This window comes from Drosophila obscura, unplaced genomic scaffold (assembly GCF_018151105.1).
Source record: "Drosophila obscura isolate BZ-5 IFL unplaced genomic scaffold, ASM1815110v1 contig_150, whole genome shotgun sequence".
Taxonomy (NCBI): Eukaryota; Metazoa; Arthropoda; class Insecta; order Diptera; family Drosophilidae; genus Drosophila; species Drosophila obscura.
This window is the reverse complement of record NW_024542736.1, coordinates 12430580-12680897: the sequence shown is the minus strand read 5'-3', so window position 1 is coordinate 12680897 and position 250318 is coordinate 12430580. Positions and strand designations below refer to the sequence as shown.

General features: G+C 46.1%; 50 protein-coding genes and 1 non-coding gene across 80 annotated transcripts; 26 read left to right on the top strand and 25 right to left on the bottom strand.

Moving 5' to 3' along the window:
• The first annotated feature begins 2449 nt into the window (after positions 1 to 2449).
• Positions 2450 to 3104, top strand: LOC111066608 (male-specific protein scotti). Its single transcript, XM_022355343.2, has one exon. The coding sequence runs from the start codon at positions 2613 to 2615 to the stop codon at positions 2997 to 2999; it is 387 nt and encodes a 128-aa protein (XP_022211035.1). The 5' UTR covers positions 2450 to 2612; the 3' UTR covers positions 3000 to 3104.
• Positions 3105 to 15196: 12092 nt separating this feature from the next.
• On the top strand, positions 15197 to 58882 carry LOC111066583 (homeobox protein abdominal-B). Of its 2 annotated transcripts, XM_041596437.1 has the most exons (5): positions 15197 to 15542; positions 18855 to 19203; positions 41361 to 42337; positions 45913 to 46304; positions 57447 to 58882. In XM_041596437.1, the coding sequence occupies exons 3-5, from the start codon at positions 41377 to 41379 to the stop codon at positions 58398 to 58400; spliced, it is 2307 nt and encodes a 768-aa protein (XP_041452371.1). In that variant the 5' UTR covers positions 15197 to 15542; positions 18855 to 19203; positions 41361 to 41376; the 3' UTR covers positions 58401 to 58882. The 2 variants fall into 2 exon arrangements, with proteins under 2 accessions (XP_041452371.1, XP_022210999.2); XM_022355307.2 differs by lacking the exons at positions 15197 to 15542; positions 18855 to 19203 and adding an exon at positions 36761 to 36976.
• On the top strand, positions 25809 to 29111 carry LOC111066581 (dynein assembly factor 5, axonemal). Of its 2 annotated transcripts, none has more exons than XM_022355304.2 (2): positions 25809 to 25963; positions 26299 to 29111. In XM_022355304.2, the coding sequence occupies exon 2, from the start codon at positions 26378 to 26380 to the stop codon at positions 28931 to 28933; it is 2556 nt and encodes an 851-aa protein (XP_022210996.2). In that variant the 5' UTR covers positions 25809 to 25963; positions 26299 to 26377; the 3' UTR covers positions 28934 to 29111. The 2 variants fall into 2 exon arrangements, with proteins under 2 accessions (XP_022210996.2, XP_022210995.2); XM_022355303.2 differs by having other exon boundaries at positions 25809 to 26174.
• A 106-nt stretch (positions 58883 to 58988) lies between the features above and the next one.
• LOC111066585 (DNA repair protein XRCC3) lies at positions 58989 to 60652 on the bottom strand. Its single transcript, XM_022355310.2, has 4 exons — positions 60365 to 60652; positions 60137 to 60298; positions 59731 to 60074; positions 58989 to 59674 (listed from the first exon to the last, which is right to left on the bottom strand). The coding sequence occupies exons 1-4, from the start codon at positions 60417 to 60419 to the stop codon at positions 59189 to 59191; spliced, it is 1047 nt and encodes a 348-aa protein (XP_022211002.2). The 5' UTR covers positions 60420 to 60652; the 3' UTR covers positions 58989 to 59188.
• An 88-nt stretch (positions 60653 to 60740) lies between these two features.
• Positions 60741 to 61471, bottom strand: LOC111066586 (ATP synthase subunit e, mitochondrial). The gene is made up of 2 exons (XM_022355311.1): positions 61361 to 61471; positions 60741 to 61237 (listed from the first exon to the last, which is right to left on the bottom strand). Exon 2 carries the CDS (start codon positions 61203 to 61205, stop codon positions 60960 to 60962), a length of 246 nt encoding a protein of 81 aa, XP_022211003.1. The 5' UTR covers positions 61206 to 61237; positions 61361 to 61471; the 3' UTR covers positions 60741 to 60959.
• A 104-nt stretch (positions 61472 to 61575) lies between these two features.
• LOC111066580 lies at positions 61576 to 66887 on the top strand. Its single transcript, XM_022355301.2, has 4 exons — positions 61576 to 62227; positions 62299 to 63545; positions 63611 to 63725; positions 64864 to 66887. Exons 1-4 carry the CDS (start codon positions 62047 to 62049, stop codon positions 66528 to 66530), a joined length of 3210 nt encoding a protein of 1069 aa, XP_022210993.2. The 5' UTR covers positions 61576 to 62046; the 3' UTR covers positions 66531 to 66887.
• A 1122-nt stretch (positions 66888 to 68009) lies between these two features.
• LOC111066584 (histone-lysine N-methyltransferase PR-Set7) lies at positions 68010 to 72096 on the bottom strand. The gene is made up of 3 exons (XM_022355308.2): positions 71934 to 72096; positions 71081 to 71594; positions 68010 to 70991 (listed from the first exon to the last, which is right to left on the bottom strand). The coding sequence occupies exons 2-3, from the start codon at positions 71367 to 71369 to the stop codon at positions 69130 to 69132; spliced, it is 2151 nt and encodes a 716-aa protein (XP_022211000.2). The 5' UTR covers positions 71370 to 71594; positions 71934 to 72096; the 3' UTR covers positions 68010 to 69129.
• Positions 72097 to 72427: 331 nt separating this feature from the next.
• On the top strand, positions 72428 to 78528 carry LOC111066596 (bromodomain adjacent to zinc finger domain protein 1A). 2 transcript variants are annotated; one of them, XM_022355327.2, is made up of 5 exons: positions 72428 to 72956; positions 73379 to 77080; positions 77152 to 77333; positions 77422 to 77872; positions 77954 to 78528. In XM_022355327.2, exons 1-5 carry the CDS (start codon positions 72835 to 72837, stop codon positions 78054 to 78056), a joined length of 4560 nt encoding a protein of 1519 aa, XP_022211019.2. In that variant the 5' UTR covers positions 72428 to 72834; the 3' UTR covers positions 78057 to 78528. The 2 variants fall into 2 exon arrangements, with proteins under 2 accessions (XP_022211019.2, XP_022211020.2); XM_022355328.2 differs by having other exon boundaries at positions 72429 to 72956; positions 77155 to 77333; positions 77954 to 78526.
• Positions 78529 to 78881: 353 nt separating this feature from the next.
• LOC111066568 (DDB1- and CUL4-associated factor 5) lies at positions 78882 to 84910 on the bottom strand. 2 transcript variants are annotated; one of them, XM_022355285.2, is made up of 8 exons: positions 84813 to 84910; positions 83734 to 83951; positions 83483 to 83666; positions 83164 to 83430; positions 82832 to 83106; positions 82642 to 82772; positions 81926 to 82583; positions 78882 to 79740 (listed from the first exon to the last, which is right to left on the bottom strand). In XM_022355285.2, the coding sequence occupies exons 1-8, from the start codon at positions 84860 to 84862 to the stop codon at positions 79208 to 79210; spliced, it is 2316 nt and encodes a 771-aa protein (XP_022210977.2). In that variant the 5' UTR covers positions 84863 to 84910; the 3' UTR covers positions 78882 to 79207. The 2 variants fall into 2 exon arrangements, with proteins under 2 accessions (XP_022210977.2, XP_022210978.2); XM_022355286.2 differs by having other exon boundaries at positions 78883 to 79737.
• LOC111066569 lies at positions 80002 to 81908 on the top strand. Its single transcript, XM_022355288.2, has 2 exons — positions 80002 to 80731; positions 80798 to 81908. The coding sequence occupies exons 1-2, from the start codon at positions 80037 to 80039 to the stop codon at positions 81906 to 81908; spliced, it is 1806 nt and encodes a 601-aa protein (XP_022210980.2). The 5' UTR covers positions 80002 to 80036.
• Positions 84911 to 85020: 110 nt separating the features above from the next.
• On the top strand, positions 85021 to 86045 carry LOC111066571. The gene is made up of 2 exons (XM_022355290.2): positions 85021 to 85131; positions 85218 to 86045. Exons 1-2 carry the CDS (start codon positions 85053 to 85055, stop codon positions 85949 to 85951), a joined length of 813 nt encoding a protein of 270 aa, XP_022210982.1. The 5' UTR covers positions 85021 to 85052; the 3' UTR covers positions 85952 to 86045.
• Positions 86046 to 86239: 194 nt separating this feature from the next.
• On the bottom strand, positions 86240 to 89341 carry LOC111066570 (solute carrier family 52, riboflavin transporter, member 3-A). Its single transcript, XM_022355289.2, has 2 exons — positions 88642 to 89341; positions 86240 to 87743 (listed from the first exon to the last, which is right to left on the bottom strand). Exons 1-2 carry the CDS (start codon positions 88752 to 88754, stop codon positions 86390 to 86392), a joined length of 1467 nt encoding a protein of 488 aa, XP_022210981.2. The 5' UTR covers positions 88755 to 89341; the 3' UTR covers positions 86240 to 86389.
• A 456-nt stretch (positions 89342 to 89797) lies between these two features.
• LOC111066695 (ferrochelatase, mitochondrial) lies at positions 89798 to 91453 on the bottom strand. Its single transcript, XM_022355500.2, has 5 exons — positions 91342 to 91453; positions 90902 to 91289; positions 90737 to 90838; positions 90360 to 90681; positions 89798 to 90304 (listed from the first exon to the last, which is right to left on the bottom strand). The coding sequence occupies exons 1-5, from the start codon at positions 91376 to 91378 to the stop codon at positions 89987 to 89989; spliced, it is 1167 nt and encodes a 388-aa protein (XP_022211192.2). The 5' UTR covers positions 91379 to 91453; the 3' UTR covers positions 89798 to 89986.
• Positions 91454 to 91788: 335 nt separating this feature from the next.
• Positions 91789 to 93366, top strand: LOC111066696 (39 kDa FK506-binding nuclear protein). Its single transcript, XM_022355502.2, has 3 exons — positions 91789 to 91903; positions 92082 to 92294; positions 92405 to 93366. The coding sequence occupies exons 1-3, from the start codon at positions 91888 to 91890 to the stop codon at positions 93220 to 93222; spliced, it is 1047 nt and encodes a 348-aa protein (XP_022211194.1). The 5' UTR covers positions 91789 to 91887; the 3' UTR covers positions 93223 to 93366.
• Positions 93282 to 94241, bottom strand: LOC111066699 (39S ribosomal protein L9, mitochondrial). Its single transcript, XM_022355507.2, has 2 exons — positions 94119 to 94241; positions 93282 to 94061 (listed from the first exon to the last, which is right to left on the bottom strand). Exons 1-2 carry the CDS (start codon positions 94188 to 94190, stop codon positions 93387 to 93389), a joined length of 747 nt encoding a protein of 248 aa, XP_022211199.1. The 5' UTR covers positions 94191 to 94241; the 3' UTR covers positions 93282 to 93386.
• Positions 94242 to 94297: 56 nt separating this feature from the next.
• Positions 94298 to 100215, bottom strand: LOC111066693 (transmembrane protease serine 9). The gene is made up of 9 exons (XM_022355498.2): positions 99812 to 100215; positions 98687 to 99454; positions 97140 to 97242; positions 96917 to 97062; positions 96738 to 96845; positions 96218 to 96583; positions 95778 to 95801; positions 95157 to 95546; positions 94298 to 95101 (listed from the first exon to the last, which is right to left on the bottom strand). The coding sequence occupies exons 1-9, from the start codon at positions 99873 to 99875 to the stop codon at positions 94371 to 94373; spliced, it is 2700 nt and encodes an 899-aa protein (XP_022211190.2). The 5' UTR covers positions 99876 to 100215; the 3' UTR covers positions 94298 to 94370.
• LOC111066697 lies at positions 96641 to 98663 on the top strand. Its single transcript, XM_022355503.2, has 2 exons — positions 96641 to 96821; positions 97290 to 98663. The coding sequence occupies exon 2, from the start codon at positions 97360 to 97362 to the stop codon at positions 98437 to 98439; it is 1080 nt and encodes a 359-aa protein (XP_022211195.2). The 5' UTR covers positions 96641 to 96821; positions 97290 to 97359; the 3' UTR covers positions 98440 to 98663.
• A 433-nt stretch (positions 100216 to 100648) lies between the features above and the next one.
• On the bottom strand, positions 100649 to 101862 carry LOC111066698 (SWR1-complex protein 4). Its single transcript, XM_022355506.2, has 2 exons — positions 101385 to 101862; positions 100649 to 101309 (listed from the first exon to the last, which is right to left on the bottom strand). Exons 1-2 carry the CDS (start codon positions 101607 to 101609, stop codon positions 100695 to 100697), a joined length of 840 nt encoding a protein of 279 aa, XP_022211198.2. The 5' UTR covers positions 101610 to 101862; the 3' UTR covers positions 100649 to 100694.
• Positions 101863 to 102234: 372 nt separating this feature from the next.
• On the top strand, positions 102235 to 104599 carry LOC111066578 (serine/threonine-protein phosphatase 5). Its single transcript, XM_022355300.2, has 8 exons — positions 102235 to 102490; positions 102761 to 103002; positions 103056 to 103206; positions 103270 to 103391; positions 103454 to 103724; positions 103788 to 104238; positions 104302 to 104383; positions 104447 to 104599. Exons 1-8 carry the CDS (start codon positions 102301 to 102303, stop codon positions 104504 to 104506), a joined length of 1569 nt encoding a protein of 522 aa, XP_022210992.1. The 5' UTR covers positions 102235 to 102300; the 3' UTR covers positions 104507 to 104599.
• A 686-nt stretch (positions 104600 to 105285) lies between these two features.
• LOC111066577 lies at positions 105286 to 109214 on the bottom strand. The gene is made up of 6 exons (XM_022355299.2): positions 108945 to 109214; positions 108381 to 108879; positions 107213 to 108319; positions 106756 to 107145; positions 106027 to 106700; positions 105286 to 105961 (listed from the first exon to the last, which is right to left on the bottom strand). Exons 1-6 carry the CDS (start codon positions 109127 to 109129, stop codon positions 105586 to 105588), a joined length of 3231 nt encoding a protein of 1076 aa, XP_022210991.2. The 5' UTR covers positions 109130 to 109214; the 3' UTR covers positions 105286 to 105585.
• An 81-nt stretch (positions 109215 to 109295) lies between these two features.
• On the bottom strand, positions 109296 to 111134 carry LOC111066683 (26S proteasome regulatory subunit 6B). The gene is made up of 3 exons (XM_022355486.2): positions 111119 to 111134; positions 110097 to 110858; positions 109296 to 110045 (listed from the first exon to the last, which is right to left on the bottom strand). The coding sequence occupies exons 1-3, from the start codon at positions 111132 to 111134 to the stop codon at positions 109372 to 109374; spliced, it is 1452 nt and encodes a 483-aa protein (XP_022211178.2). The 3' UTR covers positions 109296 to 109371.
• On the top strand, positions 110806 to 113618 carry LOC111066547 (probable Dol-P-Man:Man(7)GlcNAc(2)-PP-Dol alpha-1,6-mannosyltransferase). The gene is given in 7 exon segments (XM_022355258.2): positions 110806 to 111282; positions 111356 to 111488; positions 111546 to 111719; positions 111771 to 111924; positions 111983 to 112354; positions 112417 to 112997; positions 113000 to 113618. Coding segments are annotated over 7 exon segments (2064 nt in total). The 5' UTR covers positions 110806 to 111150; the 3' UTR covers positions 113518 to 113618.
• A 190-nt stretch (positions 113619 to 113808) lies between these two features.
• On the top strand, positions 113809 to 115381 carry LOC111066548 (mannose-6-phosphate isomerase). The gene is made up of 3 exons (XM_022355259.2): positions 113809 to 113920; positions 114025 to 114655; positions 114711 to 115381. Exons 2-3 carry the CDS (start codon positions 114079 to 114081, stop codon positions 115322 to 115324), a joined length of 1191 nt encoding a protein of 396 aa, XP_022210951.1. The 5' UTR covers positions 113809 to 113920; positions 114025 to 114078; the 3' UTR covers positions 115325 to 115381.
• Positions 115382 to 115490: 109 nt separating this feature from the next.
• LOC111066549 (synaptosomal-associated protein 25) lies at positions 115491 to 117444 on the bottom strand. The gene has a single exon (XM_022355260.2). It carries the CDS (start codon positions 117160 to 117162, stop codon positions 116527 to 116529), a length of 636 nt encoding a protein of 211 aa, XP_022210952.1. The 5' UTR covers positions 117163 to 117444; the 3' UTR covers positions 115491 to 116526.
• Positions 117445 to 117950: 506 nt separating this feature from the next.
• LOC111066613 lies at positions 117951 to 120147 on the top strand. Of its 2 annotated transcripts, XM_022355352.2 has the most exons (4): positions 117951 to 118109; positions 118167 to 118811; positions 118866 to 119753; positions 119820 to 120147. In XM_022355352.2, exons 2-4 carry the CDS (start codon positions 118250 to 118252, stop codon positions 120047 to 120049), a joined length of 1680 nt encoding a protein of 559 aa, XP_022211044.2. In that variant the 5' UTR covers positions 117951 to 118109; positions 118167 to 118249; the 3' UTR covers positions 120050 to 120147. The 2 variants fall into 2 exon arrangements, with proteins under 2 accessions (XP_022211044.2, XP_022211043.2); XM_022355351.2 differs by having other exon boundaries at positions 117951 to 118811.
• On the bottom strand, positions 120055 to 121530 carry LOC111066617 (mediator of RNA polymerase II transcription subunit 6). The gene is made up of 4 exons (XM_022355355.2): positions 120885 to 121530; positions 120655 to 120829; positions 120494 to 120599; positions 120055 to 120437 (listed from the first exon to the last, which is right to left on the bottom strand). The coding sequence occupies exons 1-4, from the start codon at positions 121085 to 121087 to the stop codon at positions 120145 to 120147; spliced, it is 777 nt and encodes a 258-aa protein (XP_022211047.1). The 5' UTR covers positions 121088 to 121530; the 3' UTR covers positions 120055 to 120144.
• Positions 121531 to 122003: 473 nt separating this feature from the next.
• Positions 122004 to 123823, top strand: LOC111066620 (N-alpha-acetyltransferase 80). 2 transcript variants are annotated; one of them, XM_022355359.2, is made up of 3 exons: positions 122004 to 122390; positions 123036 to 123141; positions 123234 to 123823. In XM_022355359.2, exons 2-3 carry the CDS (start codon positions 123109 to 123111, stop codon positions 123735 to 123737), a joined length of 537 nt encoding a protein of 178 aa, XP_022211051.1. In that variant the 5' UTR covers positions 122004 to 122390; positions 123036 to 123108; the 3' UTR covers positions 123738 to 123823. The 2 variants fall into 2 exon arrangements, with proteins under 2 accessions (XP_022211051.1, XP_022211052.1); XM_022355360.2 differs by lacking the exon at positions 123036 to 123141 and having other exon boundaries at positions 122007 to 122390.
• A 1135-nt stretch (positions 123824 to 124958) lies between these two features.
• LOC111066619 (flavin reductase (NADPH)) lies at positions 124959 to 125964 on the bottom strand. Its single transcript, XM_022355357.2, has 2 exons — positions 125754 to 125964; positions 124959 to 125700 (listed from the first exon to the last, which is right to left on the bottom strand). The coding sequence occupies exons 1-2, from the start codon at positions 125824 to 125826 to the stop codon at positions 125159 to 125161; spliced, it is 615 nt and encodes a 204-aa protein (XP_022211049.2). The 5' UTR covers positions 125827 to 125964; the 3' UTR covers positions 124959 to 125158.
• Positions 125819 to 128738, bottom strand: LOC111066612 (formin-like protein 14). 3 transcript variants are annotated; one of them, XM_022355348.2, is made up of 6 exons: positions 128607 to 128738; positions 128020 to 128269; positions 127485 to 127925; positions 126507 to 127421; positions 125971 to 126447; positions 125819 to 125911 (listed from the first exon to the last, which is right to left on the bottom strand). In XM_022355348.2, the coding sequence occupies exons 2-5, from the start codon at positions 128254 to 128256 to the stop codon at positions 126283 to 126285; spliced, it is 1758 nt and encodes a 585-aa protein (XP_022211040.2). In that variant the 5' UTR covers positions 128257 to 128269; positions 128607 to 128738; the 3' UTR covers positions 125819 to 125911; positions 125971 to 126282. The 3 variants fall into 3 exon arrangements, with proteins under 3 accessions (XP_022211040.2, XP_022211041.2, XP_022211042.2); XM_022355349.2 differs by lacking the exon at positions 128020 to 128269; XM_022355350.2 differs by lacking the exon at positions 128020 to 128269 and having other exon boundaries at positions 128620 to 128735.
• A 673-nt stretch (positions 128739 to 129411) lies between these two features.
• LOC111066611 (testis-specific zinc finger protein topi) lies at positions 129412 to 132489 on the top strand. Its single transcript, XM_022355347.2, has 4 exons — positions 129412 to 129968; positions 130046 to 131048; positions 131108 to 131379; positions 131439 to 132489. Exons 1-4 carry the CDS (start codon positions 129575 to 129577, stop codon positions 132251 to 132253), a joined length of 2484 nt encoding a protein of 827 aa, XP_022211039.2. The 5' UTR covers positions 129412 to 129574; the 3' UTR covers positions 132254 to 132489.
• Positions 132490 to 132569: 80 nt separating this feature from the next.
• On the top strand, positions 132570 to 133635 carry LOC111066621 (40S ribosomal protein S29). The gene is made up of 3 exons (XM_022355361.1): positions 132570 to 132677; positions 133104 to 133203; positions 133269 to 133635. The coding sequence occupies exons 1-3, from the start codon at positions 132616 to 132618 to the stop codon at positions 133275 to 133277; spliced, it is 171 nt and encodes a 56-aa protein (XP_022211053.1). The 5' UTR covers positions 132570 to 132615; the 3' UTR covers positions 133278 to 133635.
• Positions 133636 to 134096: 461 nt separating this feature from the next.
• Positions 134097 to 137241, top strand: LOC111066615. Its single transcript, XM_022355354.2, has 4 exons — positions 134097 to 134761; positions 135883 to 136392; positions 136452 to 136646; positions 136712 to 137241. Exons 1-4 carry the CDS (start codon positions 134392 to 134394, stop codon positions 136927 to 136929), a joined length of 1293 nt encoding a protein of 430 aa, XP_022211046.2. The 5' UTR covers positions 134097 to 134391; the 3' UTR covers positions 136930 to 137241.
• A 382-nt stretch (positions 137242 to 137623) lies between these two features.
• LOC111066622 (metallothionein-1) lies at positions 137624 to 138121 on the bottom strand. Its single transcript, XM_022355362.2, has 2 exons — positions 137990 to 138121; positions 137624 to 137921 (listed from the first exon to the last, which is right to left on the bottom strand). Exons 1-2 carry the CDS (start codon positions 138111 to 138113, stop codon positions 137818 to 137820), a joined length of 228 nt encoding a protein of 75 aa, XP_022211054.1. The 5' UTR covers positions 138114 to 138121; the 3' UTR covers positions 137624 to 137817.
• Positions 138122 to 138387: 266 nt separating this feature from the next.
• On the top strand, positions 138388 to 143187 carry LOC111066618 (GTP-binding protein Di-Ras2). The gene is made up of 5 exons (XM_022355356.2): positions 138388 to 138645; positions 139386 to 139704; positions 139774 to 139959; positions 140025 to 140096; positions 140155 to 143187. Exons 2-5 carry the CDS (start codon positions 139534 to 139536, stop codon positions 140425 to 140427), a joined length of 702 nt encoding a protein of 233 aa, XP_022211048.1. The 5' UTR covers positions 138388 to 138645; positions 139386 to 139533; the 3' UTR covers positions 140428 to 143187.
• On the bottom strand, positions 141482 to 145078 carry LOC111066614. The gene is made up of 6 exons (XM_022355353.2): positions 144721 to 145078; positions 144401 to 144652; positions 144198 to 144338; positions 144002 to 144141; positions 143815 to 143945; positions 141482 to 143755 (listed from the first exon to the last, which is right to left on the bottom strand). Exons 1-6 carry the CDS (start codon positions 144982 to 144984, stop codon positions 143298 to 143300), a joined length of 1386 nt encoding a protein of 461 aa, XP_022211045.2. The 5' UTR covers positions 144985 to 145078; the 3' UTR covers positions 141482 to 143297.
• Positions 145079 to 145398: 320 nt separating this feature from the next.
• Positions 145399 to 147013, top strand: LOC111066567 (alpha-2-macroglobulin receptor-associated protein). Its single transcript, XM_022355283.2, has 5 exons — positions 145399 to 145711; positions 145767 to 145982; positions 146036 to 146246; positions 146309 to 146673; positions 146735 to 147013. The coding sequence occupies exons 1-5, from the start codon at positions 145490 to 145492 to the stop codon at positions 146861 to 146863; spliced, it is 1143 nt and encodes a 380-aa protein (XP_022210975.1). The 5' UTR covers positions 145399 to 145489; the 3' UTR covers positions 146864 to 147013.
• Positions 147014 to 147786: 773 nt separating this feature from the next.
• On the top strand, positions 147787 to 152364 carry LOC111066669 (serine-rich adhesin for platelets). The gene is given in 9 exon segments (XM_022355429.2): positions 147787 to 148044; positions 148252 to 148392; positions 148449 to 148579; positions 148655 to 149074; positions 149139 to 149279; positions 149343 to 149959; positions 150038 to 150329; positions 150670 to 150863; positions 150865 to 152364. Coding segments are annotated over 9 exon segments (2673 nt in total). The 5' UTR covers positions 147787 to 147901; the 3' UTR covers positions 151459 to 152364.
• A 23-nt stretch (positions 152365 to 152387) lies between these two features.
• LOC111066670 (BTB/POZ domain-containing protein KCTD3) lies at positions 152388 to 155748 on the bottom strand. Its single transcript, XM_022355431.2, has 2 exons — positions 155454 to 155748; positions 152388 to 155358 (listed from the first exon to the last, which is right to left on the bottom strand). The coding sequence occupies exons 1-2, from the start codon at positions 155513 to 155515 to the stop codon at positions 153192 to 153194; spliced, it is 2229 nt and encodes a 742-aa protein (XP_022211123.2). The 5' UTR covers positions 155516 to 155748; the 3' UTR covers positions 152388 to 153191.
• Positions 155749 to 156112: 364 nt separating this feature from the next.
• LOC111066671 (L-asparaginase 1) lies at positions 156113 to 158161 on the top strand. The gene is made up of 3 exons (XM_022355432.2): positions 156113 to 156293; positions 156348 to 156574; positions 156636 to 158161. The coding sequence occupies exons 1-3, from the start codon at positions 156194 to 156196 to the stop codon at positions 158127 to 158129; spliced, it is 1821 nt and encodes a 606-aa protein (XP_022211124.1). The 5' UTR covers positions 156113 to 156193; the 3' UTR covers positions 158130 to 158161.
• A 68-nt stretch (positions 158162 to 158229) lies between these two features.
• Positions 158230 to 164164, bottom strand: LOC111066668 (F-box only protein 11). Its single transcript, XM_022355428.2, has 4 exons — positions 161339 to 164164; positions 161099 to 161279; positions 159957 to 161031; positions 158230 to 159888 (listed from the first exon to the last, which is right to left on the bottom strand). Exons 1-4 carry the CDS (start codon positions 163478 to 163480, stop codon positions 159759 to 159761), a joined length of 3528 nt encoding a protein of 1175 aa, XP_022211120.2. The 5' UTR covers positions 163481 to 164164; the 3' UTR covers positions 158230 to 159758.
• A 5143-nt stretch (positions 164165 to 169307) lies between these two features.
• On the bottom strand, positions 169308 to 170609 carry LOC111066645 (elongation of very long chain fatty acids protein F-like). The gene is made up of 2 exons (XM_022355394.2): positions 170023 to 170609; positions 169308 to 169957 (listed from the first exon to the last, which is right to left on the bottom strand). Exons 1-2 carry the CDS (start codon positions 170236 to 170238, stop codon positions 169385 to 169387), a joined length of 789 nt encoding a protein of 262 aa, XP_022211086.1. The 5' UTR covers positions 170239 to 170609; the 3' UTR covers positions 169308 to 169384.
• A 121-nt stretch (positions 170610 to 170730) lies between these two features.
• Positions 170731 to 171736, bottom strand: LOC111066644 (elongation of very long chain fatty acids protein F-like). The gene is made up of 2 exons (XM_022355392.2): positions 171470 to 171736; positions 170731 to 171413 (listed from the first exon to the last, which is right to left on the bottom strand). Exons 1-2 carry the CDS (start codon positions 171692 to 171694, stop codon positions 170844 to 170846), a joined length of 795 nt encoding a protein of 264 aa, XP_022211084.1. The 5' UTR covers positions 171695 to 171736; the 3' UTR covers positions 170731 to 170843.
• A 1359-nt stretch (positions 171737 to 173095) lies between these two features.
• On the bottom strand, positions 173096 to 174870 carry LOC111066663. Its single transcript, XR_005967470.1, has 3 exons — positions 173789 to 174870; positions 173585 to 173669; positions 173096 to 173526 (listed from the first exon to the last, which is right to left on the bottom strand). It is a non-coding gene; the product is annotated as an uncharacterized LOC111066663 (transcript).
• A 26-nt stretch (positions 174871 to 174896) lies between these two features.
• LOC121403764 lies at positions 174897 to 175831 on the bottom strand. The gene has a single exon (XM_041591606.1). The coding sequence runs from the start codon at positions 175701 to 175703 to the stop codon at positions 175230 to 175232; it is 474 nt and encodes a 157-aa protein (XP_041447540.1). The 5' UTR covers positions 175704 to 175831; the 3' UTR covers positions 174897 to 175229.
• Positions 175832 to 175875: 44 nt separating this feature from the next.
• Positions 175876 to 177665, top strand: LOC111066662 (COP9 signalosome complex subunit 1b-like). The gene is made up of 2 exons (XM_022355423.2): positions 175876 to 176046; positions 176122 to 177665. Exons 1-2 carry the CDS (start codon positions 176014 to 176016, stop codon positions 177571 to 177573), a joined length of 1485 nt encoding a protein of 494 aa, XP_022211115.2. The 5' UTR covers positions 175876 to 176013; the 3' UTR covers positions 177574 to 177665.
• Positions 177666 to 180125: 2460 nt separating this feature from the next.
• On the bottom strand, positions 180126 to 212908 carry LOC111066640 (protein tipE). 2 transcript variants are annotated; one of them, XM_022355386.2, is made up of 3 exons: positions 212550 to 212908; positions 209907 to 211302; positions 180126 to 182521 (listed from the first exon to the last, which is right to left on the bottom strand). In XM_022355386.2, exons 2-3 carry the CDS (start codon positions 210674 to 210676, stop codon positions 182452 to 182454), a joined length of 840 nt encoding a protein of 279 aa, XP_022211078.1. In that variant the 5' UTR covers positions 210677 to 211302; positions 212550 to 212908; the 3' UTR covers positions 180126 to 182451. The 2 variants fall into 2 exon arrangements, with proteins under 2 accessions (XP_022211078.1, XP_022211079.1); XM_022355387.2 differs by having other exon boundaries at positions 212617 to 212908.
• Positions 190465 to 192891, top strand: LOC111066641 (E3 ubiquitin-protein ligase RNF4-like). Of its 4 annotated transcripts, none has more exons than XM_041591605.1 (6): positions 190468 to 190717; positions 190795 to 191041; positions 191104 to 191202; positions 191265 to 192126; positions 192197 to 192367; positions 192426 to 192891. In XM_041591605.1, exons 4-6 carry the CDS (start codon positions 191991 to 191993, stop codon positions 192746 to 192748), a joined length of 630 nt encoding a protein of 209 aa, XP_041447539.1. In that variant the 5' UTR covers positions 190468 to 190717; positions 190795 to 191041; positions 191104 to 191202; positions 191265 to 191990; the 3' UTR covers positions 192749 to 192891. The 4 variants fall into 4 exon arrangements, with proteins under 4 accessions (XP_022211081.2, XP_022211080.2, XP_041447539.1 ...); XM_041591604.1 differs by having other exon boundaries at positions 190476 to 190717; positions 192188 to 192367; positions 192426 to 192888; XM_022355389.2 differs by lacking the exons at positions 192197 to 192367; positions 192426 to 192891 and having other exon boundaries at positions 190465 to 190717; positions 191268 to 191848.
• Positions 212909 to 213066: 158 nt separating the features above from the next.
• On the bottom strand, positions 213067 to 214381 carry LOC111066601 (MAPK regulated corepressor interacting protein 2-like). 2 transcript variants are annotated; one of them, XM_022355333.2, is made up of 2 exons: positions 213834 to 214381; positions 213067 to 213660 (listed from the first exon to the last, which is right to left on the bottom strand). In XM_022355333.2, exon 1 carries the CDS (start codon positions 214285 to 214287, stop codon positions 213850 to 213852), a length of 438 nt encoding a protein of 145 aa, XP_022211025.1. In that variant the 5' UTR covers positions 214288 to 214381; the 3' UTR covers positions 213067 to 213660; positions 213834 to 213849. The 2 variants fall into 2 exon arrangements, with proteins under 2 accessions (XP_022211025.1, XP_022211027.1); XM_022355335.2 differs by having other exon boundaries at positions 213067 to 213655.
• A 2937-nt stretch (positions 214382 to 217318) lies between these two features.
• On the top strand, positions 217319 to 231992 carry LOC111066677 (fasciclin-1). 17 transcript variants are annotated; one of them, XM_041591716.1, is made up of 19 exons: positions 217319 to 217451; positions 218418 to 218737; positions 221316 to 221354; positions 223552 to 223681; positions 223744 to 223913; positions 223987 to 224217; positions 224288 to 224456; positions 224534 to 224694; positions 225424 to 225441; positions 226460 to 226468; positions 227277 to 227285; positions 227820 to 227974; positions 228041 to 228131; positions 228202 to 228422; positions 228494 to 228656; positions 228733 to 228880; positions 229094 to 229129; positions 229320 to 229445; positions 231243 to 231992. In XM_041591716.1, the coding sequence occupies exons 2-19, from the start codon at positions 218618 to 218620 to the stop codon at positions 231245 to 231247; spliced, it is 2001 nt and encodes a 666-aa protein (XP_041447650.1). In that variant the 5' UTR covers positions 217319 to 217451; positions 218418 to 218617; the 3' UTR covers positions 231248 to 231992. The 17 variants fall into 17 exon arrangements, with proteins under 17 accessions (XP_041447650.1, XP_022211133.2, XP_022211132.2 ...); XM_022355441.2 differs by having other exon boundaries at positions 229320 to 231992; XM_022355440.2 differs by having other exon boundaries at positions 217319 to 217470; positions 229320 to 231992.
• An 809-nt stretch (positions 231993 to 232801) lies between these two features.
• LOC111066676 (zinc finger protein 800) lies at positions 232802 to 238135 on the top strand. The gene is made up of 5 exons (XM_022355439.2): positions 232802 to 233285; positions 233420 to 233566; positions 233647 to 234100; positions 234179 to 234326; positions 234446 to 238135. Exons 1-5 carry the CDS (start codon positions 233136 to 233138, stop codon positions 236436 to 236438), a joined length of 2892 nt encoding a protein of 963 aa, XP_022211131.2. The 5' UTR covers positions 232802 to 233135; the 3' UTR covers positions 236439 to 238135.
• A 2758-nt stretch (positions 238136 to 240893) lies between these two features.
• LOC111066627 lies at positions 240894 to 247700 on the top strand. Its single transcript, XM_022355367.2, has 4 exons — positions 240894 to 242080; positions 244264 to 244311; positions 244876 to 245265; positions 245370 to 247700. The coding sequence occupies exons 1-4, from the start codon at positions 241978 to 241980 to the stop codon at positions 245822 to 245824; spliced, it is 996 nt and encodes a 331-aa protein (XP_022211059.1). The 5' UTR covers positions 240894 to 241977; the 3' UTR covers positions 245825 to 247700.
• The last annotated feature ends 2618 nt before the right edge of the window (positions 247701 to 250318 follow it).

Below are 250318 nucleotides of genomic sequence, written 5' to 3'. Positions count from 1 at the left end.
GCGATCCTCTTTGATGGGGACGCCAGTGGCAGCGCCACAGCACCACAGCGATCGCATAGCACTGATAAATAATAAAAATTAAAAATAAATTAACACCTAGTAAAGATGCAACGAGGCTGGGGGACTTGTCTCTGTCCTTAGTTGGGACCTGGTTTCGGTTTCGGATGTTGTCGGCCCCGCAGACAGCTTAAAAATAGCGCAAAAGTAATTAAAAACGAAAATATAAAAGCAAAACACACACACGCACACCACACACACACACACACACACATAATGGGAAGTATACCCCCTTAGTCGTCGCACTTCCCTTGCCATATAACCCATAAAAAAGATATATATGTATATGTATCGAATTTAACAAGCGCAACGTCGAAGTGAGGCACAGATCAAAGGAGCCCTGAGGATGTGTTGCATGCGGCAGCAGCAAACGGAGACCAAAAGTGTTGCCCTGCTGATAATGAGGATGCTAATGCAGTTGACATTTTATGTGGCCATAGACTGCTCTTCTCTGGGCATGGGTCTGGGTCTGAACCGATAATTAAATGCAATTATAATTCCATTTAATTAGCTGGCAGCTGGAAACTGACTGCTCTATTCCCCCGGGCGAGTGCTTAAATATTGATGGATTCATTAGCATAATATTTTGGTTTATTATGGAATATGTTCGGTCGGTTTGGGGAACTTATAGTTTATGGCTGCAGCTAATTGAAACACCTTCAAAGGGCGGGTCATAACTGTCAAATAAAGTACTATTTAGCAGAATCAGTTTTCCACACCCCCGCTGGGCTTCTTTCTATTCCTAAACTACATGTGACATGGCGGGTTATGTTTTGTGGCAACGAACAAATTTACATTCAGCAATTAATCTGCTTACAGAAATAGCAGAAGAAATGTGAAGTAACTGCCATCGATTGGCTGTCACATCATATTTCGTAAGCCTTTAATAAACCAAACGCAGCTGCCGTAACAATGTGATAAAGGATAAGGCAAAGACAGCTCTCTCTCTCTCGCTCTCTCTCGCTCTCTCTCTCTGTACCGAACGCAATGTACAGGCTGAAGATATTTCATTGAATCAATTATCGCTGGACATGGCATAATAATTACTGTCTGCTCTCGGCACACTCCCTCCCTCCCTCCCACACACACAGACAGACAGACAGAGAGACAGACAGAGATGCCCATGGATGCCCATTCCACCCACACAAACAAGGTCGCTCGAAGCGACAGAGCATCAGGGACATGCACGTTCCGTTCCCTTCATTGATAACTAGCTGGAAAGCAAAGCAAAGCAAAGCAAGGCAAGGCAGGGCCCAACCTGGCCTTGTTGCTTAACCAACTGTAACAGCACAAGTGTGGCAGAACAGGGAAGGACATGAAGAAAGAGACACACACATAAAGTGGGGGAAAGACAGAGACACACACAGAGAGAGATAGGCAGAGAGAGAGAGAGAGACAGAGAGAGCTTACGCAAACAGAATCCAAAGGATGCCAGCAATAAAACAAAAATTTGCTCGTATTAAAGCAAAATAATGAAGTGAAAATGGCAACAATGTGATTACACACAGTCACAGACCCCAAAAGCCATCATAAATTGTTACCCAGAGAGTGCTACATAGAGCGAGATGGGGCAACAGATTAAGGGACAGAGACATACAGAGAGAGAGAGAGAGAGAGAGAGAGCATCTGCGTCGGCGCTACATAGAATGTTGCCAGCAACATGCTGCCCGATGCTAACTTGTTGGATGCACACAGCCCACAGACCCCACCAAAAGCAGTTTGTTTTTTTTTGTTTTGTTTTGCCCCAGTCCCAGAACTCTCTCTTCTCAGCATCTTTTGAACAATTTTCCATTGAGCAAACAATTTCCGGCGAGAGTCGATAGAGTCGAAAGTTATTAATTGAGCAGCCTCATAATGAACTCATTTACAGATCGTAATGTGCTCCCATTAGGGGCACACACACCCAAGCCAAACAGCTGCCGCGACGTGCAGCACAGCACGGCACTTGATGGCAGCATTACGTCGAGTTAAATTGCTTGTAATGATGGTGGCAGCAACATCACAAAGAGGCATAGAGAGGCAGGCCACCCATTGGGTAAAACAGGGCTAAATGTGTCCAATCTGTCGAAGGCGGGGTGGGGTGGGGCCAGAACAAATGTCAGACAGCATTTCTCCATTTGTAGCTGGACATTGGGGAACGGAATAGAGAGCCAGACAAGGTTCGATATGGATATGACTACATCAGCCTTAGCCCCAGCCCCAGCCACTGCCACTGCCCCTGCTGGCCTGTATGTGTGCATTCAATGGATACACATGAATCTATCTTATCGCTTTGCCAAGTTTAGACAAAGTTTCTGGCCTGGCCTCACATCATGTTAGTCCTGGAAATGTACTTCAATTATAGACAGAACAAAGCAAGTAGCTGGGAATCCCCAACTTTTTTCAGATTTACTTTGAAACTCGTAGCGACAACATCTCTATACAAACACACACAAAAACATAGCTCTCACATATTATAGCAGAAATTTCCAAAAAATAAAAAAAAAATAAATATAAAACTGCCGTATTTTTTTTTTTAACATTTTTTGGCTTTTGATAGTTTATTGACAAACAAAATGGATCGCATATATCAGCTGATTCGCTTGCCGAGCATTCGCCAAAACATTGACGATCACAATCAGCAGGGAATGGAGCTTCTGAGACGCCGCCATCCACAGCTGGCCATGTTGCTGGATGCCCCCAACGAGCCGCCCCGCCACCTGGAGCCGTTGCCTGCGCCCGCTCCGCCAATGCCACGTAAGAAGCGCAGCTTTCTGACCACCTCCCAGCCGTTCCGCATCCAGACGAATGTCAGCGAGCTGCAGCGCAATGCCTGGCAGGCTCTGCAGGATGTTCCCCCGGAGCAGCGGCGCGATCGCTACGTCAAGTATATGTTGGAGCACATGAACAGTCAGAACTATCCGAATGGCGAGGGCCTGCCCCATCGCTGGGGTCAGTTCTGATTGAGCAGAAGGCCGGCCGAGAACCACAGAAGACGACGACGACAACGACACCCCGAAATGCAATCCAATCCATTCAAATAAAAAACAAAATGTAAAATTATACAACAAAATAAAACCTTTTGAAACGAATTAAACCTTTCTTATGGGCAAATATCTATTGGAATTGAAGCATATTAACTAAGAACTTTACTTACATTTATACGAATATTAATTAAACCATTTACGAAACAAACAGGCGATGATTCTTCCATCACAAATCACAGTCTGACACAACAATCCTTTTGGTCTGAAATGTTGATTGCCCAAGGGGCCTACCTACTACCGAAAAATTCATGAAATTGACAATTAATAAACTTCAAATTGGAAGCCGCACACAAATATCCACTCTGGCTCCTGCTCCTGCCCCTGCCCCTGCCACAGGCAGCGAACACACAAAAGGATTTATGGGGTGCCCAGTGCAATGTAACAGAGAAACAATTGCAACCAGTCGATTTACACACATATGGCATCGCCCTGAACAGAACTGATGACCCCAACCCGAACCGAAACGAACCGAACTGGACATTGACAATGGCCAGGGACCAGGGAACAGGGAGCAGGGCAAGAGACAAAAGACAAAAGACGAACACGGACAATTGGCCAAAAGTGTAGCAAATAAATACAAAATGCAAGAGATAATTGCAATCAGAGCCACAAAATGTAGCCAAAAGGCTTATAAATTGTGGGCGTGTGTACATGCCGCAGGAGCTGGGCAGGAGCTGGGCAGGAGATGGGCAGGGTGGGCAGGTGGAAGGGCATCCGATGCACAGAAGGTAAACGCATTTAATTTCCTAAATGTACTTCATATGCTGCACACGCACACGCATATACAAATATTTAAATGCAAATACATACATGGCAGTCAGTTGCAGTTGCAGTTGGCGTTGCAACAACACACATTGTAGCTGCATCCCCCTCAGCACCTACAGCTTCTGGCTTCTGGCTATGGATCCTTAGATACCCTTTAGATAGCCAAGACTAGTTTTTCAGAAGATAAAAGATACATAAAATAACATTTCAGCTCTGACATTATATTAAATGAGAGGCAAATAAATTGATCCAACGATTTGTAGCAAGAAAATATTTCTTCAAGCTTTCATTTAGAAGTCAAGTAACCTTTCGATGGAAGGGCATAATGAAGAGGCGGCAATTTACGGCTATTATTGCAACAGACAGGCAGCTATATTATGTGGCACGCCCGCCACATGCCCCACACACACCCACACACACACTCTGTGCTTTGTGGTGTCACTGACTGGGAAATGAGAGGGAAGGGATGGAAGGGATGATGAGGTTGGGTTGGCTCGGCCATAACTTTGTGTGGCTGCTTTTGGGCTAAGCTTTTGCATTTGCTTTTTTGTGGGACTGTGATTGCTGTTCTGTTCCGTTGCAAATGGCATTTGCCACATGCAACAATGTTGTGGCCTCTGCGCGCGCCTTCTAATTGAATTGAATTGATTTTCGGTTTGCTTTGTCTGCCCAATTGTTGCGTTTACATGGCTAAACCGAACACCTAAAAGCATTATAAAACAAAAATACACATACAAATATGTATGTACATATGTTTCACTGGAAAGTGGAGAAGTGGAGAAGGCAGAACAGGGGGCATTTAAAACGTAATTATGGCATGTCGCCCTCCAGACATGCCGCCGCCCCCAAGCCAGCTGCCCAGCACCACATCCCACACTGCTACACTGCTACACTGCCACACGCTGCAGCAAGGGTTGATTAATTTACCAAGTGCTGCACATGTCCCCTCGCATCATGCAACAATCTGACAATGGAGTGGAATGAAGTTTTCTGTCCGTTCCGAATGTTTGACAGACGACTTCCCTGCCCCGTGCCAAACATTTTGTCGAGGCAAATGGACTCGGGATTTTTGGGGTTGTTGCTGCCGGGCAATGAATGCACGAAATGTGATTGATGCTCATCCGTTATCGCCGCTCTCCATTGTTGCATGTTGTCTTTGATGTATGTATGCGCCAGACCACCACCCCCCGAAAACACCACAGCCCCATGACACCATCCTTCCCTCCCACCTGTGCTTTGTTGAGTAATTGATTTTACCTCTGCTGACCCCACTGGCACTGGGAGGAAGCGTGGGCGGGGGCAGCAGATTAACAGACATTGCCAGCTCCCAGTTAATGGAAGACCATAGAAGACTCGCGCACACCTGCATTTATTAATTCAATGTCATGGCAATTCTTGTATGTAATTTCCCCTCAATTATGCACCAAGCGCACACACTCTTAAGTTCGCATTAATTATTGTCACTCGATTCACATGAAATCCCTCTCGCAAGAACGGGCCCAACAGTATAACTTCTTGGATTTTGCACACTCAGCACTCAGCAGGCAAGGCACAAACAATTACAGCAAAGCGACAGAGTGGAAAACTGCAACTTCATAGCAACTTGGAATACTCTTTACAGAAGAATAAAAAACTTGAAAGGGCTCGCAGTCTTTGGTAATTGGCTGAGATGGTCAAGAAAAGGATCACTGGCGAAAAACAAAACCCCAAAAATACTTACACTGACATATCAAAATTACACGAAATTCAGAAATATTTACACACAAATTCCTTTTTATAAAATTCAACAAAAAGCAAAAATTTTAACTAAAAAATAAATCTATAAAAAAACTTATACAAAAATTATATTTTTATTGTGGGAAATTAAGTATAAAAAAAAAATATTAGATATATTTTCTTATGTGTAAAATACTCAAGGAATATACATACATACATATGTATGTACATATGTGTAATATCCTGCAAACAGTCTCTAGTGTATATAAGCTCCACTATGGCATTGCATATTTTTTCTTTGTTTCGTTATTTTTCTTTGCATTTTGATTGTATTTATGGGGAAACGTGTGCAGAAAGTTTTCCACTTACAAACAATTCACAAGTAAAATACCTTGACTTTTGCTGCTACTGAGAGAATGGGCGGACGGGAGGGAGGCTACCAAAGTTGATGTCTGTGACTACCATTACCAAGGCTCTTATGACCCTCCCTGCAAGCATATTGAGCACTCACACACACAGAAGCAACCCCACCCAGACCGACCTCATGTAGCAAATTGTTGGAGAATAAAGTAAGTACAGCAGAAAACAGCAACAGCATAAACAGCAGGAACAGCAACAGCAGCAACAGCAACAGCAGCAGTAGAAACAACATCCGCACAAGTACGACAACAGCCATGGGTACGTCTACTCTGGTATACTCGTAGCAAATGGCAAACTAAGCATCAGTAAAAGATACTTTTCGCCGTAAGTAGAAGCGTGGGTGGGCTTGCAGCCACCAGACGGACAAGTCTGCCCGACAATCTCTCTCCCCGCCCTCCCAGAAAACAGGCAGGCCATTCCAGTCCGGGGCCTGTCTAAATACGAGCAAGCGATTTGTACTTCTAGTTGGCAAACTACTCGCGCAGAGCAGAGCAACAGGAGCCATGACAACATCTGGAAAACCCCCAACCCCACCCGACTCTGCCACTGACTCTGACTCTGGCTTTATGTAAAATTATAATACTCACCTGCAGAGTCCTTGTGGCAATAGAATGCAGCAGAAAAAAAAGAAACAACTGAAACAAACGACACAGCGCAGAGTGGAATTCAGCTAATGAAATTACTTGGCTTGGCTTGCTTGCTATTCTTTCAGTGTAATAACCTAATTTCATGGCAGTATATTATTCATTTCAGTGCACATAACCGACAGGAATTTGATGGAATTTCCTGTAAACAGAGAGAATACAGACGAACTTCCCCCTTGCTACACACACACACATAGGGAAGAGGACACCAGACGGACAAACGGACAGATAGAGAGACAGACAAACAGAGAGACACACATAAACAGGCTTATGAACCAGCTTGGTACTAAAGTCTATTGCTGGTCTGTGCTTGTGGCCCTGCTTCTCCTTCTCCTCCTTCTCCTCCTTGGCCCTACCACTCTGCCTCCACTATTGGCCCTCTGTTGTTGCTGCTGCTGCTGCTGCTGCTGCTGGTGGTTAAACAAACAGACCAAGCGCCACCACAGACAATCAGAAAGGCATTCAGCCAAGAGAATGCCGAACACCAGCAGCAGACTAAGGCAAAGCAGAATAAGTCCAGAGCATAACTGTAGGGAGAATTACGACTGTGGGATACCCAATTAAAGTGTTTTATTTCATTAAATTTATAAAATAAAATAAATAATCAAAGCAACATAAATAGAGGTGACAGGTGAACTCTTCTGACTGACATCTCAGCGGTCAGTCGGTCAGAAGTTCAGCTTCCCATTGCCTATTATGCCCCCTGCTCCACACAGCAATGAGTACGAAAGGGGAGCGAGTGTGGCGGAGCATCTATCCATCCATTCTTCTCCAACTACTTAGTGCATATAAATATTTGAGTAAATATTCCAAAATTTAAATGTTCCCAGCCCCAGCGAATGTCGGACATGAGCCAATAACTGCCTTTCAACCGGAGATATAAAATACGTATCATCGCAGACAAAGAAGTGGAAAAGTGTTGCGTGGGCTGGGACTGGGGCCCTCAATGGATTTGCATATGTTGAAAACAAAAGTTGAAATCTCGTAAATGTTTATGTCTCTATAGGAGACTTGAAAGCTGACTGCGAACAGGGGAATTCTCTGAGATATTCGACTGGCATTTGTGATCTTAATTGATGGCAATTTGTGATTCGTACTCTCCTCTCTCTCACTCCCTCCAGAGAGAGAGAGAGAGAAAGAGACAGAGCGAGTGGAGTGGAGTGGAGTGGGTGGGGTTGGGATGGGATGGGCCATTAACACATTTTAATCTGCCGTTGGGCGAATGGCTTTTGTGTGGTCGAAGAGGCAGGCTCCTCCTGCACCTCCGGCTGTGGCTGTGGCTCTGGCACTGGCGCTCTTTCGCTCTTAATCATCAGCATAAGCAATAATGGGAAACAATTGCCATCTGTTGGATGCCTCCCAGGCAGGCTGCCTGCCTGCCTGCCTGCCTGCCTGCCTTTACCCGGAATGTCTGTCGCCTTTTGCTGCCACTGAAATTGCTGAGCTGAGCTGGGGCTGAGGCACACACTTTTATTGCATTGCCATGTCAACAGTCAGAGGCAGCAGCAGCAGCAGTTGCACTTAAAATGCGAATCCGAATGCGAATTGTGACGCAAAATGAAGCTACTTGTGTGCCCAGGCACAGAGATACAGATACAGCTACAGATTCGGAGCGAGATGGCAGCAAAATGCGGCAAGAGGCAGGCTCCACAGACTGTCTGACTGTCTGCCTGTCTGGTGGTGGTGCTGCTGCTGCAGCATGCCACATTCAATTAGTGCAACAACATATCCTGCCATCAGTTGATGTTGCCGTCGCTCGTGTTGCTCTCTAGCACGGCAGCAACACAGGCAAAAGCAACAGCAACAGCAGCAACAGCAGCAGAGGCAACACCAGAGGCGGAGGGAAAAACCAGAGTCAGTGCTACACTTAATTTTATTCATTTGACAGTTGCAGCACAGCTTCTCTGGCTGCCACACTCACACACACACACACACACGTAAAACTCCACAGCAATCCATGTGGCACATTCGAATCGCTGCCACACGTACAGCAGCAATTAAGGTCATTCAGGCAGGCGCAACAGCAGCAGCGGCAGCAGCAGCAACAACAGAGGAAATACTTTTTAATTATGACATTTTATTGAGTGAACATTTATGCACAAATGACAAGACCTTTTATTCGGATCGCCGTGAGAGGAGGGTTCGAGTGAGTTTTAATGAACGGATTAACAGGGTGGAAAACCTTCATTGTCCAAAGCAAAAAAAAGAAAGATGAACATCTACCATAATGGCAGAGTAATTAGTGCCCGGAATAAAACCCTTATTAATCCGAGATATCCTTTAAACAATATCCTTTATCAGCTCTCAAAAGTATCCTTATTCAAATATATGCCAGTTACATAAAATCGTATATAAGCAAAGATGTGTGATCTAGTATATGGTATCCCCTCCAACAGTCCTCTCAAATCTCTTTTGCTTCCCCTAAAGTCTTTATATTTTTCAGAATATTCTCTGCTATATTTTTAGAATTATTCCATTAAATTTTGTTTAATCTCGAAGTGCAGTTTTGCCCCTTAGTGTTTTTTTTTTCTATTTGACTCTATGTAGTACTGCCCTGTCACATCCAATTAACTCTAATTGGAATTCGCATTGTGCCAGGAATCAGCTTTCAATTAAATTTACACGCTGCCACCCCACCCCACTCTGCGGGCGAGGAATTTAATTTGGCAAATACATTTAGCCAGCGCCTGGGCCAGCGTGCATATTTCACACTTTTTAAATGTCGCAAAGCGCATAAAAATTCCATAAATACGCTAATGAAACACATGGCCAGAGCAGGGCAGGACACACACACACCCCACCCCGACATTCAGACATCATCCGCAAAAGAAGGAGCTGCTGGAGTTAAGCTAACTCTTTGAACGAGCAGCAGAGCACGGCACGGCACAGGCCACCCACGAGGCACAGATATGTACATGCATGCAACAAGCGGAGGCAGACATGGGGGATGATGATGGTGAATCGGGATGGGAGTCCCCCACCCACCCTCATTGGCAATTTCATTTTACATATTTTGCCATTTTATTTTGCTGTTTCTTTTTTCTGCCAAATTCAGCAGAAACGAGAATATGAACAAACAGAGAAACGGATACGGATACGTACATATGTATGCGGATATATTTTCTGCTGTGTTCTGGGTGCTGGGCGCCTGTGACTCTGCCATCTACACACTGCCCATACAACTGTATATCTATGTACATTTGTATATCTGAATGTTGTATTTGTGTCTGTGTCTGCCCACTGCAAGTGCATCTCATCTATCTGAGACTGAGACTTTGAGACTGCTGCTATATTTGGTTTTTATGCAATCATTTAACAAACACATCATGAAAATTCAATTCAATTCTGTGTTTACGTCGACTCCAGATGATATTGCTTTTTAATTGCGGACTCGAGCGGAAATTGCTTTCACAAACACTCTGGCAAAACACACACACACACATGTAGAGTAGATACAACGTGCAGGAGGAGTGCCCAATGCCCAATGACATTTTGCTTGGCCCGAATGGTTGGGCAGGAAGGCGACGGCAACGGCAACGGCAACGGCGGCGGCTTCTGAAAACTGGCAGCGGAAGTGCGTTGATTGCATGACTCCTAGAACTGGCAGCTGGAGAAAACTCCTTTGCCATTTGCCTGACCTCAAAAACGTTGACCTTTTTCGCCTGCACTTCCCCAACTGTTTTTCTGCATTTGTATACCTCCTTCAAAGGGGTATTACGATTGTGGCCAAATGTTGGCAATGCTGCGTAGAAATCACATCACACTTTCGACCCTCTAAGGAACACATTATAAGTAGTCTCGTTACCGTATCAGCATAATCATGTCCCTTCGGAATTAAAGCACAGTTCACAATCGTATCCGGATGGTCATTAAAAAGAATACAAAATTTTTTATATCCAAAAAATAAAAAAATAAAAACACAATTTCATATGGTTTTTTTGTACCCAAGGACCATCAGCAAGGGTATATCGAATTTCGGTCCTCCAAGCTGACCTTTCTTGTTTCTTGTTCTCAATGTTTTTTTTTCTGTTTTGCTTTTAATTGCATCACATGCGCCATGCAATTTATAATTGGAATCAACTCCAGCAAGAGCCCAACCACCACCCTCTCACCCATACTGAGGCACACACACACACACACATGCCCGTATGCCATATACACTCGTACACTCGTACACGTTGTTCGCGCTCTCATTTAATATGAAAGTCACAGAATGTGAGCTAATTGAAAACACTTGCAATATTTATGAGCAGCGCAACATGTTGCCAAAGCACTTGACTCCCAATGAAGGATAGAGAGAGAGAGCCAGAGAACAGAGCAACATGCTCTGGCAACATGCTGCCAGGCTAATAAAACAACAAAATGATTTTATTATAATGGATTTATAACGCCAGACAAGAGCAAACACGCTATTAGACAGAGAAGGATAAACAGCCAGAGAGATACATATCTCTCAACATCCCAGAGTGTGTAGACAGAGACAGAGAGAGAGTAGGAGAGCCAGTGCGGAAGCAAGACAGAAAGGGAGAGCAGCATAACAAGTGAGAGAGGGAGAGCTAAATGCACTTTTGAATTGAGACGCAAACGCGGGCAAGAAGTCCATTAAGCGCAATGTTGTTGTCATCATTTAATGCTTTTTGTTGCTTTACTGTCGGGTCGGTATGGGAAGCGGAGTTCGTTCTCCCCCCTCTACACTTTACTCCCCCTGGTTCGTTATGTTCCGCGTGTGTGTGAGTGAATGAGAGCAATTTCAGCGCTGCGTGTGCGCATTTGCAGCTTCGTGCTTCTGCTGCTGCTGCTGCTGTTGCTTCTGCTGCTGCCTTATACCCTTGCTAATAGGGTATTATGATTTCGATCAGTTGTTTGATAAGCAAAGAGGGAAGTGATTGTGGTGGGATTAAATGACTCCATCCCACTGCTGCAATCAATATGAAAGAGTATCTGCCATCTTGTTGTGCCCCTGCAGCGGAGGGTATCCCTGGTCTGGGTTGCTGCTTGCTTTATTGTTGCCTGCAGCATAAGTGGCCCCCACTGCGCCGTGTCGCGGCATTGCTTGCCTTAAGTGGAGATATTTATAATAAGTTTATTTACTTGCTTGCCCCCTTCCTCCATCGCCCAGATGTTGCCTGGCCATCCTGGCCACGCGCAACATGTTGCCGGGGCACTGCTATGTGTTGCGGGGCTTGTTTGGCGCTGTGGGGCACTCACAATCCACAATCACATTCACAGTTGTAAATTTTTGTTTTGCGTTAACGACCGAGCGAACGGCTGCCGCGGCCGGTTTAAATCGTCGTCGTTCATCGTTAGCGCTTGTTCCGCCGCGTGTTTCTGGTAGTGTAGTGGAGCTCGTCAAAGCGATCCACTGAGAGGTTGTCCGTGCATTGATGGAAACCTCTGCACTACTTTACTTGTGTTTGGACGCTTAAAATATCCAATGAGGATGCAAGCCTCAGAGGTAATAAAACTTCGAAAAATAAAAGAACCATTCAAATAGAATCCCTTCAGTAAACTTGAAAGTGAATCTCTGATGTTGTGCCACTAAATCGTATTTAAATCTTACAATTTATCCATTGAAGTTGGCAGCCTCGGACTCCATGAGAAACTCATTCAAGCTGAGAACTCCACTCGCATTTGAACTCCAAAGCAAACCATTGAAGATGAAGTGAAGCAGTAGTTTTTTTGTGTTAGTGGACTGGCTTCATCATAATCAGGGGGCATCATCAGCAGCAGCAGAAGCAGCGGCAACAGCAACAGCATTCATCAGGGGCATCATCACCCCATGCAACGCACAATTTGTTTTGCATGCAGCCTGAACATGAGATTCCCCATCTCATTGCTGTGTTCATTTTGAAGTGGGTCTCTTCTTGGTCGCAGTCCCCTCCCCGCGGTCCGCGGTCCCGTCCCTCTTCGTATTCCTATTCAAGTGTATCTAAATTGCTTCATCTTCAGCATCAGAATCAGCATCAGCATCTTCTTGTTGATGTTATTTCTTGTTTCATATTTTCGTAGCTATTTTTAGTTACCTCTCTCTCTCTCACTCTCCCTCTGGGCACAGCCTTCCTTCCTTCCTGCCTGCCATCCTTTGCATACCACTCGGACTGGGACTGGGACTGGGGGGAGTCCGCGTCGTCCCTCTTGTTGCGAATCTTCAATTCAATTTTGTCTGAAATGAGCAATCAGGCTGCTCAGAAGAGGGTCATTGTTATTGCCCCATTGTTGTGCTGCCACTCTAATGATGCCAGGGGGCTTAAACTGTTGCTCGGCCAATGTGGAAAAACTTTAACGCTTAGGAGTTCATTGCCAGATCATTAGGAAGAAACGATTGGAATTATGCGCGTAGTGCAATGATTGCTGCACAACTGATGGCAATAAAACCACGCATTAATCATGGGCAAATATATACGTGGAAATCAATTGGCGATAGCCTAAAAATAAATCGCAAATCAAACAAACAAACAAACATTCGTGGGCCGGCAGGGAGCATGAGTAATCGGTCTTATCAATAGCATAATATCGCCCATTAATAATCGCCTCCATTACAGCTAATTGAGCTGTCGTTCAGTCCGGTCCGGTCCCTACACACATTACTTATAAATAGCGCAACAACAACAACAACAGCAGCAGAAACACTCTCCACACACACAAATTGTTGGGGCTGACTAATCCCCCCAACAGCAGCAACAACAACAAATTGAATTACGAAATATGGAACCAGAAAAAAAGGCACAGTGAATAGCTTTTGTGTGTGCAGTGACCCAGAGCGGGGTTCTCGGGAAATGAAATTATACACCAATTATTGCCGAAGAAAAGCGCCATGCTCCATGCTCCACGCTCCATGCCTCCACACGAAAAACCTTTGAAAGAAATGTAAAAGAGAACTGGCAAAGTGAAAGAAAAACCGGAGGGGGCAAGGCAACGTTTTTTTGGCCACAAAATCTCAATAATTAATCAAATAATAAATCTCAGTGAACAATTAAGCAGCGAAAGACAAAACCAGCCAGGCCGAAAGGCTGCGGCTCTTCTGGCAATGAAAGCCAGTTGGCTCAGCATTAATTAGCGCTAAACGTTATGGCAACAACAACAACAGCACAGAAAGCACTTCTTAAATAAAAAACAAACAAGCTCAACTAAATGGATACCCTTTAGTGTGGCAGGAAACTGAAGCAGAAATCGGATGTGAATTATTTTAGATGTGCAGAATTTAATGTTAAATTTTGATCGGATTAACTGTTAAATGAAAATGAAGTTTGGCTTAGTTATGGAATATAAAAATATATAACATTGAAATTGGGAATTGGATTTACTCTCACACAAAGCGATATGTGTTTTTTCCAGCTATTGTTCCATGATATGTTCTCTGCCCAGCCTGGTGAAATCAACTATTTTTTCAAGGGTCAATAAAACTTGCAAACTTCTGCGTGGCAAACTTCTGATCCAAATCATAATTCCCTATGCAACAGCATAACAACGGCAAGAGCCACAACCAGCGCGCAATATGAACTGCAATCCACTCCCCAAAGCAGCGCAGAGCAGCATCCGCCGCCAACTTATTAAAGTATATGTACATATAACTCAATTATAGAGAATTAAAAACAAACTCAGAGGCAAAGACAGACACAGACACAGAGCACAGAGCCCAGAGCCAGCGACGTCGGCAATTTGCAATGCAAAAGATACAGAAACAGGCAGAAGGTGGCCAGAGCATACTTGGAGAGGGGAGTGGAGTGGAGTGGAGAGAAGAGAGAGGATAAAGAGCAATACGAGTACGTGTATGTGTATGCGAAGGCATGAAGGCAGGGAACAATCAAAGCAATAAAACACATTCAGCATTTAATAATCATCGCCCAACAAGCGGAGTCAGCCTCAAAAATACAAAAGCTCAAGTCTGCCAGCAACAAGCAACGCCGGCAACATGTTGCCAAGCGATGGAACGAACTGAACCGAATGGCCAGACGAGCGCCAATTTATGAGATTCCCACACATACACACACGCACACACACGAGCAGACAGACACACAGATACGAGCAGACCCCAACGAGATACAATTAAGCCGTAATGCATATGAAAATTTGTGTTTTATTGCCGTGCGTTATGTTCACGTGCGCGCGGCAACTGTTTGTATCTCTATCTTTCACCAGCTATGGCTGCATGTGTATTGTATCTGTGAGTGTGTGTGTGTGTGTGTGTGACTCTCTGGCTGTGAGAGTGCGCACCATAATTGTAATTATAGTAATATGTTTTATGATGGTTCCCCCGTTTAGCAACCCCCACACAAACACAAACACACACAGACTGACAGTCAGACAGACAGACAGCAGTCTGCGTTTGGCCAAAATGTATCTAGATACATAATTGCCACATTCAGTCGTCGTTAAATAGTTGCACGGCGCAGTTCACAGAAGCAGCAACAGCAGCAGCAACAGAGGCAGCAGCAGCGGCAGCACAGTCGTCGTTCTTGTTGTTGGTTCGTCATCATCGTCATCATCATCATCATCATGCCGTTGTCGTTGCCGTTGTCGTTGCCGTTGTCGTTTTTCGTGCTTTATAGCGCTCACACTCAGAAGTCGTTCAGAATCGTTGCCATCGTGGTCGTGGTCGGTTTTGGTATCGGATTGTGTGTGTTCTGGCCTGTTCTGGCCTGGTCTGGTCTGGGGCTCTGCCTTTGCTCTACGTTCCGCTCCATTCCGTTCGGTTTCGCTTCAGATTCGGTTCTGGGCTCTGTTTTGGTTTTAGCTTTCGGATTCGTATTGCCGAGCGAACGAAACGCCTTGCAGGTCGCGTACGCCGGCGGTTTGCCAAAATAAATACCGTTTAGAGAATATCCAAATGCCCAGAGCGAAACACCCGGTAAACCCCGTTGACCGGTGGTCTAAAAGTCAAAAATTCAATTTACGCGCCCGGCTTATTATACACGTAATTATAATTAGGCATGAGGCCATACTACACAAAAGATACGCCAAAAACTAAGTGGGTCTCTCGTCTCGGGAATGGGAATGGGAATGAGACCCCCTCAGAGCCTGCTACGCCTGCTACCCAAAAGTGTACTATTTTAATTAAGTGTGTGCCACAACAACAGCAACAACAGAAATGAGCGGCAGTCACGCATGTGTATCTCTGCAAACGTATCTTGTAGCTGTAGCTGTATCTTGTATCTCTGACTGTGTGTGTGTGTGCCGCTTTTCGTATCCATTAGTCACACATGAAACTAATTAGCATTTCGTCTGTTTGTTATTGTCGCATTTGCTGGTCAAAGGAATTAGCGCGCGGGCAAAAAGCAACGTCAAGCGCCATTAGGCGATATTACACACACAAACATATACACATGTACATACACACATATGTATGTGTATGTATATATTTGTATGTGTATGATATATGTACATATGAGTATTTATATCGAACTGGGCTCATTTCTTTTATGATTTTGCCTGGCATTTCCCATTAAATTGTTTATTTTGTGCGTTGATTTCGCAGCCGATTCCCCACCGTCGGCAATCAGCAATGAAATTTATAATACGACATCAACAGAGAGGCACTCAGCTACTATAGGAATTATCCACCTCTTGAGGCGGGCAGCCTACATACAGCATACAATAAGAGAGGCAAGAGGTGTCACCACCCGTCACCACAGACAACAATTAAGCTGCAAGTGCAGGGACACTTCTGTCGGGAAAAAGTATTTCAAATGTTTCAGCTGTTATTATTGGCTTGGTGGAAAAAATATTTTGCATTGAGGAGGTAGGGACTGAGGAGGGGATGAGGCACTTCTGCCTATTGCCCGCTAATTGCTGCCCTGCCGCGGGGGCCACCTACCTCTTCGACGACTTTTGCTGTTGTTTGCCCACTTTTCGCGCTGTTTTGTTGTGCTACTTTTTGTTGTTGTTGTTGCTTGTGTGGCTTTCATTTTGTTGGCTGGTTCGCACGCTCTTCTCTTGGACAGTCGTCAGTGGCGGGGCAATTTGTCAAAGCGACGCAACACGCTGACAGGCTACGCAGCCGCACTGCCGCCAATTGATTTTCAATTCATTTTATATTTGGCATCTTGCAGATACATACATATACACAGATACTGCATAGCACTCACTGTGTGCGTGTGTGTGTGTGTGTGAGCCCCACTATTATTTCGCATAAATAAATTATGAAGCATGTGCACAAAAAAGGCAATTTTCATTTGCACACAAATATTTCAATTACTCAATTAAATTCAGTTGGCAAAAAGGTGTTATAAATAAAGCATTCGCCTGAAATCTACCTCCATATTCTGTGTGTGTGTGTGTGTGTGTGTGTGTGTGTGTGTGTGTGTGTGATTTGGGATCGTAATTGAAGTCCACTTTATGGTCGGCCGTGTGTTCGTTTCCCATTAATTACGCGCCTGGCCATAAATGCTGTTGCTGTTGCTGTTCCCTCGCTCATATTAATAATAAATAAGAAAAAGCAAATGAATAACTATATAATGGTAATCAAAATACAAAACTGCCATTACTGTGCCCCCAAAGTTCAAGTTTTAATTGTCGCTTCACTGCGGTTCGGTTCAGTTCGGAACACCGCACACCGGGCTGAAAACAAAACGTTCATAAATTCCGCGAAATAAATGAAATAAAACGCTTTTAAAATTCACCGTATTCAATGAAATAAAACGCTTATAAAATTCATCAAATTAAATTAAATAAAAAGCTTATAAAAAGCATCAAGTGAAGCAAAAAAAAAAAAAAAAAACAATTAAACGAAAAACCCAATTAATTTGTAAATGGCAAGCGAAGCAGCCACTAAACTCAAAAAGCGGGCCAACAACTACTACACGTGTACAGTGCACTGCAGTGTGTGAATTTTCGAGACAGTAATGATACAATTACGGAGCTAACAATAATTGCGCAAATAACTCAATAAACAGTTATCAAAAGAACAATTACTGTACTCTCGCATTGAGGAAATTAAAGCAAAGCTAAAGTTCCGCTGCTCATACTAAAATGTGTTTAACCAAAGATTCCATAATGATATTTTGTATTTATGAATCAACCGATTGATCTTTGGACTTGGGACTGAATTAAAGTGGATTCTTAATGATTCAATTTGGAGCTACACTTACAATTAATGCCTTTTAATTGCCGCCTTGAAGGCCTCTTAAACAGAAAAACTACAAAAAGTTTGAATTTATCCGTGCTACTCCTTTTGCCGTCGGTGTTTTAATCTCTGTCCTAAAACCCAAAAAATGTCTCCCATTCTTGCCACTTTCAAATTTGTATACAATTTGCTCACAAATTATTCTTTAAATTTGTTCTGTAACAAAAATTGCAATGCAAATTGTCTTTTGATTTGACATGTCATGTGGAAAGGCAAATTTTATATATTTACCACAAAAATGTATATATGCACAGCTCGTCCCTTGCAACAATTAAAATCTGTTAAGTCTGTATGACAAATTAAATATTTTGCCACATTTTGAGCGAGTCGAGCGGGCGAGGCCGAGAGCCAAATTCAAAATGAGCACAAGACAAATAAAGCCGACTTGGTGGGGTCCCCCATTTCCCCTTCTACATACATTTATAAATAAATATCAATGTATTTAATTAAATCACAAAAACACAGCGAGAAAGGGTAGACAGGGCGGGGGTAAACAATGGGCTGCCAATTATGAAACCAGAACACATTTCAAAATAATTAAAAATTAAATAAATGAACAACGTGCGGGCCATAACAAAATTGTACAGCTAATGCCTGAAACAAAAAAAAAAAACACCACAGAAAAACAAATACATGAAACCAAACTGAAAACTGAAACGAAAATACATTAAAATTAATTCAAAATCGAAAAGGCAAAACAATAATCAATAATTGTCAATGGCCTGGCTAATGAATTAATTACATTTCTCTCCATCTCTGGGAATTCACGCGTTTTTTGCTCCTTCTTTCATTTCGTATACCCTTCCAGAGGGGTGCTCTGATTTTGTCTAGCAGCTTGCAACGCAGAGTAGGAAGCTTTCTCGGGAATCCGCCAGACCCCAAGTGTGGCACTTCCATTAGATCAAACTCCAAAATGTTGCTACTCAGCGAGGGTATCTAAAGCTTCGGCCACGAATTATCTTCCCCTTTTTCCTGTTTTTTTTTGTACTTGGTACTTTTTTCAATAGAATTTTTTTCTGTACTCTGTCGCAGCAGAGGCAATTTAATTAGGGAAAGTGGATTAATTTGCAACTCGTTAGACTAATTAAGGATTATTATCAGCAGCAGAAGCCGAAGAGCCATGCCATGTAAAACGTCAGCGACAAGAAACAGCCATAAAAAAGTGAGCGAAAAATAAAGGATATCAAATAGAGGAAAAAAATGAAAACCAAATGAAAACCACCCAAGGAAAATAAAGCGGAATATAAAAAACAAAACAAAACAAAACAAGGTGACCTTTCGGTAAACCAACAGCCCCACCCCCACAACTATAAATAGCTCAGCTCACCAATAAAGAAACAAAAAACGTTCAAAAAGCAAGTGAAAATCATTTAATTGGATTTCCATTCACCTTGACTCTTTGGATACACTCAACGCCCCCCGTACGGGTACTGCCCGCGTGGCACCCACACAGGTAAGTCCCACTAACGCCCTATACATACATAATCTATAAACGACGTACAATTCCTCCTTGGAATCTCCTCGTCAGCCCAGTGACAGGTCAAAGCCGTAGGGCTCACTCTAGGACGAGATAAGATGGCGGGGACCCATGCTTGTTTTTATACGGTCATACGGTCCAAAAGACACTATCAGTTCCGGGAAAAGCGCCTCCCAATAAACACGTGGCACTTGTTTTTGCGCATAACAATTCGAACCAGATTTATGGGATTCCCAGAAGGCACTGACACTGACAGACACCGACAACGTCGATGACCCCCGGGGGCTAAATGCAACTAAAAATCAATTTCAATTAATCAAAGTACATAATCGTGAATTTTCTAATCGTTCACGTGAAACGACGTCATTTTGTTTAAAGTTTCGTATAAGCTCCCTGAACCCAAATGATTCATATCAATACTATCAATTGATTGGCGGAGAAATCTGACTTTGTGCGCAACAAATTAATAGACCATCGAACTAGATAAATCACTTTGGGTATTATCTTATCAACCCAAACGTATCAAACGTATATTTCCAGCATCAAATTAGTTAAATTTCGCTGTAATCATGCTGTTGACATATAATTAATTTCCATTTCACGATGAGGTTGCAAGTTTCGGTGGCTGCCTGCCTCTGCTGCTGCTGCCTGCCATTTGGTTTTTGGTCGTCGACAGCTATTGATGACTAACTGAAAACTGTATTTACTTGCCCCATGGCAGTTCCCAAGCCCAAAACCCAAACCTAACTGCCACTGCCACTCTCGCAAAACCAACCATGTCCAATCAGTCAGACAGCACTCTGACATTTATTATTGGTTGCAACGTAATCGTAAAAGGCAAAACATTGCACTGCCAATTGATGCAACTATTTGGAATGTAAACAAATGATTACGGGGCGTGCATAAATGTAAAAGAAAACCAAACCACCCCCCCGACATGATTGCGCTTATTGTGGTGCGTAAACAAAAGGACAGTCAATCCACAATACACAGTAGTAGTAGCTATTACTACATAGTAGGTATATATAATGCGGAGCTTGGTAGAATCATGCAATCAAATTGAAGAGCTGATTAGGCTGCACCATTCATATTTTGTAACTGCTGATCAGCGATGAAAGCTTTAACTTCTGCACTGATAACTTCAGCATTTCATAGATTTAATTTAATGTTTATGGGTTCAATTAATTGATGTACCCATTCAAGTACCCCTACATACAAATTAAACTTCAACTTTTGCATGCCCAAAAGTTGCCCAAAAAATGCCCTAAAAAAGGAAATAAAACACCAGACATCAGATAGCTTTCGGCTTGTTTTGGTTGCACTGCCACAAGCAGCAGCAGCAGCAGCGGCAGCGGCAGATACATTCCACAGATACGGAATGCGCGAGATATAGTCTGTCTGTCTGTCTGTCTGTCTATCTGTCGGTGTGTATGTGTGTCTTTGTCTGTGATAATTACCCGAGCAAGATAACAAAAACTAATAAGAGTGCACGAAACACGAGTCCAAATTCTGCATTTAGTGACTGGTATCTGTTTCGTTTAATATTTTGTGGGTAACTTTGTGCCAGTCATCTGGGGCTGTGCTTGTGTCTGGCCATCCGAATATGGCCTTTAATTGAGTCATGTCATGGGCATTATGCATAATTAAGAGGCAATTTCATTCACAGGCAACAGCAGCAATAGCACAGCGATGATATCTAATATCTATGGCTATAGCATAACAGGTTCGCATTACCAACTGAAATTAATTAAATTGTTACTCAAACTGTTTCTCTGATTGACTGACAGACGTCTGACACTCGCTGCGATGAATGAATGGATTGCCAAGCCATGCCAAGCCATGGTATGATATGGGCATGGTATGGCCTGGAACTGGTCAGTCTGGATCCGCCATACGTATGTGTGTATCGCATTGGAAACTATGCGACTGCACAAACATAACGCGGTCTCCATATCGTATCCCTCACCCCCCTGCAGCCATTTGGTATTTGAGAATGGGGGCCTGGGACTGGGACTGGGCCGATTACGCAAATATGTAAATGGTAGAAAATTAAATGCAAAGGCAGCAAAAAGCATTTGCAGCTCTCATTACAATCACAGACACAGGTTGCCTGCATTTTTTCACGCTAATACTCGCATGGAAAATAAACAAATAATCGAAATAATGGGAATAGCTTTCTGAAAACAGATTGCATAAACAAAGTGAGTGGCTGATTAGCCTACGGCACTTTATGCGATCATCTCGAATGCTAATCCGGCTAAATCATATTTTCCATCAGGCTGCAACTGAGCCAAAAATCTGCAAAAGGGAAACTTGGGAGTGGAAAAAAAAACTAAGTGACAATGGATCATAAAAATAAATACCCAACGAAATGAAACGGAACTCTTGTTTAATTTAAATTTCCTGCTGATATTGTGGTAGAGATATTTCTGGGTAAATTATGACAATTAACACAAGCAAATGAATAACTTGAAATGAAGAGATGAAGATAATTGGGTCAGATTATAGAACTTCATGGAATACCCAACAGAAATTAATAATTCAGACAGGGGGGGGGGATAATGATTGTTAAGTAGCCCGTAACCAAAAAGAAAAAGCGAGTCCGAGCCATTCCATTCGAGTAATAAATCGTTGAAATATTAATTTCCTCTGATGAAAATTACTTATCAATCTGATGGCAAAAGAAAAGCTTAATTCGTTCATCAGCTCATTGCCAGCCACATACTTTATTAATTATGAGTTCAACTTTCATCTGTTCTGCCACTCCAACACGGCGTAGAGCCAGCTCAAAGAAGCAAAACCAGACCAAGACCCAAGCCAAGCCTGGCAACGGCAACGGCAACGACGGGCCCCCAACAAGTCGCCGCCGCGGCAGACGGCAAATAAGTAACGAGTTCGCTCCTCTTGAACAGAGAACAGATGATGGCAGACGGCGATTACAGAGCTCCACTGATGATGAGTCACGCAATTAAACGGCGCACATTAATATGAAATGCCAACAAGGGGCAAGGCATGGCATGGCATGGCAAGGCAGGGTCTGTGGTCTGGGGACTGGGTACTGCGAACACGAATACGACTGGGGGCTATTGGGAAGCCACTTACACAGCACTTGCTTGTATGGCAAACTTTTTATAGCTACATATTGGCCTGGAATCGGTTTGAACTGGGACCGGGACCGGCACAGGGACAGCAAAAGGAGCCACCATCCCATACCCGTTTTTCTCTCTCCTTCTCCTTCTCTCTGGCTCTGTTTCTGTTTCTCAAAAGCAAAGTCAAGCCATTAGCAACATTTCTAATCAGTGATTCCGAGAAATCGGAACAGAAATATAACAAAATACAAGAGAGCGGTGGCTCGACAATAAGATACCCGTTTCTAGTTGGGATTATTCAATAATATATAAAATAGCTAGATACATAGATAATCCATAGATAAAGAAGAGTCTCCCCTCGAACATTGAAGTAGTGAATATTAGGGGTTTCCTTTGCATTCCGTCAGTTATAGTTATCTAATTTCAAAAGTGTTTATCATATCTGTAGCACAGCTGATAAGTGTGCTTCCCCATATCTTGAGAATTTTTGAGTGTCACGATTATTTTTGGTGCGGCACATTTTATGGCCTGCCTTAATAGTCGCCAAAATCATGCCGGTTCGGCTAACATTATCTGCTTGAAAACAATATACCCCAAGTACTCGGGGGGGTATGTAGCATTTAATGACGAGTACGAGTATACTCGTAAACACTCGCAAACACACTCACACCACACACTACTCAATCAACTGGGTTTCGAGTGAGTGACGCGGTTCGTCGGCCAGTCCGTCATTCACTTAAGCGGCCAGTTTGAAATATAAAACTAATTAGCGTTTACAGTCCCCCGGCTCCACTCGCAGTCCCAGTTCCAGTTCCAGTCCCGACGGCTCCATTCCGCTAGCCAGCAGTTGGCAATTCAATCAATATCAATTGGTAAATTTGCATTTTGCATGCAGCCGCCGCTCGACTGTGTAACAAGTCCATTTAAGTGCGACTGCCTGCCTGCTGCAAGTCGAGTTTCGTTTTGCCATGCACACACACACAACACACACACACATATGTGTATCTGTGTCTAATTAATAATTATGACTGTTATGAGCCAGTCAGCTTTTTGGCTTTATCTGCAGAGCGAGTCGGAGCCCGACGCGAACCGGGCCAATTCGCATCCCACGAATGCAGTCAGGCGGCTTCCGCACTTTAGCCAGCGGCAAAGCGCCAAAAATGTTATTTTTAATTGAAACGAAACTCTTTTTTCTTTGTTTTGTTTGTTAGCCCCAGCCACAGCCTGAAATGTAGGCATGTGTGTGTGTGTGTGTGCAGTGCAGTGCACAATTGCTTTCAAAAAGTCAATATAACAAAACAGAAATATACATATATATGTATGTATATCGTGCATACTCTTATGGACATACATATAACTGAACTGGCCCCCGACATCGAATCAAAATTGAATGAACGGCCGGGCTGGCGGATCGGTCCATTACTCTGCCAATGCTTTTGCCAAATGACTTCATTTCATATCAATTAAGTATTGTGCCGGTGATACTATCACATATCTCGTACCCCCATAAACAAAACAAAACAACAACAAAAAACCAACACAATAAGTGCAAAAGAAATAACGCACGCCGCACTCCCCACGGATACACAGATACATCCGCCGCTTCTGCCGCTTCTGCCGCTGCGGCCCTGCAATACCGAACGAACCTGATTCATGCGCTTAATTGCTTTGGAGCGTGTGCCGTGTCTGAACCCCAGTCACAGTCACAGTCCCAGTCACAGTCCCTCCCCCCCACACTGCCTGACGGAGCCTCAACAAAAAGGTATGAAATCGAATTGTGCACACAAATGGGAGCAACAATATATACATTCACTCGTATGAGTGCGCTTGTGTATCTGTATCTGTGTATCTGCGACTGTATCTGTGACTGCGACTGCGACGCTGGCCAGCTACAGCGACAGTGCTGGCTTTCAATAAAAATGACAGCAACAATTTTTGACAGTGGGTACAAAAAAAAAACAAAAACAACAACAAGCAAGGGGAAACGGCTCATAAAATATGCCGGGGACCTGGGCACGCCAATCTTGCAACAAACACGGATTGAGGGGCACACAAACACACACACACACAACGCACAGACCAAATGGGGATACCGAAAGGGAAATTGAAAACAACAGAAAAAATTCCGCGCAGGCATTAAATTAAATTCAAACGGAAAGATCAACAGATACTCGTACTCGTACTCGTACCCTGCCCTACCCACTCGAACAATCAAGGGATTATAAAAGCGGCACATTCCCATGCTATGAGTTCGGGGATATCTTCAGATTTCCCTAGATCCAATGGGCATTTTCCCACAAGCTGAGCAGAGATTTTTTTAGTAATCTTTCCAGATTGATTCCCTCAAACATTCCACTTACAATCCGCAAGGAATTCTTCCACAAGTTATGCTAGATTTATAAGATATCAATAACATATGCTATATAATTCTTTCTAAATATTCCACTAAATATCGTGGCATAATAAATAAATTTATCCGCATTCCAGCAAAAAGATTGCTTCCCTAGAAATGTATCTTCTGTCGTCTCTATAAAATAAATATTTATTCTAAATTTCAACGACTCAAAAAAGACTCCTCAAGGTGATTATTGTACATGCGAAGTTCCAAATGCTGGCTGGGATGTTTGAGTAGGATTCACAATGCGATTGTCTTTCAAGCACAGCCATAAAACCAAATCTGTGATCGCTAATAACAGTTAACTTTAACAAAAAGCTCGTCCCACAATTCAACCAAAAGAGAGAAATTTTATCCACCAAACCAAAAATCAAAATCCATTCCATTTATCGGCTAGGCTAGTTATGTTCTGGCTTCTTCATAAGGCACACACCCATCAATTAACTATTAAAACATAATATCAGTGAGATATAGATAATGCCATTGTGACTCCGACCCAGCCCAGAACCCAAAACTCATTTTCTGTGTGTTTATTATAACCCAAATTTTTGTGACCCACAAATGCAATTAAGTTCCGATAAAAATAGACATTTTATGTGATTTCCTTCCATCACAAGCCCCCCGCCAATCGGCCAATCTGTCAGCCAGTCAGTCAGTCAGTCGTTCAGTCAGACAGTTAGTCAGCGAACCCACCCCCAAAGCCGGTGCGCAGCCAATCAATCTTAGATATTGTCGCTCTCTGTTGGGACCCGATGTTGATAAGGAACGACATCGCAATTAGATAGTCGCCGGTTTCAAAGATAAGGAGGGGAGCCGCCGCCGCCGCCAGCGGCCAGAGGCGGGCCTGCACAGCTTTTATGGGTCGCCGCTGAGCGGAGCTCATAAAAGAGACGGCTGCAGCCGCAACAACCTTAAGTTTCTACAGAAATATCATTTATAGTTGACTTAATTAGCTCAACAAACAAATGATCAAAGTAGAACAAATCAAACAACAATTCAGGGCAGCTTTCAAAACTCGCGCCCTGGCGTACACTTTACAGCACTGGCCTGCGAATATGCGAATGTTTTGCAACACCAAGCGACAGCTGTTGCCACGGTCACGACGCGTCCACTTTGTTTAAACAAAATAAACAATATAAAGATGTGATAACTTGGCCAATTAATGTGCCCAAAAGTGTTTTCAAGCTAAAAGATAGTTCAGCTACTTGTGTTCGGATCAGTGTGCACATTTTTGTGCATTCAAAATTGAAAAGTAAAGGAATAAACGCGAAAGAAAATATTTAAACCACAAAGTTCACGCCTCACAGCGAAACAATTTACAATTATTTGTGGGCTAATGTTTATCTGATAGTCAAGTAATTCCGCAGAACAGTACAATGTTTTGGGATCAAATTGATCTGCGGTTCATGGAAGCTTTAAGAATGAATATATACAGACAGAACAGACGAACAAAGGCGGCTTTTGTATGTTTACCTGTTATTTGTAGGAATAGTTCCCATCCAGTAGAGCAGTTCGTAATCATAGCAACCGCTTCGTTTGTTGTTGCTATTGTCGCATACCTAACGCCTCTCCATTCTCATTTTACAGCAGACTTAGCTGGGAATCAGATCAAATCGAGTTTTTTTTCATCAAGAATTCTAAAACGTATCAAATACTAAAAATAAAAATGTCACTTATGAACTGCGATGAAATCGAGCAAAATGCAAAGACAGATTGCGAGGAGCTCGAGTCCACGGACAGAGCCCAAAAGACAAAGGCCCTGAAGCGGATGCTCAGCTGGGTGGAGAACTGCAACGATGACAACAGCACAGAGCTATTGGCCAAGTACTTTGACCGATTGTATCTGCATCTGCTCAAGTGCTACCACGATCGGTTCGAGAGCGTGCGCGATGGTGCTGTGCGCCTGGTGGACGCCTACCTGGAGCGCCTGCCACCAATGGACTTCAACCTGCTCAATGTGCTGTCCACGCTGACCGAGCGCATGGGCCAGTCCGAGACGCTGGAGCCCAGCGAGGAGATACGCTATCTGTACATTGGACAGCTGCACCTGATGGTGCGCAAGTATGCGAAGATGGGCAACGTGGGAGTCTTCCGCGAGTGCTACAATCTGGTTGTCAAAGTGCTGATCAAGGCCATCCGGGATGAGTATCCAGTGGTGCAGCGCGAGGCTTGCACCACGCTGGTGGCCCTGTGCAGTGTGGCCGAGACAGCGGAGCTGCGTCCCTACACAGAACAGCTGGCCGTTGCCCTGTACGGAATGCTCAATCACAAGCACGCTCCGGCCCGCATCTCGGCCGTCGCGGCACTGGGACGGCTCAGCTTGCACATGGATGCCAGCGCAGAGAGCATGCGCCGCCTGTTTGGCGAGGTGTCGCCCCTGCTGATGGATCCCATGCCCCTGGTGCGTCGCGAGGTGGGAACTATGGGTGTCCTAATGCTGATGGACCTGCTCGATCGCTACTCCTTCTTCGAGCGCATCCTGCCGCTGGTGCTGTGTTGCCTGAAGGACGACTCGCCGGAAGTGCGCAGCTACATCGAGCCCCTGTGGGTCAAGTGCGGCAAGCAGTACTACGAGGAGAACGAGGCGGAGCTTTCGCAGCAGGAGATCAGCGACCTGCCCGTGGACAACTACCCAAAGGATGTGAAGCGCCCAACGATCGGCTGCCGCGGCCTGGTGCAGCGCTCCCTGCGTCTGCTCATCCTGATCACTCGGGAGACGACCGACTGGAAGGACAATGTCCGCCTGCACGCGCTGAAGCTGCTGTACCAGTTCGTCGTCCATGCGGAGGCGGCAATGACGGCCAAGTTCTATGAGATATATCCGGATGTGTCGCATGCCTGTTGCGATTCCGTGGCTGAGGTCAGTGCCGAGGCCGCCAAGGTGGCCGATCTGATGGGTCGCCTGCTCTGCTACGAGGCCTGGATCGAGCACGGCTTTGATGGCCTGCAGCGCAACGCGCGCGAATCGTACCTGAGATGCTTCTACTACATGTTCACAGCCTCCAGCAGTGCCTGCTATGAGCATCTCGTCCGCTTGAGCACGCTGCTGCGAGACACCGAGTACTCGCACACCCTGAAGCCGGGCTTCCAGCTGCACATACTCAAGCTGCTGGACACCATTCTGAACAAGTCGCTCGAGGTTACGGCCACACATGAGGAGCTTCAGGAGCTGTACCTGAACGTGTATATCGTTGGCATAAAGGTCATGGCGCTGGGCTACTCCCTGACCAGCGACAATTCCGGCCTTAATGTGGGCCAAATGGTCATCGAGCGTATCGCTCAGTTGCAGAATGTGACGTTGGGCCAGCTGCACGAGCACTTCTTCCCGATGGCACTGGGAGACGTACAGAACCTGGACGCCGCCCTGGAGGATAATGCCGAGCCGGTCCTGCTGCTGGACGGGCTCATCAACATCTGTCACCTTCGGCGCTCCTACCTGCAGAGCCTCATCGAGCGGGTGAAGATCGTCTTCGAGCACTGCTCCGCCAGTGCACAAATTCGCATCTTTAGCAGCCTCTCCATGGCCGCGCTGCACTGGTCGAGTACAGTGATTTCCGCTGACGGTAAGCCGGACATGCCGAGCATGATGAAACCCTTCGTCACGGAGATTGTGGAGCCGTATCTGACCTGGAAGGCGGGCGCTAGTTCGGAGTCCATGCGCTCCCTGGCCATGGCCACGCTGTGCGCCCTCGCCCAGAGTGCCCCCGAGGATGTCCTCCAGGTGTTGCCCTCGCTGGTCAAGCACATGCCCAGCCTCCTCGAAGATCGCAACTCAAACACCCGTAACTATGCCATCAAGACAGTGCCCTACTTCCGCGGCTTGACCGTGGAGGAGCTTAAGCCGCTGGCATATGCCGCCATGCAACGCATGGACGATCCCTCGGCGGGCATACGCTCAATGGCCGCTCTGGCGGTGGGCAAGCTGTCGCCCACTTTCAAGGGAGAATCCGAGGAGGAGATCCAGCACCAGCACGAAGTCTGGGACACATTCATCAAGCGTGCCATGGACCTGATGATACTCTACCACGAGAGCCCCGAAAAGGATATCAAGAAGGCTGTGGAACTGAGCCTTGAGAGCCTGGCCATTAACCACCCCGATGCCTGGACGGAACGGTGCCAGCGTGCCATGGACCTGTCCCAGCAGAAGGATGAGCTGGTCAAACTCTACGAGAAGCTGAGCATCAATAAGGTTGCTCTGCAGCACAAATCCATTCCAGCATAGATTGAATTCCATATTTAATTGGTTTTGTTTCCTTTTTTCGTTGTGTTAATTATTTATTACTTACTTTTGCCATGTAATCATTTTTGCCAATCTGTTCGATTCTCTGAGTACCGGAAAAAGTGTAAACAAAATTCCAAAAAAAAATCCCATAAAGTAAATTTCAGCACAACAACAACAACAACAAAAACACTTGTTTATTTTGGCACGGCACGGCCAGCTAAATTCGTTTGATGATGAATGCACTGGGCCCAATGCAATGGCGGGGATGGGGCCGTACTTCATACAAGAATGAAATTGGGTTAAATTCTTGATAGACTGCAAAGCAGGAAGCTGCATAAAAACTGCATAATTTGATGACCACTACTTTATATGTCTTTATGAACCCAAGGAATTAATGGAACACCACCTTTTATCGTGTGTCCCAGCTACTCGTTTGGGTTCGCCAGAAACCAACAAGCCACAGGCGCTAATTAGCCAACTTGCCCCACAGGATGGGCTTGCCACCATCCCCGCCCCGCCAACGTCAACAGCAGAAACAATTAAGTGTTGGGCAGACACAGCCAGTTGCAGGAGCGGAGGTGGCTGAGAGCTTCATAATAATCCCTGGCATGCATGGATATGGCAGCCGATATGTTGCATAACTTTGTGCGCGGCAGCGGCTCATCAAACTGGCAACTGGAAGCCGCATTTGATTGGTTTTGTTTCTGCTGCAAGTTTCTCCTGCCCAAACTCGACCCAATTTCTGTTTGCCGCCAAAAACTAATTTGTGTCGCAATGTAGCCAAAAAGTTTGCACACTGCATTAAAACAATTTGTCAAATTAGGCAAAATGTACAAGTTTCTAATTAAAATACACACAGACACACACACACACACCCGCAGACAGAGGGATAAGCACACACATACACAGATACTCAGGCTGGCGCCATTTGAAATGAGTATCTCCATCTCTTTCGGCGCACTTAATTGCTGGCAAATAAGCGGCAGAAGCTTTTTTACAGGGTGCCAAAAGAACAGAATGGGTATGCTGCATGGATATTAGATGTATTTAGAGCCAGGGAAAATGTACTCTCTATGTACACCATCTTAATCATATTTCAAATCTGGAAAAACATTTTAGTACCCACAATTGATCCATGATTTACAGCCACAATCTCTGTAAATACACTCTGTCTCCTTTCCTCCTTCTTACCCCTTCCAGAGTTGTAATAAATAATACGATTAGCGGGTATCCTTCAGTCGGTTGACCAAACTTTCAGTAGCAATGGCAGTTCGAGTGTGTGTACGTTTGTGTGCGTGTGTGTTTGTTCGCCCACATAAAATGACTAACTGTAAATAAAATGTAAGATTCTGCCTCTTGACTATCCTTCGCAGATTTTGCTGTTGCTGTGCAGTTAATTAATTTTATTTTATGTACATTTTCGCCTGGGCCAATTATTAATAAATATTTCAGCAATTAAAGGTCTTCTCCTACTGCTGCTGCTGCTGCTGCTGCTGCTACTTCTACTTCTTCTTCTCTCTGCCACGAATTCCAGCAGATATTAAAAAATGTGAAGTCGACTGGCAGTCGAGGACTCTCCTCATTGTTATGGCAGAGCGCATTTAACTAATTATGACGAACTCCGGCTTCAAAGACGGGGTGGAAAATAGGATAGAGAGAATGTAAGAGTACCCTCCTACACCCACACCCCGCCATCCCAGCCACCCACCACCCACAGACGTCAGTTGTCAGTTTAATTAATCCCTTTCAGAGCAGCCAAAGCAGCTGCAGCCAAAGGAGATCCTTGCCCGAGCACACGGCAAATAAACAGTTATAAATACCAAGGCAAGAGGCCAAGGAACAGAACCAAGAACCCAGAACCCGCAGCCGGACGACTGTGGCGTACAAATTAAATGCTACATTCAATGCCATTTTGAAATCATTTCGAGCCGAACCCCATTTCGTTTGGGTACGGTTTCGGGTTCGGGTGCGGGCTGGGTCTGTCTGAAGGACGCACAAAAGTTGCCAGAGACCGAACGTCTCTCTCTCTCTGCCCGACCCGCCTCGACTTTTGCCGCAATTGAATTTCATTGGACTGACCAAGAAGAGCTTGAAAGAAAAACAAGAAAAGTGTGCCAGCTGGTATTCCGAATCCTCAGATACCCATTGCAGATTGTTCCTAGATATGGGACATATTGATTCTATATTTTTTTAAATTTGCGGCTGATAAAGTGTAATTAAAAAAATTTTTTAGAAAAAAAAAATACAAACCATAAATAAAATATATATACTACTACATATATATAATTTTTTGTATGGTCAGATATGCATTTAAAAAAAATAATAATACCCTCTGATGAAATAAGCCGCCTGCTTGCCCTTCCATGGCTTTTATTTTTCTTCTTTTCTCTCATTCCTTTGCTCGGTTCGGTTGCCATTTGAAAATTACTTTCATTACGTTTAAAAGTTCATTAAAATTTCACATCCACGAACTTATTTTCATCGTAGCACTTTCATTAGGCTTCACTTCAGTCCATTTTCCATTTTGCATTTTCCGTTTCACCATTTTACCGTTTTTATTTCTGCCGCGTTGTCAGCTGTCGTACGATACATATTTATCCACTTGGCTGGCCCGAATAAAGTCAGTTCCTAAATAGAAAATAAAACTAAATTAAATCGTTGACCTATTTGGCTGACCCAGGGCTATTATATTTCGGTTCTATCTCGCGCTCTCTGCTTGCCTGTCTTTCAAGGATATGACAGGCTCTCACTAATTGAGATAGTTCTTGCATTTCGATTCCCCTGGGCCAACGCCACGTTATGCAAGTGGAATTTTGGGATGGCTGATGGCGGATGTAAATGAAATGAGTTGACGTAACAATTAATCCACTGGCATGGCAACGGGACTCTTGTCTTGTGTAACAGTATCTCCTGCCAAACGTACCACCAATAAAACATCCCCAGCAATGAACGATAATTAAATACGGGCCGGGCCCTATGCCGTCTCGTGTTCTGGCCCCCTCTCTCTTTTTGGATAGCTCCTGTTTAACCTCCACCTTCACTTCTCTTCATTGCCAAAACTTCGAGCAGAACTCTGCGCAATTAGGATGCTGGCTACCACTAATAAAAAATGGCCTGGGTCGAGCATCCTTGTTGTCCTTGTCGCTGCCTCAAACTCCACTATACACTCTATGCTAGCGAAGTTCGCTTCATTTGCTGCCGCTATGCTTATTTCCACTTAAATGCTTAATTATAATTGAGTTTTATATAGAGGGAAAAGCGGAGAAATTGTGTCTCTGCCCCAGAAGGAGCAGCCAAAGGAAAGGAGCAGTGGCTTCCTGGCAGAAGAGTACTTGAAATTAAATACAAATAATCTTTTGACTCCTTTCTCCCTCCACTTCGCTTCGCTTCTCTTCTTTGCCGGGTGTACGACTCACTCTTAAAAGGGTTTTGGGCCGCGGACTCTGCTCTCATTTGGCGTTGTTTTAATTACGTCTTAATTCCAACGCTTACGCGGCAACGCAGCCGGTTCGCCCCTGTCGCCCTGTCGCCCTGTCGTCCTGTCGCCCAGAACGATGAGCGAAATAAGGTTCAATGCCTTTCATTCCCGAGCGCTGGCTGTGCGTATCAATTCAGCGTTAATTGCTTCTCCCCGCCGCCATCCTCTGTGAATGCGAAACGAGCTGGGGAACCGTGCTGCGAGTGGGGTGCGGGGGGCCAAAGCGGATAAACTGGAATGGTGCGAATGCCATTTTGGCCAGGTTTTTATTGATTTTCGCCCATCTGACAGATGAGTAGCGAGCGAACAATCAAGGACAATGGCAATCGCTCAATTACTTGTAAATTTCTAAACTAAAAATTGTAATTAGATGCAATCAAACTCCTTGTGTATTTATTGATTGAAAGAATATTGTTTGGCAATTCTTTCTGCAATATACAGTATTTTAAGTACAGCATTTTCTGGGGTTTATTCCGAACGCTCCCACTGTCTTTTATTCCGCCTAATTATGAGCATCTTGCCAGACAATGCTGCAGACGACCGACTAGCTCCGCGGGTCTAAGTGGGTCTGAGAGGGCTGCGAAGGGACCAGCGTGGAAATTGCTCATCAAGAAGCAGCCAGACATGGAGTGCCCTGCCACTTACTTGAGACCCAACTTCGACTTTGACTCTGGTCCTGGTCCTGGTCCCGGGCTATGTATCATTATTATGATGCCGATGCCGATGCCTGCAAGTGTTTATTTTTGGCAGTCAGCAGCAGTGGCAGTGGCAGGCAGGCAGCGCCAGCAGTTTTTGTTAATGTTCGCATTAATGTTGTCATACTGTTTGGCTCTCATTACGGTCGGTCGGGCAGCAGCGATGGAGATGGATGGCAATGGAGTTGCAGAGGCTGTGTAGGCTGAGGCTGATGCTGAGGCTGAGGCTGAGCGATGGTAGCGTTTTCTGGCATTAATTAAGCATGTTTGACTGTGAATGTCAACAGCAGAAATTGCCGTTATGTGTGCATGCGTATGGTTATATCTATGTGTGTGTGTGTGTTTGGTTGGGTATCTGTGTGAGTACGTTGACAGGCGGCTGGCTGGCTGAGTGGCAAGGGGCGTGACAACTGCCCCCTGCTTGCTGTATCTTCCATCTCTCCGCTGCCCTATCGGACACGCGCAACGTAATTAAGTGACGCAAGTCAATTTATTTTGCAATTAATCATTAATTTATGCGCACGGGAAGTATAATTGACTCATATTTCAGTCCGCCCTCGACGGACCGAATAAGAGTTATCATATTTCGACTGCGATTGGACTTTGAAGGGCATCCTGGGACAGGATTAAGTAATGCGCATATCCTTATGTGCTTTATGGCACTTATTACGGACTAACACGTCCGATAAAAATAAATTTAGTTGGGGCAAAATTAAACTGCAAAGAACAAAATTAAATAAATAAAATAAAATTAAAAAAAAAATAAATGTATAAAAAAATGTATTTCAAACAAAAATTATATAACAAATGATTTTTTAGTTAATCAAAATAAATGATCGAAAACCCGCCCCCCTGCCGCATCGCTGAAAATGTCGATGGGGCAAGTGCAATGCAGAGTTTTACATTTTCAAATTTTATCAAGCTATTTGTGAAACTTTTTTTCCATATTTTACGAGTGATGGATGGACTGACTGACTGACTGATGGGATAGATGGACATGGACATGGACTGGCAGCTGAGTAACTGCGCTAAATAATCGATGGCATCTGGGCAATAATGCATTAATTTAAAGCATTTCCATTCCATTTGTATTTCCATTCATTTGACAATTAAGAGCCCGACGCCCGTCCGGCGATCCACAAGCCAAGCGAATCCCCAATCTGTGGGGGGATTCATGCTGCTGTTGCTGTTGCTGTTGCTGGTGCGCCGACATGTGGCCCAATTAAACGTCAATTAGTTGGGTGCAACGACCTTTGACCCAGTTTTGCATAAGTTTACAGCAAAGAAACGTTGAAACGCTTACGTACGAGCAGGGGAATCAAAGGAAATTATAATAATGGCTGGAAAATCATTGGGTAGGTAGGGGCCACTGTCGCGCACTCATTTAAAAGATCATCAATCATAGGCAGTTAGTTAATTGCTCGGCCCTGGCTCTCGCTCTCTCTCCTCTCTCTCTCTGTGTGCGGACAAAGGAGCGGCTGGCTAATGGCCCAGGCCAAAAAGAAACGAAAACGTTTAGCGAATGGAATGCCGCGCGTCAAAAGCAAATTAAAAAATAAAAATAAAGCTTAAGCTTAAGCACGCCAACTTTCGGCCAAGTCTAGTGCCCAAGACCCGAAAGTTCAAGTGAAATAAGCCATGACAAGCTGGCAACCCGCCGAATGTCCCTCCCACTCAGAGCTTGAGCACACGGCCTTGGCTCCATCTCCATCTCAGCGCCCCATACCCCCACTCAAGGATCTTGCGGCAATAAAAAAGAAAAAGCTTTAAAAGCAAATTGCCTCAAAGTTTTGACTTATTCCGGAGAGCACTTACAGCCAGAATCGATGTGCGCCCAACCGCCCGACCGCCCGCCTGACATATAAAGGCAAATACGAATGAAGGAAAATTGAAGAAAATTATGACAGGAAACATTTCGAACGGAAATGAGCCTCACGGTATTTCCGGCTCAGGGGCAGCGACAGTGACAGCGGCAGAGAGCTGTAATTGCAAACATAATTAGCTGGCTGACATTTTCACTCATTGCCAAATACATTTGGATGTGCCCCGCCTCTCTCGCCCATTCCTGCTAATGAGATAAGACCTTCAGCTCAACAGTTGTCCAACCTTTGGCTGTCAGTTCATATCAGGACTTGCTTCAGTGCGTGCTAACCTTTCCGCTTTGTGATACTGCGAAAACAAAAACCCCTTCCAATTGGCAAAGGAAGGAATAACGTCAGAACAAGAACCACCCTTCCAGGCACAAACATATCGGGCAAAAATAGCTTGAAAATGGCGCAGCATTTATAATCTGTCTTTGATTTATATAACGATTTCCGCTCAAACTACGAATGGCTCTGGGTGTACGATTATATGGAACCACCCACCCACCCTTCCCCCCTTCCCTTCCCATCCGACGCTGACTGCTTTATACATGCTGACTTGACAATAATGGCACAAACACATCTCACATCGCACAGAACGTGCCACTGGCATTGGCCTGGCTATGGCTTTCGCTTTGGCTTGGGCTCCTTTTCCGCTACACACATACACACAGATATCGACTTGGCCTGGCCATGGCAGCACATTGACATGAATTCAATATAATAAATAAAATATAATGCTGTCAATAAAAATAAATAAATATAACATCAGCAGCAGCAGCAAACAGCAGCAGCAGAAGCAGCAGAAGCAGCAGAAGCAGTGAAAGCAGTGCCAAAGTTTAAGAATTCTCTGGAGGGGCATTGTGTGGATTGAAGAGCTTAAATTTTGCGCTCGAAATAGCTTTGTAATGTTTGTTTGCTCCACAGATTTAGCAGGGAGCTGAAGCTGGGACAGTGCCTTAGGACGAAATGGTCAAATTCAGCTTGAGCTCCATTATGTTTGTTGTTTGAGAAAACATTAGCAGACCTTATCCGGACGCAAACTGAACCACAGGCCAATATTCCACCTGCAATAATCAATAGTCTCGTAAATGGGCCAATCAAGAAGCACTCCCAACAACAATCAACTCAATCGCAACATGTGAACCAAAACATTTGCTAAATTGCAAACTGCCATTTAAATGCCTCAAATGGAATCCAATCCAACCATCCCATCCACAGAAGCGAAGCCTATCCATCTAGCCCTTATATGTTTGTTTGTATGTGGGTCTGTGAAACTATATGGCCATGTCCCAGCTGCGAGACCATCCAAAGGAAGCACTTAAGCCATCAACACAACCCTCACTCGTTTAATAAAACATTGGCCAAATTGCAAGTTTCGTTTCGATTCCTTGAAATCGAATGTTTCCTTCACAATTTCCAATTTTCACACCCAACCACCCACACACCCACACACAGGCACACACACAAACACAATCGACAATCGTTTTCAACAATTTATGATTTATTTATGCAGTTCAGGTTCGCTGCCATTCGACCCAGCCCAACCCAACTCGACCCGACCGACTTTTGTTTACCAGCAGTTGTGGCTAAAAAATAAAGGATATTCCCCAGACCAAGTTGGCAAGGCAGAAAACTCCATGAACGGAATAACAGACGAAAACAATAATAATAATAATCGAGTAGTTACGACATTTAAGGAAACATTTAAAGGAATTCTCTTTCCCATCGTGCTATCCTTGCGTTTTTTTTTCTGGTTGGAGCTGTCAAATGTTTTTCAGCACTCCAATTTTTAAGTAATTCGATTCAATTCAATTCTCAATTGTTTTCTACCTCTCGGTCAGAGCAGTTTGTTTCCAATTTGAACTGGTGAAAAACAAAAACAAACAAAAACGAAAAGTTTTCTTTGATTCTCGTCGCGTTGTGTGTTCAGTAGTAAATAATTCGAGTGCATGTGTTTGGTTTTTTGTGAGAATATTACTATCAATAAAACTAATTAGGAAAAAGTGTAAGTACAAGCACACCGACTAACAAATTAAGACAATTAAAGTTAGCAAGAAGTTTCCGACGAGAAGTCTCTGCGGCTTTGGGTTAATGTAAATTCATTTAAAATTGCTTTACGTACTCCCCCACCTGTTTCGGGGCTGTCGATATTGCCACGTAAAGGCTGCTCCTCGGGGAGTATGTGTTACTCGTGTGTGGGTGGGTGTGTGTGTGTGTGTCACGGCAATTTAATTAGCGAGCACATAACTCTGATGAAATATTCAGCGAGTTTTCCCGGCAAAATATGCGCACAGCTCAGCCACAGCACACAGCTTTGCCCTGGGTTGATTGCCAGCCAGCCAGGGCAGCCAGCAAGCCCCTCCAGCCAGGGAATACCTACTCTATGGTATGGCAATTCATTAGAACACCTCATAAAAATCAATTAGCGGCATATTTCAGTTCCGTCCCATCCCGCAACCCCTCAAACGATCCCCAGGGTCAAAAATTCTTCAAGTGGCTTGCGGCTGTTGCCTGCCTGCTGCTGCTGCCTTCTCTATGGACGATTAGCCGGGAGCTTTGATGTCTCACATCGAAAAAGCTCCACATACACACATACAGCACACCTATACAACACATGCATAAAGCCATACTTTATAAAGTTGACAGGGCTCAAAATGATGACTCACAAATTAGGGCAGGGGGCAAGAAGCAAGGGATACGGGCTCTATGGGAGATGACACACACGAAAATCACAAAAATATTACTGGTGGAAAGTGTTGTATAAGTGATATATTTCCTAGGTACAAACCGCAACAACCCCATCAAACGATAAATCATGGAAATAATTCTTTAAAAAAATAAATCTAAAAAAAAACAATCGATTAATTTTAATTTAAAATCATAGTCGGCCTTGCTTTTCAAAATGTCAAAATAACTTTATAAGCGCAATAAAAGAGAGAGCACACAATTAAGCTGTTTCATAGATAAGTCGCAGCATCCAAAGAAAATCCAAAACAATTTCATTCCCCTGCTGGACATGCTGTACGGTCTCCGAGCGCTGTGCTGGTCCATGTCCTCATTCATTTCCGTCCCCATCTGCAGCTCTAGTGGCAACTCAAACGCAAATATGAATGACGAATTACACACTTTAACTGCCAGGCTGACAGCCACTCACTTGCCCAAACACAGCCCACACCCCGCACCCCACCACACACCACACTCATCCGAGTGCACAGGGAAAATAACAGTAAAATAAGAGAATGCAGACAAGAAGTAAGACGAGGAGGATAGACTACGACGAACGCAGTCTGGGGGCAGGCACATTAAATTATGCTGACAAGGCAGAACGGACAGGACAGGGCAGGGCAGGGCAGAGCACAGCAGAGAGGCTGTCAGGAGGAGGAGCTGCTATGGTTAGGTGTACAAGAGACAAAACTTGGCGGGCAAAATCAGCCACAGTTAACGTCAAAGCTAACACACGAACAAGAGACCAACGAAGAGATGGCAAAAAGCTGAACGCAGCAGCCAAAAGCTGAAAAGCAAAGACGAGGACGAGAACGTGAACATGAACGAGTAGCAGCAGCAGCAGCAGCAGCAGGACGAATTTGATGGAATGGAATGGCAATGGGATGGCTGACTGTATGGTTGGGACCCGGACACACACTGACAAAAGCAGCCGTGGGCCAAATGAAGCAGACCCCGATGATGATGATGATTCTGATGATGATGATTCGGGCGAGTGGCTTGTTAAAATTCCAGCAAAACGTCAGACAAGCAGTCACCCTGCTACGTATCTGCTTCTCCCTGTGGAATGTGTGTGCTGCTGTGTGTGTTGTTGTCAATGCAATAAAATGAAAATGAAATAAAATAGACAAAATGGTGGCAAGCAGACGGACAGACGGCAAAAGCCTTGAGGCCAAATATGGCTGGCTAAAAGTTGCCAAAATGCCCAAAATGTAGACTATCCTGATAAGCGAAATATAAGCTCATGCGAGTTTGTGCCATGGGCTGAAACAGGAGCGGAGTTGCAGCCAAAGGGTTGAATCGAAAAAACATCTAGCTGCAGTTCAATTCGAGTCTAAACAATTGAGTTTCACAAGCTGACAAATTATGGGGATTGCAAGCTTTAGCTTTATCCAGAGCTAACCGCACAAACCATTTCATCTTCTGCTCGTATTCCATCCTATTATCTCTGCTGTGACACATTCCCCACAGCCCGCTCCTGCTGCCAGAGAGTTTGGCGGGGGGGGGGTGTTCGGGTCTGGCTAACAGAACTTAAATGCCATTAGCCCTCGTCCTGGCACTCGACACTTGGGTCCTGCCACACGGACACACGGGGACACAAGTAAAGAGGGCGCTCAAGCGAAGGACGATGCGGGTGGGACGGTGTGGTGGTGGTGGCAAAAGCGTGCCAGGTAACTAATACACACACTTACACAGAACTAAGCTACTGTACGTGCCCCACACACACAGCCCAGCACAGCACAGCACAGCACAGCAGGAGGGCGCACTCTTTTTTTGGACGTCCTTCCGCCCACACACGACTCCCTCTCTCCCACTCTCTCTCTCTTTCTCTGCATAGCACACTACTACATACTCTAGCTCACTCCCCACATGACTCTGTCTCTCTCTGTCTGCTCTGTTCTGTGTTCTGTGTGTGTGTCGGTGCGGGGTGCGGGCTGCTGCCAAGGCAATTGAAATAACTTCTTCCGCTTGCCTGCGCTGCTTCCGCTGCTTGAATTTGTCCCCCAAATCAGCCTTCCTCTCTCCCACCCCACTTCGGTTCACTCCCTCTCAGACCAGACCCCCAAGACCTCATCATCGTTTTGGAAAAGCTCAACAGACTTGAACTGGCATTGCTCTTGCCTTTGCCTTCCTTTTGCCATTTATTTCCTTTTATTTGGCTTTAAGTGATTTGGCATGGCCTTGGCCACATGCTGCCGTTGCCATGTTTCCAGCAACATGCAGCTCTCTCCACAAAAAAATGTTGCGAGAGAAATTTGTCGCTCGGGTGTCCCGTGTGGCACGTCTGTGGGTGTGGGTGTGGGTTGCTTCGTTTCCATGGCCTCTCTGCCTTTGCCGCTGCTTTGCTGGCAATAAAAAACATTTAAGCACGCATTACCGTTATTGAGCGCCCGCTCTGCGCTGCTTCAATCTGACATTTTGGACTGCGGCAACACGGCACTGAGGGCAACGTCGACGTCGACGTCGTTTCTGCTGGCTTCTTGTGTGTGTGGGTGGTTGGGTGTTTTGCTGGGGGTTGGCTTGGCAGTCTGCCGAAAGTTCTGGGAAAGAGCACGAGTGGGGGGAGGTGTATGAGTGTGCACTTTGAATTAATTTAAATTGCTTTTGGGGGTTGTCAGATCTGTATTATGGCGACACATAACGATGCGTTGACAAGTCAGGGGGGCAGACTGTTGCCAACAAATTAACTGCACAGCACAATGTTTGAATAAACGTTAGCATTTAATTGTTGAATTGTGGGTCAGCCTTTGGCTTAGGCAAATAAAATTATGAACTTCTGGGGCTCTTAATATGTATCCTCAAATATACAAATATAATTGCATTTATGCATCATTTTGCCTGGCACATTTTCGCACTTTTATTGCGGACTCAACGAATTAACTGAAATTGTGTCACACTCAAATGTTGTGCCATAAATTTTCAGCTGGCACTCGCAGCAGTTGCAAAAACAAACAAGGACTCAGATACAGACACTCACACAATGACATATGTACAAGGACTGCTGTGCAACAGAGAGCCAGGAACCCCCCACCAAGTCCAACCTCTCTTGCCACTTGCCACTTGAAAACGTATGTGCCTGCCTAGTTGAATCCATCCTCTACTCGCTGACTCTGCCCATCTCCATCTCCTTCTCGTACTCGCTCTTGCTTTTGCTCTCCCTCTCTCTCTCTCTCTCTCTCTCTCCCCCCTCTCTGTCGTTCTTTCGCAATGATTGTGCAACATTTTGTTATGCAAATCACAACGCAGTGCGCCAGGAAATAGGCTACGACTGACCCACCCAACTTTAACCCAGTCCCAGCTACAACCTCCAACCCCAACCCAGAAGCCATTCCATTCCCCCCCTCAAGGCCCAGGGTTGGCTAAGTAAGTTGAACTACATTCCGCACAGGCAGCAAGTGGCAGGCAACGGACTGACGCTGTATTTTATTGCATTACTTTTGGGTCTGGCTCTGGTTCTGGGTCTGGATCTGAGTAGGAAATGTTGGAAAATAAGGAAGCGAAGGCCTCGCTTGGGGGGAGGTGGTAAAGGAGGCGGGCGGACAAATTACATTACCAGCCGTCGGATGGCAGAAAGACCATTAACAACTTGACGACAAATGTGCAGCTGTTGAAGCTAATCCAACATCCCCACTTAAAGCGACTCTCTCTCTGCTCCCTCTTTGCAGGCAACCTTTGGCCTAAATGATGCCCGAAACTGAACGCGACTCGCAGTTGGTGGCAGCTGAAATGGTTAGCGGTGCCCTGGGGCATGGTTATGGCATAGTCAAGGATCAGAAGCAGCATCATCATCAGCATCATCATCAGCAGCAGCAGCAACATCCCAGTCATCCGCATCAGCACCAGCTGCAGCTGCAGCAGCATCAGCAGCAGCACAACTCCACCGCCGATCTCTACAAGATGGCCACCAGCACCTATGTGTACAGCAATCCTTTGACCATACCACCCACATCCGTGTCATCGATGGTCAGTCCGAGCAGCAAGGAAAAGCTGGTCAATCTGCTGCGCGTGCGCGACAACAACAATTGCCACCAGAATATGGGCAGCCCGATCTCCGCCAGCACGCCCAATAGTTGCAGTCCACCAACGACATTTCTGCAGAAGCAACTGGAAGCGACACCCACTAGACCCAGCTCAGTGCATCCACAGCAGCAGCAACAGCAGCAGCAACATCAGCAGCAGCAGCGTCGCTCTGCTGCTAGCACACCCACATTAACACCCACACAAGCCCCAACCAACTGGCATGCCCATGTCTATGCCCGTCCACCCAATCGTCCAACTCCGCACTCTATAGCCGACATCCTGGGCATGGCCGTGGGCGAGAAGTGTGTGCCGGAGAGCGCCTTCGATCCAACAGGTCCGGCCAAATCGCCCAACAGCATTCTGCAACAGTACCAGGATCAGGCACCCATGCGCAGCGCCTCCATCTCGATGAGCGATGCCAGCGAGGAGGATGGCTCTGTCCATGCCAATGCAACTGGAGCTGGAGCTGGAGCTGGTGGAGGGCCAACTGCGCCCATAGCTGCCACCCCGCTCGATCAGCCATTAAATCTGTGTGTGGCCAAAAAGTCACGCGATGCTCACAACAGCTCACCCATGCCCTCAGCCTCCAAGCAGACAACACTCCTCGGCAAGACCAAGAAGGGTAAGTTGATACCCCTTAAAGGAGGGAATCCTTAATGTTTATGAAGCTTTTTGTTAGCCTCCTCTGCCACAAGAATCTGCCCTTTTCAAGGGTATCCAACGCTTCGTTTCCTTCGTTTGCAAGCTCCACATTGCTCTCATTATGCCTTGTGCTGATCTCCTGCCATCATAGCAACATATTGGCGCCGCGGCTGCATATCTGTGGCAACGCTCTACGAGCCTGCCAATTGAGCGGAGCGCAGAGCTCTCAACACGCTTCAGCGAAGCGTGCGGCGGGCAACGCGGCGTATGCCTGTTCTGCCAACTTAAATGATGCCCATCGCAGGCATTCCCGTACGGCGCTCTCCGTCTCCTATTTTCGGCTGTTTGTTTGTTTGTTTTTTTTTTTTTGTTTTTTTGGCATCCAAAATACGGCTAATGGCCTGGCCATTAGGATTTACCACACTCCAGTTAGGATTCGACTCGACTCGGGAAGCCAATCAATTTTCTGCAGAATTTAGCCACCATTAATAGGTAATTACATTCTTTTTGTTCGACATTCGTAAGTGAATGCTCAAAGAGCTCTTGGAAGTTGTGTCCTCATTCACATATATTCTGTTTATAAATTGATGATGCTTAGGTAGAAACAATTCCTTTTAGTTACCTTTCAGCCATTAGCCTACGTGGCATGGTCACCAGGATCTTATGACTGCTTTTGGCCGCGTTTAAATTACAATTTTGTAGCCCAAGCAATGTCAACACATTGTAATATCCACTAAGAACAGCTAATTAAACCCTGGCAATGTTCTTTATTTAATAGGAAATATTTACGTAGCGCATTCGAAAATAGTTTGCAACTTGTCACGGCCATTTGTTCAAATTATATCAAGACGACAGCTTCACGAATTTGATTACTTTGTATTTGCGCTGCGATTTGCTCGGTTCTGATAATTAATTAAGAATTGAAAAGCGCGAAATTTAATTGGCTGCACTCGTTTGGCTCGTTCTATGCATTTTAATTTTGAATTTGCGCCGCATTCAAATGATTTAATTCGAAAGAGGCCAACATGAAATCCTCTACAAAATACAGAGCTCAGAATAGCAACAAAATGCAATTAGCAACAACAATTGTAATAACATTGCGAATGCGAAATGGCAATCGACAACGAAATATACATACAATAACAAATGATGAATAGAGAATTTGAATTTGAATTCGATATTTGTTGCCTCTTTTGTTGCCACTTTTGTTGCAGTTTTCAGTTTTGTTTTTGCGCGTTAATTGCTCAATGCTCAATAATGCTGTGTTCAATTTTTATTGTTATTAAAATCACGTACCAGACTTGGCCAAAACAACATTTACAACAAACAAACTGCCTGCCACTCATTCTGCCCCATTCTGATCGAATGACGAACGAACCTCCAGACAACATTTTCCAGCCACATCCGACTCTGTTTGTTCCAGTCATCGGTGTGGGGTAATTATAATTACCCAGTAAGCGTAGCCACACACAGGGCATATTGTAGTCCGACACAAATAGGTGAAAGTAAACATTTTTAGTTATTTCTGGAGCTGAATTAATATTCTGAATTCTTCGACAATCCTTCGTGTGTTTTTTTTGTCTTTTTTGAGGCTTACGCAGATAAATATTGTTTCAATTTTATTCCACTTATCCATACAACTTTTCATACCAATAAATACGGATATTGTCTGAGTAGATATCTTCATTCTTTTAATATAATATATAGCCCCGAAAATATTTTTTTTTAATTTCCAAAACAACGATTTGTCGATTTGGCGCAGTTTTATAATTTTCACTCGGCGTTGGCAGCGCCGATATCCAAAACAATTAATAGCTTAAAAAATTAATTGTATGACCTTTTATAAGATTTTTCTTTTCGTGTTGATATAATGACTGAAGACTGAAGATATATTGAGCCAAAGCTGAAGTTTTCTACCATTTTTAATGAAATTTTTTAGATTCCTATCTAATTTGAGTCTTAACCGTAATGAAGGTTAATGAGTACCAGATATGCCCTTGTCGAGGCTGCCGGGCAGCAAGTACTACTACCCCAGAATTAAACCATCCATGGCGGATTGTGCGAGTTCTGTTCTCATTTTATTTGCTGTTTACCCAACAACAAAACGACATTTAAATGGCTCTCTGGACTGGGCCTAATCAAATGACATGGCAATTGCCAATTGGCGTTAAGCCGAACAACAACAAGCAACAAAAAACAACAACAAACATTAGTGCAAACTTTTGTATTGTTATTGTTCTAATTGCACAAGCTTTTTGGGGCTCTTTTGTCTTATGTTGGCGTTGTTTTTGTTGTTTTTTGGGGGCTTTTAAGGCTTTTCCCCGCCTGCTCTTGGTTTTTGTTTGTATTTTGCCATTTAGTTTTATTGATTTCGCGCCATTGGGGCGCCCTATGCGCTCGAGTGGACTCGGCTAGACGCGACTGGACCTGGTTGGGCTCTTTGGGGGGTGGTGGTGGGTGGTTCCATAGCAAAAATTGCCAATTACCAGAGGCGACAACGGCACAGCGACACAACGGCACAACGACAATGGCAATGATGTCGCCCTCCCCGGCTAATTAATCACAGTGTCAGGCATATGTATGCGACTATGTGCCATATGAGGCCAGGCCAGCGCAGGCCAGGCCGGAGCGACCCACGCGGCGTATTAGCAGTTCGACAACGACAACGACAGCAGCGCTATATATCGAACGTTTTGCATTTAACTGTCAATTAGATTTCAATTATGCATTGGTAATTGAAGTTGTCCAGGCATCGTTTCGTTTCGATTGGGTTGAGTTTGGTTTTGGTTTCGTTTGGTTTTGGTTTTGGCTCGATTCGATTCGATGCCAGACACGTTTTGGCCCCAGTCAAGACCAAAAGTTGCAGCCGGAGCACACAGAGCACACAGGCATTGTTAACACTTGTTTTCACTCGACTCGACAAGCGGCCGCCAGTCAGCCAGAGGCCGCCAACTAAATAAAGACTAACGAATGCTCTGCAGGCCTATGTCAGAAGTTTCCTATCTGAAATTATACATTTGAAGTTTTTAAGAGAATTAACAGATAAGATAATGGAAGATTCTAGGAAATATATGATTGACATTGATTGAAAAATAATATTGATTATTTTCAGCTATGAAATGCCTTGGAATCTTTCATGCTTTATGGTTATTTAAGAACACATTCAGACCAACAATATCCAACTGTCCAGAGTGTAGAAAACGTAGAAGACAAATGCTAAATAGAAACGTCATAAACTTATGTGGCAAATTGCAAACAAATGCAGCCAACAGTTGCATATTGAACGGAGAAAAAGAGACAGAGAGAGATTGTAAAAGAAAGAAAGAAAGAGAGGCAGCAGCAGCACAACAAAAGGCAGTTGGGGCAAGGCAAGTCAAGTCAATGGCTGTTATATTTGACTGGCTAATTGCAAAAAGCGGTTATGAAATGAATTGACAGGCCAGTCAGGGAACCCCATTGAGGTTAAACAGCTGCGATTCGTTGCAAAAGACAGACAAATACTATGTACAACTATAGCTAATAATATTCGATTTTTATTGTTTTTCTATTTTGCAGAGAACTCGGGCAAGCCGCCGGCCAAAAAGAAGAAAACAGCAACGACCAGCACAACGGCGGCTGCAGCCCCAGTGGCCATGCCACCGGACATAAGCCCCACGGGCAGCAGCGACAGCCTGATGCGGGACAAGCTAATGGCCACCAGCACCAGTTCATCGGCCAGCACCGGCAATGCGCCACAGCAGTTAGCCAGCAATAACAATAGCAATATGGAGACCACCGAAGACGACTCCGATTCGGGCTCGAACGATGCGCGGCGCAAGAAGAAGGCGCGGACCACCTTCACGGGTCGCCAGATCTTCGAGCTGGAGAAGCAGTTCGAGGTCAAGAAGTATCTCAGTTCCAGCGAGCGCACCGAAATGGCCAAGCTGCTGATAGTCACCGAAACACAGGTACTTTATTTATATTTTCAACCTATTAATATTCAACAAAACACACATTATGTGCCACTGGGGGATTATGCCAAACATTTGCTTTATTTATTTCAACAAAAACAACTTCAAAAAGCATATGCACGCAATTTGTGGTCATTTAATTAAATTAAGCTCTCTCCCTGTCTCTCTATCTCTTTGTTAACCTCTCTCTCCCAGCAATCCCAATCTAATGCTCATATTTTTCAATGAATATTCAATTGTCCGAGTGGGTTCGGTCCGTAGAGTGTGCTCGAATATTCAATTTGCCTAATTTGCACAACGTCAGGAAATGCAAAATAAAAATAATAAAAACAAATTAAAACTAAACGGTTGAACAATGGGAGAGAAGAACTCTCTCCGGCTTAAACCCGACTGTTTGAAGTGCGTTTCGCAGGATGGCAGGCAGTTTTTATATAGCTTTTAGGTTTATTAGTTTAAAAAAATATCCCAATCAAACCCTAAGCTGGTTTCAAGATCATGTCAACCTCCATAAAAGCTGCACCTACGTACGTGCAATTTTCCTCTGCCTCGATCTGCATTTAACAAAAACAATTCGCAAATTATATATAATTCAGCGAGCCAACTATTTATTTGGCTCGTTATATCTAGCCCAGAGTTTTCAATGGATAACAAGCTGACCCGAAAACGCACTGTACTTTAAATAACAAGGCCATAATTGGCCATTTTAAATGTTAAATTGGCATTAAGTACATACGAGTGTAGCTGGAAGATATATATGCTCGGAATTTGAATAATTTGGGAACTATTTTATGCAGCTCAATGTTGACCCCGCCATCCATGAAATTTATCGTCATTTAATTGAAGCGCACAACAAAAGGCGGCAAGGTGTGATGCTGGTTAATGCCTCAGTAATTATAATTGTTGTAGTTGGTGCACTGCAGTTGCTGTGCCAGCTGGCAGGACATTTTCGCAGGGGAAGAGTTAATGCAATGTGCATGGCAACATGAAACTGCCTTAAAGCATAAGCAAATACAAACACACACACAGAGAGAGAGAGAGAGTCAAATAAATTGAGATTTATTGACTAATTAGAATAAATTAACTTTGCAACAAGGACATGCCTAGGGCAAACTGCCGTGAGCCAATTAGCAGCCACAACACACAATTTATGTGCATGTCCTCCGGCCCATGTCCTCGCATGACCTTAAAGCGTACCAAAACCTAATCAAAATTGAGTAAATTATTACGAGTTTGGCATTTGGGCTTAAGCAAGCAGCAAATATTCGTTCTCCAAGCTATAAGGACAAGTCCTGACTCAAGTCGGAGTTAACTTTATCTTTCGAACGTATAAACCTTGTGACAATAAAATATAAAACCACAAAAATTATCTTTCTAATCTAATCTAAGGCTCTAAGCGCTAGGCTTGCCAATAGAATTGCTTCCGATTTGGATGAATAATCTCACGTTACGCATACGCCGTGTGTAAGCTCAAATGCCATAAGACTAATTGGCAGCCCCAGCTAAAGACAAAGACAAGGACACTGACAGAGACAGAGACAGAGATAGACAGATACAGTTAGATAGAGACAGACAGACAGACAGAGAGCCAAGAACATGCGACACAGAGGCGCATCGAAGTGCTTGCTTAATTAAATTACATTCTCCATCAAGTCAATTAATTACAATTTCATATGCGTAACTGTACGATATAAACAATATACATATACATATATATATATATATACATGGACAAACACTAAGCACACTCACAACCCCCTTCTCCCTCTATAACTCTCTGTGTGTGTGTGTGTGTGTGTGTTCTTGGGTGAGCCAACATGTTCATGCATGTCGACATGCTCAAGTGTTTTGTCTGTGTTATTAATATTATAAGCCACCACCGACCATTTATCATCCTGGCAGTGTCCAAGCCAAAGGACATGGCAACCGCCTTCGTAGCGCACGTCGCTCCGAAGTGCAGTCAGTGGCCAGATTTCGTCTCGCTCTACCCCCGCCAGCTGTGTTTATATACAAAACAGGGGGTACGTCCTGGGCGCATAAACATGTATGTGTTAATCACAGCAATAATATCAGCAAATTAACTGCAGGACACGGACACACTGGCCGCTCGTGTGCATATCCTGCTGTGGCCAGCATTAAGCCTCTCGGCCATTTGCATTGGCACTTGCCAATTTTCCCATTGACCGCCCACACACACAGCATGTATTGTGCTCGCTCGGATCGGATCGGATTGGATTTACTTTACTTTACACAGTGCCAGTGCCGACCACTAATTGGAATCAAATTACCAGCTTCACTGATAATTACAAGGCAGTTTTGTTTTAACCTGACCAGCAGCTGATAAAAAATTACAAAATAAAAATAAACCAAAATAAATATTCCAAAAAAAATATAATACATTAAAAGCTGCTGGCAGATTATCTGTCTCTTAAATACGGCAAAGTTTCAATATGACTCAAAAGATAATCAGCCTCAAATGCAACTACAACTAGAGCTTCAATTCCCCGTGCTGACTTCCTTAAAAGTTACAAAAAATATGGAACCTAAAACAAAGTGTGGGCCATAAAATGCTCTCTAAATAGACTCTCGACAACGGGGCCAGAATGCCTGTGTGGGGCAAAGTGGGCCCCTGTGCCCATCCTCTATAACGCACTCCATGTCACCCATCCAGGGACTCGCCTGTCTGCGTCGTCTGTCATCAACAAACTGTAAAATAGCCTTAAGCCAGATAAAAATCAATTAATTACGCGTAGATGCGGCTGCGGCTGTCCCTGCCCTGCCCCCATGCGCAGCATGCAACACACACACACACAGGGACACAGCGGCACTCACCCACACTCTGGCACACTGACAACATTGTAATTGTGTTGCGATTACCAAACGAACGTCACGCGCCAAACGCAGCAAATTACATTTGCATATTAGTGCCAGCGGCCAAAGAGGAGAGGAGGCAGGCCGTGCCACATGGCGAGGGGAGTGAAGCGGGAGGCGGCTGCAGAGTGTGGAATAATGCTGCATGCCGTATGCTGCATGCCGCACAGATAGGGGCCTGCTGCACCGACACTGTTTAGCTTGTGGTTCGCCGTGTGCAACTGTCTCGACAATTTGCATTAGGCATTTCATTTTAAATGTTTGCCCACGCAGGGCTCATAAACCCGAATGTAATTGCCACTCAGGTGCGCCCCCAGGGAGTGACCTAAATGCTGATTTACTCAGTGATCCGAACTACTGGTTCCCCATGCAAATAATCCTTTGATTATCCGAGGGAGAGTGGATCTGTGATTAAGCAGCTAAAACTATGATTGAAACTTACTGAAAAGATAGAAACCAAGAACCCTTGTTGAAATATTTGCCTGCTTTGGAACTGTTTCCAGTTTCGGAGACATTCAATTCAAGTGTCACACTCCAAAGGCTGTGAATCAGTTCCCAAGTGAACCACACAACTCATATCCAGATGCCCCACTCTGCAGATTTGACCCGTCTCTCTGTCCCTCTGTCTCTTTGTCTCTCTGTTTCCCTGTCTCCCTGTCACTGTACATGCTCGTATTCTGTGTGTGTCGGTTTGTTGGTTTGGCCCTAGCCCAGGCTTATGCCCGGGCCCAGGCCCAGGCTCTGTCCTGGCTCTCTGGCAGTTGGCCAAATGACAAATGCGATAATTAAATTAAACTGCTGCCACAAGCAGCACAAACAAATCAAATGGCAATTCATCTCTGAGGGCAGCAGCCCAGAATGGTGACCCATCTAGGCCATATTCCATATTGTTGTGGGTTCCACATTGTTTCTGCTGCTGCTGCTGCTGCTCCTGCTGCCGCTGTGCCTGTAGGCCTCCAGGCTTATTTACATTCATGGCCTGTTTGTGTCATTGAAAGGGCAAAAATTATGCTGCGTAAAATGAATTTTTGCATATGCAAATGAACATGCAAATACTCGTACCCAAAATAGCCAACGGCCAACTGCAGACAGTCCTTATATGCAGTTGTATGTATGATTATTATTATTGTTAATATTGCCATCGATATCTATCAGTTGCAGTTTGGGCAAAACGTTTTCGGATTGCATTCCATTCCGCAAATAATTCTGTCATTTACAGACAATCAAACAATTATTTTCCATATTTTATTACTTAATGGTTGGGCAATTAAATCAAATATTGCACAAGTATATATAAAATAATTTTAATTACAAAAGGAAGTGGCCCGAGTTTTATTATTAAATATATATTTTAATTGGGCAATAGAAATTCGAATTTAAATGAAATTATTATTATTGATGCCACTTGGAATGGCTTCTTATGACTTTTAAATGTATCCTAAAACAAAAAAGTGCTTGAATGCTCAATTAATTCCATTTTCCATATCCCTCCTTTTCCCTTGTCTAATTTATTAACTAATTGGGGCTAATTTGCTTTTATTAGTCGGTAATTATTGAATCAATTTCTGCATAACTAAAATACACCCAAAACAAAAACAAATATCGCGCATACGCCGTGTATAACAAAAGCCTTTAACGAAAATTAAATTTGAAGCAAAGCAAACAGCAGGCAGTGTTTTTGCCCATAATTAATAAATAAACATTGCCTAATTGATAATTTATGTTTCGATATTTAATAACATGCTAATATTTGCCGGACCTACATTCACGAATTCCCCGCCCCACCCCTCCAAGCCACAAACGTGGCAGCCGCAAAAGTGTCACTAATTTATTTTCCTCTCCTAAATGTGCATAAACTGAAAACAATAAATGCAATTTGCTATTATTAGGATTATTATTGGGCACCGCAACTTAATTAAATTGCTACGCATACGACCCGCTGCCACCACACAAATGGCTGAATATTATTTAAGCTTTATGTTGGCTTCCATTCAGCTCCATTTACAGCTCTCTCTCTCTCTCTCGGACTCGGCTGTTTTTGCATAAATTATTTAATTTGATGGCGGACCACTTGAAATTATTCATAAATCAGTTTAACACCGCAATGGCAGGCTGTAGCAGCAGCATCATCTGCCTCGATTGGCGACGAGCTGGTCGGTCTGTTTAAAACAAAAAGAGGGGCGGTCCCACGAAAGCACATTGTTCAGATATGTAGCTCTCTGGCTGTCTCTGTCGAGCCCGCACGATCGCTATCGCTTTCGTGTGTGCGTGATCGCCGGAGCGTAGACAACGATCGCTTTCGTTCGCTATTTGTGGGCGTTCACTAAATGTTTATACCCTGTACACATAGAGAAAAAGCGTATATGTTGGAGCTGATAAGAGGCAAAGGCAGACAAGAATTTATTTATGCCTGCCGAATCCTTAGTCCAGATACTTCCATGCCATCTTCTACTCAGTAGCCAACATATTAAGTTCCAGACGTGAGGCAATCAATATTCGTAACATTCCTGGTTTTTTTTTTGCTCGTTTCACTTCCACAATTTCCCTTTTCGCGGCTGCCAAAAACAACTAAATACTTGGCAATTAGCAAATCATCAGCAGTTGACAGCTTTTCTTTTTTGAAAAAATATTAACAATTATGCGTGCCAGGGTGTTTGTTTGTCTGTGTGTGAAACAATTAACTTTGAACGTTCAGAATGTAATTAATAACTAGAATCACCGCAAGACCCAAGCAAAAAAGAAAAACATAAACAATACCAGAAGCAGCAACAAAAACTTGTCAAAAGAACATAATTTGCAAGCTAAATGAGTGGGTGTGGGTGTGGGTGGGTGTGCCATGTCAAAGCTATGTGTATATTCTGACCAGCAGAACCACAAAAACTAGCGGGGGGAATGGGTAGCATTTTCTAGACAACAAAACACAATGAGCCAATTAAAAGTCAAGAGGGCGAATGTCGACCAAAAACTTCTGCCAAAGCGAAAGGCAACGGCGGCAAACCAAACCAAACTAGAACTGAAACCGACATTCCGGTTGGTGTACCACTCCCACTCTCTACTAACTAGAGCTGCCCCACTCCCCCCTGTTGCCAGCTAATAAGCATAATTTATGCTACTTTGGGCAGCCGTTTGAAATGAAATTCATAAAAACCGCACCGCACCGCAAATCAAATAAAAACTAAAAATAAAATGCTAAATTACCAAAACATAAAGCAAATGTTTCAGAAAGAGCGAAAAAGCAACACGATATGCAAATTATCAACTGAAAAGCGTATCAATTTATCTCCAAAGGATGGTATTTCGATGTTAATTCATTATCAGATGTGCAGAAAAGAAAGCAAACAAAATTAGCTATATACCTGATCCAAAGCAGAGTACATAAAAAAATTACCATCTGAAAATCTCAGCTTATTATGTACATATATAGGAATAAAGCTTAGTCAAATTTGATTTACATACCCGCAAGCTTATGTACATTTTTTTCACCCAAAGCTACATTCATACACACATAGAACATATCATTCCGTTTCGTGTTATTCCGTTGCATTCTGTTGATTTATGTTCGTCTTCATTCGACCAATTTTCCCGCTGTCGCTGTTGCCGTTGGTTTTTCTTTTGGCTTTCAATTTGTAAAAGCAGATTTTAATTTTAGTTTTTGTGCACTTCTAAATCAAAAAATGCTACGAAATACTCTTATTTGATCCCTTGATGAGCTGCCAATCTCATTGCAGAATTTTTTTAATTTCACACATCGCATGAAATGAGTCTTCCCCCCTGTGGGATACTCGTACCGTACTGCCCGTGGGTCAGTAAATCCTATGTAAATGAAATTCCTCTATTTCGATGGTGGCCAAGCGCATTATCCTGTGGATGCAATGCAGATTAATTTATGGCATTCCATGTGCAGCACAGCAACAACATCTGAACTAGCATTAACAATGTGCAATTATTGCCACGTAAATGATGTTGCATAAATACCTCTCGCCTGCGCTCTCTCTCGGTCAAGGCTCCCCTTTGGTCCATTAAATGCAGTTGCTGCCAGTCCAGTCCCCACCCTCTTTGGGAAAACCATAGAATAGCAGCCAATCTGCTGCAATCGCATTGCATATCCGGAGATATTTGGCATTGTTTTGCTGGGGCGAACGGTTTGGCTGGAGCGGTTGCCACCACCACAAAGCTTGGCAGCAGTTTGCATTTACGAGCATGAGCATGTTCATTTAATTAATAACACAACAAATTGAAGCCGAGCATATGCCCAAAATCCCCCCCATCAAATGGGCATACTCGAATTGATATTTAATTAAGAACCAAGCATTGTGGGCACACATTAGAGGAGGCTTCAGTTAGATAAAAGATAAGATATATAAGTTGTGTTCTAGTTTGGTTCTAGATTGCGGCATTAAGAAGCTTTCCAGCCTTTGTGCAGATCAAATTATTCACTTTCTGTAGATCATATCTATATATTCTATATGCTTTAATATTCCAATTGACAAGCTCTACATACGTTAGTTGCTGACTCTTAATGGCATCCCGGTGGCAATCAAATAATCCATCTGTGCATTTCACACCGCATTGAGCCGAAGCTTTCACGATATGTTTGCCAAACTGTACGCTCAGCTTCGAGGCGGCCCTTAGGTATATATACACACATGCATACATGTACCTACATATAGATGTCTGTGTATTCGGCGGCGAACATAATCCAGAATGACAGGAGCAATGCAGTGATTATGTTATTAATTACGAATGCGAATGCGAATGCCATTGCCATGCGTATATTTGCCAAGAGCAAAGTGTCTCTTTACACATCAGGAAACGGCAGAGTTAGCCGCAAAATGGATTTTAGGCTCGTGGCAGCTCACTTGCGGGGGGAGTGAGGCGGATAAACATATTTCGAATTGCCAGAATTGCATATTAATGTGTGTATTTGATGAAGGCTTGCACAATGATTACCCAACAAAGAGAGAGAGGTAATCATTAGCCAAGTAGCTCAAGTCGAATAGATAGCTCTTTTATATCCAGTTCAAATGAGTTATAATCATGTCTAATAGGGGTTTCCTGCTATTTCAGCATTCCACATTCCACCAGAACCGATGGACCGCCCCTAAAGCAATTATCATAATTTTTTCAACACCCAAAAACAAACAAACAAACAAACAACAAAAATATGCTAAATTACACATTAAAACATTATTTGTGAAGAGGAAATAAGTGAATGTTGAACTTTTCTTGGCACCCCAGGAGAATTATGTACAGCAGCCGCTGCGGCCGCCGCCATTACAAAGTAGCAGGCAGGGCCTTCCCCCCACCCGCTGCAGAAGTCCTCTATGGATGGATGTAATGTGGCTGCTCATTGTTGGATCCCAGGCCAGAGCATCATTTCATTTTATTTCGTTTTGTTTCGTTTCTTGGCCTGCGTTTTTTTTTAGAAAAGTGCGCGGCAAATGTGAAAATTAATTATACCAAGCGTACACGCAATATACAGAGACAGAAGCAAAGTGGGGAATGGGAATGGGAAGGGAAACGCCTAACAGCATGGGTTATGTGCTAATGAAAATTGCAGACCCCCGACCCGACCCGACAAGACGACCGACTATTTAAGGATCCTCTCACTCTCACTCTCTCTCTCTGATCTGTTGGCGTTGATTGAAATGCGTGTACGGGGGCTAAACAAAGTAGCTGAAACGCTTCTGTCATAAACCTATTTAAGTTGGGCGAATGGCATGGCACGGCATATACTACTAGCTTTTGTTTGCCTTTGGAGCTATTTATGCGCTCTGTTTCTGTCATCTTTTACGTGTACACAGACACACTCTCTCTCTCTCTCCTGTCTGCTCTCTCCTATCTCCCCACACACCCATTTAAATGTCAATAAATCATAAGCGAGCCTCGAGTAGAACTGTGCAAGGAAGGGAACGGGAGCGGGAACACGACACGTTTTCTTTTATTTTTAGACATTTTTTTTAACATTTTGAGCTTAATGAGGTTTAGTGTATGGATCAAAACAGCACAAACAATGAAGTTTATTTATGATAGGAAATCTATCCCATCCCGAACCCAACCCTAGAAGCGGAACAAGTTAAGTGTTCAGCTGGTTGAGGAATTCAACAGACTACGAGTATAGCCAAACAGAATTTATTAATGAAGATTTATGCAATATTTACCTAAGCGAGCGCGATTCGTTAGCATTAATAAGCCGAAATCTACGAATCAATTAGATCATCATGCACAGAATTTTCGGTTCAAATTGGGGCCTAGGGGCTAATTTGGACAGCTATTACGACCCACACAATACCCTACACTCGATGCGCAATTGCACAACAAGTCAGTCCTGAGCAAAGTTCAAGGTCTCGGAAAGGTATCTCCTACCTGTAACATATATCCACACATATAGGATATGTACGATCTGTACATATGCTGCAAGTAATCAGAAATTAAATATGTGTGTGCGATGATGATGATCTGAGGGTGATTTGCGCACCGCAGGCCATACGAAAAGTGCCCGCATCCGAAATGGCCATAAAAACAAACCCATTCAAGTGAAAGGAAGAGGAAGAGGAAAAATGAATCGGAATAAAGGGCAGCATCTACTTTCGATGGGCCATTAAGAGTGTTCATAAGGTAAACATAGGAAATGCTTTATTGTTTATGAACGCACTTAATTGGCACTGGGATAGGGATTGGGGTTGAGGTGGGGGTTTCAGGCCTGCGCTTGTGGACTCGGTATGAGTAATTGCCGCTGGTATAAGGCCAAAAATAATTATGAGGAAACTAGCCAGCCAGTCCGGGCCAGACAGGTAGGGGTAGGGGGCAGAGTGAGTACGTGTACTCTCATAATCCATCTTCATCCATAAAATAAACAAATTGCGTGTATGCATCAATCCCTCGTCGAGTACATAACGTTTTCCATTCTATGCCTGTGTGTGTGTGTGTGAAAATATTTGGCAATCAATTAATTGATTTTCCAATTGAAAATTTACGATTTGAATGTGAGTGCATGTGTGTGCGTGTGTGTGTGTGTACTTGAGCATTTCCTTTTGAAAATTGATTGCTGATTCAGTGTGGTTGGAGGGGTTGGCGAGGATTATTGAGTGCCGTTTTCATGTTAATTTCATAATTTTTACGCTATTCCGGGAAAATGAGCATGCATGTCATATAGCAGCATCTAACTGTGCGTGTGTGTGTGTACAGTGTGTGTGTGTGTGTGTGTGCGGACATGCCGCTGAAATACTAATTATGTGCGCGATTTAAATAGATTTTTCATTTATTTAGCTACGAGCTCGTAGGCCATCAATATACACTTTCAGAGAGCCTATTTATTTTGCCAGAAGGATAAGTTTTACTCATAAATATTATTGTTCAAAATGAACAGCCAACTAATACTTTTGTGAGGGTACTGTGCAAGGGAGGTTAGTTAAGATCGGAGCACTCAATTATGTATCTGAAATAAGGCGATAAATCGTGAAAACAGTCTGTAAGAATATTTTAATTTTTCTAAGCATTAAAAACAATTTATTGTAATTAAATCAGTCGAAAGGTATACAAATCAGAACACCGAAAAAGTATTAAAAAATAACACGTTTCTTGTGTTGAAGACTTTATTACAGAATTTAACACTTAGCAAGCTGCACTATTAAATATTGCTCCTTAACTCAATCAAATCTGTTAAAATTAACTTATTATACACGTATAGGAATAGCTTCTATAGGAATACCTTCTATAGGAATAGCTTCTATAGGCATAGCTTCTATATAGGAATCTCTAAGGGTATCGTAAGCTGCGGCATAATAAAATATTCATTATTTTTTGTGTGTGTGTTTTGGATGAAATGGAAATGAAAACGAAGATGATACGCAAATGTTTTATGTTGCGCCACTGAAGCTGCCTGCTGTTGGTTCAGTGGGTGGAGGGGGTGGCAGTGCACACGGCATGGGCGGCTGTTGGCTGGTGGCTGGCTTTTGACAGGCGCCCATCATTTCATCATTTCTGCTTGTTTTGAGTTTGAGAGACTCACTGACTGAGTGACGGGGGGCGGAAGTGTTGTGCGAGCAGGATACAAAATTTTCTAATTATTTGTTGTAGCGCCCCACTAATAAGGCCAAATGGGGCATAAACATGCATAATTATGGCGGCATAGACCGTTTTGGCGATGGTGGAGAAACGCTATTTCATTGTCTTGCATGCAGGTACCACTCATAGAATTCTCTCACCCTATTTTGGATGATTTTAAATGCCTTTCTAACTAAACATCTGCCCGCTTTGCCCTATTTTCAGGTTAAAATCTGGTTCCAGAACCGTCGCACAAAGTGGAAAAAGCAGGATAATGTCACCAATAATGAGGCAGCCGAGCACAAATCCACAAATGCAAATAAATCGGGCGGAGGCACAGAGCAGACGGCCACGGCCCCAACAACAACAACAACAACAACAACAGCTGGTGGCAATGCTGCTGTGGAGAGTGCTGCTGCTGGCACAGCAGCCACCAAAAAGTCTACAAATGCCCAAGGAGAGAAAACTCGCGGCAACAACAATAACAACAACAACAATTCGGTCTCTTTGGCCAACAACAATAGCGTTAACAATGAGAGCAAATTGGCAAACAAACAGGCAAACTCCAAAGTTAAGAAACAATTGAATGCACTGCTGGAGAAGGCAGCAAAAACATCAAATTCGAATGGCGGCAGTGCCTCAAATCGCAGCGAGAATGGGAAAGTCGTCGAATTGGCTGCTGTCAATGCCGGAAGCGGCATGCACAAATCCACGGAGAAGCGTCACCATCCATCCAACAACAACAACAACAATGTGGGGGAGTCAAAGTTGATGCATCAGCGCCTGCACCAGCATGCCATACCACTGACCGTGGAGCCGGCCGCCCCCTTGGAGCAGACTGAGAAGCTGGACATCAAGCTGGAAGAGTCGCCGCAGCATCGCGAGCTTCAGTTGAGCCTGCAGCGTGCTGCTGCCGCTCAGCAGAACGGCAGCAGTCCGGCGGCGGCGCTCCTGACCGAAATGGATTTCGAGAGCAAGATATCCAAGATATCCATAGCTTTGGCCATGGCCAGCAAGCAGATGAAGCAGGCCGAGGTCGAGGCCGAGGCCGTGACCAAGGAGAAGCTGTTGAAGCAGGAAAGCGAGTCTGAGGACGATGAGGAGACGTCCACCGAGCATGGTGACTCCACAGAGGCACACGACTCCCAGGATCAGGATGTGTCGATGCGCGAGATCTAAGCTGGTGGGAGGGGGATCGGATCACCCACCAGGAAACAGTCAAATTAACCTGTGCCAAAAAGTCGAATATTGCTCACACCACACACCCACACACACACACACACACACACACACAGAAACCCCTCCTACCTACCTACCCACACACACATTTGATATAAATAATTTAAAGATATATAATTCTAATTGTAACTATAAATATAAATATAATTTACTTAACACGTACGATTGTAACTCTGTTCACCCCTAGGCGTGTGTATTTCTATTTGTATTTGTATTTAATTTATTGTATGCTTAAGCGATTTAGCCTAGGCTAGGACTAGGACTAGGCCTTGTAAATGTTGCCATTAGAAACGCATTTATGTAAATGTTTAATGGAGCCACACAGCGCCAGCCACTACGTAAATGTAATTTGAACTTTCGAAAATTTCATGTGATAATGTATACGATGGCGTGGATAGACGACGGAAGATAGCGGCTAGAGGATAGAGAACAAAAGATAGAAGCGAGTATGAGTATGAGGCATAGCAAAAACAATTACAAATTGCAAAATTGATTTTACTACTTGAACTATGAACTATGTATATGTATGTAGGTCTAAGCTATGCTACCCTGTAAATTACAATTGAATGGAACATATTTATTGAGTGTTTGTACAAAAAAACAAAACAAAAAAAAAAGCCCGAAAAAAAAAAACCTAAATATGGCAAAAGAGAACAACAAGTCGCCGCCGTTACACATTTTAAATTCAACAAATTAAAAAGAATATAAAAAATAATAAATTCAATGAATCACAAGCGTCGCATTTTGGCCGGTGGGCGGGCGGATAGTTCGGCTGATGGCACATCTACCACACCCTGGGATGTGATCAGGAACTCGGCAAAGTTATTGGGCGTCTCCGGCGAGTAGACAATCTCCAGCTTTCGTACCGTGAGCAGTTGATCCCTGACCCTGTGCTGCTTGGGCACCCGCGAAATGCGTATGCGAGTGCGTCCCAGATGCGCCCATTGCAGCCCCAGGCAGGGCACTTCATCCTGCAGCGGCCTGGTCTCCGAACTGGCACTGGCCGCCACTTGATTGACGCACACCACGGCGCAGTTGTACTTGTCCGCATAGCTGATGAGGGCATCGGCCAAGCGGCGCATTTGGCGGGCACGATCTAGGTAGTCCGTGTACAGCCGGAAGATGGCAGCCACCGAGTCGATGATGATCAGGCCAATGCTGTGCTGCGCCATCAGTCGCGGCAACCGATTGCTCACACAGTCGAAAAGGGGTTGCTGAAGTGGATTCGAATAGGTCAAAACCAAGTTCTTTAATTGGTTCTCTCACTCACGCTCTCGTACTGATGCTCCACGAATATGTTGCCCAGAAAGTTGAGCTGCTCCTGGGGGTAGCGCGCCTCCAAGGCCTTGCTCATCTCCAGCAGACGGCGCGCCGGAAAGGCATCCTCTGTGCATATATAGGCCACTCCCTTGCCAAGGCCAACCAGCTTGACCGGCAATTGCACACATAGCGCCAGCTGCAGGAGCAGCTGTGTCTTGCCCACACCGGCGGCGCCGCAGATTTCGGTTATACCCCGCGTGACCACACCTCCGCCCGTGCAGCGATCCAGAGCAGTGCAGCCAAAGGACACCCGTGACCATTTGATGTTGGCCAGCGGCTTGAACAGGGAATCGGCTGAGGGGGGGACAAAAACTTTTCAATTGCAAGCGTGCTCCCGAGAATGGATAGGATCTTACCTGACAGCGGAGTCTCCGCCAGCCACTTGGCTGCCGCATCCTTCAGCACGCGCACATCATCCGGCGTGCAGTTACCCACCAGCGTGTTCAGAGATTTGGTGCGGGTGTCCAGGAACTTGACCCTGGGCGTCGTCAGCACGGCCTCTGGTGTGAGAACATTGACTGAGGGGAAGGGAAGTGCATTAGATGACACTTCAACAAAGTTCGGGGCCCATTCCCCATTCTTACCGCTCTCAGCAATTTTTCTAATATGCTCAGGTAATTGATCCAAAAAGTTTGTCATCGCTGCGGAGGCCAGATCGAGTGTGATGGCATGCCTGGGGCTGATTTGCGTGCGGCCCGACACGGAAGGTGTCTCGTCTCAACACCTTGCGGAAGTATCCCCTAGGCAGCGGCTAATTTATTGATCAAGCAAAGCCAAACAATTGCTCAATCCGACGAAGGGCTTCGAATGAAAAAGCAGAAGACAACCGGCATTCAGGGGGCAATCAGCTGTCATTGGATCTAGGCCACAAACAACAGCAAAAGTAAGGCAGAAAACGCTGCATTCTGCTTTAAATTGAAACTTGAGATGACTAAACACTACAAATCACTTGCATAATGCTTTGTTTTCCAATCATTCATTTAATTGCGTACATTTTTTGCACAAACATGAGAGAAAAACACACAAGAACGATCGATAGTTGTAGACGATAGTTGGCCACGATCGTCGCCACTGCTGCTGCTCCTCCTGTCCATGAAATTTAGATGTTCGACTGCAGTTTCTGTTGTTGTTGTTGTTGCGGTTGGAGTGGGGTTGAACTTAACAAACTATATAGGTGCTCTAGTGCTTGGGTGTGGGCTTGGAGAGCTCGGCCAGTGCCCGGGCCTCGGCATCAGCGTTACGCTTCTTCTCCTCGGCCAACTTAGCATCACGGACCACCTTCTGCTGTGCCTCAATCGCGCGGACCTTCTCCTCCTTCTTGGACAGGCGGCTCTGGTGGGCGGCTCCGTAGGCAACGCCCACAAGCAGCAGGGACCATCTGCCGAGCTTGATCAGCGGCGAGACACGGACTGGAGGCTGAGACATGGCTAGTAGTTATGTAATGGTCCGACCGAAAACTGCAAGAAAATGGGACACATTAGTTATGTACACTATTTTAGAGGTATCTCAGACTCGGCAGAGTCCACCGTTTCACTTGCGGCTGTTTTTATATGGCAAATATATTAAATAAGCGCAATTACCACAAATCGATGCAATTGTGATGCAAAATATAACCTTAAAAAACAGCTGTCAGATTGGCCAGTGCGTTATCGATAGTCCTATCGGCAGGTGCGCAGAGTTGCCGCAATTCTTTTGTTTCGCCAAATAAATAGAGAAAATAATATTAATATTACAGATATGTAGTGAAAGTACGACTAGGTTTAATGTACAGTTTGTTTAATCAAAGACTGACAAGTGATATATGTTTCAACGCCTACATATGTTATCATAATTGCAACACTAAACATACCTTGCATCGCAATGCGAATGTCGAAAAGGCAGAACTCAAAACCTGGAAAAAAGTGTTGTTTTGTTGAAAACATGGCAAATTGCAGCTAAAACAGCAGGTGTACACACAAACTATACGATTCTGTAATTAGTTGACTGGCTGCAGTGCATAGAAATTAAGGGCAGTCACAAAATTGACGCGTGTTAAATGCAAACAAGAAAATTCCAACACAGACCTTGAGTGGTAGCACACATACACATCTGGCAAACGCACACGAACACACACACACACATCTTGATAAACGGGGCCCAGTCGAAAACGTCATATATTTCCCCGTCCCGCCCGCACGCTCGCTACTTTAAGCCAAATTAGCTGACTTTCCAAGGCAGGAAGTCCGCTCAGAGGATCCACCACCACCACCACGACGACAGCTGCAAAATGGTAAATGTGCCGCCACTGCTGTGCAGCACGCCGCCACCGATCGATTTTGGCGAGGACGACGACGACTCTGGCCTACAGTCGACGATCAACTTGGACGACGGTGACGAATACCCCGACGACGACTTTGGCTTAGTCACCACCCGCTCAGCGGTGCTTGAAACGGGGCTCAATGCAAAAGGTAATTTAGCAGCCAACTGGGCTTTTATTTAGATCTGGAAACAGATTCTAATTTGTATGCTTCACTTGTAGAATCACAGTCAGAAACCCAACCCGTACCCTTAGCCATATCAGCAGCGTACAGTGAAGGGCCGCCCGATCTGGAACTGATTGAGAATTGCGAGATTAGCAAACCAACTGCAGGCGAGATTAAGCAAACTGTGGAGGCTTTCAATTACCAAGTGAAAAAGTCGCAGTCGCTTGAGGGTTACGACGGCTATCAGGAGACGCCCCCGCCCCTAGCCGATGAGCTGGAGGAGGAGGATGAAGAGGAAGAGGTGGCCAATATAAGTGACAATGTTCCGTCCCTTAAGCTAGACAGCCTGAGTCTGTACTCCACGGAAAGTGTCTCGGCGTCGTCCACACTGTCGCCCGTTGCAGACGACGAGGAGGAAATGCCACCACCACCGCCGTCAACGACGACGACCACAACCAAAGCACCACCACCTGTCCTCCACCATCAAGTCACGCTGGAGGATGTGTCCGATGACAGCGACGAGGAGTGTTCGCCAAAGAAACCCAAAGAACTATTTATACGCGAGGGAGCCGAAGATTTCTTTGCCATTGAAGTGCTGGCCACACCCCCAGCCACAGCCACAGCCCCACCCCCACAGACCTCCACTCAGCCCTCCTCCTTCCAGTTGGAAAAGCCAGCAACGGATACCGATATATTTCAGTTTGAAGCTAGCTTTGCAGAGGCAACAGAACAGTCTGTTGTGCAGGAGCAGCAGACGCAGCAGCAGGAGAATCCTGAAGCTAATGAAGATGATGAATTTGATGACTTTGGCGACTTTGCCGATTTCTCGGCTGTGCCCACGCCTTCAGTGGAGGCCATGCCACCTCCAGCTCAGCAGAGAAAGGATTCCCTGGAGACTACCCCTGCAGCGGCTGCTGCAGATGATGGCTTCGATGATTTTCAAGAGTTTGCCACGCCACCTGAAGATAATGCAGACGACGATGATGATGATGACTTTGGTGACTTCTCAGAGCCAATAACAGCACCCATACCCATAGCCGTAGCCGTAGCCGTACCACCGCCACCGCCGCCTGCAGCAGTCCATCTGAGCATCGATGAGCGCATCAAGCCAGTCCTAGACTTGATGTTTCCCCTGCCCCAGGAGAGCAGTGCCGCAAATGAGGCCAAACGGCGGCCCCTGGGCCAGTGTCAGAATTTTAACTTTGGTGTCATCGAGCAGGCCCAGGCGCTGGACTATCAGTGGACCAGCTCAGAGATGCGGCACTCCCTAGTGCGTTCGCTGGGCATCGATTCAAGAAATATAGTAGGCCAGACCTCAGCTACGGTTGGATTCCGCGCAATGCTAACAATGTTTTCTGTTTATTTCAGCTGTTTGGTGACAAGTGGAATGCTTCCATGCCGCGTTTTGCTGCCAATCTGAGCTTTGATCCACTCAAGCCGCTTAAACCGCTGGAGGCCAGCAGCAACCAGCAGCAGTCAGTGGGTAAGTGTGGCACCCCAGATAATCCCTACCAGATATGCTATATGCCATACTATAAACAGATTAAAATCCACTTAGTTAAACGCAAATTAACCGCTACACAAGTTTTGTCCACCTATCGCCTATCGCCCGCATAATTTTCTTACAAAATGCTTTCGGTTGCCACTTGATACCGCTTTTCCGGAGATTGGCCTGCCTCCTTTTGTTACCATTACGGTTTTATTTTTGTTTTGTTTCGTTTGTTCCTATTTCCACCCCCACAACCCCCACACCCAACATTTCTGTTCAACTCTCAAAACTGAAATGATGAAATGATTTATGTACTCGTATCCCAAAAACGATGATAAATTGTATCTAGATACACATGTACAGACCTTACAATTGGAAGAACTAGACCAAGAACTAACGATGATGCTGATGGCTGACAATGCTGATAATGCTGATAAAATAAATCTTGTTACCTCTAACTTCCACACCAATAAACACGAACCCAATGAAAATGATAATGCTGCTGCTCCTCCGCCCCACCAAACGGACGACAACGACAATGACAAACTGATGATGATGGATCTCGATCTCCTCCTATCTAACAATATGCACCATTCTTCTACTTCATTAACCACACTCAATAATAATGATAACAACAATCATGCAACAACAATACCAATAAACACAATAAATCTCCTCCATGATCACGATGCCTTCTTGCTGGATTTTAGTAAGTTTCGTTTTTGGGCGTTCTGTGCGTGTGTGCGTTGTGTGTGTGTGTGTCTGCTGTAGTTGTTTCTGTTTTGTATTTGTTTTTGCTCTCTATACTCTACACCTGTTATTGATCTGTTGTCTACCCAGCCCACCCCCATCTGGATCCTTAATTTTGTTTTTTGTTGGCACAAAAAAGCAAACATCTAAACCTCCAAATTAGCTCGAAGCACAAGTAGTTTTTTCCAACCCAGAAAACAGATCTCCAAAACCCCAAAAACATTTTCACATTTTATTTAGCTAGAATTTATGGGATATTATTGATCTCTTGCTGTAAGCTTTAATTGACAGTACTGCAACTCTCTCTCTCTATCTCTCTGCATTTGCATATAAATATTCGCATAATCTGACCCACTAATGTTTGCTATTTACTCTTTCTTAGGATTGGAAGCAACAACCGCAGCAGCAGCACAAACGAGCCAAACTGAAGCGCGGTCTGGCCCGTCTAATGGGGAAAACGGTATCGTCGTCGGCAGCAGCAGCAGCACCAGCAGCACCGAATCCGCCCACTTCGACCAGGACAACCACATTAACACAGACATTAATAGCGACTGCCTTGAGTCCACAGCAGCGGCACCAGCAGCAGCTGCTGTTGCAGCAACAGCGACGCTATCGACTGCTCTATCAGCAAACGGCTATGGCCACAACCTCAACGGCAGTGAGCAGCTGCATCAGCAGCTCCAGCAACAGCAGCAGTTTGATTTGAGAGCAACACCAACGCCATCGCCATCTCCACCTCCAGTGGCAGTGGCAGTTGCAGTTACAGTTGCAGCTCCAGCAGCGCAAGAGGAAATTAAAGCAAGCAGCACCACCACCAGTACCCCAACTGGCTATGCGATGCCACTGAAGGAGACCCACATTTACACACCCTCGAAATCGGACACGGCTGTGGCAAGGACCACAACGCTGGCGCCCATCGATTTCGATTACGAGATTGCGGCGACGGGCATCATCATTGATGAGACGGTGGTCAAGAAGGAGTATCGCGATGTGGAGTACAAACCGCCGCCGTTTGGCCTGGACTCGCCCAGCCGGTTGGCCAGCAGCAATGGAACGAGCAGCTTTGAGCTTCCGACAACAGTTAATCCCATGGCGGAGGATGATGATTTCAGTGACTTCCAGTCAATGCCAGCGAGAACGCAGGCCGCGCTACAGCCGCCAAGGAATGGAACGCCCACATTTGGCGAGCAAATGATACTCTGTCCGGCCATATTGCTGCCGCAGGCCATACCCCTGGCCAAGACGGCCATTGAGTGGGGCGACAATGCCCTGTCCAGCATCAATGCAGACGAAATGGCACGCATTGAAGATCTGTTTTCGACGCAGTACAAGCCGCCCACGATAAGTGCAACGGTGGCCAAGCAGCCGCCACAACAACAACAGCAGCAGCAGCAACAGGAGGATGATGAGTGGTCGGACTTTGTGTCGGTGCCTGTGCCCCAGCAGCAGCAGCAACAGCAGCATCCACAGCAACAGTCTTTTAGCAACAATAACAATGTGAACAGCTTGAAGAAGCCTCCCTCTGGCACTGGGCCTGGGCCGAAGGAGGATGATTGGTCTGATTTTGTGAGCAGCACGCCGCTGCCGACGCGACCATCGGCTCCACAATTCAATTCTGGGGCCTGGCAAAGCGCCAACTTCTACAATAATCCACTCAGTCTATATCAGCACCAGAAGCAGCCGCATGCCCACAGCAACTTGGTGCCCAAATATCAGCAGAGCAGCAAAAGCAGCCTCAGCAGCAGCACCTCCACAAACCACACCAACCACAATAACAATAACAACAACAACAATGTGCCAGCCACACCACAGCAGATTCACATCATGCACGACTTCTCCACGGCGCCCTCCACAACGTCCGGAAGCTCGTTGGCCGGAGCCACCTATCAACAGCATCACCAGCGGCAGCAGTTTCAGATCGGCAATGCAAAGGTGGCGCCACGCATATCCCTTATACCCGATCTGAGCTTTGTGGCGCCGGCACTGCCCACAAATGCGGGGGCCTTTATGGGTTCGCTGCCAAAGCCCAGTTTCAGTGGCAAGAAATGACAAATGCTGCGCGGAGGCAAACATCATCTGAATCCTCAACAGAAGCAAAAGAAGCAGCAGTCGTTGAGGCCGCGCCCACTGGCAGGAGAGGCCAGCGTTCTCACGTAGACAACTAACTACCTGATGGTGGAAGGTGGCATGGTTGGGCCCGTGGAGAGTTAGTCAGTATTATGAATCCGTCTGATAATTACTATATACCGTACCCGCTACCGTCGTCGTATATAGACACAGTTGATGATTGTGAAAGAACTTAGCAGAAGCAGAAGCAGAAAAAAAGTGTTTAATGTTGTCGTTGAAGTTATTGTTGTTGTTGATGTTGTTAGTCGCGTAGGACAAGGCAGGCACTCCACTCAGTCCCACCCCACCACCACCCCCAGAAGATCCAGCAAACCAAACTCTGATTCTGGTTTTTGGGTTCCATCTCCCCGGAGCTTTCTTGTGCAATATTTTTGACTCAAAATTAATGAAAGGAAATTTCGATTTTTCGAAGTGAAAATTACCACAGAATAAATTAGATGTAAAAACTATAGAGATTTTATATGATTTTTAGGCCAGAACCACTACAGAGCCAGGAACAGAGTGATAGTACCAGTAATCCCCCACAGTTTTGAAAGCATTCCAGAGAAAACAACTTCCCTTTGTGACTTCCCTGACCCCTACCTACAAGAGAATACTCCAAGAAGTCCGAAATACCGAAGAAGAAAAAACCCCCAATACCAACCCGCCTGATGCGAACTTTTCTACCAATAAATATGTCGTGTACTTAAGAGATGAGCGAAATAACTAAACCTAATCAGATACGAGTAAACCATAGGCATAGGCTAGCGAAGTAGATATTAGCAGATAGGCAGATAGATAGGCCGATGATAGCAGTTATGTATGTCTCGTGCATTCCCAGAGTGTGTCCCAGAGATGTGTCTACTCGCCCCATGATGATCTCCAGTAGAACTGCGCGCGCGCATGTAGAAGCAGAGATGCAGCCGCCACCCCCCAATCCGCTCCAGTTTTTAATGATTTTTTTGTGTTTTGTTTTTTTTCTCGTGTTAAAGTGTTTTAATTTTGTTCTTTGTAATCATTTTTATTTATTTTACTTTATGTTACGCTTTTTTAAGTTGATAGTGTGTATGCATGTGTGGGTGTGTGTGTGTGTGTTGTCTGTGTGCGCGTGTGGAAATAATAAAGAAATATTAAACTAGAACTAAGTGTTTTTGATGTAAATTATACTTAAGTGTATGTAAATTACAAATATTCTCTCGTTTGTGTGTGTGTGTGTGGTTTTAATTTGCTAAGTCAATAAAAATAGAGCTAAAAACGATTACATGATACGATGTGTGTTGGGTCGCTGCTTTGATTTAAATAAAAATGAATTAAACTACTGTATGCACTAGTAAAACCTATTCAAAACGTATTACTGTATTGTATTGTATTGTATTTGTATAATTAAAAACATATGCGCTGATTACAGAAAATAAAACTTACAAATAATGTGAAGAAAAACAATTATTGGAGAAGCTTCTGTCATTTTTTTTTAGTTTGAACTTTTTTTTGCTAACAGGAAGGGCAGGGGGGTGTTTAGGATTTTTGTTTACAATATATAAATATATGTGTGGTGTGTGTGTGTGTGTGATTGAAACCTGCTTAAGTTTGGTGTGGCTTAAGGGTGAGAGAGAGAGGCAGAGATTATCAATCAATTTGAAGCACTAGGTGTCCCAGCAGTCCACTACTCTCCTGGAGGATGCATATGTGTCCTGAATGGTTGTGTGTGGCATGTGTGCGGGGCGTGCATGGGGTGTGGGGTGAGGGCGAGGCTGTGTAGCACTATGGCAGTAAATAGTACATAATAATAGTTCGAAATTACACATGTATCTAATATAAATATCTTTATAAATAGCATACGATCCCCGATCTGTGGGCCAAATGTGGTTGGAGACCCATTCAGCATTTTCCAGTCGGAATCTTTATACCAACTTGCGTCTAAATGTTCAACAGTTATTCATTTCGTTATCCTTAACTCTAGATGAATGCCTTAATGTTTAAGCGCATTTTCTTTTAGTTATTATTATCATCATCATTTTCCGTCGCATCTCCTGTCTCCTGTCTCGTCTCTCTCTGTGTTTACAATTAGCCTGGCTCGTAACATAATGATAAAACGCTAACAAATCCAGAAAATATGTATGTATACTCTCTCGCGTGTGTTTTGTGTGGTGTTGGTGTCGCTATCCTTTATGATATTTTGAACTAACAGTTTTCATACTTTTCCTCAAATAAAAACTAAATTCGAGGGGGAGCGCTGGGAGATGGCCAACCGGTTCGGTTCGTTTCGTTTCGAGGTTTAAACAGTCTTTGAATGGAAGTTGGTTTCGTCTTGGTTTTGCGTTTCTGGTTGGTTGGTTTCAGTGCATAATGGGATCTGGATCTATACATATATATAAAAGCTAAGAAAACAAAACACAAAAACCAGTTTGTAGCTCTTGCCATCATCGATTTTAACCGTTTTGGTGGCCTTGCAAGTCTCTGCTTAAAGCTGAACCTTTTCCGAACCGTTTCCCGTTGGCATCCCTATCCCTGCTGGTTAGGGCTTCTCCATGGACTCCCTGCCTCAGAAGGCCAGCCAAGGGTGATGCAGCAGCGACTCCTTGGACCGATCGCCATAGTCGTAGGTCAGCTCCTCCCCCGGCACAATATCATCCTTGGCCAGCAGAACGAGATGCGGACGCTGCTTGATCACGACCACTTTGGTCATTAGATTGCCAGCACGCGAGTGATTGATGAGGCGGCCCAGCTTCCCAGTGTCCACGGTGGCATCGATGCAGTACTGCTGGCTCTTGTGCTTAAAGTAGTACATGTAGCAGCCGGCGTTCTCGTCCAGGGCATAGCGTCGCTCGCGGTCGGTGGCATCGCTGATCGAGATCAGATCGCCCACATACTCCACGACGAACTCGTTGCGCTTGAAGTGACGCACGGCGACAACGCCGCGACCCTTGCCCATGAAGTTGCGCACCTGGAGACCCTCGGAGCGCTCCTCGAGCACTGCCTGCTCCAGATTGCGCAGCCATTCCTCCTTGACGGCCGTTTTGGTCTTGCGTACGCTCCGCCGCACCGGAAAGAAGTCTGTCATCTCACGATTCCCATTGGTCGCGGCCAGGGGCAGCGGTCCAGGTTGGATCTTTGAGCCGGTCTTGGTCCTGGACGAGCCTCCCTTGGTAAGGGCAGCCCTTGGCTTGGCTGGCGCCGCTTTGAGCATTTTAACGTGATTGTTGCTTTTGATGCTGATGGCTATGGGTACTTTGTTCAGGTTCTCCAGCTCGTCGGCTGCCTTTATTAAGGCATGCACATCGTCCTCATCTTCCTCTCCCTCATCCTCCTGATCCACATTATCATCATCGTCGTCATCATCGAGGATGACAACAATGTCCTCGTTCGTTGGCTGTGTGCCTGGCGTTGGCTGTGGCTGTGTCTGGGGCTGGTGGTAAGGCGCTTGTGGCTTTGGCTGATTCAGTCTTCGTCGCGACTTGCAGGCGGCAACCGCTGCTGTCGTTGTCGGTAGCTTGCGTGGCGACTTTCTGGGCGACAACAGATCGCCCTTCATCATAATGCCGGAAGTCTTGCGTGCTCCAGGTACAATCATTCCCCCCCCTTCGCGGGGCAATGTCTTGATCGGCGAGGGGCAGAGTATGCGATGGGGTGTGGCTGGTTTGCGGCGACGCGCAGCCGCAGCTGCTCCTCCAGCGGCCGGCGATTCAGCCGACACGGTCAGGCTGCAGGCGACGCCACTGTCGCAGGAACTACTATCATGTTGGTCCAATTCGAAGCCGTTGTGGTGCGGCTGTGGCTGGGCTAGGGCAACTGGCGGCGTCTCGAACAGGTCGCCGCCGCCGCCATTGAGTGTGACAATCTGATTGAAGCGGCAGCCATTCAGAACGGAAGGCGGCGATGAGAAGACGGCGCTCGCCAGCTCAAAGCTCTTGTTGATCTTAATGCTGGAGGCTTTGGTGGGCGTGCGGTCAATGTCCAGCGTCAGAACCGGCTCCTGCAGGAAGATATTGTCTGTGGTAGCACTGGCCCCGCCACTGCTGCTGCTGCTGTGCGACGAGCTGTGGCTGTCCCGCAGGGCAGAGCGATGTGTCTGGAAGTCGGCCATCAGCAAGGGCACGGGACTGGTCTCGCGCATTTGAAATGTGTCCTGTTGTATTTCCTCCTCATGTTCGTGCTCGTGCCCGTGCTGGTAGGAAGGCGAATCGGAAGAGGCCGTCGAATGGCCATCGTACAGCAGATCCCCCACAACCCGCTCCAACTCCTCATCTCCCAGCTCGTCGGACAAGGCAAGCTCTGTGGATATTGTCTTTTGCTCTTCAATTGGCTCATGATGTGTATTCAATGGGATTCCACACTTGGTGGCTGCATTCGCTTTGAAAAAGTTCTCAATGGTGCGTGTCTGAGAGCGTGTGGCCAGCGGCACGCCTAGAGACCAGAAACAGAAACAAGAGACCGAAAAATCAGTAAAGCTAACCTAAAAAAAATACCACCAGATGGTGGGGGGCAACACTCACCAATCGTTCGATCCGTTAACGCCTTTGTTGGCTTGTTGCCTTTGTTGTTCGCCTCCTCCAATGCCACCACATCCGAGGAGATTTTGAGATTTTCACTGGCCTTCATCAGGCGGCAGTCTTTCCGCTTGGGGCTGGCAAAATATTGGTCATCGAGTAGATGATTTCCGCCCGCAACGGCCACAGCGGCGGCAGTGTCCATGGTTAGAGCTCCGTCGGTAGCAACAGCTGCCGCTGCGGAGCCACCACCAGTTTCTTTGGCGGGCCGCGCTCTCCTGCGCACCATTATCATCTATAAGCGTGGCTGGGGCGAGAGTGGTGCTGGTGCTGGTGGTGGGGTGGCGGGCGCGGCGCGTGATCGCAGCCACGAAGATGTAGGCGAAGAGGTGGTGCGTTCGTTGGCGCGTTTTTCCGTATGACGACTACGACGACGACGACGACTGCTGCTGCTGGACACGAGCGATGTGATGGATTGCCAGCAGCGAGCGCTCACGCACACACACTTGGCCAGAGACGACTGCAATTAGCCAAGAAGCATCAGCAGCAGCGACACAAACGGAAACAGAAACAGGGAAAGAGACACAAACGAGGCACATTAAAACATTTGCACTTCATAATATAATCGTATGCAGAGGTGCTACATACATATGTATGTAAATATGTATGTTTGCAGTTTTCTTTCACACCCCGCGCGCGTACAGTTTTGCCACACAAAATATCGCCTTTTGTTGTTGCTTTTGTTGCTGTGTGTGCACGAAACAGGGAAAGAGGAAGAAGACGGAGAAGAGTGGAGCACAGAGCACAGCACAGAAAGAATAAAAAAAAAGCCTGCTATTGGTGTTTGGTGATCGTTTACCTATCTGAAAATGCTGTCGTCATACGCAGCAGCGCATTTTATGTGATTTAGGTTCTCTTATAAGCATTGCAATTGATTGCACTGCAATTAATTATGTTATTAGTTGCACTTTTCCGCAAACTTTTTTTGGTTGTTCTTTCTTTTGCTTTGCGTCTGTAACAGGCCTGCTTATATGGCTTATCGATAGGCGCGCAATTATTGTTGTTCCGTAATGACTATCGATAGTGGAACAATTGGCGCGCAAATAGATCCCACAATTTGTTTGAATTTATATATAAAAATGAGTTGAATTAATCTTTCTGTGCAAAGAAACCGGTGTCTTACACACCAAACTATCTAATAATTACTTAGAGAAGCCTTGTCACTGCAATTTGGAGTGAAATGCATTTAGCATGCTTTTGTCTTCTTCTTCCCCTGCCTGTTGTGGCATTTTCGCGATTGTCGTGGTGCGGTAACATTGTTTGTATTGCAAAGCAAAGCAAAGCAAAGTAAAAAAAAAAATTAGGCGATTCGCAAGGCGCGCGTGAAAAGAATTTGTGCGCGTTAAAAAGTAACTAATTTTAAAGTGTAGATGCTGATGAAACCAACAGAAAATATAATAAAAAGTGGCTAGAGCTGTGTGTTCATCGACTGTTCATAAATGTGGGTTGGACCACGGCGCGCAAACCGCTGAAAATAAGCAAACAAACGGCAGCCTTGCGAAAACGAGAAAAAAAATTGGGCGCCTTTTGTGAAGATTGTGTGTCCGTCTGGCTGTGGCACATTTATTTTCAGTTTCCGCTTCTTCTTCACAGCCAGCAAGCCAAAGTGAATCGCGCGCGGGTGTAGCACAGCCGAGATATACAGTACAGTTAAATTGTTAACGAATAATTGCTGCAATTAAATAAATACCTACATAAATATGCCGATTTGCAAGCGGGAAGGCTTCGACCTGAATCAAAAGGAGGGCAAAAATGATACATTCCACGATAACGACTGGGTCTTCTGCTGCTACATCACCAATCGCATTTTCCGCGACTATGAGTAAGTACCACCCCATGCCCCATGCTCCACATCCTTTCAGATCATGACGCCCTGGCCAAAACGCCTGTCTGGTGCAAAGCGAAGAGTGCGCTAAAGTATACAACAAAGCGACGCCTGGGAACGGAACGCATGCAACCGACCGACCGATACACATACATAATATACGAGCATGCATGCATGGGTGTGTGAGTGTCTGGTCCTGGGCCCGCGGGGCACAAACAACGCTGTCGGTGGCGGGCGTAAAGCGCGCGAACTTCCAGCTGCCGCCTGCTCCCAGCTGCTTGGCGCAGCGTTGCCACATTTCCAGAAAAATAGGCGCGCGCAACACTAAATTTGAAATCTGTCTACCATAATATATATGTTTGTATCTAGAGCTCCATATGATTCCCCCATACTGATCCAACCAACATTATTTAAAACAGAAACTACTTTCGACACGTGATGGCCATCAACTCGACGGTGTGGCAGTGCGAGGCCACCGGTCGCGAGAGTCTCACCTACGAGGAGGCCCAGAAGAGCGAACGTGCCGCCCGCAAGAAGATGGAACAGTTTAAACAGAGCCTGCGTGCCCCCGTCCTTCTGGTGGTGGAGCATGCCCGCCAGTCGGCGGTGAAGACGCTCAACCTGATGGTGGCCAAATTCCTGCGCAAACGCTACTTCATCAACGAGGAGGTGACGGTGACCACCAAAAAGAACGCTACCTATGTGGTGGTGGCCATACAGCCCGGCAAGAGCATGGCCTTGCCCAGCAATGAGATCTACGAGGACACGGATGGCCTGCAGTACCGTCTGAGGGCAGCCAAGGGCGATGCCGGCACAGAGATCACCGTGCCCTTCGATCAGATACGACGCCAGCGATTAGAATTCAACATGGAGAACCTGGGCATGTTCATCAAGAACAATGTGACACGCGTCGACGGCATCCTTCGGCCGAAGCCCGAGGCCTACAAACAGTACGTGACGGATGCGGGCATCAGCTTCTCGAGCATTTTCATTGGCAAAATGCCACGCTACTCCCCATCGAAGATCAAACGACCCGAGCCCAAGGACACTGCAGCCAAGAAACAGTCCACGCTGAACAAGTACATTGTGTCGGACGTGTCGGAGGAGACGGCCGCCAAGGCCAAGGAGAAGGCCAAGGCCAGCGCCAAGCTGCTGGCCGAGGAAATGGAGCGTGTGCGCCTGGAGAAGGCGGCCAAGCTGGCCGTGCTGGAGCGTGAGAAGGCCGAGAAGAAGGCTCAGCTAATCGAGCGGGTGGAGTCCGAATGCAACAGTCTGCTGACCAAGACGGACGATCTGGAGCGCTGTGATCAGCGGGTGCTGCCACGCTATAAGCCGATTGTGACGCTGCTGCCGGAGAAGCTGCTGGGCGACGCCTTCATGATGCGCGAATTCATGCACACCTACTCCGGTCTGCTGTCTGGGGTGGAGGTTTTCCGCCAGAATCTCAGCTTCTATGAGATGACGCGAGCGCTCAGTGCCCGCGAGGTGGCTGGCCCACTCTCGGACATAATCCTGGTGCTGCTGGGCACCGTCTTCGATCTGCAGAAGGAGGAGGAGGATGAGTGCGCGGTCAGCTACATGCTCGGCCGCTACACGGCGCCCAGTGAGCCCTACATCAGCATGGGCAATGCCACACGCAGCCACTACTACTCGAAGCGGCACTTCTCCTTCAAGATCAACGAACTGCCGCTGGATGCGCTCACGCTGAGCGAGGTGCTGCGCCTGCATCTGCTCAGCTCCGGTGCGATTGTCAATGAGAAGGCCGAGAAGTGGCGGATCATGTACCGCAATGGCTATGCCTCGCGCGAAGATCCCGGCCTGGAGTTGCGCCTCCAGCAGCCGCACATTCTGCACAGCCTCAAGACCTCGCCCATATATCAGCTGGGCTTCAGCGACATCATGTGCGTGATCCGCTGCCTCATGTCCCAGATACTCACGTACTCCGGCACCATCAATCTGATCGAGGAGCGCATGGAGCAGACGGCCAAGGCCAAGATCGAGCTGCGTACCCTCATCCAGCTGGAGAATCGACGCCTGGCCGCCCTCGAGATGAGCAAACGCAAGCTGACGCACGAGCATCATCTGGCGTGCAGCGCGGAGGAGCTGAAGAACGATGCCGCCAAGAAGCAGTCGCTGCTCGAAAAGCTAAACAAGGGCATTGCGGAGCTGCACGCCAAGTCGGACACTCAGCACAGGAAGCACGAGCAGCAGGTCCTCGCCCTGCACTCGCAGCTGTTCAATTTCCTCGTCTTCCTGGGCACGGATCGCTGCTATCGCAAGTACTATGTGCTGGAGTCGATGCCGGGCATATTTGTGGAGCATTCGCCCGACAGCCTGGACACCTGTCTGGAGCAGCCGCCCCTGAACAAGCCCCAGTCGGAGATCAGCAACCAGGCACAGCTGCCCAAGAGCCGCAAGGAGCTGCGCACCTATCTGCTGAAGCTGTACGGCGAGGAGAAGTCTCGCAAACGGGCCAAACAGTCGCTGGAGAACAAAGAGAATCAGGAGCATCGCATCAATGGCGACGCCGAGCCCATGGAGGTGGCAGAGGCGGAGCCCCTCGAGGATCCCACCCAGCACGAGCTGATGATGTGCAGCGGGGATCGACGCAGCTGCATTGTCCACGATCACGGGGAGAGCAATGGACAGCGTCAGCGTTGGTCGTACATCTACAAGGCCGAAGACATTGATGAGCTGATCAAGAGTCTCAATCCTTTGGGCCATCGTGAGTCTGGTCTGCTCGAGGAGATCAATGGCCTGCGCACGCTCATCGAGCAGCATGTGAGCACCTGCCCCGTCGATGTGCTCACCCTGGAGAGCGACCAGCAGCGCAAGAAATTCCTCAGCACCATGCACGCGGAGACGCAGCGAAAGTATGGCGAGGCCATCTTTGGCCTGCCCGAGGGCACAGATCTCAATCGGGCGATGAAGCTGCATCTGGTGGATCGTATTCTGCAGTTCGAAATTGACATCTATACGGGGGACTTGGGGCGGCTGAAGGTCAAGGATATGGACAAGTGGCGCAACGATTTGCTCGAGGGCAACTACGAGCCGCAGGTCAAGCTGCAGTGGGGTCCGGGTGGCAAGCTGGAGAACCTGACGGCTGCCGGCTCCGACAACGAATCGCACGAGGACTACGAGGACGAGGAGAAGGGCGCCGTGCCCATTGGCAAGTATGCCACAAAGCCGTATCGTGATCCGGGCCAGTATCTGGGCACCGCACCGAACGCGGTTGAATCTGTGGACAGTGCCGACGAGGAGAGGCCAGAGTCCAAGTCGGAGGCAGAGGCGACGGAGTCCTTGCATGCCCAGGTACGCAACATGGCCGGCGCTCTGCTGCAGGTGGAGCAGGCCATTGGCAGGCGATTCCTGAAACCGCCCTACGGCATGAAGAAATGGGATCCCAAGCAGGATGCCCTGAAGCAGGAGTGCGAGGCCCGACTGCACCAATGGGAGGTGTCCCTCATGGAGAGCACCAGCTACGCGCAGCTCTTTCTGCACTTCAACATGCTTCACGACTGCATCCAGTGGATACGTTCGACGAACAAGTCGCTGTGCAAGGTCTGTCGTCGGGGCAGCGATCCCGACAAGATGCTCCTTTGCGACGAGTGCAATGGCGGCACACACATGTTCTGCATGAAGCCCAAGATGCGGTCCGTGCCCAGGGGCCATTGGTACTGCAATGAGTGCGTCAAGAATCTCGGCCTGAAGAATTCCCACGATGAGAAGGAAAAGAAGACGGCGGCCCAGAGGAAACGCAAGTTCATTGTGGAAGAGGAGGATGAAGATGAGCCCGAGGAGGACGATGAGGAGGACGAGGATGAGCAGGAAGAGGAGGAGGAGGAAGAAGAAGAAGAAGAGGAGGAGGATGCCACAGACGACAAAAGCGAAACATCTACCCATTCGTCCTCGAACAAGCCCAATGGCCGACCCGCACGTCGTCCCAGAGGGCGCCCGAGCAAAAAGAAGCGACTAACATCCAAAGAAATTGAAGAAGCTGTCGATGACGACGCTGACGAAGATGAGGACGGGAGCGAGCCCCTGGGCAGTGAAGCTGGCGATGAGAGTTCGGTGGAGCATGTCAACGGGGAAGAGAACGAAAATGAAGAAGATGAAGAAGCGTAGGTGTCAAAACTCTTTTAATCTTGGCTAAATTTGCATCTAATGGATGTTTTCTTTTATCTTTGGCCAGCAGCGACGATGAGAAGGTGTGCCAGGTGTGCTTCTACGATGGCAGCGAGATACGCTGTGTCCGCTGCAGCCTCTACTATCATCTGGAGTGTGCCCAATTGAAGCGACAGCCACGCGCCGATTTCGTGTGCAAGAAGTGCAAGACCACAGAGACGCAACGGCCGAGACGTCGTCATAGTCATGGTAGGGTCTAGAAAACAACCACAAAGGGAATATCTCTCTGATCCGATCTCTCTCTCTCTCTCTCTCTCTCTCTGTCTTGTTTCCACAGTAAATGGCCACGATGACGATGATGATGATCAGGATGAGCCTCAGGCCAAACGTTCGCGCTCCTCACGCAACTCTCTGCGCATCTCGCTGGACAAATCGGCCCGACACAGTGGCGCCAACAATAACAACAACAATAGCAGCACCAATAACAATAACAACCATCGACGAAGCGGTCGACGAATGAACGATAATCTGCCCTTGAATAGCGCCGCCTTGTACGATCTGCTGGAGCAGATCATGAAGCACAAGACCGCTTGGCCCTTCCTGCGACCAGTGCTGACATCGGAGGTGCCCGACTATCATCAGATTATCAAGACGCCCATGGATTTGGCCAAGGTCAAGTCCAAGCTGAATATGGGCGCCTATCAGCTAAACGAGGAGGTGCTCAGCGACATACAGTTGGTGTTTCGTAACTGCGATCTCTACAATGTAGAGGGCAATGAGATATACGAGTAAGTCCACAGATTAACCCTAACCCTTGTCCCTTTCTGCAATATTTATGCAACTATTTTTGCAATCCCCCGTTCTTGCAGTGCGGGCTGTCAGCTAGAGAAGTTCGTGATTGAACGATGCAGGGACATGCAGCTGCCGTTCAGGCCCAGTGACATGAATGACGAAGAAGGGGCCATTTGCTGAGCATCTCCGATCTCTCTCTCCCCCAGCGATCGTGTACATTATTTGTTAGCTTACCTTCAGGCATACACAATACATACTAGACCATAGCACCATAGCATTCAGTAGTTTACGTATATGGATATCTCTCTGCGACATTCTAGGTTTAAGCACTGACAACACTTATTGCAGTCCTTAGTGTAGATAATAATTACGTATCGTATATCCTATGTTTAGTATACGCATTTACGTTAAGCTAAGACAATGGTATGGCCCACGCCCCCCACATACGCACAAAATGTACGCAAGGTAAGAAAAAATGTTTTGTTATTTTTTTTTGCTGTTTCTTTTTCGTTTTCTGAGACAATTTATATTCTAGTTTATTCGTAAATTATTACCATACTACAAAAATTACACAGTTCCACACAATCAATACAAAAAAATGAAGAGAAAAACTTAAAATAATAAAAAAAAAATAAAACTTGCAGATTTCAAATGGTTTTTTTTTGTTTCCTAATGTATCGTATAGAATATAGAATTATGGATATTCTACCAGTACTTACGATATATCTAGTGATATATGTATACCCGAACTGAACCCTGAAGCACTTCATTTAAGTTTCAATTTTCTTCGTTTAATTTCCAATTTAAGTTCAGCTTGAGGTTCCATTTCTTAATTAGTTTAGTCTTAAATCACATTTAACAAGTTCAAATTTGTATATTTTCTTCTTGATGATACATACTTATATAGTACATATATTATAGGTATATATATAAAAAAAACCCAGTTACAAAATGTTTTCTATATTTCATTCATTTCAATTGAAAAAACTCTCGTGAGTTATTCAGTTTCAGTTTATAAAAAAAGGAATACATGTTGTGGTTTTTTGTTTAGTTTTGTTTTATGTTTAAATATCTATTAAGATAATACTTTCTCAGAAAGCTATTTAAATATTTGTTTTGCATGACGAAAATAATATTCAATTTGTGTGAGTTTTGGAGATCACCTCAGATAGATCATGGGATTGTAGGAGCCATAAGATGGTTGGTTATACATAGGGTATATATGGCCCCCGGCCATTTCTTCTGAAGTCTGAAAGGATAATTTAGTTGTACATATACATATACATAGCTATAGCTTAAGTTTAGTTTGGTTGGATCGATCTGTTCATTCTCTATATAGCAGCCTGGCTGGACGAGGATGTGGATGCGGACGATGACTCCGTGCTGCACATATCTACAGCAGCCGTTCCATTGGTGGTGGCCGGTGGCTTGTGGTTGTTGTTGGCGGCCATTTGATTGTTGTTATTGGCCTCGGTTTCCACATGGAACGGATACGAGCTGGATGTGCTGGGAGCCTGCGAGAGTTGAGCCTCCATGGAAGTCATGGATGTGGATGATGTGTCATCAGTATCATCAGCAGCAGCAGCTGCCACTGCTGTCGGAGCAGCAGTGTCGAGGCCATCGGTGCCATTATTATTATTATTATTGTTATTATTATCCTCCGATTCGGCATCCTCTTCCTCCGTCTCCCCCTCTTCGTCCGAATCGTTGGTGGGGTCCTCCTCTAACCCTTCGATGCTGTCATTATCCAGATCGCTGGCACGTAGCCGTAGGGTGTTGCGACGTCGCTTTCTGGAGGCAAAGCGCAGACGCATCAACTTCCTTTTGCGCTCCATCTGCTCGTAGTTGGACTGCAGCGTATCTGCTGGAATGAATTGGAGAGAGTTAGAGAGCAAACAAAACATAAATGGAAAATGAACAAGTCATGTACATGGGCATGGGCATGGGCATTGCTAGCTAGCCAAGTGTCAACACATCGCAGACACTTGCCAATAATTGTGGGTAGCAGTCCGCCCCGAGCTGTCACACCAAATCCTGACACTAAGCAAACAAATGGCCAGCAGCAGGGCACGACCTGTCCTGTGTATTGTAACTATTGTTAGACCCGCAATCTCAGACCCGCCGCTCAAGGGCCACCGCCGACTCTCAGTTACACGGACAATGTCGACGACTTTGCAGCTAATTATGTTGACCCTAGTGGGCGGAACAATTGGTCAAGCCAATAATATGGCCAGCTATAGACAAGTGCTTGAGCCCATTCTCAGCCAGCTGGAGGGCGGCCTGGAGCTGCATTTGGGAAGATTCCAGGATGGAGATCACGACTTTGTGCAGTTTCTACTGCGGCAGGGCACATACTCGATGCGCATTAGTCGAACATCGCAGCTGTCCGTCGCTGTGGCCCATCATATCCTACTCTTTGCTGATGTGGCGCAAATGCAGCAGGTTTTCCCTCGCCTAACCAACAGATGTGGCTTCTACGTGCTGGCCATGGAGCGAACTGCGCCCGAGGACGATCCACAATTGCTGCAGTTTATGACGGAGGTTTGGCAGCGTCACAATCACAGTCAGATCTACTACGTACAGCTGGACAGAGATCGGCTGCTTTTGCATAATCCCTTCAGGCAGAGCATCGTATTGGTGGAAGAGCCACAGGCTTATGCGAGGATTTATCACAATCTCAATGGCTATCCCCTGAGGGTCTACCTCTTTAATTCGGTCTACTCCGCTGTAAGGGGCGATGGAACAACCGAAAAGGTCCAAAGCGTCACGGGAGCCGACGCCAAGCTGGCCAAAACGGTGGCAAAGCAGCTGAACTTCACCCCGGACTACCTCTGGCCGGACGACGAGTACTTTGGGTGAGTTCAGCAAAGCAACACTAAAATCCTCTATTTATATTTTGACTTCTTCTGTCTGCCCTACAGTGGCCGCCGATCGGATGGCTCCTACAGCGGCGGAGTGGGCTATGCCCATCGCCACGAGGTGGACATCATCTTTTCGGGCTTCTTCATCAAGGACTACCTGACCACGGACATTCAGTTCAGTGCCGCCATCTACATGGACGACCTGTGTCTGTTCGTGCAGAAGGCCCAGCGCATTCCCCAGTCGATCCTGCCGCTGTTTGCCGTCCATGTGGATGTCTGGCTGTGCTTCTTGCTTGTGGGTCTGTCGGGCACCGTCTGCTGGCTATGCCTGCGGGCGTTGAACAGGGCCCTGGGCATCCCCAGGATAGGACGGATTGGCAGGAACACAAAGGAAAGAAGTGTGAGCCGCTGGAGCTGCGCGATGAGGATCTTCATCGACACGTGGGTGGTTTGGGTGCGGGTGAATATTGGTCGCTTTCCGCCCTTCCACTCGGAGCGCATCTTTGTGGCCTCGCTGTGCCTGGTGAGCGTCATCTTTGGCGCCCTGCTGGAGTCCAGTCTGGCCACGGTCTACATCCGACCGCTCTACTATCGGGATGCCAACACCTTGGCGGACTTGGATGAGTCCGGCAAGCCCATCTATATCAAGCATCCGGCCTTCAAGGATGACCTCTTCTACGGCCACGACTCGGCGGTGTATCGACGGCTAGACGCCAAGATGATGCTGGTGGCCGAGGGCGAGGGGCGTCTCATTGACATGGTCTCGAAGCAGGGCAAATTCGCCGGAGTCACGCGCTCCGCCAGCCTGCAGCTGAACGACATCCGGTATGTGATGACCAAGAAGGTGCACAAGATACCCGAATGCCCAAAGACCTATCACATAGGCTACGTCCTGCCCCGGCCATCGCCATACCTAGAGCAGCTCAATTACGTGGTGCTGCGCCTTCTGGCCGGGGGTTTCGTGCAGCTCTGGACGGGGGAGATGAAGGAGCGCGCCAAGTGGAGCATTCAGAGGTTTCCCGACTATCTGGCCCAGCTGGACGTGGGCCGTTGGAAGGTGCTGACCCTCTCGGACGTGCAGCTGGCCTTCTATGCCCTCACCATTGGCTGCCTGTTGGCCGCCTCCGTCTGTCTCGTCGAGATGTATTTCGGTCGCAAGAAGAGCAAATAAAGTGGAGTCACACTCACCAGAGCTGGGCTTGAGCTGGGGCGCCTTGCGGGGATTACGCGAGAGCTGATCGAAGACACGACGACGCTGCTCCCGGGCCGCAGCCTCCGCGGAAGTGGTGGGCATCTCATCGTCCCCAAACAGCCGGTGTGTCTCGTCCAGCCAGTCGCTGATGCGCGCCTGGGTGGCCGCCTGCTTTTGCTCGCCATTGAGCCGTGCCAGCAGCTGTTCCACACTGCGCTGCTGGCCCCCCGTGCCCTTCACAGCCATTTGCAGCAGGGCGCGACGCTTCTTCGCGATCAGATAGAAGATGCGATTGGGATGCGTCTGCCAGCTGAGCTCACTGACATTGGGCGTATCGTCCTCATCATCGGTGGGCTCCTCTTCCTCCTCCTCGGATGCCGCACTGGCCCCCGCCTCGCTGCGCTCCGACGATGTGCTGGAGGATGTGCTGTCGCTGCTCGTATGATTGCCATTGGTGTTCCAGGATTCCAGCTCCCGTTGCACCAGCGTATCGAAGAAGGCCAGCATCACCTGGTCCTCGTCAGTGTCGCAGGAGCTAAAGTCCTGTATGACATGCTCCGTGGTGTTGTTGTGCAGGGTGCGGTTGCAGTAGGGCTTGCTCGACGGATACATCAGCGATCCCTCCCAGCCATGCTGGGCAAAAGGACTCCACAGCTGCAGGTGAGCATTCAAACAGGGGCGGAAACTATAATGCTATCGAGAGCCAACGTACCTTTATGATCTTCTCCACGCCGGACGAGGCCAGCAGGCAGCGCTGTCGATTGAAGCGCACCTGATTGACCACAGAACGATGGCCCGTCAGAATAACGGGTGGCGTGTCAATCCATTGGTTCTTCGCCTCCACTAAAGCACAGAGTATTAGCGTTGATTCCTTACAGATTCTTGCCGCTATAGAAACTTACAGTCCACGCCATCCAGCCGCCAAATGAACATATTAAAGTTATCCGAACCGGACACCACCATCTCATCCTGCGGCCCCGCAAAGCTGCAGCTTTTCATGGTGCACGAGTTGAAGTACTCGTCATGGTAGAAGGTGCCCACCGGCTCCGGCGAGCTGGGACTGAACAGTATGGGCGGCAGTCGACGGTGCAGGGTGAGCAGGAGGCTGCCACTGCAATTGAAACGCACACTCATGCAGCTGGGCGATTCCGGGATGTAGTTAAACTGGCATAGGGGACTGCAAGCATAAGATTAGGTGAGATCTCATCAGCCGGCAACTGTCGATTGGACTCACTGATTGTGATGCCTCAGATCCCAGAGCATGGCTCCGCGCTTGGCATTGGCCGTGGCCAGGAAGTTGCCGTTCAACGGATGAAACTCGACGGCATTGAAGGGGGAACGGAACTTGGCCACCGTCAGGGGCTCGTAGTTGCCCACGCGGAGGTCATAGAACAGAACCTCGCCGCTCTCCGTGGCCACGCTAAACAGATGGACGCTGGTCCGGTCCACGCTGAGGCCGTAGACGGGTCCCTCGTGGGAAAAGTAATTCAAGAGCTTGCCGCTGAAAAGGAAGAAACGATGATTACAGCAGGACTGCCTGAGGCTTAACCTACGTGGCAAGATCATGTTGGATGACCAGGTCATCGTTGCCACCAGAGAAGACGTGTGCATTGAACGTGTCGAAGCCCAGGCAAAAGATGTTGCTGGTGTGTGTCTCGTTCATGACCTGCGGCCGTCCCAGTTCGGTGACGACCTCCTGGTCAATGTTCCACAGCAGCACCCGCTTGTCGTCGCCACCTAAAAGGGGAGAGATACATATAATGTAGCGGGTTCCCTCACAGCAACAGGTGTTGTCGGGACTAACCTGAGGCAAGGAACTGTCCACCGTTGCTGAATTCCAGGGCATTGACACACCCATAGTGGCCGGTCAGATTGCGCTGGTAGAGATTCTCTGCTGCACTGAGACGCTGCCGGAATATGCCAGCCGACAGTTGGCCAGCCACCAGATCGTTCTCGCGCTGCCTCAGGCCAACATCCAGATTGAGACACTCCACAGAGCGACTGCCTCGAGCGTAGTTCATCCTAGAAATTGTTGCAGTAACCAACTGAAAATTGTTCACTCCTCACAACAAGAGAGTCCCAGAGATGAGACTGAGACTGAGGCAGAGACAGAGAGTGAGAGAGAGAGAGAGACACGAGACACACGGGACAGAGAGACGGCGGACACCCACACCTAATGTGTCTCCAGGCTGTGGCAGCAGATGTTCTGGTGCTGGTTCAGCTTCGACATGTTCGCTATTTTCTCTATTTCGTGCACTTTTTTCATGCCAGAAACAACAACTTGCTGGGTGAAATTTGAGGCTGCTGCTGGCTGGACTGGCCAGCGGTGGGGGGGTAGGTCGGGACTTTGAATCCCAGGAAAAGTTTGTTATTTTTTCGCTCTAACATTCAATTGCGATTGGATTTCAGTTGGTCCAATGACTCCTCAAGCAGAGCACTCAGAAGTTATAATAATTGCTGGCTAGAAATTTTCACAACGCAAAGACTCCACGACGACTCGCCGCGACTGGTTTTAATCATCGGAATATATGCCCTAATCAAAACGAAAACATTAAGTATACAAGCCGAGGCGAAGAAACCAGCTGTTCGCTCAGGCAGCGACAGTGGGACAAGGTGGCTGGCAAAGTGCTCACAATTGTCCGATGCCTTCACGCTGCACTACGAGATACAGCCCTTGGGCTTGCTCGCATAATGATTGATGGAAATACAATAATACTTCAGGGTCTTGCAGTTATCTTTCCCGACTCAAGCATAGGCATTAATTTGGTGCACTTATGAATAAATCTATTGTACTCTCTCGCTCTCGTTGTCCGTCTCTCCTTTTCTGTATAATAATTGTTGGAACTATTGCTTAAGGACTTGTGATTGTTGGCCCAAGTATACCTGTGAATATGTACGATCGATGTGCCAATCTTTGGATATGTATATTTCATGAGCTGCTGCGTCTTTTAAATGTCTGAAATGTTCGGAATTCTCTCGTTATTGAAGTAACCTTTGATTCCATTTCCAAACCAAATGGGGTTATAGCTATATATACTCAGTTGTAAACTGATTTGAGTAGAATAAACATCTAGTAAATTCAAAGTTTTTTTTTTTTTTGGTTAGTTATTTTTATTGAATAAAATGGCAGATGAACATTCAAAAATCAACGAGCAGGCAGGGATGACCAAGAACTTGAAGGCCGAGGAGAAGATAGTTCCCGGTAAGGAATTGAAACATAAAAAATATTTTAAAAAAAGAAGCGAGAGCCCCTACAAAACATTATTCGCTACTCTCTACGATCTATAGATATTCTGGAAAAAGTACTCGATAAAGAGCACCTTTGGAAGAGTGGCGAGTACGTGCGCAGCCTCCATGATCGACTCGGGCAGTGCGTCCAGCGGAACAACGAGGACATCCTGGAGTCGGTGAAGCTGCTTCAGGAATTGTGCGAAGTCAGCGATGCGATGCTAACCAGCAGCACCAATACACCTAGAATAAAGCACCTGATCAGGAACTTCGAGACGATCGCTGCTACCAACGGTGCCGACTGTTCACTGGGAAAGCAGTTCACTGATGTGCCAGAGATCCGCAGCCTATTGCTCAAGTTTAAAACGCTCAACGAAGAGGACTCGCTGCGTGACTGTCTGATGACTTTCAAGAGTGCCAAGGAGAAGTTTGAGAAGCTGCATAGTTTCCTTGCAAGTAGCGATGGCGCCACCACCGAGCCCACGCGATCCGTTTCAGAGGCAAAAAAGCTATCGCCCAGCAACAGCGTTATTACCACCAACAGCGTCAGTCCCCCCAGCCTTCGCGAGAAGATCGTGGCCTTCAACAAGGCGCTGGGTGATGGCAGGGAAACATCCAAGTACTTCATGGACTGCTTCAGCAGTCGTTGCAGCTTCCACGACCCAATGACAGAGACTTCCGTAGAGGATATGAAGCCGCCGATAAATCCTTGGTCTCGCACCAACTCTGGCTATGAGGGTGACATGGAGAGCGAAGTCGAACAGTCCGATAATTTAGATGGCCAAGCTGATTGATTTGATTGATGAATTTGTATCTAAATTTTCACATTTCGGCGAGAGTAGATAATAATTCAAATAAATAGAGTTCTCAACAGAGAATTCCTACTGATTTCCTGGCTATTCCTTCATCTGCATTGGTATTTGGTATTTAATTCCAATTAGCTGCCCCAGACAGCTGCAGCCGGAGACGATACATAGGTGAAGGCAAACTGGAAGTCCCGCTCGTGCCCTCTGTCAAAAGCATCGCCATAGACCAGCCCAATGTTGCCCAATGCCAAGTTTTGGTAATTGGTTCAAAGTTCAGCAACTCAATATACATATGTACTATTGTCTTCATTGTGACGATACAAGTAGAAATACAAATCTGAAAAATATCACACTAAACTACAGTAAAAAACATCTATAAAAATCACGATTCATCCCTGGATGTCCATTACATTGCGATGCTCTGCATTAGCAAGTCATCTCCGCCGCCTGGAACATATCCGAATAGTTGATGGCGAAGAAGATCGAGACAGCTCCAATGGTGGAGCCCAGCTGGGTGATGGAACCCACCCAGACCAGTGACTGGCCACCCTGGGCGCGCATCACAGTGGTGATGCCCAGCTTGGTGTAACTGACGATGCCCACCAGAAGGGTCCAGGCAGCCACCACCAGAACAGCGCCGAAGCTATTATCGTAGAGCGGCGGAAACGGACTCAGAGCGGCCGTGGTAAAGACGTAGCTGGTGAGCAATGCGGCTATGATAGAGAGCACGGTGATGAGGCGCAGCGAGGTAAAATGCAGGAACATGGCCATGAAGCAAGCCACCGGATTGGCGATCACGCTCAGCGTGGCAGCCAGATGATAGGCACGCGATCCATACGGAGCACTCGAGTAGGACTGGATGCTCCCAAACATGCCGTTGCTGAACAGGGAGATGGCGCCTATCAGCAGCAACAGATAGGTGTACTGGCCGCGGGTCAGCTTCTCCGTTGGCGACTGATTGTCCGTCTCCCCGTACACGTATTTGTTGCCATCGCTGACGGTGACCTTGGCGTACTCCATCCTGGCCAGGGGCAGGGCATTGAGCAGCGTGTAGCCAATGTAGCTGAGCACCATTAGGCCGAACAGAATGAGGAAAAAGACTTTGGTGTCAAAGTGCGGTGGCACCTTCTGCTGCTCAAAGATTTCCTGGCCAGTCTCCGTCACGTTGACCAACACGCACTGCGAAGTCTCGCCAATGCCCTGGATAAGGGCCATCACACTCGGCAGCAGGCCGCTCAGTCCCTCGCCAATGAAGTACGTGACCATGTACTGCTCCTTGAAGCGCCCCATGTACGGCATGAACAGCACCGAGCTGGTGCAAGCATTTAGGGCCGTGAAAATGGTCAGCACAAGCAGGGCCACGCTGTGATCCACTCCGTTCACCACAGCCGTACGGTTGTAGAAGAAGGCCGTCAGCAGGCAGGAGATGGCGCCCACCAGCAGTACGCCGTGTATGGTCCAGCCATCGTTGAGCTTGCGCGGGGAGTACTTCTGTATGGCCGTGTAGAGCAGCGGCCCCAGATTGCCAATCTGGACCATCACACTCAGGTAGGAGGGCAGACTCCAGCCCTCGGGCGCCTCGTCCACCAGCAGTGGCAGTTGTATGAATGTGCCATTAACGCCCAGCCAGGTGCCGATGCCAAAGAATATGGCCAGGAGATCGACAATCAGGCTGCGATTCTTAAGTGCAGAGCAGTACTTTTGCTCCATCTTCTTGTGGATGGTACGCCAGGTGAGAAATACACTTAGCTCGCTCTCGCTGGGCTCGGCGACGGCGCATCTAGAACAGAAAAGAACAGAACATAACCGCAGAGATTAGATTACGTTGGTTCGTGCTTGCAACATTGTTGGGATGATAATAAACATTTTATTTAGCCTCATTAAGAAATCCCACAGATATTATCGGTAGGAGTAAATTATCCCAATAGTAATCCATGGTCTGTCTGCTCCAGCTATATCTCGTTCAAATTTGGCACCGTCTCATATTTTTGCTGCGTGTACTATATATTTGTTGTTTGTGATCGAATCACAGACACGGTGCGTCGACTAGTCGAGCCCAAATAAATAACAATAAATGGCATATTTGATTGCAATGTACGAGCAAAGTAGTATATCTTTAAACTGAACCCACATTCGATTCCACCAAATTGTTCAGATAAGCTTTACAAAATCATTATCAAGTCCAGCCAGGGCATCAGTCAGTCATTATGTCCGTGTCTTTGCAGAACAGATAACCGAACGCGATTATGGTTACTGCGGTTGATGTTCCACTTGGCCTCCACACAAGTGTACGCCGTAGTCACCCGAAGAGAGCCCAGGGGTAATCGCCACTTTCGATTGGATATATCTTTGGGCCTAATCAGCATTGGAGTGGATACTCAATGATGTGCAATTGGTCACATACGATCCACCTCTAATCTGGTAATTTAATTAGGCTGTGGGACTATCTGCACGTACATTCGAGTATCTGGCTGTGGATGATAAGAATCTAAATTGGAATCGGAACCCATTGATGGACCCCCACAACGACGTCATGGCGTTCGTTCTTTCCCAAATTAGCATAACTCCAATGCAAACAGAGTGGCGAGCGAGAGAAAGCACTTGGAGCTTTAAGCTTGTTTTAAACTGGTTTTTTCTCACATTGGAGTACACAAAATTACAGGTAATCGTCCGCTTACCTGGCGAAATCGGAAGTAGCCGCACTGGGGTCGTCCAACGTCGAGATCACGCCGTAGACTGGCCCGGACTGGCTGGCAATGCCGACTCCAGACCTGCTCTGGTAGCCGCTCATGTTGTCAGGCCTCTTTCTGGTACTCTTCGAATGGATTTATGATCTGCTGTGACGATGGGCAGATTAGATTTCGGCCACTGTTATACTATGGGATGCAATGAGTTCCAGCAGCTCAAAAATGTCAATTCCTGCAAAACAATCGTATCAATCGGGGCACTTTTCGAGAAGCGTGGCTTAATTGGAGCCGCCGGCACAACTGGCGATCGGCAGTGTGTCTGAAAAAGCTTTCCCCAATTGGAAACTGTGGCCGCTTCTCTTGATTAATGACTGTGATTCGATCTGCCGCGAATATATGTACATATGCACATATACTTGTAGACAAAGTCAAAGTTCCACTTTGTGCCCTTCGCAGACCAAGTCTTTTCCAAATTCAGGGCTCCGTTACGCAATGTGCGTTTGTCGGCAGGAGGCAACTGATGGGAATGATGCAAAATGCAGAGGGTTCTGAATGCTGGCTGCTTGGGTGAAGCGCGTCCAGCGTTGGCGGATTGTTTTGTCCATTTGAAAACCTCAGAACTCGGCAAAAGCCAATTCGATAGAAGCGTCGCAAAAATAACAATCAAGTGGAGAATAAAAAAATAGTTTGACTGTGCGAACAGCTGTTTTGTCGCCTTCGAAAAAAAAGCGCTGAGAAAAAGCAGCGCACGTGCGTCGAAGAGAGCAAGCGCACAAAACGAAATGCTCACACATACACACACAGCATATACACTTTCGAAGAGTATTTACATTTTTGGACCATTATTTGTAATGAAGAGAACCGTATAGAGTATGTTCTTTCGTATGTATGCAAATTATTCCTCCAATTCGAATTGATACAGGAAGTGTTTAAATTGAACAGGCTGGATCAAACGGTCATTTCTTTAAAGCAGGGTGCAAGCTCGTTTTTAAATTATGAGCAGTCCAACTAAAATAAAACCTTTATCAGCGAAACAAGAGTCCGGCATTCAGAAATCGCTTGTGCAATGTACTGCCGTTTTTCAGTCACGATCAATCTGCAAGGGTATCCAAAATCTCGATCTTTAAAGCTAGCATTTCTTTCTCTTGTTTTTGTGCAGTGTCTTTTTTGTTTTGCTTTATTGCAAGTGGAAACGTAATCAAAGCCAAATGAAATGCCAATCCCCAGAAACCCAATGAAATGTGAAAATAGTATGTTATGCATTTGGAATGCCTGGCACGGCTCGGCGGCGCTCGGTCATTCCGCGGAAATCGATGTAATTCCAGGTGGGAGCTACCTAGTGGGCGCTGCAGAGCTGCTGATACCAGCGCTTGCTCTCGCGGCATCGGGGATTCGTGCACATGGGGCAGCGCATCAGGAACTTGGGATTGACCGCCTGCTGGGACTGCAGATGATCTGCCACAATGTTGCTGAGGGCATCGATGAACAGCGGATGGTCGTTGGGAGCGGCGGCACGGCGAATCTCCTCCACGCCCACCTCCTTGGCCAGCTCGTCACAATACTCGATGTCCAGCTCGTGAAGGGTTTCGATATGCTCGTTGACAAAGGCAATGGGCACGAGTATAAAGTTCTTCAGGCCTTGCTTGACATAGCCCTGAAAGAGAAATCAATAAATCAGTCTCTGATTTAGTTTATACGCCAGAACCCACCTTGATTGCATCATCCGTGGCCGGGGCCAGCCAGGGCAGTGGTCCCACCTTCGACTGCCAGGCGAGGCTGTAGGGATTGGTCTGGCCCAGCTCCTGCATGACCATGTGGACGCTAGCCCCGATCTCAGAGGGATAGGCATCGCCCCTGTTGACCGCCTTCAGGGGCAGGGAATGGGCAGTGAAGAGTATGACCACATCGTTCCTCTTGGTCGGCACGAATTTGGCCAGCTCATCGCGAATGCGCTGGGCAAAGGTCTTTATGAGCAGCGGGTGTGTGCCCCAGCGGTCAATGATGCTCCACTTGATGTCGGCGGGTAGTGCACTGACAGAGAAGGGTTTTATTGTCCTGTTCCGTAGGGGTTGGTTTCACTACTCACTTGCTGAGGTAGTGGGTGTAGATGGAATTGAAACTGGAGCCGGATGTGGCGCAGCTATACTGTGGATACTGCGAGAAGATCACCACCCTCTCCGGCTTGTCGCTGGAACAGAACAAAAAAGGTAATCCCAAGAAAACACATCATTCTTTCTCTTATGTAAACCACCTCTCAATCTGGGCCAGCGTGCTCTCTGTCAGTGGATTGACGTAGCGGAAGCCCACGTAGTGCTTATGGGGGGCAGTCGTCGGCGACTGCTTGTCCAGCTGCTCGCACATCAGCTGGCCCTGCAGATCCGTCCACTTGAGTATGGGCGAGCCGCCACCAATCTCTTTGTACTTCTTCTGCACCTCCGGCGTCCGTCGCTGGGCGATCCAGGGACCCAGCCTGCTCTGCACCGGCAGCTGGATCATGTCCCGGTCTGTCATGATCCTCAGCAGGTAGTCGTGCACCTGGTCGGTGCTCTGTGGCCCACCCATATTCAGCATGAGGATCGCGGTCTTTGGCCGCTGCCCGCTGAACCCTCTGGCGCTCGCTGCAAAGTTAACGCCATTGCCTGGAAGTGGATCAGATCAGAGACTTTCTGCTATTTTATTGCATCTACTTACTGGCCAGCCTGCACAAGTTTCTGTTATGCAAAAACATGGTTTTAATAAATATATTGCACTTTCATTCAATGACAGTACCGTCTGACCCTCAGAAATATACCGAAATATATAACTTCTCTTTTTCAAAATATACCATAAGAAACGAACTTAGCCCAGTGAACAACTTGAGTTAATTCCCGGCAAATAAACTGCACTAAACTTATTCAAGTTTCATAATTTTCGTGGGACAATGTCGAACTGTGATAATGTTCCCCGATTTGAATATTCTGTTTAATTTGATCCGATAGATGAATTGATATTCCCCAAGAAAATTGTAGAGTATAGGTAAGTCGCCATAAGTGCTCAGAATCTTTACGGTATATTTTTGGTTTTTTTTTAACGCGAATTTGAATTGATGGTATTTTGAGGGTCAGCCACACTGTAAATAGAGCGCGCCATTTCATTCTTTTCCAGCACTGTGTCGTTGGCGTCAGAGTGGCTTCTCTTGCAAAGTAATTTTTTCACGTTTTAGTTGAATTCCAGCAGAAAAACTAAAATCAATTCAACATGTCGATGTTTTGGGGTAAGTTGCAGCTATTAATTGATTTGCCATAATGTCCAATGCCGTGGTTTTCACCTAAACGCATGGTCGTCCGGCGTTGTTGCACCGGCCACGTGCTTGTGCGAGCCGGCAGCGTGGAGCGCCACCATTTTAGTGACAAAATGTGTAACATGTTTTTATGTCTTTTGATGCACTGTAGGATTGGTAATGAAGCCTAACCGCAAGTACACCCAGACGATTGTTAAGTCGTTCCACATTTCGGGTGTTGCGCTCGACAAGGGAGAGGAAGCCAAGCTGTATTTGACAGCAGAAAAGCAGAAGTACGTGGTCGCCACAGTCCGCAAAGATAATCCACAAGTCCCGCTGGACTTGAACTTTAGCAAGGGCGACCAAATCATATTCCAAACAACAGGTAAGCAGTTTTTTTGATTAAATGTTGTGTACACATGGCTTACATACACACACACGCACACACTCATGTACAATTATTAACCTCAGTAACATTTTCTACTTGCATTGCAGGCGACGCCACTGTTTCATTGCTGGGCTACTTGCATGACATTGATTCCGAAGATGAGGACGACGAGGAGTTTGACTTGAAGACTTTGTTGAAGCAAGGCAAGGGCAAGGCTGGCAAGAACGGCCAGGAGGAGGACGAAGATGAGGACGAAGACGACGATGAGGACGTTGAGGACAGTCAGATTATCGAAGAGTACGAGTCCTTGCTGGAAAATGGCGATGAAGAAGAAGATGAGGAGGATGACGACGAGGATGATGATGAGAGTGGGGACGAAGAAGACTCTGACGACTCTGATGAAGAGGATGAGCAGCCCAAAGCCAAGGTTGCCAAGATCGCACCCAAGGCCAATGAGAAAGCTGGAAAAGATCAGAACGGAGTGGCCAAGAACCAACAGCAGGAGAAGCAGGCAAAGAAAGAAAAGCCCGAGACCAAGAAGGAACAGCCGAAGCCAAAGGAGCAGGACAAAAAGCCTGCAGGCGGCGAGCGCACCATCACGGGTGGTGTCAAAATTGCTGACCTCGCCACCGGAAAGGGCCCCGAGGCTCAGAAGGGAAAACGTGCCACCGTTTACTACATCGGTCGCCTCCAGAGCAACAACAAGACCTTTGACAGCATGCTAAATGGCAAGGGATTCCGCTTCAGGCTGGGCGGCGGTGAAGTAATCAAAGGCTGGGACACCGGTGTCATTGGCATGAAGGTTGGCGGCAAGCGTCGCATCACTTGCCCCCCGCACATGGCCTACGGTGCCCGCGGAGCACCCCCAAATATTCCACCCAACTCGACACTGGTCTTCGATGTGGAGTTGAAGGGAGTGAACTAAAAATAAACATCATATAGATTCTGTAATGTAGCATTTAAGGTAGTATTCCACACCGTACAACTTTTGAGCAACAATTGATGAAATGTTAAAATAAATATTCTTTGTTTTCCACGCTGTTCATAAATAAAACAGTTCTGTAACATACTTCTTTATTATATATGATTTTAAGCACTCTTTTCAGGGGAGCTAACATCCAGCAGCGGCTCGGATTGCATTTTCCAGTGCTCCAGCACGTAGGGCAAACGTTCGCTGGGGTCTGTGCTCCAATGGTGCAGGCGACATTTGAGCGTGGCCTGCTCCAGGTTATTGATTGTTATGGTGCACTGGAAGTCTTTGTTTTCCTTCTTCAGATCGGGTCCCTCAATGCGCTCCTTGGGCAGGGTTATGCACTCCTCTTTGCAATGGAAGCCGGCCTTGCGCAGCGAGGCTTTGATATGCCAGGGCTCGAGCACCCACGGCTCATCCTTGTTCATAACCACAGCCAAGACAATGGTCTCCAGCATGTTGACCGTCCGCTGGGCATAAGCCGAGCTGTGCTTCACCGCCGACTTCTCGGCCTCTGTCTTCGCGTACTTGGCAATGTTCTCGGGCGTTTTGTAGGCCGCAAGGCCCGGCAGCAGCAGTTTGTTGTAGACAAAATGGGGCTTCATGGACACCACGTCGCCCTTGTCGCCGACACCTTCGACAAAGGTCTTTAGGACGACTTCCATGTTGGGCCGCTTCTTCACTTGCGTGTCCTCCACCAGCTCATAGATAAAGTTCTTGGCCCGCATACGCCGGGGCTTCTCGTTGGTTTTGTGCAGCAGCGGTTCATATTTTCGTTTCAGGATGAACGTGGTCTGCAAACGGAGATGTCTTGAATGAAGGTGCCCCTCCTCGATGGCGACATTACTTACCCGGACCTGCTGCTGCAGGCTGGTTGCACTTTTCAGCAAATTTAGCTGTGTTACGCAGATAGTCTTCAGCATGTTTCGAGTGTTTACAACTTAACTAACACCGATTTCTTACGTAAGATATTCGGTGGGTGTGGCAACCTTGTACTTGTGCCATTTGGCGCGAAAATATAAAATGCGAGCAATCGTAATTTATTTCAAATTTATTTACAATTTACAAGTTAAATGTGTTTTACAATTACACTTAGACAACATTTATGGCTCAATTGTGCTCTGTATCCAGTCAACGTACTTTCCCACGAGCGTGTACACTCCCGGCCAACCGGCCAGGCCGCACGGCGTGGGGCCAAACGAAACGACGCCCGCCAAGAAATAGTACGTGTTGACTTTGTTTGTGTCCAGGCCTATCAGCGGACCCCCGGAGTCGCCGCGACACGAGTCGATGCCCTCCTTGCCGCCTGCACACATCTGCGTATCCTCCAGCATTATGTCCTGGCGATTGTACACGGCCTGGCAGTCGTCCATTCTGGTCCCCTCCACGGCAGCCTTGAGCTTCAGATTGCTGGAGGACAGCTCTTCCGTCTTTCCCCAGCCAGCCACATCCATGGTGATGCCATCAAACGTGGCTGAGCGCAGATTCACGTCCAGGGGCAAGCAAATGGGACGCACAAAGTCGGTGTACTCCACTTGGCTGCCCAAACGCAGCAATGCAATGTCGTTAACTTGGTTCTTGGAGCTGGGAATGTAGGAGGGATGCGGTATAGTGCGCTCCACAGGCACATCCAAATGCGCAGGAGCACAGTCCTTCATTCCCCGTACATCCACCTCACAGTCGGGGTCAGTGGCGGTGTCCCACTCGCCCAGGCGCACACCAGTCAGCCGCCAGTCGGCGGGCAGCGCTTTGCCATTGACACAGTGCGAGGCTGTCACCACATACCGAGTGCTGATCAAGGAGCCGCCGCAATGATGGCCCTTTTTGCCGGCGGCTACGAAAAGGAATGGAGTAAAGGGTCAGCTATTATAGATAGTTAAAGCACTCACCCTTGGTGTATTCTATCAATGCCATCCAGGGGAACTCGTCGATTTTGGTTCGAACGCCACCGTAAATACGATTGGACAGCAGATTGCCGCATTGGCCGGGCAGCGGCAGCAGATTGCTATTGGTGATGTTGGGCTGGACCGTCTGTGGCATCGTGGTCGGGCTGGTGTCCCGGTACCGATCCAGGCAGCAGATCAGCACCTTTCCGTTCGTATAGCCACACTGGCTGCGACTCAGATAGAGTCTGTCGGTGTCGCGTAGCGGGCTCGTCGTCAGCACACCATACAGATATTTGCAATCCTCCAGATGTATGCACAGTGCCCGTTCCCGATTGGGCGTAATGCAGCGGCCATAGTTGGGCACTTGGGCGGCCTCATTGGGGAAATAGAACTCTGTGGGGGGGTGAACACAAATGTACATAAATCTAATTCCAATAATCAACAACAATTCGCTGTGGCCAACAGCTTTGTGAATATCTAACAACTATTAGCATTAGATATAGGCATAGAACAGGTTTTGAGGTTTCAGAAGACATGTGAAGGCCCAGAGCACAAGCCAATCAGTAGTTTCCCTCTTCCTCCTCATCCTCTCCCGCCACTCTAACATCTTCAATGTTTACTTACGACCGGACACGGCTAACAAGTTGGCTAAAATCCCAATAATAAAACAGATGTACGCTTTGTTGAACATTTTTCATGTAGTGTCTGCTGTGCGCGCTTAATCCTTTCTCAAGACGTCGTCGATGATATCGCAGCTTGTGGAAGCTGATATCAAAATAAACACCGCGATAATGGGCGGCTCCGATCTTCAGCTGCGAATACAAATACGATGACTAAAACGGAATTCCCGTGCAGCGTTCCGTTGCTGAGAGTGAAGCTTGAGTTTGCGTGAGCTTTGATTGGAACAAGCTTTTGCGCTCGGCTGCTCTCTCGCTATCAAATTCGCATCAGGTATAAAGATAATGATCTCGAATTTTATTATTGCTATAATTCGACTTCTACACTGTAGACTTTGGCATTGAAAGCTTTGGATGGACGCCCGCCTATTGAAGTAGCCGCCGCTTAGGGATTGGGATTGGCCGATGTCCTGCCGATGCTGCTCTGGATCCAGTCCGAAAAGCTGCTGACCAGCGTGTAAACGCCCGGTATCGTGGTAACACCACACAAGGTCGGCCCAAAGGCGACAATGCCAATGAGCGTATAGCGTCCATTGGCTAACAGGCCAGAGGTGCCATCGTCCATAAAGGGGCCGCCGCTGTCCCCACGGCACACGTCATTCATCGGCTGGCCCTGGGCACACAGGTGACTGGGCGTGATGACAATCGGCTGCTGGAAGTTCTCGCTGAGTGTGGCGTACGCAATCGCACAGCTGGTGGTGTTCACAATGGGCAGCCGAATAAACCGCGCCATGGATGAAGTAGAGACATTGCCTGAAATTATTAATATGCAAACGAATGATATATGGGATCATCGTAGGCTTTGCATTTCCCCTTTGGGGGACACGTATCCAGTCAACTGGTGAAGCCAGTCAAAGCGAACGTGCGTCGTTTGTTGCTTCAATATCTGTATAGGCAAAACACCCACCTTCCGAATTTGAAGTGCTCCAGCCGGCGGCAACTCCCGTTTGTCCAATCAGCCTATTCCCGAGTGCCTCACTGCTGTTCAAAGGTAAGCAGATGGGCGTGTAGGTACCTGGGGAGAGACGAGTAAGTTAGATTAGGGACCAGCAGATATGGGGCACGAGATGGGATCGAATCACTTACTGGCCGTACTGTTGAGACGCAACAGAGCAATGTCGTTGGCATAACGGGGCTGGTCGAAATTCGGATGCACCAACACTTGGTCGATGGAAAACAGATTGGAGGCATCCTCCGCATTGGACGGTGCATCGCCGAGCCGTACATGGGATCTGGGAGTGAGAGGGACCAAGAGGGGATTGCTAGATCAGAGTGGGATGGGGGCCTTGTCACTTGGCCCGAAACTTACACTTCCAGGTCGGCGACCAGGTTGACCACACAATGGGCGGCGGTCACCACATAGTTGCTGGCTATCAGGGATCCGGAGCAGCGGTAGCTGATGCGGCGGCTGCCTGAAATATTTTTGGAATGGATGAATAATGCTCTTCTCGTTCAACAGCGCCCTATTGATACGATGGAGAAGCAAGGGTGTCCCTGTGTGACCATCGCAAGTCAGCCTGTCGAAGCTAATGGGCCATCCCAAGGATCTGGACAACAAGGTCCACAGCCTGGCGACCCACAGCCAGGTGGTCCACAGCCAGGCGGTCCACAGCCAGGCGGCCCACAGCCAGGCGGCCCACAGCCAGGCGGCAAACCCTCTGGCCGTCGGCCGTGCGGTCCGGACCCATGTGGAACAGAAATGTGCCCGACGACCAAGTCGACTAATAGAGGCGGTATCCCTGGTGCTGGACCACGTGATGGTCCTGCAGGTGGACCAGATGATGACCGGGTTGTTGGCTTTGGACCTGATGGAGGACGTGGCGTTGGCCCGAACGGCGAAGATTCTTACGGGGGAACTGGCGGTGGCCCTGACGGCAACTATGGCAGCGGCCCAGGAACAAACGGTGGCGGTCCCGCTGGTAAAGGCTATAACGATGGTCGTAGCGGAGGCCCTGGCGGCCCTGACGGCAACTATGGCAGCGGCCCAGGAACAAACGGTGGCGGTCCCGCTGGTAAAAACGATGGTCGTAGCGGAGGACCTGGCGGCCCTGACGGCAACGGCCCAGGAACAAACGGTGGCGGTCCCGCTGGTAAAGGCTATAACGATGGTCGTAACGGAGACCCTGGCGGCACTGACGGCAACTATGGCAGCGGCCCAGGAACAAACGGTGGCGGTCCCGCTGGTAAAAACGATGGTCGTAGCGGAGGACCTGGCGGCCCTGACGGCAACGGCCCAGGAACAAACGGTGGCGGTCCCGCTGGTAAAGGCTATAACGATGGTCGTAACGGAGGCCCTGGCGGCACTGACGGCAACTATGGCAGCGGCCCAGGAACAAGCGGTGGCCCACCCAATGGCGGTTCCGGTGCATATGGCGGTAAAGGATATGACGATGGGCGTGGCGGTGGCCCAGGTGCAGATGGCAGCGGTCCAGCTGGTAAAGGATATAACGATGGTCGTGGCGGTGCTGTGCCTCGTGCTGCGCCTGGCCAAGGCCAATACGATGGTCGTGGTCAGGGCTCCGGACAGAGCCCATATCCCAACAAAGATTTTCCCGAAGGAAAAGTGGACCTGGGCATCGCTGTGGCACTCTTCACCGTGGGAGTCGTGACGACCATCAGGCTAGGAGCTGTGGCCAGTGAGATTGGCTAGGATCGCTAGCCGGGGGGTTTATTATATTCAACAATTTGCAACAAGGACGAGGTCAAGGTCACTCGAATACTCATCTACACAACGCAGTCCAGGAGACACCTAATCCAAGCAGCAACTACAGTCAGGCGTTTTGTTCGTTTTTGGGGGCGCAATTAAAATTCAAAATTCCAGCAACTCCAAGGAGTCGACGTGTGTCCTTTACTCACTTCTGTTTCGGTAGGCGATCCTGGCCAGCCATGGGTACTGTCCGGCCGTGGCCTGCTCTCCTCCGAGCAATCGGCTTTCGATGCTTATCCCGCAGTTGGTCACTGACGCAGGAAAAGTAGGAACAAGAGGTGGAGGAGGAGGAGGAGGAGGAGGAGGAGGAGAAGCGGGCGTGGCAGTCGGTGGCAGGGCCGTGGTAAAGGGCGCCAAGGGTGGACCTTGACTCACGTCTGTGCCGGTCTCCAGGTCGCCGCCATGTCGAAGAAAGCGCAGATCCCCAGGAAACACAATGGGCTTATCCTCTGGGGCAGGACGTGGTGATCGTGGAGGATCGCTGCTGCCATGATCGATGTTGTAGCGGAAGGAGTGACCGTGAGAGTGACCTCCACTGGCAAAGCGATGATCGTAGAACTCGGCATCCACTGGCTGGGGGCAGTTTCTTTGCTCCTTGAAGTCCCAGTAATTGTGCAGATTCATTTCCGTTTCGTCCTGGCTGTCCAGGTGTGTGTTCTCTCCCCATATCCAGCGCTCGTCCGTTGGGGCAAAGCGCAGCATGCGCATGGCACTGACCGTTGATGACTCATGGCGGTGTCGATGGGGACAGCAGACCAGTGGGTCGAGTCCTTCAAAACCACAGCCGGCGGCGTGTACCTGCGCAAAGACATCGGCACTCTCTTCGGGCTGATGATGCAGCAGAAGGCGGCTGAATGCAACGCACTCTCGGAGGCGTATGCAGTTGCAAGCAGGCAAGCTGCCCCAGACAAAATCGACTGAAACGAGAATCGGCTGGGGTGACAACGCTTACTCAACAGTCTGTCCGTCCGTCTGTCTGTCCGGCCAAGGTCAATGTCGGCCAGCACCAAACCCAAACCAGAAGTGCCCCGTCTCACGCAGCGCAGTGGCAATTACTCACACACTCACTTTTTGGATACGTTTTTCGCGGTTTATTGCCCTTCGCTTTGCGGCGCGGCGCTGGCCGAGCATGATGCTAGCACATTTGCTGTTGGGGAATTTCTAGTTCCATTGGCCGTGACCCACTGAGCGGGCTGTTCTTTCTCGTGCATGCGTTCGCTTCTACAGTCTTTTATATCGCACGCATACAGCACAGTATATACTAAGATACTCACATCGGAGGAGAAGGCACAGAGTGCAGCACAATATCCAAATGAGTTTCATAAGCTGTTGCCCCATTTCGTAGTTTTATCAATCACTGATCGAAATCTGTGAGTTGCCGCAAACACAACGTTTCCCGTCGATGTGCGAAATTGAAATAAATTGATTCAATCGGCGAGCATACATATCTTATTTCCATTTTCATTTCCATTTCGATTTCGATTTCAATGGGGCGACGAATCACAACAAAAAGAGAACAACGAAAAAGCCAATTATCAAGCCATAAACCGAATTTAGACAAAAAAGAGCGGCTCGGCCGCTGTCTGCCCAACAGATCCGGACGGCGGCCTGCAGCGGCGTCTGAAGCGGGCAACGACATTGCCGGCCAAAGATGAGTAACCAGAGCTAGAGCTAGGGAAACAGAGCCAGGGATAGCTACCAAACATGTTTCGGTGCGCTTCCCGCGAGAACAAGATCTGCGGAATGGCAGAGAATGCGTCTGCCAATGGGATTGCGGGGGGAACTCCTCAAATGAGCTCTTCTCGTGTATTATATAGTATGTATGTGTTTTGTTTAGATTACAGTTGATGATGCGCTTAGGATAGTTGATGAGAAAGTACGCACAAAATAAGTAATGGAATGTTGGTGCAGGATTTTCTGAACCCAAAGTCGTTATTAGCTTGTGCTTTAGAACAGTAGATGTTCGGATTAGTTTTGCTTATCTCATTGGGCCCAGAACGGCAGAACTTACATAACTAGAAATGCGTATTGTTAAATGGAATGCCGAGTTGATGGTGACACACGTACGACTAAAATACTTAACTACTCATTAGGCCTGCTTCCTCTCATTGTTCGTTCTGGTTTGGCTCGGGAACAAGCCCCAGCCACTCTGTGCATCTATGCCACTGGGGGTACCACATCGGCAGCGGCTACGGCTACCGAGACTGTAACGTTATTCTCGACCTGTTCTACAGGTTCGACGCTCGGCTGGGGCGATGGCGATGGAGACGTCGAGGGCGATGTATTCACCGCAATGGTTGTCACCGAAGCCGATAAATAATGGCCATTTACATCAGCATTGCAATCGTCGCCAGCAGACGCACGCTGCTCATTGTAGTCTCCAACCTCGTCGTCGTCGTCATCAACTGGCGTCTCTTGACGCAATACCGCTGCTAAATGGTTGTCATTATCTGCTTCTACCTCCACCGCCTGGCTAGGGGCCGGGACCTCGGGCGGCGCCACATCTGCTGCTGCTGCTGCTGGAGTTGGCACAGTTGGCAAAGCTGCTGCGACTGCAGCAGGCTGCTCCAGTTCAATTTCTTCGCCCGCTGCTGCTCCATTTTCATTTAAATGAACGGCTACGTCACCATTGTGCACGCCGCCGCCATGGTGCCCCTTCAGCTCATTGATGATCTTTTCCCCCACTTTCGAGTCGATTTCGTTGATCTTTTCCTGCAGCTGGCATTTGAACTCGATCGGCCACTTTGGGCTCCATTCACGAAACAGCTTAATCTGTGGACAATGCACAGTTAGTAGACTGCCAAGGGGGTGGGGGAGTTGGGGGCTAGGGAACTTTCTAATACTTACACGACACTGGAACAAGCTCATGGGCTTGTCCTGCACGCCTGCGGTTGCCAGGGCGTTCACGACGCCATTCACATGTACACCGCCCACGTCCGCGCTGGAGCCTCTGGTTAGGTACTCCACAAACACATACACAAAATCGTCGCGCTGCAGCTCGCTCCACTCGTGGAACCATTGAATAATGTAACGGAATTCCCCGTCTACTGATAGATTGCTCATGGACATCATCTCTTACGGTTTTGTTGCACCCCCGCACTCGCTCTCACACACGGGCTTGATAATTGTCAATTGATTGGACTGCAATGATGCGCTGGATTGAGTTGTGCTGGGTACTGATTTTGGTGCTGCTTGCCACTGCAATGCCACTACACACTCTCAATACAATATAGTATACTCTGAGCGCTTCTCCCAGCAATAAAACCCGTTTCCGTTTCTAAGTTTTCTCACAGCTTCGCTTTGTATCAAATCCGACTCAGATCAGCTGTTTGCTCGGTATCGTTATCGACGTGCTGCACCTGCAGTACAGTGCAGTCTCCAATTGGAAAAAAACCAACGAATTTCGCAAAGTAGACAGTAATTATTGGATTAATTCAAATGTTTAACTTAACCGTTAGAGTTGGCACTATGATTATATTACGGCTCTCGTTTTGTAGATAATTCCAAATGTTAACCATTGGCTTGAAAGGTGCAGTTTTATAGCAGCATGCAGCCAAAAGGAAAAAAGGCTGTTTTAATTTAAATTAAATTTTAAAGTTTGTGAACTAATTTGAATGGTATTTAAATGGTATTTCCTGAAATGGTAGTTAATGGTATTTATTTTTGAGCAGGATGGTATTTTTTCTCGTTATCGGCGCGGTCACGCTGTTTCTCCACCTCTAGTAAATAACTTTTTAGAAAATCACTCACTACAACAAAAGATATGTCTTCGTCCAAGCTAGAATTACAGCAAACGGATGGCGAGAGCCAACAGAAACAGCCGGGTGCAGCTAACGCGGAGATTACGGGTAGCAAGGAACCAGAAACGGCCTCAGATGACGGCGGCCCAAAAAATGATCAAGATTTTGCCGCGGCCGAGCAGTACAAAAATCAGGGAAATGATTTGCTCAAAAGTAAGTGGCACACACTCCAGTTTATAACATACACCATGCATGCCCAGATTGCTGAGTGAATGGACATCCATATGCGTTGCAAAACCATACATTCCGAATACCTTTTTCAACCTAACCTTAAAACAGGGACAAAAACTATCACTGTGCTGTGCGATAATTTATTAGACAAGTAGTCCTCAAGCACCAAACATGCACCACCATCATCATCATGAGAGTATAATTAGTATTGTCACTGACCCAATTCCCTTCGATTTCCCTACATGCCAACAGCCAAGGAATTTACAAAAGCCATCGACATGTATACCAAAGCCATAGACCTGTATCCCAACAGCGCGATATATTATGCCAACCGATCGTTAGCTCATCTGCGCCAGGAGAGCTTTGGCTATGCCCTGTCGGACGGTGTGTCAGCGGTGAAAGCAGATCCTGGCTACTTGAAGGGCTACTACCGTCGCGCAGCGGCCCATATGTCGCTGGGAAAGTTCAAGCAGGCGCTATGCGACTTTGAATTTGTAAGTAAACCCCCGCCAGCAAATGAACAACAGTTGAATGTATGTATTTACAGGTAGCCAAGTGCAGACCGAATGATAAGGATGCCAAGCTCAAATTCACCGAGTGCACGAAGATTGTGAAAATGCGTGCCTTCGAGCGAGCCATTGCAGTTGACAAGCCCGAGAAAACGCTCTCAGAGATGTACAGGGACATGGAAAATATAAGTATGTGGACACACCATTAATCATATGTAGCTTATGGATAATATATGTATGGGTTTATTCCAGCTATTGAGGATGACTACAAAGGACCACAGCTGGAGGATGGGAAGGTAACCCTGCAGTTTATGAAGGATCTGATGGAGCATTACAAGGGACAAAAGCGATTGCATCGCAAATTTGCCTACAAAGTGAGCGGGCTTGAGCCAAGACTCATCTGAAACAGGATATAAATCCCTGCCATTTGTTTTAGATACTCTGCGAAATTGATACTTACATGCGAGTCCAGCCCTCTCTGGTGGACATCACTGTGCAGGATGAGGATAAGTTTACAATTTGCGGTGACATACACGGCCAGTTCTATGATTTGATGAACATCTTCGATATAAATGGACTGCCATCGGAGAAGAATCCCTATTTGTTCAATGGCGACTTTGTGGACAGAGGCTCCTTCTCCGTGGAATGTATATTCACGTTGTTTGGCTTCAAGCTGCTGTATCCCAATCACTTCTTCTTATCACGCGGTAAGTTACAACTACTGCAAAAGTCGATTAAGTGCTCTCTGATCGATATGATTTTGATTTTAGGTAACCACGAGAGTATCAATATGAACCAAATGTACGGGTTCACGGGCGAGGTAACAGCTAAATACACTAGCACCATGGCGGACATATTCACGCAAGTGTTCAACTGGCTGCCACTGTGCCACTGCATTAATCAGAAGATACTGGTAATGCACGGCGGTCTCTTTTCCTCGGATAATGTCACACTGGACAACATCAGGAGAATCGAGCGCAACTGTCAGCCACCCGAGGAGGGACTCATGTGCGAATTGTTGTGGTCCGATCCCCAGCTATGGATGGGCCGTGGACCGTCCAAGCGTGGAGTTGGCATACAGTTTGGCCCAGATATAACTGAAGCATTCTGTAAGCTCAATAACTTGGACTACATCATACGCAGCCACGAAGTCAAGGATATGGGCTACGAGGAGGCCCACAACGGACAATGCATCACTGTCTTCTCTGCCCCGAACTATTGGTAAGTAAACGAAAGAATAGTCTTTGTCCTACTTACAGACTAAACTAAACTGATATTTTGTAGTGATACTATGGGCAATATGGGCGCATTTATTACCATTACGGGTAACGACTTGAAACCAAATTACAAATCATTCGAGGCTGTGGTAAGCATTGAACTTAACCTAATCAAAGGTCATATGCTAAACAATGTTTTATGTTTTTTTTAGCCACATCCCGATGTCAAGCCGATGGCCTATGCCAATAGCTTAATGAACTGGCTGGCGTAATGAACTATGGCTGGCGTAGTCATAGAAGTCAGTTTCCAATTAACTACAATAGCTAAACACACACTCCCACACACACACACACACACACACACACACACACAAAACACACACCTCTACACACAAACAAAACAGCTTGAGAACCCACACAACCGCAGAGCAGTCGGACAGCTTGTAACGAACAAAGAAAATTCAGAGATAGAGGATGCAGAGAGGATTCTGGATTCTGGAGATGAGATGCTCAATAGACTTTTATGCACACACACACACACACTGCGACTAGCTGCTTCACTACTTAAAGTGCGACGAGTATTGCGAGTCAATGGCGTTGAGAGGAGGCGTTGAACGAGGAGACGGAAGAAGAAGAGGCGTAGAAAGGATCACAACTACAGCAACAGAAACGGAAACACAAACAGCAATCATTTTATAAAATTCAGCTATATTTGATACAGATGCAGATACAGATCGAGAGGATGTTATAGTGTATAGTGGCTTTAGAAGTCGGATGCTAAGTTTTATCGGTGCCAAGCATCTGCGGTTGCACATACGAGTGTAAGTTGAGAAGGAAATTAAATGAATGGAAATGAAATGAAATGTTTGTTCATGCATAGCATTTAGTCATTGGCCAGCAAAATCCCAGTACAGTATATACATATGCATACATAAATATACACATACACATACTATACGAAATTCGATTTCAATTGAATTCGGTTTGGCTCCTCCTTCTCTTCTCCTTCCCAAAACTGTGTATAAATTATTTTTGTGTTTTTTTTTTATCCTTGCCTTGTTTATATTATAAAAGTCACTTTAATAAACATATTCAAGTTAGAAAGATACCCCAATCAAATCTTATTTCGATATTTTCCTCCACTTTTCGCTTGTGAAGAGAATCAATCAATAATCCAAGAATATTCTTACCATAACTAAATGTGTATCAAATATGTATCCGTAAACAATGCATTAAAAGACACTTAGCATTAAAGCCTAGCCTGTAATGTTAATCGAGTGAACAGAATACAGAATAGAGCAATTGTGAAATTATATTTAACCTGTCCTGTCTGTCCTCTTCTTTATTAACGCTAATCTGCTCCGCTGGCTATGCTAAAGCCCATGGAACCAAATATCTGGCTAACATTTGTCTTGCTGTCCTTGAGATGTGCCCGCTGGAGCAGCGTTACATACACAAAGGGTCCATTATAGCCAGCCAGCTGGAGGAAAAACTCTCGCGCCAATTTTTGGAGCTCTGGGGGCTGGGCCTGGGACAGGTAGAGCGCCACAGTGGAGAGCAGCTCGTGCAAGTGCCGCCCATCCAGCTGTAGGCCTAGTATAAGGTCCCCCAAGCTCTGCAGCAACAGCAATTGCAGCTTGTACTCCTGAGTTTGGGCCAGCGGGATTTCACTTCTGCTGTGCACACTGGCCACCTTGAGGAACTGCTTCAGTTGAGGTATAACGTCGCTAAAAAGTGAGTGAACCATTTTAAGGATTGATCATTTTAGGAGGGGTGGTAACCTGATGCTCACCTGAGACTTCTTTTCGCTATAAAGTCCTTGGCATGGACGCCAAGCAGATGCAACAATGTGAAGCAACGGTTCAGCACCAAGGCGTCCTTTTGGCGAAACTTCTCCACGAGCGGCCGCCAAATCAGATGCACCAGCGGCAGCAGTTCATTCTCATAATCTGCCAGAAGGGGCACACCACTGGCAAAACATTCAAGCGCGACAATCTGTTGCGACTGCTCAGCAGTCGAGACAAACTTGATGACTTGTCCTAGAATATCTTTTATGATTTCAATATGTCGCGGAAGAACGGGCTTCATTGGTTCCGGTTCTGTTTCGGATTCCGGCAAGTCTTCCGCCACCGGCTCTTCCATGTTGATGTCCCCGTTTTCATCTTGTAAAAGCTGCGGCTTTTCAAGCACATTAAGCCAAGTGCTCAAGACGCTCTGATCCTCATCCACCTGCATGGGTAGCTGCTCGGCATTGATCTCGGCCGTTGTGTCGCCATGCCAGTGGGTGACATGCTTTAGGAATGCATTGAAGACGCGCAGATAAGACTGAACATTCCCCATCTGATGGGATTTGGAACACTCCTCGCGTATGGTCTGAAATATGCTGTCCAGATGAGGCACATTGCCCCTGCTGCTATACTGTAGGACCACGGTGAGAATGTCCACGGCGGCGGTGCTCTCGGGTGACTGGAAATTCCAAAAGTTAGACGCATACAAAAGGAGTTTCGCATCGTTTACATACCCTCTTGAGCAAGGCATTTAAATGAAAGGTGATATAGTCCGTGGAGCATTCGATGAAATGCGAGGGCTCTGCGTACTTTAGTGCCAGCTGCATGGACACAAAGGCAAATGTGGCTGCATGGTGGACGATGGTATTACTGCTGGCTAACTTCAGCAGTACTCGGTGCAAAGTCAAGAATATGTGGCGATCGAAGGTGTCGCCAATGAACCTTGCGCAATGTCCCACCGCGTCCAGAATCAGACAAGTGTGCAGCACATTAAACTGGGCGTCCGCAATGCTCACACGACTCTGCACCTCAGTCTGCTCGTCATCCGAATCACAGTCTTGGGTGCGCACCTCGAGAGCCGACGAGTAGAGACCAGGTGTGCGATCCTCAAACCATTGCGTGGGCTGCAGGAATCGATTTGTGATTGTTTGTTGTTTGTCTTGTTATTCAAGGCTTCATCGTGGTACCTACCTTGTCGACCTTGAGGCGCCAGGCCGCGTCCGGCTGCAGTGCCAAGCTCCAGTGCTCGTCGCGCAGGAGCTGCTCAAGCAAAAGTTGTGCCAGTACTAGGCGACTCTCACGTGCCGTTTTTGCCTGCGGCGACACCATCATTGTTAAGAGTAAAATTGACTCATTCATGGCCGAAGATCTCTGGAGAATTAGATCCTGGCAGTAATCGAAGATGATCCGATTTATGGCCGGCTCAGCACCCAGCAACTCTGCAATATCCGATAGAATGTCCACAGTGCGCTTTGAGCTCACATGCTTGAACTGACGCCAAGGCAACTTTACGAATTCGGCAGCCAGCTCTTTGGATTTTCCGTCTTGGATGCGGCGCAGCGAGTACTCCTCGTTCAAAAGATCGCGGGTTGTGCGCAGATCGAGCGCCGTCAGCAGACAAGTTACGAACATTTCAAGGTTCTTGGGAACCAGGAAAAACAGCTGCAGCTTTTCCGCATTGACGTTGCGCAGGAATCCCTTTAAGAATAGCAGCTCGGCGAATTGCTCGTTGTCTTCGCAGCGGTGCAGGATGCGTGGCCATTTGTTGAGGTGAGCATCGAGCAGTAGCTCTGCATTCTCATCGAATATATTTTGGCTGTTGGGCTGCTGTTGCAGCCGAAGCAGGGTGTCCTTGCACAGCTGGGAAATCTTGAGATCGTCGTCCTCGGAAAGGGCCAACACGCTCTCCAATATGTGTATAAAGTTGCTTTTCAGATTGTGGGCACAGTCTCTGAGGAGCAGGCAGCACATATCAGCATAGGTGCTGCGCACGCTGGCTGACGTGTGGGCACGCAGGATGCTCGTCTCCACAAGAATAGGTCGAATGCGTCGCGAAGTGGCCATCACCCAAGAGAGCGAGCGACGGTCCTTCTGCATTTGATGCAAGCGTTCCTCTTTCTCCTCGGCCGTGGAACTCTTGTTGCCGAAATAGTTGTACTCACATGCCTCCGCCTGACCGTCCTTGGCGTTGTTGAACAGATTTCGGAAGGCATCCACGTCGTAACGCAGTTTCTTGAACTCATCGGTGGTTTCTTCGAACATGATGCAGATGATTCGGCCCAAGGCCTGAATAGACATCTATTCAGAGGAACAAGTTTAATATCAGTTTGTTTCCTTAGGCAGGGCAGCGCAGGCTTACCGATTTAATGGTCTCGCCGACCTTTTCATCCTTTAAAGACGTTTTAAACAGCACAATCAGAACCTTGGGAAGGAATATGAAGATGGTATTTGCCACCTGGCTGCGCAGCACCACATCGCAACGATCCGATTCGTTGTGGACGTAAAAGAGGATCATCAGGCACTGCAGCGCCGACTGAACCAGTTTCCGATATTTCTCATGCTCAATGATCTCTAGGAGTGTAAGCAATATCTGGCCTATGACCACCACCGTCTCCTTTGTGTAGAATGCTTCGAGCACATCCGTGGTGCATCGACTAAGTGCCTCGTGTATGCACAGCACTGCGGCCAGCTTAATTTCCTCAGAGAGATTTGGCCGCATGACGGCGCCCTTGGAGTCTCGTATCTGCTGCAGCACCACGACCAGTATGGAGCGCAGCCCCTTCTCATCAGACAGATACGTGTGCGAGACTATGTTCCTCAGGCAGTTCATCAGTCCGGTGCGCAACTCCTGGCTCTCCCTATGGCAGTGAGTAGATGCTGTGGCAATGGTTTGGGATGTAAAAAGAGTTGTGGCGTCACTTACCCGGTTAGATCATTCAGCTTGACCACCAGGGGAACCACAGTCTGAACCTGGTATATGCGCATTTCCCCAAAGTTGAATCCCTCGATTTCTTTTTCTACCAGCGACAGAGTGTCTTTCCTAGGGTCGTTTATAAAGCCCTCGATTGCAGGCTTTATACGCGTCACATACCTCTCCAAGTGCATCATTTTGGCCACCAGCAATTGCAAATGCCATTAAATCGACCCGGCAAAACAAAATTCGCACAATTTTGAACAAACAGAACAGCTGATCTGCCGCCATTCAATTGTTGCGTGCACACCTCCCAACTCCCCAATATTCGGCTATGTATCGAAAAACAATCGCAATTTCGCGCCTCGCCTCACACCCAGCCACAACCGGAGGGGCGGGAATGCGTTATATTTAGGATTATTATTAATACATTTGGTTTTTAATTGTAGAACTCGTGCTGGGCCTCATCCTTGCGCACGCTTGCTTTGTAGCCTTTTTCAAAGTCCTTCGCATTGACGACATAGCGATTCTCACGAACGGCATGCATGCCCGCCTCCTGGCAAATTGCATTAATGTCGGCGTTCGATATCTTGTCGGGACGTGCTATTATGTCCTCCAAGTCAACGTCCTCACCCATATTCATTTTGGAGGTTATGGTCGTGAAGACCAAACGCTTCTGACGACGATCCGGCATCGGAAACTCAATCTTACGGTCCATGCGTCCCGGACGCAGCAGAGCCGGATCTAGAGTGTCAGCGCGGTTGGTGGCCATAATCACCTTGATGTTGGTTGTTTCATCGAAGCCGTCCATTTGGTTGAGCAGCTCCAGCAATATGCGCTGAACCTCGCGATCCGCGCCGGTTTGGGCATCAAAACGCTTCGTGGCGATGGCATCGATTTCATCAATAAAGACGACTGCCGGAGAATGCTGCTTTGCCAGACGGAACAGGTCACGCACCATGCGCGGCCCCTCGCCCAAGTACTTCTGCACAAACTCCGAGCCCACAACACGTATAAAGTTGGCGGTTGTGTGGTGGGCCACAGCCTTGGCCAGCATAGTCTTGCCGCATCCCGGCGGACCGTAAAGCAGAACGCCACGAGGAGGGTCAATGCCTAAGACGGAAAATGAATATGTTGAACTACAAAATATGGATAGGTACCCACCAATTTGCTTATAAAGATGAGCATGTGTGAGCGGCAGCTCAACCGCCTCGCGAATCTCCTGCTTCTGCATGTCGAGACCACCAATGTCCGAGTAGTTTACATCAGGCTTCTCATCCGCCGATAGCATTGATATGGTGCTGTCTGCCTCTGGCGGCACCAAATCCACCAAACAGTTGCTCTGCTTGTGCAGGGCCACCGATGCCGACGGCTTGAGCATCTCCCTGTCAATGGTGGACAGAACACGGACGTAGTAGTTGGAGCCAGTGGTAGAGGCTACGATGCCATTGTTTTGATCAACGGCCTCCAGAAACTGGCCAATAACCAATGGAACCGCTTTTATACGCTTCACCTCCTCCTGGGCGTGTATAAACTCCTTCTTCAAATTACGCTGCTCCTCTTTAATGTAATCCTCCTGCACCTGGATTAGCTCCAACTCCATCTGCAGTTTCTTGTATATCACGTACAAGTCATTGATTTCAAAACCTGCGTATTTTTGCAAGTTCTTCTTGTGAAAAAGTTCAATTTGGTCTTTCATTTTAGTAATTTTGTCTGTGCACTTTCTAGACGCAATAAGAAGATGGGAATGACTTGAATATTTGAAAACCAAAATGGAGTTATCGAGAACGATAACTATAGTCGGCAGTTTTTGCGCCCAAATGTCAGAAATTATGTGGGAATGGCAATCAGCTGTACCAGGGACCTGTTGTTTTGTTCTTGTTGTGGTTGCTGTGTCGTCGTCTCCGACGTGGAGGAGCGTTCGTTCTATTTATATATCTATTTCGATTTATTTTGGAACAACGTATTGTATTCCATATATGCCATATATGTATTTAAATGTTGGTTCTTTGTGCATGCCTGCAGAATAGTCGTTCAAGTGCGGTTTGTTTAACAAAAAGAGCGTGTGATACCGGCTGGAACCGTGGATATTATTGATACATCACAAGAAGTCCAATAAAATATACATATACATATAAATTGATATCAAAACAAATATGGCCATTATGTAATGGACCAGTATTGACTCCAGCTTTCAAGCATTTTTGATTCACTAACGATGGCCGTGGATATGCTGGTATTTCTGACGGCGGCGGCCCATCTGGTCTACACGCCCTTCACCAAAGTGGAGGAGAGCTTCAACTTGCAGGCCATGCATGATATTTTATATTTGCGCAGCAATTTCTCGCAGGTAATCGAACCTAAAAGCCACCCAATTCCTCCTTCCAATCAATAACTTACGTTCTTTATCTCTACTCCGCCAGTATGATCATCATGAGTATCCTGGCGTGGTACCCCGCACATTCATTGGCCCGCTGGTGGTGTCAATGCTGTCCGCACCATTTGTGCTGCTCTTCGAGACCCTGAGGCTCAACAAGTTCTGGGCACAATATGTAGGTAAAAGCATTTTGTCCATTCAAATGTCGCCTATTTTAATTTCCGTTCATATTTCAGTGCGACTTGTATTGGCTGGCGCCATTTCCGTTGCCTGGAACAACCTGCGTCAGGCTGTGACAAAGATTTATGGGGTGGAGGTGCGTCTCTGGTTCACGGCCATAACAATAACGCAGTTTCATTTCATGTTCTACATGACGCGTCCTCTGCCAAACATATTTGCTTTGCCCATAGGTAAGTGCCTCACTATGACCAGTTACCTAAAAATTCTAATTAATGTTGCAGTGCTCTATGCCATTGCCTATTGGATGCGCGACCAACAGAAGCCATTCATTATCTGCTCTGGCATAGCCATACTCGTCTTTCGATCGGAATTGGCTCTGTTTTTTGGACTTTTGCTGGCCATCAACTTGCTGCAGCGACGGCTGTCTATTGATAGGTGAGTGGATTAATCTAATAGCCAAACACTTGTGACCATTTCCTGACATTATCTTCAGGCTGCTAAAGATAGCTTTGCCGGCGGGCGTTTGCATATTGACCGCCTCAGTGCTTGTGGACTCGTTCTTCTGGCGACGCCTGCTATGGCCCGAGGGTGAGGTACTATGGTATAATACTATACTTAACAAGAGCTCTAACTGGGGCACGTCACCGTTCCTCTGGTACTTCTACTCGGCCTTGCCTCGCGCTATGGGAGCATCGTTGCTATTTGTGCCAATTGGTTGTGTCTTGGAGCGTAGAATTCGTCCCTTGGCTCTGTCTGCGCTGGCCTTTGTACTGCTGTACTCTGTACTGCCCCACAAGGAGCTTCGCTTCATCATTTACGTATTTCCTGTTCTGAACATAGCCGCAGCTTGCGCCTGCCAACGCATGTAAGTTAATTTCCTTGGTTAAAACTTCTTGTATTTCACAATCTTCATTATTCTTCCCTCAGATGGATGAACAGTGCCAAGTCGACGTGGCATAGCTGCCTGGCTCTGGGAACTGCCGGTCATCTCCTACTAAATGTTCTTGTGACAGTGTTTTTGCTTGTCATTTCGGGCACAAACTATCCAGGCGGAGCAGCCCTGTCTCGACTGCATCGCCTGGAGAGCGCCTCCCCAAATGTGTCGGTACACATTGCCAACTTGGCTGCACAGAGTGGGGTGTCGCGCTTCATGGAGATTCGCGATGAGTGGACCTACAGCAAGGAAGAGTCGATGAATTACACCCAAGCTGAAATAGCCAGATATACGCATCTGCTGGTGGAAGCCAAAAACAAGCACAACACGGAGCTGTGGGCCTCGCTGCAGGATGATTTCGACACCTTGGAGTTTGTCGATTGCTTCAACAGCATAGGCATACAGTACAATTCCCTGTTGCCGGTGCGAGTTAAGACAAAGCCTTGCATCGGAATCCTCAAGAAGCGGGCAACCACCACGACGCCGACGCCACAACTCAAGGAGAAAACAAAACCAAAAGTAAAAAAGACAAAAATGCTGGAACCCACACCAGTAAAAGCAGATCCAATGACTATAGTGTGGAGATCCCCAAGGAAATTAAAGTGCCGGAAGCCAAGCATAACAAGTTTCTAGAACTGGACGATGACGACGGCATTGTGGCTACTGTGGAAGAGACCTCCTTGGAGCTCAATGCTAGCATTGATGCTGAAGTTGACGCACCCGATGCTCCAGCTAGGGACATCAATTTTCAGGAACTACGCAACCTGGCCCTGGGACAAGCCTCACGGACATCGCGAGCGGCCACCAAGCTAAAGATCCGCCAAATAATCGAGCAGCACTATCGGTCTAAGGGAAAAGACATCGAAAACGACTCCTCAGAGCCGACGCCAAAGACCACAGGTGCCACGGGCGGACGCCCAGGAATAAGACAGTCTGTAAAATCTATTATTAAACAGGAAAAAATCAAAGAGATGATTGAGCAGATTGCAACAATGGACCTCACGCGCATCTGCGATTTGGAAAAGACATCAACAAAGGACTGCTTAAAGCAGGTAATAGACAAAATAGATGATGAGACCACGAAAATAAAATGATCCTCGATCCACGACTGTGCTGATAAAAAATAGAAATGATAATGAATAATTGTGTATATTGGGACTTATGAAAAATAAAAACGTTAAATTTGTACACCTTTTTACACTATCGATATCGAAATTTCTTTGCAAATTTTTTGAAATCAACTATTGTATATTTTGCCTTTTTCACAACCACAGCTGTTTACCGCCAAAATGTTAATATTAGATCTGCTAGTTTTTGTTGTTACTAGTGGTGATAGTTGCGCTGATAGGCAGAAAAGTGCAAAAATGTGCTGTTAAGCGCAAAAGCAATCGAATATTTCGAACAGACGCACAACGAAAACAAAATTACATTTTTTTTCGGCCAAATTTAAGTTTTTTAGAACGTTTTATAGCGTTTTGGGGCTCTTCTGATAAGCCGGTAATTACTCATTGCGCTGTTTGACATCGCTTAATCGTGAGAGCTCCCACGCAGCCACAATAAACGTGTTGCGAGTTTGTATTTAATTTCCTTATCACCTTCAGGTTGACCTTAGTTGAGCGGCAGCTGTTGGGAGGAAAACACAGTGCCACGAGAAAATGGAGCTAACTGGTTGGGTGAAAAACTATGATTGGGGACGCAAGGGCATCAACTCGGCCGTCGCCCAATTGGCCATGGCCAACGATCCGGACTTTACGCTAAATGAGCAGGAGAGCTATGCGGAAATGTGGATGGGCACACACATCTGTGGAGTGTCCGTGGTCAAGGAAACTGGCGAGACCTTGGATCGGGTGCTGAAAAAGGATTTGCCATACCTGTTCAAGGTTTTGAGCATAAGAAAAGCCTTGAGCATACAAGTTCATCCGAATAAATGCGAAGCTGAGCGCTTGCACAAGGAACGTCCAGAGATCTACAAGGACGACAATCATAAGCCAGAATTGGCCATAGCTCTGACGCCATTTGTGGCTCTAGTTGGATTCCAGCCAGTCGAGGACATCAGAGACTTTATTGACGAGTTCCAGCCCCTTTCAAAGCTCATCGGCAAGGAAGCTGTGGACAAACTGCATCAAAGTCCCAGCTCCGAGACGCTTAAACTGTGCTACGAGAAACTGATGAAGTCTGAAGAGGCTGTCGTTGCCAAGTGCATTAAGGATATAGCCAAAAACTATCAGAAAGGTAAGTGTAATTCAGATGATCCTGGCAGATTCTCATGCAAAGTATTTTAATACAGAACTGAGGTTCAATGAGCTGCTGGACGTGTTCAACAAGGTCAACGCGGACTTTCCTGGGGATGTGGGCGTGTTATCGCTTTTCTTCTTGAATCTAGTCCACTTGCAGCCGGGCCAGGCCATTTACCTGGGCGCCAATGAGATTCACGCGTATCTAGACGGCGACTGCGTCGAGTGCATGGCTTGCTCGGACAACGTAATACGCGCTGGTCTCACGCCAAAGTACAAGGACGTAGAGCAGTTGATTTCCTCGGTGATCTTCGAAGGTGCAGATGCTGGCCGCAAGCACTTCTTGCCCTATCACATTGACGAAAACGTCCAGGTGTACGTCCCGCCCGTGGACGACTTTGCGGTGATTCATGTGGCCATTAAGCATACCGTGGACACGTATAAGTTGAAAATTCAACCATACGGCTCCATACTAATAACACTGGCGGGCTCGCGCACATTGCGGCTGAACACCAGTGCCGGCCCCAAAGAGATCGTGTTGACGCGCGGCAGCATTGTCTACATTCCAGTGGAGGCAGCGCCGGAAATTGAATTTGCCCCAGCCGAAGATTGTGGCGAGAACTTCACAGGCTATATAGCGACATATAACTATTTTCGAATTCCATAAGATAATAATGGCAGTCTAAATCTTCTGTAAAGTGCAATAAACTCATTTTTGATTTAATTTTTTTTAATTGCAATGGTAACAGCTATGAATGTAAGTTATGTGGCAATAGACGAAGCAATAAAATAAGTTATCTAATCAGTTATACAATACACACACATTCATAATACGTATACATACATATATTAATTAACGAGCAATATCTTGCGCACAAACAGCTTGATTTGATTCAGCATTTCTCGAGACAATTCAAAACAAAAATTACAATTTCCATTTACTTAAACTAGTATGGTATGGTTGAAACTGGGGGCTGCTGTCAATGCTTGTTTGGGAAAATAATTTAACTAATTGTACGAAGCTGACAAACGCGGAATTTCCGCGTAGCTCGAATCTCAATTCGTGTATTCATTCAATAGAACGTTTTGGACCAAAAATTTCAAGTGATCAATTCAATAAACAAGGAATCCCATAGGCTAGATAAATGTATAACAAATTATTTATAAAATTGGCTACGATATGACACCACACCACCGCCCCTAATTTTGTTCCTTATCCCTATCCAAGTGACTTCAGATGCTGTGCCTGTGGTGGGGATCTCGGGGGTTTGTTTCTATCAATACATCAATAGTACGTACATATTCATATTTATCTCAATAGTTACATATAGTAAGTGTGTTGGGTTTCATTCCACAAGTTCGGTAAAATGCCTCAAAAAGTGTGTAGCGTAGTGTACCAAAAACAGAGTACATTATAAGGTAAATCTCAGTAAAATTGGGCTCCGCAACACTCGGCTCGGGTTGCTCCTTTTGTACACATCGTATAGTAGTAATAGTAACAGTAGTTAGTAATTGGGGGTTTGCTTTTCGCATAAATGTACATTTAGTTAGTTGTCGAACGTAAGTAATTGGTTCCTTCAGTTGGTTTTGCCTGTACAAAAGAGTGCTTGTAGTGTGTATAGATGGGTTTTGTTGCATAGTATAGTCCAGTTTTTGTTTCTAACACTTGTATATGTATATAATATATAGTATAAATATCGGGGTAGCAACCACTGCTCTGTTACAGTTTTGTGCCCATAACATTTGCTTTTCTTTCCTCAGTGGTAGAACTGAAGATGGGGTAGAAATCTGGGGGTATTTGGGGTCGCAGACATTGGCTATCGCCTTGATTATTGATTTGAGATACGAGTCCGTTTTGTTTGTGCATATTTAACTCTTGAGCAGGTTGTTTGCGCGCTTGTTCACGCCGTCCATGCGAACGTTGTTGGCATCGCCCTTGGCGTTGATGCGATCGACTTGCTTGTTTTGATTCTCCAGCTCGGAGCCCATGTCCAGGGCCATGTTGCGCAAGTTGCCCAGCATTGAGTTCACTTGGCCCAGGTTCTCGTCCATTTCATCCTCGCGTGCATCGTTGGTTATTCGGGCCACATAGCCCGACTGGGCTGGCGCACCCATGCCACCGCGCTCGCGCTCGTCGATCACTCTTTGCGGCTGACTGGCCACCACTTTGCCATCGTCGTTGCCCTTCCAGGCGCTGTCTCCGTCGTCCTTGATGTTCACCTTCTTCCAGGGGATCACGCAGATGCCACAGCACTTCTCCATGCCGCTCAGATTCTTCTCGGCCTCTCGCATGTCAGCGTTGATGCGGTCCATTCCCTCCTCGATGCGATCCAGCTGCTCGCCTTGATCGTCTAGGGCTACCAGGGTACGGATGCCCGCCTCCTTGCTTTCGTCCATAAGACTCAACATACGGCGGGTGCTCTCCAGTGATTCATCTGCCACCGTAGCCGACTTCAGCTGCAGCTCCTGCAGCTCGGTGCGCGGTTCGTTCTCCACAGCAGCCATTTCTAGACTTTCTCGCTTGCCTCACACTGATTGATGACTTAACAAGTGGGTGCGACTCGGACGTCGTCTAGTGGTTGTTTGGGGAAATCTGTTCCAGTGAGTCACAATAAAAATACGGATGCTTGAATGGACTGTGTCTGTGTTGGTGCGCAGATTTTGTCTGAGATTACTCGCGTTGCAGCTCGTTTTTGGGACTAACAGTAACTAACTTGTTTTCAAAATTCAGCAATATTTTTTATTTATTTATTTTATTTTTTTTATTTTTGATTTTTGGCAAAAAAGTTTATAATTTGTATATACACTAGGGGTGCACAAAAATCGATGTTAACATCGATATCATCGATGTTTTTATAATTGTGCGATGCATCGATGCTGAAATCATCGATGTTTCCACCATCGATGATTTTGCAGTTCTGCCCACCTGGTTAACAATGTATTTAAAATCGTATTCCACAATTTTGATATTCCGTTTAATATTACTAGCTAGTTGGCCCTCACAGCCCTAAACAAATAGTTTTATCCAATTCCTCAATAAATTTTGTTCAGCATTGGCTAGTTTTCAGAGGTCATTTTTATTGAATTGTTTACATAATAAGGTTCAAATAAAAACGCCAAAGCATAAAACGTAAGTGTGTTCGAAATGTATCGTCATTGTTGCTTGTCGGACGTATCGAACGTATCAATAGTATCGTTTCAAGACCCCGATAGTTACAAAAAAATGATTATTCAAAGCAGGCGCCGAAAAATCGAAGTGTCGAATAATTTAGTTAATTTAAGTATAATTCTTTAAATAGTTGTGTCGGGTCTCGGGAAATTCACAAGGAACATTGTTAATATTTTTTTAAATTTTTTTCGAAGCCGACATTTTAACTACGACGCCGTTGTGTTTCTTGTCGCAAGCGTAGTGTTGGAAAATCTTTTTTTAAATATTAGCGCTTTGTTTTTGGGTACAGCGTCGGTTCTGGCGTACGATCACTTTCAACTAAATTTTTTTTCATTTTTAGCGTTTCTTTTGACAAATCAAATTCACTTTGAGTAGCCAATTGGGCAAATTATTAACCGAACGAAAGTAAAAAAACAGGACAGCATGGACGACTCACGCCGCTCGATGGCGGCCAACGAGGAAAGTATTTCCATGTACTTATCCTTTGATGCCGACGACACGCTGTCCGGTGGCAGCAAATGGCAATCTGCTATGGTCAGCCACAACAGTCAGTATATGGAGGTGCACAGCTCCAAGATGGAAGCCAATTTGGACAAGACCGTGGAGGATAGGGAGGTGAAACGTGCCGTCCTCCAGGATCTGCAATCCGAGCCGAACTCGCCGCTGAAACCATTCGACCACAGCTTGTTGTACAAGCACAACGGGAGCTCCACTCCCTCAAAGAAAATGGTAGCAGCAGAGTCGCTGCCAATGCAAACCCCTCTTGAGGGGGAAAATGCCGAGAACAAGGAGAACACACTGCCCGATGAGCATGCAGCCGGCGATAGTACCTTGGAACTGACGGGCACCACCGTGAAGTTCAATACATTGAAAACCGAAGACTCTACCACGGATGAAGTCTCAATGCAGGAGGTTGCTAAGCCGAATATCCTCAATAACGTTTATCCTTTGAGCGAAAATGTGGTCCTCGAGAACATTACTGAAGGTGAGACTCAGTCCTATCCCTAGCATTTCTTTATTATATCGCTCCGTTTTTCAGTGTCCAATGAGGAATCGTCGATTCTCGCTTGTTCTCCAGCTGTAAAAGAGACTCCTCCAGTCGCTGATGTAGTCAATGAAGTCTCTGAGCTGCTCGCCAAAGCTCTAAAGATATCCAGCGATGTCATGATGCCGTCGACGTCGAAGTTAAACACTTTCGAAACCAACAAGAAGCGAGTATCGCTACTCCCTAAAGCTTCTGGGGCCTTGCCACGTCCCCGCCGCTCGAATTTGCCTACAGCCGCTGTCGAGACGCGCACCTACTCGTTCAAGCAACGCATGTCCGTGGTAGTGAAAACTACGCTGAATAGCCCCTCCCGCAAGATGGGCTCAGGCGGCGGGCTACCAGTGAGCCGCCGCAGCGTTTTGCCCATATCCAAGAACAAAACTGGCATATCGCGCAAGTCCATCTCCACCACTGGGATCAGTTCGCCCAAAAAAGTCATACCAGTCGCTTCAAAGCCCCCAACTAAGATCGCATCCGATGCAGTCTTCAACTGCAATACTTGCGGGGTCATTTTCCGTGTAAAGAGCCTGCACGATATGCATGTTCGCATGCACGACATGGTGGAGAATGGACCCAAGCCCCTCAAGAGACTGAACGCCAATCATCCGATTGGTGCAAGTGCCACTGCGAGCAAGAATCGCTGCAAGTTTTGCGACAAGAACTTCGCCCTGGAGCGTGCCCTGCACATTCATCTGATGCAGAACTGTGACAAGATACCGCCGGCCGAAAAGCGCAAGCTTGAGTTCACAGAACTAAATCATGTGAAGAAGGCGCAGCTACCCAAAATAGCTAGTGGCGCTGGCGGTGGAGGTGGCGCTGGTCCATCAGTTTTGAGTGCACACAAGTCACAGCCTCTACAAATTACAACACCAATTGGGAGGGGTAAGTTGAACTAATCCAAGGGCAGAATACGTATCGATTCTAACACCGATTTATCTACACTTTTAGCTAGCTCTTATGGAGCCCAGAACATGGGACCGCCGTCCGTAAAGAAGGTGCCAAAGAACGTTGCCCACGCTGGTGTTTATCGCACACCCACAAAGACTGTGCCATGCAACATCTGCAAGCAGTCGTTCAAGAGTATATTGGAGTACACCAACCACTGCATGACGATGCACTCGAAGAGTCAGACCCTAAAGGTCGCCGCTAAGCATGAAGCACCGAGTGCTGAGGTTTAAATCAAACATTTTGTCTTTACTCTACCCTAGCTAGACCTAAGTTCCAGTGTACTTTAATCTCCAACAACCGACAACCAAAATACACTCTAACATAATCACTTGGACTTCTTTTCGGGCGGGGGCTTCATATCCACACCCTCAGTTTTTATGTCTAGCGGTCCTGTGGCATTGTTCATTTCGGTTGCATTGATACCACCGGGTGTCATCTCATCGCCCGCTGCCGAGGGCTGCTGTTGGAGATTCTGCAGCATAGGAGGGATGGGCGGTGGAAATTTGCGCAACAATTCGGCCAGCAACATGTCCACACGTTGCTTCTGGAATAACGTGCCACTATTCTCATCCTTCACAGCGCTGGCATCTTTTTTATCCGACTTGGACTTATCGGACACTGCAGAAAAATGATGCATCAAACAGGCAACATGTTAACCAAGTATTGTTACTTACAAACTTTGTTGGAAGAAAAGTCCCAAGTGTATCCTTTGTTGGGGTGATACCGGGCATAGCTGCTGGCCTCCTCGAAGGCGGCCTGAAGATTGACGACTGTGTTGAGCTGAAAGTAAATACCTTAGCCTTGGGTTTCTCTCAAGGGGCGGTGGGGTACTTACTATGCGTGCATTGATGACGTTTGCCAAATCGGGCGCCTTGTACACAGTGCCTCCAATTATGTAGTAGTCGGCAATGGGTGTCGCCTCCGAAGGATTGTGACGATGCTGTTTGCGTATCACATAGAGAATAGGCTCGGCCACATGCAGCAAGATGTACTCCAGTCCAATCATGTTGCTGCAAATAAAGTCATGGTTAGTGGGGAAACCATTGATGAAGAGTAGAGACCTACTGCAAATGCTCGGGCCCCAGCCGCTGCATCCGTATCGTCTCGTTGTTGCACAAGTGATCATAGAAGGGATTGGACTTGCGGCAGAAGTAGTCCATAACAGTCTGGGGGCTCAGGGTGGCCATCATCTGGGTGTCATGCCAGGATAGACGCAGATGGTTCTCGGGCGCATTGGCATTCGCTTGTGCCATTTGTCGGTTTGCCATGGCTGCAACCTGCACGTGCTACTGCTACGGTCTTGCCTTTGGTTGGGTTTTGCGAGGCGACAGAGATAGTGGGTCAAGAGCGCGCGCGCTTCTTTCCTATTTCTCGGTTTGTTTACAACCTATTTATAGCAGAACGCTGCTGTTTTTTAACGTAACAATGCGCTGATGCCTGTTTTGATTTATTTGTTGTGTAATAAATAATTTAGTCCCGCTGTCGCGTACAGTAAATTTTGTGTCCGCTGTTCCGCTCCCAAAAAAACCGCGATAATATTGTAAGTGAACCATCAAACTGGGGTATCTAATGTGTTCTGCGATCTGCACGCTGCATGCCCATCCGTATGCACTTTTCACACAACCATCAAACACAAGGCGCTGTTTTTGTTTCGATTCGATTTTGTTTATAATATTAAGCATAGGGCTCTAGTGGTGGAAAAAAGTTGCGTCGCCTTCGGATGCAAGTGCGTCTATTCGATATTCGATTGCTTTTGCGCTTAACAGCACATTTCTTCACTTTTCTGCCCATCAGCGGAACTATCACCACTAATAACAACAAAAACTAGCAGATCTAAAATCAAATTTTGGCGCTAAAAAGTTCTGATTGTGCGAAAAAGTACATAAAATCCGTAATTAAAATACTTTAAGCTGATTGCATTATTATAATACGACACTGTTGGAGAAGAACTTCGATGGTTTTCATGGTTTAAAGAAGAACTCCCACAAGCTCTAGCAAGAAATGTCTGAAAATAATAAATAAATATGGGATCAATTCGATTTCGTCCATTTTGTCGTAGGCTTGCATAATTCTGTTGATTTACTTTCCTGCGTCTGCCAATGTGAACAGCTTTATTGCGTCTATTCCGATATCGATAGAAAATAAGCCCAGTATAAAAAGGCTTAAAAGTCAACAAGCTTTAGTGAACAAGAAGAAGCATCGGGCAGCGGGTACATATACAAATAAGTTTAAAAATAAAAACATTCCGTTTTAAATCAAACTGATATTTAATTTTCCGGGCGCGCACATTACTATACGCGCCAAAATTTGGTCAAACAGCTGTTTCACCGAGCGAAACACAAAGGCACCCGAGACGTTGTTGTTGGCTACAAATATACAAGCAAACCAACAACAGAACAGAACAGCACAGCACTCATATCTAATATTTTTCCGCTCTCACGCTCTATAAACGGTCAGCGGAACTTGGCCCATTTCATCCTCAATATTGGGAATCATATCAGTTTGTTCTGTTCACTTCGTCGTGGCGCACGGGAGGAATCAAAGGCACAGCAGCGACGAGCTCTCGCAATGGTAACAATCATAAAATCAATAACAATTGTTAAACAAAGTGTGTGTACTGGTGCGTGCCCCGGTTGGAGGGCAGGCACTTCCACTTCATTTGTACATAGGCGACTCTTGGCGCCACAGCCACAACCCACAGCCTTGATCATCTGCACACAATCCATATTATTAGTTGATTCCATATATTTGTGTACATATGTATGTATGTTTTTGTAGGCGGCCAGTCAATGCCGCAGCGCGCACATATGTCGTGTACATGTATGAGAACGTTCTTTTTTTTACGCCTCACCTTGATTTTCGACAATATTGTATAGATACATATGTATGTATAGATCGTGTGCGTGTGCTGTTTCAGTGGCAATACGTTTTGTATTCTTCAATGCTGATCATTCCTAATTCCTACTCCTAGTCCTGCTCCAATCACACTGCCAACATTTTATCCCCGAGTGCCTGCAGTGGACAGGCCGGGCTAAACTGCTGGCAGGGTGGGCATTTTTCATGTTTCTTTTTCTGATGCTGTCCTAACCAATACCATATACTAGTATATGTATGTACATATATGTATTTCCTGTGTAAATTATCCACAAATATGTATGTTCAGTGTGCTAAAAGTTGGCCAGCGGAAAGAAACAATTCTATTCTATTCTCTTCTAGATTTGTCATACCTTAAGAGGGCACAACGACAGTAGGTCCGGCCCAGCCCAGTCTCATTGTCAGTTTCAGCGATATGCGCTACATAAAACCGGAGCCGTATTATGAAGTAAACGATCAGCAACACCGAATCTTCAATTACAGCACCCGCTCTCCGGCAGCCAAGTGTATCTGGATATACTAAAGCTATTGTACTTGCAGGGGCTTCCACCGTTCAACGTTACCGGCAGCCCGTTCAATGTGGTGCCAATACACAACTATCCGGAGCTGATGAAGGACACCTGCGCTCTGATCAATACCGAATGGCCCAGATCAGAGACGGCGCGAATGAGGTCCCTGGAGGCTTCCTGCGACACATTGCCAGTTAGTTTGGTCCTCACCACAGAGGGCATGTGCCGGGTTATAGCTCACCTCAAGCTCAGCCCCATTACTGCCAAAAAGAAGGCCTGCTTTGTGGAATCTGTTGTCGTGGACAAGAGCTATCGGGGCCAGGGATTCGGCAAACTGATTATGAAGTTTGCCGAGGACTATTGTCGCGTTGTGCTCGACCTGAAGACAATCTATCTATCAACCATCGATCAGGATGGCTTCTACGAGCGCATCGGCTATGAATATTGTGCGCCCGTCTCCATGTATGGGCCGCGTCACTGCGAGTTGCCCAGCTTACAAAATGCCAAAAAGAAATACATGAAGAAGGTCTTATAGACATCAACGCCAGTAGAAGTAGTGAGAATGGCCAAGTTGAGCAGTGCCGGGCAGGATCAGCAGCAGCAGCAGCCCTTGGCCGTTAACTAGTCAACTAACTTGGTAAAAGGTTCACCTGCCAGCAGCTGTCCGCAGCCGTAGTCTGATCGCATTTTGCCAATTTAGGGGAATGTGCCACAATGCCGCACACGCGCATTGGTAGGTTGCAGCATAAGCTTTTGATTCCATTACACCGATAAGCAATATTCATTCATGATACGCTTGTGTTGATTTTTAAATAATACTTTCCGCGTGTATTTTGTAAACTTTTTGGTTTTTTTTAAATTTGTATGACAAAAGTCGAGCCGGATGTTTTTTTTTTTTAATTTTCTTTTTGTATTTGTACGGAGTGTAAGGCGTGGTACTAAAAATGTTATCCTAATCCTAAACTATGAATATGTATGAGAAAATAAGTTCTGTTTAATCATGATGATGTGTTACTAGTTTTGCTCAAGCGTGTGCATAATTGCTTTCTAGACGAATATCTACCTGCCTATAATGATAATAAGGATAGCTCCCAAGTATCTTCCAAATGAAACATAGCATAGAAACATATCGAGCCCTAGCATTAAGCACCCAACGAAGGCAATAACTTATAATAAAGATATGTATGTACGTAGCAATTGTAAATGTCTAAAATTCCTCAAGTTTGTTCCTGGTCGGAAGTCTCAGTCATACGGCGGAAGCATCTGCCTGCAAAATGAATTATGTATGCACATCAGAGCCAGAGCAGAGCATCATCTGATCTGACAAGTTCAAGTTCACGGTTGCGACATCTATTAATTGATGTCTGTGCTGCGCTGGTGTGGTGTTATTTTTGTGCAGCTATATTTGACGGGGGCTCGCTACTAGCATGTCGGTCGGCTGCCCAGCGAGCGTCATTCTGAATTCTTACACAAAAATAGACACCAGCATGATGTAAGGGGCGAAGAGAGATCTCGGCTGCCAGAAAACTGTTGCTCTCTCTCTATCTGTGTGCAGCGTGCGCCAATTTGTTTTTGGCATTTCTCTGAAAGCGGAAGCTGTTTTGGCCTGAGGTTCTACGGGGTTTTTTTTATGGTTACACATTTTTAAAATACCTGCCTGGCGTTTAGTGCGACAGGTGCTAATGTTTTGAAATTCTAAGCGTCGGTTGCCAACTGATGTGATATTGCACGTAATTTCAATTAAATTATTCAGCTCTTCTCTAAAATGGAAAGTTTTATTGTGCGCTCGCTCACATTACATATAAGTATGTACGTATATAGATGGTTACTTTGACTAAAGCAGCCTTGAATGTGAATATTCTAGACGTCCCAAATGATTTCGCATTTATATGCACAACAGTCGGTTTGGTTTTTGATAATTTATGAGTCTGGATTTATCAATTAAGATGGAATTGCTTAAGGCTCTTTTGGCTTTTTGCCAATGCCGCAAACCTTGCCATAATGCTCCGGCTGGTCCAGGCTATCAACAATGAACTTTCCCAGATCGTATTTGGAAACCAGACGTCCTGGTGCCTCATCATAAGTCACGATATACCCACTGGCGGGTTCATCGGCAATGTGCGGTGGCAGAATGGCAATCCATTCCAGTTCCGATGCCTTTGTCAAGTCCAGCATGCGCTTATGTTCCTCGTTCAGACGATGAAATACAGCGGGCACCTCTTCAAGGGAACGCCACAAGAACGAAGACATGACAATCGAGAACTTGGTGAGCTTTGCTTCCTTCATGGCCTTGATGAGGTTCTCAGTGCCACGTGATAGTTCGGTGGTGGCCTCCAGCTTGTTCCGGGTGCCCAGAATAACACAGACGCCATCCACGCCCGCAATCAAGCGTTTTACATCCTCGTAATTGGTGGCATCGCCCTTCACCAGTTGAACCTTGGATTTGAAACGCTCGGGCACAGTGGCCTCTGTACGATAAAGTAGACGCACCGTCAGACCTGAAAGAATGGGTTCGTTTAGGGTCGAAGTTCGGATGAATTAGAATACCTACCCTTCTCTATGGCGTGGTCTACGGCACACTCTCCGGTCATGCCGGTGCCTCCAATAACTGCAATGCGTTGCATAATGCTTCTCAATGGCACTTTGTGCGTTTTTCCAACTCCACACTTGTTGCAAAAGTGCAATCTCACTTGAATGGCTGCGCAAATGCTAGTTATTCAGCAAGAATCCAAATCAGAAATAATTCCAGTAGTTTCGTTCACACCCACCTGGAGGGGGCCGGCGTCAGCTGATTATGGCTTTGCACACACACACACAAGCAAACAAGGGACTATACAAATGTAGGTAAAGTATGTGTGTTTTTCGTACATTTAGCAGCCAAATTGAGACTGAAATCACAGAGATATGCCTTATCATGCAAAACATATTTATTTACAAACGTTTTATATGCAATTGTCATGGTTATTTGTATTTAAAATTAAAAACTATTTCCATCCGTACTTAATTGTCTCAGTCTGGCAGCATTACATTTCGTCCAGTGTTGTAAGGTGTAGCGGCTACAATTGAATTTTTAACCGCCATCATGCTTGTGACTCATCGGAATATGGATTGTCGGCCGGATTTTTAGTACGTCTCAGCGTTAGTCCAAGCTTCAATTCGCTCATGAAATCCATTGCTGGTGGCGCTGCTTTTCGTTCAGGTCGTGGCTTAATGCCACTTATTGTAGCTGCCTTTTTATCAACTTTCTGCAAGTGTAAGTGGGGTTGTGAGAAATTAAGTCGTCCCTTTGCAATCATTATATTACCTTTAGTGCTACTCCGTTCCGTATACTCTCCAGGAACGCATCACGATCTCCTCCCGCAGATGCACTGGACGCAGCCTTAGGATGGTCTGACTTTTGGATTGCTTTTGGTGCTGCCGCACTGGAAACTGGCATTGGCGGCGGTGGAGGCGCACCAAATGCTGCTGTTGGCATTGGAGGCGGTGGCGGTGGCCCCCCAGATGCAACTAAAACCGGCATTGGGGGCGGCGGCGGAGGCACGCCAGATGCAGCTGCTGCTGGAGTTTTTGGACTCGGCTTTTGCTGCGGTGGCGGAGGAGGCACATATGCGGCTGCTGGTGCTTTAATCGATGATGCTGGTTTGGCTAAAGGTGCAGGCGGTGGTGGCCTAGAAGCTGTTGCATATTGCACGGACATCATCGAGCAGGTGTTGGGCAAAATCGTTGGCTTCGGAGGCGCTGGTGGCGGCACACGCATCGTGCCCGCCTTTCTTTGTGGTGAAATCGTGGCGTACGTCTCAGGCGTAGATTTTGGAGGAGCAGGGGGCCGCACTTGACGCACATCAATGGCCGCCGGATACGCGTACGTATTGTTAGCCGTAACAGCCGATGGCGGCGGAGGCACTTTCGGCTTGTTTACTTGATGTGGCTGAGGCTGAACCTGGACGGGAATAACTGACCCAACCTCCTGCTGTCTGAATGGCGTCTGAGCTGCTGGCCTCGCCACCGAAGGCATATCCATGTCCGAGATGTCCACAAAGCGGGACGTGAGCGCGGCGTAGTTGGCGAAGCTCGGCGTGGGTCCCGGCTTCAGAATCAATGCTGTTGGCGGAGGTGATGGCGGCGGAGTAATCTGGTTGTTTGTTGAAATTGTGGCATAGAGAAGCGGCCGTGGCTGTTGCTGCACTTTCGGGGTGGCCTGCATATCCTGCTTTTTGGGCTGCGTAAGTAGAATATTGACCATTGAGTGTGCCACTTTTTCTATTCAGCTCGATCCACTTACCATCCAGGTGAAGTTCGAATGGACAATCTTCTTGACGACATCCTGGCGCCGCATATGCGCTATGTCCGCCTCCGTAATGCCACGCTCCATCATGTACTTCCTCAGGACGTTGTCGTTGGCATCGGCGCTCAGGTCGAAGGCGTTTCTCGTGCGATCCCGAGTCACGTCGCCGGACACATGCTGAAAGTTGACGGGGCCACTGATCTCGTACTTGGAGCCCTTGCTGCTGACCAGGACGCTTGTGGCGAAGCTGGGCCCCGCAATGGCAGTGGCTGGCGGGGCGCCAGCGTACCTGTCCAAGCTGTTCGATGAGGAAGAGCTCTTCATGCTGTACAGACTGCCGTTGTCGGCGTAGGGCGTGGCTCTGGCGGCTGCGGGCGGTGGGCGTACGGCAGGTGGCGGCTGGTCAAACACGTTGCTACTCACTTGCATGGACGGCGGCTGGAAGACAGAGAACAGCAGCATTCAAGTCAAATGTGTCTGGCATGGCGAGATGATTGCGGAGTGCACTATTTTGCTGCTGTTTGGCCATTACCACCCAATAACCGGGCCCTTTATGGCTCCTAATTATGTCATAGACATAGGCCCGTCTCTGAATGGCCGGCAGACGGTCAAGGTCGTCGGGCAGATTGGCCTTCCGTAGGTAAAGCTGCAGCATTTCGTCAGTGCCACGACCCCGCACATCGAACGTCTTGCGGAAGTCGAGGGCCTTGCCCTCCACATGCCTAAACTCCACGGGCTCGGAGATGTACGCGTACGAGTAACCTTCCATGCTGGGCCCAACACTAAAAGAATCGGATACGGATACGAGTTGGATACTGCGTTAATACGGTTCCACTAAGACGGCCCCGAGTGGCCACTCCACCCACTGACAGTACACTCGGAATAGGAGCACTCCCGTTTCCCTGCCCTGCCCAGCACTGGGGTGCGCTGTGGGCATTATCTTGTAGCCAATTTGCAGATAAGAAGTTTATCAATTTTGGAGGATTCGGATTGGTGTTTGGTCACGTGACTCATCGCTGCCCCATCAGTCACCAGGGAAATTCACAGAGCCCCCTCCGCAGTAGCGACTGGGAGAGGCGTAGCAGCATGCAGCCCAAGTCGAAGACACCGCGTAATTACCGTTGACTCGTACACCGAAAAAGCTTGTCCAATATTTCTCCAGAGCTCGTAAAGATCGCAGACGGAAGGAGGAAGCCGCAGCCGTAGCAAGTTTGAACTGGAGAAGGCAGTTGGTCGGACTGATTAACGGCAGTGGTATGTCATGTTAGGGCCTTGCGTTTACTCATTTTGCAAAGCGCCTTATCTATCGGCTGGCAGAGTCACTGATAGCTGCGGGCCAGGTAATCACCTGGAGCAGCGCGACATTGCTACCGACAGCGACAGGCTAGAGCCAAAAGAAAATATAAACAATGAGCGTGAGGAGCTTTGTTTTGGTGTTGGTACGTTCGATTCGATCCACTCCACCTGTCATTTTGCTTACTCGTACCTACGGCCATTGATAGTTAGTGACTAATGTCTGCAGAAAGCGGAAACTGCTCCGAGAATATAGGGATTTACTGATCTCTACTCGAAGAAACTCCCCCCGGGGATCCTCAACATAATGTACTATGTGGACTATTATTAGACAAATTAAAGCATAAGGATTAGCATGAACAGCAGAGTCGTTGTGTACTTTATACTGGGACTGAAACTAATGGCAATTGCTGTCTGGCTTTAAATTGACTTTAAAACATGTCCCCTTCCTTGAAACTAACTTGTATGGATGGATGAATAGCAACCATTTTATATACGTTTTTAATTAAATAAATTCCTGCACACACATGCAAATCAAAGTTTATCGAAGTTGATATCGAGCTTGGTTCGTTTCTATCGTTCAAGAACATACATATATCCTCATTCGTTGTATTTATTGTCAAATTTTTCATTTAGCTGCCGGGCCGGGCCAGGTACGGCTAGCTAGGGTAGAAAATCATTTTCTAACTTGTCGGCAGAGTCGTCTAAAAACTTTCAATTCCAATTCTGATTAAAAAAAAAGTGAATTAAAAAAAATATTTATTGGTCCGAACATTTTGAAACTTCTGCCAGTCATGGGTGACGAGAATTTTAGGAGCCTTGAGCTCAACGAGGTGTCCGGTGAGTATACCCTGGCGGAGATCGAAGTTGGCGACGAGTCGCAGCTGAGTTTCAGCCACCTGCCGGGTGCCACATTGCTGGCATCCAGCGAGGGAAGCAGCCATGTGCAGCGAATTGTCGGCCAGGAGGAACTGGTCCAGTTCTTTGCCAGGGCACCGCCACCCATCATGCAGATGTCAACTGAAGTGGTGTTGCAGCGCACTCTGGAGCATCCAGCGCTCAAGCAGATACTCCAGGAAGCCGACGGCCAGCCAGATTTTGATCCGGCAGCAGAGCAAATGAAAATTCGCGAATTCCTGGCGGGCGTCACCAACAACAAGATGACCACAGAGGAATCTGTCTTTCAAGGTAGAAAACTGTAGCCGGCCCCTATTCCTCTCATCATTCATATCGAATAATTCCGTTTTCGTGGCCTTTTTCTGCAGCCCAACGCATGAGCGCGTCTTCGACTGGGACACGCATCTACAAGTGCCGTCATTGCGGTGGAAAGTTCGATGCTATGTACTTTTCAAGCCACATTTGTTTGCCCGAGGAAGCTGCAAAGCCAGCCTGTGAGGCAGCTGTTCAGCAGGATAAGCCACGAACAGTGAAGGCGTCGACGGGTGCTGTCCCAGCGCCGCGTTATATTCGAGGCAGCGAGCGCGTCATCTTGGAAAATCAAATTCGCCTTCGGCGCTACATGAAGGACGAGCTGAAGTACGATGTCACCACGGGCATGGACAATTCGCTGGGCAGGAAGACAGGCAAGCAGCCCAACGAGTGCCCTATATGCGATCGGCAGTTTGTGCATCCCTCTGGCCTGGTGCGCCACATGGAGAAGCATGCCCTGAACCTGATCGCCCCACAGACGAATGCGCCATCAAGCCCGGCTCCGCCTGCCGCCGGCCTGGCTGTGGTGATAAAGTGCAACGAATGTGGCCGCATCTTCTATGATTGTAAGCTGGCCATGCGCCATATCCGTGTGCATTATCCCGAAAAACCGAATTTTGGCGGACCCCTCACGGACGGGAACGAATCAGAAAAGAAAGAGTTCGTTAAGCGTATGCAGAAGGGGGAGTTTCTCTTCCTATGTGTGCACTCAAAGAAACGGAGCTTCCACCAGAAGCAGTCGAAGCGAGCGTTGGAGGCCGGGCTATTCTGTACCGTCATCCTGGGTAGCGTGCTGCAGTGCGAGTTCTGCGAGTTCGTGTTTGCGGATATTGAAATGCTGCTCGTCCACTCGGCCGCTCACGTGGTGGAGAGGCGCTTCGAGTGCACCGCCTGCGGCATTACGATGAACATGGCCAAGGAGGCCAGTGTCCATTTCCAGACGGAGTGCATCTTCATGCGCGAAGAACTCAAGCGGCTGGATGTCTCTCTGTTTCGATATTTTGTGTGCAATGTGTGCGAGCAAAAGTTTTCCACCGCCGACCTGCTGCAGGAGCACCGGTAGATGGGCGATCCACATCCCTAGCCCCAATCACACTCATATCACACTCTCTCCCCAGATACATCTACTACCACTACTTTCCACGCCTCAACGCGGACGGGAGTGCCCTGCTGCTGCCCTGCGAGTATTGCGATGTCAACTTCACGCAAGCCCACGAGGTGGAGGCGCACAACCAGGAGAAGCATCTGAACAAGAAGAGGCGCGAAAAGGAGACGCGCACCAACGGCCCTGGCCTCGGAAACGGCCGCCTTCGCCAGTACCTGTGCGACGTCTGTGGAAAGTCGTACACCCAGTCCAGTCATCTGTGGCAGCACTTGCGCTTCCACCAGGGTAAGTGTCAGCTGTGATTAATCACTGGCCGATCACCAGCTCTCCCATGGGCCTGACAGGTGTCAAGCCCTTTGCCTGCCAAGAGGCCAATTGCGATAGGAAGTTCACAATCCGTCCGGACCTCAATGATCACATCCGCAAGTGCCACACTGGAGAGCGACCGTATCATTGTCTGGTGTGTGGCAAGCGCTTCCTCACCGGCTCTGTCTTCTATCAGCACCGTCTGATACATCGCGGGGAGCGGCGCTACGAGTGCGACGAGTGCGGCAAGCGGTTCTACCGAGCCGATGCCCTGAAGAACCACCAGAGGATCCACACTGGCGAGAAGCCATATAGCTGCCTCTTCTGCACCAAGACCTTCCGCCAGCGCGGAGACCGGGACAAGCATATACGTGCACGACACTCCCATCTGGACGCTAATTCGCGTCTTATGATGCAGATGCAGAAGTTCCAGCTGGAGTCGGCGGAAGCTTTAAAGGCCAGACTCCGGCATGAGCAAACGGGCGACGGCGACAGCTACTCGGCTGAAGCTTCAGTATCTCATGTCGGTCATGACGAAGATGGTGCAATTAAATTAGCTACGGAAGATCAAGAGGGAAGATATTATGAGGCAATGAACGGATTCCACACAAACAACTTTGGGATGCAGCAGTGTGTGGAGGAGGCTGAGTCCACGCCTATGAACGAAGAGGAAAATCAAGAAATAATTGTGTACGAGAACCCAGAGCTAGAGCCAGCAATGTCTTATGAACCGAATGCAGAACCACAGCAAATGGAACAGGAGATTCCAGTGAAGCCCGAAAGACCAAAGCGTAAGATTGTGGTGGTAAAGAATAATCCATCTCTACCACTCTACCCAAATTCATACATGTAAAACTATGTAAATATGAACAATTGAAATAAACCGCCAAATCAAGGTAAGCAAACTGCCATCAATAATGGCTTATCGCACAAAAGTATCGATGTCTTTTTGAAGCTAACCTGTGCATCGATGAAAAATGTATATAACGACCTGAATCAAAAAAAAAAAAAGTATAATTTTTCTCCGAATTCGGAAAAATATTCCGTTGCATATGTATCCCACAAAATATAAATGTTTTCGGCCGTCCAAAAGAAACATCGCCTACAAATATATTATCAACCAAATTTATATATATATATATCGATATATTCATACATCAATTTGACACCTCTAGTTCCTTCTTTCTTTTCGAGTTTTCACGTATAGACGCCAACATGGGTTTCGCTACTCTCTGGTACTCGCATCCCCGCAAATACGGCCAAGGCTCCCGATGCTGGTAAGATTTGGGTAGCCCGTAATCTAGCGCACCGATTGGTATATAACTTGTTTAAATGCTTGCCCCGACTCCCCGTATTTTTATGATTTTCGCATGCCTGTAGAATGTGAGGTTAATCACGCCCAGTTCAGTTTTCACGCATGGCACTACCATATTTGCTATATTTTGTATTGAATGTGAATTCGTTGCTGAATTGAATGCTTAATGGTATTTGCCCCCGGTTGAGTACGGAAATATGTGTTTAAACATGTTGGACAGTTTCCTTAATTAAGGGTGGCCAAAGTAAAGTTGCATGCGGCACGGCGTCATTCCTGAATGGAAATGGTTGCAGCCGACTGCAGCGATAGCTGTGCTATTATTTTTGTGCCCAACCCCAAACAATCTATACAATGGATAGAATCTACTTATGACTTGTTTCAATTCCAGCCGTGCCTGCTCTAACCGCCACGGTCTCATCCGCAAATACGGCCTGAACATCTGCCGTCAGTGCTTCAGGGAGTACGCCAACGACATTGGCTTCAAGAAGGTGAGCTTTCCATTGCAATAACGCTGGTCATTATCCGAAAACTAATCTCTGTTGTCTTCTTGCAGCTGGACTAAGCGTCTACTTCTACTTTAGCGCGCCTCAAGCATGTCTAAAAACAACATTCGTTATATTAATATAAGCAGTCACCCCATCACTGCGGAGGGGACTGCATAGATTAATATGTCAGTATGGCTGCAACAACCAATTTAATCATTTGGGGATTTAACAGACAACAAAGCCGTCAGCGTGTGCACTGTGAACATTTGGAGACAACCTGATTCCACAACATCATTTTCAATAAGTAAAACTACACACGAACACGTCTTCTGAGCACACGTATTCTTACATTTACCACCTTTTACAAAGGATCTTTGTTTAAATACTAGTTTGTTTAAATCGCCGTCTGATTAATATTATAACAAGAACCGAAAATCACTGTGTTGTATGCTTTGACCCGTCTGTAATCCATCATTCGTTTCTGCTGCATCTACACCAAGGCATCAGCAGTTTTAATCAACATAATCAGAGCGGAACAGTTCAAAGCGCTTGTAGCTATCAATCTTAAAACTAGGACGTCATGGCCATCACTTCGTGTGCGGGGATGTCGCTGTCCGTTGGCTAATGGTAAATGTGAAGGATCATTGAAGGAAAGCTAGCTGAGCAGGGCACCATCCTTTTTGGAAAGCCGGAAGCAATCTGAGGCTCTGAGGCCAGCATTTCCTTGTTAGTGGGTTAGTGGCATCCACACCGCGGCACTGAATGCAGTCACCGCCAACCGACTGCACATTAGGCCGAAAGCAAAACAAAATCCCAAAACCAGTTTCGTTTTGGCCGCCCCACTGCGATGCTAAAGAGCGGGTCAGCCCCCACAGCTTTGGCTCTCTTAGCTGGGCCAGCAACGCGCTCGATCTCAGCTCAGCTGGTTTGTTGTTGTCGGAGCTGACTGCCGAAAATTACAATTTTTGCACATTCGCCAATTGGGGTTTTTGAGTCTGACGCGGTCGCTCGGTGTCTAAACAACGTTGTGCGCTGTGTTACCCGTAGTTTACACAACAATTCCGATTTACCTTTGGCCGAGAAATGTGCGTTTAGCGCCTCATTTTGATTTAGATACCAACGGGCGCTACACATTGAGGCAACTCTCATCGAGAGGTCGTCGTCGCCAGCTTCGTGACCTGCTTATCCGAGATGAGATTGCTTGTGCTGCTGTGGCTGCCGCTGCCATTTCTAAGCAGCCTCTACTTGTGCATCGGTTATGCAACTACCACTAAGGTATCTACCCCTCGCGGCGTTGCACAATACAGGCTCCCACAGCCCGCGCCACAGCCAGCACCAGTACCGCCAGCCAGTGAAGCTCTACAAATGAGGACGGGAGGAGCTGCTGCGCGGAATGATACGAGCCAGGCCAGATCACAGACTCAAACGGCATCAAACCAGCGTAGGCGCACACAGATTGTCCGGCGACGCAGGCCGGTCAGCCGAAACCTCAGTTCCACCTCGACCACCACATCAACGACGTCCACGACAACCACATCGACCACGACAACGAGTACAACAAGTGAGTGGGATTATTGAAAACTGCAGCTGGACTTTAGCACTCTGGTGTCCATATGCACTGCAGACACCTGACGCTGACCGTTGAAAAGTCAAGAAAACTAGTCGAAGATGCTGGCACTGACCTAGCTTTCGGTTTTTTTATGGGTGGTTCGCTTTTAGAGATTTAAATTGGCAACGACAAGAGCCAGAGCACAAAGAAGTTGTCTGATATTGGGCTGAGGCTGGGGGACACCGATAGCCTGCATACCCTCACTGGGATATTCATTCTGAAAGCCCAGAGAGGGAGCAGTTCGAGCCGTATGCAAAACCTGATAGACCCGTTCGAACAACTAGTTGAGTTGTTGGTGCTGGTGCATAGGTTAAGTGCCAGTGCCGTGCCATAGCCAATAACTGGAGCAGCAGTGCTTTCGAATTTGTTTTGCTGCTGCTGCAGTAGGAGACCTTGATAGCTTTGCGAGAGACAAGGCCACGGATTATTGGTGCCTAAGGCCTCTGATAATTTGCATGTGCACCAGCTTCGTTTTTTCGATTTTAGAACTTTTGTAATGGGAATGCCCTATCGCCTCAGTTTCCCTTCAGCCTAATTGATGGGCGCCCTGAACTTGGCATGCAATTAAAGTGTTTTTTTATGTTACGGAAACTGTGCTCGCAAAGTGTCGTTGAGCACTGATGCTCGTAAAACTAATCGAGGCAAACGCCCTGCTCCTCGGGTCACTTCACATCTGAGTCGTTCGAGTCTAAACTGTTGCAATGGCAACCACCAGCCCCCAGCCACGTAATTGCAATGGGAATGGGACTATTGCGAGTGGGGTGGGTGGGAATCCATACGTACGATTCGTTGGCCAACAGGCCACCATGCAATTGTTCACGAATCGTGTTGGCAGCGGAGCAAGGGGAAGCAGACGGGGGTGGAGGGACGGTAGAGCAACAGGCAACAAAACAAAACAAAATACATATATAGTAAATTCAAACGCTCTTTATGACTGGCGGGAACTGCGCTTTACTTGGCCTGTACGAATAATGTCTGCTATTTGGAGCAGAAATACTACTACTAACGGCCATTGAGCACATGTGAAATCACCTTTCCATATCTCTCCACCTCTCTCGCTCTTTCTTGCACAGCGTCGCGTCCCAGCTTGGCCAACGGCTTCAATTTCTTCAATCCGAGCTTCTGGAGCTTTGGACAGCAGAGTTTGGTTGCAGTTCGGCCGCCAACCAAGCAACCCCATCCGCCCAAGAAGTTTAGCTCCAAGGAGGAAAAGATCGGCTATCGAAAGCCACCCAAGACCACCATTAAACCCAGATCCAGCCCGACCACAAGGGCAACCACAACCACAACCATGAGGCCATCCACAGATGGTCCATTTCGCATTGCTCTGCCCACACTGACATTTCCCAGCGGCGAGGCCAAGGGGCGGGATAGGGAGAAGGAGAAACGGGCTGCTGCTGAGCTGCGCCTACGCTTCAACTGCCCACGGGAAAACGAGGTGCGCTTCCAGTTATTCCCGAAGATTTGTCAGACGGACAAGGACTGCGCCGTTTGGCAGCGGGACGAGCTCTGCTGCGACATCTTCGGGGCCAGCAGCTGTGTGTCCGGAGTGCCGAAGCCCCTGGAGGAGGCGGTCCATGCACGTGAGCTCAAGGCTTCCTCTCAATGGGCGTACAGCCAGTAAACGAAATTCTTTCTTTAGCCATACTCGGCCTGATACCTCGCAAGTGCCCCACCAGGCCGCTGGCCGAGCTGTGGTGGGATGTCCAGGAATGCAGCACGGATATGGACTGCTGGCCAAGGGTCTGCTGCCCCGATGGGCGCAGACGGTACTGTCGCACCTCCCAGCCAGAGCTGGGAACGGCCCCGGTTCCAGTCAAGCGCTCCTTTGACTATCGTGAGTGTTGGTCTATCTCTAGAATCTTGCGAATATCCAATAATTATAAACATTCTCTGTTGCAGTTACCGAATATCTGGAGTGCACCGCCCCACCGCCACCCATCTTTGATCTGCATCCAAAGGCGTGCACCTCGACGCTGGACTGCTTCCCAAATGTGTGCTGCCAGGAGGCGGGTCTCCGGCACTGTCGTCCGCCCAAGAAGTCTGTGCTCACACTGATGGCCAATTTTCTCAACGTGGACTTCGTGAAGCGACTGACACAGAACATTGTTATCAAATAAGCCCGGCACTTCTAACCCAGTGCCACCAATCGTATATGTACAGGTATATGTACAATGTATATATGTATGTACGAGGGTATATAAAGTCGAATCTACTCTGTGTGTGTGTGTTATTGTACCTTCGTTTCAACAATTTCAAAACTGCCGCCGTGATATCTATCTCGTTCGTATTTGTTTACCTACGCTGATAAACAGAACGAATCATACATACACACACGATGTAGGCGTAAGTACTACGCATTATGTATGTATACCGAACAGATCCGTTCCCCATCTAAGCCAGCACCACCTAGCCTTCTAGTATTAGATATAATACCCACTCGTAGGCTCATAAAAATAAAACACCATTATTCGTCCACTTCAAATGTTGTTGAGGTTGGTGGGGGTCGTTGGATAGCATCGTAGACGTAACCCCTGGGTCACTTTCAAGCGAATTACTCTGCAGGTTCTTGCTCTTCTCTGATTCTGTTACAAAATTATGCGTAATACTATTAAAATTTAATTGAGTTTAGGTTTGTCAGCGAGGGAGGCTCGAGAAGAATTGAGGGCACAGGCCAATTAAAATAACATATGGAATAACTTGTTCTGTGTAATTTCATGCATCTGTTTATCCAATAAAACAGAAGGTAATCTAAGAAAGCCACCAGACCAAATGATTTCGCAACTGAAAAGCCAGACACGACACTGACACTGCTCAAGTTTCAATTGAGTTTATTGGACAGTATGCAAAGCGAGGAACAAATTGTAAAATATGTAGATAGTAGTGCACTGCTGTTGCCCTCCCTTCCATTTGGAGCGCACAACAAATAATACAACGAAATCAGTGCGGGTAGTGGATGCGGGTATGTGGATGGATGCCAGCTGTCCTGGGCTGGGCTTGGATTCCTCTCACTTGGAGGAGCAGCCGCACTTGGCCTTGTTGTCTCCGCCGCACTTGCAGTCAGTGCCACAGTTGCAGACTCCCTTGGGTGTTTGTGTGGCGCATTTGCAACCTGTAAATGCGGAGAAGGACTCAATTAGTTAACAGGATCATACCTGATAATCTTTTATTCAAACTTACCGGATCCACATGGGCAAGGCATCTTGAGTTTGGTTTTGTTTGTTGGTTGGTTCACTTGAAGAAGAGTAGAGAAGATGTTTGGATTGCTCACTTCACTTTGTCTCTGCTGATGACTGATGCACATCTGCCGGATGCGCCCTGCTTTATACACCTTCGAAACGCGGCTTTCCACACGGCCGGCAGACAATTCTTCCAATTCCGATTCGCGTTTTGCACACGCCGGCCGGCCGCGTCGTCCGTGTGGGGCCGTGCGCAAGAGCTTCTGCCCGGTCGGGTTTGGGTCCGGGCTAAAGCTTTCGGGTTCGGGCCCAACGAAATGCGCAGACGCTTGAAAATCTGGCCACCGTTGGATACTGGTGGGGGCAGCAGCAGCAGGGTAGCGTGGCTGGTGGGCGGGACTCTATCGGATCCATTGGACGATTTCACAGTGCGGCCTGCAGCAGAGACCACACGGGCAGAGCTACGGCTACGGCGGCGGCAACGACAACTTACAATAAATTCTGCAACGAATTGAAGTGCAACGAAATGCAAGTAACAATTGCGACGCAATTGAAGCTCTCCTCAGATCCTGCAAGCGGCAGGCCACGTTCCCGCAGCTACTATCGCGGCTTCTAGGAGCCCCTCGATCCCATCGCCATCGCCCCAATGTTGTCTGTGTGAGTAGGCGGAACTGCAGCACAGATAAAATCGATAAATCCAAGCCAAAATAAAATAAGGGAAAATCAACAGCAAAGTGCGTGAGTGCGAGAGTGTGCGTGTGTGGTGTTTGTGTATGTGTGTGTGTGCGGAGGAGGAAAACAATAAGTGCGAAACAACGAAAAGAAAGGGGACAAGGACCCGGACCCGGACACGGATACGGTTACGGCAGGACAATCATGCGGAAGTGAGCAGTTAAAACACCCAGAGGAAGCAGCAGAGACCCTACTGCGCCAGCAAGCTGCTACTGTGGCCTGTCCACCAGTAATCGCATCGCCCTGCATTGCCCCCGCACATCAAAGCGTCGCTATTTATATGTACGGCCGGACCGGCCATCATGCGATACCATACCTGAGCGAACCGCCAACGCAATAATAATAGTATGTAGCCCTAATCATAATGATAATGATGAGGTTGATGCCGATGCCGATGCCAATGCCGATGCCGATGCCGATCTGTCGCGTTGACAACAAAGTCACAAAAAAAAATCAATACCCTTCCTTAAACCTGATGGCACATGGCTAAAATTAGCGCAACACTCACGCAGCGTAGTGTTTTTTTTTGTTCCTCTAGTAACCAAAGCCTACACCCACCCCCCTTAATCCCCCCCATCGCACACCCGCAAAAACCCGCAGACGAAAAGGTTGTGTTGTGCGTGCGTGGGCGTTATGACCAACTGATTTGCTCTTAATCGTTGCAGATAAACGAAAGTATGGCGCCAAAGTAGAACATTCCATCAGCGGTCGACAGCAAGCAAACAAGCCCGCTCCGTTTCCGCCAGCGCTCCTGTGTGGAGGAGCTACCGATACCGACAAAACCACCGCCATCACCTCAATTCTCAGCGCGAGATGACGGAGCAAAAGAACCAGGTGACGCGTGCTGCACCGGAGCAGAGCAACGACTACCGAGTGGTCGTCTTTGGTGCCGGCGGCGTTGGCAAAAGCTCCTTGGTGCTGAGATTCATCAAAGGCACGTTCCGGGAAAGCTACATTCCGACCATTGAGGACACCTACAGACAGGTGAGTGCTTCGCTGATCGCCTGTGTTTTGCTTATTCTACTAATCGCGAACATGACACTTCGTACCTAGGTCATAAGCTGCAACAAGAACATTTGCACGCTGCAAATAACAGACACAACTGGATCTCATCAGTTCCCGGCCATGCAGCGATTGTCCATATCGAAGGGACACGCTTTCATTCTGGTCTACTCGGTGTGCTCCAAGCAGAGCCTGGAGGAGCTACGGCCCATCTGGGCGCTCATAAAGGAGCTCAAGGTAGGACAAATGCCACAGATCATAGACCAAAGAACTTAAGCATAATTTACCTTCGTTTACTGCAGGGCGCCGACATACCCAACATTCCCGTCATGCTGGTGGGCAACAAGTGTGATGAGACCGCCGAGCTGCGGGAGGTAAGTCGGAAGGAGCACGTTCGGACCACATCCTCCCTCATATGCATTTCCTTCGCAGGTGTCGCAGATTGAGGGCCAAGCGCAGGCCACCACCTGGAGCATATCGTTCATGGAGACATCGGCCAAAACCAACCACAATGTAACCGAGCTGTTTCAGGAGCTCCTCAATATGGAGAAAACGCGCACCGTCTCCCTGCAATTGGATACGAAGAAACAAAAGAAGCAGAAGAAGGAGAAAAAGGCAAAGGAAACGAATGGCGCCATACCGGAGAATGGGGAGGCCAGCGCCAGTGCCAGCGGCGGTGCCAAGGAGAAGTGTCGGGTTATGTAAGGATAATCGGATTACAATGGAGTGATTCGAGTCGATACGAAATGAAATGAAATGGTGACAGACAAATACTCGCTTTGGGGCAGGAGCGTTGGGTTGAGGCGGTTTTAACACAAAACCCACACGCACGCACACCCCCATTCTAGATTTAAACCCGTGCATACCCCCACCCCACACAGAAACACAGACATAAGCATCCAATCCATACAATATGTATTTAAGAACACACTACGATTACAATTACAAATACGATTACGACTATATTTTGCATAGGTTTTATTCAAGCAAAGAATTTTCTAGTCGCACACTATACACCAATATACGGTATCAAAGATATGATACTATCCATACTATACGAAAAAACACAACACAGAACAGAACACGTACACGTACAGACCCCGGCTCATCCATGAATGGGTGGGTGGTAGGGTAGCCCTATGTTGACACATAATCGCATCTGAAACGCAAAGGCATACATATCAAATATTTACACACTTGCATGATGCACCACCACCAACCCAATACGAGTACGCCACTGGTCACGCGATGGATGGTAGCGCAAGTGCCCAGTAATCTGTAGCCCATCCCATCCCATGCCACACGTAAGCAGGTATCATTCAAAGCTATACACAGCATACATACATACATACATAGTATATCTCTAATGAAAGCCAAAGTACCTACTTAAAAGACATAAATCTGTATCTACTATACTTACGATATACAAGTACTTACAATATTTACATACTTAAACCCATTGACAGAAGACTTCTCTATGTAAGTAGTCGACACGGAGACAATTGTGGGGCAAACTATCTAAGAACCGATCGCCCCGCCCCCATTACCGCCGTATGCCTCCCCAGACTATCATTGCTGTTTAACTATTTACCACCAAACAAAAAAGAACACTTAATGAATGAATGAATGTAGTACGAACCGAACCGAACCGAACCCTGATCGCCACATAAGTAAACTAATGTATAAAATACTCATAGCCATGCCACAGTCGCATTCCATGCCCTGACCCCCCCACATGATTCAGGAAACAGTAACAGACACGAAATATTCATATAAATCTGCTAGTCTGCTATTTGTTGTTTCTTTGAGCAAATTCCAGTTAACATTGATTATGTATTATATTGAATATGTACAACTTTACAATTATTTGCTGAAAGTTATTGACGAGACGAGAGCATTTTAACAATAACAAGTAACACAGAAGTAGTCCTAAGTCAAATCCAAAGTCTACGTACAATTGCATCCGTGGAGTCGTAACAGTGTGGTAGTAAGCCAAAGAATACGCGTACATCGAAGGATATTTGAGAGGTAATTTTTGTAGCACAGCACAGGATATGGGAATAAGTTGCCTGTTTTTAAACAATACACACCACACACACGTACTAAATGTTAGTACGTATATCTTATGTATATCTTAATGCAAACAATTCCAATTATGGCATTCGTTTTTTTTTAATAATAATTATATTTGAGATTGGCTTGTGCATAGGCGTAGGAGTAGGCATAGGCGTTAAACAAATTGTTTCGCATTGTTCTGCTACTGTTTGATATTAGGTGGCATTAGTTTTTTAAATTATACGATTACGAGTACCAAAACAGACCTAAGAGGGGTAAGGAGAATGGAGATATACATACATATGCTTTAATTGCTGCTAAAACCATACTATTAGCTAGTTGAGGGGCAAACGCAAATGCGAACCAGCGGGAAGTAATTACATTAATTATGATGTTGCTCAGTTGTTAAACCGTAGAACAGAACAGAATAGCAGAAACAAATCGTGAGATGAAAATTACATACTATAACTAAACAAAAAAGAAAATTGTTGAATTCGAGTAGTGAAATTATTAATCAGGATTATCATAGCGGACCAATTTGCGTATAAGATTTGTGAAATCAATTAGATAATTCTCTCAGTTTGCCATAGAAATGGATGATCGATCTGCATCGTTATGTATGCCAGCCAGCCTTAGTTGTCACTTATTGGTAGCCTGCCGTGCTTTAGGTTTTTTGCTTAATGTTTCCTAGTTTTAGGTTTAGGTATGTTAAACGCTAGAGAGCAAACTGGTTTTGGTTTTGGCTAAGGCTATAAGAGTATGTGCCGTGTATTGGAATTTGCATATAAATTGCGTATTTTGTAGGTATAAAACAGGCCAGACAATTGTGTAAAAGTATACCTAGTTGCATAGTTATTATTATATTTATAACAATGAAGTGTAATTAAAGTATAATACGATTTAAGTACAGTGCATGATTTAAAATACAACGAATAAATATATTTACACCGAAATTCTTTTTCTAATTTTTTTCCTACGAAATATATACACACACCATATAGATCTATATACATAGATATTTAAATACGAGTATGTATATCAAATATATTAGTTGTATACATATTGAACTAGTTTTTACATGATTCGAAAACACCGAATACATTATTAAATTTCGCTTACATTCAATTAATATGCAACTCACACAGTGCGACCACTGCGAATATGAAAAATGAACGGAACGGCTCAGCGCCACATTGTAAATACAAAATGTTCAACAAATTACATAGAAAGTAAAATTTTTGGGAATGGCCCGGCCGGCAGCATATTAATAACATGCAATAAAATATAGACGATTTGGTGGCCTACTTAAAACGATCTTATTGTTGAAGATTTAAACTTAATTACACTTATCGTGAACAGGAGAATAAGAACACGCAAAATAATTTAAATAAAGAAACTTTAACTATGACAAATCAACTGCAAATTGAATTATTCTTATGCGCTAGGTTCCAATTCGAAACTGGGTAAAAAAGATCACGGACAATACGCTTAAAGTACAGAGTAAAGTTTGCAGCTAGCTGCTAGATATTATGAATCTCATCCTCCTCGTGGTCATCCACCACTGTGAATCCATCCTCCTCAGCGATACTTCGACTTTTGCTGTCGCTGCTGCTGTTGCTCTCGTCGCTGACATTTAGTTTTCCGTTTTTATCTGCTGCGAATGGAGCTTCCAGGGGTTCCATTAGCTCCTGGACTCCCGATACGGACGGTAGTTGTGGCCTGACACTCTGTCGTGTGTCGCTTATCACGTTCAACAAAATTTTCAGATTCTCACCCGATATACAATCTCTAACAGGCTCTTTCCCAGCGATAAAATGCTGAGCCGTTGGCTGAGAGTCGGCATGGCCTGGTCTGGTGTGAATTAGTGTAGCCCAGGCTCTGGGACTAATGACGTATTTAAAGGTAAGCTTGATTATGTACCCCACCAGAGCCACCAAAAATATGGGTGCAATTAGGTTAAAGGGGAAGGATAATCCAGCTGTGTGTGCACAAGAGGTGATTATCCAGGAACATTTTCGTTTGGCAGAAGGTACTTACAGGATAGCTTTGTCATGGTTTGCGACACCTTCTCCAACAGCATTTCCAACTGTTTGAGAAACAGATCGTTTACGTACATCATGAAGACATGATCCGGTAGGCAGTATGTTAGGTTGAGTTTCGAAGATTTTCTAAAAGACGAAATCAATTTTGTATCTAACGATTTCTCGAAGTGCGATCTGTGTACCTTAGTCTCTCTTTTTGTTCCTCCTCCGGTGATGACCTGACCACAAAATGCCTCAGTCGCTGAATCCAGGACATTTCATCGTAGCTCTGCGGCTGTTGGTTACTGTCAATAACGTTCAACATAGCCTCAACTTCCAATTTCTGAGGGGAGGTCGAAAGGTTGGCAAAATGTCACTTAGTTGCGATCTATTACTCACTCTATTGCACTCCAAATATGTGTGGAAGTACCCAATTAGAAGCATGCCGCCTAAAACAATGGTGATCAGCCCGAAACGGAAGCGTTTTTTCACAATGCAGCCAACTACGGTGGCCAGCGCCGCAATAAGCAAAAATTGCACCTGTGGAATATGTTTCTGCTGAGCAAATGCTACTTCTCCATAAACACCAATGCAACAGTCACCTCGGAAATTTTCAACAGTTGTATAAAATCCTTGAGAATATCCGTAATTAAGGCCCACACGCCCAGCCCCCCATGTGCATAGTTGCATCCGAATGCGCCTTCAACGAGTGGCGCTGCTTCCGCACTTTCCAGTATCCTGGTGAGCAAGATATCCAGATCGCGAACATCTTGCACGGATTCTAGCTCATCTATTTGCGACGGCAGCAACGAGAACAGCAGCGATCGCTTGTAGAGCGTTGTGCTAGCATCGTACTATTTACAAAAACAAGCCATGGTCATGATGTCATGCTGCCAAATTTGGTCTATAGAAGCAAACTTACCTGCAAACGTTTTCGTTGAAAGAGTAGGCTTACAAACTTCTTAAAATACGTTAGCGACAGTGCATCCTCAATGGCAACCGGCGACTTCTGTGACATTTCCGGGCATTCGCACTGGGGGCAGGATTCGCCAAGGGTCTGATCGAAATCTATTGCGAAATTGGACCAAGTGTGATGCGGATCTATCCATTTCTTTTCACTCCCGCTCTGGCAGCACACATTATTAAATATTAATAAGCAATAACCGATTATGGCAGTTGTTCTCATTGCTCTTGTTTCTGGACAGGCGGGCACGATTTAATTAAAAACACCTGGTTAAGTAAATACTAGTTGTTGAGTGAGGCTACAGCTGGAATTGCGCCTTAATGCCAGTGTTGAAAAGTTATGCATCGGTTGTGCAAAGCAGTGCTGACAAAAACATAGCTCTTTATTCTTAGCTCTTTTTAGCCAGCAAAGAATCTGAAAGGTGTAACAATCGACAATTAACTGGAAAACCGAGCCACGAGATGCAATATACATTTAAAGTTAACAAATGCTGAACTTGAAAAATAAAATGTTTAACTGTCTATAAAAGCTGTTTGCAAATTGTATAAGCTATTCCATGAAATAAGCTAAAATGGCAGCACTGCTATCCCGGATGGCAGAATTCCGGCCAGAGCTGTCTGTTCTGATAAATAGGGTTGCAAAACGTCCTACTAAATAACTGTTTGGCCAGGTCAGCGTTAATAAAATTGCATGTGCATATTTCTGGTCAGAACGGAAGTGATACATAATGCAAGAGTTTACGCGGCTTTGTTCGGTGCTTGCACTGACCTTACTTATAACCTGCCATTGCGTGGATGCTGATAAGAAGCAGAGTAAGAAGTACAGCCGGGAGGCCAATGACCCGCATTTCCAGCAAGTTACAGACGAAAAATACGACCCGGATTTTAAGAAAATCCAGCGCCCTTTTCGCATGGCCAAATTGAACCTCGTGTGGTCAAAGGCCCAGAATGTAAGTGAGAAATTATATCTAAGATAATTGCAATAAAATTGTGTGTGGTTTGCAGCGTTTAACCGAGCCTAAGCTTAAGTCGTTGTATATGGAGCTAAAGATCCACGACAAAGAAGAAATCGCTTGGAAGCAGCTTAACTCCCAGCACAAGGACAAGGATGGTTTAAAGGAAAACGAGCTTCGCCAAAAGCTGATTGGCATAATGAGCAGCTACGATCTCTTGGAGCACTTTGGAGAGACTGAAGATGTGGAGAAGATCAAGCCCTATAAAGTACGTCTAGAATTGCGTTCAACAAGTGTATTCATAACTCTTACCACTCGCAGAAATTCCACGACCCCGAGGAACGCCATAAAAATAAGAGCCTCTTTAAGGACAAGAAACTTAATAGGCTGTGGGAAAAAGCAGAAGTTTCGGGCTTCACATCGGAGGAGTTGAAGTCCCTGAAGCAGGAGTTTGAACATCATCAGGATAAAGTAGATGTTTACTACAGCTTGCTGGAAAACATTGGCTCAGTGGACACCGACAAGCATGAGAGTATGTTTCGACACAGTACATAAAAACAACGAGTGTTGTACAAATTTGCTTCCTCCATGTAGATGCCATTAATACTGAAGACCTGGACACATACAATCTGATTTCGAATAATGATGCCAACGAAAATGAGATAAAGACGCATGATCAGAATGTAAAGAAGTTTGAGAACGAACTGAATACTCTGCGCGGCCATCATGTTGGAATCAAGGATCACTACGACAGGTTGGAACGCCTGGTGTCGTCCGGACCGCACAGCCAAGACTTTATCGAGCCCAAAGTTCAGGGCTTGTGGCGCGTGGCTCAGGCAAGCAATTTCACGGTTAAGGAACTGGCTTCCATCAAGACTGAACTGAATCATTTTGAAAGTCGCTTGCTGAAGTTGCGACACCTGCACGCAGAGCATGCTCTGCACAAGGAGAAGTACAAGGTATGAGAGCAGGGATTAAAACGAATCGAATCAAAAATTATAGATGTTGCTCATATTGTAGGATGAGAAGCACAAGGACAAAAGCAACCGCTTCGAAGATATGGAGGACCAGCTGAAAAAACAAGCTCGCAAAGTGGAAAAACTGCAGGAGAACATTGAAAAAACTATCTTCAAACATTCAGAGCTATGATCCAAACGGACGATTTAAAGTGCCAAGCGAATAAATTAAATTTAAGCACATCCTGCTGTGGGCAGCACATTTGTTGAGCTTTAGCTTAGCATAGAATAAGTATAGATATGAGACCAAATATTTTGAATGAAATGAAAACTCATGAACATATTTCAATGTCTTTCAATGCCAAATTCCCATTTGCGAGGTCAAAATTTCAGGCTCCAATTAATGCAAAAACTATTCCGTCTCTGTTCTAAAGATGTTAAAAAAGTTTTGCAGCTCACGGGTTCCAATAATAGGTATCAGAACTGGGATAAATGTATACATAAAACAAAAAACATATGCATTAATAGGTAAAAAACATGTCAATCTAGGATAAAATCATAAATAATGTTTCAATGGAGCTTGGAACAAAAAATTTAACATCAATTAAAAGAAATAAGGTATACAAAAACCCATACGCATAAAAGAAACTTGGTTGACCAGCAACACTGACGTCACATTTAGTCAACATTTAAGTTTTATGCTTTGGCCGGTTTTGTTTGAACCTTAATATGTAAACAATCCAATGAAAAAGAGTTCTAAAAACTAACCAATCCTGAAGGAAATTTATGTATCTATCGGATAAAATTATTTGTTTAGGGCTGAGAGTCCCAGCTAGCTGGTAATATTAAACGGAATATCAATATCGAGGAATATCAACGTCGAAGGTTTTGAAAAAACAATCGATACTATCGTGATAGCTCTAATAATTATTAAAAAACCATTGAAACCTTTTAGGAACTTGTCCATTGTAAAAATTAGATCTTCGTATTTTATAGCAGCCAATCCAAACATATCAAAAGCGCAACGACTGTAGCTCGATAATATCATGATAGTCGCAAAACCGTCAATAGTAGAGACTAGCAGTAAAATATCGATACTATCGATAGTGCCCTCGATGGTTTGACACCTCTATGTTAAACAACAAACTGATAAGTGGCAAAAAAAGTATTAGTGGAAAAGTGTTTAATGGGTACATAGTGCATATGTATAGATATAGACATAGATATAAGCATGGGCATGGTCGAGACGGCGACGTCGGAGTATCGCTTGGAAGCCAACACCTCCTACACGTACCTCCTGGTGACGCTCAACCTGACGCTGACTCTCATTGTAATGTTAGGCGCGTGTCTCTGCTGCAAAAAGAAAATACCAAAGTAAGTCAGTCGTGCCGTGCAACGGTGCAGGAGTGGAGCCCCCGAATGGAGCTCGAGGTTCGCTCCCATGTTGGCTTTGCACCGCGAGAGAGTGAAAGTCGATCTCTCTCTCTCTCTCTCTGTGCCACCCAGTTACAGTTGGATGCACTCATGCCACTAATTACACATTTTTCCCCCCACTCTCTCTCCCCGTACTCACACTTTCAGAAATGAGTTGCTCGGGCTCGAGGGCATGGTCAAGCTGAAGAATCCCGATGAAGTTATTGTTGTAACCAGCCTGGTGGGCAACAGTGAGTCCCAGGCGGAGCTGAATGCCTCCACTGTCTCGAATGCTGACTCGGAGAAGCGGTAAGTCCCGCGTTGTTTATTTACTACAAATGAAATTATCGTGAACTCAATTGCAGATCAAGTACAGCGGCGCATCGCAGTTTGCCTGATATTCCTGTGGCCGAGAACAACGATAATGGCTCCGAATTATACGAGACTGTGGCGGATAAGCAGCTCGTGGATGCACGCAATGCTCGTAGTCAAAGTCGTAAGTGGAAACCACCTCCGATTCAATTGAATGTTTTGCACTTGCAATATCTTGCCTTTGTCCCCGTACCCATAGCCCAGCCAAGCCTTAAAAAGCAGACGAGCGTTTCGCAGCACAGCTCGATAAGCCAGGCGGATGATGTCAGCTCGCCATATTCGCGTGTCAAGGGATTACCGCATGATTATGCCAAAGTTCGTGGAACTGAGCATCCCTATGCCCAGCTAAATGCACCGTCCACATCCCACTCCGCCCAAGGCGCTGCGGCTGCCGCGGCGGCGGTCGTTGCCGGCTCTTCCAGTGAGGGTGCCGATCACCTGCATCGCAGCTCTCAGCACAGCAGCGGCTCGAGAGACCACAATGACGCTGCGCCAGCGCAAGCGGAAATTCCGGCAGCATCGGCCATTGCGGGCATGATATCAGCAAGCCAAGATCTGCCCTACATGACGCCGCCCATTGCAAGCCAGCACTTTAGTGGTGACTCGCAGGACTCGTCAAGTGAGTGTCCACCGTCCTCCCAAGTGGAACATAATTAATAAAATGCTTTATCACCATTCCACAGAGGGCTACACGAGCATTAGCGTGCGAGAGCCGCTGGCCAATATACTGGCACAGCAGCCACCGGGCAAGCCCCCAAACAGAAATGCCTCCCTGGTACGCGATGTAAATGACTCTCATTATGCCACCGTATCCGATGATTCAGGTGCGTACTCTTTGAATTATAATATGTTGAAGTGGAAGTAACAACAAACTCTGGATACTCTAGATGAAACGTATGCCGCCATTGAGGATCCCAACAATCGTCACCCGACGAATGCCGCCGACATTTATACCAGCGGCTCGGAAACCTACGCACAAATTCAGCCCATGCAGATCAATCCCATAGTGGTGGCCGTGGAGATCAACAACAGCAGCAGCCTGCCAGCGGCGAACTCTTCTGTTAGTGGGGTCAGTGGTGGCATCAATAGCGCAGCTCTGCGGCCGACTAACAGCAACATCGGATCAACTGATCATGCAGGGCCCGTCCCCCCGCCTGTGGATAGCTTACGAGCCCAGATGCACTCACGGCAGGCATCGTCCTCGTCAAATAATAGCACTTCTGTGTGTAATCTGGGATCGCCCAAGCCGGAGAAGCGGCAGGCGAACTCGCCGCTGCCGCCAACGCCCAAGTCGAGTGTCCATCTGCATGCGAGCAGCATTAGCAACCTCGCCTCTGGCCGTAACTCTGTAATTTCCGTGATTGAAGCTGGCGGCGGCGATGGTCATGAAGTGGAGGCATCTACCGAGGCATCTCCGCAGCGGAAGCACAGCAAAAGTCTTAGTCCCTCAAAGGATGGCGGCAGCGGCGAGGGCAATAAAAACATCGAGGGCATGTATGCCAAGGTAAAGCCAATTGAATCCTCAACGTCAGCTACAACCAGTACTTGAATCTAACCCCTTTTTTTACTCCTCCCTGCTTAGGTCATGAAGAAACACAAATTCTCTCGCAACTCTCCCACGTCGCAAAACAGCTCACCCATTCTCACGCGCAAGCAGCAGCAGCAGGATACGTTGGGGGTGAGCCCATTGGATAGTGCGGCAGCTTTGCTTGTGGACCCCCAGAAGGGGGGTGGTCGCGTGCGCAGCAACAGCTACTCGGCAAAGGATCACGGCTATGAGACGATCCCAGCAGATGGCCAGCTTATACACGAGAATCGCAAATCGGATTGCTATGCAGCCAATATGCTGCAGAAGGAGCGTCAACACGAAGGAGGTAAACCAAAGGCTACCTGACCCCCAGACCCTGTTATTTATCCTTGCCTAATCTGTAACCTGCGGCTTATCTCATCTCTTCCCAATGCCTAATCTGCCAATCTATCTATCTATCTGTCTCTCCTTGTGCCTTCCCCACTTAGTCGAATTGCCAAAATGAGAAATTTTCGTATTTGTTCAGTTGAAACGACGAAAATTTCATGAGTTTTTATTTGGAAGTAGCCGTGGTTAGTATCGCATCCAGGATACCCATCAACAATCCACAGAATCCACATGCATTCTATTCGATTAAAAACTGTCCACTTATTGTTGTCGTTTCCCGCCCTTTGCCGCCATTGCAGCGATTGCCCAGCCTGTGACGAAAGCGACAGCGACAGCGATTGGGATCAGCGCCAGCACAAAGCACTATGAGACTATTAGCCAGCCACCGCCACCGCCGCCGCCTCCGTCAAACAGCAACAACGATCCGGGCTACGAGCAACTGCAGCTGCATCCCGTACCCATTGAAGATGATGCCAAGAAATCCGACTATGATCCCAAACTATGAGGTGCTCAAGAGTCGCGCCCACTCGGACGACGGATATGCCAAGGTGCTGGAGAAGAAACGACCGCCCACTGGGGGTGATGCTGGTGGCTACAGTACCATTCCAGGGGCCGATGCCAATCACAACTATGCCAGCATTTTGGAAACGAAGGCCGCGGAAACGGACCACTATGCGAGAATAGCCGAGAATGTAGCTGCCAGCACACCGGGAAGCACTTCGAACAGCAGTCGCTTAACACTGACATCGCCCACCTCCACCAACTCCACTTCGCTGTCCCTTAACTCGTCAACAGTGGCAACCAGCACGCCGATATCGTCCCAGTACGAGTCTTTAACAGGAACGGGCAGCGAAACGGATCCCAACTATGAGTCGGTGTGCTATCTAACCACAGGCGCAACAGCAACTACCACAACGACTACTAGCACGAGTAGTGGTGGCGGGGGCTTCGTAGAGCATGCCTATGAGCCGCTTCAGGCGGATTTGGATTTGGAGTCGGACACGCAGGCGAGCAGTCCACTGAGCGGAGCCACAGCCACTTCCACGCCCAGTGAGCAGTTGCTAGTAGATGACTACTTCCACGTATAGCACACAGTCAGTAGTCCAGTAGCCCAGTAGCCAGTGAGCTGGATCTCCATCTGCCCCATCATCATCAGTTATTTTTGCTTAGCAATCTTTCACGCACATATCACATTCATTTGATGCACACTCATAAAGAAACGCATAAATCGTAGATACACACAGCGCTCGCTCAGCGACAGTCTTAGATTAGGCTGTGCAGGTCCATTGACCCATGGTGCGTGGACTTGCAGGCCAAGTAGTAACCAAGTACTATCTATCCAATATGACACACACACAGCTTCATATCGGTCTGCTCTTTAGTTCATAGCCCCTTAGATGATAGCCAGCCCCTTTAGTCCTAAGTTAACTCTGTGTACAAACTATTTGTATGTCCAGCTCGACAAAGTATTGTACCACTTCCACCAGCAGTACCCCAGAGGGTATATCGCTGCTCCCTATACATATGTGTATGTATGTACTCCAATATCTACAATATGATTATTCTATCTAAGTACCAGTGCGTCCTATTTTAGGTAAATTGAATGCGAATTGCAAGCAGAACAAAGAACAAAGAGCTACGCGCCACTTGACGCGAAATTCGTTTAAATTGATAAGCACAAGTGTCGGGTATTGAGTTGGGTTGCTTTTAGTTTCTAAGGCAATGATATTTAGACGGATATAGAGGGGAAAGAGTATACACCTACACCTACTAATACATATATATATATATGTATATATATTTTTATATGTTTTGGCGTTTTTGCTGCTTTTTACTTTACTGAAACATACACGAGAACCGACCGGGAAGACGAGCCAAGTATTTGTATTCGTATTCGTATTGATAAATGTTAAAGAAACAAGAAAGACACTTCCAAGTATTCAAGCAACAAGAAACTAAGATAAATTGTTCAATAAATTATTGATGACTCACAAAAAGGATTGATACTCGGGTATCTGTTATTATTATTATAGTATGTATGTTTATTCTGGTAATAGTATGTGGTTTAGGAATTACAACAGGACACCTCTTCTGCACACATGCAACACAGCAGATCAATATGCTATATTCTATATGAGGCGGATCAGGTGCATGCATACCCAAGCCGACCCCAAACAAAAAAACAGAGTGCATTCGTCGGGTGCAAAAGATAAAGATACGACGCCACTTGACAAAATTAAAAAAATCATATAATCTAGAGAATAGATTGCCAAAAGAGGTCGGTGTCCAGACAATGGGCAGAACAAAAGTATTCTATATTATATACTGAATGGCCTTCGTTCTAGTGCATACCTCACCGTGAGAGCACACCCATGAGGACATCGTTAGGTGTAGGAGGAGTTTATAGATCGCTTGCAGAAGTCTTATGCTCTGATTTATATTTTTTTAACTATGGGGTGCGGGAAAGGGGGCAAAGGGGGTTTTCACTAATTCGAATAATTTTAACTAGAACAAAGGGCTATTACAATTTCTTAGTGTACACAGATCCACAGGTTCTCTGGTTGCCAATGCAACATCCACACATCGAGCACAGATAAAATGGAGATTATTTTTGTTTTGTTTTAAAGTTATGTAAATGCCGGGATGCCGTCAATTTCTGGCTGTGGCCTGCATGAGTCGCGTCACCCACACGTAGATGAGGGCGCAGAGTATTAGCTGCAGGAATACGAATTGAAAGTCAAAGATCATGCTGCACCTATGAAATGTGAACGATGAAACGCGCCCGACAAGCGCCGAACAAGCAGCCGCTTCCACGTTTCATTCATTGTTGGCATCGGGCATTGGAAGGATCACTGGCAGCTACTGCTACAGCGGCGCCGCCAACTTCCACGCCCGCCGCTGGGGGTGGCTGCGGCTGGGCTTGCACTTGTGGCGATGGTGGCGGTGCGACGACCGGCTCCCGATTTAACAAAGCAATATTGCTGGCCTTCATGCGAGCTATAGAGGAGGCCATTCCAGTGCCGTTGCCCACAACCGATAGACACGGTGACATACAAGGTGTTGAGCATGATGAATTGCTGATTTCACACTGGTCAAGTAGGCGGAGAAGCTCGTTGGTGTCGGGTCCGCCGTTGGTTTTCTGCCGGGGCTCATCCTTTGAGATCAGCCCCAGTGCGGTGGTCAGATCCCACATCTGAATGGCGCCGTTGCAGTGGCCAGTGAGTATAAATCTTGATCCCATGCGCGAAGAGACTTCGCACTCGTGTACACAAAATGCTGATATGGTAGAACTGTCCACGGACCGGATGACACAGACGCGGTCGCCATTCGAGGCCAAGCGCACGTACAGCTGATCCGTCTCGGGCACGACCTTCTGCACAAAGATCATGTCGTCATAGTCGCCGTAGGGGCCAAAATCATTGCCAGCCGCATAGCTGTAGTTCGAGTCTGTGGCCTCCAGTGAGACTATTTTGAACGAGGCCTCCGGCGTGGAGCCCGGCTGGGTGGAGAGCATTCCCCGGAATCGGGTCAGACTCCAAGTGCGCACATGATGGTATTCGCTGCACACCGACACGAGATACTTCTCCGAGAGCATCACCTTGGTGACGGGGCTCTGGTGGACAAAGAATGTCTCGAAGAGGTGTGGCCCGTGACCGGCTGTCTCCGGATGTTGGACAATGATGCGCACCGCTCCCGATTTGGTGCCATAGGCGATCTCTATCCAATTACCACTGATGCTTGACGTCTTCGGAGTTAGATACACGGAAATGGCGGTAATGGGGTCCAGTGTCACATCCTTGTACAATTCGGTGACCAACAGATCGTTATCCTTCATGCGGAGTGGAAACTTCTGCATGTCTATGTAGTAGATGGAGCCGTTGTTGCATCCAAGCAGCAGGAACGAGCCAGCGGAGTCAAACGAGAGTACGGGAACCAAGTCCTGGATTTGCCAGTGCTGGGTCATGGCATGCCACACGCCAATCTTGCCGGACGAGGACAGGGCCACCAGCTGGCTGCCAATGAAGAACAGATACTCCACTCTCACATTGAGATTAAAGGTGCCCACATCCGTCTTCTGGCCACCATCCTGTATGCTCCACAGTCTTATCTGGCTGCCATACGAAATGGCCACCATCTTGCTCGGTATGGGCTCCGCCGTCGATGTGTTTACCTTAGAGTTGATCGCTATCCGCTCAATGGTGGCATCAATGTGTGGCGATGTGAAGACCTGCTGCCATCCGTTGGAGTCTTTCACTCGGTAGCAGGTCACAAAGTGGGCGTAGGCCACGGCTATCCAATTCTGATGAGCCTTGATAATCTGCACTCTCAGAGGATCCACCCAATGCGAACTTTGGGTGGGGCTGAACACCATGCCAACCTCGTTTTTAAACACCTTGTTTAGATCCGCCGACGAGTTGCGTGAGTGTCGCATGAAGTCTAAGGAAGGATTTCGGGAGTGCAGCATGGGAGCTGGCGGATTGGAGCTGCCGCTGGCGTTGCCGTTTCCGCTACCCGTTCGGCCCAGCCGCAGATCCCACGAAGAGTTTCGCGAGTGTGTGGCCCGTGACGGCTCCGGCACCCGCACCATGGATCCAGGTCGCCCCACCGCACTTCCCGATGTGGAAGGCAATGTGTCGTCGACGGCTGCCTGCACAGCCTCGTTAGAGGGCATCGGCGGAGCCGCCAGGAATCCGTAGAAGATCACATCGCCACAGGATGAGTGATTCAGATCCTCGCAGAGCGCCAGACGCTTGGTCAGGGGTGTTATCCCATAGTATTCGGCCTCATGCCGCAGGGCGCGTATCTCGCAACTCTTGATATCGATGTCCTTGGTCCTCAAATAGTTGAGTATGATGGAAAAGAGGGTCGGGTCGCGGTCAATAAAGATGGCATTGTGCTCGTCCCTCAGGCTGGAGATGCGTCCACTGAGAAGAGCCGTGAAGAACGTATCTGGTATCCACGTAAGCGTTTGCCGTGACGTAGAGAATCTACGGGAAACGGAACGTTAAATATTGCATGCGTCATCAGCGTCATTCACATATTGCATCGAGAATCGTAATCTGTGTAGTTTCTGTGTTATTACCTTTGACCGCCCACATTGAGATTGACCAGGTCGCTGATAGCAGTATGAATAAAGTAGGACATCCCCTAGTCCCAAGCTGCCGCAGCAGCAAGGCAGAAGTGTTTTTAATTTGCTTAGATTTGTGTGGCTTCCCTCTCAGCGTTGGCCCGCAACTGCAACTGAACGAACGGGGCAGCCACAGACAGCGACAAAGATAACGACGCGACGGGATTCTAGTGCCTCTTGAAGCGCTGGCTGCGCTGCTGGGTGCAATTTAGTTTAATTTATTTATTTATTTATACTCTGAACCAGCGGACTTATCGATAACGTTCTGACCGTCAAAAAAATACCGTAATATACCAAAAAAAATTTGTAAATATAATAAATAAATATACAGATACACCGCAAATCATGAGCAAACTTAGCTGAGTAATCTAACCGACTGTGTATTGCTGGGAAGAATCGTTTTATCACAAATAGCGCCACAACTCTTTAACTGAAGAGTATGCTATCTCTGTCTTACAGACTAGAGAGGTACTAATCAGAAGAAACGCGCTAGCGCGTTTCGCATTGAAAATACTGTACAAGTATCTACCAGACGCATTTTTAGTATGTAGTATGATTATGGCGCCAAAATAAATTTTAAAAATATACGAAAATGTACAAATAACATTGATTTAACTGTCCATTAGTCATATTTGGGTAAACAACATAACATTCAAAATTAGCCGTAGTTCCCCCAATAGAAGGGATCCCTAAAAATGCCGCCCAAAAATTGTGGGTGTCGCAAGAAGAAGGAAGTGCGAGTACATGTCATCTACGTCGGAGGCACAATTGGGATGATGCGGAATGCATCGGGAGGTATGAGAGTATAACCAATATAAAAACACTATTACTTACAACTTATCTGTGCAGTGCTGGCCCCTGCACCCAAGGAATTGACAGCTCGGCTGCGCGAATATCCCAACTGTCACGATAAGGAATACAAGTCCGCCCAGGCAGGGAATGCATCATTTATGGTGCTGCCCGTGGTTGAGGGTGCACAGTGCCGGATCCTGTACGATCTGGTGGAATATTGTCCCTTGTTGGATTCCAGTTGCATGGGCTGCGACGAGTGGAAGAAGATTGCCAACGACGTGGGCGTAAGTTCAAGGTATATTATTTAACCCGATTCTACTCTCAGACCGCATATCTGTCTCGTAGAATGGATACAAGTCCTATGACGGCTTTGTCATACTTCATGGCACGGATACGTTGGCCTACACGGCCTCTGCGCTGGCTTTCATGCTGGAGAATCTCGGCAAACCAGTTGTGTTGACGGGTGCACAAATCCCGATTTTTGAGGCGCGCACCGATGGCCGCGACAATTTTCTGGGCTCTCTTCTTTTGGCTGGCAACTACAACATTCCGGAAGTCATTGTTTTCTTTGGCAACAAGATTCTGCGTGGCTGTCGCACATCGAAGATCAACGCCGACTCCTTCCATGCCTTCGATTCACCGAATCAGCCGCCGCTGGGCCAGACGGGCATTAAGATTGAGATCAACAACCGCCAAATATTCCGTCCCTGCAGCATCGGTGACTTTTCGGTGTACTGCTGCTTGGAGAGGAATGTGGGCATATTGCGCTTCTATCCGGGCATAACTCCCGCCGTGATGTGTGCCTTCCTCAGGGAGCCCATGAAGGGCGTGGTCCTGCAGAGCTTCGGGGCCGGCAACATCCCAGCGAATCGGGAGGAAATCCTGGACGTTCTCCGCGAGGCGGTCGGCAGGGGTGTACTAGTGGTCAATACCACGCAGTGTTCCACCGGCCTCGTTGCCCCCATATACGAGTGCGGCAATGTTCTCACCGAAATAGGTGTGATTCCTGGCTATGACATGACGCCAGAGGCGGCCCTCACCAAACTGGCCTACGTGCTGGGAAAATGCGAGTGGGATCTGGCGAACAAGAAGAAGGTAATGCTGCTGAGTCTACGCGGAGAGCTGACCACCAAGAAGCTGGCCAAAGTCAATGATATCGACTTGATTGAGGGCGTGGCACGCACTCTGCACATGTCCTCCTCCGTCGAGCGGGAGCAGATGTGTTCCATCTTCTATCCCGCACTGGTGGCCGCTGCCGTCATGAGCGGAGATGTGGAAAAGCTGGGGGATCTCAAGCAGTATGGGGCCAATCTCTGTGACGAAAACTGTGACGGACGCACCGCCCTGCACTTGGCCTGCTATCTGGGCAAACTGAACTGCGTGAGCTTTTTGCTGGCAGTCGGCTGTGCGGTGAATGTTCACGATCGGTTTAACCGCACGCCGCTGCACGAGGCCGTCGACACGGATAACCATGCAGTGATAAAGGCTCTGCTCTGCAAAGGTGCTGTCCTCAGCGATCCTCCGGAGGTGCAGGCGGAGCTGCTGCGTGCGCTAACAGAGCGCGGCAAGACCAAACGCATGGAGTCTTTCCGGCTGGCCGGCGCCGACCTATCACTGGCCGATCGCACGGGTCGCACGGCTCTCCACTATGCCTGCCAGTTGGGCAACCACGAAGTGGTCGACTATCTTTTGCCCTTCTACAAGAATCCCTATGTGAAGGACGAACTGGGCATGACACCCATAGATTACGCGAAGGCCGCCCATCATGATCACATTGTGACGCTGCTGCGCTTCAGGGAGAACAATGAACAGAAGGATCCATGTGCCTGTGTAAAATAGAAAGCTCAATTCAAAAAAATATTCCAAACTCGTTTTGTTTTTGTGGTTTTTTTTTTGTCAAGTTTCAAATATTATTAGCTTATACCTTGTGTATATATATATATATATATATATATATGTATAATTAGTGGTTTGTCCAAGTCAAGGGCGACGACGATGACGATATTAGCTGCATAGGTAACACATTAAAATAAATCTCTACTTCTTATGTGTATATAGTATATGTATGTATGTATATGCATTTATGGATAGAATTAGAATGTACGTATGCACGTTATATGTTCCAATAAAAACTCGAAATTAAAATCAAAGTACAAGAACAGGCAAAACTAGGAATACAAACAAAAATGGGAGGGGGGAGGCTATGCGATAAAAACAAAAATACTTAATACGACACGCAGATTAATGGTTAATGATGTAAAGGTAAAGGTAAAGGGAAAGGATAATCATCTCTACTACTCTCGCATGCACACGAGTATATGTATGTATGTATGTAGTTGCTGTCACTTAGGCTACAGACTTAAATAATAAGTGATTTGCATAATTCGAATACTCGGAACTTACTTGGCTAAATGACACATGGCTTTTATTTTCTTTCTTTCTGGTTTCTGGTTTGTATGTTTTTTTGTTATGTTTTGCGCTACGAATTTGTTCTACAACATTTAGACATGAAATATTGCTTGGTATTTTACGCACGGTAAAGGCTTTTTTGATTTGTATCTTGTTTAGTTTTTTTTTTATAGTTTTAGATATCGCATAGATTCATATGTGTGTGTGTTTAGTACGAGTATACTATGTGTGTGTGTGTTTATATGTAGGGTAAATCTGTGGGGGGTTTACTATATATACTATACTCGTACGATTTATATATATATATATAAGTTAGTTTTGCTGAAGCATTGCCTGCCGCTAATCTAGTTTGTTGTTAATACTTAGAATTGCTTTCTTCGAATTGTTGTTAATCAGTGGCCGCCGGATACGCTCCACCCATGCACCTCTCTCTCACTCTCTCTCTATCATCTATGGCTTAATATATAGAATTTATTTTAGGGTTTTTTTTTTGTTTTCTTTTGTAAATTTAAAATCTCTACTAATCTACATTACAAAAATTGTTCTTCACTGGGTTCAAACGGGGTTCTATCGTTCGGGTTCGTCTTCCTCCCCAACTACGTTTACAACATTTTCCGTCGTCGTACAAAACAAATGCATATATTGTGTGGTAAAAATGTTTCCTTTCTCCTTTTTGCCTTACTTCGTTGTGACATTGATACAAAAATTCCAGTTTTTCTTTACTAATTGTTTAGATTTTTCGATTTTGGTTTTTTGTTGTTTTTTCTTTTCAATTAAAAAGTTATAAACTTTGCGTGTGAGTTATTCTTGTGTGTGAGTGTTAAACTAAATTGCACATTAAGGTTAAATTTTGAACGAAAAAAATAATTAATTATTATTTACATACAACAAGAATTGTATAATTGGGAGTGGGGTGCTTGGGGGCTTGGCTTTTGTTTTCTTTTGTTTGAATATTTACAGCAGCACTTGTGAGATGTGCGAGAGAATTGAGAGCTTGTTGGGGCTTAACGACTTAGGAGATACACTAGCTTAGGATTGTTTACACTGACTGCTCGCTCCCTAGTTGACCATCAGCGTGTGCGACTCCATGGGTGCCGCTGAGTCGTACAACGTGTCGGTGTCCTGCGTGGGCTCACCCTGCAGCTGACACTGATTGGACAGGGTGCCAGCACCACAGTCGCAGAAGAAGCTGTGAGGAGAGTTGAAATTGTTTGTTGTAATAATGCACTCCACTCTACTGGTGCGCTTGGTACTCACCGATCGTGTCGTATGAACTCAACATCATGGCCCGCATGACAATTCTTGATGCAATTGACACAGATGGCATTCCGGTCGGTGGTGTTGCAGGTCTGACAGCGATAGAAGTCGTGCATGGGAAAGGATGTGTAGCTGCTGATTTTGTAGAGGCACTGGCCACTCGAGACGGCCTTCTCCACCTCGTCCTCGTTGTTGAAGATGTTGTTGCCGCGTGTGATGGGCTGAACGCCGCTGGCGAGGCACAGACCACCGAATTTATTCTTGAATATCTGATTGTGCTCCAGCGTGGCGGTGGCATTGTTGGTGATCTCCACACCAGCCGCCTGGCCATCGTAGATTCGATTGCGTCGCAGTATCGGATGCGATTGCGTTGAGATCAGCACACCGGCCTGTGTGTTCCGGAAAATGTCGTTCTCCTCGAGGATCCCCTTGCCGCCATTGAATATACAGATGCCGCCATCTCTGCCATCGTAGATCTTGTTCCGCTTAAGGGTGGGATTCGAGTCGGTTTTGATCCAAACGCCGGCCATGGCATTGTCGAAAATCTCGTTCTGCTCCAACAGCCCCAGACCGCCGTTGTAGACCAGAACACCGCCATTCTGGCCACCCCAGATCTTATTTCCACGTATCACTGGATTGCTGCCCGTTCGGATCTGCACGCCCGAGTACAGATGATTGAAGATGTCGTTGTCCTCCAGCTTGCCATGGCCGTTGTCATAGAAATAGACGCCCACCTGCTTGCCCGAGTGGATTCGATTGCGCCGCAGGACAGGAGTGCTGCCAGTGGTTATCCAGACACCAGCCAGCGTATTCGAGTACACCTCGTTCTCCTCTATCAGCCCCTGGCCCTTTTCGTGCACATAGATGCCCCCATGCTGGCCGTGATGGATCTTGTTGTGGCGCACTATCGGATCGCTGTTGGTGCGTATTTGGATGCCGGCCAGGGCATTGCCATAAATATTGTTGTGCTCGATCAGGCCACGGCCCTCGCCAAAGATATACACACCGCCCTGGTGGCCATTGTAGATCTCGTTCTTGCGTATGGTAGGATTGCTATTGGAGGTTATCCAGACGCCTTTAAAAAGAGGTTCAAACAGTTAGAAACAGCCACTCGGCCATGGGTCATTGGTTGCTCTACTTACCTGCAAAATTATTCGAGTGAATGCGGTTCTCTATGAACTGCCCCAGACCATTCTCGTGCACATAGATGCCCCCCGTCTGGCCGTGATGAATCTCGCACTTGACAACGGTGGGATTGGCACCAGCCTTCACCTCGAAGCCGGCAATGCGATTGTTGTGTATATCATTCTTCTCAAAGTACCCCTGCAAAAGAGACATTTACGTTTAGGGATCGTGATGGAAGAGCAGAAACTGCCTCTTACCATTCCATTTTCAAAGGTGAATATGCCCACATCGCGTCCATGGTGGATGTGATTCTCCCGCATAATGGGACTGGCCAAGTTCTTCACCCAAATGCCGGCCAGGGCATTCCTACTGATCTCGTTGTGCTCGTACGTGCCCTGGGCATAGTCGGTGACATAGAGACCCACATTCTCGCAGTCGCTGATGTCACAGTTGCGAATCACGGGATTGGCATTGACGCCGCCCACGCAGACGGCTGCCCCCACCACAGAGGTAGAGCGGATGATGCAGTTGTCCACGGTGGGGGAGCAATTTTCGCCAATATCGAGGCAATAGTGCTTGTGGTGGGAAACGGTCGACGTGACCTCCGGCGAGAACTTGAGAGTAAGATAGCCCACGTAGGCGTACTTGGCACCCTCCACGAACATCACAGTGGAGCCGGCCTCCCGTTCGAGGATTACAGATTCGGCAACATTTCCGGGTGCAGCTCCCACCAGTGCCACATCGGAGTCAATGAACAAATACTCGGCCTTGTAGTGGCCAGCATGCAGGAATATCAGTGGTCCGGGATGCTCCGTTGGGGCCACTTGCTCCTCGTAAATGTTGACCAGAGCATTAACACTTGCACCGCCACCGCCAGCGGCACTGGTATTGGATAGGCCGGCAGTGACGACATTACCAGCGCCAGCGCCGGACACGAACACTCCCCCCGCAGCGGCCCGTTCCTCGGGATAGTCGAGAGCTGCCTGGATGGTGTTGAAGAAGACTATACTGCGGCCAGAGCAGCGCTTCTCCTGGTAGCCGGGACGCACATGCACTCCGCGGTACAGCTGGTGAAAGCTCTCCTTCCACGGATTCGCATACTCCGACTCCTCGGGCTTCTCGAACACGAACTTGCACAGCTCCGGATTGAACAGGGGCAAGTCGTACTCGAACACAGACTGGTAGAGTCGCTTCCACAGCTCGCTGTCGTTGGCGATGGTGTTGAAACGCTTGCACACCAAGGCCAGGCGGCACAGGTCCTGCTCCATCAGATAGGAGAAGATGGCCAGAAGAACTTCATCGGCCAACTCGTACTGCAGATACTGGGCAGCCGTGGGGGATCCACTGCCTCCTGCAGAGGTTGTGCCCCCGCCAGTTACCTCCGTGGAGGGCGCTGGACCCGCGTCGCCGCTTTGGGTGTACAGTCGGCGCGAACGTTTTCTAGCCGGCAGCATGTAGTTGTTGTCCTCGATGGCGGCGCCAACGGGCAGGGCTCCGCAGTGCTGCTGCGGCACGGAACTGTGCACATTGGGTGGCTGGGCGAGAGTGGCTCCGGTGGTGGGGGCGTTGTTCACCGGGAATGTGGCGCTCGTGGAGGGCGCCTGCACGATGGCCGAGGATGAGGAGGACGAAGAAGTGGATGATGACGAAGACGACGATGTGGAAGATGACGATGACGAGCTGGATGGCGATGAGCTGGGATTCACCAGGGGCGGTGAACTGCTGGATGGGCCGACGAGTATGGCGGAGGAGGAGGGTCCATTGGAGCACCATTGCTCGTGGCTGCTGGCAGAGATCTTGCGGCGCAAGTCATACGGCGACTGATGACTGGAGGCGGCAGCAGCCGCAGCGGCGGTGGAGGACGTTGAGGCTGAACTGGACCCCGACGTTGATGTGGCGCAGGTGGACTTCGATGAGGATCCCCCAGCTGCTGATGCTGCTGCTGCTGTCGCCGGTGTTGAGCTAGAGGATGTCGAAGCGGCTGCACCACCCCCGACAGCGCCGCTGGAACCGGCGCCCGAACTCTCCGTGGTGTCCATCATCTGCAGGGCATTGTAAAAGTTGCCAGAGAAGCCAGACCCACTGGCTCCGCCTCCTCCACCCGCGCCACCACTTGAGCCTTGTCCGCTGTCAAAGTACTCGGATGAGCCCGAAGTAGATGCTGCAGTAGCAGCAGCAGAGGCAGTAGCTGCCCCTCCACCTGCCCCTGCACCAGCATTGGTGCTGTTGGAGGAGCTGGCGGCGGCCGATGATGATGATGATCCACTGGCAACGTTCTGCTGCAGCATGGGATCCATGATGTTGCCCGTGGGACGGTTGGGCATGGCGATGCGGTTGGCTCCTTTCCGTCGCGAACGGCGCACGTAGGTGCGCGACGAGGTAAACGAGGCGCTCGGCATTTTCTTTACCTGCTGCGGCTGCTGCTAGAAAAGATCTCAATGAGTGGTCTGGACCAAGTCTTTTGCGTTTATTATCACTTCCGTATTCGTCGAGTTTTCACAGTTTTCCAACCCCATATGCATACGCACTCACACTTGCATACACACCGAAACACACACACAGGCACACATTTATAATTCAGCGAAGAATTTTTCCATTTACTCTTTTGCGGCGGCGGCGACGGATATCTATCGACACTGGATCTACATAAAATTTATTTATGGATTGATTTAATTCCGGCCAAGGGATTCCATTCTTGTTGTAATTTATCTGTCGCTCTGCTTCATCATCATCTGCTTCTTCTTATTGTAAATGCGAGAGTGTGTGTTTGTGTGTGCTTGTGAGTTTTTCGGGGTTTCTATCCTTTGTTTCTCTCCTTTGTTTTGTTTTATTTTGGTTAGAAGAGCTACACTAGCGAACACACTTGCTACTGCTGTCTCGCTCGCGCATTGTTACTTTTGGTTTCTCTTTGCATCGTGTTCGTATTGCTTCCCGTTCAGCTTTCTTTGTAAGATTCACTAACTTCTCACTTTTACTAACTTGGACCAACACTGAGCAATTATTGCTGATTTTTTAGCACTACCTGACGCAATATTATTTTATTAAATTTTATATGTTTTATGTCAAAAGTGTGACCGCGCCGATAACAGTAGAAAATACCATCAGGCCCAAAAATAAATACCATTAAATACCAAACCATAAAAAAACCAGGGCAATCCGGCGATCAATCGAGACTTAACCCACTTACACCCCTCTATTTAAAAACTTCACCACCCATTGTTAAACTGCTGAAAATAATACTGTTTGTAAAAGCTCCTTGTAGCTCCAGCCTCCTCTTTACTTACAAAACAAAAATGACCACCGACATTTCACCTGTAATGCGTATGTTAAAGTTACATAAATTTAGTGGAAATATTAAATACCCCCCTGGTCGACAATGGGATAACGTTCTATTATATTGATTGAAATCGTATTCCATGCTTTTGATATTCAGTTTAATAGTACTAGCTAGCTGGCCCTCTCAGCCCAGCCAAATAATTTTATCCGATAGATACATAAATTTTCTACAAGATTGGTTGGTTTTCAGAAGTCCTTTTTATTGCATTCTTTACATAAATGGTGTAAAACAAAAACAACATAAAACGAATGTGACGAGTTGTTGATGGCGCTGCCAGACTCGTGCAATTCGTAGTTGCTACGGGGTGCCACAAAAAAAAATTCTGCAAAAAATAAGAAGAAGAAATATTTTCCACAAAAAGGAAGAGGAAGAAGAACAATTTTCCACAAAAAGGAAGAAGAAGAAACCCCTGTGCGAAAATTTGTCCGCAGTATTTTCTTTGCGCTAAATTAAGTTTGGCGGTCATTTTGAAAAGTATCTTAATGTATTGAAACAAAAAATATATTAGACTTAATTTGATTTGTAGGTGCTGTGCTGTCCAGTGTGACTGGAACCTCAGAAATATACAAAAATATACCGTAATTAAATTTGCTAACTCCGAGTTGGATGAGTTGACCATCTCTAGAATAAATATACTTTTATATACCGTAAAATGACTTCAAAATATCCCGAAAAGTATGTAATATACCGATGTTTTACTTGGAACTATCGCAGCCAGGCAATAATAGCGTAACATTGCCACTCCTGTGGAAAAAGGTGTTAAGTGGTGCCAGACTATCTGTATATTTGAATATCCACAGTTTTATTAATTGATATGTTAAGAATCGATTTATTGTCTGCTTATAGGTAATGAAATTAATTTAATCTAACTTCCAATTAATTTAAAATGTATATGTTAATAAGTCTAACATTCAAGTCAATACAGAAAACGCGATGCATCAAGTTTGACCGCCAAAAGTATCCAGCAAAGGTCTGAGCCCGAGTGTGTCTGCAGAGCGAGGTCTTTAGTTGGCTGCCAAGCCAGCAATTTAAGGTCGAGCTAGACCCATTTTCCGACTTCCCTCTGGTTGCATATCAAACAGTGTGGTTGCTGGCGGTGAGGGGGTGTGCAGGTAGTTCTGCATGGCGTTTTGTCGTTGTCATTGTACGAAATGTTTTGACGGCTTTATTCAATTTTCAGCATTGAACTTTGCACACGCGATCTCTAAGGCTTCCATTTCCAGCTGACCGTCAAACTGAACTCAATTCAAAACGAGCACCATTCGAAATTCTGACATATCCGTGAACTTCCAAAACTACACTAACATAAATGCAAATTCACATCTCAACTTTAAATCATTTTACGCCATTCCTTGCCCTATGCACATAATGTAGGTACTTAATATTTACTTCCTTTTCGTGTATTGGGTTCCAGTGACAGCTGTTCAAACATTCACCCCAGACCCACATGACTGAGGGACAAATAACCCTCCACATGGCTTCACTGCTGCCCTGACATATTTTTGTTTTCGTAGTACCCATATTAGATCCTTGGTAAGGACATTTGGTGTTCGGCTTGTCTAGGATAAAATTGTCTTTTTTTTTTGTTTCCTACTTTGAGCTTGTTTTTCTGGGTTTTATTTTGGTGTGTGCGCTTTGTGCTCTCCGTTTAGTGGGCATTGTGCTGTGCCGCCTGCTTCCTTTCTCTCACTCTGTCGGCAATGATAATGGCATACGCATCCCTTTGACACGCCACTCGTAGAACTGGGGAGATGGGGAAAGAATAGAAGCAGCAGTAGCAGCAGCAAGGACTTGCCCTAGCTCTGGCCATATGTTCTCCACGGGCCTCCCCCCGGATACCCTTGCCAGTGACCTCAATAATAATTTCGTCTAATTGCTTCGTAATTATGCCGCGCACATGGTTTTCTTGATTCGCCCGCTGTTGGTAATTCACTTCGCCACTCGCCGCCACCACAGCACCACCACCACCACCATCACTAGCTTCCTATCACAATCCCCTTTGCCCTTCCCTATCTCCGGTCGTGCGTGCTCTCCTTGGTTGGCCGAGGAGGATGGAATGTGCTTGCTGTGTTGCTGTTGCTGTTGCCTTGGGCGGTGCACGTGGTGCGGTGGTGCTGCTGCCCAGAGTCCGGACTCCGGGCCGACCCGAGGCGGCCATTTTGGCATGCTATTATTTGTCTCTTTTGTTTTGCGCAATTTTTCGTCATTTGCTTCATTTTCTGTCATTAGAAGCATTTAACTTTTTGCTGTTTTGCCTCTTTCCGATTTGCTTTCATTATTCATGCGGCGTTGGCTCGCTTGGCTACTGCCACGGCCACGATTTCAGGCAGTCACTCTATTACCAACAGCGCCCTGGGTCCGGGCGAATAGACTCACGTTTATGGTTATGGCAGTCATGTCTGGTCGTATTCGTTTTGCACGAATCACTACAAAAGTTTTCAAAGTTTAAAAATATATAATATGTACATATGTATGTATGTAAGGCATGCACCTTTAATTCCAGACCCTGACTGGCTGTATTTTGGAATCTTTCGCTCGACAGTAATCAATTTATTTCCAATTCTCCATCCTCAACTATTGAATTCAGCCGTCACATTCATTAAGGGTTCTGCTCTCAGTCTCTGGGCCGCGTATATTCGGAGCTAAGCAGCGTATCAATGTGTGTCAATGGGTTGTTGGCTTCAATTGAATTCACATGCCTGCTTGGGACCCGGCCAAGGACCACTGGCTGAGTCTACTTTTATCCCATTCAGGTGTGTGCACCGCACATGTCAAGTCATTTAATTCGTATCCATCACATTTTTAATGACAACTAAATGCGAATGTCATTTGGAGTGGTACGGAACGGGACGGGACCCATTCGTTCCCCTCTCACAGCATATAGCTGCTGCTGATTCACATATGTAAGAATATATATACATATATGCACATATGAATATATATATGCACTGCCTGCTGATGGAGTGGGGTCGGTGTCAACTGCGTGTCTCGGTGTCTCGCTCCTTGGGCACAAGTACGTCTAATGCGAAAAACTTTTAATTGAGTTTAAAATTGTATGAAGAAAGCAAAAGGACGAACAGAAGGACCTTTGGCAATCGGCAACCATACATAATTATGCTCCAGTGTGTGCGTATATGTACGCAGTTTTCCGAAGTGTGTCGGTTTCAATCTCGGTAAATTGCCCATGAAATATTAACTTTACCATAATGAGACGCCATTTTTATGCCTCCCAATTTGGCCAACGAAATGTGGCAGGGATGCGAGCGAGTGTGTGCCCCTCTCCAACCCCTTTTCCGGCCCGACCCTTATAAATGGTCGGTTTTATGTCTTTAGCCTTCAGCTGGATAACATTAATGCACCTGTCCCCATATAATCCAATAAAAACCAAAAAGAAGAGAGAGAGAGAGTGAGTGAAAAAGTGGCATAATCCTTCTTATTCAGCGGTCAAGCACCGTACATAAAGGACCAAATCTTTGACCCAATTATGGCCACGGAATTGTGACACATTGAGGCCTTCTGCTTCTGCTGCCGCTTCCGTCCGCTACTTTGCCCTTTCCTCTCACTTTACCCAATTTCGATGGCTATCTGGCTTCGAATGAAAAATGACTCAATTTGCAATGGCTGACGCCCACTGGCCCTCCCATCCCGCCACCACACCCTACCGAAACACTTGCTCGTTGGCGCCGTCATTACTTTTGCAACGGTAAAAGTCCAACCTTTAATAAGAAATAATTCCTTTGCGCTGCGATAGTTAGTGGAACATGACTCGGCTTAAAGGAACCATTTCTTGCCATTCTGCACGGACAATGGGAAGGTACAACAATGGGGGGCAGACAGCTGGTACAGCTGCCACCAAAAACTAATAAACTGACGGCAGATATGTAGGATTGGAAGCATATTAATAGCGCTACAGTCGAGAGTAATCTACAAGTTAACTAAAATTATACCAATGCCGATCAGAATGTTGTATGTATGTATGTATGTATAGTGGAGCTGCAATTTATTATTCCTACACGATTTGTCTAAATGTTAAAAGTTGTGTCTTAGTTTTGAGTGTTTGTGTCTTGGATAAACCCGGAGGTAGGGCAAAGAAATTGATCTTGAAATCATAAAACAACAAGAACAGCCACTGGTGACTTTACCCAGATCGCTCTTTTTTATGTCCAATATCTAAATAAATAATGTTAGCTATTTTAAGATTTATTTAAGGGTCGCGGTGGCCCGGTCTGGCCAGGGTAGCAGTGTGCCCTGGGTTCATAGGTCCTAAAATAACTACACATTGCACGTTTAATGTCATTTAAAACGGCAATTACTCAGCACGCTCGCCGGCTCTGTCTGCGGAACCGCAACAGAATAATAGGAACCGAGTGAGACCGACCCCCCAATGCCCAGGCACACAGCAGACCCTAGAGCGAGGCTAGAGCGAGGCGCTTGCCGTTGCACTTGACTGTGCCTTCGGTTTCGCTTTAATGTCACTGCATGGCCGCAATTATTCAGCAAGCACTTCGCCTCTGATTCGCCGCATGCGATTCTTATGCAAATGGAGGCAGGCAGACCCGGGCAGGCGACCCTTCCGGTGCCATAAATCGACGGCTCTGGCCTGTGGCTGTGGCCCGGCCCAGTCTTATATTCTAATTAAAAAGGCACATGGAAATGCACAGCACAGAAGGAATCCATATCCAAATCCAAACACGTACTGGGTACATGCAGATCACGTGCCGCCCACAAGTAGGTCCTATCCTCCAGGTCCAGTAGGATTGCACAAAACGAATTATGAAATGGCTGAGCTGAGATATAACCCTGAGGGATGGGCTGCTGTGCACCTGAAGTGACATTTAACAAAGCTCTCTCTATCTCTCGTCTTGGTGTTTCTTGGTGTTTCTTGGTGATGCATTTGCAGAGTACATTTAATTACAATTTTAATTCGTTTGGGGAATATGCAAAACTGCGTTTTGGCATCCTGGAATCAATGCGCTTTGCCCTTGGACCTGACCTTCTTCGAGCGAATGTAGGTGTTTATGTAGAATTTGGTGAACATCACGAACATGAACGCAGACATGACGCAGATCAGGTAGATGACGCCCCGCGCTGCATTGCAGTCGGGCTGGAAGTAGGTGTAGGCGCAGTGCAGGAACATCATCAGGAACTGGACCAGCTGCGTGAGGGTCAGGTACTTCTTCCACCAGAGACTCTCCTGCAGATTGGGGCTCTGGGATGAGGCATAGTAGTAGCCATACATCATGATATGCACCAGCACATTGAACATGCAGATGAAGTAGACATGGCCGCCATGGCCATAGAATCGGATCAGAATGTGCGTTGTCACGGCCATGAACACGTGATGGAAGACGTGCAGGAAGGTGATCTGCCGCTGCTTCTTGCGCAGCACAAAGAATACAGTGTCCATCAGATCGAGCAGTTTGTTGAGGTGATACAGATAGGACAGGGTACGCTCCGTTGTCTTCAATGGGTGATCCTGCGGCAGGACGGTCATACAGCTCAGCTGGTATGGCTTGTCCACGAATATCAAATGGAGGCCCTGGTCGGTGGAAAACAAAAAATGTTCCAGTTACTGCCAAAGCAATAGATTATGGGACAGCTTACCCATATTAGCATCAACGTGTTGTAGAGGACCTGGACGATGTTGTAGACCTTAAGCACCCCACGCAGCTGCAGTGCCTCATACCTTGCCATGAACTGCCCGCCCAGCTTCAGGACAAACAGAAGATAGAGGCCGATAATGGTCGTCAGGGGCCAGGCACTGTTGAGCAACGGCAGCGGCACAGGATCCGCGTAGGGTTTGTCAAAGACCTCGAACATTTCCGTGCCGTGCTTAAGGTTGTCCGCCAGAGACTAGTCACAGAAATTTACCTTTTGCTTTATAGTGTTCGGAATTGATGGGTTGCGTTCCTCATGGATAAGTGCATGCAAATTGTGTGGTAATGGGCCGTATGGAAATCCGATTGCCTTCCACCGTTTCAGCAATGCACACGAAAAATGGAAATCGACTTCAAAGCCTCGCTAACTATCGTTAAATCAACATATTACCCTTACATATGTACTGCATAGTCGGCGAGACTATACATATATCAAATATACATATGTACGTTGCAAAAATTTAAAAGAAAATGTACCCGAATGCACCTATTTAACCCCACCAGATACCAATAATTTTAAGAATATTTTTACGACCAAACCAAAATAGTACTACGAAATATACGAATTCTGACAGCATTATTTAAGCTAGAGAGATGAGACATAAATACACAATAACTGTAGCGCGTACAAGTGTGAAATAATTGAAAGAAAATGTTTGTGTTTATATGGATCCGAAGATATTCAGTCTTGAAAGGATTTGTAGTTTTGTGGTTTATTGAAACATTTAATTCGCTTAACAGATATGTGAATAATACTCCAAACAGCAATCATTGCACCTTTCGCTTGGACGTCGGCTTCTTCTGGGGCAGGATGTAGGCCCTGACGTAGAAATTGGTGAACAGAATGATGAATGTTACGGCGACCAGGCCGCCATAAACTGGTATCGCGCGGGATGCAATGCAGTCGGCCTGACGTAGCGTGTAGATGCAGTGAACGAGTATGATGAAGAACTGCGTGAGCTGCACGATGGTGATGTACTTTTTAAACCAGATATTTGCCTGGGCATCCTTGCGTATGGATGATATGTAGTAGTAGGTGTACATGGCAACGTGCACGGCGACGTTGAAGAAGCAGAGGAAGAAGCCATGGCCGCCGTGTCCATGGAAACGGATGTACAGGAAGCAGAAGTATGGCATGAAGGCGTGATGGAAGATGTGCAGGAATGATAAATGGCGATCCTTCTTGCGCAGCACGAAGAAGATGGTGTCCAGCAGATCCAGGAACTTGTTCAGAAAATACACGTAGGTTAGCCAGCGCTCTGTGTTTTTCCACTCGTGATCCAATGGCAGATTGGCAATGCATCTGAGGTCGTAGGCGTTCAGCATAAAATAGACGCTCTGTGAGGACACGCAGAAACATTGGAGTGTGTCAAAGATCTGGCTGGATCACTTACGCCCACAAGCATTATGCCGTTGTACAGGATCTGGACAATGTTGTAGACCTTGATCACGCCGCGCAGATCGAAAGGCTCTCGCTTCTCCATTAGCTTTCTGCCCACCTTCAGCACAAACAGCAGGTAGGCTGCAAGTATGATCAAGGTGGGCCAGTGGCTGTCCAAAAGTGGCGCCTGAAAGGGATCAGCCGGTGGAGCGTTCAAGACATCAAACATTGCGAACATTTTGATGCACCCTGGCTGTTGGCGCTTTTGCGACTAATCAATGCTCGGCCCCGTAGTGCTCGACAATGCATCTTGTATTTACAATTTTAATTGAAGCATTTTAGCACTTGGGTTCGACTCGTTGCACTGGGCTGCCGCGACCAAGTCCCAAATGTACGTACTTATGCAGAAGGCCTCCACGTGCGCTTTGCATGTGTGGGCTTGATGGGATCAATATATACATACCAATAAAGCGCGAATTCCTGGGCTCGTTCGTTCGTACGTAACTTTAAACATGATTATGGGAATTCCATTAAAAGTTTAATACGCGCTTGGGCTGCGGCTGGGGCTGCGGCTGGGGACTGGGGCTGTGAAAATGTTTGAAAATCACGCACACGCAAAAATAGGGAGGGGTGGAGTGTGCCCTGGGAAATTGGATGGGGTGGGGTGGGGTGTGGTGGTATGGGGTAGTACGGGAGTGAGCTGTTGACGCTGAAACGGTTCTAGTCAAAACGGATGCGGAAATGGGATGTAAATAAGGACCGCCATTGCACGCACATCCTGCACAACAAACTGCAAAAGCCAGCGAATTCACGGACTAAACATTTCGATGCATTGCATACAGAATTATGTACAGACATAATACCGTGCCAGCTAGCTAACAGATCATAATTAAACAAATGCGATATGTGTGCATACGTTACCCGTATTTGTATTTGCCTCTGTTTAAAGGGAACAGACCGCTCTCCGAGGTCTTAGATCGCCGTATACTCTGCGCCATTTGGAAACAAATTCTGCATCAGGTATGTACGTTGATTTCTTAGCAGTTGGCACCTCCAAACTGCAGCTGGTCCCTACTTTTGGTTTTAGTGACGAAATTATAATTTGCAGCAGATACTCGTACCTGGTTGGCTAACTTAAATGAAATACAATGCGAACATGAATTTTAAGTAAAGCCAAAATGTATTGCGGCTTCTTCGTATGCTCTCAATGTTCGTTCTGTTCTGCTCATTCCCAATGCCGTTCATGGGCTTCCTCCATTAGCAGTCGTTGCCAAATTGCTCAACTTTTTAAGTGCTTAGATTTGCATTGGGAGTTTTTCTGGGGCAAGTGGGATGGTAGGGTCTGGTCTGGGTAGGGTTTGCCCATCAAACAGGGCTTGGCAAGCGCATCTCTGTTCGTATCTCCATCTGTATCTGTGGCCGTACATGCAGCTGCAGCTCTCCGTAGGCGACCTTTGGTGTTGGGACTCTGGTTTTGTCGCTGGTTTAGTCCCCGACTCGTCTTCGCATTAACGCCATTAGGCCAATTTGGCACTGTGCCCTGACCCCGAAAGGCGCACGGAGAACTTTCCCAAACAAAGGTAACAAACTATGGCCACGATGCCGCTGCTGCTGCTGCTGCTGCCATAGTTTTTCTCCATTCCGCTCCACGCCACGGCACTCGCATGCCAATGCACGTGTAAATAAAAGTCAAGTGGGAAAAACAAATAAATTAGAGTCGCATCCTCTTCTTGTTGGTCGCCGCTGGCTGGCAACAAACATTCCTCTTCGTTATTGCGCGACTGGCTTTAATTACGACACCAGGCAGAGGGGGGCAGGAGGAGCAGCTGCAGCTGCATCCCAACCAAGGCACCGACTGTTGCCTCCGGGCTGGCTCAGCATGTTCAATTTATGTTTATTTGAAAGCTGTTGCACTTGACTAATGTTCTGTATGCCGGGGACATCCTCTCCGAGCTCTGGCGCTGACCAGCAGCATCGTGGCGTGTGGCTGGAGTGGCGACTCCTCATGGCACTCGCTTGTTGCTTGATCTAAACGAAGGCGCACGGCTTAAGCCGTGGCTTATGTTAAATCTCAGAGGAAAGTAAATAATATTTACCCAAGGCAGGTTTCCTGTTCCTTTACCCTCACCTCTACCTCTGGGATGAGTCAATCGATAGCGAAATCGATCCATAGACCAGTCATCAAACCTTCGTCATTGGGAGCACCATCCAAACTAAATTAGATTGTAATGGACGGCGCATTTGATTTATTAGTTTTCTCATTAAACAAATTGTCCAACAATACAAGCCAAGAGCCACGGGTGTGTGTGTGTGTGTGTCTCAATATTCTTACGCTTATTTATGTAGATTGATGGTCATTTCATTCGTGTAAACACATCCATTGACGCAAATTTGAATAAACATTTTCATTAGCAAAATGTCCATGAGTCCCATGAGAGACAGTGCCAGTCGGGATATCCATCCTGTCCTTCGTATGATGGCCTGTGCCTATGCCTGTGCAGCACTAGCAATCACTTGGATTCAATTGTTTTTTGACTCGACTTGGCCGCTGAGCTTGTCCGAACATTTGGGTTTTTATTGGCTTTGGTTATGTACGCTACCGTCCGCAGTGACAATTATTTTCTCTGAATTTTCTAGCCAGGCACAAATGGTAATTGGCCATAATCATTCGATAATGATCAGGTGGCGTTTCTAATTGCCGTGCTCCATTAGGAGTGCAAAGGGCACCAGCTCATTGACCTTTGTTCACTCTCAAAATGGTTCGCGGAAACGTTTCTACGAATATGCATACATATATTATCTGGGTTCCGACCTTGTTTTAGGGACATTTTACAACACTGTCGCACATCAAACATGGCTGACATAAATAAAACACAACGCACAACTGTATATCCACGAGCAAGCCATTAAAATGGCAAATATAATATGGAGCCTAGCTCCGAAGGCTGAGGAAATTCGAGTTCAAGGGGATCGGCGGCCAAAGGTCATGTTAATTCGTGCTTATTGTGGTTGCGAGTGTTGGCTTGTTTTTGTTCGCTTTCCAACACTGAAGACCCAAGCCACAAAAATAAAAAGACAAAGCTTAAATTCATAAATTTAGATGTGCTATTAGCAGATCTTGTGTTGTTCACCCTGCGCTCGCTGGGCATGGGGTCCAGCCGTTAAGTGTGCTCAAAGCTGAAACTTTTGAAATCTATAGGTAGTATCGTCAAACCAGTTGCCACGTGTTTATCTGTTTTGTTATGACGCAGACTGCAGATGCAGACCCAACACACCCAACAACACACGCTCTGCAGCAAAACAAAAGCTTGGTCCAGCATCGTAATTTTGATGGGAAGGAGCGCATCTCTACATTAAACTATCTGGGCTCACCACCGGACGATTCGCAGCCTCGGAATTATTGTTGTTGGGCGGCTTGCACCGGGAAACTGGAGCAGTGCCCATGACTGCAATGTGCAACTTGTGCTTGCCCAAAAAATATAACTTTAACCTTTTTTGTAGTTCATATATGACATTCACTAGGCCCTTCCTTCCGCAACTTCATGGCTCTCATCATGGCCCACCAGTCCTGTGCGACCAGATGCATGGATACCGCTTAGTCGACGCTATACAGCCGCACAGCCGTATTCTACACCTATGAAAGACTTTTCGAAATAAACAAACTATTTCAAACGTATTTCGTTGTATAATTTTTGTTTTAATGCTAGATATAGTAGAAAAATAAGCGTAGTTACAATATCTTTGAAATATTTGATTAGACCATCACATTTCTGCTATTCGGGCAGTCCAAAGTCAGCCCATGAACAGTTTGTGTCTCTCATTATGTCATCCAGCAGATCGACATTGTGTTGGAAAGCCAAAAAGTCTTCATCCATGATTTCGGGAATATCCCAATAGTTGTCATCGGTCTCAAAGGGCACTGCCATTTTGGAGCTACTGTCGGCGGCGAGCACGCTGCTGGCGAACTGGAAGCGAATCTTGTGAAAGAGCGAAACTTGCTGATCCTTTTGCAACCTGGCGTTCATCATGGCCGCCTGGAAGGTGGGATCCATGGGCGCATCTGGCTGGCGCACACTGGCCACGATGGCTGCCATTACGCGATGGGTGCTGATCGGATGCTGGATGCCCTCCAGTCCATTGCTGGTCCAAATATTCTCGCAACGGGTGCAGAGGCCAGCTACAAAATTGGTAACTCGATTGATGCACATCTCGCATTTGATCACTGCAAAAAGGGGATCTTTATCCATTTCGCTTGCTGCTGCTTGAACTGGAAACTGGCAATTATTTTCCGGCTTTGGATGCTTTCAAAAGTGAGCAAACGGTTCAAGTTAAATTCCACGTGCTTTGCGGCAGAAGAAGAATTTTTGACATTCTTCAAAGCGTTTACGCACACTGTTTCTAGTATGGCCATTCTTCGTAAGCATTCTCAGCGCTGTCGTTGTTAGCACTGGTTCCCAGTACAGTTTCTTCTACTTGCACGCTTGTGCTTTTGCGAGTAAAATTTCATAGAAAGTGTAAAGTGAAACCTATTCAATTTGAAGAGCATTTCTTAGCAAGATGACTACGCAGCCTGTGCCACCATTAATGCAGGCAAGTTCCCTGATGTTTACAGCTTTGCCTCAACAATTGTAGTGACGCTTACATATTTGTTTTGGACACAAAAAGAACCCCATAGATGCGATGGAAGTGGATGAACCACCGAACGAGCAGAATGGTAACAACGAGGAGCGGCAGCTTGTGGTGGAGGAGCAGCAGCTTGTGGTGGAGAACCCCAGCATCGATCTGGAGATGTATGCCCAGCAATACAATGGCATAGCACGCCTCTATCGGCTGGTGTACGTGGCCGATGTTTGCCCCATTCTGGCCGTGGAGGCGCTCAAAATGGCCATCGCATATGCACAGACCACGTGCAACTTTAATGAGTACCAGTTTCTGCACAAGCGTTTGAGCGACCTGAACGCTCGCACTGCCCCAGCTCCGACTGCAGATCCGGCTGCAGTGCCAGACATGGCTGCCGTGCCGGCTGAGGAGGACGATTCGCTCGCGTATGATGCTGTTTGGGTGGACACCACAACGCGCAAGTCTGCCCACAAGCTGGAGATGCTTGAATTGCAGCTGAGGACCTACAAGTCGAACACGTTCAAGGATATCATTCGGAGCAGCCACGTTGACTTGGCCGCACAATATCTGAGCTGCGGGGATCTGGCCAATGCCATGAAATACTACTCACGGGACCGTGACTACTGCGACACGGGCGAGCATGTGGTGGAGATGTACCTGAATTTGATTAAGGTCTCCATTTACATGAAGAACTGGCTCCATGTCATCACCTACAAAGAGAAGGCTGAGAGCACGCCGGACTTTGCCAAGGCATCCAAGGAGGCGATCGGTAAGATCAAGATCCACACACACCTCGAGTGTGCCGCCGGCCTGGCCCAAATGCAGCAAACGAAATACAAGGTGGCTGCCCAGCACTTCCTGAACGCCAACTATGACCATGGCCAGTTTCCCGAAATGATCTCCGCCAACAATGTGGCTGTCTATGGCGGCCTGTGCGCCCTTGCCACCTTCGACAGGCCGGAGCTGAAGGACCTGGTGATTGGCTCTACATCGTTCAAGCCGTTCCTCGAGGTGGAGCCGCAGTTGCGCGACATTATTATCCAGTTCCACGAGAGCAAGTACGCCTCGGTCCTCAAGCAGCTCGATGAGATTCGTGACAACTATCTCGTGGACATGTACACGGCACCGCATGTGGACACGCTCTACACCCAAATTCGCAAGCGCGCCATGATCCAGTACTTCAGTCCCTATATGTCGGCGGACATGCACAAAATGGCCATGGCCTTCAACTCCTCGGTGGGCGATCTGGAGAACGAGGTGATGCAGCTGATTCTCGATGGCCATATCCAGGCGCGCATCGATTCGCAAAAGAAGATCCTCTACGCCAAGCAGGCCGATCAGCGCAGTAGCGTTTGGGAGCGTGCCCTGGTCCTGAGCAAGAAGTACCAGCGCCAGACGCGCATGCTCATCCTGCGTGCGGCTATGCTCAAAAGCCGCGTCGTCGTGACGGCCGATAGCGATGCCCGCGACCAGGCTCCACCACGACGCCCCAATTGAATCCATAAACTCTTTGAATTATACTCATTGCACCACAATTATCCATCCTTGTGTTGAGAACCAATAAATCATCTACTTAGTGCCTCCCAAAGATCGGGTTGGAAATTCATTTAATTTGTTAAATTGAAATTATGGTAATATCCTGCAGTCATGTAAGCCATTCCATGCTGTTCGTGTCTGGCCCGAAGCCGATGACGGTGGCAGCTTGCCCACCTAGTTGGCTGTTAGCTAACCAAGAGTCAGGTTCATAAATTTCAAGCAAAACATAGTGGGTGGCCGCCGCACTCACCGCCGCTTCAACGGCTGGTGGGGAAATGTTTTCCAATTTGAAGGTTAGCGCCAGCTAATCGATAGCTCTCCATGGAAATGATGAGAGTGTTGATTTATGGCATTCCAGGCGCAATTATGCCCCGCCGCGGCTGCGGGACCTCACAAAAGTCGCACATTTATGTGTTCAATTGAAGTGGCGACTGCCACACTGCTAGACAGAGACGAAGAGACAAAAGTCGTCCGAGTGGGGGATAAATGGAGCACGGTGGGATATCGAAAAAACGCCCATGGCACATTGGCAACTTGTTAAGCTCGTTATTCTCACAATTGCTGCTCCAAGTGAAGCGTTTCCCGACCCTGTCGTCTCCCTTTCTCACCACAATCCGCTCCATCAACTGCTGCTCATCAATCGCATTTGAGGTGGCGTTGTGTTACCTGTTGAGGGATGCGTGGCCTGCGGTTCTGTGGGCTGTGTCCTTGTTCCGATTTGAGCTCGCACAAAGCTGTGTGGATTCTGGGGACGGGTTTCCGGTATGAGAGGGCCGCTTCCTGCTCAACTAATCGATCCAGGATCAACTTGGCCTTATGGTTATGACATCGTTGGGGCCCACACCCCTACCCAACCCCATTCATTCCCATTTGACTGGCTTCCGCACTAACCAACGTCGGTCCACACTTATCCACTCATGGGGGGTATATCAGTCGCACAGAGGGCGACCGCAGAGCCAAGCCAACTAAGTTTTGGGATGTGCCAGGCAAACAACTTGGATCGCAAAAGCCAAAGCCTCCACTCCGCACCAAAACCACGGCAATTTCTTTTGGGTATTCGAGTTGGGGACTCAGCGCACACACAACAAACGCACCAACTGTGGGAGGAGCTTGGCTGGAAAGCTTTGGCATGCAGATTGTGTTTGCCTGTGTTGCAGCTCAAGTGTAAACATAATCTGGGCGCAGCGATACACTGCGAGAATCTTGCCAGCTTACAATTGATTGACAGTCGGGCTTGTGACTAAGCTTGGAGGGATTAAAAAAGAGTCGAAAAACTATAAAAAAACGAACTAAAATATTCCATGCACTCCCATTGTGTAGTTCCATTGCAAATATGTGTAGAAATACTCAAATTAACCGATTAAGATGCAGTCTCTTCCCTCAGGGTTAGTATTTCAACTTCTCCGTTTGCTTTAGTTTTATTTAAACTTTTAAAGATTACTGCTTGATATTTCTTGCAGTGTATGTCACTATCTTACATGCTATGTCGACTCCCCTGTGCCTGTTCTGTGTTCCTGTGTGTGTGTGTGTCCATGCGTTGGCTTTGGCAGCCGCCATCAGCGCGAAGGATGCCTTTGATTTAATTTCACTTCATTTCATTTCATTTTGTTGTCGGTGGAGGCAAACTCGTGACTGCGTCGATACATAACGGGCCCCGCTTCAGCCGCACCTCTTACCTTTAGCAGCGGCCCCAACCTGCCACAAGCCGCACTTTCCCTACTCATACCTACACACAGAGGACAGGACCAAAACCCAGCGGCCTGGAATGACGGACGATGGTTGGAGATAATTTTTGCTGTTCGGCTTCTTGATGGGTATGGCAAAAATGCTGGGATTTGTGTAATTTACTTCATCGAATATTAAACAAGGCAAATGGCGACAGAAACGTAGGTCTGACTGAACCACTTCCCACTGACTTGGGAAAGGCGGAAAAGGAAGGTTCCACTTTCCAGGATACTTACTTGATTTCATTCCAACGAAATCGAATTTTGTTCTTTGTTTTTTTTTTTTGGTTTGTTTCTTTTTAATTTCCTTCAATAATATGTATGTCTCGTTTATTATTCAATATGCGTTCTAGTTCTATTATTTTCGATTATTTCTCTCGTCATTATATTCTCGTATGTATAAATAAATGTTCATTGTTCAATGCGGGTCTCGTCCTCCGCTCTGAATGTTGGACAGGCTCGCCTCATCTTGATCGAATATATACGAGTATAAAACGAATTTCGCCACCACGGACCAAGCCAATTTGCGGTGTATAAAAAAACAATCATTGTGCAAATTTCAAATTCAAATTTTGCTCATAACAATCATAATAAATATAATAACAATAATAAAAGGAATTATTCGAATGTTATTGCATTATATCATTGTAACAACAAAACCAATCAACGAGCTGCCAGTGTCTGTTTTGGGGCGGGTGGGTGGTGATGTGTGTAAAAAATGGAAATACAATGTTTTGTCGCGGCGATTCTTCAGTTGGTTTCCTGTTTTGGTTACATCTTAGTTTAGTTTAGTTTAATTTATGTTTTATTTTCGTCTGGTTTGCCTTGCCTTGGTGTCTTAAAAAATGTATTAAAATTAGCTTAACTATCAAAATTATATGCACTCTGTTGTAGCTTCATTTGTTTCATTGAGTTTTATCCCCCTTTGAAAAGTTTTCCATTACCAATCACTAGTCAGCTTATATACATTTATTCTTACTATTGATGCTCTTTCCATTTTGTATTTGTGGTTGGTTTGTTTGGTTTTTGTTGCTTATGTTGCCTTAACTATGAACAGTTTGATATTACAAATATAATGCAATTATCCTTGATGCCATCGTTATCGTTATCGTTAGCCATAACCTTTGTCTTAAGTTTAGTGAGTGGCATTTACATGTATCTACATGAATATCAAAAAACTATGCAGTTTCCTCTAATTCCAACAATGTTCTGCAGCTTATATAAATAAATGTTAACATTCAATATCTCCTGCCTCGTACTCCCCATCCAAAGCCTCTGTATCTCAATGTGGAACAGAATAAGCGGTTTTTATTTTTTGTTTTGTTTTTGTTTTATGTAGTTACAAATTGGGCGCAGCGATTTTTAGTGATGGACTGATTGAGTGAATAGCAAAAGGTCAAATCGAAAGTTTCTCTTTCTTTTTCTTTTCCTTTTCGAAATTAAATATTGTCAAGCACAAATTTTGTGTGAGTGTGCGATCAGCCTCGAAACCAAAGATAACAGTAATAATAAACTGGATATACATACATACATATGTGTGATTATCGTGACATAACTAAATCCTACATTATGCATAGATACTGATGCGGAAACGTGGAAATCTCTTGCGGCATGTGATTTGGCGTGCTAGCTTACCGATTGATTGATTGATTGATTGATGGATGATTGCTTGAATCAAGAGTGAGAAGTAAATTGCTTTTCATAATTTTTGGGTTGTCCTCAACAACACACAATAATATCATATCATATCTCTTCATATATCATTCAAATGATCACAGTCAAAAAACTTGCATTATTCAATTAATCGCTAAACATTTTCGTTTCCTTTCACAAAGATGGTACTCCAAATAATTCAATTTTGGTTTTTATTAATAATAATTAACTGAAAAATTATACGGAATAACAATTTGACCAAATTCTCTTAACTTGGGGCACTTTGTGAAGGGCATTCGTCTAAGACGAACTTAATTCAAAATTCTACAACAAAAACCCTAAAACGCTGAATGCTAATTTTGTGGGCGGATCTCCTACATATACATCTATACATATATATGTATATAACTGAGGCGTGGCGTGTCTATTTCTGTGTGGAGCAATTAACCAAAGCATAAACTGTTTCTGCCGCTGGCCGAATTTCCTCTCAAAAATTTTACATCTGAATTTCCAATTAAATTTTGTTTGCCTATCTCGTTTTGCATTTATAGTGGATTTGGTTGCCTTTCCCGTGACAAGCTGAACATTTTTGTTGTGTGTGTGTGTTTCGTATTTGTTTTTATTACTAATGCATTACAAACTTATTCATTACCTATGCAAAATTGTACACTTATATTAATAATCTGGTTTTCAGTTTTCATTTTTGTTTTGTTTCTCATTCAGCGGTACAAAAATTATTCATTGCATTTGGTTTTTGTTTAGGTCGGTTTGGTTGCCTCTGTTTGCCATTGTTTTATATCCATAATGATTTCGGTTTTAACTAAATTTACACATTGCCTAATTTGCATTTTTTTTTAATTCGTACACACGGATACGGATTCGGCTACAATACAAAGACTCGTACACATATGCCAACACCTGCCCATGGCTTATAACTAGGTTTTCCGTTTCCGATTTCCGTTACCGATATAAACCATTACCAATTGGTTGCCACTTGGTTTGGTTTTGGTTTGGTTTCTCTCTCTCTCTCTCTCTATCTTCGTGTTCGTCGGCTTGGTTTAAAAATCATTTACTCGTATGCTAAAAAGTAACTAAATTTAATCAATCTTAGTAATTATTCAGTTGGATCAATTATGAATTTCTGTGTGTGTCGCGTTCATCTGATTCATTTCTGTTCTGCTAGTTTCACTAAAACCCTCTGATAGTTTCGGGCCGGGCGCCGTTCCTTTAGGTAGTGCTCTGTTGTTCCTTTGGCCGTAATCTATTCCTCGCCACTCCACTCCCCACCACTCCACTCCACTCCACTCTTCTCTGTTCGGATTTCGATTGGGGTTGACACTATGTTGGAAGAACAAAGAGATTATCCGTAGCTGGTTCCGCAGTTATTCGGTATTAGGTTCTGCTAGAAGTCGCTACTCGTTGATGGATTCCCTAAATTGCTCTCCACAGTGTCGTCCTTATGTCAGAGCGGCGGCTTGTAAACTTCAATAGCAGGCGTGAGCATGTCCACTCGCGTAGATATCGAAGTGTCACTGTAATCAAAACAAAAATATCCATGAGAACTAGCTAAAGTTAGTTAGTTAAATAAAGGTGTTGAAATACCATTCAGCTGCCCAAAAACTTCTACAAAATTTAAGACAACATCAGGGGAAATATGTTTAAAAATCACGCCAGTAAAGAGCAGAGAAAAAAAAGGAGCAAAACAGAGGTAAAGAAAAGCTGCCAGTTTTATCGCACCAGCTGCAGGGCACATTCCATCAGAGGAGGAGCTGTACAGCTGTCAACAGCATCCAGAAATATTGTACACACATTAAGCTTGTGCCACAACAAAGCTGTGCTGTCAAAAGTGCTTAAATATGTATGTACTATATGTACATATGTACTTGCAACGAAAACAAACCAGAAATAGCCACAATACCATAATGTCACATACTAATAGGTTTTATATATATATATTTTACTTGTGCACGTTTAATCCACTATCCACTATCCTTATCAAATCAACGACATTGTAGCCCATCCCATGCCTGCATTTATGCATATTTATATTTATACCATATTCCTTTCTATTTAAAGTGGCTTTCCTTTGTATTTACGTCGTTTATACTATCTGTGCTTCCATCTGCTGTACATTTATTTAATTATACTTCCCCTTATACTGTGCTCTGCCATAACATCCTATTCTATACATTTATATTGCATTTAATTCCATTGTCCACCCTTTCCATAGCTCAGATATTTTCGCATGCAGCTGATCCACCTGCACTACGCTTTCCTCAACGAAAAATACTTCCCTAGTCCTGATTTCATTTATTCGGTTCAATTGTTACATTTATTTATTACATACACACATATTTCCTTTTCTTTGTTCGCCCAATCTACGAGCACAACTACTTTCTGGTACTCCTGTGTGTTTTGCTTATTTTTGCGTCGCTCTTTCCGCCCATCCACATCCTCTTTTGATGAAACTCCTCTTCCTTTATCACAGACACCCACCGAATGGGAGCTGCCTTTCTCTTTGTTTGCTTGTTGCGGATTCGGTTTCGGTTTCGTATTGTAAATGAAATGGAATTAAATGAAATGTGAAATTTATTGTATTTAGGGGATTTTCATGCCACAAGCACTGCGGGTGGGATAGAGACAACGACAACGAAACAAAGCAAAGAAATCGCATTTTCGCTTACTATTTCAAATGTAATTTATACGCGTACTTATGGCCCCCACTGTGTTCGCTGGCTGTTCACTTTATTGGCACTCTACTTTAGTTTTATGTGTGTTTACTCTCTGCTCTCCACGATGATCGCATTCGACACTGTGCATAACACGAGTGAGAGTACTCGTAGTTTGCTGCACTTAGCCTCGAATATTAAATTAAATAAAAATCTCATTTTATTTCACGGAAGTTCTTCCAGCTGCCTCCTGCTCTGCCTCGGTTATATACTTATTTGCAGCATATAGTAGATTGCTTTTAATAAATCCCCAGCCTTGCATACTTAACTAGTTCATAGAGACAGAGAGAGAGAGAAGCGAAGAGTTCGAGATAGTTTGCAGGAACTTTGCTTCGGTGCAGAAATAAACAAAACAGGCAAAAGCTAAAGATATTCCTGAAAACTTTCGAGTGCTGGCAACCACTCCAAATGCGCTTAACTGAAATAATTAAAACGGGAAGCATTCGAAAAAAGTGCTACAAAATGTTATCCATCTCATCGATGCTTGAGTGCTTTTTAAGCAGAAATACTTGATTCAATTACTTCTGATATTCAGCATACTGTGCATAATTCCATATCCGTTCATCATATACGACATGTTAGTTGTATTTTGAAACCAGCTTAGCATTACAGAGAACTGAACAGAGTTCACAAAAATTTCCATAGATTTAAGACATGGAAATCCTTGGCAAAACAACTGCCAACTAAAAAACAACTTTTCCCATTGCCCCTCCAGTGGAAGTGCAGCAGTCCCTGGTGTAAATCCCATTATTCGGGGGATGACCACAGAACCCAATGCTGCACCCACTGTGCTGCATCTGTAAGGTGAGGCAAGAGCACGAAGAAGGATAACATCTGGCGTTGGCCATTCATCAGCATCAGGGTGGTCGCGAGTGGCAGAAGCAGAAGGGAGAACGGAATTGCATTAGGGGCGGAGAGAGGGGAATATGAAATGTCAGGACAGGATGCAAGGACACTGAAAAGTGTGCAAATTGTTGGCAAGCTGTTAAAACCATGTTCCAATTAAAAATGCAACAAATTCGAGCAAAAAAACAGAAGCTCTGTGTTCCGAACAGCAGCAACAGTTGCAGCTGCAACAGCAACAGCAATTGAAAGTACGAGTATTGTGCGCATAGACTCGTACATATATGTAGGATGGCAATGCAATTAAAAAGCTTTTTCAATTGCATTTAACATGAAATTAGTTTCAAGAGTCATAAAAACTATGAAAAGCGCGGCAAGTGCCTGCGGTTATCTGTCGGTTGCTTTGTGCCACTTTGTTGCAATTTTGTTTCCACAAGTACTCTCTCCTCTGTCCTCTGTTTGGTGGGTGTGCCATGTTCTATACGAATTGATTATTAAAATCAATGTTTTGTGTGTGTTCAGAAAAAAAAGGAACATGTTCGCAGCACTTGAAGTGAATAATTTTCTTTGGGTCCTTGGGGCGTGGCCTGCCGCAAGTTCCGCTCTCTATATTAATTACTAGTTCCTCAAAGTTCCTGACGTGCAGACCTGAACAGGAACTCATCGCGAACATTCCCCAAAGTTGTTCGAGTCAGTGCAGGTCTCCGTGAACTAAATCTACTGAAACTGACTTTGACAACAACTTTATGCAATTAACTGCCTCCCCTGCCCAGCCCAGCCCCGCTCTGGACCGGACCGGATCGGACCGGACCCCACCCCACCGCATTCTGGGTTGGGAGCCAGCTTATTATAAGCGACAACAAGCGATGTAAATGCCAACTGGCAGTGAGAAATAGCCCAAAGGCGACAGACGGCAGGCGGCAGGCGGCAGGCGGCAGGCGCCAGGAGGAAGCGAAAACCAGGTCAAACAGGTGTGTGAGAGGCAGGGCAGGGGGTGTGGAGTACGAAGTGCAAAACTTGCCAATGTATTTAATTTGAAAATGCGACACCGACACTGCGGCGTTGAATGCTTCGTGTAAATTAAATTACACGTGCCACGCCTTCGAAGCTACGCTGGGTATAGGCTGTACCGTCCAACCATCCCAAAACATGGTACATTAAATTTTCATTTGGCCAAAAGTCCCACAAACTTTGGAAACAAGTCACAGCCGCACTCGCAGCCCTAGGCAGCATCAGCAGCAGATACAAATAAAGATACAGATAGAGTCGCCAGAGTGGGGCGTTTTAGAGGTCAGCATACTGCGGGCCTAGAGCAGGGCTCAGGGCTTGGGACCCTGCAGAAGCATCAGCATCGTCACCTGGCTATAGTCCTGGTACTGTTACTTGGTCCTTAGCCTGAATCTCCATCTCCCATCCAAATCCACATCCTGCAGGCGACAAGTAAACACAAACACCAACACTAACACCAAGATAAACAGCAGCCAGCAGCCAACACACAAACACCTACAGGGACCGACAAGTGTCGGGAGAAAGGCATGAGAGAAACTCAAAATCTCATTAGTTACATTTTTGAGAGGACACAGAGGCCTTGGCTTGGGTTAAAGTTTCGGGCGCATTAAGCGGATGCGACAATACGGTTGGGCCAACACTTTCCAGATTCACTTTACCACCGAACGATTCATTATTAAAAGGCAGCACAATCCGTGGCCAACAAAAAGAATTTAAGCCTGACAAAACTTTTATTTCATTCATTTCAAGCGAAGCAAATGTGTGTAGCATTTCATTCATTGTTGTTCACAAAACTATGACTTCTTATACATATGCGAGTGCTCCTCCTAATTTGGATAGGCTTTAATATGTTTTTAGAACGGAATAGCAGCGAGAGAACTCGCACATATGGTATAAGATACAATCAATATGTCTGTGTGTTACAAACAGCTATGCGATGAGAATATACTCGTACCGTACGTGTGCCGTACGACTATCAAGCATCAAAACTTTGTCACCCAGAACTGAACTTAAAAAGAACATTGGGAAAATATTTGTGCATTTATTAAGGATTTTTTAACAGTTCCTCCTACGAGTACATTGTATATGCCTCGGCACGTTCGTGTATATGTATTGTTTGATAAGAGAATGGTATGGTATGGCATGGAATGTTGAATGAGATGGAAGTGTGCCACGCCCCAGGGGTTGGGTATATATCGGTGTTGTCTTTGCCGCTTCTGGTGCTGGTGCTGGTGATGTTGCTGCTTTTACTTCTGGTGTTTGCTGCTGTTGTTCATGTTTTTGTTGGCCATATGGCAGCACTTTAAATGCAAATGAAAGCACTGAGCTGAGCGTTTGTCCTCGGCGTCTGCGTTGACGGCAATGTTGTGCGTCGAGGTCGCCTACCATTTGAGAATTGTGTCCTCCGTCCTGTCCTGCATGAGTGGGAGATTGTGGGCTGTGGTGTGTGTGTGTCTCTGTGTGTTTGTTAAAGGAATTTGCATAAAGCTCTAAACTAGCATGAATATTCGGTTAGGCTTTTTGGCTTGCGGTGCTGGTGGTGGCAGCACACGTGACTGCCTCATGGACTGCACAAGTTTTTTGTATGTCAAGGCACTGCAACTGCAGATACATTCTGCGCACACAGATACTTGTTGAGCCTGTCCTTGTCGTCATCCAAGGAGTGAGACATGCCCACATGCGCCCACCTTGAACACTGCCCCAATGACGGTCTCCTGTAGGTCACCGCTGGCTGACATTTCCAATCAATGCCCGCCATCGACATCCAACTCAACTCAAACAAAAAGTTGAATTTTTTAAGCATTTGTCGTCGAGCCAAACAATTGGGGCGGGGCAGCACCAGAAAGTGGTTCCAGAAAGTGCTCGGAAACTTTTGTTTTGTCATTTGCGTGGGCGTTGGCCAATTCAATTGCCAACTTGCATTCGAACTGAAACACAAACTGAAACTCAAATTCCAACTCAAATAAGCAGCACAGGGGCAAGGGGCGCGCATAGGGCCGAGGCGAGTCGCTAGTCTTGGCCAAGTCAACAAGGGCATTGATATTAAGTAGCCCTGGCCCAGAGCATGGACGATTCATCATCTGTCCACCCTCTGGTTCGTCTTCGGCTTCTGCTACTGCTTCTCCTTCTGCTGCTCTGGTTGTGCTGCAAACTTTGCCAAATGTACTGAAAAAGTTTGTTGGTTTTCGCTTTGGTCATTTCGAAGGAGGCGGTGCTGCTGGGCCAAGATGTAGCCACACCGCCTGGTGGCCATTAATCAAACCAGGCAGCCATCCCGCTACGTGATGTCTGGTCCGGTGCCCATAAATAACCCCCCAACTGCCACGGGGATAGAAAAATCTAAAACTGGCCAGAAAGGATTTATGTAAATAAATACTTTGCATGGGTTACCAATCGGCAGCTTGGTGGCATTCGATACGGCAGCAAATGTGAAAAACCTGTGGGGGGAAGGCCAAGTGGGTGGCGGCAGCCCTGGGAAGACCTTGGCAACACTGAAATTTAGTTTCCGTTGATTAATTTCCGCTCACAGCTCAATCATCACGTCGACAATTTTTCGCATATTTCTCTTCCTTTTTGGATATCATTTACGAGTACAGCTGACAGCTGAAAATCGAACTGGGTACGACAGCGTCGTGGGGTGCGGGGTGGAGATTGGGGTTGTTGGTTGTTGGGTGCTGGCTGCTGGTTGCTGGCTGCTGGTTGGCTGGCCTTCAGGCTATCAGTGCAGCTAGTGACGGTTCGGGGTCAGAATTTAATTTCGGGCCATGTTCGTTAAAAGGTCGGTCACCATGATTTATTTGCCATGCCCGCATTGATTTCCAGTTCAATTTCGATTTCTGGTTTCTGGTTTCTGGTTTTCCTGCTCCCTCGCCACTTGCTTAATGAAATCATTCCGTGACACACCCAACCACACTCACTCACTCCTCCTCGCTCTCTAAATATAATATACATATGTACATATATGATTCCCCTGTCCCATCGATTCCGCTTAATTGTTAAATCGAATCCGCTGCTTGGGCCGAGCGCGACACCACGGCGTATGCGTGATGCGATTATTGATATGTGTTGATTGGAATCGCGTTTGCATTTAAAGTGGATTGGCATTGCCCCCCACACGCAGAACAATGACAGCAAATGGATTAAATATTAGAAGGAGAGGAGACCTCTACCAATCATCAATTTTGGCCGAACAGGAACTGATTTGAGTTCATTTCTGATTTGTCGTCTCTACTCTCAAAATGTATCCCAGGGATACGGCGGGTGTGTGTGCATTTCCTGCTCAAATGTAGCCCAGGGATACGGTGGGTGTGTGTGTGTGTGCATTTTCGCATATCCTTTAAGCTGGCGGCGGCTCTTGTGGGTCTGGTCTGGTCTGGTCTTTTGGGTGCGGTGCTCGCGGGCAAATATGAAATATTTCCGAAACGAATGTGCCATAACAGTTGAGTGAATAAAACATTAACAAATATTTATTTCCATAACTGCTGCCGCTTGCCGTTCGCCTCCCCATCCCCTCTACCCTCCCGGGGGTCTGCTTTTATTTTATTATATTTATTTTCTCGCTTTTTTTTTCCTTTTATTTTCCCTTTTGCAGCAATAGAGCTTGTCCTTGCTGTTGTTTCGGCTCTCCCCCAGCTACGTTTCAGCTACTACTGCGATTACACCAAGCGGCAAATAAATAAAATAACAACAAGTAAAGCAAAGAGTTCGCTCTTTGCCATGCCACCCACACGCTCACAATCGTTTCCACCTTTCGGAGCTGCGGGCCCCGGGGTCAAAGAGCAAACGAAGGCGGCTGCTATTTTGTTGTATTTTTTGCTTGTTTTTTTGGTCACATTCTGTACTCAAAGCGAGTAGCTGCAACTGCTGGCAGGCAACATTCCGCTATACGAGTAGTAAACGTAGACCCACCTCACCTAAGCACCGTCGGACTGGTGCTAATGCAGCATTTAAGGCCAACTCTCGCCACCACACTCGTTGGCTTTTTCTCTCTTTTGACGGGTAAACCACACAACAGAAATGGCAGAAAGCCAAGGCGCTGCCACTCCACTCCCCTATGGCAGACTCTATTCCCCGGTTGCCACTCCCATTGCGCAGCCATTCTCGGGCATTGCTGGCCACGTAAATTGCGTAAAATCCCCGCAGCTGAAGCGCGAAGCCAACGCGTACGTACTCCTCACTAATTGCACATTTTTATCTCAATTATTGCGGCTTACTCGTACTTCTTTCGAGTCTTCCACGATGGTTAGCACGGGGGAATAGCAGTAGCTGGAGAGGAATGGAAAGGAAAGCGCTATACCAACCGCTACGGAATTATGGGCCATGTTGCATATTCTACGCCACTCGAGTGGTTAAAGTGCATTTCATTTTGCCTTTGAAAACCAACAACTTGGTCTAAGTGTATGAAAAATTTTTAGCGGCAATTCATGACAGTCCAGGGAGTATTTATATTCCACGAAAAAAGAAAAATTTTCCAGCAAAGAAAGCGCTTGTGTTGAGTTCATTTTGAGTCTGAAATTTCATCTTCAGGCTGTGTTCAGTTCGCTTTTGGCTAAGAAAGCTGGATGCAAAATAATATGTCTAAAAGCAGGACGACAGCACAGCCAGTTAGATTAGCCAACTCATATCTGCACAGTCTAACAATCGATAATTTCCACTAAATGTCCAAGCTAACGCATATATTTCTCTCGCTCTTACTGCATGCTTTCCGTGTCGCGCTATCTCTGTTCTTGAGACTAGAGCGTAATGGAATTAATATGGGCATTAATAGTCGAACTAACTATAAGATTAATTTGGTTCAGATTTAGAAATTCTACGGGCAAAGCAGGCATTGAGTGAGAGACAGAAATATAAATATAATCTAGTTTGGTTTTGTAGTTGAATCTGTAGCATGCAGTCAGTATTTTGCCTTTGGTATTTTACAGGGCTGTATCGATAACAGCTAACAGATAACGATTGTTATTGTCATACAAGCGTGTGTGTGTTGCCGCAAAATTTATCCGAATTGCAAAGGAAAAAAAAATTGGAGAACTTTAAAACTAAAAACATAACTTGGAACCGGCAGGCCTTTATTTAATGCTAAAGGAACATATTTGTTGCTCGAAAGCTGCGAATGTCTTTTGTGGTTTGATTTGAGAGATGGCCGATGCGGTAAGAAAGCTCTAGCTTGCGCGCATTTTTTTTTTGTATTATTTACATATATGTATATGTGATTTGTGTGCTGGCAGAATTTAAAATACAATATTGATATGATGAATGTATCATCAGAGGACGAATCCAGTGCATTAAATTTGAGCCCAATGAGCTCCCCGCCATTGCGTAGCTTGACCGCCCGATCACGCTTCAGTTCGAGCTTAAGCTTCAACTGCATCACAACACTCGGGCTCTCCAGCTTCCTGACGAGAAGACTCGGCGCACCCGGCAACTCACACCCACTCGTCGATATTTCCCAGGTGGAGGCTGATATAGAACGCAGTATGTTTAAAGCATCTTTAACCTAAACTAAAGCAAGGGACTAATTGTCCTGCCTTTTTTAGTAAATCGCTACTGTTCGGAAGTTGTCTCCAACATTAGCCCTGATACCAGGGGGTCACGAAACTCGACAGCAAGGATGGGCCTCCATAATTGTCGCTGTGGTAACCGCAAGCCAACGCTTCTTATAAGGGTCTGCAATTATAATATTTATATTTTTCCACAGCAGCGCCAGTGGAGGTAATAGATTTGTCGAACGTGCACGATTCACATCCTAGATTTGCAGCGAATCGTGTGCCAGAGGCAGTGATCGACTTGTGTACTCCGAACAGACCAAGTATCCCAATAGAAACAATTGATTTGGATGCCTCTGATATTGTCCCTACTAATCGGCGTCGTAACCATGCTAGCTCCAGTACTCCCACTACAGCTGGTGCTACGTCGGCTGTCGACGACAGCGGTCCATCGAGTCCGAAGCGCAAGCCCGACGCCCAAAACGTGTCTACGGATGATGTCTACAAGTGTCCCGTTTGTTTGGAAAGCGTACGCCAACGAGAGCCATATTCGACCAAATGTGGCCACGTTTTTTGTCGCGAGTGCATCCAAACTGCCATACGCACCACACGCAAATGTCCAATGTGTAACAAGAAATTGAACTTACGCCAGACATCGCGTATTTATTTGTAAGCCTGTATTTTTTAGCTTTAGCTTTTACTTCGTTTTGTTTTTGGATTTTCGGAATCGGACGCAGCTCCGAATTTCTTCCATAATAAATTACACGTTCTGAGCACAGCTGAGCAGATCATAGTAGGCCTGGATGTGCATCTGTTATTTGGCTAATACAATGTCAGTGTGGGGACACAATTCCTGTTCAGTTGTTGGAAAAACTTCAGACAGCAAAGTTGTCAAAAGTGTTCGTGCGGTGAAAAACTAAAATAATTAATTGATTAAAATGAGTGACGATCAGCTAAATTCAGATTTTGGATCGTTTTTGCCAGACGGAGAAGCCGAGTATGGTGTTGTAAGGCGGGAGTTGGAGGAAATTGCTCCTGGTCTGGCTGGCCTTATTGAAGGGAATATAATTGCAGGTTTGTGAAATTGTTGCAGGTTAGACGGATATTTCAAGCATCTTTCTGTGTGTGTTTTAAGCTCCGCCAGGAACTAATGGAAGTAGCGGCCTAACCGATCCTTCGATATTGGCTTATGTGGTACATGGTTCCGAGAACGAGTCCACTGAAGGGGTGACGGAATCTGTGTCGCCGCTTGGTATCAACATTTATGTTGTCAATGAAACCGAAAGTGGCACACCCGTGTCTATGGATATTATAAGTAAGTAAAATGTATATACTCGCAATAAATTGTAACCAAATGATTTTTAATGATTTAGGTGGTCACAGCGCCATTATTAAAACCGGCACCAGAAATGTAATCGTACCGTTGCACGCGGCCCATAGCTCTGATTCGGTTATCGTGAAGATCCATCAGACAACCCCGGCTACTCGTTTGCCCACTACGGCTGACGATTCGGAGTGCCAGTACCGTTGCCCAATATGCTTTCGCGACGTCAAAGAACTAGAGAGTCTGCGGGCCAACCTTTGCGGCCACATATGTTGCGGCTCTTGCCTCAAAACGGCCATGGAAATCCGTCCCCACTGCCCCATTTGTGGCAATCCAGGTGACTTTAGCGAGTCCATAAATTTGCTCTTCTAAGATGGCAAACAGGCGCTTTGTAGCCCCATTTGAATGGTATTGGAGGGACTAGCTTATCATTTAATTTGCTTGTAAAGATACGGCCGATAAAAGCCAACCACTGTTTAATTATTAAATATATATCCTTGTGTCTTGGCACTAATCGTGAGTATATGTCGGAGCTTGTCGCCCGTCAGCTATACTTTTCCAGGCTGCTTCCCTGGACACTTGGAGCGCTTGCCTACAGTACTCTTAGTGCAGCTGGCAGCGTTGCCAATTAAGTAGAGCCAGAGTCAACAAACTCAGTCAGCAGTTTGGGCACCAAAAGAGGGGACAGGCATTATCATCATCATCATCATCATCATCATCGAGGGCAAGGAGGGAACTTCCTAGCCGCATCAGCACAGCTCTGTCTCTCTGGTGAATGGGCGCAAGTGAGTTACTTGTAATTACCACAAAATTCAATATATACACTCGTTGCTGCGGCTCCACCTCCCTCCCCTCCCCAAGCCCCTCTACAGACAGAGAGCTGCCGTCATAGTCAAACATTATTTGGCATAGTCTCGGGCTCGTCCTGGCACTCGTTTTGCCTAACGACCCAACCATCGACTTGCGTCATATCCCTCCCAAAGTTGTCGAAGATGCGACGACCGCACGCACAGCTGCCTCCGCTTTTGGTCCACAGCCGGAGGGTATAGGAGCACCAGGAGTGGCAAGGCGGAGTACAAACACTCCTCCACTCCACACTCCAAATGGCAGCTGTAAAAAATCACAGCATCAGCATAAAAGTGCTTAAAAGCAGCCGCCGTGTCCTGAGAGCATGCCATGTTTTTGCTTTTTGCGCTTCACTTTGCACTGAAATTTCCAGATTTTACTCCCCACCCAACCATCAGACATCAGGCAACAGACATCAGCCATCACCCATCAGCCATCACCCATCACCCATCCTATTCCCCCGCCCCATCGGTGGCTGTAAAAGTTTCGAGCAGTTTTTCTCTTACTGATTTCTATCTACTAAATTTACGTTTCTTGACAGCCTGAAGAGGACGATGCTCCCCCATTGTTGCGAGAAAACTCATTTCATCATCAGGCCTTCGTTCGGTTTTTCTCGTTTTAATGGAATGAATTGGAAAAATAAATTATGAAGCATTTTAATTGCCACAAAAACAGATTCCATACCACCACCAGCCACCACCAGCAGCAACCACTAACAGCTCCGATGGGCTTCTTCAGTTTGAGCTCGTTAATGCGGCAACCTAATTCAATTTTGCATCTTAATCCAATCAGCAAATTGAAGAATAATTGCCACACAGACAGCGGGCCAGAGATAATATTACATTTTGCATTTTAATTGGGATTTACTAATTAAAAAGTTTTTCCTGGTTACACTTTGCATTTGGTCGTAAGGAAAACAATGAGCTTAGCCTATGGGGCTGCGGCTGGGGCTGGGGCTGAGGCTGGGGCTAAGGCTGGTGGGTAAGCTTACATGGCTGGATTAGGCGCCAGTAAACCTTTGTCAAATGTTGGGTGGACTGTTGGCAGCTTATATATCAGATAACTGACCCATAAGCCCTTCAATATTAATTAATACAGTTTCCTTAGGGAATACTTTAATCTTTGAAAGTTTGCCTTTGCATTGCCGCCCACTCATGGGAGTCATTGGCAAAGTTGTTAAGATTCTCGATTCGAATAAAAGCTCAGGGAAAGTTTGAGGAAATGCAAAAATATCTACCAGCAAATAATTAAATTCTTAGCTATCTGATAAACAAAATGTCCACAGAGATGATTTTAAATCAATATGAATTCAAAAGTGGAATGTACATGTATCCTTGCTGAGACAGAGCCTGAAACATGAACATGCAACACATCACCTTCCATTTGTGGGCTCTTTTGAGCGCACACTTTAAGGTTGCATTTGTGCATGATTGCAGTATGTTCGGAACACACACACACACACACCAAACAGCATTCCAAGGATGACTATGAGCCACACATACGTACGGTATAGATCCAAACACCATGCCCGAGAGAGGACTTCTAGTCTGTCTGCATTCAGCATTCAAAGTGCTCAAGCTCAAAGCTCGGCACGCGCCATTAAATTCGTCAATGCAATTTGCACACAGCAATTGACATAATAACAAAAAAAAAAGAGAAAAAAATGAAGCGAATGGCAGAGAGAGAAAAAAAGGGCTAGCGAGACAAATAAATCGAGAATATTGCGCATAAATGTATTTAAAATTACGCATTGCTCATACGCAGCGTATGGCAATATTTCCGCTTGACGGCGCCTTTTGTGTGCAGATGTGTGCTGTCGATGTGTCCGTTGAGCAGAAGCCGGTCCGCGTCGGCCACTTAGTATTCCGTTCACTGACACAACGGCTGACACGTCGTTGCCTAACGGCAAAGGAGCAACATCAATATCGCATAGCAACAGTGGCAGGGGCAGTGGCAGTGGCGGTGGCAGTGGCAGCGGGAGAAGCAGGCAATAGCGGAGAAGGTTCCAAAGGAGCCCTAGGGTCTACGCAGGCCAATTTGCAATTTTATTGATTTTTCATTTTTCGTTTGGGTTTTGGTTTTATATTTTCGGTTTCATTGCCAGCAAAAACTAAAGGCAACACAACACAGAGAAGAGAAAAAGTTGGCCAAAACACGCTGCTGGCCTGGTCATGCCCAATGCCGTGCAAACGCCAGCGATGAGCCAACAATCGCATATACACACACATCACTGTTCAGTGCTGTACCACCCACCCATTGGCATGTCGCGGCCCGGGGCCAGTTAAATAGTCAAAGGACAGCAACGCTGGCGTCAACGAAGGCGTCTCTGCAGCTCTTCAGCGGCGGCAAAACATAAAGTTTTTCCCTTCCAAAATGGGATACGACTATTAAATACCTGTTACTGGTGGGCCCGTAAAGTTAATAAAGAGAGAGAGAGAGCCCTCAGAATGTTGTAATTTCAGGCATACAAGCGTACAAATAGTTGAAATTTGTTTTTGTCGTATGAAGCTGTGGAGGATACGACACTCACTGCTGTCACTGAACACTGCCACAGATTCGTACCCTAGCTGTCTGTGGACCTACATATAGGGTACATATATGGCTATAGCTGTTTTGCCGACTTTTGCCGAGTGGGTGGCCAAAAACAAAAAACAAAAGCAATGGCAAAAAAAGAACACAAGCGTAGAGTAAAAGCAAAAAGCAAAAGCAAGCAAAACAAAATTAGTTTCATAAGTTTTTTATGAGTTCATCGCTTTTTTTTGTGTATGGCCAGCAAACACAAACACAAGCGCATACATAGATACGCACACCCAAACACACACATACATATACAGATAGAGACTGTTACATATACCATCGTACACATAAGCACAAAAGTCGCCTGGCTGACTAACCAGCTTTTGTGCCAAGGGTCGAGCGTTGGGGCGTTTGTCGCGTGGGTGGACGCCTTTCCCAGACGCTTCTCCCCATCGAAATCCAAAACACAACCCCTCTCTCACGTTGCTGCTGCTGTTGCTGTTGCTTTTGCTGTGTTCTGGCACTTCCGCTGTTCCTCTCACTTCCTCACACAAACACACACACTTTTTGAGAAGGAACTTTTAGGCAGGCAAATAATTCACAAAAATACACAAATACATACAATCATACTCGTATATAGCAGGAAGCCAAGTAATATATATTGCGAGTAAATTTCTTTTGTTGTTCGGCTAGACGTTTAGTCGCAGTCAGAGAGAGAAAGAGAGACAGAGAGACAGAGACAAAGACACAGAGAGAGTGAGAGGGACTTGTGTGCGTGTGTGAGTGAAAGAGAGCAAAATGAAAGCAATGGCGACAATTTGTTAAATTGTTATTGTTATTTCTATGTTAAATGCTCTACTGCCCTCACAATGGCCCCACCGCCCCCTAAAACTTGTACCCGTACACCAAACACCACCCAATGTTCATGACCGCCCACTACCCCGCTGCGGGACACACCAACGGCTGCTGCTGCACGTAACGTCGATCTGCATAAATTATGTGAAATTTATAAGGACAACACAAAGGGAACCGAACCGAACCGAACTGAACAGCAGAGGCAATGCCAGTCGCCGTACCCTCTGGCTGCTGGCAAAACTTATTACGCAAAACAAATATTTTACAACAATTTTTACTTTTATTGTTCAGTTTTTGCCATGTTCGGACAATTCCTCGCAGGCAACATGCAAAGGGAATGCATGCAAAGTAGGTATTGTTGGAGAGTTGGGGGGATTTTAATTTAATTTCGACTAATTATGCACATGGAGGAAAGACTACAGGGTAAACAATAGAGAATGCAATAAAGAGAAAGGCTAACACAAAATTGGGAGACATGCCGATAGAGACAGAGAGGAATGTCAATAGTTAAACTCCAGAGAAATATCAAAATGAAATGTAGCAGGATACAAAAAAATTAAGTCAAGAAATAAATGGAGCCAACAATGTAGAATATATAAAAAATAGCAAGAGAAATAAAATCAAGAGCATACATCTTATAAAAGGAAAAATAAATGTGCATTCTTTATTGGAATATAATAGAAGAATCCCTTAAATGTAACATACATCTCCATATGTATGTTTTATGAAGGGTTAGCACACTTGATGGATGCATAAAAGAAGCGAATTTAACCTTTGGTGTAAATAAGGATTTTGAGGCTTTCTTTTGAATATTGTTCCTTTGAATATTTTGTGCCACCACAACCATAATGAATTCTTCCATTAAAACAATGTCGATAACGTTTTGTTTGCATGGTGAATTTGAAAAATGTAAGCCAAACAAAGAGACTACAAAAAACGACTGCAATCAAATTCACGTTCTCAGCGCTTTGCCAATTACAGTAAAGAGCGCATAAATTCGGGGAAAGGGGGACTCTGGCAGCGAGTCATTCCAAATGTCACATTTTTGCACGCCATTCGAGTATGACTGACCATTTCCGCTCACTGCTGTTCCGCCCCACTCTACAGGCAATGGACAAACACTATGCATGTGATGGCAACGAAATTGAGTTCAAGCGAACTGCCAGCCACAATGACGGGTAGGTCAGCCTGGCTCCACCTGAGCCTTGAGATTCATTAACACAACAACAAGAGGAACAGTAAGAGCCCCAATGGCAATAACAGGAACAGCAACGGCAACAGCAACAATGTCCATAAACAGAGCAAAAGGCAATTCCAATTCGTGTGAAGCTCTGCGAGTTACAGGCTTAAGTAGCCAGGCACACAGTCAACGCCCAGCAAAGTGACCAAAACGAATAGGAACTTCATAAAGCTCCATTTTCTATACGACTCTCTCTCTCGCTCTGTCTCTCTTTCTCTATTTCTCTCTGTCTTTTTATGTCGAATGGGGCACGGTCGTACAAATTGATTTTCTCACACCTAGAGTAGCCCACTCCTACGACAAGTTGATTTCTCTTTCGCTTTTATTCTATTTTATTCGGTTTCGTATATATAAATAAAATATATATACGTTTGTACATATGTTAGTGTAAGTAGTAAAAGTCAAATGATAAAATAAAATCATCCAACCAGTTGAAGTTTCTGTTTCGATTTGGGCTGTTGCTCTCCGTATCCAACAATTCCAATCTGCCGGCTAAGGTTCTTAGGCTTAGGCACATGTCAATTATGTGAGCAGGTCCTCGCAGCTGATGGGCCTGACAGCAGTCAGTCCGTTGGACAAATCAATTAGACAGAAACGAAAAGAGCAGAACTCGTACATGGGGAGTAGAGAAATACTTTTTTCTTCCCCCCACCCCAAGAGGATAAAATTAACATTCTTAGCCTGACCAGTGCATTAAAAGTTTCACTTTAAGTATTACTTTGTTTCGATTTGTACATATGTATGTGTATCTACTATTTTGATTTAATGGATTTTAGCACAAAGTACGATTGTTGTAGCATACTTTTATGGGCAAGAAAATGAATTTTTAATTGGAACTTGACTGCCGAGTGCTGGCACTCATGGTAACAATGAAATAATTCATATGAGCACAGAAACTTTTCATTTATTGATTCTGGCTGTTGTATACTCGTTCACAGGCCTACGAAATTAATCTTTAAACATTTATAAGATCTTCCTAGAGCTACTTGTTTGTAGAGAAAAGACAGACAATCCGGTTGATGATAACCGTAATCAATGGTTGTTATGGAGCCGGCAAGGCTACGTTCTTTGTCGTTGAATACAATAAATGGATATATCAGAGTCGTTGGCAAACACCATAACATTTCAATTTATTTTTGTCGTGAAATGGCAACAGCCCCGTGGTCCCTGGGTTAATTATAACAAAGTATTGATGTAATAAAGCAAAAACAATATCCACAACGCACATAACTGAAAGTCAATATCAATCTCACACACACGCACAAGGACATACAGAAACATAAACACACATACAGATCCACTTAAACAATCATACGTACTCACACACACACAAAAAGGTTGCTGACAAGTTTCAGTTGTCATGTGCAATTTTGCATGAGAGGGCGGGCCGCGCAGTGGATCGATGGGGCTTCTTAATTGCTGGCCAGTCGCAGGAAGTTGTGCCAACAGGAGTGTTCGCATTGAGCCATTAATTATTGACACTTGTTCGGGCTTAAAAATGAATCAGTGGCAAACAACAATTTCGACATCGATTTTCCGTTTTCAATCTGCGCATTCATCATTTTATTTTTTTCCAAGGGCTGTCCCTTGTCCTGCCGATTAATTATTTAGACCCCGGTTCCGGATCGTGGGCGATAAGATTGGTAGGGCTGGCTGCCTTTACAGGAAAACCTACTTAGCGGCTTAGCGATGGACCGACCAAGAACAGCCTCAACGACTCTCAGCCCGGGGTGACGACAAATGGGCATTGTGAATTCATGCTGGTGACACGTGCCAGCATGCCAGCAGGGCGGTAAGTTCAATATATTAAGAGATGGGAGCCTAGGACACTTGGTACAGCACTTGCCAAGTACGACGATGGCCATCATCTGGTCTACGCTTATCTAGCTCCAATGGGTTATGGACACGTCCGACATGCACTCAACGGCCAAAAGCACTCCGGCCCATAATCTCTGGTGCATTGAGATCGAGTTTGCCGTGCGTGTTTCAGCTTAATTGATTCAATTGAAAGTAATCCATGATTAAACTTCAAGCAACCAGCAACTGCATTGTTCTGTGGTTGAGCTTTAATCTGCGTTTGCTGCTTTATAATTCCTTGCCACTTTATTAATTCGATGGTTTGTTGCTGAAGAGCTCCTTGCTCCTACGATCCGATTCTGTGCGTTTTCATTGTTGTTTGATTACGCTTAATTAGTGCGAGTCCTGGCCCCGGAAGCATTGTCCGATGCAAGCTGATTGGGTTTCAATTAAATGACAAGGCATCATAATTGATGTTCTGCACATATGCATTCGTCATTGGGCCAAAGTAGAATCAAATTAACTCACGGCCTCAGCAGTTCTCTGGCCACGTTTCGAGAAAGTCCTTCTTCCATTTACACTTATTCCACTAAATTGCTTTCTGATTAACACAGCCATAAATATATAGAGGCAAAGGCTATTAAGCTTTTAAAGAAATTCGTGCTTGCATTAAGCAGTTCTGTGGAAACTGAGGGCTGCAATCATTGGGGGGTAATATATGAAATTGAAGTTTATTAAAGAGTTATACATGGTGTACATATATCGTTAGGAACACCAGCCTTTTCGTGTTCATCAGAGTCTGGTCGATAAATATAATTCCAGCGGAAAGACACCAGAAACAATGCAAACATTTTTCAGCGTTGAACCCTGAACACTGGGCATTCGTTCGTTCCTTCTGTTTGATGGCCGTCATAATACTTACAAATAAAGCATAAATTTAAATCAATGGCTCAATAAGAATGATTTAATTGTGTTTTCATTTGGCGATGGTCAGGGCGAAGCAATCGGGCGAGCTGTTAAAATTCAAATTAAAAGCCAGAACGTGACCAAAAAGTGAAATTACGAGGAGGGAATTTCTTGGGCTTAATAGGCAATTTGCAGTCGTAATCCCCAATGCAAGCAGCTGCCAAAAGTCACGCACAGGCTAAGCATAAGGACAACAATAACAGCGTCTGCTCCTCAGCGACACAGGGCACAGGACACTGAAATTATTTTACACATTCAAGACGTTAAACTCGACCCAAAACAAATGCAACTGGGTTGAAATGTTAGAGGCAAATGCCAGCACTTAATGGCCAATAAATCGATTTGCTTTCAGCAGCTAAAGCGACGCAGTGCAGCCGCAGCCTTGTCTGGATTACCAATTGTGGGTCTCCCCCACATACAATATATACAATACATATGTATATGTAGGGAGTGGGGAGTATATGGGTGACGATACGGATGGTGGTATTGGGGCAAAGGCAGCTCAGTTGGGAGCTTAGAGGGGCTAACGCTTATCGGCACGCATGCACGCAGCTGGCGGCAATTTGGATACGAAGATAAAACATTTATTGGCCACATAAAACGGGTGAAATTACCAAGGGCCCCACAATGGCCACATCCTGTTCTGGCCACTGCTTTCCCTGCTACGGGATGTTGGTCCCGATTCAGTTTTGCCTCTGCAATTTCCCTTGGCTGTCGCACGCCCATTGAACTCGAAAAGCAAATCAATTTCGGACCGCACTTTCCAGTATTTGGGGGGCCAAGGAATTAGACAAATCGCACAAGACATTTGTCATAATCCGGCATAAAGGAATTGCCATTGTTCCATTGCCAGTTGTCGGGTGTCAGCCCACAGCCCACTCCTTCCCCTGCGCCTCCGGACTTCAGGCGAATGCCGAAGTATTGTACAACTGAGAAAGGAATCGCCCCTAGGCGAAGCTCTTTGCTCTTAATTCAGTCTAGCATTGGGCTTGTATTCAATTTCAATCACTCTTACTTGGAGTTTTGTTTGTTTTTTCTACATTGAACCAAAGGATGAACAAATTTATTCAATTGTAATATTTTATTTTGGAGGAATACCAATCTGTATATTGACTTTTGTTTTATTTTCTAATTTTTCTATTGTGCCAGGATTCTCAATCTTTGTCAGCGTATGTTGCTGTCATTTTCGTACATTTCTTATCGAGGGACTTCAAAAGCACCCGCGGAAACTTTTGTTCTAAGCGGGAGATGGGGATGGGGTAAAAAAGCAGCGAAAAAGTTTAATTAAATAAATTACAAAATGCTTTGCCAGCGACAACAATTCATTAAAAGAATCAAAGAAAAAGGGAAGCCCGGGCCCGGGCGAAAATAAACAAAAAGTTGAGGCATCCTGCCAAACACCAGTACCCGGGACACAGGCAGCGGCCCAGACAAGGACCGGGACGAGAATACGTTTGCAAGGATTCAAGATTCACTGGCAAATTAAAAGCCAACTGTGAAGGCTTCCATAAATCACGGCTAGCAGGTGAGTGGGCGGTGGTTCTGGTCTGGGCAGAGTGGGACCCCAGACAAAAGCGGCTAAGCAAAAAGCGGGCGGGCAGCCACAATAACTTTTAAGAAATTATTATGTTTTTTTGTTTTTGCGTTTGTGCGCTTCCCTTTGCAGATTGTCGCAGCCGGTAGACTAGTTCTGGGAGGGATGGACCGAGCACTAGGAGTAGCATGGATACGGAACGATTGTCGACTTATTTGCATGTTTGTCACTGGTTTTTTTTTTTTTGTTTTTAGTTGTTGTTGCTTCTGGCACTGGTGGGTGCTTTTAGTTTCCGGCGCGTTGCACTTGGAACGAGCTCTGACAAAGTTGCCGCAGAGACAAACAATGTAAAATTTTGTGGGGGCAGCGACGGGGAAGGGTGCCTTTTTTCAAATTGCGTTGAAAGCTCCCGAATGGCCCATTTTTCCGTGGTTGTGGCTGCTATTGCTATTGTGGAAACCAGTGCGAGTAAAAGGCCAACAGAAGGTACAGGAAAGAGAGGAGCAAATGGCGAATAAAAAAAAAAAGGAAAACCGAAGAACTGGGGGAAAACGGAAAGCACAAAAAAATATGTGACACGAACAACGGCAAACGACAACGTTCCGGAACAGAGGCGGAAATTGTGAAATATACAAATGTTCGTCTTGTTTAGGTGAACTACATGCAAAGTGGGTCTGATCCAGATTCAGATCCAGATCCACGTTCTTATACCTCATCCACATCGCCCACCCAATCCCCTCCTGGCCGTGCGCGGACAATGGTATGGAGAATTCCGTAATAAAAATATATGGATCCAGGCCTGGACAACGGGCAAAATGTCACATTGTTAAAACAAAAGGTACAAGCCAAAAGGAAAACAGACGAAACGGAACGGAACAAACCCAACCCAACCATTTGTAGCCAAGCGCTAAACGCTGGTACATACATACATACATAGACACATATATACCATAAAAAACGCTTATTAAAATGCCTGTATTAAGGCCGATTCACACACCACTATGCCCGCAGGGATGCCAAATTGGACAGGCAGCAAAAAACCCAAACAACAATAAAAAAAAAATGGTCATGTAATGAATGTAAAAAGATTCAAGGCAGAACACAAATGCCAGAGTAAGCGCATAATATTTAAAGTACGAGTATTTGCTCTGTTCATAAAAAAGGATTATAATAACAAATTGTAGCGCATCTGAATGGGCAGGAATTCCGAAATTATTGAGCGTCTAGTTTGTTTAAATCCATCTAATAAATAACCTTAAAGTTCTCCCGAAGGCATCGTAGACACCAATGGCACGGTAATGAATACCCAACTAATCAATCGATTTCCGTTGGAGCCTTGAGAGAGCGCAAATCCTTGCTGACCAAAATATGCCATTTTCCCCATAATTGCCTGTCACTGCCAAACGACGAAGAATTTCGTAATTAGTTTTGAGAAGCTCTTATTTTTTATGTACGTACATATGTATGTATGTATGCGTATATATGTATTTTTTAATTAAATAAAATTTCCTTGAAGCTTTGATAATTGGCAAGGGCCGACCGCAAGCGCTGTCAGAAATCATTGCAAAATATTGGCAAGCAGAAAAAGAGTGGGGTAAATGCAAGCCGAATGCCTCTTGGCAGTTGGCCAGGAGAGACCCATGGACCCATGGAGAGAAAGGATTTGTAATTACGAAATTAAAGCTGCGACAGATGGGCCCAAAAATGCATGATGGACTGTCTAAAATAAATGAATGGATGGCTGGCTGGCTGGTTGGGTGTAGAGCCTGTAAGGACGGACGGATGGATGGTTTGGCAGAAGGACTGATGGATTGACAGGCAAACAATATGGGCTGGCGTGCGGCAGGAGATCAGCCTTGGGGTGTGGCTCTTCTACAATATCCGTGAGGCCCACTTGAGATGTGGGCTCTCCGAGACTGAGCAGCCGTCGAGCCGCAGCTCCTGCCGGCATGTCCTGCCACTGACGGATCCGGATGCAGCAGCAGCACCAGCAGCACCAGCAGCACCAGTACCAGCACCGGTACAGAAACACGAGCAACGTGTCGTGACCGAGGCCACACCCCAGGCATTTCATTGGGTTTTCGAGTGGGCTTGGATGGGATGAAATGGATGGGCGAAACGGTAGCAGCGGCGCCGGCGGCAGGTGGTCCTCATTGAAATTTGTTGCATTATGCTCGGGCTCGAACACCACCACCCCTCCCCCTCTCCACCCTACCCAAACATTTTGTTCAGGATGCTGACAAAATGTCCTTGCACGATACTCACTGCTGCACTTGATTGTCAACAAAAATTGTTTTGCAGTGTGTCCTTGTTGTTGCCACTGCCACTGCCACTGCCACTGGGGCTGGCCAAGTCGGTGTCTGTGGGTGTGGGGGTATGGGCGCTTTGGTCTGGAAGCCGCAGCACTTCGGTTTGAAGTGACTGCAATGGCAAGCGGGGTTGGCAGGCAAAAAGACATACAGCAGTAATTAAATTTGTTCATCTGAGCTACATAAAGGGGGCAGAAAGAGAGAGAGAAGAGCTCCCTGCCACGAATTAAATTCTCTCCTACGTGGCTTTTTTTTTTGCCCAAATTAGAGTCAGGCAGTCAGACAGTCAGAGACACATTGTTGACAGTTTAAACCTAAATAAACACACGTGCTGTTGCCACGCCCTCCTCTACTTTCACACACACACAAACACACCCACACAGGCACGCAATTACACACACATAGTCACGACTACACTTGAAGACGGCCATAAAGATAAATGTTTTATATACGTGAATTGCTTTGAATAAAAGCTTTGTTTGGCTTGCTTCATGTGAACATACAAAACAAAGAAACAAGCAAACAAACTAACTAACATATGACTGAGAGATAGGACACTCACACACGCAAAGCATAGCTCATTCGCCCCGTAATCCCGTACCGTCTTAATGCACGTTTAAAAATTTCACCAAATTAACATTTGCGATTACATCGGAAGTTTAATTATGGTTCTCAAGAGGAAATTCTTTAATGTGAAATTAGAAAATAAAATAGGGGTTAATTTAATAGAGAGAATGAAGCAGCTACCAACTTAATGACTTATTCAAATAGTAATCCAATATATTCCAATTATTGAACGAGTCTTGCACTATTTAGGAGTCTGGTGTTCGTATCATCAAAATATTGGGAATGCTGCAGAGATTACAGTCTGAACTTTAACTCGACTCAATGAATTTGGGCATTGGCATTGTTTTCCTTCTTGATTTCAACCAAATTTAAGATAAATCTATTTCCTTTGGTTTAAAGCATCTACACTCTCGTATGTATCTCTCAATACCCAAGAATGTTTCCTTCCGTCTCCTTGACATTCTTCAGCATTTAAGTCGGCAGATACTTACTTACTTACTTACATACATATACATATATTCTTTGTGTACATATGTATATGCACGTATGATGTTCAAATTGCGATATTAAAGCAAATGTCTGACCATTAAAAATCGCGTGTGTTTCCTTAGATATAAATATGTACATATGTACATGTGTGTGTGTGTGTATGCCTGAGTGCGCTCGTGTTCGTATAATTTATTATGAGATGCTTCATCTTAAGGAGGCCGCAAAAGTGGATAGCAAAAAGAAAAGGGCAGAAGCTGGCTGGCACCATAAATTTGGTTTAATAACATATTCAAATTTAGATAATATCTGTCTCTAGTGCAATATTTATGCCTGCATCCCTTTTGTCTCTCTCTCTCTCTATTTTTTTTTCTAGTATAATTTTATGGTATGGTATGTACGTGTGTGTGTGTGCATGGGCTTGTGAGCGAGGATTGTGCAATGTCAGACGCTTGAAAACTCAACTGAGTTATGCGAACACCTAAATTATACAGGCGACAGACCAAGCATAACACACACATTCACCAAAGAATTCCACTCGTTCCCACATTAACTTGTGAGCTCGAAAGCAGGCAACGAAGTCTCGAATTTCACCTTATCATCTGCGCTTATCTTTATGCCTGTGCCAGCTCCCAATTTCGGATCCATAGCTCCGACTGGAACTTCTGTGCTTTTACGTAACAATCTTCATGAATATGTATTCCTTGGGGACTTGCTCTGTCTGTGGCTGTGTGTGTGTGTACTCATGTTATTAATGAAGCATTTGCTAGGGCTCCACTGACTTAGCGGATTTTTTTCATTGGAACTGGAAATGGTTGCGGGGAAGCAATAGGGATTTTGTGGGGATTTACATGAATTGAGTGACGACTGCGTTCGTTTTCAGCTTGTTCTTGCTGTTGGCACTGCTGCTTCTCTTGCTCCCTTTGCTCCACCTTCTGATGTGACTTCCGCAGCCAGCGTATGCATGACCACGCCCACAGGCCAGCCAGCCAGCCATTCAGCCAGCTAGCGATTTGCCTTTCTATCTCCAATTGCCGATTTCAGTGGACGGAACTGAGCGAGAAATGGAAATCTATTGAACAGCATTCATATGCTGCGTATTATTAATATCGATTAGGGGGCGGACCTACTACGCCTTCTCTGCTTGACGGGCGCATCTTGAAGTGGTTTTTTTCTTCTATCGGTTCTGTATGTGTGTGTGTGTACATGCGGTTGCCATAGCCATCGCCATCGCCAGCACCGCATCCGAGATTGAGATACAGCCAGGGACAGCCATGCAGTTCGCTTGTTCCCTTCGACACTGATAAAAACACCGAGAGCACATCTTAAGCCATTTTATTTATTATTTTCCCTTCCCACGATAAAATAGATTCGGCAGCATTGTTGCCAGCCTAGAAAAAAGTATACATACATACATACCTACATGTGTGTGGCAGACGGGGCCGGGCAACATCTGTCTGCAACTAAACGGCATTTCAGCAATAATCAGAAGCCTTTTGTTGTTGTCATTAGATGGCGGCAGTCTGCCCGAACCCAAAACTCAACCCGAATTGAACCCATAATACATATGTGCATATGTATATGCATGCATATGCGTGTGACAGTGTGGGACACGTAAATCGATTTGCTCTTGGCTGAAAGCATATTTTTCTGGTTCATATTGGTCCCTCGACAGCTGATCCTTGCCTGCCCACGATTGACCATCGACCAGTCCAGACAATTTCTCAAAAATAACACACTTTTCATGTACATATGTATACGAATGCCAAGACAATTCGTAAAAAAATCATTTAGGAAATGAAATGAAATGAAATGAAAGACGTGACTTCGTTGCATTCGCAGCTTCTTTTCTTGGGATGTTCATAAAAGAAACAAAATTGATTTTTCTATAAAAAATAGAAGAAACGAAAAATGGAGCATAACCAGAAAGTGGCACATCCGCACATACAACCACACAGACACACACACAGAGAAAGATAAACGCTTCCAGGCAGCCGCAAAAGCTGAAGAAGAAGTAGGCCACACTAGCACACCCCCACCACAACAGCCACCAGCACCCTTCTAAGCCCACAAACTCTTATTTGGGATGCACTTGAAGGAGATTCTGTTAGTCTCAGTTAGGGAGCCATCCATAAACAGAGCATAGCTAGTTTTGGGATAGAAATAAGAGATTTTGGGCAAGGATCGGCAGAGATTTAAGGCAAGTTTCAGTGGCAACGATGTTACTTTAATGTCTCTCCCGCTAGTCACTCGATCATCTTTCGTAACCTTTAAAGGCAAACAAGAATGGTGGCACGCTGCCGGCCTCTGCTTCTCCCCCAAAGTGACCTTGCCAGGGTTTTCAACCTCGTTGCAACTTAGCCCACTTTTGCTGGCTGTCTAGGCTCTGGCTCTTGCTGGCCACTTACGAGCGGCTCTCCTTATTGGCAGCGATTTGGTTGCATTATGGCCAGATGATTGAGTGCCCTGAGAGTGCTTCTAATGCAAAGCGTGCTGAAGCATGACAATCGACAATTGCAATGGCAGCCACAGCCACAGCCACGTGTGCAAGTTGCACAATTGTTGCAGAGCCTGCAGACGCAGGTTTAAGATCTTTAGTCAAGTGGCGGCATTGGCGTTTTGATATTATAGCCTGCCCTCAATATCCATCACCTGCCCCTGCTGCTCTCTGCAGTCTCTCAATTTGTTTGCATGGAAATTTTGAGCTAACTTTGAATCGAGTGCCGTGTCCGTGTGAGTGATATCCGGCAAATCCTCTAAAAGCAGCAGCAGCAGCAACAGCGAGCAGCTGTAACTGGGAACTGAAACAAAGTTTGAAGTAAGCGACAATGGGGATGCATCAGCGAAAGGTAAGCTGATTATGTAACACACCCACCCACCCACACACACACACCCGCTAAGAGAGAGAGGAAAATGGGAGGGTGTGCTTGTGCTTGTGCAGAGCAGATAGCATTAACAAACGGCACACACTGAAGCCATTTTGTTTTCAAACTTTTCAACAGCTCTTTTTGAACTGTTTTTTTATTAGTGATTTCCGTGGAAACAAGCTGCTGGCGCCACCTGATATTGCAAATCCAAAAATCGTACCTTAAATATGTGAAGGAATTTATTAAGAATGCAGTTGCAGCTGCAACTCTCCCAAAGAGCCTTACGCTAGCCGATGGCCACGCTACACTGTAACTGGGTCAATTTTGATATTAGCTTTAATTGTAGATAGCAAATGATAGAGTATTTTTTTTTCATGGCTAAGAAATTAATGCAAGGGGCAAAGGGGCAAAGCCTGAGCATGGAATGGAACTGAACTTTGATGGCACATGGCGGGCATGTGGGAGCCAACACTATTGCTCGATGTGATGTGGATGTCGACTGACTAGGAGCCCTGTTTGCGCACCATGACATTTGAATAATGCACGGACCGGAGCTGGAGCAGGAGCACATGCTACAGGGGCAGGGGCAGTAGACCACCAATTTCATTATCGATTGATTCGATGTGCACTAAGAATTGACAGCTGATGGAAAATTTTCTCGAACCAGAAAAGGAGGAAAGCAAAACAATGGGGGAGATTTGATGGTGCCACAAGTCAAAGGGAAATTCAATAAAAATATTTGAGAAAAGCCAACAAAACACGTTCTTTAATGAGAGAGTGATTAAGAGAGCATTAAGGACCAGTGGGATATCGCCTTCCATTACGAATCAATGGCTGGGCTTTTGGGGCCTTTTGTTTTGTATTTACTCGATGGCTAAATGTAATTGTCAGTATGCCACGCACTATCTACACCACCCATCCCATTTGGAGTCAAGCCTCCCACACCCCCCTCCCAGACCGCTCTGTCAACAGCTCGACATATCAATCATACGCAATGTGCTTCGTGTTTTGTGCGTGCCCCAATGCCTGCGCTGTGGTGCAGAGGGTACAGCGGGTACAGTGGGTACCGAGGGGTGGCGTGTGCTGTCGAGAATGGGTACACACATGCGTCGCCTGGTCTTATAAATAATTTAGACCGCATATTACTCCCAAATAACAACAAACCAGCAACTCACACTGCTTTTCACACATTCCCGATTCCCCTCACACACACAAACACACACACGCACGATACAAAAAACCTGTCATTAGTGAATTATTTAAATTACATTGACGCCATAAAAGCAAATATCGGAAGGGACATGCACACGTACATGGCTATAATGGAAAATAAGTGTCTCTTCCCCACAATTTATCTTGCCAAGCAACGCAGGAAAAACTTTGTTCTAACTTAGAATCAAAGCGGAACCATTCAGTGGTCACACTGTACTGTGTGTTCGTTTGGCCTGTATTCAGTATTTCCATTTATTCCAAGGGAAAATCAGCATGGCTCTTCTCTAGCTACTGAAAGACAGAGGACAGAGTGGATCCGCAGAGTTGCACTCACCTGAGATTCTCAATGCGCGGCCTTCGGCACTGCGGACGATTGCGTCGATGGCTGCGATCCTTTTTGCAGCGGCAGTCGCAGTGCATAATGCACAGGGCGATGGATGAGATGACCGTTATCACAAAGGGCACCGCAAAAAAATTTATGATCACGGCCACCTGATCGTCGTGACTGTAGGACGTGAGCACTACGGTCTTGTTCTTCCGCGAGTAGTAGCACGGATAGATGGCGCCGTCGGCGCCGTAGTAGTCGTTGAAGGTCTTGCACGTGACCGTGGGCGGGTAGCCGCAGCCCTTGATGTTCACTAGCAGCGTGGCCTCCCCGGACTGCTCCCAGTCGGCCGTGTAGTTGCTAAAGTCGGTCATATTCTCCGGTATGGTTATGTTCTGCTCTATGAACGTCACGTAGATATGCACGCAGCGGTATAGGTCAGAGGTGCAGCCCTCGCGGCAGGAGCTCCAGGAGCAGTTGAAGATGCCAACCAGATCCTCGCGGCGCGTGGTCGTGCACAGCGTGGGATTCTCGATGAAGTCGTGGCTCAGCGTGGAGATGGCTGGGTCCACGTAGAGCGGCACCAGGAAGAGCAGCGAGGCACCGGCGGTCACCGAGAAGAAGGCCAGAGTCGAGGTGCCGTAGAAACGCGCACGTTCCCGCCACGAGCGAAAGCGCCGATTGCCATTTTTCTTTTTTGGAGCCAGTTCTCGGATTTTACGTAACCGTAGCTCTTGTTGTTGCTGCTCGAGTAGTAATTCCGAACTGCCACTCCTCATATTATTGTCCGTGCACACAGGGCGCTTATGTTGCTGATTGTTGCTGCTGCTGCTATCGTCCTTGGCGTCGGCGTTGGCGTTTGCGTCGCAGCAGCAGCTGCAACGGCATCAACGAGTGCGTCGTGCTTCTGCTTCTGCTTCGGATGGTCCTGGTTCTGGTTCTCTGGGTCTCTGGGTCTCTGGGTCCTCTGGTTCCTCGCGTTGCACTTGCACAGTGTATATGTGGGTGTTGTGTTGCTTGTGCGACAGAGAGGGGCAGATTGCAGCCGGCGTTGACAGTGGCAGCGACAGCGACAGCGGCAGCGTCGTCCTCTGCCTACCTACCGCAACATAGAGAGAAGCAGCGCAGTACGGATACGGATATTGAGGTTATGTACACACGCTTCGGCGCAGAGAGCCAGGCGACATAGAGAGGGTTAAATTGCGAGAGAGATGACAGGCTGGCTGGCTAGCTAGTTAGTTGGCTAGGTAAGGGCGAAACAGCTGTTTCACAGGCACAAAAAAGTGAGAGAGAGAGGCGCCACTCTGGCGTTCATTGGTTTAAGATTTAAATTATTATTCACTCCGCTGCCTGGCTGTTTCCCCTCACATCATTTCTGTCATTTAATGGCCTGCCATTTGGATCACTGAACAAAATAAATCGACAATACAATGTTAGCAACAAAATCACACGGCTGGCTTCGTTATCTTTTCGTGGGTGGGCGGCTCGGCTCTCCCAACAGCTGTTGATGTAGGTTAGTTAAAGAGCGAGAGCGAACGTGAGCGTGATTGGAGAGAGCGAGCGCGTGTTGAAAATCGAGAGAGCATCGCTGCCGACGCCACCGTCAAAGCTGGCGTCAAATCTGGCGTCAGAGCTGGCGTCGAAGCTGGCGTAGGCTGCCGCACACCAGTGACTGTGTAACCTTTTTGCTTGTGTGTTGTGGGTGGAATTATTTATGCTACACATTTTACTTTTATTATTATTATTGTTAAATGCTTATTATTTCTCACTTTATTTGCACACAATACGTATGTGTATATCCCTAAATTATAACAGATCTCGAGCTGTTCGAATTCTGATCTAACACACTCCCCCTAGATAAAACTTTTGCTCCTGCCTTTGATGACATCCGTTCACCTTGATGGTCTATTCGGTGTTGTTGGCACTTCGCGTGACTCTGGACGTGGGTCAATTTGGACATTAGCAGTAGACCCACAGCCCTCTTCCTTTGTTTTTTTCCCATTTTATGGCCGGTGGTGGTCCGTTTCATTTAATTTCATTCGCTTTCGCTTTTGCCTTTGCCTTTGTCCTGGCACGCATTTCACAATTTTCATCAGAGAAACAAACACAGACACACTGGCTTAACTGTTATTGTCCAACTGGCCCAACTGTTATAGTTGGTATGATTTCATTCTCATAAGCTGTATCTACGCGTATCGTATGTGGGGCTGGCCTGGCTGGCATGGCTGGCCCACGCGGTGTATGAGTAATGCACAGATCAAACATACGTATGTACGAACGTATCCCTTGCTCGAGTAAGTGTGACTTTTAAATGATACAAACGGTAGCAGTCCCTTCCACCCACAATATATTCATTAGTTGGAAAACACAATAGCTCTGCCACCTCCAACATTCAGGAGTAATCAGTAAGCAAAGGCTGTGACTGCATACTAGAGAGATGTATCGGCAAACTTCTGCTGTAAAAACAAAATCTCAAGTAGAACCCAGACAATCAGCCCACGCCACGCCTTTTGGCTTGCGACGGACAGGACGGACAGGTCCCGGTTCGGAGAAACAGAATAACAAAGAGAGATGGAAAGCTAAAACGCAGAATGAAAATGAAAATAGAAATGGAAATAGAAATAAAACATTCAGCTCGAGAGTCGAACTAACTTTTGAGAGCGCTGAAATGGCAGCTGGTGCCGTGCAGCCCACGCAGTTTGCTGATTTTGTTGCTAACGTTGTTTCTGCCGCATGGATGGGGGGCACTTTCACTTGGTTCTATTTGTTTTCTATCTTCACTTTTTAGAGTAGAGAATACTTGTGGGACTTTTGTATTTTTTTTTCACAATGCTACGCCGATTACGGCACGATATTTGCCACAGAATTAGAAAATGCCCACATTGCCATTGGCTTTGGCGCTGGCTTTTCCGCACGCACACGCACACACACACACACGCCCACAATCACACACAGAGACAGGCAGACAGAATCGACACGAGAAGCGCGCGCGCTTGGCCCTGACGTGCCTCTCGGAGTGTCCAAAACTAATGCCAGCAACGGCAGAACCACCACAACAGTCGAGTTTAGTCAACGGCGCGACGGCAGCGACAAACGACGCCAACGTTTTGGGGAGCTGCGCAGCCAGGCCAGCACCCCCTTATGTCCCTGAACATGGTCGAATTATACATAGGGTATGGCCAACTCAGCGCCCGGAAGCCCTCTCTTTCTCCTTTTCTTTATTTTTTGTTTGATAAACATGAAAGTATGCTACACATTGTACAAATTAATTTACACTCAAATATAACATTTGTGGAAAGTATTTTAGTTTGGAATTTGTTTGTATTCCGTATTTACCATCTGCCAAAAATGCGATACATATTTTTTTAAAATTTAACTTCACGTTCTTTTTTAGAGGGAAACATATATATCCAAAATCATTGAAGCCACTGTTTTAGTAGGTGTAGCAAACAAGCATTACTTAGCGTAATATAAAAATGTGTTCATTACCACAAAAATTCGTGCTTTTGACATGCTTTGGAGAATTGTATTGAGTAATGTTTCGGGCGAATGAAAGTGGCTATAAATCCATCAACAAATCAACTCATTTTGTGTTCCCCTTGGGCCATTGCACTGAGCGTAATTTAACGTAATCGAACCCTTGAATTTGCTCGCTTAGCTTCATGCTCTCTACTCGTATTACTCGTATTTATCTCAGCTCGCTCTTGTTATCTGTTTGCTGTTTAATAGAGCGTCGCTAAGGCCGCCTGTAGCTGCGCCTGCGCTGTTAGTCTATAAGGTTTTGAAAACATAATTCGTAAAATTCTTGAAATATAATTTTCATTCAGTTTTTTGATTGGTGTTATTCTTTTATGTACAACTTAAATTTGGCTGTTATTTTGTGAAAGTTTTAAATGTGCAATGCTAGTAAACTGGAATTAAATCAAGTATTTTCACCTTAAGATACTCTGAATCAGAGGTCATTGGTAATGTTTTCGAACAAGCGACGACTCCACCAGGATTCCAGATCAAAGGGCTTAAAGTCTGCCAACTCTGGGCTTTTGGGCTCTATCCAAACTGTAGCCAATGAGGAGGCGAACATGCTTGCTTCAGGACTAATTGCATTGTTGTTAGTGACAGTGTTCCATGAGTCACTTATAAAGTTTATGATATCCTCGTTCTGCGGCGATGTCACCCCAATATCGTTCTGCTTGGCTGATGCAATCCGTTTTGTAAGACGCCGTTGAAAGACCGGACGCGGGATACTGTTGTGCTCCGTGGGCGTGCTAAGATCGATGCTCCCGCTCTTCTTGCTGCTCGCCGTGTTGCCGTTGAATTTTTCAATGTTCTGCCCCAGACCGACACGCGTTTTAGCCACGATTTTGTTGGCTCCCTTATTGATTTTGTACATGGTGTTGGTTTCAACACGTTACGATCGGCTTTGCTTCTGAATTAATTTTTGTTGTTAGCTGAGATATGTTTTTCTGTCACAATATGTCATTAAACAAAATAGTGAAGTAGTTAAAATGGTGAACCAAGTTTAAGGATAGTTCCACGGACCGAACTATGACCTCTCCCAATTTAAAAGAATTGTTTCAATTGGGTGTGGCCTTTCAAAAGATTAACCAGTACGTGTAACGTATATTTATCGCTTCTTTGGAATCAGCTCATAATTAAATACATTTATTGGGCGATGAGTTGATAAAAACGCATGTCCCTTCTGCAGTGCAGATTCACGTGGTGGACACGTTGTCTGCATTGGTCAGGACGGTACAGAAGCTACAATTTTTAATGGGGTCAACAACGTTGCTGACGGAAAGAATAAATTAGATTAGCGAATTATATAATGAAATTTACTTTTGTAGCTCAAATCTAGTGTAGTGTAGATGACGGTGCCGGCAGGGGTGCCCATCTAGATTTCTTAATTTTATGTTTTTACGTCGCAGTTTAATTTAGGTAAATGTTCGATATATGGACTCGAGGTGATGGACTGCGACTATCAATCATTTTTGATTGTTCAAATTGAAAGACTGAAAGATACTTTCGCGCGCTATTTGTTTATGGGCTTAGACGCAACAAGTGTACATACGATAATGGAAAAAAAATATTTATTGAACGAAACAATTCCATAAAAATTTAAAGAATTTGATAATCTGTTTGAGCTTTCACAGCTTTATTTATCACCAGCTAGATCAGTAAAAAATAAAGTATACACCAACGGCGCAAAGAGAAATAAGCAATAACCAAATCGAATAAACACATAAAAGGGTGCCACAGAAATCTTTAGAGATTTTGACTCGAGGGATTTGTCAAGTCAAACGAAAAATCTGGATCGGGATCTCTAGAGATTTGAAAATTAAATACATCAAATTTATTGTTTTTCATTAGGAATCCGAGAAGGACCATTTTGTATAAAGTTACCTAAAATATTTTTTGCATTTGGTTACTCTTTGGTCATCATTTTTGAGAAATTTCAAAGCAACAAAATTTTTTGTTTGCCCGCTCAATTATAGTGTTTAATGACAGTCTTGACAAAATTTTTTATTGCGATTGTCAGTATTTAGTCTAAAACGAAAATAAAGGGACTAAAACAAGTTAAATCTTAAGTGGCATACGATAATTTCGCCAAAATGCGTCGATATGTACATGTGCATATTTTACATTTTTTTTTTACATTTTTTTTTTATCGTCTTCATTCAAGGCTGCCCAGGCTTCTTCAGAATTCCTTCCCTTCTCCATATTCATTATTATTAGCTTAAGCCGGAGCCTACCCGAATGTATAATCTTCCAGAGCCGTAGATCTGTGGCAGCTCTAGCTGGAAATTCTGGTAGGACGTTTTCTTTGTATAAATGGGCACATCCAAATACTGCATTGTATTATTATTCTTTTTTAAATAATCTCATAAAAGGGAGTCTTTTAAATTAATCAATCTTGTTGAAAATTGATTCATCGATCGAATGAAATCATATTTGAAGTTCTCTGAATCCTAGCTAGCTAGTAATCCTCACCAGAATCTAAAAGTCGGGGGAAAAATCAAATAAGTTCATGTACAAAAAAGAACCGGTTCTTTTTGGTATTTTTTTGCAAGGGAAATTACCATGCTCTTACGAACCTCCCCTTGCCGTGTTATGACATGATGCCACGGTATGTTAGGCAAATGGGTAGGATTTTACCTTGCATTCATTGCATTTGCTGGCCCGTTTTGCCTGTTGTCCATGCCTTCTTTTTCTTCTTCTTCCCTCTTGACGAGTTTTTTTTTTGGCCTGTTAAATATGATTTTGCCTTATGATGTTAAGTTTTCGAACTTATGTTATGTTAAGTTTTCGAAAAACCTGTTCTCTCGACCGCGGAATGCTCTCCTTTCAGAGGTGAAGAGAGCGTTTTCGTGGTGACTTTTCGTTGTGTGAAAAACATGTATCTTACGGGAACACGTATGGAATGAAGATTCATTGTTGCGTTCCATACGCGTTCCCGTAAGATACTTTTGATTTGTATGGGAAAAATTTCAGCAACATGGGGAAATGAATTAGCAGCATTGTTGTGCTACTTTGGCACGGAATGAGCAACAAGTCTGAATACCTTGGGAAAATTGATATTATGGACTTGAGATATTGTTTGTAATTTCAGGCTCCAATTAATGCCGAAACTAGTCAGTCTCTTTTTTAAAGACATCAACGAAATTTTGTAGCTCACGGGTACCAATAATAGGTATCAGAACCGGGATAAATGTGTATATAAAACACAAAACATATGCATTAATAGGTAAAAAACATGTCAATCTAGGATAATATCATAAATAATGTTTTAATGGAGCTTGGAACAAAACATTTAACATCAATTAAAAGAAATAAGGTATACAAAAACCCATACGCATAAAAGTAACTTGGTTGACCAGCAACACCGACGTCACATTTAGTCAACATTTACGTTTTATGCTTTGGCCGTTATTGTTTGAACCATATTATGCGAACAATCCAATGAAGAAGAGTTCTGAAAACTAGCCAATACCGAACAAAATTTATTGAGGAATTGCATAAAATGATTTGTTTAGGGCTGAGAGGGCCAACTAGCTAGTAATATTAAACGGAATATCAAAATTGAGAAATATCAACGTTGAATGTTTTGAAAAAAACAATCGATACTATCGTAATAGTATCGGGCTCAAATAATTATTAAAAAACCATTGAAACCTTTTAAGAACTTGTCCATTGTAAAAATTAGATGCCACCTGTCGATTTGTTTACAAATTTGTGTCTTCGTATTTTATAGCAGCCAATCTAAACATATCAAAAGCGCAACGACTGTAGCTCGATACTAACATGATAGTCGCAAAACCGTCGATAGTAGAGGCTAGCAGTAAAATATCGATACTATCGATAGTGCCCTCGATGGTTTGACTTATTGTTAAGTTTTCGAAAAACCTGTTTTGGTCGTTTTATTTTCTGGCACAGCACATATTTTTCGACCGCGGAATGGAAAGGTTGCTGCTGCGCGCGTTGTCTAATTGTAAAATAACTAAGAATTTGAAGACGGTTGCTCGGTGTTCGGTATATTAATATATATACAAATGTGCTGTATGTACATATATGATTGGTGTGTACCCCTCAACTCGTCCCTCTGTATTTGGTGCGCTTAGTATAGATTTTTTGCTTGCAAAAAATAGGTCTTAAAGCATTTTTAAGTGGTGTAAGCAAACTCCCCTATTATTTATTGATTTCCCCACCGAAGCACTGCTTTTTCTTTGAACCTGTGAACGTGAACGTGGTCGTGGTCTCGTTGCATAATTTTGTTGCTGCCTCGTTCGCGGTCGTTAATTCTGCCAAATAATGGTATAACTTTCCAAGAATATTAGGCAGAAAAAAAAAACACAAACGTGCCAAACGATTGGAAAAAGTGACGCAGTAGCTACCTACATTATGCATATGAGTCAGTGGAAGTGGAATCGGAATGTGCATAATAATTGAGCACAGCGAAGGGAGAAAAAATAATACTCAATAAGCGCAGCTTTGCTGCTGCTATAGTTTGCTGATTCTTCGATCGGTGGGTGGTGGGTGGGTGGTCCGCTTATGCTGGTTACTATACTATGTGACATAACGGTATTCTTGTGGCAAACAGAAAGTCCAACCTTCGAAGCAAAAAGTGAGCAGAACTGAAACAGAAAGGAAAGGGAAGAAGTACAGGAAGCAGCGTCGTTTTTGTTTCGCCTGTTATTTCTTCTCTTGGACTGCTTTCTGCTGCTTTTATCCGCTATTAATGTTTGTACATACATACATATGTATGGATGTATACCCTTCCATACGGTATAATTATTAGCAATGTCGGGTAATGCGCTTGTTTTGATCAGAATAGTTGGCAAGCATCAATGCAAGGGCATAGTATTAGACTTGTTTTAGTGCTTTGTTAATTGTGGCTCAGCATTTTTGGGATCGAAATCGGTAGAGGGGAGCATGGAGTGTTGGGTGGGTGCACTGGGACGGTCGGGTGGCTTTGTGGTTGTGCTGAGCATGCCTAATTTATGTGTGTTTGTGTTTAAATTGCAGATCTTAATCGTAGAACAGCCGCACACAGATACGCAAACGGACTGATACATTAAACAAATTTAACATATACTGCCACCACCCTCGTTTTCGTTGTCGTTGTGTTTTTGCTGCCGCTTTCGTCGCTGCAGCAGAGCCAAGTGAGAGAACAAGTGCGCCGCCAGCACCCCCCAGCCCCGCGCGTTATTTTTTATTGGTTAAACATGACGTCGCCTGGTTGCCGTGGATTCAGCGCGGCGGCAGCGCTGCTGCTGCTCTGCGCCACGTCTGCAGCTAGCGCAGAGCTGTCTGACAAATTGCGCGATGATTCGGAGCTTTCTCAGGTGAGTCGGAGTCGGAAAAACAACAGAGTCCGCAAACAGTTAATTTACAGTTAGCGTAAAATGTGTGTACATACATACACACACAATGCTTTTCAAAACACTTGTAGGTGAGTAGCAGGTTGGTCCCCCCCACCACTGTCCCAAATTCATCATCCCCCCAGCCGACCCGACCCTCATGGTTACTCATTCTTGGACACACACACAAGAGTTGACACTTTTCGGCCATCTTATGCCCAACGGCTGCCCTTGAACGGAAAAACCTTGACAGCCAGCGAGAGAGACAGCGGAGAGCGGGCAGGGCAAGCAGGTCGCTATTCGAAAAAGAGCCTGCGCAAGAGGGAGAGACTGCTCCCACTGCCACCTGCACAGGTAGAGCCAGAGGCAGCCTCCGGCTCAGCATTCCATTTCTAATCTCGTCCTTGACCTTTTCACTTGTCTTGTTGTTGGGCTGCCCCTGCTGCTGCTGTGGAAAATCGATGATCGGTGCAAACATAACTCCTGGCGGAGAGTTTTGTTGGAGTCCAAAATCCATACCCAGCCGCAGAGCCAGCCACAGCTACATTTTGTTCATATTTTTGTATGCATGGCGGAGCATTTTATTATGTAAACGAGTGAAACTACATAAATTAAGGTAAAACCAACCGAGTCAGACCGACCGACCGACCGACCGACCGACCGATAGACAGAGAGACAGACAAATGCCGGCCGTTGACGTCGACTGAGCATAACAGTTTTATATTTAGTTTGCCTTTTTACACCTTCACACGCCAACACACACACACACACACACACACAGACACAACATAAGAATAGGCAAAACACATTAAAAAACCTTAACAAAAAATTCAAATGCCAGCATAAGTAGAAAGGGAGTTACAACAGTGGCGGTGTTGGTCAGCATGGGCGAGCCTCATTGCTCAGTGATCCCAATGGACAAGATCTATGGCTGGTAATTCTTTCGGCTATGCCCTTGAAAGAGGCGAAGTTCTACTCTGCTAAGTATTTAATGGCCGAAAATACCTGTTACCCGAGAAGAAAGCCATCTTTCAGCTGAAACGAAAGCGTACGACGGAAAGAGAGGGACAGACAGGCATTGTAATTGTTGTTGCTAGTGTCTCCGCTGTGCCTGGGTGTCTGGGAAGTACGAATACGTGCAGATCCCTCCCTTCCCCTCCCCATAAAACAGAAGAACCTCGATTCAAGAGGTTCGCCAGAGACGAAACAGAGCATAGCCATGGTATTCCCATTATGCTGGAAATTCTCATTACAGGCTGATGGCTTAGATAAATATATACACATAGTATACGGTATGTATGTATGTATATTTAATTAGGTTAGTTTGCTTCTTGCGGCTTTGTGGTTTTGTGGGTTTTGCTTGGCAGATCCTAGGGACAGGCGGATAGTTAGCGGGATCCACATGGAAACGGCAATCATTTACTCAGTCGTAAATGTAATCGTTGGAGTGAAATTTCCAATGAAATTAATTTACATGCCTCTGAAGATTGCCCGCAGGCGACTCTATGTGCGGGCGGGTTGACCTCCTGCATTGACCCCACACTTCCTGTCGTGCGTTCGTCTCTGTTTGCATCGTAATCATCAGCATGATCATCGTCTTCGTTTTATTAATATTAATTTTTAACCTTTGACTGATGCAGTGCAACTGGAATTGCATTGGACACGAGTATGGTCGAGTGGGGGAGAGGCCGCGAATGGGTTGACAACGGCCGACTGCCGGCTGCCGGCTGAACACTGTCTAGGCAGAGGCGGCAGGGGCATGCAGCAGCATCGGGGATTCAATTAAATTTAATTTAAGATCACAATACGATGCCAAGGCGCGAGTGGGGCCGCCGCTCGCGGACCAACATATACGATATACGATATGCGATATGCCGTGCCTCATTACATCCGAGGCGATGCTTGAGAGCCACGGCTGACCTTAATGGAGCCAAAGCAGAGGAAAACACATGTCCGTGGAGACTGATTCATTTGAGTGATCCGTAGCCGGTCGGAGTGATGCCATATCCCCCGCACAGCCCCACCCTCCCACAACGATACCAATTAAAAGAGAAATGTGCTTCGATTCGGGGGTTGAGACTGCGCTTTCGCTTGTGCGCTTGTGGGCTTGTGTGTTCCTGCAATTATACCAAAATGTTAACCATACAAACAAACGAACATATGCATCTATAATTTGTACCAATTAAATTTATTTATACAACATCCACTCCCCTCTACATCCATGTGCTCGCTCCCACCGCCGGCTCCAGCTTCTTCTCGGATTTCTGTCCCTATTCAAAAAACTACGCCTCTCTCTCTCCATTTCTCTCTGTTGCTCATTAAATTTTATAACTCCATTAGCTGATGAAAATTGAATTTCCTCAAGTGCCCACGCTCTCCGCCCCCACCTACTTCCTACATTACACACGCGCCACAGTTGTAGTTGTAGTTGTTTCTTTTTTTTTGTTGTTTTGGATTAGGAAAAAATTAGTAAATTTTTGGCTAAAAGTGAAAGACAACAACAACAAAAGTTTGAGCTGTTAGCGGTTCTCTCTCTCTCTTCCTTTCTTTCTCTCTCTTTCAGAGCACTGCCAAATCCTTCAGGCGCCTTATGCCAGTGAGGGTAAGCTGCAATACCAAAACAAAACAAAAATTAAACGAAAACAACCCACACAAAACGAAACGAAACATCATTTGCAACAGTCACATGTTTTTAATTTGGTTACTAAATATTCAGACAGGGTGTAGGGCAGGGCAGAGTAGAGTACTCCCCTTCAACGCTGGAGGGGAGTGAGTGTGAGCCATTGGCCAAATTATTGTTTGCCCCGCCGTCTGGCTCTATTTCTGGCTCTGGCTCTGGCTGTGACTCATGCCCTTGACTCTCCCCGAGAGATTGTGGGACGGGTGCGTCTCTGTCTGCGGACTGGACTAGACTCCGGGGGTCATTGGCACTCGTGAAAATCAAAATGCGATTTACAAATCACCACCCTTTCCTGTCCCATCCCGCCCTTGAGAGCTTTTAAGAAAAAAGTTTCGCTTTTGCTTGTGTTTGCATAGTAAATGAGATGTCCTCACACAGAGCAGAGGGGCGCTTATCGATGACAGGATAATACCCTAACAATTGAAGCAAATTTCGGGCTTATGAAAACAGTCCCCGGAGATATCGCTTGCTGCCATCTGGCGTGGCAGCCGACCGACCGTTACTTTATCGCGATGGTGTGCCAAAGGGGCTGGAAAACTCATCAAGATAAATTTTCCCTTCATCAAATGCAAAACATTCGAAAAGTAAATTTATGAATGTAATTGCATATAATTGTCAAATGCTTCTAGTAACCCCCGAGGGATAGAGCCGGGAAGTGAAATGTGATGCTGTATGCTGACAGATGGAGGCCTGAGGCAGCGCTTCTTACTCTTCGTAATGCTGTTGAGTAAACAATGTCAATTCTATAATTTCTCTCCAATCACTTGCATCCGATGAGCAATGGACATGATATCGCTCTCAATAGGTTAGGTATCCGTCCCATTTCAATCGTATGAACCCATGCGACAGCCAAACCCCAATACCCTTGCTACACTTATCCAGCAGAGAGCACTCTCCCTCTCTCGCTCCTTTAGATAAGCGAAAACATTTTGAAAGCGATATAGAGACCTGGCCAGAACCTGCTTGCAAGAACAAAGCCAGCAGCGACTCGAATGACCGACCAGGACCAGGACAACGGCCCGCTCTAACGTGAACTGGCGACAACGGAGTGGAGGGGTCCGCTATCAAATTACCAGAAAAGAACAAAAAATGTATGTGCGTGTGTGTTCCTGCCGATGCCATACCATAGATACATGCATATGCACCGCGGTGGAGGGGGGGAACAGCGACAGAAAGGGAAAGGGCAGAGAGAAAACAGAGGGAAAAGGGACAGGAACGGGGACGACTCTTTAAGGGCAAATTGCCATGACTCATGCTGGGCAGAGGACCAGAGGCAGGACCTGGACACAAACACGAAAGTCACACGACTCAGCGAGCCATTTTAAAAGAGAGCACAGAAAAAGGTGTTGTCCTCGGCAGGACATGCACCCACACCAGCTAACACACACACACACAGATACACCCTAATACACCAATATATGTATTTACTTGGTGCCATAAAACTGGCTGAGAATGTGCAGCGGGGCGTGCCGGCGGGAGGTGGTGCTAGCTGGGAAGCCGCAAAGTGTGCGGTTGCATGTCGTTGCCGCTGCCCAAGCCGCTGTTGCCAGGCCGGAGCAGGTGGCCGGACTGGGACTGGGCCTGGGCCTGGGCCTGGTTTAGGGTCAGTGGCTGGTATTTGGGGTAGCTGGAAAATGCATTTTCATGTCCCGCTCCTGACAGATAGCGACTCTCTCAATGAAATGACACACACACACAGTCCACTTATCCAATGAACCGGCTGACAGACGAGTGAGCTGGCTGGAGTACAGATAAAGAGCCACCCCCGGGGGTGTACGTACGTATACAGCTATCCTGGCGGCCATTCTGCCGCTTACGTAATTGGTTCAATAAACCTTTTTGCAGGGCATGCATAATGTTTCTTCTTTTATTAGTTTGTTTGACGTTGCCATGGAAATTGCCCGGCTCTGTTAGTCTCGGTCGCAGTTTTGCCAAAAGTGTCCCCCCTCCCACAGCAACCACCCCCAAATCCACCCTACCAACCCACACCCACACCCACAAGCGCACACCCCACGCAGCAACCAACTCCTCGCACATTTGGCTCGATATACTCGTAATACTATCGGTCATGCATACAGTAGAGAGAGAAAGTGTAACGCTGGCCCCCTTATCTTTGCAGTTCTACAGCCAAGTGGAGCAGAATCCCATTGCCAATGCAACGCTAACGCTGCGCAGCTGCACCCTCTTTGTGCCCACCAACGAAGCCTTCCAGCGCTACAAAGGGAACATCCATGTGCTCTATCACATTAGTAAGTGTTGCGATAAATCATTAATAATACTTGTGTTGATTGTGTGCAATGCATCATTGCAGCTACTGCGGCATTCAGCAAAGAACAACTGCCAAAAACTGTGTCATCCGACATGGATGGCAATCCGCCGCTATATATCACAAAGAATCGCAATGGTGACATCTACGTGAACAATGCACGGATCATTCCCTCGCTGAGCGTGGAGATGACCAATCGAGAGGGCAAGCGACAGGTCAGTGTCAGGCCACTGACCCCTTTTTTCAGCAATGGCAATGACAATTCAATGTGTTACTTTCGCCTTGCAGGTCATGCACATCATTGATGAGGTGCTGCAGCCACTGGCCGTCCAGAAGAATGCTCAGGACAACATCAACAATCCGGATGCGATGCAATTCCTGCAGATGGCCGAACAGCTCGAGCTGAACGACTTCCACCTGCGCACCTATCGCTCCCAGGTGACGTTGGCAAAGAAGGAGTCCGTCTACCAATCGCCCGGAGCTCACACCTTCCTCATTCCGATCGACGAGAGCTTTAAGGTGACGTCCGGCCCCGCCTTGTGTTAACTGAATCGAATGTAATCAAACAAATATGCCCATCTAATTGCAGCTCTCGGCACGGAGTGGCCTAGTGGATGCCAAGGTCATTGATGGCCATGTGATACCGAACACTGTCATCTTCACTGCCGCCTCGCAGCACGATGATCCCAAGACATCGGCTGCATTCGAGGATCTGCTCAAGGTTACCGTCAGCTTCTTCAAGCAAAAGGATGGAAAGAGTGAGTCCACCGCCCCCAAAAGAGCGCCGTCATCGATCTGCAGCTAAGTCAGCTCCATGTTTCTTTTTCTGTTGCAGTGTACGTAAAGTCCAATACGATTGTTGGCGACGCCAAGCATCGTGAGGGTGTGGTTCTGGCCGAAATCGTCAAGGCCAACATTCCAGTGCAGAACGGAGTCGTCCATTTGATCCACCGACCGCTGATGATCATCGACACGACCGTCACCGATTTCCTAAAGGTAGAACACAGAAGCACACACACACCCACACACACACAGACAAACACACACACACACAGAACTCAAACTCTAGCCAACACAAAAGTACACAAATACACAGTTACTACATAAGATACAAAACAAACGATACAAAGACCGATACCCCATTCACTGATAGTGCCTGCGGCTTGTGATAAGGCTTGGCATTTTGATTGGCTCGGCACGCTGGGGGCGGCAATTAAGTTGCTTGCCACCTGCGCCCCAGCAATTGCTTAATATACACACATACAGACACACACAACACATACTAAAACACATACTAAGTAATCACTTTTGCTTTGCATTTCGCCGAGTGGCTGCTGCTGCTGCCAAAACTCTCGCCAGGGGCAAAACATTTCCAGCAGCCTTCTGCTGAATGCAAAGCAAAACCCAAATCGAACTGCACCCTACCCTAACCCTACCCGACACACATACAGAGAATATAATAGTCGATACAGAACCCCAGTTCCATATAGCAAAAACATTTAGTAAATTAAAAAAAAAAAGAAACCCAACAACAACAGCAACAAAAATCCCAAAGTCTGATTTTACCTAGAACTGAATTTCGTCATTTGATCGATCAAATTGGTGCAAGATTTTCCTGCAAATGGAATTTTTGCCCAAAAAGTTGTTGTTCCGTTCGGTTCCATGTAAAATCAAAAGCAAAATTTTATTTTAAAATAATTTTTTAAAATATAAATTTTATTTTAAAACAATTTTGGGTGTAATGTAAGTATTGCCAAAATCGAAAATTGAACAAAACCAAAAAATTTATTAGACCTTAACTCAATGTATTTCATGTGAATCTCTCACTGATATCAAATTTTCATATCAGAATGCCTTTTCCTCGCAGTTTCCCTCAGTCTCTCATAGGACAGACCTCAGGCAAGGCGCTCGAATTGGACACAACAAATTTCAAACCTTTCCAAATTGGCAAACATTGAGAAATTTAATTTTATTAAACTTTGCGCCTTGCTCAGTCTGACTGGAATCGCAAAAACTTCATTCCGCAAAAGTTCCCATTACTTGCCATTTAAATGGAATGTATTCTATTCATTTATTGGACACGCATACATATTGTGTACTCGTATTCCCTGCCTCGCTTTCAGTCGCCGTCCATAAGATCCACTGATCCATCTGTCAATCAGTCGACCGATCGCTCGCTCAGCCGGCATGCTTTAGCTGTACTCGTAAATGTTTCTTATACGTATAATCTTGCCCACATCCGCTGTAAGGAAGAGCCCCTCATAGACATCCTCCACATTACACATATACAGTGCGTTTCAAAACTGTTATTCTTATAATTTTAAATATAAGTTATATGCTGTCAAAGTTTTATGCAGTTGTCCAAAGTAAATGTAAGAAGCCAGTATTTGGGATCGTCTGAAGTTAGTTAAGGAACGGATGTTGCGGCATTCGCCTGCCCCATAGTTATGAAACGGACTGTACGTTGTTGTGTCATTTTGAATGGATCAATTAGCGTTGGCCTCATCTCGTTATCGTTTTCAACAAATTTCCTTTCTCTAGTTCTGTTGCAATTACTCGTAATGTTTCTCTTTTCCCAAATCTATTTACTGAACCAAAATCTATCTTTTGTTTCTTGCCACATGCTGAATCGACATATACTTATACATATATACAAAACAACATACGTACATCACATTCCAACCACATATCGCTCAAATATTGAACTGATACACCGAATATTTTCACCAAATACAAATACCTAACCCGATAACGAATTCAGTCGTTCAAGGTAAAAATATCAATCAAATTCCGTTTTAATATTGAGTTTACGAGTATTGCTTTGCTTTGATTTGCAATTTGAGTTTGCTGCCCTGCCCTAAACGAATATTCCATTTGCATGACTGCCGCCATCCCAGAATGTGATTTAAATGGCATGTGAATAACTTAAGTTTACTTTACCAATTGACAAAAAAGAAACAGAAAAGCGGCCCCTTTCCGGCTTATACATTTGTACATATGTATATACCTTGGGGACTTACCAGTTGTTGTATTTTGAGGAATTTAGTTTGCACTTAACGATTTGCACACACTCGTTCCTGCAAGGGAAAGAAAATTAGAATCCAAAAGTATTTCTTTTGACTTGAGAGTCAGACCCACAGCATAGACAGATGGATAGACTGGTGAAAGCTTTTTTGTGGGGTTTTGAGGTGTATTGCAACTATGTATTTGGGTACTTTTTGTTGTCCTACTTGTATTAGAAGGCTTTGTATTAACTTTTAAGTGTTGAATTCGCTGTAAATGTTGAAAAGTGCACGCCAGAAAATCGAAAACATTAGTTAATTAAATGTAAATAATGGAACAACTTTTGCCTGCAAACTGCAAATATGATGTAGAAACATGAGAATAAAATCTATGTATTTCCAATTGTGCTTCCTTTCAAACGTTCTCCCGTGGCGGAACAACTCTGGCACTCTGCGTGGAACACATTGTTTAAAATGTTACATTTTATTCGAATCTTAAATCAATCAATCAATCAAACAATCAATCAAAACCAAATATTTTTCTCTACCACAACTCCGTTTTGTAAACCGATTTAGTTCTTGAACGTAAGTAACTGTGTAACACACACACACACATCCCGAGCATTAGCGCACTCACGCACACACCGACAAACACACCGACACAACAGCCACAAAACAGTCGTCGGTGCAACATCTGTATCAAATTGCTATCAAATTGCCATCAAAATCCAACTCAATCACCGCACAATCAAGTCCACAGTCCCACTAAACATTTTACAAACAATCAAATCAGTTACAGATAGAATCAGATTTTTTCTCAATCATCTGGCATTAACCTCATTTTAGAGTGGAATTAAAAAAAAAATTAAAAAATTGTCAGACCATTTCACCTGAATAATTCCCAGATTGTTGTCTATACAAAAATGTTACAAATTGATGTTTATGTGTACATGTTTGACCCCCCCACCAAAAAAAAGTACCCCCATTAGCATGAGCATATTCCAACCTACCATTCAACAGTTACTTTAATTTTATTTCTATTTTTAATTTGATGTTTGAGCACTTTTCTTCGTTCGTTATTGGAATCAAAACTGAATAATATCGCTTTATCTTTTGAAGGAGAACGGCGAGAACGGAGCTCTCAGAAAGTTCTACGAAGTTATTATGGACAATGGTGGCGAAGTGCTGGACGATATCACCAATCTGTCGGAGGTCACAATTCTGGCACCCAGCAATGATGCCTGGAATGCATCCCTAATCGAAAATCTTTTAAGGTAAACACTCAAAGCCTCACTGAAACGGAGTGTATTTTTTGATTATGGATTTTGTTTGACTCTCAGAAACCGCAAGAAGATGAGGGAAATCCTGAACATGCACATCATTAGGGACCGCTTGAATGTGGATAAGATCAGGCAGAAGAATGCCAATATGGTAAGAGGAGGCGCTCTGGCTGAGATTTAAAGACAGTTTGAGCTTAGCTCATCGTATTCACAATCCACAGATTGCCCAAGTGCCCACCGTCAACAACAGTACGTTCCTGTACTTCAACGTGAAGGGCGAGGGTACCGATGCCGTGATCACCGTTGAGGGCGGCGGCGTCAATGCCACTATTATCCAGGCTGACGTTGCTCAGACGAATGGCTATGTGCACATTATCGATCGGGTCCTGGGCGTTCCGCACACCACAGTTCTCGGCAAGCTGGAATCCGATCCCATGATGAGGTATGCCCGTCTGGATTTTCGCAACTGAACCGTTTTGTCTGACTTAAAATTCTCCCACCATTCATTCACAGTGACACCTACAAGATGGGCCAGTTCTCACACTTTAACGATCAGCTGAACAACACTCAGCGTCGCTTCACCTACTTTGTGCCCCGGGACAAGGGCTGGCAGAAGACCGAGCTGGACTACCCATCGGCTCACAAGAAGCTCTTCATGCCTGACTTTTCCTACCATGTACGTTGGCCATTTATCGGGCAGGGCATGAAAGCAGGCCTTACCCTAATTTGTAAATATTTTTCTACAATTGCAGTCAAAGTCTATTCTGGAACGCCATCTGGCCATTGCGGATCATGTGTTCACCATGAAGGATCTGGTTCAGTACTCGCAGCAGGCCGGCAACGTTGTCCTGCCCACATTCCGCGACTCGCTCCAAATCAGAGTGGAGGAGGAAGCTGGACGTAAGTTAATTGCCGAAACCAAACGGTATCCAGGGCTAAATGCTCTAAATGCTTATCTTTCGATTCATTTCAATCAATACTTGATTTATTGTACATATTGGTCCTCCTCTCATTCTGTATTACTAACCGATCCCGTTTTTCTATAACTCTCGACACCAAAAATTTCTCGCTTTGTGCTTAACCAAAAATCTAACCGTTTGTCCAAAACAAAAGACCTACATGATGAGAATGCTAGTCACGAATGGACTGGTGAGTGCTGCCGTTTGTCAAACCCACATCGCACAGCCCACAAATCTGCCCTGGCCAGAACCCATACCCATACCCATGCCCACATTAGAATCGAAATCCATCGAAAACCACATATAGCCAACATAACATACAAAATGCGTTCGAACAGGACAGAGAAATGATTCTAATTGCGATATGGTTTATTTTGCAGGCTATGTGATCATTTGGAACTACAAGAAGATCAACGTCTATCGGCCCGATGTGGAGTGCACCAATGGAATCATCCATGTCATTGACTATCCGCTACTGGAGGAGAAGGACGTGGTTGTGAGCGGAGGTAGCTATCTGACAGAATCAAGCATTTGCATCATTTTGGCCAACCTCATAATGATAACAGTAGCAAAGATCTTGAACTAAACCAGCATCCAATATGTAAAAATCAAATCGAATCAAAAGCAAAAAGCAAATGCGAATGCGAATCAAACAACAACCGCAACACATACCAACCACCACAACCACCACAGTCACAGTCGTCTACAGAAACTACCATTCAACCGATCAAACTCAAACCAACTTAAAAAATCAGATTAATATGATATATATATATATGGATGGATATATGTATAACCATCACTACATACATATGTACATGCATATCCATATGATAGTCGTATTGAAAGCAAGCAACCAAAAGTGTATCTGTATTATATGCGTCACAAGGAACCAGCCTTCCACCATGCCACATGCCACATGCCGCCTCATGCCCCATTTACACATAGACACACACACTCAGAAACACACGCATGCAGGGAACTGCAGAGCTGCTAGCATTCCTCTGAAGATGATGATTGATAATGAAAATGAAGACGTTGATGATGATGATGAAACCTTTACTTTTAAGTATTAAACTGGATTCCCCCCCACTCCCTTCTAAGGCCTTATGTATTATATGAAATATATAACCCCATTGTGTAACATTTTAATTTTATGTTCGACATATACTGATAGCTTACGTTCATATCGCCTACGTTCATCAGCTCGATAAGTTTTACATTTAATCTAATCTACATACATGCGTACATAAGTACGTGTGTATGTATATCTCTACGTATTGATCTGATTGTGTTTATGATTTTAAGTGTACATTTTTATTTAATTTATGATTTAAAAAGTGAGTTATCCTAAGTAGAATGCGAATTTCATTCATGTAAATACATACATATATGTATTTATGTACATGACATGTCAACGCAGAAGCAATAAGCGCATCACATACTCTCATATTCGTAAAAATACACACACATACACTTACATTACCAACACCCACTCACATACACAAACCAAACTGTAAAATTCGAAAAACGTGTGAAAGATATTTTATAATAAACTGAAAGTTTTTCATTTGAACATTCGATGGTAAACGTACGAAACTAAATTTTAAGTTGTAAGCCCAGCCAGCATATCCTTGTATCCTTCAAATCGAATGAAAGACTATACACACACATACATATGTATTTATGTATATGCTCAGGACAAGAAATGTGCAAGGCATCCAAACAAAGAAACAATTAAATTAAATGAAATGCCACCCAGCACTTAGTTGTTAGTCCTGCCATGCATGTAAACCCCACAACAGAACACACGCCCCACCACACCCACACCCACAGACATCAGATATCAGACATGGAGCGAAGATACATAGCAACTGCAATTTAAGTAAGTCGAATGCGAACAACTGCTAACTACTACTACAACGCATACTCCTCCAATACTCCAACACACAATACAATATCCTGTTTCCACTGAGACATGCAACAGAACACGACATTTACTCACTGAATGGATTTTGATATAAATTTTTAACCTACATACAATATAAATACAAATATACGACAATGATGTGAACATCAGAAACATAACAAAATTTCTCCTACTCTGCTGCATCCCCTGCTGCAACGCAACTGCTGCAGCTGCAGCTGCAGTTGTATTTTAAACTTTGTATGTAGTTGTCATGTAAAATTAAAACAAAAAAACAACCTAGTTTATAGTCTGATTTAGAACAACCCGATGCTAACCATACAAACTCTCTTTCTATTTCTCTCTGTCTCTCCCCGATAATGCCATGTATTTATAGGTTAGACATTGTAACTAGCGTGTGTGTGTCCTAACCTACCAAAACAACCAAAAACTGAGCGTTAAAAATTGAACTGTTATACTCCTTCTTCTATGTAAACCCCCTAAGAGAAAACACGCATTAACTATCAGCCTACCTACCAGTACACACAACTCCTACTATCAACAAGAACAACCACACACTCAACCAACCCACATACGATCGATACCCGATACTCGATACCCGTACTGTAGCGAAAACTCTCAGTTTAAGTTGTCGCAGTTGCTTTGTGTAGTTGCTAATTCCCGATCTGATCGGATACCCCAATTCCAGAAGTTTTTATCTTTAGTAGGCGGCGGGGTCGTCGCTGCAATGTTGCTTGGTATATTGTAAGCAGATTAGTTTGGGTTTTGCGGCCAGTATTGCACTGGCTGTAGCAGCTAACCGAAAATGTATGTAGTGAAAAAATGATGAATACGCTAAATGGAAAGTATGTACACGAAAGCTTTAAAGAAGAGTGCTGTGCTGCTTCGAAGAGTGGCGCAGATGGGAGCAAAAAAAAGACGGATTTGTGAGGGGAAACGCATTGCAATTGCAATTAGTGTGTCGTAGTCAGTAGTTACACGTTGGCCAGCGTCCTAGCGTGTGACTAGTGCCTTACTAAAGATAAACGCATTACCTTAACCTTTATACAAATTTACTCGAATTAAATGTATGAAATTAAATGAATTAAATGAATTATTACTTCTAACAACTAACGAAGAGTGCAAATGGCGAACAACAAAAGCGAAGCTGCATTGATTTGCGAGCTACATACAATACAATACAATACAATACAATACGATACCACACACAATACAACCGCAAGACACTTGTAAAAGTTAAAGTATAACTAAATGCAAAAGTATAATGAAACATATGGATGTGTAAGAGATTATATATTTATGTTCTGCTTCAACATACAAATATAAGTATATGTACACCATAAAATATATACATATACATACATACATACTGCAGAAATGATACTCAGCCACGCCACACGCTATTTACACCAAACACACAATATACAGATCAAGAAATCCATATTTTTCATATATTTGTCAGAATAATACTATAACGTACATAAATGTAGTTTAATTACTGTACAACTCCAAGAACATCACGATTGGGTCGTAAATTGTATCTGCAAGGAAACCTAAATCCAATATATCCAATGTACAATATTTAGCAATTGAGTTTTGAATCAAGCGTTAGCCACGAGAATATATCATATATACATATATCTGAAACCAAGCTTAAACTATGGAAAACCGCAGTGCAAAAAAATATTATTCCATTTTATTTTATGACAAACGCTTTTTACAAATAAACCGAAACCATTTGAACCGTAAAGGAACAAGATTATATATAGCATTAGTTAAACTAATTAATACATGTACTAGTAAACAGAATGTCAACCTCTACAGCATGCTTGAGCGAATAATAAAATTTCAAAAATAAATATATGACTAAACCCACGAACTTTGTTTGTTTTATTCATTTATTTTATTCAAGCTAATTTGATTTTAAAATTCAAAATTCTGTTTGGAGTGATACTTATCATTTAAATATGGGCACATTTGCGCCAGTGGTGGTGTTTTCTAGCTATCGATATATCATACAAAAAATGCAAGATGCGGGGTCAGGCGGTATATTTCATCCGATAAGTCCGCGGTCACACTGAAAACCATGTTAAACAAAAAATGCAAGATGCAGGCATTCTAATTGGAAAAAAACCACTTTAATTACATGTTGAACACTATTAAAGAAGTATTACGTGGACAAACAAAGATAAGCCGGTGTATTTGTTGCGGTTGATGACGGTTGTTCGCTGATTCCGGGTGTTGACAAGGTTTTTACCTTAGCAGCGCTATGAAGAAGCGGAGCTCACGTTGCAGTTCGGAGGCTTTCAAGGAACAGCCGATGGACAGTGACGACATCAGCCTGCTCCAGCGACCATTGCGCACGGCCCACACTGGCTTCGAGGAGGCGCGCCGAGCCTACGAGGATGGAACCAACGAGGTAAGCATCGCTTACGCACAGGCTGTCTACGTGACTCAGACTAGTGCAGCAATGGCGAGCGGCGAACATTCCTTGGCATCGAGTTCCGTGTGTTTTTATTAAGTATCTCTGATATTGGTATTGAATATCTGCAGGTGCGCCAGCTGCTCAGTCAGGAGTGCAGCCTCATATACGAGTGCAAAGTGTGCCGCAACATGTTCCGCAGTCTTGCGAATTTCATCAGCCACAAGCGGGTCTTCTGCTGTGTGAGTGCCCGCACAGCCCAGCAGAATGGATACACAGTGAGTGCGCAGTAAAGACAATATCGCATTACAATATTTCTGGGTAAAATCGTGTGAATCATCATTGAATTCGCTTACAGGACCATAACTCCATCATCATACAAACGGGCAGCGGGCCGTCGCCCCAGGACATTGAGCACATGTTGCGCAGTCGTAGCACTGGCTGCTCGCCAGTTCCTCGCGAGGTTCGTCCCATACGCGGCAGTATACGGGACCTGAGTGGAGTCATCGAGCGTCTGCGACGTGAGAAGGCGCCCTCATCCATGCAAAATGCGCCCACGGTGCTGAAGCTGGAGTCGGTGCCGACGTCCAGTCAGGCAGTGTATCAAACCATTAAAATCGACCAGGATGACAGCATGCGAACCGAAATAAACGAGGTGCATCACATGCTCAATCCCGCAAACACCATTGTCGGCCCAGATGGCAAGGCAATGACTAAAATCAAATTCGAGCGCCGAGATGGCAGTGACTCAGGCGAAACCGCCGAGCAATCCATCAGCGATGACACGGAAGCGAACATATTTTGCGAGACATGTAAGGATAGATCATGGTTAGATGGTCCGAGTGGGCTGTGGAACTAATTTTCGGCTTGTCTTTCTTTCATTTTGACAGGCAACCTAACATTTCAAACTCATAAAACACTGCACCTGCACATACAAAAGAATCATTCGTCGTCGACCTTTGTGTTTCAGTGTCCAGCCTGTTCGGAAACCTTCCTGCAGGCCGCAGCAGTTATACGTCATTTGTCCAAGGAACACAAGTGAGTACAGCTGCTTATATAAAAGAGAAACACTAACTAATAAGGCAGTTCTCGGAGGAAGATAATACAAGTTCAAATTCTGTGGGAGAGTTAATGCTAATTTGTATTTTACTTGGCAGGAAACCAAGGCCTCGCATTCGAATGATGCGTAGCAGCATCCTCAAGCGTCGCATCAAACAAGGAGATATTCAGCCGAAGGGACCCTCTCGCGAGCTCAAGCGCCTGCAGATGTCCGACGATGTGGTTGGCTACACGCCAGAGCCAGTAGATGCGAGTGGTGAGCAGCGTAAAATTATGTCACTGTGCATTTACTGCGAGAAGTCATTCGAGCGTCGCGCCGCCTTGTCCACTCACCTGCTCAACTGTCGGGCCAAGCAAGAGGCGCTGGCGAAGCCGGCTCCCGGCGCCAAGAAGCTGAAAACAAAGGCAAATGAGAGCAATGCCTCTAGTGTTGATGGTGCGGATGCAGAGGATCCACCGGCTGCCACAGTAGATCTGTCGAGCATCGGACGCACCATTAAGCAGGAACCTGACGCCGACTCGACTGCTCTGAACGAAATGTTCGCTGACCTGGCGGAAAAGAATGAAACGTTCGTAACGGGGCTGCACACAGTCTCACTGGACAAGCTGCAGCTGCGCCACGAAACCGACTCGGCCAGCGTCGCGAGTAGCAATACCAACAACAGTGAGGAGGAGTCGCTCGCCCAAGAGTCCAATCCGGATGAGGCCAAGGCCAAGGTGAAGAAGAAGCGCAGTGTGCCAATCGAGAAGCAACTGCGTTGCCGCTGCAAGCTGTGCAACAAGGAGTTCAATGCCCTTGGGAACCTGCGTCGACACATATCCATGTTTCATTACCGAAAGTCACGCTTCGGCTGCAACGTGTGTAACTATCGCGCCTTTCGTCGCTACGACATTGTCAACCACTTGGGCTTCGTCCACAAGATTGAAGGCGATCGCGATCAGCTAACCGAGCAGTACGTGTCGACACAGGCGTGCGATTACTCGCGCGAAGATGTCGATGCCGATATCATTTTGGTGGATGAGGTGGAGGAGGCCGAAAGTCTGGCAATGAAGGATTTGGAGACCAAGCCACCAATCAGGACATACGAGAAACGCACAAAGCGTGCCAAGACGACTGAGCCAGCGGGGGAGGCAAATCTCATATTAGATTCGACTGCGATAAAGCAGGAACCCGACCTGGAACCGGCCGAACCCGTGACCAGCAAGAAGCGGCGCAAATCGCGCATTCAGATATCTCCCGAGTCCGGCGAGCAGACTACCGAGAAGCGTCCCACACGCAAGCGTGTCAAGGCGGTCAACAAAGACTTTGTCTACGATATGGTACGTTCGAAGCAAGATGGCTCCAGCACACAGACAGCACCAGCAGCCCTGGCCATGGAGTCCATGCGCGCCAAGCTGCGACGCCATGCGGGCAACGACGAGAACAAACCTAAGCAATGGGAGGCCTACATAACCGAGGCCAAGAAGCCACTGGTTCAAGGTATCACGCGTCGCATAATGCTGGAGCTTGTCAGCCAAGGACGCGCCGTGTCTGCCACACTACCAGAGCTGCCATCCGAGAGGCCGCAGATACGACCGCGTCTCATTTCCCACACACGCAGCGAAAGCCAGCAGCAACAGCAGCAGCAGCAGCAGCATGTGGTGGAGCCCGAGAGTTTTATCGAGAAGATTGCAAAGCGTACTGCAGCCGCTGGCAAGGATACCGCCGTCATAAGTAACCTGTGGAACAAGGTCAACACAGCGATGGCCCAGCAGCAGGGATTGCCCAAAAAGGAGACATCTGAGGAGATTCCATTGGCGAAGACGCCGCCCAATAGCAAACCGACTCCGTTGGTAGCACCACCGTCGCCACCACGCAAAAGCCAGGCAACCGTTGCCGTCTCAGTTGTGACACCCACACAGCCTTCATCGACACCGACAACGACAATGCCCCCCCGGCTAACCGCTGGTATGGAATGCCTGGGCAGCAACGGCAGTCAAGCGGCCAAATTTCCGGCATTACCCAAGCCGCCATCCGTTCTACAGGCAGCTGCCAATGGCACCATTCAGCTCACATTGGATAGTCTCCTTCGCGCTGCCCTGCAGAACTAAGCGGAACCAGAAATGGAATTTTCGCAGTCACCATTTTCCACTGTTGCACGGTTTTTCCCCCAATACCCCCCGCCTCACTTCTGTACTTTTCTTGCAACTTTCCGCTTTTCGTGTGGAATGGCGTTGCTGTCTCATTTAACGTTTAAAATACATACTTATATGTAATCCACTGGTGTCCTTATTATATAAAAGCAAGTAAGAAATTAAGAAACAAAAAAAAACAAAAGAAAAGAAAAAGAAACCAATTATCCCTAGATGGTAGATCGCTTAGAGTATTAATGCTATGGAACAACCAAAACGAAACATATGGAAAATTATAGTATAATTTTGCAGATATTAGGGAATGTTTGTTGTTTGTCGTCTGAATGGCAAGAGTACAGAATTTGTAAAATGTTATAGTTAATACTTTGTATGTACCTAATTTTATAGAGAACTGCAAATCCCCCTTAAAATAAGGACCACAATTTTATATAATGTGTAATGTGTATGTGCTGTACATATGTATGTGTGTTGGTATTGTATTGTATTGTATGTACAACAGGCTGACTGACCGGCTGCAATATTAATTGTACGATTTACATACAAATACCGTGTGCTAAAACCAAAATTCACTGTGTATACATCCTATGAGGATACTCGAGTGGGATGGGTAGGAACAACATCTTGCCATCTATCATGCGAATCCATCTCGGCTCGGAACATTAATACATACCTACATCCAAGAACATCACACTGCGCCTGAGGAGAAGGCGGAGGCTGGGGCTATGGCTGAGGCATGCCAGCATGAGGTCTCGCCTCTTCATATTGATGCTGCATAAATTTGTTACTCAAAATGTTAATTACGAACTAAGCGAAAGTTAAAGCAAACGTTGTTTGAGGCAATCTGTTGTTCATATACATACCTATACAAATTCTTATACATATAACAATGTTTTCATACAGTCGAACTTCTTTGGCTCGAACCCATCTGTCGATGCCCCACCCCACCACATAACTTGCACATAACTTGCCATTTTCGATGCGAAAATAATCCGTTGATTATAGTACACAGCAAACATCGGTTAAATGACAAATTTGCAACATTCTATGGCACAGTATTGTCATATTCAAAAGCCAATTCCAGTTAGGTAACCGTTTCCCGTGCTAATCGATACAAACAATTCTTCTTTAAGATTCGTATAAGCGATATGTACATATGTATGTGCATTGTACATATATTTTAAACTCTTTTAATAATTTCACTACGAGCATATTATGTTTGCAGCTTTTACCACTCCAATAACTTTATCTATTCCCAAGAGAAGTTGGAATTTGGCTAAACCCACAGAGGGACTTTGGTGCCATCAGTTGACTCCAATGCCAGGCAGAACTGGCCTAATTCTGGCCTGACAGCACAGGGGCTTATGCAATTGATGGGCCATTCCGAAATTCATCTCATCTAAATACAAAAAAAATATTCGAGGGCGAAAAGTTCGACCGTATGTGCAATGTTAATTTGGCAATTCTTTTATCATTAACTTAAAGCACACTCACACACACTTACAGAAACGATCTACGTACATATGTATGTATGTATGTATGTATGCATATGTGTACGAGTAGTTCAATGTATTGATGTATCATGGTGCGAGTATCGTACTAGGTAGAGCCTTAAATCAAATCACCAAATGATAATAAATTCTATAATAATCACCAAACGCGAAATACATATGTACTGGTAAATAGGGCAGGGGCGGGCCAACAGGTGTCCAATTTTCAGGTCCCAGCTACTTGCCCCGGGACTAAGCAAAATAGAGCAGGTCGCAGCTGTGTACCAGAAGAGAATCCAGGGCATTACAGCGGGATGCTGGTGCTGGTGCTGTTGCTGTTACTGCGGTGGATGATGCTCAACAATGGAAATTGTGTCACGGCCAGGAGGATGGGCGTGGAAGTGGACGTGTGGCACTTGTGCATGGGAATGGCCGGGTGGCAACCAGGGCGAAAAACCGTAACCAGGCCACACTTTAAAGCTAAGCGAGTGCGTTCCCTCCCAATCGCTCTGTGAGTCCGTGTGGGTGTGTCGCCGATGGAGAAGATATATCCTGAGAGAGATGGCTGGCGAACGGGAAGCGCAACTGTGTGTAATTGGAGACCGAAAGTGAAAACGCCCAGGCCTTGAAAGACTCGCCTGCTCGCTGCAAGCGCTGGAGCTGGGCGCTGTCTCAATTCTTATAAAGAAAAGTGAACTTAAAATTGATTTATTATTGCAGCAGAGCAGGAGGGCATGTGCCTCGGTGCCAGCATCAAATTAATGCCACTTACAAAGGCATTACGTTCGAATAGAGCTAGAAGCACCGGGTCCTGGTGTTGCTCTGATGCTGATGCTGTGGGGCCCGCCCCTTCGCTGAGAGAGCAAACCAAAACCCACTTCGCCATCACAAATTTGTGCTGCATAAACTGATTAAGTGATTTCAGGTTCAGGTTCACGTTCAGGTTTTACATGCAGATGGTGGAGTGGGGTGGGGGGTAGGGTGCAGGGCATCAACATCAAACAAACAGCAGCCATAATGCGCCACTGGGAACTGCAGACTGCCAACGACGAACAGCCAACTGACATTGAAAGACGACAAAGACTCCGGCGAGCATGTGATTGAGTGACAAAAGTGATGGAAAAGAAATTCCCACTGGTTACGGCCATGCTGTGTCGCAAATGCCTTAATGCTTCGCCATTCCCACACAGAGTTCGAGGCACAACAAAAATATATGTATATGAGCAATGAGAAAATACTGACAGCGAAGGCTTAAAAGGCTTTTAAGAACTTACGATGCTATGTGCCTCACGGTCAATAAAGGAACATTGCAACATGGCCAGCAAACCGACAGTTGCCGCTACTGCGCCACAGCCAGGAGCCACGGGAGCTGGAATGATTTCTGTTTGCTTGGAAGCCGACTCTGCTGACCTGACCAGCAAATACATACAGCCGACACAGTGCCATTGACAATTTAATTAAAAATTAATTGAAAATTCTTAATAGAGTCCCCAGAGACGAGAATCGATCTGTATATGTATCTGTGTGGTATATGTATTCCGTTTCGCATTGATGCAGGCATTTTCGTACGTACTTAATGCAAGGATCCATATCCATTCTGCCTACAAAGAGGAAAAACCAAATCAATAAGCTACTCGATTGCCATGTATGCATATTTATTGTGCATGCTCGTACGAGTAGATGTAATTACCACTTAAATGTCGCCAACTAGACCATCGCGGCCCGACCATTCCCCACATACGCCATGGGGGCCCTGTGAGAGTCACTTAAAATCAAATTAGGATAATTAAATCGCTCTCGTGCAGTGGGGATATCTTTAAATTTGGGTCACCCATACTTACATGGGAAAGCAAAGCTCCCCCTTACCCCCCTTAGCCACCACCACTATCCATCCAATCCAGCCGAAGAGACAGCTCCCAGCTGGTTCCAGCAGCTGCGTCAAGTGCCTGCCTTTCAACCAAATCGGGGAGGCTCCTCGGGGCACGGCACCCAGCGCCCCAGAAAGTGCTCCAACAGTACTAAGTACTGTTTATTTACTTGCCGCCCATTTGAATAGTGGCTCAGCGCATTATTACCGATTATCAGGGAGTGGAGCAGATGCTGCCAGTGGTGCCCCTGCCCCTGCCCCTGCCACTCACTTGGAGGAGTGACGGGAGCCAAAGTGAAATACAGCCAGAAAGTGATTCTGCTTCTGCTTCTGCTCTGGGTCGACGACAACTTTTGGGATGTGTGTTTGGAGTGTGCCAGCCAGGGCCCTAACCTACTGACACAAACCCGCCCAGCATACAGGGCGAGTGAGCGAGCGAGAGGACAGTAATAGGGACAGAGAAAAAAAAGCTGGAGAGAAAACATTGAAGATGAGTGAAAGCAGCGTCGCTGCCTGTCATCTGTTGGCGCTGGCGTTGGCGTTGGCGGGTTCGTTTGCCGCCATTGGAAACTGAACGCGACGTGTTGTTGCCGTAGGACGTTGAAGGACACCAGAAGCAGCAGTAGCAGCAGCAGCATCAGCATCAGTGGCAACAGGAGAGGTGCAGGGGCGGGTGAGCGAAGCCAACACGAGCCGAAACGACCCAGCCCGACCGCCTCCGTCTGCTGGTGTTGTCCTAGTCCTGGCCGAAAGCTCTCGGCTGTGGTTCTCGTCTCCGAGCTTCGGGGGCTCGATGCTCAACGGCTCTCGCCAGCCGTCATCAGTCGAGTTTCGGCCGTCTTACTCAGCATAGGTGTGCAGCGGACAATCCACCCATCCACACAGCAGGCAGTCAGCGCAGTAGCAGCACATCCAGCAGCAGCAGCAGCAGCAGTAGCAGCAGTAGCGGCCGCAGACAGAACTGACAGGAGAGTTCAGCCGAATCATACAACAAAAAAATAATTAAATTCACACTGAAGCGCACACACACACCACACACTCTGCTGCCTCTGCCTCTGTCACCATAACTTCTACTTCTACTTCAACTGAATCTGTATCCGTATCCGTATTTGTATATGCAACTGCAACAGCAACTTGCCACCTGCATCGCATCTCATCGCATCGCATCGCATCCCAATGTGCAACTGCCAGTGACTGTGACTGGGCCTGGCACTGCCACTGACCAACAATCCAACCAACAAACCAACTGATAGACTCGCTGAGTGACAGGCGACCATCCGTATCCATTACATGCCCATCCAGTGTCGCTTGCACTCCGTGTTTGCTGTCAGTTCGCCGGACACGGATGTGGAGGCCCATTACTATCATCATCAGCAGTCAGAGTAGCATTCAGCAGCAGCATTCAGCAGCAGCAGTCTGAGCAGCGGAAACAGCAGAAAATCAGGCAACAACCGAAAGCCCAAAAAAGGACAAAAATTGGGAATCTAATTAGCAATGTCAATGTCAGAACTGTGCTAATCCATTAATTTCGAACCGTCAAACAGAAGCCTTGTGAGAATATATAGAAAAAAGAGGCGTTGCTCCTCGCCTCTCCGCTTCACGGCAAAATCCAATCCCAACATCAACAGCGGCAGCAAAAAAACACGTCAAAAATTGGAGAGCGAAACCAAAGAAAAAAGTGTTTTTGGCCAAAAAGGAAAGCGAAAGCAGCAAACACACTTTTGTTTCTGTATGCCCGTGACTGTCGGTGGCTTTGTATCTGTATCTGTATATGTGCCTGTGACTCTGTGCCTGTGTGACTCCGTGCCTGTGTGACTCTGTGCCTGTGTGTGTCTGTGTGCCTGTGTGCCTGTGTGTTGGTAAATTCTGATAACGCGCGCCTGGTGCTGACATCACTTTCGCTACTGCTATTCCATTGAACCAATAACCGCCCCCATACCCATTATCATACCACGACCCAACCCAACCCAACCCACCGACCCGAGAAGCTGCCAATCGAAAGACCACAAAATCAATTAAACTACAACAAAGCTGCCAAGAGCCAATTATACGAAACGGAACGGGTAAACGGAAACGAAAAAGGAAGAGAAACGGAAACGGAAACGAAAGGAAAGGGAAAGAAAAAGGAAGCGATCTAAGTAAGATGTTCTCCATGTGCACAAAGGTAAAGTCGGAGAGCGTGGAGCCGGACTGCTCGTTCATGCAGCATCCCCAGCAGATGCAGCTGCAACAGCCTCAGGCCATGGGTAAGTACACACACACACATGGATACAGGTGAGATGGGGCCATTGGGTTGGGAGAAAGTGAAACTGAAACTGAAACCGAAAGCAAAACCAACCAAAACCGATGCTGGGATTCTGGATGCTGCTGTGTTGCCACAGCCCCGAAAAGCAGCCGACGCTGTGGCCTCATTTGGCGGAAAACCCTGAACTCGTTTTTCCTGGCTGCTGCCCTGGCTACTGGGGCTGCCTGCCTGCTGCTTATTTTTCTCAATGAATTCGCACACAGGCGCAGCTGCGAGTCTGTCTGCCTCTGCCACTCAGTCTCTCTCTCTCTCTCTTACTCTGTCCCTCCCACCCATCTCTTTCTGTCTCTCTGTGTTTGCACCCCTCTCCCGCATGCTTCGGACCCATTGTTGACCTGCTCGTTATGGGGCACATACACACACACCGCTCCACATATCAAGCGGAATCCGGAATGCGGTTTCATTATGTTGCAATTGTAGACAGTGCCACGCCCATTGGCCAGTACGTGTACATATATGCACTGCATTAAATCATTAAGCTCGTATCCGAATACGTATACGTATACGCAACACCACCTCTCAGCATCAGCTTCAGTTTCAGTACCTGTGTGATCTGTGTGCCTGTGTGCTTGTGTGTGTGTATCTGGGAGTGTGCCTGAAATTCCAGCCCGTGCAACGATGACAGCCTGCTTCAGGCCACAGCTTGCAACGAGCCACATGCATAAATCATGCAACTTCTGTACGGGTAAAGCAGCCCTTCCACACTTCAAGCCCACAGCCCACACCCCACACCCATCTAGGTTCCCCGCCAATCCCCCAGCCAACAATTATGTCTGTACACGTACGCCATCGTTTTAGTTGTCGTTGCCTTCGCTTGCTTCGCTTTGGCAGAGAACGTTGTCTGTTGCAGCCACTTGCAATTCTAGCTGATTTGTCATATGGATGTGCATGGGGATGTGCAATGTGCAATGTGGGCGTTACTGTGGCTGTGTGCGTGCACTCAAGTGGCACACATGATGTCCGTTGCCGTCTTATACAAGCGGCACGGCACAGTGTCCTTCGGCATGGCTGTCGACACTACGACTCTATAATCTATCGCCGTTGTCTGCCTTTCGGTTCGTTGCTAACTTCGGCGAGGCAGCGAGGGGAGGAGCAGAACCATGCCACCTCCTCGAGCGCTCGTTTTCCAAATGCTGTGTCAGCTCAATCGCATCAGTCGCCAGACTGCATGCAGCAAGCTGCTGAATCAACTATCTCTAGGGCTTGCGCTCAAGTGGTGCAACGAGCAGCTGATTCACTGCCAAGTATTCCAAGAGGTTCTTCAAGATCCGCAATTACGAGTATTCCTACGTTTCAATGTGCCAAACTGATTGACTTTGCACTGGAAATTAAGTTCCTTCCAGCCCACTGGCCCACTTGAGCACTGGCTAAGTCTCGTGCGATTGCATCTGCAATATGATTTCAGATCAAGTATACGCAGGGAGTAGCAGAAGCGTCTTTAATAAAATAATTAATTCAGTCCGCCGCAAGTGTCATGTTTGTCACTCACTGCCCATATATATACTATATATTATATATGTATGTATGTACATTATATATGTGTGCATACGCCCACTCTGCACTCTAGCACTCGTCCAAATAAATGGGATGCCAGTGGTAATGAATTTGAAATGCGAGACCCGACAGACGGCCAGTCTCAAGCGACAGTGGCTGTGGCAGTGCAACTGCAACTGGGGTAGGGGAGGTGGCAGTTTGAGTGCCACCAGCCACAACACCTGCCACACCTGGCCGTCTGATTGAGTTGATTCCGGGGGAATTGCTAAATGAAATTTCGTGTTACATTTCGTTTTTCGTGCTCAACCTCAGCCCCAACCTCCCTCAGCCTCAGCTGCTCTGGTTCCTGTTACATCTGAAATTTGCAGCTCCAGTGGCCAAGGGGCGGGGTGTTTCTCCGTTGGCAGTGTGTGGGCGACATAATCTCAGCTTTCGGTTGAAATCGAACGAATGGGAAATGGACTCCAGCTTCCGTTGCAGGGGCAACCTCCTGTTCAATTAGGCGCAACGGATGTGGACTAGATGAGCTTCGCTTTGCGTGACTGCGTATAGCTACTATATCCGATCTATACCTATGCACGGCATTTATTTCCTTTCTCTCTCTCTCTCTCTGTGTTTATTTTTGTGCAGGAACTGGCGGGAAACAGATCAAGGGCGGCTACCTACTGCGCTACAAAAGTAAGTACACACGAAAATTAATCCAGGCGGGAGTTACCTCACCTGTTAGGCTGTGGCCAGAGGCTGGGGCATTGCAGTGCCAAACAATGCAGCGACATGACCTTGAGTGGACCATTTCAAGCGGAGATGAGCCGGGTCTCAGACAGACCAGACAGACCCGACAGACCGACCGACCGACAGAGCTATTAGCACAGTCAGCAGCCCCAGCTCAGGCGACAATCTGTCAACTCAGCACAAACGTTCGCCTGAAAGCCTGACTCGGAATGACGCAGCATCCGCCCGGACCCATAGCCAGATAGATGCCAACAGCCTGCACAGAGTACGAATACGAATATGAGTGGGTGTGGGTGTGGGTGTGGATGTCGCTATGGCTGTGGGCATAATCTTTTCGGGGCCACATTCAAGTGTAATTACTCATGATTCGGCTGGGCTGAGGATGTGTCATTGTCTGGCTCGTTAGGGGCAGCATTGAGTATCACGGCTGCAGCAATTTGTGCTGAGCTTAGGCCACAGATTTGAGGATGATCCGCATCCGCACTCACGCTAGTTCTCCTGCATTGACAGAGCAAATGTTCTGGAACCGCTGGTCCGAGGAGTGGGTCGTGCTCTACGATGACTCAACGATGGCCTGGTTCACGGAGCCGGGACGCACCTCGCCCTCGGGCAAGATCCTAGTGAAAGAAGCGCCCGAAATGCTGGCCATTGCGCACTGGACTGGCCAGATACCGCGCCGACCGCCGCTACCAGATGGCGTCAATGTCTCCCAGTTGATTGCCCTGGGATCGCAGCGGAAACGGTCCAAGGTCTACTGGATGCTGGCCAAATCCGAGCAGGAGGTGAGCGACTGGATAGATGCGATTACAAAGACCCTGCCGCCGCCGCCCCAAATCGAGCTGGTGGTGGACAAGCCGCATCTGATGAACGTGCTGCGACGTCCGTTGGTGCGCATTAGACGTGAGTATATATGGCCTAATCCATTCATAAGTCCAAGTGCAAATCCCCTGCCCATGCCTGCTGCCATGCTGCTGCCATACTGCCCTGTCCTGTCCCGTTCACAGCTGCCACCCAGTCGGAGGTGAAGCATCGCAAGGCCGCGGCCCATAGCAGCAGCAGCAGCAAGCATCATCGGTGCACCTCGTCGACGATGACCACCCGGCTGTACAAACAGATCCAGAATCCACTGGTCAAGAGTGATGCGGCCGTCGCCATTCTCAGCAAGAAGCCGGACTCGAAGGCCTCGCTGGCCTGCGCCCTGCCCTGGGGCCATGGCTGGGGCTGGGCCACATTGCCGAATGGCGTTTGGAGCGGCGGGCTGACCTGGTCGCAGTGCGAGGACACCTTCACGCTGCACGCACTGCCCACCACCCACTGCACCAATCTGATCGACACCTCATGCAGCGGCGCCGTCTACCACACCGACATTGGGGGCTTTGACTTCCACTCCGGCGGAGTGGATGACATTGGCGGCGAGGACTTTGACTATGCCATGGACTGTGGTGATTTCATATTTTAAACTCCCTCCATGCGACCCAAAGCACACACTACCCCCTACCCCCTACACCCCCTCATACAAACATACATGCCACACATCTGTGTGGACTTGCCACTGGAACACTCGCAACTGGTAATCGCTTCGATAGTTGGTACGTGTGCTTAGATGTGTCTTTGTGTCATAGATGTTGCTACATACATCTGTAATAGGAATAGACAGGCATGGCATGGACAGGATGCCGAATAGGTAGGAGGGTATTGGGTATCCAATACCGCGGTATCCAACATTACATTACGTATACGCCTCATTATCCGTTACTGTAACTGTAACTGTAACTGTGTGCCCCTGTAGCTTTGGTGTATCTGTTTCCTGTGTTCTGTGTGCTAATCGCGTTAAGCAGTTAGACTGAAACCGAGCGTAATGCGAACGTAATGCATGCATTTCCCAAACATAACAAATTGTGCGGAATTTTCCCCATTTCACTCGTGCTGCTGGGCATTGGCAAACTATTATAAAGATACGTATGTAGATGTAGATGTGTGTGTGGGTGCAGTGCATGTCAGACTACTGGATAAACAACACATAAGCACACACACATATACATATGCATATGCATACATATACATATAAGCAGCAACCGCACTTTCGCCCTAACCACCCACCCACCCAAGCCACACTCGGCAATCGCATTCGCATTCGCAATCGCAACCGTAACCGCAAAAGCATTTGAAATGCGAAAATATTTTTGCATCGCGCATATACTCGTATTCGTACTCGTATTCGTACTCGTATTGTATGTAAGTAGGCTACAAAATATTTTTGCACTCGAGGGGCAAACAAATTACAATAAATAATAAATAATGCATGTCGAGAGGAGACAACAGAGAAGGGGGCAGCATAACCAGGATGCAAATGCAAATGAAAATGGAAAATGGAAAACGAAACTCACACATGGAAATACTTTTGGGTATTTGGAAAACTTTTGAAATTTATATATTGATGCAATTTGTATGGAAACACTTTTTCAAATTGTTTTGCCATGATTTTCTAGAATTTTTGTAATCAATAGTATTTTTAACCGCAAACACAGATTTACTACACACAACCCACTACCCGGAACCCAATCCAATCCAAGCCAATCCTCCTCCCGCCGCCGCCGCCGCCTCCATCATCAGCCAAACCAGCCACCCACCCACCAAAAATTCCCCAGGGCAAAAACCATTTTTGTGTGCAAATTTTTGACAAATTTATACAGATACTCGTACTCGCACGCCGCAAGTACATAATAATTCGATAGAAAAAAACTTAATGGAAAACCAAACAGAGTAACATAGGTAGACGGAAATTTTTATATATACAACATATGGGATATATATGTATGTTAAATGATGAGATTCCGTACAGTAAACAGGAAAACCAGGTAACTAACAAGTAAATAAATAAAGGTATAGGGCTACAGAAACCCACACTAGATGTAAGCACTCACACAGTCTCACCCAGTCGGAACCCAACCCTGCCGCACTGGAACCCATTCCTTGTTGGACAGAGGCATACGAATCGAATACGAATGTCAGTTAAGTTTACAAAACTAACTCGAACACACACACACACAGACACACACACACAAAAGATCGACATACCCACCCGTACTGATGTAAAGTTTATAAAACAAAATGAAACAACAAAAGACAAGTTAGCAACCCAGGTAAATCACAATGTATTAGGATACCAAAGATAAAGATGCAGACATGCGAGAGTATGTGCTATATACTTACACTCATAGAACGTAGTCTAAGTAGTTAAGGACAAATCACAGATACACAGATCTATCATTGTCACATACACATACTACATACAGCTGTATGTGTGCCCATATTCGTATGGGTACTCGTATAAGGCACTCTCGACCCCTCCACTGTCATTCGCAATCGCATTCTCATTCTCATTCTGATATTAATTCGAATTTGAATTTTGATTTTGAAAAACTTTACGAACAATTTTGTGCGCCCATGCGCCAGAATATGACAAAGAGAAAACGCCGCTACGGACACCTTGAATTAACTGTACGTTAGGTATATAGAATGTTAGCTTAAGTTGGATGTTTGTTACGATTGTTAAGACAAAAACAACAACAACAACAAAATGTCTATATACATATATACAATTTGCATGTGTGTCTATTTGTAAGTTTATGCAGATTTTTCAAAATGTTGCATGCCGCGAACATGCACAAGGCTACAACATATGTATGTATAGTGTGTAGTGCAGTAAATTAATTTGTAAAATAAATTACGGGTAAGAGGACAAATGAAAATTAATTTGTCCTCTGCACATCTGTTGCATGTGTGTCAGCTACTCGAACGAGTATACATATGTAAGTGCATATTGATGGCTATATATTTTTATGTACAACAATAACCAAGAGCAAAGAGCTGCATGCAACGGAAACAGAAACAGAAACCTTTAAAGTTTAAACCTTTAAACCTGAGCCTACTACAGCCTTAGCCTTAACAGAACACAGCCCACTCACACCTACTCGTACACACATGCCTAATCGTTGTTATATGTATACATAGAGCCGCGCACATAAGCGTTTGTATTTATGTCTGTGTACAATACCTAATAGCTATAGTCGGGGATAACCAACCAACCAACCAAACCGTTCGTTAGGAGTTAAATACGTGGCGAGAGGCGAGAGGCGAGAGATAACCCACGCAAACGCAGGCAGCGTAACTTAAGAGTACTCTAAGTAAATGTAGACTAAAAGACTTAAGCAATTGTCGTTTAGACGTTAAATTAGAGCGCATTGAATGTTGGCTTATAGTTGTAGATAATGAAACGAAGCGATTCGAGAGCGATGTGCGGAGCATACACAAACACACACACATAACACACATAAACCTATATATATATATATATATATATAGGGAATATCTTAACCAGAATGTTTTAGTCTGAAGCCTAGTCCGAATAAAATGAAAATGAAATTTGTAAGAGAGTGCGAGGGAGTATACCTCTACATACATACATAAATACATGCACACATGCATACATCAATAAGGTTTATGGCGATGGAATGTAATAGCATAGAATGGAAAAAACTAAAACCTAATGAAACAAAATTTAAAACGAAACAAAAATAGAATAGAAGTAAAACAAACCTTGGACAATCACGCATACGCATGTAGGAAAAACTGGATTAAATAATGTATGTAAATTGTTAAAGCTTCGATGAATGTGGTTAACTCGAACTCGAACTCGAAGCAGGAACTGGCCAACTGGCAGGCGTCCATCGCCCTGGCCTGGTTTGGCCTGTGTGTAATAAATAGTCTTAGCACGTCCACAAATGGAGTTGACTCCAGACTCCATGAACTTAACTTATCTAACTCGAATACGAATACGAAAAAGAGTTCGATTGAAGCCATGTCAATCTGCCCACCCCAACCCACTACCCCACGCTCAGTTCAGTTATACTACCAAGAAGTATTTTTATAAAGTTTATTGTAAACGATGATGAAAAAAAAAACCAACAGCATAACATACATACATACATACATACACAGTGTATGTGTGTGTGTGTTTTAAAACATCAACAAACATGAGTATACTTTAGATGCAAATTTTTGTAGAATAATTGTACACGTAAAATGCATTTCCGATGTTAGTCGTAGTATGCATACATACATACATACATATGTACATATATGTATGTGCGAGTATTTGTTAATGTAAACCAAGCAACCGAAATATGTTTGTATGTGTACTGTAGCCATTTTTATTGTGCTGCGCATTTAGGCAGGCAGCGAGGAGGTGGCAGTGGCAGGACTGCACCTTCAGTGGACTAGAAAACTATGAAAACTGTAGAAAAATCAAACCAAGAATTGGTGGCAAGTCGTTGTGAATGATCCCTGAGATTCGTGAGATAAAGGAAAATATATAGAAAGAAAGAGAGAGAGAGAGAGAGCGTGCAAGGGGGACATACCGGAAGCAGGCACATATTGCGAAATTACGTATACGCCCGATATGCGTGCGGCTTTGTCCATCCCCCGCCCACGGCTCACATATACCCGTAACTTACGATTAAGCTAGCAAGTTCGTTGTTTGTTACCAAATTGTCGTCAGTTGTCAGTGTCGTTGATGTTGATGTTGAAGTTGAAGTTGATGTTGATGTTGCCGTGTCATTGTTAAATGTATTCCAATTTGTAATCCGTGCTCGGGCTTGCAGCGCTTGCTCGCAGTTTTCGGCCAGAGAGTAGAGGAGTAAAGCCAGCGCGATGGTTATTAGTGACTTAAGCAGCAGCAGACTATACAAATTATACAACAGAGGAGAGCATACACACATGCATGCATGCATGCATGCATGCATATATACATACATTAAATAGGTGTGCATATTATATACATATTCACACACATAGCCAAATGTGCATTGGAGTAAGGAAAATAATCAACCAAAAAATTGAACCCAAAACCGAAGGCAACCCAATCGAAATAAGAACTAAGAACGACTAAATC

Excerpts from the sequence above, each read along its gene's own strand:
- LOC111066608 (XM_022355343.2), top strand. The coding sequence starts at position 2,613 with ATGGATCGCATATATCAGCTGATTCGCTTGCCGAGCATTCGCCAAAAC.
- LOC111066581 (XM_022355304.2), top strand. The coding sequence starts at position 26,378 with ATGTCACTTATGAACTGCGATGAAATCGAGCAAAATGCAAAGACAGAT.
- LOC111066583 (XM_041596437.1), top strand. The coding sequence starts at position 41,377 with ATGATGCCCGAAACTGAACGCGACTCGCAGTTGGTGGCAGCTGAAATG. Across the intron at positions 42,338-45,912 it reads CCTCGGCAAGACCAAGAAGG|AGAACTCGGGCAAGCCGCCG; the intron begins GTAAGTTGATAC and ends TCTATTTTGCAG. Across the intron at positions 46,305-57,446 it reads TGATAGTCACCGAAACACAG|GTTAAAATCTGGTTCCAGAA; the intron begins GTACTTTATTTA and ends CCCTATTTTCAG.
- LOC111066585 (XM_022355310.2), bottom strand. The coding sequence starts at position 60,419 with ATGACAAACTTTTTGGATCAATTACCTGAGCATATTAGAAAAATTGCT. Across the intron at positions 60,299-60,364 it reads TAGAAAAATTGCTGAGAGCG|TCAATGTTCTCACACCAGAG; the intron begins GTAAGAATGGGG and ends CCTTCCCCTCAG. Across the intron at positions 60,075-60,136 it reads GGCGGAGACTCCGCTGTCAG|CCGATTCCCTGTTCAAGCCG; the intron begins GTAAGATCCTAT and ends TCCCCCCCTCAG.
- LOC111066586 (XM_022355311.1), bottom strand. The coding sequence starts at position 61,205 with ATGTCTCAGCCTCCAGTCCGTGTCTCGCCGCTGATCAAGCTCGGCAGA.
- LOC111066580 (XM_022355301.2), top strand. The coding sequence starts at position 62,047 with ATGGTAAATGTGCCGCCACTGCTGTGCAGCACGCCGCCACCGATCGAT. Across the intron at positions 62,228-62,298 it reads AACGGGGCTCAATGCAAAAG|AATCACAGTCAGAAACCCAA; the intron begins GTAATTTAGCAG and ends CTTCACTTGTAG. Across the intron at positions 63,726-64,863 it reads CAACCAGCAGCAGTCAGTGG|GATTGGAAGCAACAACCGCA; the intron begins GTAAGTGTGGCA and ends ACTCTTTCTTAG.
- LOC111066584 (XM_022355308.2), bottom strand. The coding sequence starts at position 71,369 with ATGATAATGGTGCGCAGGAGAGCGCGGCCCGCCAAAGAAACTGGTGGT. Across the intron at positions 70,992-71,080 it reads GTTAACGGATCGAACGATTG|GCGTGCCGCTGGCCACACGC; the intron begins GTGAGTGTTGCC and ends TCTGGTCTCTAG.
- LOC111066596 (XM_022355327.2), top strand. The coding sequence starts at position 72,835 with ATGCCGATTTGCAAGCGGGAAGGCTTCGACCTGAATCAAAAGGAGGGC. Across the intron at positions 77,081-77,151 it reads AATGAAGAAGATGAAGAAGC|CAGCGACGATGAGAAGGTGT; the intron begins GTAGGTGTCAAA and ends ATCTTTGGCCAG. Across the intron at positions 77,334-77,421 it reads GAGACGTCGTCATAGTCATG|TAAATGGCCACGATGACGAT; the intron begins GTAGGGTCTAGA and ends TTGTTTCCACAG.
- LOC111066569 (XM_022355288.2), top strand. The coding sequence starts at position 80,037 with ATGTCGACGACTTTGCAGCTAATTATGTTGACCCTAGTGGGCGGAACA. Across the intron at positions 80,732-80,797 it reads CCGGACGACGAGTACTTTGG|TGGCCGCCGATCGGATGGCT; the intron begins GTGAGTTCAGCA and ends TCTGCCCTACAG.
- LOC111066568 (XM_022355285.2), bottom strand. The coding sequence starts at position 84,862 with ATGAAATATACATATCCAAAGATTGGCACATCGATCGTACATATTCAC. Across the intron at positions 82,773-82,831 it reads GCGGCTGGATGGCGTGGACT|TGGAGGCGAAGAACCAATGG; the intron begins GTAAGTTTCTAT and ends TCTGTGCTTTAG. Across the intron at positions 82,584-82,641 it reads GCGTGGAGAAGATCATAAAG|CTGTGGAGTCCTTTTGCCCA; the intron begins GTACGTTGGCTC and ends GCTCACCTGCAG.
- LOC111066571 (XM_022355290.2), top strand. The coding sequence starts at position 85,053 with ATGGCAGATGAACATTCAAAAATCAACGAGCAGGCAGGGATGACCAAG. Across the intron at positions 85,132-85,217 it reads CGAGGAGAAGATAGTTCCCG|ATATTCTGGAAAAAGTACTC; the intron begins GTAAGGAATTGA and ends TACGATCTATAG.
- LOC111066570 (XM_022355289.2), bottom strand. The coding sequence starts at position 88,754 with ATGAGCGGCTACCAGAGCAGGTCTGGAGTCGGCATTGCCAGCCAGTCC. Across the intron at positions 87,744-88,641 it reads GCTACTTCCGATTTCGCCAG|ATGCGCCGTCGCCGAGCCCA; the intron begins GTAAGCGGACGA and ends TTTCTGTTCTAG.
- LOC111066695 (XM_022355500.2), bottom strand. The coding sequence starts at position 91,378 with ATGTTTTTGCATAACAGAAACTTGTGCAGGCTGGCCA. Across the intron at positions 90,839-90,901 it reads ACGCTGGCCCAGATTGAGAG|CGACAAGCCGGAGAGGGTGG; the intron begins GTGGTTTACATA and ends GTTCTGTTCCAG. Across the intron at positions 90,305-90,359 it reads CCACGGATGATGCAATCAAG|GGCTATGTCAAGCAAGGCCT; the intron begins GTGGGTTCTGGC and ends TTTCTCTTTCAG.
- LOC111066696 (XM_022355502.2), top strand. Across the intron at positions 92,295-92,404 it reads AATCATATTCCAAACAACAG|GCGACGCCACTGTTTCATTG; the intron begins GTAAGCAGTTTT and ends CTTGCATTGCAG.
- LOC111066699 (XM_022355507.2), bottom strand. The coding sequence starts at position 94,190 with ATGCTGAAGACTATCTGCGTAACACAGCTAAATTTGCTGAAAAGTGCA. Across the intron at positions 94,062-94,118 it reads GCCTGCAGCAGCAGGTCCGG|ACCACGTTCATCCTGAAACG; the intron begins GTAAGTAATGTC and ends CTCCGTTTGCAG.
- LOC111066697 (XM_022355503.2), top strand. The coding sequence starts at position 97,360 with ATGGGCCATCCCAAGGATCTGGACAACAAGGTCCACAGCCTGGCGACC.
- LOC111066693 (XM_022355498.2), bottom strand. The coding sequence starts at position 99,875 with ATGGGGCAACAGCTTATGAAACTCATTTGGATATTGTGCTGCACTCTG. Across the intron at positions 95,547-95,777 it reads CTTGTTAGCCGTGTCCGGTC|AGTTCTATTTCCCCAATGAG; the intron begins GTAAGTAAACAT and ends ACCCCCCCACAG. Across the intron at positions 95,102-95,156 it reads ATTGATAGAATACACCAAGG|CCGCCGGCAAAAAGGGCCAT; the intron begins GTGAGTGCTTTA and ends TCCTTTTCGTAG.
- LOC111066698 (XM_022355506.2), bottom strand. The coding sequence starts at position 101,609 with ATGATGTCCATGAGCAATCTATCAGTAGACGGGGAATTCCGTTACATT. Across the intron at positions 101,310-101,384 it reads TGAGCTTGTTCCAGTGTCGT|ATTAAGCTGTTTCGTGAATG; the intron begins GTAAGTATTAGA and ends CATTGTCCACAG.
- LOC111066578 (XM_022355300.2), top strand. The coding sequence starts at position 102,301 with ATGTCTTCGTCCAAGCTAGAATTACAGCAAACGGATGGCGAGAGCCAA. Across the intron at positions 103,207-103,269 it reads CAGGGACATGGAAAATATAA|CTATTGAGGATGACTACAAA; the intron begins GTATGTGGACAC and ends GGTTTATTCCAG. Across the intron at positions 103,725-103,787 it reads TCACTTCTTCTTATCACGCG|GTAACCACGAGAGTATCAAT; the intron begins GTAAGTTACAAC and ends TTTTGATTTTAG.
- LOC111066577 (XM_022355299.2), bottom strand. The coding sequence starts at position 109,129 with ATGATGCACTTGGAGAGGTATGTGACGCGTATAAAGCCTGCAATCGAG. Across the intron at positions 106,701-106,755 it reads TAAATGCCTTGCTCAAGAGG|TCACCCGAGAGCACCGCCGC; the intron begins GTATGTAAACGA and ends TGGAATTTCCAG. Across the intron at positions 105,962-106,026 it reads ATAGCGAAAAGAAGTCTCAG|CGACGTTATACCTCAACTGA; the intron begins GTGAGCATCAGG and ends CTCACTTTTTAG.
- LOC111066683 (XM_022355486.2), bottom strand. Across the intron at positions 110,046-110,096 it reads TCATCTTTATAAGCAAATTG|GCATTGACCCTCCTCGTGGC; the intron begins GTGGGTACCTAT and ends TTTCCGTCTTAG.
- LOC111066548 (XM_022355259.2), top strand. The coding sequence starts at position 114,079 with ATGGAGCTAACTGGTTGGGTGAAAAACTATGATTGGGGACGCAAGGGC. Across the intron at positions 114,656-114,710 it reads AGCCAAAAACTATCAGAAAG|AACTGAGGTTCAATGAGCTG; the intron begins GTAAGTGTAATT and ends ATTTTAATACAG.
- LOC111066549 (XM_022355260.2), bottom strand. The coding sequence starts at position 117,162 with ATGGCTGCTGTGGAGAACGAACCGCGCACCGAGCTGCAGGAGCTGCAG.
- LOC111066613 (XM_022355352.2), top strand. The coding sequence starts at position 118,250 with ATGGACGACTCACGCCGCTCGATGGCGGCCAACGAGGAAAGTATTTCC. Across the intron at positions 118,812-118,865 it reads CCTCGAGAACATTACTGAAG|TGTCCAATGAGGAATCGTCG; the intron begins GTGAGACTCAGT and ends TCCGTTTTTCAG. Across the intron at positions 119,754-119,819 it reads TACAACACCAATTGGGAGGG|CTAGCTCTTATGGAGCCCAG; the intron begins GTAAGTTGAACT and ends CTACACTTTTAG.
- LOC111066617 (XM_022355355.2), bottom strand. The coding sequence starts at position 121,087 with ATGGCAAACCGACAAATGGCACAAGCGAATGCCAATGCGCCCGAGAAC. Across the intron at positions 120,830-120,884 it reads CTGGGGCCCGAGCATTTGCA|CAACATGATTGGACTGGAGT; the intron begins GTAGGTCTCTAC and ends CTTTATTTGCAG. Across the intron at positions 120,600-120,654 it reads ACGTCATCAATGCACGCATA|CTCAACACAGTCGTCAATCT; the intron begins GTAAGTACCCCA and ends ATTTACTTTCAG.
- LOC111066620 (XM_022355359.2), top strand. The coding sequence starts at position 123,109 with ATGCGCTACATAAAACCGGAGCCGTATTATGAA. Across the intron at positions 123,142-123,233 it reads AACCGGAGCCGTATTATGAA|GGGCTTCCACCGTTCAACGT; the intron begins GTAAACGATCAG and ends TTGTACTTGCAG.
- LOC111066619 (XM_022355357.2), bottom strand. The coding sequence starts at position 125,826 with ATGCAACGCATTGCAGTTATTGGAGGCACCGGCATGACCGGAGAGTGT. Across the intron at positions 125,701-125,753 it reads AGACCACGCCATAGAGAAGG|GTCTGACGGTGCGTCTACTT; the intron begins GTAGGTATTCTA and ends CCATTCTTTCAG.
- LOC111066612 (XM_022355348.2), bottom strand. The coding sequence starts at position 128,256 with ATGGAAGGTTACTCGTACGCGTACATCTCCGAGCCCGTGGAGTTTAGG. Across the intron at positions 127,926-128,019 it reads AAGGGCCCGGTTATTGGGTG|CCGCCGTCCATGCAAGTGAG; the intron begins GTAATGGCCAAA and ends TCTGTCTTCCAG. Across the intron at positions 126,448-126,506 it reads GGAACGGAGTAGCACTAAAG|AAAGTTGATAAAAAGGCAGC; the intron begins GTAATATAATGA and ends TTACACTTGCAG.
- LOC111066611 (XM_022355347.2), top strand. The coding sequence starts at position 129,575 with ATGGGTGACGAGAATTTTAGGAGCCTTGAGCTCAACGAGGTGTCCGGT. Across the intron at positions 129,969-130,045 it reads AGAGGAATCTGTCTTTCAAG|CCCAACGCATGAGCGCGTCT; the intron begins GTAGAAAACTGT and ends CTTTTTCTGCAG. Across the intron at positions 131,049-131,107 it reads GACCTGCTGCAGGAGCACCG|ATACATCTACTACCACTACT; the intron begins GTAGATGGGCGA and ends CTCTCTCCCCAG.
- LOC111066621 (XM_022355361.1), top strand. The coding sequence starts at position 132,616 with ATGGGTTTCGCTACTCTCTGGTACTCGCATCCCCGCAAATACGGCCAA. Across the intron at positions 132,678-133,103 it reads GGCCAAGGCTCCCGATGCTG|CCGTGCCTGCTCTAACCGCC; the intron begins GTAAGATTTGGG and ends TTTCAATTCCAG.
- LOC111066615 (XM_022355354.2), top strand. The coding sequence starts at position 134,392 with ATGAGATTGCTTGTGCTGCTGTGGCTGCCGCTGCCATTTCTAAGCAGC. Across the intron at positions 134,762-135,882 it reads CACGACAACGAGTACAACAA|CGTCGCGTCCCAGCTTGGCC; the intron begins GTGAGTGGGATT and ends TTTCTTGCACAG. Across the intron at positions 136,393-136,451 it reads GGAGGAGGCGGTCCATGCAC|CCATACTCGGCCTGATACCT; the intron begins GTGAGCTCAAGG and ends TTCTTTCTTTAG.
- LOC111066622 (XM_022355362.2), bottom strand. The coding sequence starts at position 138,113 with ATGTGCATCAGTCATCAGCAGAGACAAAGTGAAGTGAGCAATCCAAAC. Across the intron at positions 137,922-137,989 it reads GCCTTGCCCATGTGGATCCG|GTTGCAAATGCGCCACACAA; the intron begins GTAAGTTTGAAT and ends CCGCATTTACAG.
- LOC111066618 (XM_022355356.2), top strand. The coding sequence starts at position 139,534 with ATGACGGAGCAAAAGAACCAGGTGACGCGTGCTGCACCGGAGCAGAGC. Across the intron at positions 139,705-139,773 it reads TTGAGGACACCTACAGACAG|GTCATAAGCTGCAACAAGAA; the intron begins GTGAGTGCTTCG and ends CTTCGTACCTAG. Across the intron at positions 139,960-140,024 it reads CGCTCATAAAGGAGCTCAAG|GGCGCCGACATACCCAACAT; the intron begins GTAGGACAAATG and ends CGTTTACTGCAG.
- LOC111066614 (XM_022355353.2), bottom strand. The coding sequence starts at position 144,984 with ATGAGAACAACTGCCATAATCGGTTATTGCTTATTAATATTTAATAAT. Across the intron at positions 143,946-144,001 it reads GAACAAAAAGAGAGACTAAG|AAAATCTTCGAAACTCAACC; the intron begins GTACACAGATCG and ends TTCGTCTTTTAG. Across the intron at positions 143,756-143,814 it reads AACCATGACAAAGCTATCCT|CTGGATTATCCTTCCCCTTT; the intron begins GTAAGTACCTTC and ends GTGCACACACAG.
- LOC111066567 (XM_022355283.2), top strand. The coding sequence starts at position 145,490 with ATGCAAGAGTTTACGCGGCTTTGTTCGGTGCTTGCACTGACCTTACTT. Across the intron at positions 145,712-145,766 it reads TGTGGTCAAAGGCCCAGAAT|CGTTTAACCGAGCCTAAGCT; the intron begins GTAAGTGAGAAA and ends TGTGGTTTGCAG. Across the intron at positions 145,983-146,035 it reads AGAAGATCAAGCCCTATAAA|AAATTCCACGACCCCGAGGA; the intron begins GTACGTCTAGAA and ends TACCACTCGCAG.
- LOC111066670 (XM_022355431.2), bottom strand. The coding sequence starts at position 155,515 with ATGTCCTACTTTATTCATACTGCTATCAGCGACCTGGTCAATCTCAAT. Across the intron at positions 155,359-155,453 it reads CTCAATGTGGGCGGTCAAAG|ATTCTCTACGTCACGGCAAA; the intron begins GTAATAACACAG and ends CGTTTCCCGTAG.
- LOC111066671 (XM_022355432.2), top strand. The coding sequence starts at position 156,194 with ATGCCGCCCAAAAATTGTGGGTGTCGCAAGAAGAAGGAAGTGCGAGTA. Across the intron at positions 156,294-156,347 it reads GATGCGGAATGCATCGGGAG|TGCTGGCCCCTGCACCCAAG; the intron begins GTATGAGAGTAT and ends TTATCTGTGCAG. Across the intron at positions 156,575-156,635 it reads AGATTGCCAACGACGTGGGC|AATGGATACAAGTCCTATGA; the intron begins GTAAGTTCAAGG and ends TCTGTCTCGTAG.
- LOC111066668 (XM_022355428.2), bottom strand. The coding sequence starts at position 163,480 with ATGCCGAGCGCCTCGTTTACCTCGTCGCGCACCTACGTGCGCCGTTCG. Across the intron at positions 161,280-161,338 it reads TCACCTTTGAAAATGGAATG|GGGTACTTTGAGAAGAATGA; the intron begins GTAAGAGGCAGT and ends TCTCTTTTGCAG. Across the intron at positions 159,889-159,956 it reads GAGTTCATACGACACGATCG|CTTCTTCTGCGACTGTGGTG; the intron begins GTGAGTACCAAG and ends CTCTCCTCACAG.
- LOC111066645 (XM_022355394.2), bottom strand. The coding sequence starts at position 170,238 with ATGTTCGAGGTCTTTGACAAACCCTACGCGGATCCTGTGCCGCTGCCG. Across the intron at positions 169,958-170,022 it reads ACACGTTGATGCTAATATGG|GGCCTCCATTTGATATTCGT; the intron begins GTAAGCTGTCCC and ends TCCACCGACCAG.
- LOC111066644 (XM_022355392.2), bottom strand. The coding sequence starts at position 171,694 with ATGTTCGCAATGTTTGATGTCTTGAACGCTCCACCGGCTGATCCCTTT. Across the intron at positions 171,414-171,469 it reads ACGGCATAATGCTTGTGGGC|AGCGTCTATTTTATGCTGAA; the intron begins GTAAGTGATCCA and ends GTGTCCTCACAG.
- LOC121403764 (XM_041591606.1), bottom strand. The coding sequence starts at position 175,703 with ATGGATAAAGATCCCCTTTTTGCAGTGATCAAATGCGAGATGTGCATC.
- LOC111066662 (XM_022355423.2), top strand. The coding sequence starts at position 176,014 with ATGACTACGCAGCCTGTGCCACCATTAATGCAG. Across the intron at positions 176,047-176,121 it reads CTGTGCCACCATTAATGCAG|AACCCCATAGATGCGATGGA; the intron begins GCAAGTTCCCTG and ends GGACACAAAAAG.
- LOC111066641 (XM_022355388.2), top strand. Across the intron at positions 191,042-191,103 it reads GGAGGCTGATATAGAACGCA|TAAATCGCTACTGTTCGGAA; the intron begins GTATGTTTAAAG and ends TGCCTTTTTTAG. Across the intron at positions 191,203-191,264 it reads CCTCCATAATTGTCGCTGTG|CAGCGCCAGTGGAGGTAATA; the intron begins GTAACCGCAAGC and ends ATTTTTCCACAG.
- LOC111066640 (XM_022355386.2), bottom strand. The coding sequence starts at position 210,676 with ATGAGGAGTGGCAGTTCGGAATTACTACTCGAGCAGCAACAACAAGAG. Across the intron at positions 182,522-209,906 it reads CCGCGCATTGAGAATCTCAG|TGACACTTCGATATCTACGC; the intron begins GTGAGTGCAACT and ends TTTTGATTACAG.
- LOC111066601 (XM_022355333.2), bottom strand. The coding sequence starts at position 214,287 with ATGTACAAAATCAATAAGGGAGCCAACAAAATCGTGGCTAAAACGCGT.
- LOC111066677 (XM_022355441.2), top strand. The coding sequence starts at position 218,618 with ATGACGTCGCCTGGTTGCCGTGGATTCAGCGCGGCGGCAGCGCTGCTG. Across the intron at positions 223,914-223,986 it reads ATCGAGAGGGCAAGCGACAG|GTCATGCACATCATTGATGA; the intron begins GTCAGTGTCAGG and ends TTCGCCTTGCAG. Across the intron at positions 224,218-224,287 it reads CGATCGACGAGAGCTTTAAG|CTCTCGGCACGGAGTGGCCT; the intron begins GTGACGTCCGGC and ends ATCTAATTGCAG.
- LOC111066676 (XM_022355439.2), top strand. The coding sequence starts at position 233,136 with ATGAAGAAGCGGAGCTCACGTTGCAGTTCGGAGGCTTTCAAGGAACAG. Across the intron at positions 233,286-233,419 it reads ACGAGGATGGAACCAACGAG|GTGCGCCAGCTGCTCAGTCA; the intron begins GTAAGCATCGCT and ends GAATATCTGCAG. Across the intron at positions 234,327-234,445 it reads CATTTGTCCAAGGAACACAA|GAAACCAAGGCCTCGCATTC; the intron begins GTGAGTACAGCT and ends TTTACTTGGCAG.
- LOC111066627 (XM_022355367.2), top strand. The coding sequence starts at position 241,978 with ATGTTCTCCATGTGCACAAAGGTAAAGTCGGAGAGCGTGGAGCCGGAC. Across the intron at positions 242,081-244,263 it reads GCAACAGCCTCAGGCCATGG|GAACTGGCGGGAAACAGATC; the intron begins GTAAGTACACAC and ends ATTTTTGTGCAG. Across the intron at positions 244,312-244,875 it reads CTACCTACTGCGCTACAAAA|AGCAAATGTTCTGGAACCGC; the intron begins GTAAGTACACAC and ends CTGCATTGACAG.